Here is a 288,358-nt window from a genome sequence, read left to right as displayed (position 1 = left end):
TTAATATAAATGCATCAAGGCAGAAGAAATTCCCTAGAGTTTACAGATAGGACTTGAAATTCCTATGTGGGATTAAGCATAGGATTGTGTTTAAAAGAGGCTCAATCTGGTAATAAATAAAGTGAAGCTAATACCCCATATTATGAAAGACCAGTTGAAGGAGGAATTGGAAAGATTGCTAAAGACAGGAGACTTTGAGGAACCAGAGGATTCAGAGTTATTTGCGTAAATAAATCTGACATCCAAGGCATTTGCGTGTGTGTAGGACTGCTAATTTGGGTAAATCGGTATCCTCTTCCAAAGATTTCAAAGGCCATGCCTGTCATGGAATGTGCATGTGTCTTTAGCGTGATGGATTTGCCTACCATCAGATCAAGCTGGAAGAAGAGGATCTGTTTCAGCAAGAGAGGAAAGTGTGTTGGCTGGCTTTTGTAATCTAATGCTTCTCCTAGATAACATTTTAACTTACAGGACATGAGACAATGTGGACTCAAGTCCTGCAAAGACAGAATGAGTGTGGATGGGGCTTGACCCTAAAGACAGAGAAATGTCAGTTGAGAGTATGATTAGTTGATTATTTTGCCCGGCACATAAGTGGAGAGGTTATAAAAACAAGACTCAACTTGGTAGAGGTAGTATAAAAAGTACGAGTGCCTTACACAAAAGAGGCAGTGCGATCCATTTTGGGTCTTGTGCAGCATTACTCCAAGTCGGTCAGGAATGTTGCGAGTATTGTTAGTCCTCTGCAAAGGTTGAGGAAGAAAGGGATGGATCCAAGTTGATTTAGGATTATCAGGAATCCTTTGACGTTATTATGAAGGAGACTGCTGATGCCACAAGGCAGAGTGTGCTTGATGTGACAAACAAGATGGTACTAATTATTTATAAAGGTCCAGTACATTTATTGCAGATTGACACGACAGATGAAGTAGTTAATGTGTTTGCTTCAACAGCACCTCGAGGACCTGAGGCAAACTGGTAACTGATTGCAAAAGGGGTAGTTGAATGCAGCTGGGCAATTCAACATTTCCAAATATTAAATGGAGATTATTTAAAGATTTGGCTCGCACTACAGAATGGATATCCAGAAAAATTGGAGGGAGGTAAAGTAAGATTTATAAGTGGAATATGTTGTAGGGATGTGGAACAGAGTTGCAGAGTGCTTGTTGAGGTTTTTTCAGGGGTGAAGAGGGTGCGGATCACAGCAAAGAATGTGAGGTAAGAGATATGATCGATAGAGGAACAAGGTTAATGGGGGAAATTAAGTGTTGAAAAATGAATAGGTGACAGAATGCTGGCGATCCAGGAATAAGATGGAAGATGGGGAGGAGGAATTTTTGGACTATGCAAACAGAATTTAATGTGAGTGAGAGTTAGCTGGGGAGAGGACAGAGAATAATTCCACTGTTTGTACGAGAGAAATGTTTGTGATAATTGTGCATGAAGATCGTTTAGGAAGTAGCAAGATCAAAACCAAGTTTAGAGAAGTTTATTGGTCGTCTACTGTGTTCCAGAGGAGAAGCAACTAAAACAGAACTGCAGTTGAACACTGATTTCTTTCTGAACAGTGTATCCTTTTTAGGCCAGATTTTTAATTTTGTTGACACAAGTATTTTAATAGTAACAATTTGAGGTTATTCATAATGTTCTCAGAATGCTTCCTGATTATACGCAAAAAAATGCAGAGTCATGAAAACAAGAATGTGATCATTTTCTTTAAAACTGAAATGTACACGTCAACTTAAAAGAGTTTTGCTAAGCTATAGTGCAACTTTTATAAAACATTTTTCTAGGGCATCATTTAACAAAAACAGATTTGATGCATGCTGGTATTTAATAAAGCAATAACGGACAATAGATGTAACACAATGCAGGCAACCTTAAAATAAATAAGAAGTCCTATTCTTAAAGAAAGTTACAAAAGTGACTCTGCAAATCAATGACTTTGAACTGATGCAAATGTATGACTAAGAAATTAAAGAGTTTACCAAAGTAGGCCTGGATACTATCCTCATAGAAAAACCTTTTGTTAATTCCATTTTCACATAAGCAAATACATGCTGTTCCTCCCAATTATGGGGCCACAGCACAGACATGGGCCCATGGACCCCATCCACAGTGGTTGCAGTCTTTGGCCGCTCATGTCCTGGGGCCTTTCCTACTATTGCTTGGCAAAATGGGCAAGTACATCACTTTGTGCATTTGACTCTCATGGTAGCAAGGGCAAGTAGAAACATCTTTTCAGGGAGGTAATGTGGAGGGCAAGGACTCAGAACTCAAAAATCAACCAACAGACACAATCGAGTATTGTCCAGCCAACTGCAAGTCTTGTAGTAAAATCATATACTTTAAACACAAAGGGGCTAATTTTGATGCAGTCGGAAACTGCTCCGACTGTTCCGACTGCATCGAAATGTCCAGTTTGGATTCCTATCCAACCGACCGATTATGATGTGGTCTGTCGGAAAGGAATCCACACGGGCTTCTGAATGGCTTCCAATGGGCTCGGAGAGCCCACCTGCCATTCTGAAAGCCTCCAGTAATCCATTGGGCAGCCCTTTCCGCCTTAAGGATTATGCTGGCTGATTCCCACAGCCTTTCTGACACGAAAGGCTGTGGGAATTTCACTTTGGGGGCACCTATCAGGACCCCCATGGGTGCAAGGCATCTGTATGGCGGCCTAGGGGGCACCTATGGTGCCCCTGTTTATCCACGCACCGGGTGGCAGGCACCTTGAGGTTCCTGCCACAGGGTGCAGGGATGAACTGCACTTCTGCTCTTTGCAATGAGAGCATGCATTCCGTTCGGAATGCATGCTCCAATTATCAAAGAATAGGATTGCGATCGAACAGTGTTCAGTCGCATCCTAATTGCTGGTTTGGGACCATCGACAGGAGGTCGGTCGGTCCCACTTCAAGAACGATGTCGGACAGACCAGAGTGTTACTAAACAATACACATCGCTTTTAAGAGAATACAATACCGGGTTTAAATCCTGTTTGAGTCGAAGAACTACACCCTTTGTGCCCACCCCATGCTTATGGGGTTACCTAGTGTGATTCATGGTGTTCAATTGTAGACAAGGTGCCGTCTAGGCATAGGTGCAGTAACTTAATCACCCCAAGACGTCTTTGGACCAATAGTTCAGTTCAATTTTCCTTTGGACCATTATTAGCATGGAAAAAGTCTTTATTGGTTCAGCAGGCTTCCTTTGTTTCTCTGGCTCGCGTTCACACAGCTCTGCAATCCTTCAGTTACCTACTTTTGGCAGCTGGAGTTTTGTTGTGTGTGGGACACATGTGCAGCGGTCCTGCTTTGTCAGGGACTTTAAAGCTGCTCAGGCTAACTGATTATGTATCAAGTGTGGATTTGCATAGAGCACCGGAATAGTGTGTTTTACTTAACTGACAAACTGTTCTTGTTAATGTAGTCACAGTCACTCCTTCACCTCATCAACCTATTTTTCACTAACACTGTTTTGCACACCTGTCCATCATGTGTTCTCTATAGAATTCCTCTGTATATTTCATGATGTGACTCTTCCCAAGAATCTTGTTCATTAAAAGTCAAGGTTTGCCACTAGTCGAAATTAAAAGACGGAAGGCTTTTGTTTTTTAATTTGCCAAAATATCATTCAAATGCCGTCATCACTTACCTAATTTTCTATTCAGAAATTGAATAAAAAATGATGGCAAGGAGGGAAATAGGGCAGAACAAGACTCTAATTATTGACTTTCACACAATGGAAGATGCCCATTATTACATGATTGCAAACACAAGAGGAATTAATAATATGTGTTGTTTACCAGTGCAGATAAGACCCTGCTCCAGCCCATACACAACCAAAGAACTAAGAGAGGACACTGCGAGGAGCACATTCAAAACGCCTGGCAAATCACTGGGGAAACAGTTGACGGAGACAATGCGCTACTCCATGAATATGGAGCAATTATTCACACAAAGTAGAAAGACAACGGCTGGGACAACCAGGTATAAAAAACAGAAACCCACTCACTGTCAAAGACAAGTGAAGTGCTTCACAACCTCTAAACGGACATGGAGACCCAGATTCAAGCAATGGAGGTGATGCGTACAGAGACTGCCAGCCCCACTTGGTGCAACGAGCACTGTCTGAATAGCACGGGCTCTCATTGGCAGAAAGAGATTGTGAACTACAAAGCAGCAGTGTTCCTAAAGCCCCCACCAACTTGCAAAACTTCTAAGAAGCAGAACATCAGTGCCATGTGGACTGCATGGATCAAATCATTTGATGACTTGATAGATGCACTAGAAAAAGATGAAAAGGAGATCATCAAATACTTGAAAAACCTTTTTGGTGACGGGGTGAAAGAAGCGGTAAAGAAGATTTCACAAACTGAAGCACAATCACACCAAAAGGTAAACGAAGCTTTAGAAGCCAAGTTCAATCCAATGCTGAACCTTGACTATGAAATGTTTATCTTCAGCCAAGCACGGCAACAGGTTGTGGATTAGTTTGTCAAACGACTTTATGCATTCATTTAACAGTGCACATTCTGTGATTGCCCTGGCGAAGAATTCATACGTCTCAGAATCATCAATGGCTGTCTTTCAGACTCGTTTAGAAGATGCATGTTGCAAGAAACGCACAGATTAGAGAAAATGCTGATGGCTGTGCGAGAAGAAAAAAAAGCAGACCGACAAGATGCTGACATGAAAGCAGGAACAGCTCACAGTGAATCAGCCCTGACTGTGAAAAGCAAGTACATGCAGAAGCGTGATGCACGTAAGTCGACATCTTTAAAGAAAACAAATGTATGCTTTTGATGTGTATTTTCATTTTCCCACGAAGGTGAATGTCCAACCATTGGACAGATCTGTAAAGGTTGTGGGAAAGAAAATCATTTCATAACTGTGAGCTTAGCCCAAAAAAATCATGTGTGTCACAACGGATAGAGAAGATGAACGCGAGAATGTTCCATGAGCACTCTCGCCCCGCCCACAAAACAAAAAAGCAACATCAACTACGACAAGTGGAGATCAGCAGGAATCAATCGTCAAGGTAATCTTACAAATGCTCTTCGATTTCAATATTGAGTACCGATGAAGAAGATGAGTGTGCCACTATGATATCAGCCAACAAGCAGCATGCCCATGTTGGATTAACTGTGTGTGAAGATTGTGAGAAGTTGGCCCGATATGCAACGTTCGCTATTCTAGCGACCGCTATGTATCGTTCCAACGACCCTTATGGTGTTTGGTTGTAAGTCAACCTATAGACCAGCTATCCTAGTAGCGTGGATACGAGCAGTCTAAGGCTAAAGACTCGAGAGGGCGCGTTAAGCCAGCTGTTTACCACACATGTACCCCTTGAACACCCAGTGAAAGGACACCACACAAGTGTTATGAAAATAAACAGGATATTTATTAAGATTCACAACAGCCCTGGACTCTTTATGAGGACAGGGTACTAAGCACAAACCAAATCTCTTAGGAAAATACTTCAAGTGCACCATTAAAACAAGTGTCCGAGGACACGGAAAGTTTAAGGTCTCGGGCGGACCCGATAAGGCAAGTCGGAAGCGAGGGACTCGGGACCCTAGAGTAAAGAGGCTATGCAGGCACCGAAATGCCGAGTTACCTAGCCACGAGGGCTGCGGCTGCACAAGTCTTACAGGCGTCGGGGTCTTCGCTGACGAGCCAGGAGCCAGAAGAAAAGGAGTTGCTGGCCGGCGACCAGTGATGAATAGTTCGTAGAGATCCAAGCCTGGATCAGAGATTGATGATGCCTGAAAGCAGAGGGGACCAAGTTCGTACTACTAGCCAGTAGTCAGAGGGTACCCGGAAGGCACCGGTTGGCCTTCACCTCGACCAGGTGAGTGGGCGACGCTAGGCTCTGCAGTCTCACGGACCAGGAGGCGTTGTCGGCGACCACGGTGGAGGTGCGAGCTGTCCCACGAAGGATGATGCTGTCGGCGTCGCTGGGCCCAGGATGGGGCAACAAGCCTTGGCAGATCTCAGGGCCACGTGGTGGGCCTAAGATGGCGTCTTGAGTGGACCAGGAGGGCCCGGGATGCTTCTCGCAAAGATGGAAGCAAGGGCCAGTCTGGAGCAACCAGACCAGCAGTGTTGATTGTCGGATGTCGTCACAGAAGGGCACAAGCCAGCGGCTAGTGACCAGACAACGTGCTGAGCAGCGAGCAGAAGGGCCCCACGCAGATCGTGGAGATGCTGGGAGACTGCACTTCGGTGCTGGAGCGGCTCAGGGTCGGGGCTTCTCGGACCCCAGAGCACTCACCAGAGAATTACTTCGATGGTCGTGCTGGTTAAGAAAGCGTGCAGGTTTTGATGATGGCCGGTCCCTCGAGGTCTCGTCGCACCCACAGATCACAGCTGAGCTGATGACGTGGGTAGAGGTCAGAGGTGCCAGGGAAGCCGGTTCTCGTCGAGCTGGGCCGTCGGATTCCTTGAGGAAGGACTTACAGCAAACTGCAGAGTTCTTAGATGGTGCCCGCTGATGCAGGGTGACTACTCCTTAGTCACAAGGGAGAAATCTTGAGAAGAGTCTCGAATGTCCTTTCGTAGAAAGTAGTTCTTGATTCAAAGATGATCTAATTTGGAAGGGTCCCCGCTCCGGTCTTTATCCTAAAGAAAGGGGTGGGTACATGACTAGGTCCTGCCCTAAGGGTGGGACCAGGAAGGGGGGTAGTTACACCCCTCTCCCCTGCCGGACTTTCCCCAGGCCAGGGCTGGCGCCCCTGGAACTGGTTCTGACCGGCAGATGCGTAGTGAGCACCGGGGTGCCACTCCGCAGTCACCTTCTCGCAAAAGCCCTACCTACCCAGAATACACAAACCCTGTCTGGGACGGTGCGAACACCGCCCTCGACAGGAAACCCTTTGTCCAAGCTCTCCTCGCTGGAAGGACTCCCAGCAGCAGGAGGTCAGACTCGTGTCTGTGGTGGCAGCATCCATTTTGTGGAGCTGAGGCTTTAGTTAACTTTAACCGGGGTTCACAGTTACGTACATGTCGTGTCCCTCTAGAAGGGCGGAATGCTAACCTCGTCGCCAGAATTGGTGAGGGGGCAGCATCCCGATTCGTATGACACCTTACTCGACATGCCTTGATAACGCGACACCGAAGTTACCGATGTGGTACGCGTTATCATGGAACAGCCATTGGGTCTTGATTCCGCAAGCTGCAACCGGGCTCGGCTCGGGCCAGAACCTAGTTCACACGAGCCCACGCACTCTGCCTTCAGGATTGTCAAGGCCTGCCATAGGAGTGACTGATAGGAACTCGGGTGTCCATTGTATGGTTAGATATAGAGCTACTATACCTAAAGCAAAGGGTGATTACACGACTTTGCCCCAGCTGTCATGCAGCCAGTTGTGTCAAATTTAGGAGGCCAGCCAGGGGTGGCATAATACATGCTGCAGCCCCTGGCGGCCCTGGGTACACCTATGCCCTGCGTTACGGGGTCTGATAAGGTGGCCCAGTACCAATTGGTAAATGCACCTAGGGTACATATCGTAATTTAGAAAGAGAACAGCCAGGCTGTGGGTCTGATTGGCAGGCCCACAGCCAGAGAAAGTCGTAAACCAGTGAAACAAAAGCAAAAAATCTGGGTGATCATAGGATTGCAGACCCTACTCTCCTACATGACCCCCCCCCCAAACGTCGGAACAATAAGCTAACCTTGACCAGGTGAGTCTTCTTGTTCTAAGTGGAAATATCTGGAGAGCCCATCGGCATTGCCATGATCAGCACCAGGTCTATGTTCCACTGTAAAGTCCATCCCCTGTAGGGAAATGGACCACCTAAGCAGTTTGGGGTTTTCACCCTTCATCTGATTTAGCCATAAGAGGGGCTTATGGTCGGTCTGAATCTTGAAGTGAGTGCCAAACAAGTATGGCCTCAGCTTCTTCAGGGCCCAAACCACAGCAAAGGCCTCCCTCTCAATAGCTGACCAATCCTTCTCTCTAGGGGTCAGCCTTCTGCTTATAAAAGCAATGGGCTGGTCTTGGCCATCAAAATTCAGTTGAGAAAGAACAGCTCCCACACCCAACTCAGAAGCATCTGTTTGGACAATGAATGGTTTGGAGTAGTCCGGACTCTTGAGGATAGGCGCCGTGCACATGGCCTGCTTTAGGTCATCGAATGCTTTTTGACAGCTCGCTGTCCACTGAACCTTTTTTGGCATTTTCTTACTTGTCAGTTCATTTAATGGTGTCACAATTGAACCATAGTTCCTGACAAACTTCCTATAGTAACCAGTCAGGCCCAAGAAAGCTCGAACCTGAGTCTGGGTGGTTGGAGGAGCCCAGTCCCTGATTGACTGTATCTTGCTCTCCAGTGGCTGAACCTGGCCTCCACCTACAAGGTGGCCCAGGTATACAACCTGTGTCTGCCCTATCTGGCACTTGGTGGCCTTGATAGTGAGGCCTGCTGCTTGCAGAGCCTCTAACGCTTTCCGCAGGTGGACCAGGTGATCCTCCCAGGTGGAGCTAAAGACAGCAATATCGTCAAGATACGCCGCACAGAAGTCATCCAGCCCAGTAAGGACTTGATTCACCAACCTTTGGAAGGTGGCAGGTGCATTTTTCAGACCAAAGGGCATCACCACGAACTGATAATGCCCACCAGGGGTTGAAAATGCGGTTTTAGGCTTGGCGTCCTCAGCTAACCTGATTTGCCAATACCCAGCTGTCAGGTCAAACGTACTTAAGTAGTTGGCTGAAGCCAATCTATCGATAAGCTCGTCTGCCCTTGGTATTGGGTGGGCGTCAGTCTTAGTGACTGCATTGAGACCCCTGTAGTCTACGCAGAACCTCATCTCTTTCTTACCGCCCGGGGTGTGAGGTTTCGGCACTAGAACTACGGGACTAGCCCAAGGGCTGTCCGAGGGTTCAATGACTCCCAGCTCCAACATTTTCTGCACTTCACTCTTGATGCAGTCTCTAACGTGATCAGGCTGCTGGTAGATTTTACTCTTAACGGGCAAGCTGTCACCAGTGTCAACCTCATGGGTACACCAATTGGTCTGACTGGGTGTTAGAGAGAACATATGTCTGAACGACTGAAGAACTTGTTTACAGTCGCTCTGTTGATGTTCGGAAAGGCTGCCACAAAAGACAACACCATCTACCGATCCATCGTCAGGATTCTGAGTGAGAAGGTCGGGGAGAGGGTCACTCTCCTCTTCCTGTCCCTCATCTAGGGCCATGAGCAAACTCATGTCCTTCCTGTCGACATATGCCTTGAGCCTGTTGACATGAAGCACCCTGTGGGGGCTCCGGGGAGTTCCCAGGTCGACCAGGTAGGTGACCTCTCCCTTTTTCTCCAGGATGGTGTAGGGCCCGGACCATTTGTCCTTGAGTGCTGCTGGGGCCACTGGCTCCAACACCCACACCTTCTGTCCGGGCTGGTAAACAGTCAAGACAGCCTTTTGGTCATGCCAAGCTTTTTGGAGTTCTTGGCTGGCCTTAAGGTTTTCAGATGCCTTCTCCATGTATTCAGCCATCCGCGAGCGGAGGCCAAGCACATAGTCCACTATGTTGGCTGCAGGCTTTTTGAGAGGTCGCTCCCATCCTTCCTTCACCAAACATAGGGGTCCTCTTACAGGATGTCCGTACAAAAGTTCAAAAGGGCTGTAACCAACCCCCTTCTGTGGGACTTCTCTGTAGGCAAACAAGAGGCAGGGGATCAGGACGTCCCATCTACGCCGAAGCTTTTCTGGTAGTCCATGAATCATCCCTTTCAGGGCCCTGTTGAACCTCTCAACAAGCCCATTGCATTGTGGATGATAGGGTGTAGTGAACTTGTAGTTGACACCACATTCCTTCCACATAGCAGTTAAGTAGCTCGACATAAAGTTTGCACCTCTGTCGGAGACGACCTCCTTAGGGAAGCCCACTCTGGAGAATACTCCAACTAGGGCTCTTGCCACAACAGGTGCTGTAGTGGTCCTAAGGGGAATAGCTTCAGGATACCTGGTGGCATGATCCACTACCACCAGTATAAACTTGTGCCCTGATGCTGTTGGTGGTTCCATGGGACCGACGATGTCAATCCCCACCCGTTCAAAGGGCACCCCCACCACAGGCATTGGTATAAGGGGGGCCTTTGTCGTGCCACCTGACTTACCACTGGCTTGGCAAGTGACACAGGAGCGGCAAAACTCCTTGGTATCTTCGTTCATATGAGGCCAGTGAAAGTGTGAGACAAGCCTGTCCCACGTCTTCGTCTGGCCTAAGTGACCTGCTAAGGGAATCTCGTGGGCCAAGGTAAGTAGGAAACCACGCTGAGACAAGGGTACAACCAGCCTCCTGGTCATGCCAGGCTTGGGGTCTCTTGACTCAGTGTACAGGAGTCCATCTTCCCAGTATACCTTGTGGGTACCTGTGGCGTTCCCAGCAGCCTCAGCAGCAGCCTGCTGTCTGAGGGGTTCAAGAGAAGGGCAGTCTAACTGGTCCTTCCCCAGGTCTTCCCTTGAGGGTCCCCCTGAACCCAAGAATTCAACTTGATCAAGTTCGAACTCCCTAGGCTCAGTTTCCCTCAATTCCTGTAGGTCAGCCTCCTCTGAGACTTGATCCACGACCTGGGGCAAGGGGGAAGGCGCAGCCTTAACCCTACCGCTCTTTTTCTTGGGAGGTGTCTGGTCCGTTGTTCCAGGATCCAGCACCTGTTCAGTGGGGCATTTCCTGACCTGTGACCTGGTCACGGCGAACACATGTGCTGGCAAGCCTAACATTTCCATGTGAGTCCGGTGCTCCACTTCTGACCATTGTGATGACTCCAAATCATTGCCCAACAAACAATCCACTCGGAGGTCTGAACTAACTACAACCTTCTTTTGGCCAGTTACCCCTCCCCAGGAGAAAGCTACAATTGCCATACTGTGATTGGTAGTGACATTGCTTGCATTGGTCACCAGGAATTCCGTACCTGGCATGATCTGTCCAGGGTCCACAAAGTTAGGCGTCACCATGGTGACGCTGGCACAAGTGTCCCTATAGGCCTGAGCCATCTTTCCATTTATGAAAGGTGTCTGTCGGTATTTGCCCAAAGTATTGGGACTTACGTCGGGGGACACGTCCGCGTCCCCTGTACTGACAAGGACAGCCTGAGTGAGTGTACCAACTAAGTTGTCACGCCCCTCAGAACCCAGGGTTAACCCTACTAAACCCTTGGGAGGTGCACTACCACTGCTGGCTGTATTAGGGGGCACAGGTGCCTTAGGGGCTGCAGTGGCAGGAGCCTGCCCTCCTCCTTTCTTGGTGCACTCACTAAACCAGTGAGATTTACTTTTGCAGTACTGGCACCATCTTTTGGATTGGCCTTCTTTCTTCTTTTGGGGAGCCTGACCCCCACCCTCTTTGGGTTGTTGGGGACCTGTCGAAGACTTCTGGTCATTTTGTTCCCCCTTAGAATCTTTACCCTTCTGGTCTGCTTTCTTCTGACCACCTTGATTCTGGCCCTGGTTCTGTTTAACTCTTGTACGAACCCATCTGTCTGCCTTCTTTCCCAATTCTTGGGGAGAGGTCAGATCCGAGTCGACAAGATGCTGATGCAACAACTGGTTCTGACAATTGTTTAAAATTTGTTCTCTCATCATCAAATTATACAATCCTTTGTAATCAGTAACCTTACTGCCCAGCAACCAGCCCTCAAAAGCCTTAGTGGCACAATCGACAAAGTCAGACCAATCTTGAGACTGCGTTTTCTGGGTATCCCTGAACAGCACCCTGTACTGCTCAGTGGTTAGGCCGAACCCTTCAACGAGTGTATTTTTCAAGACTTGGTAATCGTTAGCGTCCTCCACCCTTGTGGTGAGGAGCTTGTCTCTTCCTTTTCCTTCAAAGGAGAGCCACAAGATAGCTGCCCACTGACTCTGGGGAACACCCTGCACAGTGCAGGCCCTCTCCAAAGCAGTTATCCATTTGTGGATGTCGTCCCCTTGTTTAAAGGGGGGCACTATCTTACCAAGGTGTTTCGTATCAAAACTCCTTTCCCTATTGCTAGGTACATCGCTGCCACCAGTGGGGACTACCCCACTTAACTGTTGCTCTCTAGCAAAGGCAAGCCTTTCTTTGGCCAGGGCAAGTTCTTCCCTTTCAATCCTCAGATTAGCTGCCCTTTCCTTAGCTTCGTACACTCTCCTCTGAGGGGACGTCATCCCTCTTTGAGAAGAGTTGTGAGAGCCATTGGTTTGAAGGGATCTGCCAGAGTCTCTCGACAGAGATCGGGCTCGTCCATTCCCAATGTTAAGCTGACCTGATAGCGGCCCCAGGGGTCCCCCAGTACCACTGTCATGTTTGCTTAAGTTGGACCTGCTTAGTCTAACGACTTCTACCTGTCCCTTATCTGCCTCATCCCCAGAGGGATCCTCATCCTCATCATCCTCCACATCTTCGTTCTCAGTTGCGAGGTGGATGAGGTCAGGATCGTCTCTGGTTCCCTCGAGGGGAGGCATGTCTCCTTCTGGATTAGAAGAGCTAAGACGGGTCTCAGCTTTTCTGGCATCATAAGTCTCCAAGAGACCAATCAGAAAGGACGTTGTGGGGTTAGACCCCTGCTTGATCTTCCTGGAGTGACACACCTGTCTTAACTCCTTGAAGCTCAGCACAGTATATCTTGAAGGGATGACCTGTGGAGGGTCAACTGACACAAGGGGAAACTCAGAGTTTCCTCCTTTGTCCGACATACTGTTTCTAGTGTGGTGTAAGTGATGCACCTACCTACACTATGTGTTTACCTACTATTCCCTTGCTAAGAGTTGCAGCCAAGGTGTGCTAAGCCTTGAGGAGCTGCAACAGCTGGTTCAGTAGAACTCAGAGTATTCTAAGCTTTAGTTATATGTACTAACAGTACTTATGTGATCTTTCAACAAGATATTCTTAGGATACGTGTGGTAAAACAACAGCAAGCTCAAATCCCACCGCTGCCACCGATGTGAGAAGTTGGCCCGATATGCAACGTTCGCTATTCTAGCGACCGCTATGTATCGTTCCAACGACCCTTATGGTGTTTGGTTGTAGTCAACCTATAGACCAGCTATCCTAGTAGCGTGGATACGAGCAGTCTAAGGCTAAAGACTCGAGAGGGCGCGTTAAGCCAGCTGTTTACCACACATGTACCCCTTGAACACCCAGTGAAAGGACACCACACAAGTGTTATGAAAATAAACAGGATATTTATTAAGATTCACAACAGCCCTGGACTCTTTATGAGGACAGGGTACTAAGCACAAACCAAATCTCTTAGGAAAATACTTCAAGTGCACCATTAAAACAAGTGTCCGAGGACACGGAAAGTTTAAGGTCTCGGGCGGACCCGATAAGGCAAGTCGGAAGCGAGGGACTCGGGACCCTAGAGTAAAGAGGCTATGCAGGCACCGAAATGCCGAGTTACCTAGCCACGAGGGCTGCGGCTGCACAAGTCTTACAGGCGTCGGGGTCTTCGCTGACGAGCCAGGAGCCGGAAGAAAAGGAGTTGCTGGCCGGCGACCAGTGATGAATAGTTCGTAGAGATCCAAGCCTGGATCAGAGATTGATGATACCTGAAAGCAGAGGGGACCAAGTTCGTACTACTAGCCAGTAGTCAGAGGGTACCCGGAAGGCACCGGTTGGCCTTCACCTCGACCAGGTGAGTGGGCGACGCTAGGCTCTGCAGTCTCACGGACCAGGAGGCGTTGTCGGCGACCACGGTGGAGGTGCGAGCTGTCCCACGAAGGATGATGCTGTCGGCGTCGCTGGGCCCAGGATGGGGCAACAAGCCTTGGCAGATCTCAGGGCCACGTGGTGGGCCTAAGATGGCGTCTTGAGTGGACCAGGAGGGCCCGGGATGCTTCTCGCAAAGATGGAAGCAAGGGCCAGTCTGGAGCAACCAGACCAGCAGTGTTGATTGTCGGATGTCGTCACAGAAGGGCACAAGCCAGCGGCTAGTGACCAGACAACGTGCTGAGCAGCGAGCAGAAGGGCCCCACGCAGATCGTGGAGATGCTGGGAGACTGCACTTCGGTGCTGGAGCGGCTCAGGGTCGGGGCTTCTCGGACCCCAGAGCACTCACCAGAGAATTACTTCGATGGTCGTGCTGGTTAAGAAAGCGTGCAGGTTTTGATGATGGCCGGTCCCTCGAGGTCTCGTCGCACCCACAGATCACAGCTGAGCTGATGACGTGGGTAGAGGTCAGAGGTGCCAGGGAAGCCGGTTCTCGTCGAGCTGGGCCGTCGGATTCCTTGAGGAAGGACTTACAGCAAACCGCAGAGTTCTTAGATGGTGCCCGCTGATGCAGGGTGACTACTCCTTAGTCACAAGGGAGAAATCTTGAGAAGAGTCTCGAATGTCCTTTCGTAGAAAGTAGTTCTTGATTCAAAGATGATCTAATTTGGAAGGGTCCCCGCTCCGGTCTTTATCCTAAAGAAAGGGGTGGGTACATGACTAGGTCCTGCCCTAAGGGTGGGACCAGGAAGGGGGGTAGTTACACCCCTCTCCCCTGCCGGACTTTCCCCAGGCCAGGGCTGGCGCCCCAGGAACTGGTTCTGACCGGCAGATGCGTAGTGAGCACCGGGGTGCCACTCCGCAGTCACCTTCTCGCAAAAGCCCTACCTACCCAGAATACACAAACCCTGTCTGGGACGGTGCGAACACCGCCCTCGACAGGAAACCCTTTGTCCAAGCTCTCCTCGCTGGAAGGACTCCCAGCAGCAGGAGGTCAGACTCGTGTCTGTGGTGGCAGCATCCATTTTGTGGAGCTGAGGCTTTAGTTAACTTTAACCGGGGTTCACAGTTACGTACATGTCGTGTCCCTCTAGAAGGGCGGAATGCTAACCTCGTCGCCAGAATTGGTGAGGGGGCAGCATCCCGATTCGTATGACACCTTACTCGACATGCCTTGATAACGCGACACCGAAGTTACCGATGTGGTACGCGTTATCATGGAACAGCCATTGGGTCTTGATTCCGCAAGCTGCAACCGGGCTCGGCTCGGGCCAGAACCTAGTTCACACGAGCCCACGCACTCTGCCTTCAGGATTGTCAAGGCCTGCCATAGGAGTGACTGATAGGAACTCGGGTGTCCATTGTATGGTTAGATATAGAGCTACTATACCTAAAGCAAAGGGTGATTACACGACTTTGCCCCAGCTGTCATGCAGCCAGTTGTGTCAAATTTAGGAGGCCAGCCAGGGGTGGCATAATACATGCTGCAGCCCCTGGCGGCCCTGGGTACACCTATGCCCTGCGTTACGGGGTCTGATAAGGTGGCCCAGTACCAATTGGTAAATGCACCTAGGGTACATATCGTAATTTAGAAAGAGAACAGCCAGGCTGTGGGTCTGATTGGCAGGCCCACAGCCAGAGAAAGTCGTAAACCAGTGAAACAAAAGCAAAAAATCTGGGTGATCATAGGATTGCAGACCCTACTCTCCTACAAAGATCACAATTGAAAGAAAACATGCCAAGCAAAACAGACTTCTTTTGGACACTGTCTCAAAATCATATTGAAAGTGACTGATCACCAAATAACTTTTATCATAGACACTGGTGTATCGATTAACATCATGCCCATGGAATTGTTTAACAGCATATACCCTGTGCATCGCCTTACCCAGTAAGGCATGAAGGTCTATACCTGAGCCGCTGCAAAGCCAAGGTACTTCACAGCGCCAATACAACACAAAAAGACATTGATGCAAGCCACCATTCATGTTCTACAAGGGACTTCGTTGAGTGCCTGTTTGCTCAGCTTTGCCACCGCTGCTAAAATGGGGTTGATATCCCTCAACTACAACCTCTGTGCTCAATCCGAGATGATAAGCTGATTCCTAGTGTTGTTCCATGGCCCCGGAAAACTCAAGCAAATGAAAGTACAGCCCCAGATCAACAAAGACATTCGCCCTTGGGCAGCGACATCGGAGAGTTGCTTTTCATCTACAAGAAGCTGTGGAGAAAGAAGCGCTTTTGAAACATGACTTCATTGAATGCTCCACAGGCCCCACACCATGGGTTTCGCCCACAGCCATAGAGCCCAAAAAGGACAGTAGTGGATCTGTGCACATTTGCATTGACATGCACCAGGCGAACAAAGCCATTGAGAAAGAGAGAGACACCCTAGTCCTCACATAGCGGACATGATCATGCAATTGAATGGAGCCAAAGTATTTTCTTGTCTTGACCTGAATAAAGGATACCTTCAACTTGAACTAGAGGGGAACTGCAGGTACATTACTACCTTTTCGACTCATATTGGGTTGTTCAGATACAAGAAACTGAGCTTTGGAGTATCTTCGGTGCTGAGATATTTCAGGATGTCATTCGCTGAGTAATTCAACCTGTAACACATACTTTCAACTATAGTGAGGACATACTGTTTGTTGGGAGAACACAAAAACAACACGACAAAGCGGTCAACCAAGTGTGCCAATTACTCACTGGTACCGGTCTCACTCTGAATGTTGCAAAGTGCAAGTTTCACAAGACCAAACTTGAGCTTTTTGGGCATATACTCTTTGATGAGGGAATGATTCCAGACCCTGATAAGGTGCAAGCACTGCCATCTTCTCCCCCACCCCAAGATGTTACTATGCTATGATCCTGCCTAGGCATGGCCAGTTGTTGTGCAAGGTACATTTACAACTTAGTTATATTGAGTGCCCCATTAAAAGATATGACAACATGAAATATACCTTTTCAGTGGTCTCCAGAGTGCGACAGTAATTTCAGAGACATTAAACATGTGATTAAGAATGCAACTGAAATGTTCTATTTTGACAGCCAAGTTACATACCCAGATAATGGTTGATGCACGCCCACTCTGGCTAGGGCTATCTTTGCTGACACAATGGGCTTCTGAATGCTCAGAGACATATTGTGGCCTATGACAGTCGGAGTTTGTCTGAGACAGAATGCGCCTACTCTCATCAGGCCTCGAGAAATCTACTAACCCACTCGCTATGGCGAGTCAGATTTCATCAGGGTGAGCTATTTTTAGGGCCTACTGGACCGCTCTGACAAGCTGACAAATAGGTGTTCTGCTCATCACAAAGTGAATGAGCAATAACAATGCCTTTATCTTGTTTTTATCTTGTTGCAGCTCTACATCCAAGACAGATGAAGCATATCTCAACTCTATTGTGAACAAATCATTGCTGCCATCAATGCTGATAAGCACATGATCATTATCAAAGAAACCATTGAAACCCCATCATAGAGAGGAAATACCAGACCCATTGCCGACGATGTTGTTTCTAAAGTTTAAAAATGTCCAGGATGAGTTCTCAGTCATCCAAGAAAGTGTAATACTAAGAGGTTTGCATGTCGCCATATCTGAAAGCCTAAGGTAGAGAGCTATTGAGGTTGCTCATGGGTACACTGTGGTAGTGTAGCCACCAAAAGAGCCCTACAACATTGAGTGTGGTTTCCTTGGCTAGATGAGCAAGTGGAGATGGAGCTGAAATAGTGCCACATTTGCAACTATTTGTCTCCTAATGTGACACAGCACACAATGACAATGTCTGGCCTTCACGCCCATGCTTGGGAAAGAGTTGCTGATGACTCCTTTGGACCTTTAAGAAATGAACACCATCTCATGGTAATCATTGACGTATTCTCACTTTTTCCTTGGGTGGAAGACTTGTCATCAACAACCCATGTCAACGTCACAGAATGCCTAAATTACATCCTTGCGATGTGGTACATTCCTGAAACTCTCAAGTCCTGATGATGGACCGTGTTGAGTTGGAGAATATCTTCTCCAACTCAATGTCAAACACCAAAAGAGCAAACCTTTCTGGTCCAAAGCCAATGGTGTCATCGAACGATTCATGGGTACCCTCAAGAGGGTCATTCGAAGAGCGCCCTGGAAGGATTCTGCGTGAGAAAAGCCTTGTACCAGGCCCTCAAAGCCTATCGATAACTTCTCACTCAACAACTGGTGAGAGTCCAGCCACCTTGCTAACTGGGAGAGCCATCAGAACAAAACTGCCACAATGGACCTCGGATTGGTCCATCAGTACTAACCAAGTTCGAGACACCGACGTGACTCAGAAAAGGAGAATAAAGACCTATGCTGACCAGAATCGCCATGCCCAGGAAACAGTCTTTGATAAAGGAGACTGGGTACTGGTTAAACTAAAATGGACACTCCTTTTACAGATGATCCTCTACAGGTTGTGCCACAAAAGATCTATGGTGACAGCACATCGTCTTGGACAGATCATCACATTTCAAACACCTACAGCGACATTTGTAGAGTCCTGAAACCACGTGTGAGGCGATCACACCAGCAGATCTGGCTCAAATGTCGATCAGGGTGTACCCCCGGTCACCTCACATCACCCGAGCCGGCAGACTGGAACGAGCGCCTCGACGTCTAATTGAAGAGATTTGATTTCTAATGAAGTCTGTCAATTTTTATTGAACAAAGGGAAAGATTGATCATATTGGCGTTATACTCACTAGGACCCTCGTGGTTCTGGGGTGGTCTCTAGACAGGAACTCCATAATATGCTGGGAGTTGTCGGGTGTGGATATAGAAAAAGTATGATGTAATACGCAGTGCATTAGAGTATGCTGAGGAATAAAGAAGTGTTTAAGTACAGCTGCCACTATGGTGCACTTCATCTGCATGCTCCGGGCTGGGGAAGACGCTACAGGTGCCGAACATCATGCGACCACTGCATTGGCATACATGCCAACAGACCAGATTCAGACGGTAGACTCATGATTTTTTAAGCAAAATATGGCTTTATTTTAGCTGTCTCCCAACTTGATAGAAGTCATGGGGAAAATACATTAGCCAGATTTTTTTCCAAAATACCCCACTTTCCTGATTTAAAATGTTGGCATGCCATACGAAATGGGACCAGCAGCCCTGCCATGTACCACGCATCAGGCGTTAGACTAATGCATTTAAGTGTGGTGGTCCGCATCACCACTCTAAAATAGGAAGTCACGCAAAATAGCGCCTCCTCAGCGCTTAATAATCATGCACAATACTGCCTGATAGAAATGAAAGCTGGTGTGGAGTGGCAGCGTCCGTGCGCACTGCTTCCGGCTGGCTTGGGGGCAAGTCTGAAAGCTGCTACAATGTAACAAACATTCACCCGACACGCGGTGCAGCATGATTGACTGTACATTCATGAAGCTGCAGCAGGAATGGTGAGCGGGCTGCTGCAGTTCAAATAAACTAATGGAACACTACAGGCAGCCCTGTTCACACTGTGACCATGTTGTACTGTGGTATTTTCTCTCAAAAGCGACGGACCCGACCGTCGGCACAGCTGAACCCTGCACGGACCGCAGCAGCCGCTGGAGTTGTTCCTCAGCAGCTTAGCACACCAGCCCCTCCTGAGCAGCTGCTGCTGAGCCACACAATCATCCCAGGCCTGTGCTTCCTGCAGCGGGATTTGCTGAGGCGAGGTGCGGCCCGTACGAAGTTCAGCTTCTCAAGTCACCTCTCAAAGTAAGTAATGCTTAGTAAGTTATCTCTCTCTTCTTCAAAATGTGTTTTAAACTTTATTAATAAAACTAGCTTTCCGCCAGTGGTGCCTGTCCAATTACTGTCAGAGCCAGCGGTGTTAATCCAGCACAGGCCACCATGTCAGTGCCAGTGCCTTTGTAGTAGCTCTGCAACACCGATAACTTCTGAACACAAATGTGTGCAGGGGCCTCTCTGTTCATCTGGGCAGTGTGCGGGCTCTGCATTCACATCATGTTACGCAAGTTATTTCATAATGTGTTGCAGAGGCCTGCTTGGGACTTGTTTAGCAGCTAGTTTCTGTGAAGTTTAAAGGGGTGTAGGTGCCTGCTTGGGGCAAATTTTACAGCACATCTTTATTTTTCTTCATGTGCGCAGGCCTGCTTCGCAACACGCCTGATTGTTCACTTATTTTCTTGTGTCACAGACATCATCTTTCTTCTGAGCTGCCCGCCCGCGTAGCTAGGGGGGGGGGGGGGGGGGCGGTTCGCCCCAGGCGACACCATTTTTGAGGCGCCCGCGCAGGCCAGCACTGGAGGCCCGTTGCGGCCTCGGCGCCGGCGGCCTCTGTGACGTGACGTGAGGTGACCTGCTTCGGTAACTGCAGGCTGCCGCTGCATGCAGTGCACGCAAACGCAGGACTTAGTTTTGGCAATTTAAAGTCCCACGTTTGCATTGTGCGGCTGTGCCTGCAATAGTTACCGTAACCACAGGTGAGGTCAGGAGTGCATCAGTGCAGCGCTGCCTTAGTCCGTGAGTCGCTCGAACCGTTGTGGGGCCCCTTCCGCCCTTCCCCCTCTCTCTCCCAGCCTCGTTCGACGCTCAGACTAGTCCTCCAGGGCCGTCAATCAGTGGTAGCTCACGCAATGCGCGCGAGCGCAACCAATGACGGCCCTGTAAGGACATTTTTGGCCAGCCCTCGCCTCGCGACGGTAGCAGTGACGTGTTACGCGTTCACCACCCCTACGCCGCCTCTAGTCTCAAGGAGTCGGGGACCATTCTTGCCTGCTTTATACTTGCAGGCATGCACCATTTCAGACTCAGACTATCATTCATAAGAGGGGAGAGACTGAGAGAATTGTTGTTACTAAATTTAATGGCTCTCTATGTCGCCTTGTGTTGTAACAAGTGTCCCGCGATATGGGATTACAAAACTATGCAGTGCATGTTGCTGAGACCAGCTTCTGCATTGATGCAAAAAAGGAACATCCTTTAAATTGCACACTACAGGGACGCAAGGGATTACAATGGCAGACCGAGGTTTTCTTTCAAGGTAAGGTAAGGTATCTGATAAAGCTAAGTACAATACATAAACACAACAGCTTCACCTGCTTCAGAGATTTAAAGGGGTATTTCAGTCCCACAAATAGCGCACAAATGTAGACAACGCTGAGGTCACGAACGACTGCCATTGATTGAATCCCTCTCCGCTGAGTCAAGGTGGGGGGGTGGGGTGGGGGGTGCGGGGAGTTGACAGGGAGGTACCAAACACGCTTGGCAGCCAGAAAAAGAATGTAATCCATGCATAAACTTTAATGAAGAAAACAGATTTTGCTTCAAACACAATTGCATATTTCATATTTGAAAAGCTGAGGAGGCGCGCAACCAAGATGGTCACGTGAGCACAGGGCTCCCGAGACCCACGTAACCTTCCGAATATATCCTGTCACTGATCCTGTTCGCTGTTGACGTGTTCAGGTGGATGAACCACAGGAGAAGGGAAAACTGAAATTTATTTCCCGATCGGACCACGGAGACCGGAGTTGTGGCGCTGGAACGTTCGCGGCCTTCGCCTCTTGGATCCCTGGCCCCCGAGTTGGCACGGTGCCCAGGGCGCAGTTGAACAACAACGGCCTAAGGCAGCTGAGACACTCGGTCTGGGTCCACTTTCGCTTTCGTTTTTTTGTCATCTGGGTTGGATCCCGGGCCTTGTGACGCCTCAACCGCATCGAAAGCTTGTATCCTGAGCGGTACTTGGGTGTGCCGAACAATATTTGGAGTTTTGGCCTTGGACTGCCCCATAAATTGTCTTTCTGTCCATTTTTGTCCCTTCGCCGGAGGGCCATTTTGGACTTTCGCTTTTTCGACTCCATACTGCTCTAGCATCTTGGTCGACATCCCTTACGGTTGGGTGCTGTCTACCGCTTTCTGGTTGGCCTGCTTATGTCCCCCCCTGCTCTTAATTTGGATAATACCTGGAATTATCCCGAAATGGCGAACAAATCGGAGGGGGACAAACAGAGGTTGAAAACCACCAGACGAGGTGGCTATACCCAAACCAATGTGATGGATCGCTACGCTCAGGTTAAGGGGTCGCCCAGTGGACCTAGCCGACCGCTGAAGGAAGTGGGGGGTTCATCGACTCCGGCAACGGAACCGGCTTTGCAGGATGTGATGGCCGCCATCGATGGTATCAAGTCTTCCCTAGGAAAGCAAATGGAGACCCTTGCTCATAAGTTGGATACAGTGGCGATCAATGTTAATATGATCCGTACAGACCTTACAAAAACCAATGAAAAGGTCAAATCTTTGGACATAAAAATGTCGAGCTTAACCGCTGATGTCGTTGACCTGCAGACCGAGGTCCGTAACCTGAAATCCTCAAATGACTTTGCTATCCGTCGCCTGGAGGAATTTGAAGGGAGGGCTCGGCGGAACAATGTCCGCATAATTGGTGTTCCGGAACAGGCGGAGGAACAAGCGGCTGACCTTTTTGTTGAAGACCTTATCGTCAAACATCTAGCCCCCAAGGGACTGAGCAAGTTTTTTATGGTGGAACGGGCCCATAGGATCCAAGGTGGGAGACCGAAGGTGGGAGCCCCGCCGAGGTCTTTGATAGCAGGTATTTTCAACTTTCGGGACAGAGATGCTATCCTACAGGGTTCGAGGGCGGGTGGACCCTTGAAGTTTGAGAACTCTTCTATCAGTTTCTACCCGGACTTCAAGCAGGCGGTCCAGAAACAGAGGCTCAGTTTTCTGGGGGTAAAAAGAAGACTACGAGATATGGGACTCAAATATCCCAGCCAAGCTGAGGATTGAATATAACGACCGGGTTCACTTCTTTGATAAGCCCGAGGTGGTAGCCGACTGGTTGGACACTCTGCCGGCCCGACAGGAACCAGAGAGTCAGCCTGGTGGAGGAGAGGGAGGACTTGGGATGCAGGAATGAGTGCCATTTGTCCGGTTTCTGGGGACATTTGTGGGATTGCTACTGTGATGGATCCAATTATGATGTGCATCTGATTGTTGTTTGAACAGGGGGTTGCGGGAATATCGGTGGGTCTTTCTCCTCCTCAGCTTTACTTCTCGTAGTTTAGTTTAAATGTGGGGGCGACAGGCACATCGCGAGTTGGGGTGGCTCTTTAGTCGTATGCAGGGGTGCAGGGTGGGGGTGTTGTAATGGGTTGTTTTAGGGGGGTGTTGGCTTTCTGGTTGCTGTTTTTGCAAGGCGCTCTATTGCTGGACTTTCTTATTGATGTGCTGGACTCTGCTTAGGGCTGGATCCTCTTTCTCTTTCATAATGGGGGGGTAGGGGGTTGAGGTTGATGAGTTGGAATGTTAACGGGCTGGGGGATAAGATTAAGCGTGGGGTAGTACTGCAGCTCCTGAAACGTCACTCCCCTGATGTTGTTCTACTGCAGGAGACCCACTTGGTAGGGAATACATGTCATGCCATGAACAGGAAGGGGTATCATCTAGTTGCCCATGCCGGGTTCTCCTCTGGGTCCAGGGGTGTTGGAATCCTTATTAAGAACGCTTTCCCACTTGAGGTAGACTCCACGGTCCTTGATAATAGGGGACGCTATGCGGCTATTTCGGGACGGTGGGAGGGCCGCACTCTTTCCCTGGTCTCTGTTTATGTTCCTCCTGGCCTACAATCTACTACCTTTGCTGATTTGGGACGGGTTTTTCTCGATCTCCCTGGGGGGGTCTCTGATATTGGGTGGGGATTTCAACGCTGTGATTTCTGGTTTGCTCGATAGACACCCCCCTAGGGATCTAAAGGGGGCGCTTGGATGGCTACCTGACTTCATGGACACTCTGGGCCTGGTGGACTGCTGGAGATTGCTTCAACCTGATCAGCTGCAGTATACGTTTCACTCGGGCGCCCATGGTAGCCTCTCTAGGATTGAATATGTGTTGGTGCCGGCGGCACAGGCGTTTTGTATTAAAGAGATCAGGCATATGGCCCGGGGTATTTCCGATCACTCCCCACTATGGCTTCGGCTGGAATTAACATCGGGTGCCGAGGGACGGGTAGCCCCGATTAACCCTTGGTATCTTCGCAATCCCAAGACCCGCAGTGAACTTGTAAAGGCTTTGGATCACTATTTCTGGGAGAATGAAGGTTCGGTTTCCTCAGCGGTTTCCTTATGGGAAGCGTTTAAGGCCGTTATTAGGGGTCAAGCTCTATCATTGATTGCTGGAGTCAAGAAGCAGAAAGAGGAAGAAGTGGTAAAGATAGAGACTGAGATTGCTGACTTGGAACTAGCGCTAGAACGGGAGGTGACCCGTTCTAGATTGCATGTTCTACAATTGAAGTTAAGAAAAAGGGGTAACCCTGTGTCTCTCAGAACCTGGGTATTTGTGATTTAAATGAAAAGCGGTTCTGTTGGGTTGGATCAATTACTTTTGGGAACATTCATTAAAGAAAACAAAGACTCTCTGATACCAGTCCAACAATTAGAGAAATAAATGCTCAAAAACTTTAACTTTAAGTCATGTAATAAATCAGTTGTATTAAAAGATTTTCAAACATTTGGTATCTGAATTGTAATCATTCTTTGATAACAGTCAATGCTTGTGGTGACTGACAAATATAAAGTGACTTTCAGTGAAAGGTGCTCAGTGAATGGCAAAATATACAGTGCAATTTATGTACAGGTATATACAGATATCTTCATTGGCCAGATAGTGCTTTTTAACCAAGGATTCCTAGAGTTCCTATCCGGATTCTGGTCTTTCTGGGCCTATGATGTTCGTCGACGTTTCGACCCTAGTGCGCCCCGATTGGTGGTCACGGCGGGTCTTTATCAAGACAGAAGAAGGACAGTCTAAAAATTAACGGAGACTGTGTATCAGAGAGAGAGTATGGTTTGCTGTGTCAACTTGCAACCATTTGGATTAATAATTTGAGGTACTCACTTAGTGGTCAGACCGGGCGAGTTCAGCCTGAGAACGATGTGGCAAAAATGCCAGTCAACTCTGTTGAGCAAGAACACAGTGTTAGCAATCTGTGTCATGGGCGGGTGGGGGGTGTTTGGGGGGGTTTGGGGTGAGGGGTGTGTGGAGGTGAGACTCAATCAAGCATTCCAAGTGAGGTCCTGGAACTACGTAATGTGCACGAATTGGGCGTGGTGTGGTAATCTGGTGGGATGCCAGTGGGGTGCATGACTTAAACCAAAACTTATTACTCAGAGTAATGACACGCTCTTATGCCTAGATCCAACGCCGCTTCGGGCCACATGCAGCGAGTGAGCCACTCCGTTCACTTCAGATTAACAACACGCTCTCGTGCCATATAGGTAGTGATCTCCTTTAACCGTCCGAATCGAAACTCACAAATCGGGCACTTAAACTTGGTCGTGCACTCTACCAGCATCCGGCTATTATTTAAAATCGTAACTTGGCCTCACCGGTTTAAGTCATGCACCCCACTGGCATCCCACCAGATTACCACACCACGCCCAATTTGTGCACATTACGTAGTTCCAGGACCTCACTTGGAATGCTTGATTGAGTCTCACCTCCACACACCCCTCACCCCAAACCCCCCCAAACACCCCCCCACCCGCCCATGACACAGATTGCTAACAATGTGTTCTTGCTCAACAGAGTTGACTGGCATTTTTGCCACATCGTTCTCAGGCTGAACTCGCCCGGTCTGACCCCTAAGTGAGTACCTCAATTTATTAATCCAAATGGTTGCAAGTTGACACAGCAAACCATACTCTCTCTCTGATACACAGTCACCGTTAATTTTTAGACTGTCCTTCTTCTGTCTTGATAAAGACCCGCCGTGACCACCAATCGGGGCGCACTAGGGTCGAAACGTCGACGAACATCATAGGCCCAGAAAGACCAGGATCCGGATAGGAACTCTAGGAATCCTTGGTTAAAAAGCACTATCTGGCCAATGAAGATATCTGTATATACCTGTACATAAATTGCACTGTATATTTTGCCATTCACTGAGCACCTTTCACTGAAAGTCACTTTATATTTGACAGTCACCACAAGCATTGAATGTTATCAAAGAATGATTACAATTCAGATACCAAATGTTTGAAAATCTTTTAATACTACTGATTTATTACATGACTTAAAGTTAACGTTTTTGAGCATTTATTTCTCTAATTGTTGGACTGGTATCAGAGAGTCTTTGTTGTCATTAATGAATGTTCCCAAAAGTAATTGATCCGACCCAACAGAACCGACGTTCTGCAATTGAAGCAGCTGGAATATAAGATGTTGGTGACTTAGGCTGCGAAAGCTCTTAGTCGGGAACAACAGGGGCGTCTTTATTATGTTAGAGACAAGGCAGGCAAATTGATAGCATGGTTGGATAGAAAGGATAGAGCGAGTCGTGTGGTACCGGAGATTGTGACAGTGAGTGAAGCTACTGTGACAGACCCACAAGAGATAGTGGCGTGTTTTGCGGATCATTTTCATACTGTGTACTCTTCCGTGTCTGATAGGCCGGAGGAGGACTCGTGCTTATTGTTACGAGATATTGCCCTTCCGTGTCTCTCTGTGGAAGACAGGGAACTTATGGATGGTACAATTACTGCAGATTGTGAGAAGTTGGCCTGATATATGATGCTCACTAGTTCTAGTGATCACCTTGTATCAGTCCAAACAACCCTTATGGTGATTGGTTGTAAGTCAACCTTATAGACCAGCTATCCTAGTAGCGTGGACAAAAGCAGTCTTTAGGCTAAACTCTTTATGGCATGTGAAGCCAGCTGTTTTACCACATATAACCTTTGAATACCAAATGAAAAGGACACCACACAGGTTGTTATGAAAATAAACAGTTATTTATTTATATATTTTTTTTTTTTTTGGTGTAAAAACTTTTATTGATATTCATCATCCATTTTACAACAAGACAATTGCACAGTAATCATGACAGGAGAGAAGAACAGAATGTCCCGCATTTATACACAGCTAATTAGCCGACAACCCTCCGGTCCGGCAGCATAGGATGAGGATGATATGGCAGACCATAAGGATGGAAACATCGGAGTCATGAAGTTTTACTTTTTTAAAGTGCATTTTTGTTATTTGTTCCATTTATAAAACATCAGAAAACAAACCAAACAAAGTGGCTCAATAGTAGTGCTTAGATACGAAGCAATATAGAACAGAAGACGCTAGTAGAACACACCGACCCCCTACCCCAGGCCTACCCCCTCCACCCCCCGCAGAACGTGAGCAAAAGTTCCAATTATACGAGTACAGTTCTAGTCCTGCCCCGTAGTAACCCACAGGTTAATCAAGCATCCCCTCCTCATCTTCCGAGTCTTCGTCTTCAGCCTCCTGGAGCGGGTCGCACAGATCCCCTCTATATCTATTCCAGGCCTCCCACACCCTGTTCCATTTCTTTGGGTTCGCTCTCAGTTTGTAGACAGTTCGTTCAGTTAACATCAATTTGTCCATGTTTTGACACCATAGCGACAAAGTAGGTAGCTCAGCCACCCCCCACCTCTGTGCCATATCACGCTTAGCCATCATTGTTCCAATTGTAACCCACTGCTGTTGTCTGAGGTTAAGGTCAGTGCCCTCCCAAACATTCAGGAGACAGAGGCGCGGTTCGGGCGTGAGGGAGGTGTCAAGGGCCTGGGAAATCGTGCGCATGACCTGCTGCCAGTACCGGGCAACGAGAGGGCAGTCCCACAACGTGTGCAGTAGTGTGCCATCCTCCCCACATCCCCTAAGACAACAAGGGGAGTCAGCCCTGTGCATTTTGTGTAGGGTGGTCCTCGTGTAGTACGTTCTGTGTAGTATTTTCAGTTGTATGAGTCTGAACCTGGCAGATACCCCAGCCTCTCTCGGGGATGCCACAGCAGCGTTCCAGTCCGTCTCATCCATAGCACCCAACTCATCCTCCCATTTTTCTCGCAGTGTCTGTAGGGGGTCAGGGAGATTGTTTAGTAATTTACGGTAGGTGAGTGAGGTGGCTCTTGTTTGCATGTAATCCGTGAGGAGCCGGTCTTCTAGGGGCGAGGATTCCGGGATTGTGGTTCCCGGCTCCAACACCGCCAGGAGAGCGTGCCTGATTTGGATATATCTATACGTTTCCGTGGGGCCCAGCGCATATTGTTGTTGGAGTTGCTCGAAGGGTACCACCCCAGTGGACGTCCAGAGATCCCCCACTGTAGAGATGCCTATATTGTCCCATTGGGTGAACCCTTTACTGGTCCTCAGGCAGCCCAGTTTTTTAGTATCCCAAAGCGGGGTAAGCTTCGTGATGACTCCCTTCCACTGTAGCTTGGTGAGTGCCCTGTACCATAGAGTAATTGTGTGTTTAGTGGGGCCAATCAGGTTCTTGAGGAGACTAGGGTTATAGAGGGGGGCCAGGAGAGTCTGTGTTCCTAGTTGGGCCCTGTCCGCCATGTACGCCGGGTCAGTGTGCGATGCATGGATCCATTGGTTAAGTACCTTAAGTTGGGATGCCCAATAATAAAGCTGTATGTTCGGTAGCGCAATTCCACCATCGTACCAGCCGCGGTTGAGTTTGAGGTGAGCTATCCTCGGGGGACGCTCACCCCAAAGTAGAGTGGTAACAATCGCGGTAATTTTCTGCAAGTAGGAGGGCGGAATCGCGACAGGCGTATTTTCAAAGATATATAGGAGGCGCGGGAGCGCCATCATTTTAAACAGCGCAGCGCGGCCTAAGAGTGTGAGCGGCAGGGACGACCAGTGCCTCACGTCTGCCTTCAAACGGAGGAGGGGGGGCGCCAGGTTTCGATTGGTGAAGACGGTCATATCGTTAGTGACATGGATACCCAAATATTTGAAGGAAACATCTGTCACCACCAACGGACAGTGTTCCGGGAGGACTGGTCGAGGGCCCTTCAGTACATAAAGGACCGATTTCGTCCAGTTAATTGTGTAACCAGAGGCCGCACCGTGTTTGTCACAAAGCGCCAATAAAATCGGGACACTCAGTTCGGGTGCTGATACGTACACCAGCATATCATCCGCATACAATGATATTCTATCTTCCCAGGTCTCCGTCCACCTGATGCCCTTCAACAGTGGTGTCGTTCTGAGGATGATCGCGAGGGGTTCAAGGACCAGTGCGAATAGCAATGGGGATAAGGGGCAGCCCTGGCGGGTCCCACGCGCTAAAGAGATCGCACGGGAGATATGGCCATTGGCCGCTACATGAGCTACTGGACCTGTGTAGAGCAGTCGGATCCAGGATAGGAACTTCGGGCCGAAGCCCATCCGGTGCAGGACTGCGAACAGGTACTGCCACTCCACCATATCGAAGGCCATCCTGGCGTCCAGCGACAAGATGGCTGCTGGCTCTGTCAAGGAGTGCGCACGTGCCAACGCGCCGTGCACTCTACGGAGATTTAATGCTGTACTCCTGTGAGGCATAAAGCCGGATTGGTCTGGGTGGATCAGCTGGCCTAGGTGTGGGGTCAATCTATTAGCAATCACCTTCGCCAGGATCTTCGCCTCTGCGTTGATTAGCGAGATCGGGCGATAGGATGCACAACATTCTGGAGGTTTTTCAGGTTTTGGGATAGCTACTATCGTTGCCAGGCGCTGATCCAAGGGCAGCGTTCCGGACTCACGACAGTTCTCGAACATGGCCAGTAGTGGTGGGCCCAGTGTGTCGGACATCGTTTGGAACCATTCGATTGGAATCCCGTTCGGGCCCATCGCTCTGCCCGTGTGCAGTGCGCCTATCGCCATACGGAGTTCCTCTACCGTGAGATCCGCTTCCAACTCGGTTTGCACCTCCGGCGTTAGCACCTCCACCTCAATCTCTTGGAGTGCCAGTTCCGCCTGTTCCGACGTGACCACCACTTCTGGGGTGTACACCGTTTGGAAGTGGTCCGCCAGGAGGTCAACTATCTTGGGAGGGTGCGTGTGAAACGTCCCTGTGTGGTCTTGTAACTGCAGGATATGCCTGCCTCCATCCCGCTTTTTGTCCAACCAAGCCAGCAGCTTGTTGGCTTTGTCGCCTACATCATAAACTCTGCATGCCGTTGATTCAATCCGCTCTAACACCCTACGGCGGAGAAAGTCGTCATGCTTTAGTTGGCAGAGAGTCAGCGCGTGCCTGGTGGCCTCTGACGGTGTGGCCATGTGAGTCACATTTGCTTGTTCCAACTGCAGTTCCAGTTCGACCAATTCCAGTTTTTCTTGCGTTTATGGTCGGCTATGGTCGAAATGGCCTGGCCCCTGAGCACCGTCTTGTATGCTTCCCAGAGAATCGTCGGTGAGGACACCGACCCGGAGTTCTCCTGGAAGTAAAGTTTAGTGGCAGTTTTAAGGGATTTTCGGATCGGGGGAGTTTTAAGATAACCAGGGTAGATGGGAAAGAGACGTGTGCGGGCCGTGGCAGAGCAGGACAGTGTAGCGATCAGGGGAGAGTGATCTGAAATACCCCGTGGTGCGATGTGTACTTTGTCAAAAGTGAGTTTACCGCCCCCCAATGTGAGAAAGTAGTCTATGCGCGACAGGCAAGCATGAGTGGAGGAGTAGTATGAATAGTGGCGATCATTAGGGTGAAGCTGTCTCCAAATGTCTACCAGACCCTGTGCCTCCAGGAAGTCCCTGAATTTCGTTGGGCCAGTAGGGAGGGGGCGAGCCGGGAACCTGTCCATATCAGAATCAGCCAATGCATTGAAATCTCCGCCCACTAACAAATCCCCTTCCGGGAGTTCCAAAAGAAATTTACCCAGGGCCGGAAGTGCCGATGAATGTAGCGTCGGCGGGATGTACGCAGACACCACGTTGATGGGCACGCCCTCCCATTGTCCACACACCGCCGCGAAGCGGCCATGTTGATCTGTTTTTGTGGAGTGTTGAATGAATCGTGACGTCCTCTTTACCCATACTCCCGTTCCCCGGGATCCCGAAGTAAAGTCCGAGTGTATTAGCATGCGGTACCCTCTCCTATCCAGGGCTTTGGTGGCAACCCCCACTAAGTGTGTCTCTTGGAGGAGGGCGATATCACAGTTCAGTCTCTTAATACATTGTAGGACCAGCCCTCTCTTCACTTTATCTCCCAACCCCCGCACATTCCAGGATACTACCCGAAGCGGCGGTACCGCCCCCATCCCAGTGTCATGCGTTACTACAGCAGGTCGTGGGGGATCCGCCATATTGTGAGCAAGCGTGCAGTGGAGTGTCCTAGAGGGCGGGACGGAGTCATAACAGATAGGAAATTCCCCAAGCCAGTGTAACTAAGCGTGTGTGTGTACCGATACAATGATCGAGGAGCAGAGGCAGTATACCCGGTGTCAGGAATACGGTCAAGTGTGAACACTAGCAGTTTCAAAACAAGAAGTTGAGCCAAACATTTCAAACTAAACAACCAACACAACCCCCCCACTCCCAACAACCCCACCCTCCCTGCTTCCCTGCTACACGGACTCCAAACTGCCCGCCACCCCAATTTAGCAGAGTGCTTCATCCCACCCCAAAGAAAACACACAGTTACTTGCTCGTTGGGGGTGAGGAGCGCTCCGGAATCAGCGGCCCCTCATACCCTCCACGGAGGCCCTCGGCCCAGTGTCCTTGACGGTTCCAGCCACAGTTCCAAACTTCTACAGCATAGTCATGTGTTCAGGGGTCCACCTCCAGACTCAAAGCTGCTTCATCTCGTATCGGAGAGCTTCTGCCACTGTTCGTACCCTCGGCCCCTGCAGCGGTGCAATCAGAGTGAGGCGAGCCGGTCTTAGTCCGTCCAGGGCGACGAGAGTGAGAAGCAGGACGCCAGCCGTCCAGCCAGTCTCGCGCAGTGCTTGGGTCGTCAAAAAACCATGTCCTGTTTTCCGCCACCACCCGAAGCCTGGCTGGGAAGATCATAGAATATGGGAGTTCTCGTTTCCTAAGTTCTTTCTTAATGTCCAAGAATGTTTTCCGCCGCCTGGCCACTTCCGCCGTGTAGTCCGGGAAGAAAGCCACCGTTGAGTTAAGGATTTTCACCGGCGGCGAGACACGTGCCGCCTGCAGGATGATGTCCCGGTCACGGTAGTTAAACAGTCTCGCTAGGATCGGCCGCGGCGTGGCCCCTGGTTTCGGTTGACCTCCCGGGACTCTATGGGCTCGCTCCACAGAAAAGAAGGCCGATAGGCCTTTAGGTTGAAGATGAGTCTTAATGAGTTCCTCCACGTAGAGATCCGTAGCCCTCACACCTTCAGACTCCGGAACGCCAAGAATGCGTACATTGTTCCGCCTGGAGCGGCCCTCCTGGTCGTCGAGCTTGTCCTTAAGGAGCTTGTTTTCCGCCATGACCGCTTCCATGGCCGTCTGCAGTTCCGAGACATCCTCCACCAGCGACTTCGTGACGAGCTCCAGAGAGCCTACCTTTTCCGCCATTTTGTGAAAGTCAGCGCGGATAAGGGTGATTTCTGTCGATATACAGCCCACCGTTGCTTGGACCTGTGTGAGAGCCTTCATGACATCGTCCAGCGTCGCCTTCTTCGGTCCCCCAGACTCGCCTGGTTTCACGGGGGGAGTTCTTCCCTCCGCCGGAGGGGAAGCGGTCCTGTCGTTGGTGAAGCGGTCAATACGAGTCTGGGTTGTGCCGCCTTTCACACCTTTCCCGGCCATCGTTCGGTCACGGAGGGAATACAGTTCGTCGGTCCGGTGGGGTATCAGGTAAACGGGTAGTCACCACGCTGCTCTCAGTGCCGGATGGAAAGGACCTCCGTCGCTAAAAGTGAGACTCCTGTACGGTCTGCCGGGCAAAGTTCGGATGATAGTTTCGGTAGTTTGCGGCCACCCTTCCAATGAGTCGTCGCTGGAGATAGCGAGTCGAATGACGCAGGGCAGGACCGTTACTGGGCGTGGGTCTCCTGCACCGACCACTTCCTGTCTGTGGCAGCCAGGCAGGCTGCACTTCCGGTCGGTCTCAGCTAGCACTTGAGGGTCCGGAGGTGGGCCTAGGCTCCGGTCGATTCAACTTTCGACGACAACTCCGTCATTCAATGTTCGATTTTCGTCTGGAGACCTGCCGCCAGTCCCGCCCGGTCCCGGGCGTTCGGTGCTGCCGTTGGAGGTAACAAATATTCACGGATTAACGTGCGGATAGATGGAGAGGTCACTTCCCCGCCGGAGCTAGTCCTCTATGCTGCCGCCATGTTCGGCCGCCAGCCACGCCCCTATCAACAGTTATTTATTATCTAACATACACCTCTGAACTCTTTATGAGGTCAGAGGGCTAAGCACATGACAATACTCAAAAAGAAATACGAGTTCGAACAATATTTACAAGTGCGCCCTAGGGGCACGGCAAACCATATACTCAAAACAATGGAATGCGAGGAAGGAAAGTACTGTAAGGAGATCCAGAGGCTGGAGCATCGCTAGGACTACGCTACAAACGAGGTAAGTAAGGAGCAGGAGGCCCACGGGACTCACGTGCAGAGTGGAAACTCTCACGCGGGATGCGTACCAACGTCTATGGATCGTACAGTTTACAAAATTAAGGATTACGGACGAACCCGGCTGGATGGAGGGAAAACAACAGTGGACCTGAACACTAGGATAGTGTACACAGGCTTCAGCACCTAGAAGCTTTAGTTACCTAACCCACAGGCTGCGGGTGCATAGGGCTGAAGTTGCGTCGGGTTTGCTGCGTTGACCCCGGTGATGCCTGAAACAAGGAGTTGCTGGCAGGCAGCCAGATGGAGGAGTCCGGTGGTTCCAAGGATGGAACTAGGAAGAAGGAGTCCTGAAAGGGAAGGGGACAGAGTCTCGGTCACTAGCCAGTGACGGTGCTGGAACGAGGAGGGAACCAGATGCTGTCGCCGCAGTCAGGTGAAGGAAGGGTTGCTTCTCTCTGTAGCTGCGCGGACCAGGAGCTGCTCTTCACGACCAGGCTAGAGGCACGAGCTGTCCCACGTAGTCTGCTGCTGTTGGCGGTGTTAGATCGTCGATCGGGACAACAGGCCTTGGCTAATGCAAGCCACGCGGTGGAACAAAGATGGCGTCTGGTGCGGACCAGGAGGGTCCGCGGTGCTTCTCTTTTACAAGGAAGCAAGGGCCAGTCTGGGGGACCATACCAGCAGTGTTGCTTTCTTCGGATCGTCGTCTCTGAGGTCACGAGCCAGCCGGCAAGTGACCAGACAACAGGACAAGCAGCAACCAGGCAAAAGGGCCCCACACAGATCTCGTGGATGCTGGGGGGCTGGTCTTTGGTGCAGGAGCTGCGTCGGTGTGGGGCTTCTCAGTCCCCAAGGCACTCACTCGAGGATCCCTCGGCGGTCGTGCTGGAAGCGCTGTGCAGGTTTTCACAAGATGGCCGTCTCCACGTTGCTCGTTGCACCCACGGGTCCCAGCTGTGCTGTGGATGTGGGTAGAGGTCAGAGAGGTCTGGAGGTCCGGGTCTTGTGGAGCTGGGTCGTCGGATTCCGGGATGGAAGGACTTGCAGCAAACCGCACAGGAGCTTGATGGTGCCTGCGAAGCAGGATGGTCACTCCCTGACCATAGGGGAGATTCTTCAGTCTTCTGGATTCAGGAGGTCGAAGGTCAAGAGTTCTTCGTGGAAGTTGTCAAGATTAATCTGACTTGGAATGGGTTCAGCTCCTACCTTTATTCAGCTAAAGGGGGCTGCACTACGACTAGGTCCCTCCTCTGGGTGGGACCAGGAAGGGGGGTGGTTACACCCCCTTTCCTTTGTCCAGTCCTGCGCCAGCTCTGGGGATGGAGTGCCCCAGGAACTGGTTTGGACCGGCATATGCACCAGGACACCTTGTGTGCCCAGGCATGTCTCATTCCTTTCAGCCCTGTCCTACCTAATACACAAAATCCTGTCTGGGGTGGTGCTAGCACCTCCCAAGGCAGGAAACCATTGTCCATGCCTCCCTCGCTGGAAGGACTCCCAGCAGCAGGAGGTCAGACTTGTGTCTGTGGTGGCAGCATCCATTTTGTGATGCTGAGGCTCGAGTTAACTTTAACCGGGGTTCACAGTTACATACATGTCGTGTCCCTCTAGAAGGGTGGAATGCTAACCCCGTCACCAGAATTGGTGAGTGGTTAGTATTCCAATTCGTATGACACCTTACTCGACATGTTTTGATAATGCGATACCAAAGTTAGCAAATAACCGTGAGGATTATAATGCACTTAAGAGTATATGGTACGCGTTATCATGGAACAGCTATTAGGACTTGGTTCCGCAAGCTGCAAACGGGCTCAGCTCATGCCAGAGCACCATCTCACATAATTCCAAGCACTCTGCCTTCAGGATTGTTAAGGCCTGCCATAGGAGTGACTGATAGGAATATATGTGTCCATTTTAGGGTTAGATATAGAGATACTATATCTAAAGCAAAGGGTGATTACACCACCTTGCCCCAGCTGTCGTGCAGCCAGTTGTGTCAGATTTGGATGGCCAGCCAGGGGTGGCATAATACATGCTGCAGCCCCTGGTAGGCCCTGGGTGCACCTATGCCCTGGGTACCTAAGGTACACTGTACAGGGACTGATAAGGTGACTCCGTGTCCAATTAGATATGTACCTAGAGTACATGGAATCCATTTTACAGAGAGAGCAGGAGGCCTGGGGTCCTGAATAGCAGGGCCCCAGGTCAACTAAGTCGAAAAACCAGCAAAACACCAGGCAAAAAGTTGGGGGCAACCATAGTCAGATATCCACCTTCCTACACCGATGAGGTGGCGTTAGGTATGCGTTCCCTACGTTCCGGTAAAGCGATGGGTCTCAATGGTCTGCCGATAGAATTGTACAAGCTCCGGCCTGACAAGATTGCTCCATATTTAAGGGACATGTTCCTAGAGTCCCGGGACCGTGGTTTTCTACCCCGCGACCAGAGGTTTGCGACGATAGTTGTAATACACAAGGAAGGGAAACCCAGGAATAGGTTTGCCTCATACAGACCGATTTCTCTGTTAAATGCCGAACCTAAAATTCTTGCCAAGCTACTGGCTAATAGATTGATCAAAACCATTAGTGCTCTAATCCATCCGGATCAGTCTGGTTTTATCCCGCATAGAAATACAGCGTTGAACCTTCGGCGTCTGCACGGAGTTCTCGCGAGGGCCGCGACGTTGCGGGATCTGGCCATTTTGGCATCTTTGGACGCCACTATGGCGTTCGATACTGTGGAATGGCCGTATTTGTGGGCGATGCTGGCTAAATTCGGTTTTGGATTGGATTTTCTCGGTTGGGTTTGGCTTCTTTATGCGGACCCCCTCGCACAGATTGTGGTTAATGGTCGTGTTTCGGCTCCGTTTTGTCTCGGACGGGGTACCCGTCAGGGTTGCCCGCTCTCCCCCTTTTTGTTCGCACTGGCCCTGGAGCCCCGCGCTGCCTGGATCCGTTGGGAGCCCTCCAGGAGGGGTATTTACTGGTCTCCGGAGTACGAAGATCGCATCTTCCTATATGCAGATGACATCCTGCTTTACTTGACTTCCCCTAGGAAGTCTCTGATAGTTTTGTGTGACGTTTTGACTTCCTTCGGTAAAAACTCGGGCCTGATTATCAACTGGGCTAAATCCTATCTTTACTTCCTCTGCGGTGATACTCCTGTTTTGCCGCGTAACTGTCCCATTCAGATAGCGCAAGAGGGGTTTAAATATCTTGGTATTTATATTTCGATGGACCCCCGGGTTCGATATGAGCAAACCTTCTCCCTCCCTTGAATCGGCTGAAGCGGGATGTTGCGAGCTGGCGGGAACTTCCGCTTTCGTTGATTTGGGGAGCGGCCCTTTTGAAGATGATGTCTCTTCCTCGTTTTTTGTATGCTCTTCAGAACACGCTTGACATAGTTCCTGCTAGTTACTTCCGGATAGTTGAGGGTTTACAGAGGAAACTGTTGTGGGATGGCAGGCCCCGTATCGCGATTGCCAAATTGACACTCCCGTGTTACGACTGGGGTATTGCCCTTCCCGACATCAAAAGGTACTATTGGGCATCGCAGTTAGGGGCCATCAACCATGGTATGTCAAAAAAATGGCCCCGAGTTAAACCCTGGTTTCGCCATGGATCGGTGGTTACTTCCCGGGGGCAACTATTATAGGGCACTATATTCTAAATCGGTGGTGAGGTCTTTGTCGGGTCCGACGAGGGCAGCCGTACGGGTCTGGCAGGATGCCACTAGTGCTTTGGGCTGGAAAGATTGCTTGACCTTGGCGACCCCGCTTTTCGGATCTGATAGGTTTGGTAAATTGTGGAACTCTAAGGGGTTCGACAAGTGGGATCTTATTGGCATTAACAAGGTGGGAGACCTCTGGGCCAAGGGACAGGTAAAGTTGTTTGCGGCCCTGCAGGTTGAGTTTGAATTGGGTGGGTCTGAGTATTTCCGTTATGCTCAGGTTCATCATGCATTGACTTCGGTCTTCCCGGTTGGGGAGAAGATACCGGAATCTACCCCACTGGAGGACCGAGTGTTGGATGGTCATATACCGGACAGTACCATCTCCCTGGTGTATAAGAAATTGATCAACCATAGGGCAGACCTACTGTCGAAATTGCGAGATCAGTGGACCTGTGACGGCCTTGAGCTTGATGATGACGACTGGCAGTCGGCGATCTTCTCCCCCAAGGGGATCGCGATTCCGGCACGACTCAGATTAGTTCAACTCAAAATATTACACAGAGTATATATCACGGGTCCCCGTCGGGTTCGCATGGGCTTTTCTGAAGAGGGTCTGTGCCAACGGGGTTGCGGACAGCTGGGTACGTTTCTCCACATCATCTGGGAGTGTCAGGAAGTTGCTGTTTATTGGAGGAAGGTTCACGAGAATATTCAGGAGGTCACAGGTGTGGCTCTCTTGCCAGAAGCCAGGCGCTGCTTGCTAAATGTTTGGGAGCCCACCGACCATAACGTGGCTCAAACTCAATGGGTGACCCTAGGGGCTATGATTGCCAAACGTAATATTGCACACTTATAGGTATCCCAGAGGCCCCCTACCCTTGAGGTATGGATGGAAAACATGGATTGGTGCATGTTCAGGGAAAAAACTGTATACCTGGCTCAGGGTCCTCCCCGGAAGTGGCACAAAGTATGGGGTCCTTGGAACTGGTATAGAGGAGACATATGTGTACCACCAGTGACGCCTGTCCTTGATGTCCAGCTTTCCCCCTGACCCCGCATTACTTCTTGATTGCTTTAAGGTTTTTGATGCTCCATCCTCTCCTCCCCCCCTCCCCGTCAATGTGTCGATTATTCCATTGTCAATATAATGATGTTCCGCCTTTGCGCAGTCTATGCACTTCATGTAATTTGTTGCTGCCTTGCTTGTTTTTTCTAATAAAAAGAAATATATGAAAAAAAAAGAAAAGCTGAGGAAATATGTAATTTATTTTCTTATAATTTATGAGAAAATAGCATGGAATTCGTTTTAGCCAAGTTTGCCTCGGTGCAAATACAATTTGTCTACTACGCCGTAACACAAATTAACTGGCCTTTTGCTATTGTAAACACTGACATTCCTCTTACACAGCTGCCTTCCAGCATCAAGGGCACAGTCATGGACTATGTTTGCATTTGGGTTGTTAGTGAAGGCAATGAGTGGGGCTAAATCACCAACAATAAGTACACTAGCTTTCAAAATAAAAGAGAAAAAAATATTATACTAAATGTATGTGCAGCGCCACTAAGATGGGTTCTCTTCAGGCCCCTGTGACTACTTGCAGTCCATTTGTGAGTAGAAACAGTTCTCCTTGGGCTTTCAAGATGGTGGCGCCCTCTCTGCATGGGTAAGCGGCCCTAGGGTGCTGACACACGTGAAATCAGTGGAAGCACCCATGTGCCAGTGCGTTTGTAAACCCCCTGTCAAACTGGAGGCTGAGCGATCAAGTTGGGGGTCTGCGCTGGTAATAAGGTAACTAGAAGGGCACAGTCGCAAGGGGATGGTGATAAGCAGTCATGGTTACTACCAGGTGCTTTCACCAGCACTGACTCATGGGGATCCAATGAAGACAGAATGTACCACAATCACAATAAACAGAGATTTTAAGAGGCTAAAAGGACCAGGCCTACAGTCAGACTCTGCAGTGCCTGCATAAAAGCTGTGCGCAGTGTAGGTAGATTTACCACACGTCTTGTGCCCAACCCATGCAGCACAAGGCCGAAAGCTATGCATTGTTGGCATCAGCAGCACAGAGGAAGGACATATTTGAATACACATCGGAGACCATTCTTGCCTGCTTTATACTTGCAAGCACGCACCTTTTCAGACTCTGACTATAATTCATAAGAGGTGAGAGAGAATTTAGAACCGTCCTACCTATATTGTATTAGGTAGTTTAATTAGAATGATTGCACGACGGCACCATATTGATGCAGGAAGCTTAGTTTTAGTTTTTTATTTATTCACAAAGAGGCTAGAGCTGCAGTGCCAGCCCAGGCCTGCAGTGCGTCAAGTTGTACTGAAAGGAGCTAGCGCGCAGCATTGATTACACACACAGAATATGTATATGCATTGTGACTGATCATTCAGCCAGGATTGTATGTGTTCCAGCACAGCCTGGGGTATATTACCGCTCAGGTCAGATGCACACACTACCTCATGCCACGCAATGCATTACAACAGCAGTACACACTCTTTGCTGTCTGCCGCTTCAGAGTTTGTTTTTTATTTAGTATGTAGCCAGCGACAGAAGGAAAGACCCTACGGCCCCCCTGGGGCCCGCAGGGTCCCACTGTCTCGGAGTGTCTCCTCTTCCTTTAGAACAGGCCGGGCCCCGGAGCAGCGCCCAGCCGCCTTCCCATTGGTCGCCCTGACACATGCCATGATGCTGCACACAAGGACATCATGACTCCGTAGATTAATACTACAAGACCACCGATAGACACAGTGACACTGCAGATGGCCACTGTGGGTCTTTAAGGGTTTCCTCCATCCTCTTCATCGAATTCATGCATCATTTGTCCAGGGCTGGCTGTTGTCTTGCATTGCTATAAGTGTACCTTTCATAGTGCATATTGGTTGTCACTTCTCAGATCGAACTTCTTGGGGAGTGCGTCATTTGCCATCTGGTATGTGACTACTTCCTCCTTTGGGAACTTCTTGAATGCCCCTTTGACCCCATCTCCTGCTAGGTATTATAGATATTTGATTATCTTTGTGTCATTTTTTCCAGTGCGTCGATGAAGTAATTAAATGTTTGTTTCGATGATCGAGTCGGATTACTTGGTGATAATGTTTTGCTTCTTTGTCATGCTTAAGGATGGGGAGGTTGGACTTCCTGTCTTGTAACGTAAGGTTTGCTGGTGCGGGCCTGTTGGTTTGCATATCTAGATCATCTTTACCTGTGTGCTTTTATTCCCCTGGCCTTTTTCAATTTTGCTGCGTGGGGTTTTGTGGTTACTCGCCCTGGCTGTTCTGCCTAGTGTGTAATGGCAAAGCTCTTCCCTCTCCACAGTGTTTGTTTCCAGTCACTGGAGTCCAGTGGTTGCACCTTGAGCAGATGGTGAGGATCTTCCCAATTCAAAATGGCTACCCTAGTGGCTGACACATGTCTGGGGCTCTTCCCATCTTAAAATGGCAGCCATCAAGGAATATGTGTCTGCCTGGGCTGGGCATCTAGTCTCTATTGGATTCTTTGTGCTCTGCAGAGGAGCTGTGTCTCGCTCTGTTTGGATGGGAGACCTTTCGGGCCATGTACATGGGCTGCCTGGATGCACTTTCCCTTTTGTGATATGCCTGCTCAGGATGTGAGGCATTTGAACACTCATGGACCGTTGGCACAAGGTTCTGGGGTACTCCACTCATTCCTGACCTATGTGGCCCAATCTGCATAGGCTATGGACGCAGAGATACCGCAGTTGTATGTGCATGTGATGAAGCGAGATACAGAAGATTTTATGTGTACCTCATTCAGATCAATCACCTCCATAATAAAGTAATATATTAATTTTGATTGCTGTGTATTAACCAAAACACACACATTACATGTGGGAAATGCTTTGCACTAACAGGTTTGAATAACATATTAATTTGTGATGTAAAACGCATGTTTAATCTATTTTGTGCATTTAAGTGGTGTAAAATGCATGTCTGTGTTATAATGTGCATTTGCATATTGCTTTTCTGCTTTATTTTTAATGGCTTGCAGTGTGATGCTTTTCTGCTAGGTAACAGTTTTAAAGGGTAAATAGTAGCATTGGTGGTTGGGGGGACAGAAAACGCATTTATTCTATGAATTCACATTTTCTTTTTCTGTTTATCGTAGTTCTGGTGGGTTGCCAATTCCAAAATGGCTTCGCTTTTCCCGGTTCTGCGCAGTACAAAGGCTTACATCATTTTGCTGAGAGAAAGCTCGTTTATGCTCTGACTCCACTGCAAAACATTATGAAGCTTCAGCTAACTATGATTCGAGGCCACTTGATATGAATGTTGGTGAAGTGGATGCAGGCCAAAGTGATAACTACGAGAACAGCTGAATGTCTGCCAAGGACAAAAGCATAGCCCCTTTCAAAAATGACCACATGGAAACAGCTGAATCACTGAAAATGAACATTTAAACAAAAAGGCCTAAAGTCGAACAGGAACTGTTGAATGTTTATTTATCAGTTTGCAAATAAAGTTATTCACGTACATCCTGGAAGTTTGAGAAATGTATGAACAGTCAAATTCGTATCTGTCAGCTTTTAATCAGCAAGTTATTCATGGACATCCTGAAAATTAACAAATACATTGTGGATTAACGAACATCCTGGAAGCTAATAATTGCAATGTCATGACCAATCGGAGAATGGAAACCGGAAAGTGTTGAAACATTTGAGGGTAGTGAGCCAGGAAATTCAGTATAAATATTAGAGCAAAATTGGAGTTTGAATGTCATTGGAGCTGAACGCAGAGAGAGATGCTTTTTGCACTGCAGCTGTTTTGCAGAGATGCTGGGAGCCTGAAACTATGCCAGACTTGCTTGCTGATAACCCCTGTAGGTTGGAGATTCGTTGCGGGTCACTGAGAGCCTGGGTGAGGGACTGCGTCCGAGGAGACTCTGGGTTAGTAAGTATAGCTTTGGGGTTTAGTGCTGGGTAGGCAGGTTTCTTAGTGTAGAAATCTTTAGAATTAAATGCATGTTTTAACTATGGTTCTCTGATCTTTTCATGCAGAATTTCACTTTCAGTTGCATTGACCAAGGTTTGATGTTTTATTTTAGAGAATAATGTAATTAATGTGAACCTGAATTTTCTCTTTATGATTAAACATGTTTTACTTGATTTATTGCCTGAATAAATATCAATGCTCAGTGAGAATTAACAATGATAGAATAAATGCTAATTTTCTTTTATGCAAATTAATTACATAAAATCTTTGAATAAAAATTAGATAAATGAAGAAGTAAAAGCTGGTCTTTGATTCTTCCTACGCCTAATTTTCATTCTAGCAGATCCATTGCCATTATGGTGGTGTGTCTGAATAAAAAGGTGTTTAAAGAAACCATGGTAAAATGTTTTAAACTACAGGTGTAAATAATAAATAGGTTTAGACACTCCGCCAATGTTATAGTAGGACTCCTGGGTTGTTGGCCAGATCTTTGAAGCTGAATTATATGAACAGAGTAAGTATGCAGTGTAATGGGTCCCACTGTTGAATGTTATGTGTGTTTCTGAGGTTTTAGAGAAATGGCCATGGCAAATTAGAGTTTATTTCTGGAGTCCCGCTGTAGCAGTTATAACTTGGTAGCAGAGGATGGTTGCTAAGGAAATTAGCTAGGATTATGTATAAGGTGCTATACATATATAGTTTGATGTACAGATTTATGACTAATATCTGTTGAGTTTGTACTATGTTAAATGTGGTTTTGGAAAGGCTTCATAGAGTAGGGTGAAGCCAGTGCCTCCGTCTGCAGGTGGAGGAAGTGTGGCAAGGTTAAGTCACACAGTGCATTAGTCGGTTTCAAAGAAGTAGTATTGTCATATACTGCGGTGGTATTGGCGTATATCACTGTTTAGGGACCTTTGGTGTGAAAGGATAAATGTATAGTGAGGACAGTCTATGAAATTTCAGCCTTCAAGTATAGGGATCATTCTGTGCTTCCCGACTAAAACTTACTGCTGGGAGAGTAATAGGTCTTAACCTGAGCTAGATTGAAGGGTAAAGGGAGTGGCGTCTCTCTTTTACTAACAATAGAGGAATTCTGTGGTGGGTTAGTGGACGCGCTGCCTACTGGTAACACAGAGTTTATGTATATATGAATAGGGTTTTCTGTATGAACGTGTGTAAATTTAATTGCAATACGCGTTCAAGTGAAACTCTGGGATTGTCTCTAAGGAGGTGAAAAAGATCTCTGGATGTGCTTTCCTAGAGAAGCGAGATCGTTATTGCCTGATAGAAGGGTAAAGCCAGTAGCGTTGCTTTATCGGCAAGTCTAAACAATTCTGAGGAGATAAGGGTCATCTACTCCGGTTACAGAATACTTGTGTGATTGAAAATTCTATCCCTTTAATAGCAAAACAGATTAGTGGAATTGTTTTGTGTAAGTTACTAACTTATTTTGTAAAATATCTTGAAAATACGGCTTCTTGAAAAATCCTTGTAAAGGAGGGGTCAGTCGGCGCTGCAGAAGCCGGAGCGCTGGTGACGTCAAAAGTGCTGCGAAGGGATTGGTCTTCGTGACCAAGTCAGAGTAGGAGCTGATAGGTTCATCACGAAAAAGCAGCAACACGATTGGTTAAGCACTTAGAAAAACGTATCGTGTTCTAATTGGTACGATAGTGTGAACCGCGCTGCTATAGGTTGGTGTACGGAACAGCAAACAGGGAAGTGCGCGATCTTTTGAAAGACAGGAAATTAACGGGGAAAATGTATTATATTAGTAAAGAGAGGAAAGTTTCACTGTTTGGAAAGGTAAAAAGATTGTTTGTGAAAGACAAGCCTGTAGAAAATCCGCAAATTAGATTAGAGTTTTCCCTAGGAACGCCTGTATCTCACATGCTAGGAAAGTATGGCCTTCATACTTGCGTTTAGATCGAGAATTGGGTGCAATATACGAAAGGTGATGATGATCTTGCATTTCCTCAAGAAGGTTCCTTTAACAAAGAGGTTTTGCGAAATTTGAGAGAAACAATGATCAAACTTAGGCCTACACCTAGACCTACGCAATTTGAAGCGTTAATGGATTGGGAAAATGAGGCATTTGAGAAAGAAAAATACAGATCAGAAAGAGGTTATGATTTTGGTTTGAATAAATATCAGAATAAGAATATTGAGAATAACATATGTAGATGGGAACAGGTGAATGTACCAAATGATTTGTTTCCTGTCAGGAGTATGGGAGGATCTACAGGAGATAAAAAGAAAGAGGAAGAGAAGCATGTTCAAAGTTTAGACTGTAGATACAGTGACACAAAAGATGAATTGCTAGATGACATTCTGGATAACAGATCACCTCCATATCTAGGGGAGACTGCAACAGTGGTGCCAAAGGTACCACCAGCAGAAATTACAAAAGTTTTCCAAACTGTTCAAGGTCCCATAAGGATTAATGCAATAAATAGACAGGAACCTGTTCAAATTAATAGTACAGTAATGAAGCAAGAACTCCTTCCAATGAGTATTTGGCAAGAAAGACAAGTGATAAATAGATGAAATAATGAAGAAGAAGAAAATGAATTAGCAGTCAAAACACAAGAATTGTCTGGAAGTTTAAAAGAACTGCCCATGAATGTGGAAGCTTTAACAGTCCCAATAAATATAGATTATGAAATTTCTGTTTGCAAAGGTGAGGTAGAGAAAGAACATTCACTGACAATATCGTTAAATGAGGTAAAATCAGATCTTAAAAGAGAGTTATCTGAAAGTGTCAGGAATAAACTGCCTAGTGTGTACAAATTAGATACAATGACAGATCTGACAAAAGCTCTGACTCATGTGAATGGAACTGAGATACTAGCTGAAAAACAGACTGGATGGTTGCAGGGAATCGAACCTAGAGAAAGATTAAACAAAGTCTGTTTAGGTCTGACAAGTGAGGAATTGGGAGAGTGGGTAGAAAGTGGCTACAGAAAAGATGCAGAATGCCAACAGATAGATATTGCAGAATTAAAGGTAGACATGGAGGAATTACATTCTGGAAAGGTAAGTATGAACAGATTAAAATGTCACAAAACAAAACACTTAATTGAAGGGTCCTAGGGCAAGTTTAACGGCCCAAACTAGATGCATACCCCAGTATACAACACTTATAACACATGAAGTATCTAGGAGTCAGACAAAAAAGTGTAACTCGACTGTGGACACAGACCTCAACACAATAGGCAGATACAGTGGAGACCCAAAAGTGCAACCAAGTGTGACATGTGTACTCCAAGCTAAAACTCAAGGGCATGGGTGAATATTCCCATCAGTAGCCGCTCTGTACCGCCCTTTTAACATCATGTGGGTTCTCCTTGCCCAGGAGACAAAGAACACAACCTGCAGATAATCTCACGGCTGTTTTAGAACCTTAACAAAATGTGTTCTCAAAAAGGGTGGTTAGGTGAAAAGTTATTAATATAGATGGCCACTGAATAGGCAGTGCAAAAAAAGTGAAAAATAATCAGTGAAAAAGAAAAAAATTGGATAAACTGAGTAGATATTTGAGTTTAATGTTATCTCTCAATTCTCCAAATCTTAAAATTTACGTGAATGAACAGATTTAACAAAATATCTGTGAGCAATAATGGTCGACATGTTTCAGCATTCAAATGGAAAAGTTCCAAATGCTTTCTTCAGGACCCGAGGGTAACTACTGCTTATATAATGTGCAATTTAAGATTAAATGTCACCAGGATAAAGAGATACTCCTTATGAGTAAAAGCAATGCCTTGAAAAGTAAGGATTTGCAGGAAAAATTGGAAGAAGTTGGAAGCGAGACGGGAGTAGAAATTTCCAAATGTAGAGATATGCAAAAATCATATAGATCAAACTTTACAGAGAAAGGCATAGAAAATGTAAACAAAGCTGGAAGAAAGGCTGAAATTAAAGAATTGCTGAGAAAAAGAAAGAAAGTTGAAAAATGGAGAAGCAGGTGAAGAAAGAAGAAAAAATGAATAGCTGATAGTGGATCATTAGCAGTTCCTGCTGCTCACAAATGTGAAACTGACTGCATTATCAGAGGGAATTGGTTTGCAGATGAATTGGCAAAATATTGCACAAAACAAGATTGTGCTTTGAATAGGACATGGGCGAAGAAAGACAATTTTTCCCAATATCACATGCTTACTAACACAGTAGAAACATGGGAAGAAGTGAGTAAAGTGCAGGATCAGGCAAGTGATGAGGAAAAGGTAACATGGGTAAGAGAAGGTTGCACACAAAAAGAAGAAAATTATGTTTGGGCCTACCAAGATGAAAGAGCTGTTATGCCCAACAGTATGTTTGCCCATTGTGCGCACATGTATCATGGTCAGGCGCACATAGATAGGGAAACTGATCTTGCCAACAAAGTTATCAGTCTGATTTATGAAATACTGAGCACTAAACAGATCCCCCAGGATATAGCGGCATGGATTCGCAAATTTAGCGGCACAAATATGGAAATTTAGCGGCAGAAATATGGAAATTTAGCTGCATTTTTGCGGCACTTTATTTTACTCATAATCATTCATTTTCAGCCTTAAATCAATGGAAACTGTTTTAGCAGAGGATTCCACTTTGAATAGGCAGCCTGGGATATGGAATAGAGGAAGCAGCCCACAGGTGAAGGCTGTTATCCCTTGGAATTGCAATTCTTCATCTGAAATTGCGAAATCCTGGAGGGTCTGCTTAGGGCGCCCCACTGCTATTTGCGTTGCGTGGAGGGGAGAGCCTGGTCAGGAGCGGAGGACCAAAGAAAGTAAAAATACTTATGAGTTCTTAGCTGTAAATGCTCTCGAAAATATTAATATCGGACAGTTTTGTGAACTTTTCTTTTTTTAATTAATGATCGACAGGCAGGTTCCCTAGGCAGTTTGGAACAGATAATCTTATTAAAAAATGAAAACTTAATGTGTAAAAAATTGCAGGACTTGCTTTCCACAAATGTCCTTGAAATATTGTGCAGAACTTTGAAAATTTCACTAAAGGCATTGGAAAAACTTAGGAAATGTAATTTAAGGTTCAAAATTGTATTTTTGAAATCACTGGAGAAATAATCTAAAAAAAAGGCAGAAAAGAGTAATAAATTCACAATTTGCAGATCCCACGTACCAGAAAAATAAACATAATTTCCTTACGAGTGTTTTGACTTATTTTGCAAATCTCCCACCTTCCCAAACACTGAAATGTAGCAGGACATTTTCCCAGGAAAAAAAAAACGCCAGGGGCTTCACTAACAACTAACTAAATAAAAATTATCTGACGGATCGCAGACCACTCTCTGACCCACAGACATGGACAGAAGCCCATATACACAAAAACACTCCTTTCAAGTCAAACAGCCATTTCCTAATCCTGCTTTCTGAGAAGGCAAGCGTTTGCGGAGACATCACAATAAGAGCAGTGTTACACGAACAATAAAATTCAACAAAAGACAGTACGCCATGGAGCGTGCTCACCAGGCACTCCTCACTCAGCCCACCTGCACTTGTACATTTATTAAGCAATCTTCCCCTAGACATTAGTGCCAAGAAATGCACGGGCAGCAGAAAACGGATAACATCCTTCCGCAGCCTCAGCCGACCGACACTCTCTCTGAGCCTCAGGCGTCATGATGAGAGTAAAAGTCCTGTTCCCGGAGCGAGGCGCCAGCTGCATTTGCACATCAAAGCCACATAGGCTAAAGGATTGGATATTATCAAGTGGGAGGCAGCAGGTATTCGACGGCTGGACGGCGGCAGTAGTAACATGTGCTCAAACAGCCAATAAAAGGGCAATGTTTGTTTTGATGACACTTTCTTTATAGTTATTGCGGCAATAATTGTAAATATCGCGGCCATCGCGGTACTCACCCGATTTCGCGATTTTTTTGCAAATAGCGAAATCGCGAAACGCTGGAGGGTCTTACTAAAAGGGAACTGTATTGTGCCTATTGTCCAGAAGCTTCTGGTATTGGTGAACAGGTGAATGGCACAATGAAAATCAAATTAGCAAAAATGTGTGATTCCACTGTCTTGAACTGGCTAGATGTTTTGCCCCTAGTTCTAGTGATCATGAGAAATACAAATGATAGAAGGACAGATTTAAATCTCTGCAAAGTACTAATAGGACAGGGAATGAGAAAAGCACATATACCTGGTCAACAAGACAGGTCACTGAGAAATGGACTGCAGATTTTGGATACATTATCAGAATCAGGTGCTAAGCAACCAGAAGCTGGTAACACAAGAGAAACAGACTGTAAAACTGGTGATTTAAGACCAACAGACTGTGAGTGTACAGCATGGTGTAAGACTAACTGATTTTTCACCTGACACAATTTAGAAAGTACTACAGAACTAAGACACCAGAGACCAAATTTGAAGTACAAGTCACTGGAATGGACATATATGGCACTTCCTGATATACAAGAGGAAGCAAATAGCCAGGAAAGTCTGAGAATTACTGTACGAGGGATGGTCAAGGAGGAAGAAAACTTGGAAATACAGAAAGTGGTCTTATCTGATACTAGAAGAGACAAGGATGATCAGGAAAATTCAAACAAAGACTGTGAACCTATAGATAGGGATGATTAACTTGCATGATCGAGGTAACTATTAGCAGTAATACTACGTGTCTCTCGGACATCTTTCAAGTGCTCACCATCCTTTTTCCCCAGCACCCACCCCGCACCACTCCAAGGGGCTGCAATCTGAGGGATAGCCCCGGGCGCCACAAGCTCTAGCTACACCCCTGGAGCTGCCGCCTGCCTTCCCTATTACCGCTGAGAACTGTGCATCACACAGAAGTCTGTATGCTCACTGACAGTAAGCTGTGTTAGTAGTCGCTCGTACGAACTTGTTTTGGATGGGGTGACTGTACGAGCCATTACCGTGCTTACCAAGGTAATCTCTCAGTGCCTGTGCGTCACTAAGTCGGCAGAGCCTGTTGTATAGCGGTGTGCGACAGGCTGAGACTGGAGTGATGGTGCCACCAATAGCGGCTGGGCAGGTAGCAGGTGGCTTGCTGGACCAGGGCGGTACCACTTAGTCAGCTAAAGATTTGTTATTGACAAGCTTATTTATTTTTTAACCCCTTGACAGCGGCGGAATGGGGTTTTGATGAGTGGGTGGGGTTCGGACGGCTGTGGGCCGTCCTCTGCACACGCCGGCTGTCACGCACACACAAGGGGTTAAACAATACAGCTTGTGACCTATGACGTGACTCTTCTTAGATTTCCTCGGTGCTCAAATGTGTGTAATTTCTGATATTCATGGGTTTCCCTCGTCTTCGTTGCTTGATTTTGCTCATGAGAAATTGTCACTCATAGTCGTTGAAATTTCACTCATAATTACACTGAAATTATGAAAACGTCACGCATTGCACCTGCTAAGTCAGTATTTCCACAAATGTTTGGCATTACTGTTTCCCATTCGCTGGCAACGCTGCAGCAAGGTTAAAACCGAACCAGTGTCCCATAATAAACAGAATATCCAGCGTCAGAAAATTGTAGAAATACCAGTATAGCCTTGCAAAATCTCTAATCCGTATCCTGCCGAGTAAGGCACCATCCTTCGAAGTTGCCAGGCACCTTCTGAATCCAAGGCGGCAGTAAAAAGGGCGCTCCTGGATGTCAGTCCTGATCAGACAATGACCTGGGCAAACCGGGCTCTTACCACGAGAGACCCTACTCCGCCCTGCACGTACTCCCGCCTACATCTTTCCCTCCCGTCGAGACCAGCAGGTACCAGCTACTTAAGGCCCGAGGCAGGACAATACCTACCGATCCCTAACTGACCTCAAAAGTACCTCCACCCTGACTCCGCCCATGCATACTAGCCTGTAACCCACCAGACGAGTCGGACAAATCCATGTGCGGACTTTATAGCCAATCAGCAATGGCAGTTCTCTGCGGCACACTAGGATTGGCTGAGATATTCCCACTGTTCCAATCGTAGCTGACCGTCCACATTAGCAATACCGCCCTCTCCCCGACGACTCACGGAATATGTGCAGCCGTGGTATTGGTGGTTATGCGACCCGGAAGAGCTAAAATTACGGACAAATGGACATCCGTTAAATGATCAACAGCGGACGATGGACATTATGCAGGACTCACGGGATCCCTGTGTTACCAAAAGGGTAAAGTCACATAATTAATTACCCTATTGAAGTCAGTGAGATGAACTATTCTGTAGGGATTACGGACTGGGGAGGAAGAAAGTTTCAAGATGAGTGAACACTTTGAAGTATAGTCCATATAAACCTTATGTTTTGGAGATGAGGTATATATGATTTCGTGGGGTACTATTCTCAGAGGCCGGAAAATTTGAAAGATATCCGTTACTTCGTGACTTACTGCTCCATTATTGGTGCCATAAACGGCACCGATATCTGTATTATTTCTTCTAGTGTCATCGTCTTTTCTGTCGGCTGTTTGCATCCATATCGTCCTTTCATTTCTGTTGCTACAAACTCTAATGTATTCTTTAAGAGCATTATCTTTCGTACAGCTTCTTTTCTTCTGTGACGTTTTTCCTCATATCTTCCCTTTCTTCCAAATATAGTACCAGTGCTAAAAGCCGATGTTTAATGGTGGTTATACACTCCCCAATATTTCCTGCATCTTGAGACCGATGAGGCATGTCCCTTGACTTCCCCGCTTTCTTTCGCTCTGTGAGACCGTCCACTCGCTCTCACTCTAAAAGTGGCGCGCCTCTCTCACTCAGCGAGACTGGCCTCTTTCTCACTCTTAGACAACAATCTCTATATGAGAACGACTCCCGATTTCTTTCACTCTGAGAGACTGTTCCCCACCCCCTCTATTTTTTGAAAAATCATACAATGTTGACGGACCTAAAACTGGTCTCAAATTTTGTGATCCTATACAAATATTTTGTTTCACCAAGTCGCCTTTTTCTTCATTATTAAATATGAGTGCACCTTCAAATGTGTGACTTCAACATACCAGTTGTACACAAACTATTTAGTAGACTAAACATTTGCTCCATGTATGACAAGAATACTAAAGCATGGTGTGGTAGCGCACCTTCATTTACCTACAGTACATCTTACATTGAAATTGTAATTTCACACTGAGGTGCAGTTTAAATAATAAAACTATACAGCATACAAACGATAATGTGTGAAATCAGAAAATATGTATCCTTTGCACATCTCCATGTAAATTGTTCTGAATTGTTTTGATCCTTTGAAAAGTTTTGTTTCCATCCTACTAGTAAAGATTATCTTGCAATCAGTTTTCCAAATTGAACCTATTACGATTGTTTGATTGACATCTCGCTCCATTTAAATAAAGCAATTGGAAGCTTTTTCTGGGTGCCAGACTCTTTCTGGAAGTGAGGAGAGGGAATTAATTTAATTATATGAATGCGGGTGGCAGCCGCGTTGTTTACCAAGTAATGTAGTAGTTTGGAGCCTGCTGGCATACCGCCGTATTTTGCCTGTTCATTCCAAACTGTTTAAATGTTGTGTGTTAGAGAAAAACTGTTACCCTACAGCCTTTCATTTCCAACTCCCTGTACCCCAGTTCAGCTGTCAGACAGTCCACTTTACAAATTCCTCTAACTTTGCAACTGAGGAAGAAAAGTAAACACCAAGCTCCAGGATAAAATAAGCAACAATTTCTAAGAAGAAATAAGCTGACAATTGGCCTCTGTATTTGAAGGCACAACAAATTTGACCAGGTTAAACCAAAGGTATCTTTATTGCTCATTCACTTTTTGAATGAACAGAACACCAGTCCTTAACCAGTTCGAGCTCTCTCACCAGAACCGGCCAGTAGTCCCTAAAAATAGCTCACACTGATAAAATCTGACTCTCCATGGCGAGCAGGTGAGTATATTTTTCGAGGTTTGTCTGTCTATCTCTGTCTGAGAGACTGCCCTCTCTCACTCTGTGTATTGTTTTGTAGAATTTATATAGCAATTACTACTCCTTTGTGCAGCGCTGAAGCGCATGTCTACATGAGTAGCATGCTACACAGTATGTGGTTGGAAGAATGTTGATTTTATTTTTATCCTTTGAGGGAAGTGTTCCAATGTCATGTGTGACTACCACGAGGTGCGGTTATCATTTTATTGAATGCAGCACGTAGCAGTATGTTGGCTAATGAAGTATGAGAGACAGACAAAGCTGGTAGCCTTGCACAGAACTGCGGATCCCGCTATGGTATTTCATATTATATAGTCTGCTTAGTTGATTACTGCACTAGGTTGTCCAATCTGAGATTTTGTGTATAGTTCTGGTTTTGAGCTGACATGGTTGTCGGGAGAGAGAAGCGGATGGTGGGATGGGCATTTTTATGATCATCCCATATCTAAATGTCATTGTGAGATGTAAAGAAGAGGTCAGATTGTATAGATATTTGGGACCCACAATGGTGGGCTAAATTCAGAGGCTATTCCAGCAATGTGTGACATAACTCTGCAGTTATTCCATTCCTGTTTATTTGGTGATGACTGTTTTTTTAGTTGTATACTGCTGCCCTGTGGCAGATATATCTTATGTTAATTTTGGAGGTATAAGTTATAATATGTTGCTAACCACTACGTATTATGATTTTAGTATTATTGTGGGCCATAAGTGGTATATATGCAAGTACATAGCTATATAATTCCAAGGCAAGACACATGCCAGCCCTTTTGAACTTACTTGCATACCAAAAGCCGCTTCCTGGTTGAACTGTTTGCACTTGGTGGGTTTTAAGGTTAGAGTTGTATTAAACAGTGCTACTGTATTCTTGGCTCCATTGTCTGGATTTGGGTGGTGAAGTTATCTAGGAAATGGCCATGCTTTCAACTGTGTTCGGAAGAGCTCCTGTGTGCTTATAATGCTGGCTGGTAGTGTGTTTCAGAGCTTAGTGGCCTGTACTGAAAAGTTACTCAAGCCTGGAGCACAGTGTCTGGTTTGGTTTGAATTGTTTTAATTTAACGTGCAAGTATAGCGTTCCATTTCCTTGGGAGGCTCTGTGGACAATGCTGTGTGCCATGAACATTTCCTTTGTAGCTATAAGTAACCAGTCGTGTCTCGAAAATCATAAAAAGTTTACTAGACCTGCAGGTCTAGTTACTTGAATAATGTACTTGACCTGTGAACTGGTCTCCAATTGTGCTATCCTAAGCAAAGGTTTTGTTCTATGGAGCTGCCTTTCTCTTCATTATCACATAAGGAAGTTCACTATTTCTGCTGTACAAATAAACTCTTTATTTACTAGCCTAAATGTTTGCTCCATTATTAAGAATTGAACCCAAATATAGGGTACTCACGATCCCTGGCTTGCCTCTCAGTTCACTAATGGCATTTTCATCTGAGCAGGAATATTTCCCAGTTTATGTTTAAAAATACAATTTTCATAAATATTTTACTAAAGCATGATGTGGCAGTGCACTGCCATTTACGGATAGCATATTTTCAAATGGCTGCTCAACTTTCCCACTGACGTGGTTTCACAGATAAAACTATATACGGCATAAAAAAAAGTTTCAAAATTGGGCTTCAAAAATATTTAACATTTGCACGTCACCAAGTAAAGTGTTCTGATTTGTTTTGATCTGGTAATTTTTTTTTACCGCAGAATTATAAAAATGTGTCTTCATAACTAGTGAAATATATTTGAAATGTTTGAACGGTTCACTTAGTTATTTCAGTGTTGTGTTAGAAAAAAGCCTCGAATCATACAGCCTTTCATTTCACATTATTTGCACAGTGTGCTTGTCACATAGTTCACTTTACAAAATCCTCTAACTTCAGTCACAGAAAAAAAGTACATGTAGGAATACAAACTGACTTTTGACCTCTCTCTCTGAAAAGCCAAGCAAATGTAACAAGATAACACAATTTGAAATCATCTTTATTGGTCAGTCACTCTATGAGCAAGCAAAACACCTGGTGTCTGCTCGCCAGAATGGGCAAGAAGGCTCTAAAAATAACTCGTCCTGATTAAATCTGACTTGCTAGAGTGAGTGGATTTTCCGAGCCCTGCCAGTGGAGCGATTAAAGGATTGGAGTCATACCTTCTCTTGGTTGAAGTTGGAGAAAAAGCATTGCAGCAGCATTTTGGATGAGTTGCGTTTTGCTTTTGATGAATGTGAGTGCGCCAAGGTATGGGCTGTTGGCGTAGTCCAGTTTGGATATTACGAGTGTGAGGATGCTTGCAGTTTATGTTGGGGTACAAGGTATGGCTAGATGCGATGTAGGGCTTTTATTGTGTAGAAGGCACTCTGTGACGTTAGTATGCAGTTTCAAGGATAGGTCTGAATCTGTTGTCACGTCTAGGTTTTTAACTTCTCCTGATGTTGATGAATAGGCTTGACATTCCTTCGGCCATATGGCAGTAGGCTGGTATACTTTTGCCACTGTCCACAGGTCATAATCTCTGTCTTTGCGGTATTGAGCTTTAGATGGTTATTCAACATCCATGTGTTTATGGCATACAGGCAGTTTTAGATTGTGAATTGTTGAAGTCTTCGGGGTTATCCATTTTTCAAATGATTTGGGTCTCATCTGCATAGTCCCAACTGGTGAGGTTTTATGATTTATTCAGATTTGGTAAGGGGATGACATGGATGTGAGAAGTCTGGTCTCTCTCTCTCTCTCGGAGTCTGATCTCTCTCTCTCTCGGAGACTGGTCTCTCTCTCTGAGTCGGGTCTCTCTCTCTTTCTGAGTCTGGTCTCTCTCTCGGAGTCTAGTCAGTCTCTCTCTCTCTCTCTCTCTCTCTCTCTCTCTCTCTCTCTCTCTCTCTCTCTCTCTCTCGGCGTCTAGGCTCTCTCTCTCTCTCTCTCTCTATCTGCGTCTGGGCTCTCTCGCGCTGTCTCGGCGTCTGGGCTCTCTCGCGCTGTCTCGGCGTCTGGGCTCTCTCGCGCTGTCTCGGCGTCTGGGCTCTCGCGCTGTCTCGGCGTCTGGGCTCTCGCGCTGTCTCGGCGTCTGGGCTCTCGCGCTGTCTCGGCGTCTGGGCTCTCGCGCTGTCTCGGAGTCTGGGCTCTCGCGCTGTCTCGGAGTCTGGGCTCTCGCGCTGTCTCGGAGTCTGGGCTCTCGCGCTGTCTCGGAGTCTGGGCTCTCGCGCTGTCTCGGAGTCTGGGCTCTCGCGCTGTCTCGGAGTCTGGGCTCTCGCGCTGTCTCGGAGTCTGGGCCCTCGCGCTGTCTCGGAGTCTGGGCCCTCGCGCTGTCTCGGAGTCTGGGCCCTCGCGCTGTCTCGGAGTCTGGGCCCTCGCGCTGTCTCGGAGTCTGGGCCCTCGCGCTGTCTCGGAGTCTGGGCCCTCGCGCTGTCTCGGAGTCTGGGCCCTCGCGCTGTCTCGGAGTCTGGGCCCTCGCGCTGTCTCGGAGTCTGGGCCCTCGCGCTGTCTCGGAGTCTGGGCCCTCGCGCTGTCTCGGAGTCTGGGCCCTCGCGCTGTCTCGGAGTCTGGGCCCTCGCGCTGTCTCGGAGTCTGGGCCCTCGCGCTGTCTCGGAGTCTGGGCCCTCGCGCTGTCTCGGAGTCTGGGCCCTCGCGCTGTCTCGGAGTCTGGGCCCTCGCGCTGTCTCGGAGTCTGGGCCCTCGCGCTGTCTCGGAGTCTGGGCCCTCGCGCTGTCTCGGAGTCTGGGCCCTCGCGCTGTCTCGGAGTCTGGGCCCTCGCGCTGTCTCGGAGTCTGGGCCCTCGCGCTGTCTCGGAGTCTGGGCCCTCGCGCTGTCTCGGAGTCTGGGCCCTCGCGCTGTCTCGGAGTCTGGGCCCTCGCGCTGTCTCGGAGTCTGGGCCCTCGCGCTGTCTCGGAGTCTGGGCCCTCGCGCTGTCTCGGAGTCTGGGCCCTCGCGCTGTCTCGGAGTCTGGGCCCTCGCGCTGTCTCGGAGTCTGGGCCCTCGCGCTGTCTCGGAGTCTGGGCCCTCGCGCTGTCTCGGAGTCTGGGCCCTCGCGCTGTCTCGGAGTCTGGGCCCTCGCGCTGTCTCGGAGTCTGGGCCCTCGCGCTGTCTCGGAGTCTGGGCCCTCGCGCTGTCTCGGAGTCTGGGCCCTCGTGCTGTCTCGGAGTCTGGGCCCTCGCGCTGTCTCGGAGTCTGGGCCCTCGCGCTGTCTCGGAGTCTGGGCCCTCGCGCTGTCTCGGAGTCTGGGCCCTCGCGCTGTCTCGGAGTCTGGGCCCTCGCGCTGTCTCGGAGTCTGGGCCCTCGCGCTGTCTCGGAGTCTGGGCCCTCGCGCTGTCTCGGAGTCTGGGCCCTCGCGCTGTCTCGGAGTCTGGGCCCTCGCGCTGTCTCGGAGTCTGGGCCCTCGCGCTGTCTCGGAGTCTGGGCCCTCGCGCTGTCTCGGAGTCTGGGCCCTCGCGCTGTCTCGGAGTCTGGGCTCTCGCGCTGTCTCGGCGTCTGGGCCCTCGCGCTGTCTCGGCGTCTGGGCTCTCGCGCTGTCTCGGCGTCTGGGCTCTCGCGCTGTCTCGGCGTCTGGGCTCTCGCGCTGTCTCGGAGTCTGGGCTCTCGCGCTGTCTCGGAGTCTGGGCTCTCGCGCTGTCTCGGAGTCTGGGCTCTCGCGCTGTCTCGGAGTCTGGGCTCTCGGGCTGTCTCGGAGTCTGGGCTCTCGCGCTGTCTCGGAGTCTGGGCTCTCGGGCTGTCTCGGAGTCTGGGCCTCTCTCTCCCTCGCCTCTCTCTCCCTCGCCTCTCTCTCCCTCGCCTCTCTCTCCCTCGCCTCTCTCTCCCTCGCCTCTCTCTCCCTCGCCTCTCTCTCCCTCGCCTCTCTCTCCCTCGCCTCTCTCTCCCTCGCCTCTCTCTCTCTCTCTCCCTCGCCTCTCTCTCTCTCTCTCCCTCGCCTCTCTCTCTCTCTCTCCCTCGCCTCTCTCTCTCTCTCTCCCTCGCCTCTCTCTCTCTCTCTCCCTCGCCTCTCTCTCTCTCTCTCCCTCGCCTCTCTCTCTCTCTCTCTCTCCCTCGCCTCTCTCTCTCTCTCTCTCTCCCTCGCCTCTCTCTCTCTCTCTCTCTCCCTCGCCTCTCTCTCTCTCTCTCTCTCCCTCGCCTCTCTCTCTCTCTCTCTCTCCCTCGCCTCTCTCTCTCTCTCTCTCCCTCGCCTCTCTCTCCCTCGCCTCTCTCTCTCTCTCTCTCTCCTCGCCTCTCTCTCTCTCTCTCTCCCTCGCCTCTCTCTCTCTCTCTCTCCCTCGCCTCTCTCTCTCTCTCTCTCCCTCGCCTCTCTCTCTCTCTCTCTCTCTCTCTCCCTCCCTCGCCTCTCTCTCTCTCTCTCTCTCTCTCTCCCTCGCCCCTCTCTCTCTCTCCCTCGCCTCTCTCTCTCCTTCGCCCCTCTCTCTCTCTCCCTCGCCTCTCTCTCTCCTTCGCCTCTCTCTCTCTCTCCCTCGCCTCTCTCTCTCTCTCCCTCGCCTCTCTCTCTCCTTCGCCTCTCTCTCTCTCTCCCTCGCCTCTCTCTCTCCTTCGCCTCTCTCTCTCCCTCGCCTCTCTCTCCCTCGCCTCTCTCTCCCTCGCCTCTCTCTCTCTCGCCTCTCTCTCTCTCCCTCGCCTCTCTCTCTCTCCCTCGCCTCCCTCTCTCTCCCTCGCCTCTCTCTCTCTCTCTCTCTCTCTCTCTCTCGCCCCTCGTCCCTCTCTCTCTTCCTCTCCCTTCCTCTCTCTCACACCCTCCCTCTCTCACACCTTCCTCTCTCACACCTCCCCCTTGCTCTCACACCCTCCCTCTCTCACCCGTCCCTCTCGCACTCATAGACTAACCTCATTCTTTCTCTCACTCTTTCTCTCTGTGAGACTAGCCTCTCTCTGTCTCGCTGTTTGTGAGAGTGGCCCCTCAATGGTGGTAGACACTTTCTCGCATAATTGATCACCACATCCACTTCCTGTGATAAATCCTCTGTCTCGCTCCATATTGTTGCCTTTTCTTTCCATCTCCGCCACTTCGTTGTTTTTCAAGGTCCGTCATGACCGCCTCTCTTGTCACTGCTTTCTTTTATCCAGTCACCGCCTCTCTTGTCACTGCTTTCTTTTATCCAGTCATTTCTCATTCTTGTGATCTTTTGTGTCCATTCACTGCCTAATTCATCGATCTCTAGCCCATCATTCTACCCCTGTATTCGCCTCTCACTTCTCTGATTGCCACAACTCTCCTGTCACTGTTTTTGTTTAAACACGTTCTCTTCCTAAGGCCTTAAACGTTGCTAGAAGATACATTACTTTTCACCTTCAAGCTTAGTATGACACTTCTGTTTAAGAAAAAAAACTTATGTAAAAACTAGAAACAAATGGATGGTTACTTGAAGGAATAATTTGTCTGAACTGTGGTTATTGGGAATATTTCTTAAATATCAATCTAAAATACAGGATAGGTAATTCTGAGTGTCAGACTGGTGTCTCGTAGAGGGTAGAATGTCTGTGTTAATATTGGTAATTGATTGATGGACCTGGCCTATTGTGGTCATAAGGGACAATGGTTAGCTTCTTACCCTCTGTTTTTGTGAGCATAGAGACTTTGGAGCAGACATTATGCACCATGAGTTAAAAGCCTTGCTACTGACTAATGGTAACTAAAGCTTGTTGAACAAGCACAGCTTACAAAAAGAAACATTGATGAAGCCAATAGTTTTTTTTACTTTTCTGTAGTTAAATGTGTTTGTTGTGTTAGAATGTTTGATTTGTGGTAGTGCACTCTTAGTTTACCTAGTTTGTGTGTTTCGAATATAATTATACAGGTCGTTGGTGCATAGGTTGGTACCCTACTGAGCTCTTAGGGTATGTATACAAAGTCTTGACATGTGTGCTCTGGTGAAACAGGACCCACTCCTTCCTTGCACTCCTTTCTCTTTCATTCAATTTTTACTCCGTGAATTCAAAGACTTTTTCTTTGAAAATTTATTTTCATCTTCAAATCATTTTTGTAGCGAGTTTTTCGGTTCATTTACTTCATATATCTTTCATGATGTTTTTACATGATTATAATTAGTCCCAATGCATTTCAAGCATTACGCTCTTCATCAGGGGATTATTTTTCTGAAAATATAATACACATATTTAAATACTGTGGTCCAATAATGCAACAACTCCAACCGGAGCTAAATCATATAACAATTCTGTACATAGTTATTGTCTGCTACCCCGTTTCCAAAACATCCTATAACCTTTCACCGCTCGTTAAAAAACGTGTGCGTGTTCTACATTCCAACTCATCACAACAATAAAGTACACTGACCTTCAGTACTTCGCGTAAGTTTTCAAAACTGCAACAAAGAGAATGAAATTTCTCTCAGTAAGTATATCTCTTAATCTAGTCATTAAACTTGCTCTGGGTTGCCTTGTATTGTTCTTACCTGGTACGCGGTCATGATAAACTTCCCTCGCTACCTTGGCGTTCGTCACTCTAGCCCTGAGTGCCGGTTACAACTCTATACTCCTGTTCCGCTCACGTGACTACGTGAAAATGCGTGCACGTTAGTGAATTTTTAAAGAGATAGGCTCTTACTACGGTATACTGGTCTATACTATTGTTCCGCTCACGTGCAACTAGATTTAAAAATCTTACTACGATACACGTAGAAATTCACCATATACAGTGAAAGTATTTGTACAAACGTATCCTACTCTTACTTTTGTTGTGAATAATTTTGTGCTTTTGCGGTGTAGTTACACCTGACGTTAAAAAAGGGATTCATCTTTACATATCCAAAAAGGCACAATTATACTGTCACATGTGTCCTTATAAAAAACAATTTAGATCAGTTCGTTCATTGAGACCTTTCGGCTGCATGGTGCATAGAAAGTTTATCCAAAACACTTCTCTCCTGAGTAAATGATTGTTATTGTCTCTTCCTGGAATATTCGCAGCTATTTCCAGTATGCAGAATTTCAATTGGCTTGCATTGTGGTTGGCTTGATTGAAGTGGGTCGCCACTGTTGATTTTTGATTCTTCAATCTGATGTTACTCTTATGTTCTATTATGCGTGTTTTTATTTTCCTTTGTGTTTTGCCCACATAGGACAACCCACATGGACAGCGTAACATATATACCACATTTTCTGTGTTGCAAGTACCTGATACCTTTAAGTTTATGGGAGTACCTTTACTTGGATGATTGATGGTGTTTCCTTTAATGATGGCTGAGCAGTTGCCACAATTGTAACATGGTAATGTCCCACTGTATTTGATTGTTTCCTGCATTTTTGGTTGCTTCAATAATTCCTTCAGATTACGTGTTCTTTCATATGAAAAAATAGGTGGTTTGGAGAAAATGCCTTTGAAATCTTCCTCTAATGCCAGTAATGGCCAATGTTTCCTGATGATCTTTTTTTATCTTGACACTTCTAGTGGAATATTTTGACACAAACACACTTCTTTTTTTCTTCTTGTTTTGGTACTGATCTCAATAAATGTTGACGCTGTAATTTATCTGCTCTGTTAGCTGCAGATTCCAAAATGGGTTCAGGATAGCCCCTCCTTTTAAACTTGAGTAGTGTAGCCTGTTTATGTTTCAAATATAGTTCTTCTGTGGATGCTATTCGTTTGATTCTGAGGATTTGTGAAAATGGTAAATGATGTTTTAACGAATTTTGGTGAAAGCTGTTATAATGAAGTAGATTGTTTCTGTCGGTGTTTTTAGTATAAACACTTGTGATAATTTTTCCTTCTGTGTTGGTTAATAACACATCCAAGAATGACAATTCTTTGTTGCTCATAGTGCTCGTAAACTGAATTCTGTCATCTTTCGAATTTAGTTCATGTAATGCTTGTTTCAAGGTTATTTCACTTCCTCTCCAGAGTACAAAAATATCGTCAATGTATCTCTTATATACTATTAAGTTGTTTTTCCATGTTTCATTTTCCAATATGTGCTCCATCTCAAATTTGTGCATAAAAATGTTCGCATAAGTCGGCGCGGCACAATTGCCCATGGAAGTACCAGATGCTTGTATATAGAATGTATCTTCCCACTTGAAATAGCTATGATATAGCGTGAAGTGCAACAGTTCCATTATGAATATCTTTAGGTCTTCGGTTTTGTCTTCCCGTACCAACATGCTTTCAACTGCAGATAACCCCAAATCATGGGGAAGTGAGGTGTATAGCGACTTCACGTCTATACTTGCCATGATCATGTCTTTGGTGAATTTTCCTTGTTCTTCTTCCAAAATGTTAAGGAAGTGGGTTGTGTCTTTTATATAGGTGCTTGTATTTTGCACTATATTCTGTAGGTGTTTGTCTATATACTTCCCTATAGGTTCATGTATCGATCCTATGGTTGATACAATTGGACGTAGTGGTGGCTGATTCAGATCTTTGTGCATTTTTGGGGTCATATATATGTATGGCACAGTTGGATTGTCTTTAATAAGGTAGTCCTTCTCTTTTTGACTGATGGTTCCTTTGGTCATTGCATTGTCAATGATTATTTTCAAAATTCTCATGAATTCTTAAGTCGGGTCTGTTGTCATAATAGTATAGGTGTTTCGATCTTGGACATGTGCTTCTACTCTGTTGTTGTAATAACTGGTGTCCATTTTAAGTAAGGCACCCCCCTTATCTGCTTGTCTGATTGTAATATCCATGTTGTTTGCTAGTTTTTGCAAAATATTTTTTTCTTGATTTGTCATATTTGATTGTTTTGTTTTTGGTGATTTGAAGATGTCTTCTATTTCTTTGGCTACTACTTTTTCGAATGCGTCCTATACATGAACCTATAGGGAAGTATATAGACAAACACCTACAGAATATAGTGCAAAATACAAGCACCTATATAAAAGACACAACCCACTTCCTTAACATTTTGGAAGAAGAACAAGGAAAATTCACCAAAGACATGATCATGGCAAGTATAGACGTGAAGTCGCTATACACCTCAATTCCCCATGATTTGGGTTTATCTGCAGTTGAAAGCATGTTGGTACGGGAAGACAAAACCGAAGATCTAAAGATATTCATAATGGAACTGTTGCACTTCACGCTATATCATAGCTATTTCAAGTGGGAAGATACATTCTATATACAAGCATCTGGTACTTCCATGGGCAATTGTGTCGCGCCGACTTATGCGAACATTTTTATGCACAAATTTGAGATGGAGCACATATTGGAAAATGAAACCTGGAAAAACAACTTAATAGTATACAAGAGATACATTGACGATATTTTTGTACTCTGGAGAGGAAGTGAAATAACCTTGAAACAAGCATTACATGAACTAAATTCGAAAGATGACAGAATTCAGTTTACGAGCACTATGAGCAACAAAGAATTGTCATTCTTGGATGTGTTATTAACCAACACAGAAGGAAAAATTATCACAAGTGTTTATACTAAAAACACCAACAGAAACAATCTATTTCATTATAACAGCTTTCACCAAAATTCGTTAAAACATCATTTACCATTTTCACAAATCCTCAGAATCAAACGAATAGCATCCACAGAAGAACTATATTTGAAACATAAACAGGCTACACTACTCAAGTGTAAAAGGAGGGGCTATCCTGAACCCATTTTGGAATCTGCAGCTAACAGAGCAGATAAATTACAGCGTCAACATTTATTGTGATCCGTACCAAAACAAGAAGAAACAAGCATTGGAAATGCAATAGGTCTCGCATTAGGAAAGTTTGAGCTATTGGTCTTATAAATGACTTTTTTTATTTATGTGTTGTTTTTTAAAATAGCTAAATTAATAGCTTTGTCATTTACTATACCAATAGTTATAAATTTCGCAAATGTGACACCTACAGCATTTGTAATGCAACATGTTTTGTATTTACGTGACTTAGATGTATTGATATTACAAATAACAATGGCTTTTAATTTTTTTAAATAATTAATACTTAAATAATTTATTTAATTTGTAATGTCAATAGCTTAAACTTTTGTAAATAACTTTTGTGAAGATTATGTTCAGTGTTTTTTTATTGTGCCGAAAATCCAAGAACATAAGTGAAATATTAACATCTTTTTTGTGATTTGTAATAAAGTTTGAAAGCTTTAAAACAGCTTGAAACATTGAAAGAACATATTTGAACCAGTGATGCTGTGGTGGTGCGGAGTGATACTGTGGTTGCGCTGAGTGATACTGTGGTTGCGCTGAGTGATGCTGTGGTTGCGCTGAGTGATGCTGTGGTTGAGGGGGTGTGAGGGTGAGGGAGTGAGGGGGTTTGAGGGTGAGTGAGGGGGTGTGAGGGTGAGTGAGGGGGTGAGTGTGAGTGAGGGGGGAGAGGGGGGTGAGGGGGTGTGAGGGTGAGGGTGAGTGAGGGTGTGCGAGTGTGTGAGGGTGAAGGGGTGTGAGGGTGTGTGATAGGGGGTATGAGGGTGCGGGGTTGAGGTTGAGGGTGAGTGAGGGTGAGGATGTGTGAGGGTGTGTGAGGGTGAGGGTGTGTGTGAGGGGGTGTGTGAGGGTGAGGGTGTGTGTAAGGGTGAGGGGGTGTGTAAGGGTGAGGGGGTGTGTAAGGGTGAGGGGGTGTGTAAGGGTGAGGGGTGTGTAAGGGTGAGGGGGTGTGAGAGTGTGTGTGAGGGTGTGTGTGTGTGTGAGAGTGAAGGGGTGCAAGGGTGAGGGTGAGTGTGGGTGTGAGAGAGTGTGAGGGTGTGTGAGGATGAGGGTGTGTGAGAGGGGGTGTGAGGGTGCAGGGTTGAGGATGAGGGTGAGTGAAGGTGTGTGAGGGTGAGTGTGTGTGAGGGTGAGGGTGTGTGTGAGGGTGAGGGGGTGTGTAAGGGTGAGGGGGTGTGTAAGGGTGAGGGGGTGTGAGGGTGAGGGTGTGTGAGGGTGAGGTGGGTGAGTTAGGGGGTGTGAGGGTGAAAGGGTTGTGAGGGGGTGTGAGGGCGAGGAGGGGGTTGTGGAATGGGATAGGTGAGACCTACAAATCTATCCAACAGCCGTACTGAAGGAGTAATGTGAAGTTCAATAACCAATCAAATGTCAGAAGTGATCCTTCTTGTGTTAATAATAAGGTTTAGGACATCCCAGTAGAACAGCGCACAGCAAACAACCGCAGAAGGCGTAGCAGACTGCCAAGTTACGGAAGCTCCTGCACTTTTAATGGTTTTCAGCTGGCTCCCAAAATGGGGTAGAGGACTTTTATGTTCCGATTTGCTGCACAGAATTGCAAAGGAAAAGATTATAATTTTTATGAATTCCATAGTTCTTGAACATGCTGGAGAGCACCTTCAAAGCGCAAACAACGTTTTTAACAGCTTCCTTAAATCGTTGTGATTGGGTGGGTTTTTGGTGGTCAAAAAGACAGCATTCAGGCTGGTTTTCTCAACTATGGGAAATGCTGCATAACCAATGAGTCCCCTCTAAATGCACAAAGGCATTAAAGGGCTTTACCTGCAGAGCAGTGTGAACTGCAGTGGTAGATCAGCTGCTGCAGGGGAGGAGGAGAGGTGGGCTGATCACCGTGGCCCCTGCGGCTATAGAGGTGATCCGGGAGAGGTTGAGCCCGAGCGGCCGATGACGAAGGGCACTCCACTTAACCCGGACATGGGGGTGGGAGGAGTGTTGATTTTGGTGTTAAGAGGGAGGGCACCAAACGGGAGAAATGTTAAAGGTCAATGTGATTAAAAAACATGTAGGTAGTTAAGCCGCACATACGGACCAAAATGTCATATTAAGCTGAAAATAAAGTGCAGCTAAAGTATTCACACTGAATAAGGTCCGTGACCTGGAGCCCCCGCTCGGAATAGTTTTTTTTCCTAACTTGAAGGCGGGTGCCGGGATGAAACAAAGCGCAGCGCCCATGCACTTAAAACTAGTTTCATCACATAATCGTGTTGCCACATGGAAGAGAAATGTACGCATTCCACCGCTCAGTGTTTCAACAGATTTACAGAGAAGGCAGCGCAGAGAGGCACAGGTTAACACAGCTCGACGCTCCCATTTAGCCTCTTAAAGTAACCGTACAAATGAGCCTGGATCGAGCATTAAAGAGCAACAAGCAGTGTTGTGGGAGTGGCATCGAGGGTGGCACAGGGAGATTACTAAGCCTCAGCAATAGTCTCGCTTAGCGAAGCAGCTGCGCTGCATTCACTACACAAGACCTAAAAATAGTTCAGACCAAAGATGCTAGGCAAAAGAGGAGGGAATGGGACAAAAGAAAAATATAAAAGGCAAGAGAAAGCAATGAAAAAGGCTTTTGATAGCAAGATGGAGACTAGAAAGAAGGAACGAGTAGTAGAAGAGAGAATGAGGATAGGATACAGGAAGGGAAAGGGACCAGGAAAGGAGGCAGAAAAGAGGGAGGGTAAACCAGCATTGGCAAGGACAATCATTCACCAATGTTCAGCCAGTGACGTGATTGATTTTGCCAGCACCTGAGCAGCTATGTTTAAAGTCTGGATAGCAGTTTGAAGTAATGGTGTACTGGGAGGAGGCTTTCAAGTGATTCCGAAGGCAGCCATTCGGTGCTGCTGAGAAGGGAATAGAAAGGGCAGAACGAAAGGACCAGGGTAGAGCGTGAGCATGAGTGAAAACAAAAGCAACATTTTAATGCAAAATCAAATAAAAATAGGCCCATGATGTCATCAGTAGAAGACTACAACACAGCAGGCAATCACCAACAGGGGGCGGAGCGGGAAAAAAAAAACAAGACGGAGGGAAGAGAGAGAAGGGGAGGGTTGAGGAGAAATGCAACACGGCGGGCAGGGGAGGGGGCGGCGTGCATGTGTGTCTGCTACGTTAGCCACGGAGTGAGGCCTGTCTCTGTCGCTGGCTGTGTGCACTACGAGGGTGAACGCTCTCCAGGCCATTGGTGTGCCTGGCTCGAGGGCGCTTCGGCGATTTTCTCAAACAGATAATCTCATGCATGGCAGAAATATTTGTAAGATCCAACTGTAAGTCCCTCGAACAAGGACACAAAGGATCTATCCCAAAAGTAAGCATTAGGCAGCCTAATGAAAACAGGTTTATGAAAAGGGAAAAAAACCATGCTTGGACGAAGCCGCAGACTTTTGATATGTGGCGCTCTTCTGCCCCTACTTTCAAAACTGCCATGACGTTGCGACACGGCGGGCAGGGGAGGGGGCGGAGTGGGAAAAAAAAAAAACCAAGACGGAGGGAAGAGAGAGAAGGGGAGGGTTGAGGAGAAATGCGACACGGCGGGCAGGGGAGGGGGGCGGAGCGGGTAAAAAAATAAATAAACAAGACGGAGGGAAGAGAGAGAAGGGGAGGGGGGAGGAGAAATGCGACACGGCGGGCAGGGGAGGGGGCGGAGCGGGTAAAACAATAAATAAACACGACGGCTGGACGAGAGAGAAGGGGTGGGGGGAGGAGAAATGCGACACAGCGGGCAGGGGAGGAGGGGGCGGAGCTGGGGGAGGCTGTGAGATGTGCACGCGCTTTTAAGCTCAATGCGCATGTGCATTGAGCTTAAAAGTCACGGGCACTGCAAGGAATCGCCATGATTCCTTGCAAGTTAGTTAAAGAGTGGTTAAGCCCCCATAGTCTCGCAAGCTCGATGCGCATGCGCATCGACAGGCGAGACCTAAAAAGAAGTGTTTGTGTCAAAATACTCCACTAGAAGTGTCAAGATAAAAAAGATCATCAGGAAACATTGGCCATTACTGGCATTAGAGGAAGATTTCAAAGGCATTTTCTCCAAACCACCTATTTTTGCATATGAAAGAACATGTAATCTGAAGGAATTATTGAAGCAACCAAAAATGCAGGAAACAATCAAATACAGTGGGACATTACCATGTTACAATTGTGGCAACTGCTCAGCCATCATTAAAGGAAACACCATCAATCATCCAAGTAAAGGTACTCCCATAAACTTAAAGGTATCAGGTACTTGCAACACAGAAAATGTGGTATATATGTTACGCTGTCCATGTGGGTTATACTATGTGGGCAAAACACAAAGGAAAATAAAAACACGCATAATAGAACATAAGAGTAACATCAGATTGAAGAATCAAAAATCAACAGTGGCGACCCACTTCAATCAAGCCAACCACAATGCAAGCCAATTGAAATTCTGCATACTGGAAATAGCTGCGAATATTCCAGGAAGAGACAATAACAATCATTTACTCAGGAGAGAAGTGTTTTGGATAAACTTTCTATGCACCATGCAGCCGAAAGGTCTCAATGAACGAACTGATCTAAATTGTTTTTTATAAGGACACATGTGACAGTATAATTGTGCCTTTTTGGATATGTAAAGATGAATCCCTTTTTTAACGTCAGGTGTAACTACACCGCAAAAGCACAAAAATATTCACAACAAAAGTAAGAGTAGGATACGTTTGTACACGTATTTTCACTGTATATGGTGAATTTCTATGTGTATCGTAGTAAGATTTTTAAATCTAGTTGCACGTGAGCGGAACAATAGTATAGACCAGTATACCGTAGTAAGAGCCTATCTCTTTAAAAATTCACTAACGTGCACGCATTTTCACGTAGTCACATGAGCGGAACAGGAGTATAGAGTTGTAACCGGCACTCAGGGCTAGAGTGACGAACGCCAAGGTAGCGAGGGAAGTTTATCATGACCGCGTACCAGGTAAGAACAATACAAGGCAACCCAGAGCAAGTTTAATGACTAGATTAAGAGATATACTTACTGAGAGAAATTTCCTTCTCTTTGTTGCAGTTTTGAAAACTTACGCGAAGTACTGAAGGTCAGTGTACTTTATTGTTGTGATGAGTTGGAATGTAGAACACGCACACGTTTTTTAACGAGCGGTGAAAGGTTATAGGATGTTTTGGAAACGGGGTAGCAGACAATAACTATGTACAGAATTGTTATATGATTTAGCTCCGGTTGGAGTTGTTGCATTATTGGACCACAGTACTTAAATATGTGTATTATATTTTCAGAAAAATAATCCCCTGATGAAGAGCATAATGCTTGAAATGCATTGGGACTAATTATAATCATGTAAAAACATCATGAAAGATATATGAAGTAAATGAACTGAAAAACTCGCTACAAAAATGATTTGAAGATGAAAATACATTTTCAAAGAAAAAGTATTTGAATTCACGGAGTAAAAATTGAATGAAAGAGAAAGGAGTGCAAGGAAGGAGTGGGTCCTGTTTCTACAGAGCACACATGTCAAGACTTTGTTGTGTTAGAGACGACTGACTTACTTTGGGCTCATAGATACTCTTCATGTAGAGTTATGGTGATGGGGGCTGTTAGCTCCTTACCTGCAAAGGTTGTTAGGTTGCCTTGGGAATGACATGCTTTTCCATCTTCAGCCTTCTATAAATCCACTTACTTGACTGCATGGAATTGTAGGAAGGTCATTGTGAGGTTCTACTACTGGCAGAACATCGCACTACGCAAATCTACAACATGAACGTCGTTAAAATGAATCATGACCTTAAATTCAGTACCGTGAGAGTTCTTAATTTCCGGGAAGTGTATGTGTGAGAAAGAGATAGATGAGTAGGAGATGGAGGGAGAGAGCAGAAGTGTAATGGATGGAGTAAGAGTTAGAGAAATGAACAGAAGATCAGAGTTTAGTGCCAAATAGATTAGATTAAGAGGTTGAACAGGAGAAGGAAGTGATGATAGTGTTTAATAAGGCAAGAGGGGAACAAAATAATGCGAGCGAGTGAGGATTATCTTCTAGAAAGGAGACCAAGAAACATGTTTTGCTTAAAAAGAAAATTGAATCCCATTTGGCACACTGACTGGCATCTCTGCGAAGAAACGCTGGTTGACTGGTAGTGCGATCTAAAACCCGCCATCACTTTCTAAATCAGATTTGATTATTGTTAGACCTGGCACCTTGACGTGAGTTTCCCTTCCACTTTTTGTTGATGTGCCTCAGATGTTTTTGCTGGTCTCCGCCGCTCAGGGCACTGCGCCACGGCCAATCTGTGCCGCAGTGCAAGTGCTCCCAATGTAAAGTGTATATGTGATTGATCTCCATGATTGGCACATTGGATTTACTGTCAGTCCCCAGTAAAGTGCACCAGGAGTGCCAGGGTTTGTAAATGCCAATACTGCGAGTGGGCCTGCAGCGCTGGTTGCGCCACCCACAGAATCAGCCTTTTAAAATGTGTCTAGGGTCTGCCATTGCAGAACCTGCATGCAGTCTGGTACTGTCATGCTGGCTGGGCAAGTGCACACACTTGCCAGCCTCAAAACCTTCCCTTTGCTTCATATTAGTCACCCCTATGGTAGGCCCTAGGGCAGAGTGCATTGTAAGTGTAAGGTAGGACAAGCCCTGATGTGTGTGGAATGTTCTAATAGTGAATTACAGCCAAATTCGTTTTTCACTATTGTAATGCTACCTGTTCTCTTAGGCCAAGATGGGCTGCTGGAATTATTACACCCTATAATCCCAGCAGGCTCAGGGAACATGGTAGAAAGTCAAGTTTAGTATGCCTGAACTCAGAATAATAAAATACTTCTTTTAGTAAAGTTTATTTTAATATCCTGTGCTTGCAAATGCTACTTTTAGAAAGTTCGCATTTGCTTGCCTAACCATTTCAGCCCGCCTCTGCTAGGATGTGTATCTGCTGTCTGGGTTGTGTGAGTGACAGGGCTGGGGGATGACAGGTGGTGAATGCAAGGATTACACCTTAGTGGGAGGTGGGAGTGCCCCTGGACTCTGAATAGGGCTGTGCTCTGCCACCACAATGCTGGCTCCGCCCCCTGGGGAGCGACTGATGACTCTGCCCGACACCTGGCCTAGGAGAGGGGAGACTGTCAACAAGGTACTCCTGGCTGTACTTGTCATCTGAATGCTGGCTCCACCTCCTGCGGAGCGTCTGATGTGCCTGCCCCTCACACTGAAAGGAAAAGCCAGGAACAGCACAACAGAGTGCTTCAAAACTGAATTAGGCTATGCAAAGGCCCCCCTGGCCTGAAAGAACAAAAGAATTGCTGTATAAAAGAAGGAGCCCTGCTCCCAAGAAACTAGATCCTGTTTCCCACAACGAACCTCTGCCCAACTAGAAGGAGAAGAAGAAGCTGGAAGGACTGGCCTGCTGTCTGCCTTGCTGAGGAAGGAGAGGAGAAGACTTTCTGAAAAGACTTTGCTTACTTGTGCTTGAAACTTTCTCCAAGGGCTTGATTGAGGTTGCCCCCTGACCTGAACCCCAGGACCAGTGGGTTCTTCTGTGCTTTGGCTCGTCTGATATCTGAGGCCGAGTATTTCCTCCCGCCGGAGGTGAAGTCTGCGCCCTCTCGCCCCTCCTAGGGCCGTGGTACCCGGGAGTCCGCCTGCCTGCTTGCCCGTGAGAGCCTCGCTCTGTTTAGAGTCGCTCTCTGCCCTCGGGCTAAGGCCGGCCGCTCCTCTGCCCCCGCCTGTTACTGGAGTGCCCGAGCGCATCTTCGCCCCCTCCCGCCGGAATCCAGGACCCAAGAGCAGTCTACAGCCGGAAGGCCGCCCGTGCTCAACACTGCACCCGGCCGCCCCGCTTGCCCGTTCGTCCCAGGAGAGGCCGCCCGCATCCTGAAGGGACCCCCTCGGTACAGTCCGTGCTGAGGGCTCCCGTGCTGCGCCCCGCCTGACGGAGATCGGCCGCCTTTGAATAGACCCCCAAGCACTCTCCGTGACTGCCGCTCACTCGTTGAGTGCGCCGCTCTCTGCCCTCGGGCTAAGGCCGGCCGCTCCCCTGCCCCCGCTTGTTACTGGAGTGCCCGAGTGCATCTTCGCCCCCTCCTGCCGGAATCCAGGACCCAAGAGCAGTCTACAGCCTGGACGGCCACCCGTGCTCGACACTGCACCCGGCCGCCCCGCCTGCCCTTTCGTCCCAGGAGAGGCCGCGCCGCATCCTGAAGGGACCCCCCTCCTCGGTACAGTCCGTGCTGAGGGCTCCCGTGCTGCGCCCCGCCTGACGGAGATCGGCCGCCTTTGAACAGACCCCCAAGCACTCTCCGTGACTGCCGCACACTCGTTGAGTGCGCCGCGGGGTCCGGAACACACTGTAAACCGTACCAACCACTTCAGCGCACAGGGCTTGTCTCAGGCTCGGGGCCGGCAACGTTCTTCTTTCCCCGTAGCCCTGTGCGTCGCTTCAGTGGTCAAGGTACGTCTCACCCCCGTCACGACTGTGCGCTTCACTGTGACCACCTGAAGCCCGGTTAAGTCTTGACGTGCCTCGTAGCGCCTTTCCAACCTGAAGCGCCCTCGAGCTTCGGAGCACCTGGGTAGCGGGCGCGCAACCGCGTGACAGCCCCGTACGCTTCATTGTCTGGAGCGGTACGTCGCGTACCCCGGCTCTCGCGAGAAGCGTGAGTATTGGAAGGGGTGCCGGGATTTCACCCGTCCGAAGCGCACCAAAGCGCTACCAAGTGCATGACGAGTCCCTGAGGCCCCAGAGGGGTGGAAACCTGCCTATATCCGTTTAGGAACACACAGAGAACTAAGAGAACTATTGGAAGCAAAAGAGACTGAAAGGAAGCAGCGAACTGACCTAAAAGAGAATTGCCATTATCTTCACAATCTGGTGGCCTAAGCTAAAATAGTTATATTGGTCTTGTGATAAGTCTTACCTGCTCAGATATATTTTTATATAGAGGAACCGTATTTTTACATAGCCACAGCCTGGTGTCCATTTGTGGGGGGATTGGTACATTTACTGTGTGTGTAATTACAAATGCTTTACCCAATAACGCCTGAAGAATAGCCTTGGCTGCTCACGCCTGGTGTTCATTTGTGGGGGATTGGTACATTTACTGTGTGTGTGATTACAAATGCTTAACCCAATAACGCCTGAAGAATAGCCTTGGCTGCTCACGCCACGCACCTAGAGGGTGAGCAAGGGTAATTCTAAGGGGTCATCCTTCGCCCTGACTTAAAGGAGAGGGTCCCTGCTTGTCACAAGTGAATACTTACGCCTACCAGAGACCCCCAATTCTAACAATTAACTCTTCAGGCCACGAAAAATCATATAAATGTTACTAGACCTGAATAATCTTCTCAGCATAACTCTAATGCACTTGACCTGTAAACTGGTCGCAAGTTCAGTATTTATGATGTACAAAAAAAAAAATATATTTTTTTTTTGGATTTAATAGACTAAACGTTTGCGTCTTGTATAATAAGAATTGAGCCCCCAAATAGGGTAACCATGAATCCTGACTTGCCTGTTACTTCGCTAATAGCATTGTCATCCAGGTGGGGGCTGGAATATTTCTCAGTTCATGTTCAAAAACGAATTTTAATAAATATATTACCAAAGCATGATGTGGTTGTGTACTGACATTTACAGACAGCACATCTTCACTGAAATGGCCACAAACTTTCCCATTAACATGGAGTTTTATTGATGAAACGGTATCGCTAGCGAATCATTTTTGGGTTTGCGCAAAAATACTTATAATTCGCACATCCAGCGAGTAAAGTATTCGCATTTGTAAATAATTCTCGGGTTTCCGCAAAAATACTTCTAATTCGCACATCCAGCAAGTAAAGTATTTGGATTAGTATTCACCCTATAAAAATCTTTTTTTCACCACACAAATACAAAAATGTGCCTTCGTAACTGCTGAAATATATGTTGAAATGTTTGTACAGTTCACTTATTCGCTATATCATTGTTGTGTTAGAAAAACGCCTGGCATTCAAAAAAAAAAAAAAAGAAAAACGCCTGGCATTTTACAGCCTTTCATTTCACACTTACAGTTCACTTTACAAAATCCTTCAACTTCAAAGTCAAAAAAAGAAAAGTAAATGTAGGAAGATAAACTGACTTTTGCCTGAATGCAGAGTAAATATGACAATGTAAAAATTAGATTTAAAGGTATCTTTATTGCTCGTTCACTTTGAGTGAACAGAACAGCTGCTATTTGTCAGTTTGCTAGAACGGGTGAGTAAGCCCTGAAAATAGCTTGCCCTGATGAAATCTGACTCACCATGGGGAGTAGATTTCGCAAGGCCTGCACTTGAGGAGCAAGTGTGGAAGCCTAAACACCAATAATTCAAAATTTGCTAACATTCGTGCCAAGAATTTTCAATTCTATTAAGGACAAGGAGGCGAGGATTAGGCTTAGTCTCATTTCTTTACTGACACATAGCAGCCAATCACATTACAGTAAAGAAAAAACAAAACAATACGTCACGTATGAACTCAGGGCAACCATAGAGTACACCCATAGTATATAAACAGTCTCAGAGGTAACCACTTCCTCTTTCTTTGTCCAAATCCAGTAGGAAGAACCAATTGAACAACAGAAAATCCACGGAGAACATCATCCAAAAGGGCCAAAATCCGAACGAGGAGGAGGAGGAACTTCCAAAAGCCACAGGAATAGAAGAAGTCCCACGAGGAGTAGAAACTCGCAGCAGAACTTCCACAATGGCGGGTCCGGAGGAACCTCACTTGGGATCAGAGCCTGAAAAGAGACACAAAGCCGTAATACACATCCTGTGTAATCATGAGCAAATAAAGGGTGGGTAGAGCAAAAAATTAAAGCATTCAGTACATTTCATCAGAAAAGAACTATGAAGCATTGCAGAGTAACAATATAATAGGTATATGCATATACAAAGGGTGGGATAATCCTCGCCTCCTTGTCCTTAATAGAATTGAAAATTCTTGGCACGAATGTTAGCAAATTTTGAATTCTATTTCAGGACAGGAGGCTCCGATTATGCTTGTTCAAAGCTCATCCACCACAACAGAAGCAACAGTAGGAACAGGCTTGAAATAGAATGTCTTAAACACGGAATCTGATGACCAATCAGCCGCTTTCATAATGTCACATAAAGAGACCCCCAATGAAAAGGCCTTAGAGGCCATGGCTCCCCGAGCCGAGTGAGCACCGAAAACAGAAACATCAATGCCCGCTTCCTCCATAAGCCATCTTACCCAACGGGCCAAAGTGGCTGGAGCAACGGGACGAAAGGGTTTTTGCAAAGCAATCAACAATTGACCCTGCATATCAGATCGATAAAGAGAAGTACTCACCTCATACTCCTTAAGGCACTGAACCACACAAAGGTTGGGTCGAGCCGGAAAAGAAGGATACGAAATGACCTCCGTGTTAGTTTTTGTGCGCCGGGAAAGGCGAAAGGAAACACCCTCAGGCGTGAAACTACGACCCGCTAGATCTATAGCGCGGACGTCAGAAATGCGTTTGCAGGAAAGCAAACACAGTAACATAGTAAGCTTGGCTGAAAGTTGCTTACGAGATAATAAGGAATTAATCGGCCAAGCTTCTAGAAAACGTAGTACCACAGAAACATCCCAGAGGGAAACATATTTAGGTTTAGGAGGAGTAGCCATACGAATACCTTTCAGAAGTTGGGCTACGAGAGGATGTTCCCCAACTGGCTTGCCATCGACAGGAAGATGACCCGCCGAGATGGCGGAACGGAAATTGTTGACTGTGTAATAAGCCAAACCCGAAGAGGAGGACAGAGAGGACAAAAAATTGCATATCAAAGAGATATCAGCCGATGTGGGATCAACTTGCCGTTGAGCACACCAATCACTCCAACGCTTCCAGGAACTTCTGTAGCGCTTGTGAGTGTTAGGGGCCCAGGCATTGCTGAGGAATCTGGCAGCGTCCTCAGAAAGGCCTGGCACCGTCCAACGTTCCCCGAAATTCGCCACGCCAGGAGAAGGAGGGAGCCTGACTGAACCAGGGGATGCGGATTCTGCAATGGATCTAGAAGGAGATTCGCTCTCTGAGGAAGAAGAAAGGGCAGGTCGCATGCCATCTCTAGAAGAACAGGGAACCACGGTTGAGCCCGCCAGAGAGGGGCAATCAGAATCAATTCCGCCTGAAAGCGCGTCACGTAGGCCAGAACCCTCGGGAGCATCATGAATGGGGGAAACGCATAACAGAGGGATGTCGGCCACGTCTGAAGGAAAGCATCGGTGGCAAGAGCCTCCGGATCCGGTCGCCAGCTGAAGAACTGGGGAAGTTGGGCGTTGAGCCGGGACGCAAAGAGGTCGATCAGACACGGACCCCAGTTGCGAAGTAGTTGGCGAAACACCCTGGGGTGGAGTCTCCAGTCGCTGAAGTCCCTCAGATGTCTGGAGTTCCAGTCCGCCACTATATTGCGAGACCCGGGAAGGTACTCTGCAATAACAGTGATCTTGTGTTGGAGGCAATAGTGCCAGAACTCCTTGGCAATCTCCGCCAACAATCGCGACCGAGTACCCCCCAGCTTGTTGATGTAACGCACTGCGGATACATTGTCCATCCGGAGAAGGATGCAACAGTGGGATTGAAGAGGCGACAGGCATTTGATCGCAAAAGACCCCGCCAGCAACTCCAAACAGTTGATGTGGAGCGAAAGTTCCCGCTGAGACCACCGTCCCCCCGTCGAGACCGGACCGCAGCGGGCTCCCCAACCCCAACGACTGGCATCCGATTCGATCACAATCTCCGGGGAGGAGCCGAAGAGGGCTTTGCCGTTCCAGGCCTCCATGTGATCCAACCACCATTGCATCTCCAGCTTGGCCTCCTCCGAGAGAGGTATCAAATCGGAATACCGGAGGCCCCGCTGCAGATGCTGGATCTTCAGGCGTTGAAGGGCTCGATAATGTAGCGGCGCTGGAAATATTGCTTGCAGAGAAGACGCCAGAAGCCCGACTACTCGTGCTAACAACCTCAATGACACAGTCGGACTCGAGATAATGGAATTCAATTCTTTCTTGATATAGCGAATCTTCTGCTGGGGCAGCAGCAGCTGACAAGTGATGGAGTTGACTCTGAACCCCAAGAAATCGATGACCTGAGAAGGATGAAGCACAGATTTGGGAACATTCACCAGAAACCCGAGGGACTGGAGAAGGTCTATGGTCCAGTCCAGATGGGTCATTAGTCGGACCGGACAATCTGCCAGAAGGAGGATGTCGTCCAAATAAATGATCAAACGGACCCCACGACTGCGGAGCGATTCCACTACAGGACGTAACAGCTTCGTGAAGCACCACGGTGCCGACGAAAGGCCGAAGGGAAGGACTTGGTATTGATACCAAGTCCCCTGCCACTGAAACTGCAGAAAACGGCGATGTGGATGGAAGATCGGGACCGAAAGATAAGCATCCTTGAGGTCCAAACGAACCATCCAATCCCGTTCCCTCAAGAGGTCTCTCAACAGATGGATACCCTCCATCTTGAAGTGTCTGTAAACTACCCCCGCATTGAAGTCCTTCAGATTGAGGACCAACCGAGCACCTCCTCCCTTCTTGTCCACCAGAAAGATCGAGCTGGCAAAGCCCTGCGGATGACGGACTGTCGGCACAATGGCCCCCTTCAACACCAGAGACTTGAGTTCCTCTGTGATGAACTCCTGACTTTCCTTTGAGAAGTGAAGAGGGAAGGGAGGACGAGATTGGTGAATGGGATGATAAAATTCGATTTTGAATCCCTGAACTGTTTCCAGCACCCAAGCATCGCCTGAGATTGCGCGCCAATTGGCTAGAAAATGGCGGATCCTGCCCCCCAGAACAACACTGCATGCAGGAAGAAGCCTCACCTGAAGCGGCGGAATCTTGACGTCCGCCGGAGTAGCCACCTGAACCTCCTTTCTTGAACTGTCCACGTCCTTTTTTGGAAGGGTAGAAGTGAGACCGCTGGGCATAACCGGAATCCTGATGGCCTCCCTTTTGGGACTGGTTCCCACGTTGAGTGAATTGGTATTGACCACGGCCGGACGAACGTCCCCAGCTTCGTCCGGCCTTGCTAAAAACCGGACGCATGGCCCGTTTCAAAGTGGCCTGTGCCTTGTCAATACTACTAAAAGTGCTGACAAAATGGGTGAGTTCCTTCAAAAAGGATTGACCAAAAAGAAGCCCCTGAGCAGCAGCACCTGCCTCCGAGGAAGAAAGTTCAGATAACTTCGGGTCCAGTTTTAGAAGAATAGAACGCCGGCGTTCACTTGAGAGGGCACAGTTGGCGTTCCCTAAAAAACAGACGGCTCGCTGTGCCCACTGAATGAGCTCGTCAGGATCGACAGTGGAGGATGCTTCCTTGGCCCGGAAGCCCAGGTCCAACATTTTTGTGATAGGACCTAAAAGGTCCAAAACCTTATCCTGACAAGCCCGCCAGGAACGATCTAGACCCTTTTTGGGGTCCTTGGAAAATTTGGTCATGTATGTAAGGATAGTAGGGTCGACCTCCGGCGTGTCCGCCAGGTTGTCAGCCAAATCTGGTCGCGGACACTCTGAGCGAAGACGCGCTCGTACATCTTTGTCAAAAGGGTGCCTGATATATTGCTGAACATAGTCAGCCACAGCCGGGGAAGGAAGCCAGGCGGAAGAATTCGGGTGCACAATATCCTCGGGCTCAAAAGTTAAAACAGGAGGCCGCGAGGAGGCATCCACAAAATGTTCTTTGCATTTACGTTTTTTGGGAGGAGGAGGCAAAACCTCCGATGAAGAGGAGGAAGCATCATGGTCGTCGCTCTCTACCAATACAGGGACAGCCTTGGATTTAGAGGACAAGGAGCGAGCCAACTTCCTAAAGTCCGAAGAATGGGGATTACCAGGAGATGAGGACTTCTTGGAGGGAAGCCAACCTTGCTGTTGCGCATATTGCGTCAAATGGCGCTTCAGGGGGGTAATGGCGCGAGCCATTGCCCTATTCATAGAGAGCTGCACCCCTTTGTCGAGTGCCTCCACCAGGTCCTGCTCAAAAAAGTCAGACCCCTCCTCCTCAAAGTCACCTTCCTCCTCAAAATGATAGGAGCCACTCATGGTACACTGGGAGTGTAGTAATTCAGCCCACTAGGTGACAAGGAATCCGGTATGTCAGTGACACAGTCCGAGGGAGTGAAAAAACCTCACAGTCAGCAAGAAAAACAGTAAAAACTGCTTAGAACACCAGAGTTAGAGCGTGGAGGGAGGCTTGCCGACCAAAAAATCACCACTCTAGGCAAAGCCTATGCAATTTCACAACCGGGACCTTTTTCCAAGCTCCGGCGTCGAAAGGGACAAGCTGACAGGCAGTGGGCGCAAACGTCAACAGACGCGTTCAGGAGCCGGCGCTGTGTTGACAGAAACACAGCTGCGCGAGGAAAAGCCCTTAGGGACAAAGGTCGCGCATGCGCAGACACACGGCACGCCCGACAGCTCAGAAGCCGACTCGCGCTGAACGCGCGCGAGGCAGGACAGTCCCCAACTCCCTCCACCAAAATACGGGACAAACGGCAGCAAGTGCCCGACCCCGGGAGGTGACACACGCTCCCACCGACGCGCCGGCCGAGTGTATGGAACGACGACCAAGACGGCAGTAAGAGCGCGAAAATAAGCGCCAAAGCAATATTAAACAGCGCGCACAAAGCGGTATTCAGTGAAACCCTCAATACAAGTTAAACATTCAGAGAATAAGAAATATGCACTTAACTGGCTGCGGAGCAGCAAAGAAAGAGGAAGTGGTTACCTCTGAGACTGTTTATATACTATGGGTGTACTCTATGGTTGCCCTGAGTTCATACGTGACGTATTGTTTTGTTTTTTCTTTACTGTAATGTGATTGGCTGCTATGTGTCAGTAAAGAAATGAGACTAAGCCTAATCGGAGCCTCCTGTCCTGAAATAGAATTCACTTAACCCCAATATTATGAACACTCCAAAATTTACCTATGGCAGTTCGACTCATGCACCATTGATTGAGCTGTAACAGTCACCACCCTCCACAACATTAGGCCAAGCAAAATTAGCAGAGTAAATCAAAACATGATTGGGCGCACTATATAACTGAGTTCTAGATCGATAAAAAGAGTTTTATTACCAAATGTCAAATAAGTGAAACAGGAAAATAAAGACAAGGCCATAAAGGCTCAGATATCGAGTATATCGTTAGAAATCATCTAAATCCTAATAAGCAGTAAAGTATCTCTAAAATCTAAATGTCCGACTCGTAAAGAGTACCAACAGCAACTTCCTGGAAAAAGAAAAAAATCTCTAAACAGTTGGACAGAGCTCTTAGAAGAAAACTGAAAGTCTCAAAATTCACCCCAAAACCGGGGTTTATGCCCCGTTTACACATAAACAATGAGCAAAATTGCATATACAGCATAGCATGACAGCAATAGCACATATTGGACAAATCAGAAGTGTGATAGCAAACGTTTTAGAATACTAACCTATTTCTAAGGTAATCAGGAATCTTCCTTTACTTTCCACCGCAACAGCAATACGGAGATGTAAAATACAATATGAACAATCTCAAACAAAGACTGCAAGCCTGCATCGTAAGTTCCAGCGGAAGTGTCCTTCTGAATGATACATGAGAAACACAATAGAAAGTTGAATTCACAATACATACTTAAGGAGAATAACCAATTGCGTCACAATGTGCATGCAGTGTGAAAACTGTGGGGAGAGGTGACTTGCAGGGGGACATTGATTGAGAGGGACGAAGGAGCAGGATGATAAAAAAAAATAGTAACTGCAATAACCTTAATAAAATGTCTCCAAGAAAATATGGCATATCTTAAATGCGTCAATCACACACCTAAATATAATGAAATCTTTTTGAGTGCAACATCAATAATTCATTGGTTAGAACTATAGTGATACTACAAATCATTAGTATGCATAAATATGTTTCTCAAATTTGCACAGTTGAAAAAACGTTAACACATGCGCATCAACCTGTGCTTAATTTGTAAAAGAATGAGTGCCGGCGCCTAAAGCTCCGGCCAGAAGACCGCGGCTGGAGCTATTAAATGTCAGAGCACTGAATACTGACGCAACATAGTCTTCAGCCATCCTCATCACTTTTTAATCCACTACCAGACTCTCCCTTCTCCTTTAGCTCACTCTTGCAGGTTCCTGGCTTTCATCTTTTTTCCGTCTTCCTCTGTCTTTCCTCTTTGTGTGTTTTTCTCTCTTTTCGTCTCCATGAGGAAAATTAAATGCTGGTCCCCATAAGTTGGTGCTCGTGGTCCCCACCAGCAACTACAGGCTTAATTTAAGCATTCACTTCAATGCAGTGCGAGCAGCTATCACCGGTGGCCTGTACATGAATTTGGCAATGGTGGCCAGTGGAAGGAGCAGTTACTGGTGGGTAGTCGGAATAACTGACTGTTGGAAAGAAGGGGAGGGCCTGCCATTGGTGTGCTATATGAAGAACATATCCTGGCTGGTAGTATGGAATACAGACATTGGTTCCATCACGCATGTCTGGTATTTCCTTCTGCAGTCTTTATGGCTTTGCAGTGCAGGTTTTTAGTTTAGGTCATTCTTGCCCAGGTTTCGGGGATTCAACTCCAGAGTAGAGTTTGGTTTTTGTGAGGTGTTGTAAGAAATATCTGTATGATAATGCGTTTGCTTGTTGACTATATGGTGTGCAGTGAGTTTGTTGTGTGTGTGACTGGAGGTTTCGCCAAGGTGCTTACAAGCTAACTAGGACATTTGTCATTCCATGTAGTCCTAACCAGTTATTGGGAGCTCTATGGAGCCTTGACACTTATTGCTGTCTTAGCTCAACTGTAAGTGGATAATCAAAGTTCTGTTCAGAGGATCTCGATTTCAGTAGGTTATGTGAAAAGCCATATATGATAGAATGGCGAGCAAAATATGAGATGTAATGTGAGAAAAATAGTCACTGGTGGGCAGTATGCAGCGAGTGCGAGCCCCATAAAACGTTTTGAAGAACTGACATCGAGCAGTGAGCAGTTGGCACTGGTGAGCACTAAGAGAAGGAGGCATTGGACAGCAGTGTGAAGGAGCATTTCTGGTGGGAAGTGTCATCGTTTAAAACAATATATTTTTGTTATTTTCAATTTAAAGAGCAATCATTCATTCTATCAAGTCAATAGTTTCCATCGATAACACCCCCACATTACTGCCTTTAGGCTAATCATAATAATCCCATTTCCTTGAACATATTTGTACGTTCACAATACTTTTAGACCTAATAAGTATCCTGTCTACTCGTTAATTGTCTGTTTTGCCTTTGTGTTATTTCTTACTAGTGTCTGATCTGCGGTAAATCCAGAATGGGCCATCAGTCTCCCCAGGCCCCACCTCCCATCCTTTCTAAAACTTATGTGGTCAACCTCTAGACTCGTACACCTTTTTCTCGGCTTCCACTTGAATGCCCATCCCCATTTGCCATCCCCGTTTTGTTAGTAACTGTTGGCTGCACCATTCTCTTACAGTTTCTCTTTTACCTCGATGAAGGCCCATGCTCAAAACAGTTTACCACTGGGCAGATCCATATTGTTGTGGATTCCTGGTATCACAAACATGGGAGTATATAGTGTTTCACATTCTAGGACGGCAGGTAGTTCAACAATTCTTTCCCTCCAATCCATTTATACCATGCTACATTTCCAGATTGTGTATAAGAATGTTCCCTTTTCTATGCCACACCTTATGCATGTCAGTTTTCAGACTCATCCCATTTTACATAGAGTACTTCGGTTTTGCTATGCCCTATCCAGTGTTTTGATTAAATCATTTGCAGTCTTGTTTTGATAGCTACCTGTCTAGAAAGCCTGCATGCCTTTCTAATAGCGTTAATTCATGACTTTCTAATCGGCATAGTCCAGTATTTCCATCCAGTCGATTGGCTGTGAATCAATGGCATGCCTAAGTTAAGTGCAATTATACACCTGGGCTAGTGCAAATTCGTATTTCTTTTGCAGTTTTGAGAATGTTTGTTTTAACACGGCCTTCTTCTACTATGTCTCCCCCCCTCTAGATATTCCAGTGAGATCCCACTTCTGGAAGCCTTCAAGTTTGTGGAGTTCCTCTTCCACATTGGGGTCTCTTTTGTAATTCTCCCTCTCCGCCACAGATTGGGTGTGGCTCTGTTCCAGACTTAGTTAAGTGTGTGGGCATATCAGGAGGTTAATCATCGCTCCCTCTTAAACTTGGGATCAATAGTCTTTCGAGTCTTATTACAGGGTCACCCCTTGAACACAGTGATTTATTTCCTGAAGTTGGGAAGGTCAGTAGTAGGCCCTTGAGTCTGGCAATGCTATTCTGTGGTACTTGAGTCTACAGTGTCTTAACATGTTTATGATGCTATCTTAGTGGTGTCGCGATTCCTGTGTCAGAAGCTATTCTAGTTGTTTCATCATTCTACATCAGTGTGCATAATTCCCTCGCAAACTGCGGGAAGGAGGAGTCTGGAATTATGAATGTCGTGTTTTGCATCACGTAGAGTACTTACAGGAGGGTGTTTATTTTGAAGGTCACCACTTTCCCCAATATTGTTAGTAGGTGCCTTTGCTATGCATCTGTTTGAAATTAAGGTAATAGTACTTTAACATTAGTGTTCCAGGAAGTGTGTGTTTTGGGGGGTTTTGTTTGGGGTTTTTGTTTTTGGGCGGGGGGTGTTAAGTTTATCCATAGGGACCTGAAACTGCCTACTGTCATATTAATGCTGTGAAGTTGCTTCGTCTCCATTTTCCACTTCATAATTTTGAACATGACGGATTTGTCCCAATTTATTTTATATCCTGAGTAATTTTCAAATTATTTTTTTTATTTTATTTAAATTTGTTTGAGTTTTTCCATTCTTCGAAATCATACACTAATTTGCAGCTGAGCAAAACCTCATTGCATATTTTTCCAAAGCATAATTTTCAATAATAGTAATAACATTACAACACAATAACAATACCACAGTACATATCATACATGGCCACTCGTATTAGCTGATCGCATTAGAACGTTTACATTGTTGCGGCTACAATGTCTTTGCTCGCTGTAGGTCCAATCACTACACATATATCTATCTGACAACTTCATTTCAACACATCCGGGTGCTCTGTAAGATACACCTCAACAAGACTCCAGATATCCTTAGGTCTTGAAGCAACAGGCCGATCCTCAGCATATATGTTGAATTGTTCCTTACAATATGCAATATCTTTCAACCAGGAGGCTACTGTTGGCACGGCCCGCCCCCCCCCCCCCCCCCCCCCCCCCAGCATTTGGCCACCACCCTTTTTGCCAGCAGCCACCAATCTACGATTGCATACCTTTAGTGCTAGGCACACCTGCGGGGTACAAGCCACCGGTTCCATTAAAATCTTTGTGAGGTATTGTGTAACACTGCACCAAAACTGTGACACATGGGCACATTCCCAGGATAAGTGTTGGAAATCCGCGCCTTCCATTCCACATCTCGCGCATTGCGAGTCCTCCCGCAGTCCATAGCTATGCAATCATACAGTTGTATAGTACCTTTGATGCAAGAACTTAAAGTGAATAATCCTTACATTGTAGTTCGCTGTGAGGTGCCCAGTCAGTGCACAGCAAGTTGTCCAGTCCTCCCAAGATAATGGGTCGTCTAATTGCGTAACCCACTCTTCATGTGACTTAGAGGTGTACTTCGGATTCTCCTCTAGAGATACTCCATATAGCCTAGTTAGCAAACCTCTTCTGCTTTTACTGGTCAGGAGCACCTGAAGAGCCTTCAACATCTGTGGTTCCTCAGGAAATTCAGGGTAATTAGCCCTCACGGCTGCCTGTTACCTAACATATGTAATCCCGTCAGTATAGGCTATCTTGGCCGTAAGGTAATCCATAGTCGCATAAGATCCACCCTGATACATATCCCCCAGCGTGGTTATTCCAGCCTCTTCTAAAAGAGCTAACGCCCTCCACTCCTTGGTGACCGAGATACCTGGGTGTGCGTTAATATATAATGCTGGTGCATACAGATGCGCCCTACCCGCTTTTCTCTGTAACACCCTCCATGCATGTGTGGTGCAGGTCACTGTACTTATATGCACTTTAGAATTTAGTGGCCGATTGTGATACAACACAGCTGTCAATGGAATTGGGTGGGCATCATCCGCCTCCACTGCTAAGTGCATCAAAAAACTCTGCGGAAATTGCCAGAAGTGGGCAAACTGTGCCTGTGCACACTGGTAATATAATCTCATATCTGGTGCTTCGAACCCCCCCCCCCCCCATACGGTTGCATCATGACATCTCCGCTGCAGCAAGGCTGCTTACCAACCCATTTCATAGTCAGTATACACAACTGTAAAGCTTTAAAAAATGCTTTGTTTAAGACAATGGGAATATTGACAGAGAAATAAAAAAAATTTGGTAGGAGATTCATCTTAATCACAGTGATACGATTTGCCAAGGATAGCGGTAAACTTATCCATCCGGCCACCTTTTTCGCCAGTGTCTACAATGCCCGTCTATAATTCATCTGAATCACCACATCCAGGTCCCTGTGCATGCATACGCCAAGATATTTACCAGCGTCCTGAGACCTCTGCAAGGAATTCCAACTTGTGCACTACTGTGCTCTGAGTCAGTGGCATTACAAGACTTACTCCAGTTTATAGTTAATCCTGAGAAGCCCCCAAACTTAACCTATTCCCTAAGCAAGGGCTCGAAATGTGCCTCTGGCTCACGAACAAACAATAGCATAACATCAGCATACAATTATACGGTCTCTGCCTGAACGCCAGCGCTGCATACTTATGCTGCTACCTAATTTTACATGCTAAAGGCTTAAGGACAAGGGAAAACAACATAGGTGACAATGGGCACCCTTGCCTAGTACCCCGTTTTATCCGGATAGAGTTAGACACCCACCCATTAGCCTTAACACTAGCCGTCGGCCACTATACAGTAACCTGATCCACTGCACAAACTCAGGAGGGAGCCCCTTCCTACTCAGCACTGTGAACATGTACCCCAATTTATACAGTCAAAGGCTTTGGCGGCATCCAAGAATACCGCCGCCACCTTCATCTGGGGATCCAAATAATGTAATACGGCAAACAGTGTTCTAAGATTATGCGTCGTGGAACGCTCCTGAACGAACCCAGATTGATCTGGCAACACTAAATCTTGTACCAGCTGCTGGAGCCTCAATGCAAATATTTTTGCCAGTATTTTAACGTCGATATTCATTAAAGACAGCAGGCGATACAATTCACATTTGTTTGGGACCTTATCAGGTTTCAACAACATCACCGTCTGCGCTTCAGGCAAAATGGGAGGCAGTAGGTCACTCTCATAAGCCTCTGCATAAACCCCTAACAGTGGCCAGTTGATCTATGTAAGTTTAATAACATTCACTGGGTAGGTGATCAGTGCCCGCCGGTAACTTCTGTATAGTTTCCTTAATATCATCTACTGTCAGCGACTGAAGCAGATACTCCCTCTGGCCTGATGATAACCACCCCAGAGCGATGTCCTCAATATACCTAACAAATTCACCTGGCTCAAACTCAGATCGTTGTCTATACAGATCTGTGTAGAAATTCGCAAAGACAGACACTATTTCTGGCGTGATGTAGCATGGTGCTGAGTTTAGGTCCGGAATTTCAATTATGTGGTCCTGCTCTCTGTCAGGCTAACTTAGCCGCTAAAGTGCTCCCCGCTCTTCCCCCTAGGCTCTGGCTTTGCAGCATCGGGACCTAAGCATTCCTCCTGTTCAGCTAATTCTGCCTATTCTGTATTGCATTCCCTTATTTTGGCTAAGAGCTCTGGTGCTGGAGTACCATTATATTGCCGCTCTAGAGAAAACAGCTTCGCCTCGATGTCCTGCATCCTGTTACGCAGAGTTCTCATGACACCGGCCTGAATGGCCATGGAGTCGCCCATTAATGTCACTTTGAAAGCCTCCCACAGAATCCCCTTGTTGTCAACTGACCCTGCATTTTCTTTAAAAAAAAATTGTGATGACCGTACCAATAGTGGTGCGGAAAACCTGGTAAGACAGGCCCTCAGGTTGCAAGCTCCATTGAAAAGGGGGCCTAATATATGTCGGTACAGCCAAAGCTAACGTCACCGGCTCGTGATCAGATAACGTTTTCGGTAAATGCGCCACAGTCTCTACCCTTGAACCAACGGTGTTTGATATTAACCAATAGTCCAATCTAGACCAGGAGTTATGAACAGCAGATGTGAAGGTGCCCTCCTTTATCCCTGGATTCCTCACCCTCCAAACATCAATCAATCCCTCCTCATTCATGATTTCTTTGACCGTGCTCACTGCAAGCTTACCATGCCAGTCAGTGGTCGCCGATCTGTCCAATCCTGGGTCAAGATAAATATTCAGATCCCCTCCCCAAATAATTTGTTGAGTACCCTTACGTTCCATGTTATCATCTTAATCACCTCCCCCTTTGATGTCATTCATACTCTTGCCCAACCAGACCAGCATTCATATTTAGAGATGACACGTACTGTGGTTACAACCCAAACAAACTGCCCACGCTCCACCCCCTTCAGCCTCCCCAACTGGCCGAAGCCATACCCTACACAACAGGCCCACAAATACATTAGGGGTGCACCCATTTGGGGGTGTCGCAGGCTCTAGGCACTTCCTCCTTGTGGTGAAGGGAGGTGACCGAGCAGGCACTTGGCACCGCAACCTATGCCCACATTCATGAAACCCCACCAGCACCTACATCAAGTTAGTAATATCTCAGTTTCAACATAGTCCTGAGAAGGTCGTCAGCTAGCCACCCTCGGCGGCCCTTGTCTACCATGAGGCCCATGATACATCTTACGAAGCGACTTACAAATAGCCCCTGCATAGCTGCAACCAGATATGTTCAAGTCCATGGTTCCTTTAAGGACAGAGTCCCACCGTTTATCTTACCGACTCCTATGCACACAGTAAATCACTCAATATCCGACATTAGAGCATCTGTAGATTTCCGATTCTTCTGCCATGATTTTACAAAATCTATAGCACTCTTCAGACTCGAGAAAAGTCTCTGTTTACCATCCACCTCCACCTGTAGTCGGGCAGGATAAAGCATTGCATAGGGAATCTTTTCGGATTGCAGTATCTTCTTTACAGGGATAAATTCCTGCCGTGCTGCTTGGACTGTAGCCGTGAAGTCAGGGTAAAACTCGATCACATTTCCTTCATGCGTAATTTTCTGTTTCTCTCTTGACATGTGGAGTATCGCAACCCTATCTCGATAATTAAGGAGACGGGCAATCACAGACCTCATCTGGGACTGGACGCGCCACCAACGATCAGTGCGCGCGCTCCACCAACATTGTTAGAAAGGTTCTCTGGCCCAAATATCTCCAGGATCAGTTTTTCGATGTACACCTCCATCTTACCCGTGTTGGTTGATTCAGGCAATCCGATAATGTGTAGATTATTTCTGCCAGACCTCGCTTCAAGATCTTCATTCTGTGCCTGGATCACTGCAAGTACTTTCTCCATGTCCAGGCTTTCGGAGGCAACAGAATGCAGGGTGTCTTCTGCTGTGGAGATCCATTGTTCCGCCTCACCTATTCACCCCCCTGCTTATCCAACCTAGCGGCGAACTGGGCCATGCGCATATTAAGGGCATCAATTGATTGCAAGCTGGTTTGCATTGCCATTAATGTTGTTTCCAGGGCAGTCTGAGTTTTATTTGGAAATTCCTGCTCCAAGTCCGATGCAGCCTGCTGCAGAGATTTGGTCCGTGTCTTAGATTTGAATGTTAGGAGCGACTGTTGCTTATCCATTTTCTATGAGCTGCACTGTTTTCCTTGAGATCAGTGTCCCTCCTGGGCACTCTAGAAAATGTTTCCTTGATTTGTTCAAATGATTTCAATAAAGTTGTCTTTTGTAGTTGATATTGTTCTCTTTATTTTTATAGTAAGTTCATTACATTATTTTCATCATAATGTTCAGGCAAATGGCCCTGTGGCCCAATGCATTTCAGGCATCGCCCTTCCTCAGGGGCCGTGTAGTTCCTAAAAGTAATCTAGTACAATTTCAAACTCATGTGTAATACATATTTTGCACATATCTACTTCACTTCATATCTTGCTTTTGTATTCATGCATAAAGGTAAGTACAGGAGATTCCAGAGTGTTACGTTCAGTTTTTTCACGTGTACATTAGAAGATAAAACAAAAGTTACAATCACCGAAACGGAACTGCATTTACTGTGTTATGCGGTAAAAACATGATTAATCCTATCGATGTGGATCAAGGGTGTTAAGTCTGGTTGTTCGTGTGTGAATTGGTGTGGTAAATAAAGCAAGAATTGCAATAATTTGAGCCAGATTACACATTGGTGTAGCATGGGGTGAAAAAATATATGTGACCAATTTTATCAATGTGAACTCGTGCGCCCAAATTAATGTGAAAAATACATTTCATTAAACCATGTGATAGTTCTGACCTGATTCACAAATTCATGTGAACCTTTTTCTTTGCTGCATGTGACGACGAAGCTAAAAAGAAAGTTGAACCTGTGTTAAATTAACGGTTCAATTATATTCCCGTGTTCACCAAAATGTCCCGAAGGATACAAGATGTAGATTTCAAATCCGAAAGGATCTGGGGCTTACCGGAGGATAAACACACTGCTCCCGCTACGCGCTCATAAAATTCAGGTTACTGACGATATTCGTGTGTTTGTAAGCTGTGTTCTAATAAGCTTTCAGAACGTCATGTGATGCGGGTGATGTGTTGCGTCTTCTGTATAGATGGAACGTCAGCTTATGTCTGCACGTGTGTCTCGAATCGTTCTGATATATAGTTCAGAACTTCTGATTAATGATCAGCGTGAGTGGGATATTCAACGCTTGGGATAATATAACGTTTTTGACTCCGCTATAATCGGAAAATAATAGAGTTGCTGTGATTGGCTGCCGGGCCGATCCCGTGCTTTTCTCGAATGAGTGAAACTTTATCAACAATAAAAAACAAGCAAAACATGTGTGGTTAACGGTGAAAAATGTACTGTATGTGTACCAAATTTTGTTTCAGTTTAGTAGTTACATATTGTTTCTGTTTCACGTTTTTATGGTTTCCCAACTATATACAATTACCAAAGCAAAAAATTAATAAAAAAATAATGATAAATGCATGACCAATGTAAATGTGATAAGTTCGTTCTGGAATCCGAATAAGGATCCTCTCAACTAGTTCATAAGTAGCAGCTGAATTCCAGCCTCTCATTCAATCCTCTTGGCACGGTCGACAAAAGTCTGTCTATCCAATAAAGTTCTCTTCTCAACAGATGTTGATCATTGTCTCTTCCTGGTAATATAGGTATCATTTCCAGTATGCAATATTTTAGTTGACTGGGATTGTGCTGATGCTCATTGTAGTGTACTGCGACTGTGGATTTGGTAGATTTCAATCTAATATTGCTTCTGTGTTCCGTAAGTCTCACTTTGATTTTTCTTGATGTTTTCCCCACATATGGGAGGCCACACAGGCATTTTAACATGTAAATCAAGTTCATACTGTCACAGGTGCCATTGACTTTTAGTTTGATTTTTGTTCCCCTTGATGGATGATCGATTTCATTACCTTTAATAATGGAATTACAATTTCCACAGTTGTGGCATGGTAACGTCCCAGTATATCTTTTTGGTGTTGAGATGGATTTTGGTTTCAATAGTTCTTTAAGATTTCTAGTTCTTTCATAAGCGAACCGTGGGTTGAGGGTGAAAATTCCATGAAAATCATCTTCCAGAACTAGTAACTTTCTTTTTAGCTTTGTCGTCCCATGCAGCAAAGAAAAACGTTCACATGAATTTGTGAATCAGGTCAGAACTATCACATGGTTTAATTAAATGTATTTTTCACATTAATTTGGGCGCACGAGTTCACATTGATAAAACCGGTCACATATATTTTTTCACCGCATGCTACACCAATGTGTAATATGGCTCCAATTATTGCAATTCTTGCTTTATTTACCACACCAATTCACACACGAATAACCAGACTTAACACCCTTGATCCACATCGATAGGATTAATCATGTTTTTACCGCATGACACAGTAAATGCAGTTCCGTTTCGGTGATTGTAACTTTTGTTTTATCTTCTAATGTACATGTGAAAAAACTGAACGTAACACACTGGAATCTCCTGTACTTACCTTTATGCATGAATACAAAAGCAAGATATGAAGTGAAGTAGATATGTGCAAAATATGTATTACACATGAGTTTGAAATTGTACTAGATTACTTTTAGGAACTACACGGCCCCTGAGGAAGGGCGATGCCCGAAATGCATTGGGCCACAGGGCCATTTGCCTGAACATTATGATGAAAATAATGTAATGAACTTACTATAAAAATAAAGAGAACGATATCAACTACAAAAGACAACTTTATTGAAATCATTTCGTTCGTTTCAACTTTATTTCGGCTTACATTAGCCATAAAAGCACAAGATAAAAAAAAAACATTACTTATTGTTAATAACTCCATAGTCCATTTACAAAAATTCTGGGGAAAAAGGATATACAATTTATCAGCTGTATAAATTATGCCCTAAAAACATTCGATTTACTTCATAAATATAATAAAATTCATTTAAAAGCCAGTCTAAAATATATTAGCAACAAGGGGTGGTGAGGGACAGAGTCTCTGAATTAAACAGAATACTCTCACCCAGTCAAGAGATCAGGGCTAGATCCAACACCGTTTTTTAGCTCACTGCACCATCCCAGTTTCAGAACCCGGCTGTATGCAAATTAGTCTGTTCCTGTCCCAGTGCATGATGGGAACAGGGCAAACCAAACTACAAAAGCCAATTCTTACACTGGGAAGGAAACAAGCTACCGGGGACCGGTTTCTGGCATTTCAGCCTCTTCGGCCCGGCTTGCTTGAATCCTGATGGTGCAATGAGCAAGGGACTCACATCTGAGTATACCCTTCCACGCTTAGGGTGGACAAAAATATTTACAACAAGGGGTGGTGAGGGACAGAGTCTCTGAATTAAACAGAATACTCTCACCCAGTCAAGAGATCAGGGCTAGATCCAACACCGTTTTTTAGCTCACTGCACCATCCCAGTTTCAGAACCCGGCTGTATGCAAATTAGTCTGTTCCTGTCCCAGTGCATGATGGGAACAGGGCAAACCAAACTACAAAAGCCAATTCTTACACTGGGAAGGAAACAAGCTACCGGGGACCGGTTTCTGGCATTTCAGCCTCTTCGGCCCGGCTTGCTTGAATCCTGATGGTGCAATGAGCAAGGGACTCACATCTGAGTATACCCTTCCACGCTTAGGGTGGACAAAAATATTTACAACAAGGGGTGGTGAGGGACAGAGTCTCTGAATTAAACAGAATACTCTCACCCAGTCAAGAGATCAGGGCTAGATCCAACACCGTTTTTTAGCTCACTGCACCATCCCAGTTTCAGAACCCGGCTGTATGCAAATTAGTCTGTTCCTGTCCCAGTGCATGATGGGAACAGGGCAAACCAAACTACAAAAGCCAATTCTTACACTGGGAAGGAAACAAGCTACCGGGGACCGGTTTCTGGCATTTCAGCCTCTTCGGCCCGGCTTGCTTGAATCCTGATGGTGCAATGAGCAAGGGACTCACATCTGAGTATACCCTTCCACGCTTAGGGTGGACAAAAATATTTACAACAAGGGGTGGTGAGGGACAGAGTCTCTGAATTAAACAGAATACTCTCACCCAGTCAAGAGATCAGGGCTAGATCCAACACCGTTTTTTAGCTCACTGCACCATCCCAGTTTCAGAACCCGGCTGTATGCAAATTAGTCTGTTCCTGTCCCAGTGCATGATGGGAACAGGGCAAACCAAACTACAAAAGCCAATTCTTACACTGGGAAGGAAACAAGCTACCGGGGACCGGTTTCTGGCACCACCCCCTTTTCTGTATCGTTTTTGGCCACTATAGGTGTGGCAGGGTATACTCAGACATGAGTCCCTTTCTCACTGCTCCATCAGGATTCAAGCAAGCCGGGCCGAAGAGGCTGAAATGCCAGAAACCGGTCCCCGGTAGCTTGTCTCCTTTCTGGTGAAGAATTGGCTTGGTAGTTTGGTCTGCCCTGTTCCCATGATGCACTGGGCCAGGGACAGACTAATTTGCATATAGCCAGGTTCTGAGCTGGGATGGGGCAGTGAGATAAAAAACGGTGATGGATCAAGCCCTGATCTTTGGACTGGGTAAGAGTGGTCTGCTTAATTCAGACACTCTGTTCATCACCACCCCCTTTTCTGTATCGTAAAATATATTAGCAGCACTTAATATTTACAAGCAGAGTTTAAATAGACAGTTTGGTTGCACTATAATTTGAGCCCAGCCTTCTTCCTGATTAGGAAAACAATATACAGAAACCTAGATATGCAAAACACAATCACCTGTGTAGTATTGGTCTTCAGTATGTGTTCAGCATCTTTACACGACCTAACACCCATATTTCTGCATAAAGGTCTGATCCAGCGAATCCTGGGCAACTTATATAACGGGCAGAAGAAGAGTAGATGAACATCATCTTCTTTTGCCTGCTGACTACAAGAGATACATAGGGAAGTACCCGCATTTCCCCCCCACCTGGATGTATTTGCATTAATCTGTAGGACCCCGTATCTAAACTGTAAGTATAAGCTTTTTGCAATTGGTGGTCCAATCTCATCCATGAGGGGTTCAAAAGAGACAGTATCTTTAAAAGTTAAAAACTTTTGGGTGAGTGAACCAAAAGATGTGCCCTGTACCAATTGGTTACTGATATATGACCAGAATGCACACTTTAAAATCTTTTTACAAGAGGGTGTCCATGACAGGGGCTCATCCCAGTAATGGGATAAACCTAGTATATTTGTTCAGAAAGAAATGTGTGTAAACCAAGGGATATTTTTATGGCCATTAAATTGCATAATTTCTACCAAGCCGCATCTATAGTTGACCAACTCTGGGGTGGTCCATATCTTAATCCAGTACAGTAGAGGTCTTAAGATAGCAAGGTCATCTGTACGTTTGATAGCAACATCCAAAAACACAGGAACTAAGGGGGTTCTAGATTGAATTTTTAACAACCTCCGTATAAAGATGTTTTCATCCCGTTCAAAATTCTTTTTGCAGGAAGGACCCCAAATCTCAGCCCCATAGAGTCCTGCTGATTGGGCCTTTGCTTTGAATACTTCCAAGGCTGGGGTGATGGCCTTAGATTGGCTTCCACCGTGAATTTTAAGAACGGGCATTGAGTTCTGACGAAGGGCTATCCTGCTCTTTTCAAGCTGCCCTTTCCAGGATAGTTTACTGTCCAACATTATTCCCAAATAATTAAAACTCCCCACATGTTCTAGATTTTGGTTGTTTAGGACCAGATTTTTCCTAAAGCTTTTCTGGGGATTTATGGACATGTACTTTGTTTTTGAAGAGTTAATTTCCAATCCTTTGTCCACACAGTAACTATAAAAGCAATTCACCAAATTTTGGAGTCCCTTTGGGGTCTGTGAAATGAGGATGGTGTCATCAGCAAAGAGTAATGCTGGAATCAATTCCCCCCCTAGTTTTGGAGAATCATTTACACAGTTCCCTAAGTATGTGGGTATGTTGTTAACAACAAGTGTGAACAGCGTAGGTGCCAACACACATCCTTGGCGTACGCCCTGTCTCACTGGTATGGCCTGTGTTAGCTCCCATCCCTTCCCCCATCTTATTTATTTATTTATTTATTTATTTATAAAGTTTTATATACTTTGGCGTAGTTCTCTGTGTGGAGTCTAATTAATTCTATGAGTAATTCACCAGGTACCCCTATGTTTGCTAATGTTTCCCATAAGAATGTACGAGGGACAAGATCGAACGCAGCCCTCAGGCTCATGAAAGCAACATACAGACTGCCCTTCTTGATTTTGATGTATTTCCAAACAATACAGGTAAACCTAAAGATCTGGTCTACAGTGCTAACTTTTGCTCTGAACCCTGCCTGATATTGGGATAGTATCTGGGAATCATCCATCCACTCTAAAAGCCTATTTAAAATGTGTCTGGCATACACTTTTTGAATAAGATCTATCAAACTTTTTGGACGATAATTTGCTGGATCATAGCGATCTCCTTTTTAAAAAATCGTTATGATTTCAGCCCCCTTCCAGGACTCCGGAATTGGAGTACCTGCTGCTATGGAGTTACATAGGAAATTATTATATGGTCCCCAAACTTCAATATCATGTTTGAGTAGATCGCCAGGGATCTTATCAGGTCCCGGGGCTTTCCCTGGTTTGATGGCCTGTATCGCCTGGACAGTCTCCTCTAAGCTGAAGTATAGAGTGGTAGTCCGTAATGGCAAATCGACCACCTGTTCAGCTATTGAAATCATTTGAACAAATCAAGCAAACATTCTCTAGAGTGCCCAGGAGGGACACTGATCTCAAGGGAAACAGTGCAGCTCATAGTATTGTCCACCCCAGGTACAGGGGGCGTTACTCCTAGGGCACCACTCACCCATATAGACATTGACCAAACTCACATACAAGGTGTGCATCTCCTACAAGCCAATTTTGGATCAACAGCTTATCCATTTTCCCCATCTTGGAACAGCAAAAACAAATGTAATGTGTGCGCCAGGCAGCCACTAGCCGTTACAATGTAGCTTGTTGATCTATATCCCCCTGCGGATACTTTTCCTACCTGAGCAATTCTCAGCGAGCCGGATTCAATATTAGTCACCTCCACTGCTCGCAGACGTTCAGCTGCTTGGCCTTGGCCACCCACTACTGCCCATAGTCATAGGCCGCCAATTGTCGGATGTGGACCACCCAAACCTGTGCGGTATCATTGGGGAGTGTGGCTCCTGTTTACTTGGTGTTCACTCGCCGCAGTCGTAGTTCGAATACTTTCAGACCCTTAGGATATGCTTGCCCATGCGGCACAGACTTCCGCCCGTCAGCGTACCCAGCTGTTCATTAGGCGGGCTCCTTCACCATGTCTCCGCTTGCCTAGTTTCTGCTGACCAGGCCGCCTCTGGTGCTACCAATAAGGCAGCCGTCCTCCAACACCACGCAGCGTGGCTCGCTTCAGTGCTTCTCTCCGCTCCTGCTCGTGAATTCTTGCCTCGCTGAAGGACTCGCTCCACTTCGTGTGATCCCAGGCTCCTCAATTTAGGCGGATTTAGCAGGCTCACAGGGCGCCCGCCCCAACAAAAAGGAAAAAGGCAGAAGTCAGAACCGGCTTCCAGCAGCCTCACACGCGCCGTTCTGAGCCGTCATATTGCTCTTCCCCTGACTACATCCATCTTGCTCTTTGCCAGTAGGGTAGTATCCCCGCAGCCCACACGCCCAATTCTGGTGCTCAGCAGACGGCTTGTGCCATTCCGCAGCACACCGCCGTACTGTTAGTGCCATCTCACCTCCTCAGGTGGCGCACATCTTGCGTCGCATCACTGTTATGCCTCTGCTTCAGTGGCGGCCACCATCTTGCTTGGTCGCCGCGATCGCTAGCTGCGGGTGCCTAAAGTCGGTCACTCCGACGGCCACCAAAGTCCACAATAGGCTAGCGGGCTACTCCAAGTGCTCTGATGCCCAGAACTGGTGGCTGTGGCACAGAGCTGCAGGATAATGACGGATGTTGTCGCTCTGTTCGCAGAGCTGTTCTAGCATGAAGCCATCTTGCCGCCAGCCAAACCACGCCCCTTCAACTTCTTTTAAGAATGATAGCATTGCTGGTATGGTTTCCGCGGGATTTGCAGCATATAAAATAACATAGCATATAATGACGTATTCTCTTTTATGTCTGTCCTTCTGGGAACCTCGGTACCTAAAGCAGCATGCCAGTGGCTCTGTTCACAGCACAAAGAGTAGTCTGGAGAGCAGACATCTCTGCCTGCTACCCCACTCCAGTGCAAATGGTTATCGATGTGACAAAATGGATTCTGACCAGGGCTGCTAAGTTCTTGTATTGTTAGGAAGCCCATGTACAGACGACAAAGGTCTGAGTGGGTTTCCAGCCAAGAAGCATGCTTTGGTGATTAATCTGAGGAGTTGCACTGGTGAAAGAAACAGGCAATGGTGCACTATGCCAAGAGCTGGCACTGGGAGAAAGTTTGAGTAGCTCACATTAAAGGGCCATGTGTGGAGTGATACTGGTTGCCAAGAATAGTTCAACTGATGTGCGTTATAAGTAACTAGGAGTGGTGGGTGTTATGAGGAGTGGACACTTGAGGCCAGTGTATGTAATTGCTTCTGTTGGGCATCATGAGAGGAGCACACTAGTGGGTTGTGCAGACACTGACTGGCAATCCCCCTTCATTGCTGCATTGTCGTGCTTTGCTAATGAAGGAATTCCAGGACCTGGCAACCCGGCGAGGTTAATTACTTGGGCAAGTATGCACGAGTGCGGGTTTATGGTGATAGTGAGAGACCTGGCCGCACTCTGGCCGGACTACCCTGCCCCTCCCCCATTTCAGGCTTCATTGATCACACGCCTCCGGCATGATGATGGCTCCTCCGGCACAAATAGCGAAGACATAAATAATGCTTTTCATAACTTTTATACTCCTCTATACACATCACGATGTGCCACTACCAAGGCCAAAATCGCAGACTACTTGGCGGAAGTTGCTATGGTTTGGCTAGAGGTGAGACAGCAGCAATTCCTTCCTTCCCCAGCAGCAATTCCTTCCTTCCCCTATCTCCCGTGACGAGATTTTGCAAGCCAATGACGACCTGAGTGGCACGCGTGCCCGGGGTCTGGATGGTTTTACTGGGGTATTTTATAAGACTTACAAAACGGTGCTAACTCCTCACTTGCTTGAAGCATACGCAGACTCCCCAACACGTAGTAGCCTCCCCCTGACAATGTGTGAGGCTGTGATCAAACTATTACATAAGCCGGGGCGAGCTCCCAGACAGTAGCACCACATACAGACCGCTATTGTTGTTGAACCACGACAATAAAAATCTAGCAAAAGTCCTAGCTACTCGCCTTTCCCTTCTTATGGACAAAATTATTTCCCCATTACAATCGGGTTTGTCCTAAATCGTTCTACATCAGTTAATCTTTGGACTATCTTTGCTATTCTCAATCAGGTCAACCCGGAGTTCCCTGCCACAATGATTTTACTCAATGCCGAAAAAGTGTTCTATTCACTGGAATGGCCTTTCCTACTTGCTACATTGGGTAAGCTTGGAGTTTTATATATGCAAAGATTGCTGTGCTGTTCCTGATGGGAAGGGGGAAGAGTTGATATAGTCAGTGATCCCTCCACCCGGATCCAGCGGCGAGGGGTAGGCGCAATACACGCAGCTCAGGAACTCCCAACCTTGCGGTGGAAGATCTAACCTGAAGCTTTACCCGCTGGATACTGTTGTTGTTCAACTGTTATAAAATGTAGGTAATGACCGCTTAACACAATAGAAGAAGGGTAATATAGTAACTCTCCCTTCAACCCTAGTTATTGTCTTGTACCCACATTAGTGTACACACACCACAAACTAGGGATTTAGAGTAGACAGTCCTCACCTTTAGATACTAGCTATATTATAACATAGGTCCTGAAGAATCGCTTGTTTAATTGACGCCAGCGAGAAACATGTTGACCAGACAATAATAATCTCTGGAGGAGCTCTGGAAGCATAATACTCCAGAACTCTCCTCTAGAATACTGTTTTTAACTAAAGCAGCGGACCACCTGAATAAATCATTTCCGGTACCCCTAGCTTTATTTTAATTCACTTTTCAATCCATTACATCTACTATTCCATTCTGGCCCCATACCCGCATTTCATCCATACGGCAGTTGGAAAAAGATCTCCGCCAAAGAGCCCCTCTATGAGGTGTTGCCCGTTGGGTTTTGCACCGCCGACCCAACGAGGAGCAGGCCCAAATGATGAAGCATGACAGGGTGTGTGAGGGCATTAAATCCAACAAAATGGATCCCCAGGGCTAACCACTTATTACCCGACCATTTCCTCCGCATCACTGACTGTATCAACTCTTTCCCCCTTCCCATCAGGAACAGCACAGCAATCTTTGCATATACGTATCCTTAAAGGGCACGCTGTAGCTGGACCTTCTACTTCTTCGCAAGTAGTAATAGCCCTTTACTCCTCCTTTTGATATCATAAGCTTGGAGTTCCCATGGAATTTCTTGAACTTATTCGCCTATTGTACCCAGCCCCACTAGCCCGTTTAAAAGTGAATGGCATTCTAACCAACCAATTTGCGCTATTCCGCGGCACCAGGCAGGGGTGCCCCCATCCCCTCTTCTATTTATTATCTCCATGGATCATCTGGTACCACGTTCGTAGTGAACTTTAGAAAATACGAGTAGTGGTAGTATTGAAGTATTCTTTTTATTTGAATCTTCAGGAGCAGGGACGAAGGAAACATGCAGCTCAGGTGCAGCTGACTGCAGAATAATAAATCATAACATTCTTAACGGTACCAGGCTACAGAGAACACATTACAAGGTTCTACATACAAAATTCTGTACTTACATACACAGCGTTCCTACATCATATTCCATAAAGGAATATGCCATTACTACACATCCCCCTTTCTTAATAAATTCAACTGAAGAATAAAATCAAATAAAACAAAACGAAAATAACAACAATCCTAACCTTAAAAACGGACAAAATCCTGAAGTTTAGTGGTAGTATTGAAGTATTCTTTTATTTGAATCTTCAGGAGCAGGGACGAAGGAAACATGCAGCTCAGGTGGAGCTGACTGCAGAATAATAAATCATAACATGCCACTTAGCGCAAGGACTATGCTTTCATCGTGGCCCCCTACTAGCTTCCTTGTATGCGGATGATGTAATGTTATTTGCTAGGGACCCCGAGACCAACCTTTTAACTTTGCTTCGGGATGTTGTCCGCTTCGGGGCGCTCTCTTGTCTCCCTTGATTGACGCCACAGTATCTTGCTGACAACCCCTGGCTCCCGATGACCAAGGAGACACACACCAAACGGACACTGTCCACCTGCTGACTGCACAAACTGGGCGATGCCTTTGCAGATGCCGAGATGCGCTCGGTCACTTCGCTGGCAGAAGGGCATAGCGTATCATACATGGAAAGGTTCATTTTGCATTGACTGCACAATACCGTATGTGCCATGATTACGACCCAGGCAGTGCCCATTTGATCTCTTGATTATACCACGCGGCCCTTTTGCTGAAACCTGATTTGTGGAGAGGGAAGCATGGGTGACATGGGAGAGACATCTGTGTGGCCCACTACCCTGACAAGAAATGGTACTTTTGCTGTGCGCAGACCCGTTTAGTTTCTAACAATCCTCGACACAAACTGCTACATTTTAAATATCTACAACGCGCATATACTAGCCCCATATCTTCTTGACAACTTTGACTCCACAAAATCACACTGCTGCCCAAGATGCGCTGCAGTAGACGCTGATTTCTCACATCTGGCATGGAACTGTGCGCTGATGCTTGCCTATTGGGAAGAATTCTTTCTATCACAGATGATCGAGTCTGTGCTTGCTCCGACTCAATTATTGACGTGATTGGGCTACGTTCAGCTGCTCCTTGCGGGAGTCGGTGCAACACCGCTATTGCACCTTTGCTGGTGAAGCGCCAGGTGTCTTGGCACTGGGGCGACACATCAGTCCCAATGGTTAAGAAATGGATTCAAGATCTAGTGTGCTGTGACACCATGAGTGATACCTATGCCGCTTTACAACCACCCACCTCTAGGCCTAAATGCATAAGGCAACCACTGCAAAACCACTTATTGCTCTTCCTTCCTCAAGATGGGGGACCTGATTGTTATTGAGTTGCACTTCGTCCTGGGACAAGTACCTAGAATCATGCAATGTAACTACATGTTATCTTTACTGAATTTAGTGGAGTGTAGTGGGGCTCACTGGTTAGAGGCGACAGACCCAGAAGCAGAGGACGGCCCGGGACCAGGGTTCAATTCCCGACCAGGGTCAGCGGACTCGATAATTCTCGCCTCAGTGCCTACTCTAACCAGGGATCACACTCGGCAACTTTGGGCATTAGCTTGCCTCATCTCCACAACGGCCCCCCACATACGCCGGGGATGCCTGGTTTCACCTTGGAGATACCCAGTAGGGACCATCTCACAGGGAATGCCAGGACTGGTTCCCCAGCGGTCTACAGGGCGGAAATACCCCATGTGGGGTGATTCATGCGCTTTACAAGACATCATTACATTACATTACATTACATACAGTGAGAGCCCGTATTATAAATGTCCCCTCGACTAGGTGTGATTCCTGGATATCTGTCTATTCTTTTACTATGCTTCATGCTCTCCTCTATATTTCACCCCATTGCTTGCTCACCTACTCTCACTCTCTCCTTACCTGCACCATTTATTTCTTTTACATACTTATTATTGTGGTGTGTTTTTCAGGAATGCACACGCCTATTGTAAACTATTATTAGCTGTAGATTCCCCCTAGGCATTAATATTTGTTATGTTTTTGATTTGTATGGTTTTGTTCTTCCCCAAAAAGTCATTACAGAATTTTTTTTTTTTTTAAAGAAAGCGCATTTTTTTCATAATACTATCTAGTTTCTCAAAATCTTGTCTGATTAAAAAGAAGTATGTGTACTTTCTATCACTGAATAATAAGCTATTGCTGTGCACTTCTGAATTCTTAACCTTTTCATCTAGAATTGACCATTTCTGCAGAAGTGCATTTTAGAAGTTGTTTTGTTTGAAGGGCATTAATAAACCTACGATTATTGACCAGTTACTAAGGGTTCATTGTGACCTCGGGGGACGAGGCATCAACCTGCTTGAGTAGCAGAGGACCTGCCTTGACCAGGCCCATGACATAATGTCTACTGTATCTGGAACGATTTGCCACTCTGAGGCATTTTACCGAAAATGCTCCAGCTGACAATGCAAATATGATGCGGGTGGTCCTACTCAGCATGATTTTTGTAGGGAAAACACCTAAGCGTGGGCTTGTGTATGGAAAAGAGAATGTCACTAATGCAGATGAAGTTTTCTCCTTTCGCGACGGTGTCATTTATCAATTTCTCTCGCTATACCTCTCTTAGCGGAAATGGGGAAAACAAATCCCTGCCCGAAGGCATGCACTGAATACGGCATGCCTTCCGTCCCACAGAAGGCACTGACCCTGTGGCAGATTGGCCACCACCTGAAAGCTATATAGACATGAGGCTCTGCGATCAGAAACCAGCCGATGTGTCAGGTGGGGGGACTTTGGTATGTATGGTAGTGCAAGATATCTGCTGTGTCCTGCTTCTGCCAAACCCTAAATAAGAACCTTTATTCCCAAAAGATGCAAATGGCAGAATGAACAAACGTTGGCACAGCCAAAAGGGCTTCTTTTTTGCAAGCTCAGGTCCTTTTTTATTGCTTATCAAGTTAGTGTGGAAGGATAGGAGATTACATGTCAGACCTTTAGTGATTGTATGAGGGAGAACGAATTGTCGAATTGTTGATTGAGTGTATGGATTTGTGAATCACTCATGCACTCAGTCACTTATTCATCCAGCTACACATTCATTCATCAGTCCATTAACTCATCCCTACACTCGATCACTCTTCAATGCACTCAGTTGACTGTTCTATTCCTCCAAACTTTCATTCATTCTCACTTCAACAAAGCACACTTCAACAACGCACAATTCAAAGTGTAGCAGTCTATGAAGAAGCTATAAACTTATTATAAAAGGCACACCTACTGACTTTGTCAGGGCTTACTGTTTGATTTGTGTAGTTTGTATTCTCTTTTTTGATCATGGAGTACAAGTTTTTTTCTGTTAAATGTCACTCGGATAATAAAAACTATTATCCGTACATTTGTGATGCTTGAACTTTATTCAGTGCATGTCATTCCACAAAACACTTCAAAGAACTATTATGTTATTGAAGGTCCTACTTTCAGATTTATTGTTCCTGTGGGGCCTCCCTAGTAAAATCTTGGCATGATACCATGTAGACTCGATTCTTTTTTTAACAAGTACTGTGACTTCATAGAGTTTATCAGCTGTGAGCGATGACACCTGGTTCAAGTAAGAGGAGCTGACCAATAAACCCAAGGAAAGCTGGACAATAAGTATTGTAAATATCAACGTTTCATTGAAGAACACTGTTATACATTTTAATACAGATTATAGGTAATGAGAAGTCTCCACCGAAAGCAATTAAGACATCAGGCTGTACCAAAAAAAAGCTTGGCATACTATTAGTTGTATCACTATTTGGACAGTAAATACAAGGTTAAAGTATGTCACAGGAGCAGGACTGTAGGGCAGCCCTACTTGGAGATGAATGGGACACTTAACACATGGTGCGCAAGAGAAGGCCTTAAGGGCAAAGTAACGTGAATAAAAGATGTACTAGCTATTGAAATGCATCCACTTCACTTCTGCCCTTCCAACAGACCACTAGTCAGTGTTTCCTTGCATCATTTTGAAACTCCTGATTTAAGGTATTGTCCTCGTAGTAGACCATTTCTGCAACTGTGGTTTGGTAGGAACTCTACTTGCCAGCATGCTACCTGGCACCCCCTGCAGTACACGATGGGTGCCTCAGGGACTCTGTGAGATAGATTTGCTGACAAGGTCCTGACTTTTCAGAAGTTTTGGATATAGACCAAATGATATGGGCAAGAGTCTCTGCTCAAGTACCCCTCTTTTCATTATTATGCATTTGCTTGGACAATCTTTTGTAGCATATCTTAAGCCTCCTCAAGAATGGAGCAAAGATGGAGCCGTCCTTTCCATAACATTTTCAGTTTAGACTGCTGGGCAATAAAAACATGTGCTCCTGCGCTCTTGAATTGGCTCATCATACCCACAAAGTCCTTCTGTCTTCGTGCTGCTGCTGCTGACATATCAGAGAACACTCTTACTTTGGCTCCGTTGGGTACAGCAATATCCCTCTTTTGAATCACCTTAGTTGAAACAGCCTCCCTAATGCAGTAATCCGAGAAATTCACAATCCTCGTCCTGGGATACTTAGCCCCTGGAATTTTCTGGGAGGAGACTGTATGGGCCAGCGCTACAGTATGGTCCTCTGATGCTTTCTCAAGTATATGATCTCTAATCATTGACTATATATTAGCCACTGGGTTGTGGTGACCATTAAGGCGTTCACTGTCCTCTGGAATCCCTGTAAAGCGTAGATTTGAAAATCTAGCATAATTCACAACAATCTCGTCAACCTTTAACTGCGATGCCTGGAGCTTTTTCTGAAGAGAGGCAATATCAGAGTCACATGACAAAGAGTGATCCTCAATATCCGATACACGTTGATCCAATTTATTGAATTGCTCCGGTATTTGCTGGACTATAATTTCATTTTTGTCTAATCTTTGATGTAATAGAGAGAGCTCCTGGGTGTGCGAGGTTTTACAGTACCGTATTTCCCCCAGAATAGCCTCAAGAGATGTTGCATTTGATGTATCGGGACCATTGGAGACTGGGCCATAGTGGCGCTCCCCCCAGCGCAAGCATCAATTTCCAGCCCCCTGCTGACAGAGTGAATCCGGATCTACGGTCCTATTTTTTATTGAGACTGTACTGTACTGAAGGGGACGAGAGCTCTAGGCCACCTCATCTCATGCATTAGTATGTCCAGACCTACCTCTTAAGTAGACTGCACCGACTGTTTAGGTTGTGTTTGCCCCTCTGGACCTCTTTCTTGGGTAGTCTCACCTTTATGTCCCCGAGTCGCGCCAGGAATTAATTCCTGGTTAACATGAGCAGCCTCTTCGAATAATGTCTGATCAACGAGGGGCGCCTTGGTGACCGTTTGATTTGGTTTGCGATTTTTAGAAAATACAGGGTAGTCTTTGAGAGGATTAGCTACCTCTAGGCTCCTATTACCTAGCTCAGCCATTTGTAAAGCTCCAGTCTCGCTAGTGCCTTCACTGTCTGCTTGCCGGAGCGGAAGTGCCATGGGGCCGCCTCGTCCAACACCTCGTCCGTGCCACATCCATCCGCCACCTTCTCAGTTCTAGCAGTGCCTGCGGCGTCCTCTCCGCCAGGACCATTACTACTAGTCTCTATTTCGTGGTAGGACCCTGAGGAAGTTTCTGGAGAGGTAGGTGATGGGGAGAGGAACCCAGGAGCGCAAGATCCATTGCAGAGCTCACTGTACTCATTGCCCCCCTTTTTATTTGGCTAGTTCTTCCTCGAATAGCTGCCAAAATTTGAGATTGTGCTGCTTTTCTCCTAGCCTTCGGAGTCGGCGGTGGGGGAGTTGGGACCTCAGCTGGATCTCGTGCTACTGATCTCTCAGGACCATGTGCCGCATAATTCCCAGTTCTGGCCTTTAAATATGTTGTCCACTCCTATACTACAGGACTCTCTACCTTGTAAGGCACCACCTTGCAGATCTGCACTGAGGGTAGTTGGGCAGCTGGGCTAATTTCCAAGCAGGTTAAACAGGTTCCGACTTCAACCACAAGGCGCAAGCCGTCAAGCCATAGAGTCACATACAGCCAGTGCACATGAAGGGCACATAAAGGGCAACTGGCCAGGCACTAGCAGCAGTCAAATAGTAGCCCGTGTACAAAGGTTTCAACGTAGTTGCTAGAACAGGGTTCACACATGTTCCTATTATGCAAATGTCAGTTTACAGGGTAGCTGCAGAATTTGATCAGGTCTTCACCTGTGGGTTCTTGACCCTTTTGAGTTTGGCCTCCGCCATAGAGAGGCAGAAAGCGGTCATTCACAATGCCGACCCGCCAACTGGCTATACTGCGGGCAAATCCAAACTACAAACAAAATAGTAACTTTAAGAAGGCTAAACCATTGCCCTCTCATTTTATGCTGTACTGGAGGCTGGTCCAAATGTGAGTGACACTTCCTAAAAAGAAGTGGCTGAAGAAGGCGGATGCAAAGGCCTTCAGTGTATTATTTTTAGGTTTCGCCTGGCGTCTGTTGCGCAGCAGCGTTCGCGCAGGCGAAATCTTATATTAGAACAGTATGTTGTTTAGTCCCGCCTTTCTCTTCCATTGGCTAGCTCCATAAATGGAGGCTAGCCATTGGAAGAGAGATCTGTCCGTCATTGTGCAAGGCGATTCGTGGGCGTTCCGGCGATTTATTTATTTTTTATTTTTTTTTCTCCGCCCCTTTGAGAACGTCATTGGTGGGCGGTGGTTTATTTTTTTTTCTGCAAAGGTTTCTTTTTGTCATTCCTCCAGGCCGACCACCGCCAGAAGAAGTCCAGGTGAGTGCTGCCTTTTGATTGTGCCCATTCCCGCCCCCCCTCCCCCTGTCCGTGTGCCCGCTCCAGACCCCCTCCCGCTGTCCGTGTCTCCGGCCCCTTGTAAATGCTTATGTTTGTTGACGCTTCAAGTCATGGGAGGAGGTGTGGTGTCTTTTCCCCATTCGTCTACGGAATGTTGTCTCGGTTTCCTTGACAAATATGAGAACACAATTAGAGACCCTTTAAATGTAAAAGAACATTATAATAATAGCAAATTCTCAGAGTTAAGCAAATTGAAAGAAGAAGTAGCAAGTCTCCTCAACGCAGGTCGAGAAAATGGCTGCATTAGTGAGACTGAATTCAAATTTCTCCTTAACCAACATCGTTATTCCCGCCATATATGGTCTCCCAAAAGTCCACAAGAATTTACTCAACCCTCCCATGAGACTTATCATTAGTGGGATCAATTCCATCTTAGAACCACTAAGTCGTTTATGTGGATTTCTTTCTTCAGCCAATAGTTAAGAGGCAAAGGTCCTACCTCAAGGACACTTCGCATGCTATCTCTGTATTCGAAGGTAGAGGGTTCAATAGGGTGACCCAGTTTCTGGTTAACCTAGATATTGAAGCCCTCTACACGAATATCCCCCAAAATGATACTATGAAGGTGGTGGCCTCAATCCTCGAGACAGAGGATTTAAGAGGAGGTGATGCGGATTTCATCATGTCATGCATCTTCTTAATCTTGAAGAGAAACTTTTTCCTGTTCAAGGAGGAAATATACCTCCAGACCAAGGGGACCAGCATGGGGGCCACATATGCCCCGAGCCTGGCCTGCTTGTATGTAGGGGACTTTGAGTTAAAACCTATTTACAACGATGCAGCCCCATTCTTTGAGAATATTTCCTGCTGACACCGCTATATAGACAATATCATCTTTGTCTGGAGCGGTGCCAGCGAGGATTTACAGAGCTTTTTAGAATGGCTCAACCTGGGAGATCAAAATCTGAAATTTACCGGACACCATAGTAGTTCCAGGGTTGAGTTCGTAGATATTGTCATTAAAGAAGAAGAGGGCTTCCTGCAGGTTGAGCTTTTCACGAAGCCAACTGACAAAAATACCCTCCTGCACTACTCTAGCAATCATCCTAAAGCACAAAAAGATAACGTGCCCTTTGGCGAGTTTCTGAGACTGCGACGAAATTGCTCGAGCCTTGAGGACTTCTATAAACACTCAGAAACAACCAAGAGAAAGCTAAAAGAAAGGGGTTATCCGAATAAATTAATAAAAAATTCTTTCAAATGAGCACGCTTTTACAATAGAGACAGCCTGCTGGACCAAAATAAAACCCGCCCTGAAAATAATGTGGAGAAAATAATTTTCGTAACCCAATATTCCCATATTAGCAATCAGATCTAGAATATAATCAACAGGAATTGGAAGATTTTAAATTTTGATTCCGACAACCAACTTGATAAACCTCTGTTCTCTTTTCTGCGTAATAAAACATTAAGAAATAGCTTGGTCCATACATGTAAACCCCAAAAGGAGATTCAGTTTAGTCTGACAGGAATTAAAATATCAGGTAACTTCAGATGTGGTACCTGCTCCATCTGTCCTCATTGCATTGTCAACAATACCTTCGAGTATAACGGTAAAAAACTCACCCCCAATACATTTAACAACTGCCGGAGTCAAAACGTTGTGTACTTACTCCTGTGCCCATGCAATCTGGGTTATGTGGGGGAGACTGGAAGAGAGTTTCGCCTGCGCGCCTTAGAACACAAATCTGCAATTCGTACCAACAAATGCAATGCACCCCTCACCGATCACTTTAGAGAATGTAACCACTCTAGCGAAGATCTAAGGTGGTTTATTCTAGAAAAGGTGAGGATAACCAGGCGAGGAGGAGACATTGAAAGTTACAGAAAGAAACGAGAACAATGGTATTTTCGCTTTCTGAATACCATCCAGAAAGGCCTAAATACTAGAGAAGACTGGGCGAAGTGCTTATAATGGAAGGAGATAGTACTTTCATTTAAACTTGTTCTTCGCAGGCGCACTAACATCTGCCGTCTCTGTTATGACGTGACCTGTACTTCCTTTCTGTTAAAGTACATCGCGGGAATGACCTGCAATTATACTCAGTTAGGCATCTCCATCCTTAACATAATAATGTACCATCACGATTTATTTCGTGAAAGAGATAGGGCAATAGATGCAAGGGCAGCCATCATTTCCACAACAAAATGTGACATTCAACTCACATAGCTCTACGAGATAGTGCATTATGTGCCTTCGTAGTCCTATCCAATTCTCCAGAACAGATAGATCTGGATATTAGCAAAAGCTGAAGGGTGGTCTCCCTATGTTCTTTTAGTTTCCAATATAATTTGTTGCAGTTTTAATTAATTGAAAGACGCCAACACATTCGTCTAAGGATTTCATTCTCTCTCTCCCCTTGAGTGCTAGCGGACCGTAAAGAAACACCTACAGCCGCATAGGTGAGTATCCACCCCTTTTGCCTCGGGGGCCGTCCAATAAGGAGACGCCTTTGAATATACAAATTCAAGGCTCGAACGATGCGCATTTGAATAGGCCGCCCTCCGTACCAATCAACAATGAGGCTCTGACTATTTATACAGGGCGGGTCACAATGTCAGTAAGGGTAACGCCTCAGAACAAGAGAGAAACTCTGGCGCCAAAATTCCGCATACGAGGTAAGCCGCACTTAGGGACCTCTCTCAGATTAGGAAGAAACGCCGGTCCTCTAGATTCAATTGTGTTTAAGAATTTGTTTGTTTATCTCTTTGTGCACGCACAGCGGTTCATTCTTGCGGCCTGAATCACAGACTTGAACGAGCTGTGCCTTTGATGCCGGTTTTTAAGAAGTTGAACATTTTATTTCGTCACTTCAATTCGCCTGTGCATAAGCAACAACTAGAACACAGGTATGTTTGTAGATACTTCGCCCCAGTTTATTAGATCCACACAGCTAAAATTTGTAATAGTAGTTTAATCTAAACATAGCATTTATCCATGCTCCTGCAGGGACCCTCCTAGTTCAGGAGAAGCCTGAATCACAGACTATAATGAGCTGTGCCTCTGATGCCTGTTTTTAAGAAGCTGAAAAAAATGTTCACGTCACTTCAATTCGCCTGTGCTTAATCAACAACTAGTACACAGGTATGTTTGTAGATACTTCGCCTTAGGTTATTCGATCCAAACAGCTAAAATTTGTAATAGTAGTTTAATTTGAACATAGCATTTATCCATGCTCCTGCAGGGTCCTTCCTAGTTAGGAGAAGGCGCCGCCCACTTGGCAAAAGACGGAAAGTGTCACGTTCGACTTACTAGTAATCTAACAGACAAGAAAATCATAAAAAATACCACGAGCAACTTAAAGGTAAATTTCCTATGCCGGGTTTTAGCCATAACGTGGGGACGAAACAATATAAGAATTGGGTGGAGCCATCCCTTGATGTATTTCTTTTAGGGTCACCAATCCTGTGCAAGAGTGTAAAAGACACCTTAGTAACGCGATCCTGAACACAGCGTGTAGTAACAAATATCAGGGTAAGAGAGCAATTCTTAGCTTCGAGGCAAGTTCCTTAAAGGCTAACCTACATATATACCTGAAACAACCTTCATCTAGAGCGATAATAGCATTACTAAGGGAAGACCCCATTATGTGGACTCAAATGAAGTGTGGCCTATTGGCTTTTTCTTTCACCCCATTAATAAACCAGCACGTAGAACAGGACTGCCAAGGTGGGATAGGATTCCCCTCCTTATTGATTATATAGGGAACAGTATTGTATATCTATGTTACTATATAGTAATGAAGTGTCAAATGTAAATAGGTCTTTTTCTAATATGTTGTATATTCATTCTAGGGAAACTGTATGACCCCCTGATTGAGACAGACAATTTATATAGTCTTGAAAAATGTGGCAAGAACCAAAGAACTCCACCGAAACGCGTCGACGCCCTCTAATAAGTTGTATAATTCATGACTTCTTCATCGCTGTAGATATGTTGATTTTTCCATACATAACATCGATGTAATAATTGTAAAGTCCGAATATACTGAAAGTATTGTACAATTTTTCATGTCTTACTGTTTTTGTCTTCTTCTTTTTGTGCCAATTATACGGGTCATAATTGAATGATACTTATTTTAATTATTTGTTGTGTACCTTATTTTTTAACTGCATGTCTCATTGGTGTTAAATGCAATAACTCAATGTGATTTTTTACTCTTGTATGTATACATAATACATTGTTTACTCTTTTCTGTACAAAAACTGTTTTACTTGTTCTCATGTTAAAGGATTTGTCATTTAGGCTTTGATCACTGCTGCCATATTACATACAGTGGTAGTCGAGGGTATCTCTACTTCTCTGTTTCCTTGAATCCTTCGTCTGTTTGCATTCAGCAGTTTATTTATGTATGTTTTAGTAAAGGGCCATTTAGCCCCGACATACCACTTCCAACGCATGGTGAGTAGATTGTAAACCAAGTTCCCGCCCCTTCTCCCGCTGTCCGTGTGCCCGTTCCCGCCCCCCCTCCCGCTGTCCGTGTCTCCGGCCCCTTGTAAATGCTTGTTATGTTTGTTGACGCTTCAAGTCATGGGAGGAGGTGTGGTGTCTTTTCCCCACTCGTCTACGGAATGTTGTCTCTGTTTCCTTGAATCCTTCGTCTGTTTGCATTCGTCAGTTTATTTATGTATGTTTTCTTAAAGGGCCATTCAGCGCCGACATACCACTTCCAATGCACGGTGAGTAGATTGTAAACCAAGGCAAATATTCACATTGCAGGGCAAACCACCTGCTTTCCTGTCCTCTCCTCCTCCTTTGCTGATCCTTCACCCTAACCAAACTATCAAACGTTTGTAGTCTCCCCGTCCCCCCTGCTGCTCCTGGCCTTTCTGCCTCGTTGTAAATCTGCATTACAGTAAAACAAAGTAAGGTGTTAAGTACACCCACTTTAACAGACAAAGCTGCTGACATTGGATCTGGGTAACAGGATCCTCAGCCTGTGAATCTGGGAAACTCACTTACTTTCTCTTCATCACCCCCCCCCCCACCTCCCCTCCCCCCCCTTGCCTAAAAAAAAAAATGTGTCCTTGTGCAGTGTAACTGGCCTTAGCGTCGAGTTCGCGCTGTCTAAAACTGAAAAAAAAATGTCACTCTGAAATCTAATAATACCTAGTCCATTTAGCCCCTCCGTTCATCCCTTCATAAACCTGTATGATGCCATAAGGCCCCTACTGTCCTATAATTCCTTTTCATTTATCTCAAGAAAACAGAAGAAAAAGCATATAATTACTTCCAGGGCTTTACGTGGGATGACAAAACTGGGGGAGTGTGTGTGTGTGGGTGGGGGGGTCTCTCAAAGGCATGTGACCAATGTAATTAAGGGCATGGCTTAAAACACGTAAGCTAAAAATCTGTGCTTAGCATAGTGTGCCGCCCGACTTGAATTTTGCTGTTTCTGTCATTGCATCCAGATATATGATACAACAATTAACAGACCTACAACAAGTCAGGACTATTGGTTTTGTCAATGCTTGTTTGTTGCATATGATGAATAAGCAGCAACTATGGCTTGTATATAATATTGAAAAAGCTTCCACTTAAAGCCCTGGTGACCTCATGGCAATATTGCTGCTCTTGACTTTCAAAAAGAGAAGGGACATCCATAGAGAAAATGACTCTTGTTAAAGGATTTCCCTTCCCCTGCAACGCTCACCTGGCATGAGGTCATGCCGTAGCTTCTACACTAGTGATAAGTGAGCAGTGTGAGCACGCGCACATCTATGTGCCTACTGTCACTGCAGTCCGGGGTAAAACGGACTGCCTGTGCTAGGGCACAACATGAACCCCGATAGAGACCCGTTTCGAGGCCCCCTTTAAAAAAAACTGCCGGTAATCAGCACTGGTGAGACCCGGGCTACTTAAAGCCCTGATTACTTCCTTGAAAGCACAAGGCTAATCCTAATGACCAATAATGTACTCGGCTAACCAACAACCTTGGTTTCCAGTAGAACTGCGTAATTCAGCTGAAGGCCCCATCAGGGGTAGTAGGCGTTATATAAATGCAATACAATACATTTGTTCCAACAAAAAAAGTGTTAATGATACAATTTTGAGACGAAAAAGGTGAAAAAGCACTGAAACAATTTTTAAAATGCTTTTTCATTTTAAAGACCTAGAGCTATACAAACCATAACTTTTCCTAAATAATGTATGATGTCATGTTACTTGTTGTGAATATTCAACTGAAATGTGTTTATTCAAATGCACCTTAAGTGGTGTGCTACTGTCTTACTGCACTACCAGGAATAGGGCTCAAACAGTCCCATATTGCAGCAGGAAGCTGAAAATATACCCCTCTTGAGGAGTCCACATCCACAAAACGTTTGCCAGTGGGTCCAAAAATCCTTGCACTATGCCTACCTCTTAATAGAAATTTTGGGCCTTATTTATGAAAACTGTTGCTCCACGCTTCCCACCGACTACTGGAAGGTGTCGAGCATCGACGGCACGGTCATCACCACGGCCACCTTCTGGTCCAACTTGTGGAGGACCTGCATCACCGACTCCACCGGCATCTCCAACTACAAGGACTTCCCGTCCATGCTGGCCTGGAGGGTGTGTCCCGATGGGGGGGGAGGGGGGTGCTGTGTGTGTCTGTGGCTCTGTGTATGTGTGTGTGTGTGGCTCTGCGTGTAGCTCTGCAGGTATGCATGTGTGTGGGACTCTGGGTCTGTGTGTTTGTGTGTGGCATTTGCGAGAGATTAAGCTATTGGCATTTAAATGGCAGTGCCATTTATTTATCTGTTTTAAAAACCAACACATAAATAAAAATGTTGTCATTTACAATGCCAATAGCTCTAACTTTTTCAAAGGCGAAACCGTTGCATTGTAAATGCTTGTTCTTCTTTAGGTAAGTCGGGAGGCAAGTAAAGCTGTCACCAGGCCAGAACGTTATATGAAAAGTTAAGGTCATTGCTTCTACTGTGATTAACCTGACATCACTGTAAGCACAGCACTACAGATACATTTTCGGTTTTACTTTTCATTGATTTTTAACTCTCAGTACTCCTGGAATACTACTGTAGTAGTTGTTCCAGACACGGCTTGAACTCGTATAGTTGCCATTGGGTTTGAGGCCGTTGTTGACTGCCATGAAACATTTACTTGCCTATTATTCCCTCACCTGCTTCCTAGAAATGCACCCGTTAGCCTGGCTTTACATTTGTTAAGTTGACTTGACCCAGCAGTTCAGGATCGAAGACTTGCTAAGCGGGCTGGATAAAAATTATTTGAATTCTATTGGCCTGTATTTGCAGTGAGACAGATGAGCTAAAAATTATGCAGTAGTATGGAAACAAGAGTACGTCCTAGTGATTTTCATGAATTACTTTTTTGCAATTTATGTGTGGTGTGCATTTTTTAAGGCATATATTCCAGGCTGCAGTGACAGAGAAAAGAATACGATATTGAAAACCGCTAGTTATTATGAAGCCATTTTGTTCAACACGATCAAGAAATCTGCTGCATTTAATCTAACGCTTTAACGCTAAACTGACGGTAGCTGGGTTTACTTGTGACTTTTAGGACTTCTTACAGTTTTAGGATATGCATTGTAAATAAATGATGAATTATGTGACTTATTACATAAAACTAATTAATCCTCAATCATTATTTTTCTGCAGTGCTGCTAAATAAGCAAGTTATGCACAGTCTTTAATGCACATCTATCTGAATTCTCTATATTGTGTTATTTATTGACTGATGCTTTAATATTGTTCTCCTTTATTAGACCACTACATTTACTACAGCTGCGGCCTAGATTGGCATGCTTTGGAGAGTAAGGTGATCGATACATGGTCCTGTCCATTTAGACATATGTACTTCTTGTTGTGAATAATGTTGCACATGGCAGTGGTGTCTTGCTGGTTTCGATTGCACACATGCAATCTCGAGTGATTTTGCTGCATCATACATCAACAATGCTATTTCTGGTTACTTATGTGCCTGCTACTTTGTGTCTTTTATACCTAGTGAACGCTTCCTGAACATTAACTCTTTCCAAAGTCTTCTGAGGTGTTAGCGTAGAGTTCTGTTCTTTCCCTAACACGTTTCCCATATATTGTTGGATCTAAAGATCGCCATGTGGGTTTAATTAATTGATCTCATGCCCTGCAGAACTCTTTAGCATCTACCTCAAGTAATTCTAATTTTGTTTCTTTTTCATAGGTATCGAAGCAGCTTTCACAGAACCAGTGCCATGTTGGTGTTGCCTGAGAGAAGGCTCTCATGGATGATTAGCATCCATCAGCGATGGGCTGTGGGACGAGCAAAATACTTCCTGAGTCACCAGAAGATGTTCAGCTGGATCTCGTCAAAAAGGTTGAATCCCATAAAAATGACATATACAAACACTTCATCACAGATAAGGGCAGTACCCCCCTCAAAAGTGGGTCACCCTCACCTCCCCATCACACCAGCCCTTACCACAGTGGCCATCCACCAAGCCAAATAGAACATGTTGATCCCCGCAGGAACAAGGTGGCTAAATATCGTGCCAAATTTGATCCTCGTGTGACTGCAAAGTATGACATTAAGGCCCTTATTGGCAGGGGCAGTTTCAGTCGGGTTGTGCGTGTGGAGCACAAAGCCTCTAAACAGCCATATGCCATTAAAATGATTGAGACTAAGTACAGGGAAGGTCGAGAAGTGTGTGAATCTGAGCTTAACGTCCTACGTCGGGTCCGTCACACCAACATTATCCAGCTCATTGAAGTGTTTGAAACGCAGGAGAGGGTGTACATGGTGATGGAACTGGCCACTGGTGGAGAGTTGTTTGACCGGATTATTGCCAAAGGATCATTCACAGAGAGAGATGCTACACGGGTGCTCCAGATGGTCTTGGAGGGTGTGAAGTACTTGCACACACTGGGAATCACGCACAGGGACTTAAAACCGGAGAACCTCTTGTATTATCATCCGGGGACAGACTCCAAAATCATGATCACAGATTTTGGCCTGGCGAGCGCTCGGAAGAAGGGGGATGACTGTTTGATGAAAACCACCTGTGGGACCCCGGAGTACATTGCCCCTGAGATCTTAGTCCGAAAACCTTACACAAACTCTGTAGACATGTGGGCTCTGGGAGTCATCTCTTACATTCTCCTCAGTGGAACTATGCCATTTGAGGATGATAACCGGACCAGGCTATACCGGCAAATCCTGAAAGGGAAGTACAGCTACTCTGGGGAGGTAAGTGTGTAGTTCAAAGTAGAGGGAATAGCAGTTTTTGCCTGAACTCGCTCCATGTTGTTCTATTTTAAATATTGGATCCTGATTATGTTGTGGTTGGTGTATTGGGACTGCTTCCCCAGTCATTTGCTAAGGACAGTTAAGAAACTGTACCTCATGGGCCACATGTATGACCGTTTTTAGCGGGTGCTAACGGCCAATCAGGCTGGTTGCGGCTGCTAAATAGGTCTGTGGCATGTGCAAACACTATTTTGTGAGTCGGTGACCTATTACCAACTTGCAAAATAGGGTTTGCGACTCGCTATTGGGAAGAGGCGTGCCAAGGGAGCCCCTTCCAAATAGCGACTCTCAGTGCCATACGAATGTTTTGCAATCGAAATGCAGTCTGAAAACATTCTCATTTTACGGCCAATGAAAAGAAGTTTTTAAAAAAAAATTATCCTTTTTATTATGAATGTGCACAAAGAAGAAATTACGTTTTCATGCACCATGACAGTTATTACAACAAATGTTTGCAAACGAGCAACCGATACTTGGTCCACACACCATAGTACAAGGGCACGTTCAACCCATTTGCATATCTTCTCCCGCCTCTTGAGACTTTCAAAAATACACATTTGGTTGGCTCCTGTCAGAGAACCATGGTATACACAGCTCATACATCTTAAAAAACCAAGCTGTCTAATAAGAATAAACATCATTAAATTTAAGCTTAACCCACACCAGTGGGGACAATACCTGCAGGTTTTGTTGCTGAAGGGGTAGATCTAATTAGAAGGAGGTAGGTCTTTAAGGAATGCCAAATGTCTTTTGTCCTGGAAGTGGGGGGCTGCAAAGGCGCAAACAGTTCACAATTAGTGTTACAGAATGTAAGGCTCGCCAGCCAGGCATACTTTGGGACCCCTTCCCCTTTGAGAATGTGGGCGGAAATATTTTTAGGTTGAGCCTAACTGCAGCGCGCATGTGCTGCTCGTTCTGCGAGGCATGCTGTGTTGTAGAATGCTCTTGTAGCCCTGCCCACTCTCCGCCCATATTTGTCCTGGTCTTATGTCATTGCCCTTCGTAAAAGATGGCTTCTAATTAGTATATAGGCTTGCTAGTCCCTCCTTAGTATTGCCTTGTCTTCACTTGTAAACTCCCATGAGGACTGGCCCAGGTTGTTACACGGTCTGCTTTATAAGACGGTGAGCACTATTTTCTTCAATGCTCTTCCCCTATTCCACCCACGGCATCGGAGCACCCGCCCACTTTGTTTTGAATTGTAATATATTTTTATTATTCAAATTACACTGTGGTCCGCTTTTAGTGGCAGCGCTTATTCAATTATTTAATGTACGGTGCGGTCCTCATTTACTTTAGCGCCACACCTATTTAATTATTCAAGTACCAGCGCAGGCTGCTTTCACTTTAGCGGCCGTGCTTCAGAGCTTTTGAAATTACTTTTTACAAAAAAATGTAAACTTGGGGTGAAGGTACCATATGCACTTTCCCTATATTGGTGGCCACGCCCCTTTGTTTAGACGCTGCTCACGGTAACCTGAATATGCGGGCAGTGTCTAGAAAAAGGGCGTGGCCACCATTATAGTGGTCTCACATTTGCAAGACTTTGAGCTCTTGGCAATAAAAACAACAATGCCTTTTATATATGTGTTCCTTTTAAAAACACATAAATAAAAGGCATTTTGCCATTTTCAATGACAATAGCTTAAACTCTCACAAACGTGAGACCTATTGCATTGAGAATGGTTGTTTAAGAGCAGTCAGTAGTTCCACGGACCACTGACTGCTCTTAAAATGTGAAACTGAAACTTTTCATTTTTCTTTTTGAAACTCATCCCGTTTTTATTTAAGGAAACCGGACTGCATTAAAAAAAACTGCTTTATTGAAAAAGCAGTCACAGACATGATGGTCTGCTGACCCCAGCATGGCACCATCTGTGTGAGTGCAGGCCATTCCCAAAGGGTCGCAAATTGTGACCTGCCTCATGAATATTAATGCCCCGGTTACTTACCGGTAATCTTCATTACTCCGAGTATAGTCTTCCTCGCCACATGAGTTACAAAGTGAGCTTTACCTCCACAACAGAACCCTCCAAAGCAAAAAGAAACCACCTCCCACCCCCTCCCAACATGGCCGACCAGTCCCACCTGACCTCTATAAGAGGCGGGCCGGCCCAACCAATCAGCCTGATCTACCAAGCAAACAATGAAGCCGATAGCCAGACAGGGAGGGGGGGAGGGAACTCATGTGGCGAGGAAGACTATACTCGGAGTAATGAAGATTACCGGTAAGTAACCGGGGCATTACCTCCTCGTTAGTCTTCCTCGCCCCCTGAGTTACAAAGTGAGCCAATACCCAAGCCAACAAGGCTTCATTGACCACCATAACCACAACACCACATGGTGATGCAGAGACACCAACCCAGGGTTGATGTAAACTACTGAGAAGAAAACAGGGACTCACAGGAAACCTGAAATCAAGGCCTCCAGAAAAAGGAGGCCAACCAGGAGACGCAGCTCCAGCACTCAGAACGGCCCCAGCGAAGTCCCCCAGGGACTGCTAGAGACCCATGAACCAGGCGGGTGACGACCACGCCGAAGTCAGACCAATACTCCACAGAGGAGACACCCCCTAAGGGGGCCCAGGGAACAGAGCCACACCTCGCAGACCGACCCTGGGCCCCCGCCGGGTCCACCGAACCCAGCGGAGCGTAGGGAAGGATGCCCGCCTGTGTAAGCCCGCGAACCCAGGAGGAACGAGGGCAAGTGGACCGACCGAAACGGGTCCTGAAGGCATAACACAGGTCATCCCACCGGGAAAGGAAAAACGTGCGGCCAAGAGAGGCCAAAACAGCACGCCGAACAACCAGCCCGGACAAGGGAGTGGCCACGTAGGCCGGAAACAGCGGCAAAGATACCACCCGAGTCCGAGGCCCCACGGAAGGGACCCCGGGAAGGAGAATGGGGACAAGCCGGAGGAACAACCTCGTCCGGCAAAACCCGCAAGAAGGGCGGGGAGCGGAGGAACGACCCCCGCACGCCCATCCGCCCAGCAGACACCCTCGCCACCAGGGAAAACCACCTGACAGGCGAGGAACCGCAGAGCCACCGAGGGCCGGGGCCCAAAAGGGCGGACCCCGAAGAGCTCGTAAAACGAGAGCGGGAGTATGCAAGTGTATAGCGATGTGCATAGCGCACGTATCACCCAAAGGCAACAAGGAGCGTGCCTTGGGAACCCGACCTGGGATACCCCTGCGAGATAACCCCCGCAGGATACCAGGTGAGAGTCAGGCAACCCGCCGCAAGGGGCCCTAGTGGAGACTAAGCAAGCATCTGCCCAGAGTTGCAGAGCGTGACCATCTGAGACGAGAAGGCACCGGAATGAGAATTCTCGAGTCCATGGAAGGATGTAGGCCTACGACCCACCGAGGCGGGGAACTGAACCCCGGTCCAGGACCAATCACAGCCACCGGGACTGCCGTCCTGAGACACACTACACTACTAACATGGAAAGCACCACGAATCTGCGCGTCCTCCTAGCGTAGGAGCCGTGTGTATACGTGCTGCCGAAGCGAGCACTGGAATACCTGCGGGAACCCAGCAGCAAAGCCCGAGCAAGCAGTGTCCTCCGCTCCAGAACCAGGCCTGCACATGGAGGCAGGCCAGCCGACAAGAGCCGGCTCAACGCCGACGCCGAGAGCGGGGGACCCAACCACCGTACGGGAAGATCCGGGATCGGCCAGGAGGCACGATTCGCCAGCTCGGCCAAAGGAGAAGGAACCCGGGGCGGTGGACCCCGCCGGGAACCAAAAACAGGAACGCACCACGACCTGCGTGGCAACCACGCGCGGGTGCCAGGCACCACACCACTGTAACGTTCCAAAACCAGGCCACGTGCCTCCGAGCCGATCGCCCCTGAGCACCCCGGCCCTGCCCAAGCGCCTCCTGCCGAGGAACCGCGATCTCAGAGGGCACGGGGGAGATGCGCCCAGCAGACCGAAAGGCCATGCGAGAGACAGGTAATAAGGACCCGGAAGGAGGAGCAGAACCCGGGCCGGAGGGCCGAGCCCCCCTTCGTGTACAGAGACCACGGAGGCAGACCGAGCCGAGGCCCTAGGCGACGAAACACCACCGGGGCAGGGCGAGACCATGCTACGAAGGCCAGACCCGACTCCGTCGGACCCCGGGGGAAGACAGCCCGAAGGGCCAGGACCGGTGACACCCCCACCAGGGCGCCCAACCCGAGCAACACCCGGGGACCTAGGCACCGGCAATGGCAACGCCACCCGAAACTGTGCCGGGGCCCAGCCAGACCCAGAGTAGCAAAAGTGCTGCTGAAGCGAGCACAGCAAAAAAACGGCCGCCAGGAAGACATCCAGCAACCCCCGAGGCACGAGGAGCTGAGCGGCCGCCGGAGCTGAAAGACCAGAGGGAAGCACCGAGACCAGGCACACGCCCCCCCGAAGGAGGACAAGCCCGAGACGAGGGCCGAAGGGACCACCGTACATTGGCCCGGAAGCCGACGGCAGCGAGACACCGCTAGCTGTGAAGCCTCCCATAAGCCTACAGCACCTGGTATCCCCAGGCGGTCTCCCATCCAGGCACTAACCAGGCCCGACCCTGCTTAACTTCTGAGATCGGACGAGATCAGGTGCTTTCAGGGTGGTATGGCCGTAGGCTCCCACGGGTAGGGAGGGGTGGGGGACGAGGCCGTGAGGAAGCACACGGCCAGACAGGGAACCCCAAGACCCACACCCGGCGAAGAAGACCCACCAGGCGGGCCAGGAGCACAGCACCCCCCCCCGCATGGGCCCGAAGGCCAGCACAACGGAAGCACCCGCAACCGAGAGCGGGGACCCTCACCGAGACGGTGGGTACCAAATGGATTACCTGAATGCAAAGCGAACAGCAACCCGAAGGCATACCTGCACTGGGAGCCTACGGGAAGAACAAGCAAGCTATAGTCCAGAGTCAAACGGTGCAGGGCTAACCTGCCTCCGGTGCCGGGGATCGAAACAAATCCCCTGCGGAAAACCGCAAGACCGGACCGCAAACCCGAAGAGTCCGAGAACCGGGACAGCCACGTCCCAGTACGGGAAGCAACGGAGGCAACCGCCCCCCCCCCCCCCCCTCCCCCCCAGGGGACCCCCTGGAGTGAGAGGGAAAAAAGCCAGTCTCCAAGGACGAGACAGGGAGCGGCCGACCAGCATGAGACCGGTCACCGCCGAAACTCGGGCCCGGACCCGCCGAAGGACCCCACCCATGCAAGGGCGGGACGTCCTCACCTGAACTGCGCAGGGGCCAAGCCGGCCGATACAGAAGCGCAACATGCTGCGAAAAATCGCGCACAACCCCCATTCACACCTACGGGAATCGTGGTGCCGAATAACAGATGTCAGTTGTGACCCAACTCAACGGAAAGAATCTCACTGACCACTGATGGCCGAAAAGCCGAGCGGGCCCGTCGGCATGTGAACCTGCGACCACGAGGCCAACACTAGCCCCAGCAGTAGACGCATCAAACCACTGAATCACAAGCCGAAAGACCCAACCCGGTCCCTGAGGCCCAAGGAGGAGTGCCATGCCCCGGGGCACTAACTGAACCCTGGGATAACGAGTCCACGCCGAGGCGGGGAATCGAACCCCGTTGCACCAGGGTCTGATGCGCATCTCCACCGCCGCCGAACGGGACAACACGAGTGGAACACTCGCGACCGGCTCAACCCGACGGCCCAGGGCGCCCAGGGCGCCAGAAAAGAAGGGAACACGGACAAAGGGGGAATGTCCCCATGTCGCACCGCGCCCCCTCAGAGCGCGCCAGATAGGCACCGGCACCCAAACAGGGCCACAGCAAAGGCAGGATTCGACGTGGGGGCCCTTGTTGCTCCAACCCACGAGCCACACAATCCGGCACATAACAGTAGTGAAACGGGATTCACAACGTGCCAGTGATGTCGCACAGAGAAATAAACGAATGCCCTCACCGAGGAACGAACCCCGGAGTCCCCGAGGAGGAGATGCAGAGTGGGACACCCTGAATGGAAGAGGCACCAAGGCGAGAATTCTCCGATCTGCGGAATTTCTGGGACCCAAGACCTATCAGATCCGTGGGAGTTCGACCAAGACCCGCCGAGGCGGGGAATCGAACCCTGGTCCCGGGCTACACCTCTGCAGCAGGGTCTGCTGCTCTAACCATTGGGACTTGGGATATTTACACAGAACCGGCCGGAATCGAACCCCGGCCTGTGAGGGCAGTTTAAAAATCACAGTTTGAAAACATCCCCCTTGGGACACTTCTACAGCACTGGCAGGATTCGAACCCTGGCCTGTGAGGGCTGTCCCCACCAAAAGTACAAGCCTTACCTTTGAGCTATAGCTCCTTGGTTGCACGCAGCGGTCAAAGTACCCCAGCTGCCTCCAAGACCTCGTGAGACACCAGGCGCCGCGCGAAGAAAAAACACCTGGAGGCAACCAAACCCCGCCCCCGGGGGGCGGGGGGCGTTCGGAGATAATTACAGCTCCGCGAGCCGCCGCGGCCCGTAGGGCCAAAGACACGCAAGGAGGCGGCGGCGTACAGCAGCCGCCCAGCAGCGGAGAGAGCAACCGGACCCGGACAGCGGAGCCCCCGAGGACCCGCCGCCAGGCAAGGTAGGCCAGCCGCGTAAAAATCCGGCATGGTAGGCGCTCGCCAGGACCAGGCTCGAGTCTTTAAAAGAAGTGAAGACTCCCTTTTTTTTTTTTTTTCAGAGCCTAAACTTTGTAAGTAAAAACTGGTGTACGGAAACCCTCGGCCGCTCACCGAGCGACCGGAATGGGCAGAGCTCTGCGAGGGAGCGCTTAGCGACCCCCTCGAGGCCGGGCAACACACGTGCGTGTCCCTTGAAGGCGCCCGCCTCGCCGGGGCGCCGGAACATAAGCACGAAAATGTACCAATACATTACAGAGAACACCGTCGGGAGAGGCGGAAACTGACACGACCAGCCTCACAATACCTCCCCCAACCGCAGCAAGAATACATCGTGAAGAACAAACTGCAGGCAGACAGGGGAGCAGGTCAATTCAATCCCCTTTGCAACACATAGACAGCCAGAATGGTAGAAGCAGGACACATTCAACAGCTGAGTAAGTGAGCAGGCAGTGCACACACATATGAGCATACACACAAAGGGTATCAGCTGCGTAAGACCCAAACAGCCCACAGAGTGGCCAGGGCCCATCAGTAACGACCTGGGGATACACCGGCATGTTCAAACACCCCATATCCCCTGCCGCCCCCCCCCCCTGTAAACCACTGGCATGCTAAAGCAGTACTTAACCGGCCCCACAGGACCGGGGGAAGGAAGAGGGGGGGGGATTTACAGGCATAAGGCACTCGAGACCGCTAGAGCAGGTCCTCCACCCTAAACCCCAAGGGCCAGCTCACGCCGGCCCATCTTACCTGTACAGTGCTCTGGAGAGAATCGTGCAGAACAAAAAAAACAGGCTGATTGGTTGGGCCGGCCCGCCTCTTATAGAGGTCAGGTGGGACTGGTCGGCCATGTTGGGAGGGGGTGGGAGGTGGTTTCTTTTTGCTTTGGAGGGTTCTGTTGTGGAGCTAAAGCTCACTTTGTAACTCAGGGGGCGAGGAAGACTAACGAGGAGGTAATGAGGGAGGTCCCTTGCAGCCCATTTGGGAATCACAAAGTGTCTCAAACACTGTTGTACATTACAAGTTGCTAGTCGCAATTTGCGAGTCAAAAATAATTCGCAAGTTGCGACTCACAAAATGGAATAGTCGTACATCTGGCTCCATATGCTTTCTTTCCCCAACGTTTCAAACATCAAGAACTACTGCCACCACCTCAAGGCAGAATTTTACTTCTGAAAGTTGTTTGAGTGTATAAGAGGTGCATACAACCAATATTTATTGTGCATGTCCTTTCCACAGAACCATCTGTTGTCTACAAGTGTCTCTCTTGGTTCTGTTTTCCACAGACTGCTGCTGCCTGGTGTCGGCTTTGTGGGGTCATTGCCAGTTCCAGGCATAAATCCTGAACCATTGACTATTTCCCACTGTTAAAAGTGGGCTTTGTCTTCAAGACCAACCTTGATTTTGAAGAACAAAATATATTCGCACATTTCAAATAGGTTCTTGGATCGACTGTGAAAGCTGTTATTTTTTTCTCAATTTGACTGTGGAAATGCTTCGTTACTCAGATGCCCCCTGTCTATTCTGAAGTTTGTTTTTCATTTCTGTTATCACTGACCTGGTTGCCACTTGAAGCTCGAACAAGCAGCAAGATAGCTTGCATAGTAGATAAATCCTTACCTCAGTAGCATGGTTCCTCGGCAGAGAAGCAGGTGTTTTCTTCGCTCATTCGTGTAACTTAATTAAAGTAGGCTGAACGATACAAAGACTCACATGTAAAGAAAAAAGACTGTTCTTGATCCTGGGCATTTTCTGCCTGTACCCTAAATGCTTGCACTTAACAATTGTTATTGATGACACCTTGGGCAAACCCCCTTAAAAAGTTAAGCAGGCGCAGACGATATCTGCTCACTTATACCAAACTCCCCAGCGTGAAACCAAACTCTCCCACCCTCCCCAGCGTGAAACCAAACCCTCCCACCCTCCCCAGCATGAAACCAAACTCCCCCACCCTCCCCAGCATTAAACCAAACTCCTCCCACCCTCCACAGCATGAAACCAAACTCCTCCACCCTCCCCAGCGTGAAACCAAACTCCCCACCCTCCCCAACGTGAAACCAAACTCTCCCACCCTCCCCAGCGTGAAACCAAACTCCCCACCCTCCCCAGCGTAAAACCAAACTCCCCCACCCTCCCCAGCGTGAAACCAAACTCTCCCACCCTCCCCAGCTTGGATGTTGAGAGGCCTATGGCCAGATTCTAATAGGGTCCTCGTAGCTCATTGTTTTAATGAGCAAATTCTAATTATACAATTACTCTCCATGGCCAAAACGGACAAACTAGAAAGGTAGAGATTTAGTAGCCCATGGTCTGTTACTTTAGCCCTAACTCTGTAGTGATGCCGTCCTCCGTTACAACCCTCACTTTGCCCTCAATAATCTCCTCTTCTTAACTCGACACAAGCATACTCCTAACCAAAATATCCAAGCATCTAACTGTTTTAGTACAGCCCCCAGTTATTTGTCGCTCTTTACTTTTACTAATGTGATCGTGTCTATTTAGCTTTAGCTATTCGACTTCTGTCCACAATGTCCAACTCACCTTCCCCGGGGATTGGTTTTTGCTGGAGTCCGGGACCTCACAAAAGATTTCTAGAAAACTGGGATAGGTGATCCAGGGCTTTGTATGTAAATTTGGTCATTAGTAATACTACTCGGGCACATCACCAAATTATTGTAATGATTTCAATATAAGAAATCTGACATTGCTTCTGCCCTCTTTACCTGATGGCAGCGTCAGCTCAAGGCTCTTTGCAGAAATGAAGGGCAGCATTAAAAAAGAAGTCCTTCACAATTGTGGAGCAGCATTAACCATTAGCTTCATTTTCAAAATGGTGCATTTTACTTTTCCCATGACTTGTTCATCAAACCATGCCAATGTAATCCGTGCTATATTTAGCAAGTGCTTGGTCAGAAAGTGGGTGTGAAAGTCCACCTGCTTAGCTATAATACAAAAGCTTTGTATTTTTGGTTGCCTTTATGTTAAGGCATATTTGATTTTATGATCCGTCCCTGAATGCTGGACTCATCAAAGGGGACATATTAATCACTCTTCTGTTTAATATCATTAGGCTGAGGTTTAAATTTTCTTGGCATCATAAAATGGACTTTGTGTTTTTTGTGCCAGAATCTTTAAAGATGTGCTTCTGCTAGTACAACACTTACTATTGGCTATTGCCTTTTTTAACACTGACTTGGAGATGAGATTACTTCCCAACAGATGATAGGAAAATTCAATAGTGTATATTTTTTTAAAACCATTTACTGATAATCAAATATTGTAACACGGTGTGTTGCTGCTCATAGAAATGTCTAGCCCCCTATCTGCTTTTGGGCAACTTTGCTGGAATGAGCACAAAGTGGAGATGTGACATTTTCTCTGGCATCTACTGAGGCCAAAAATGCAGACAGTGTTTCTAAGACTGAGATAAACCTTTCAAATCATTCTCTGCTCTATCCTTCACCAAAATCCTAATATCCACAGTCGGTCCCTGGCTCGCTGACGTCAGACGAGTGGAAGACAGTTTACCTTGAGCTTGACAGAATGGTTCTTCCAGTTCTTTTTTATTGTTGTTAGTTTAGGTAGAAGATGGAATGGCTGTCTCCTGACCTTGTGGTAAAATCCATCAATAAATTAAAAAGTAATCAAATGTTAGACTCCTATAAATCATCTTGTTGGCACTACCAAGAAGTCAAATGACCACACTGAATTTGTAGACCTGTGCTGTGAAGGATCCGCTTTGTCTCAAGTATGGTCCTTAAGAAGGATGTGCCTATTTGCACACAGTGCCCCTACTTTCAACACCTGCTTAACAAGATGTTCAATAATTGCTGGTGGTCATTGGGTGAAATGCCCGGGCTTTTATCAGATTGCGCCCAGGTAAGCCTTCACTCAATAGCTCACTTGGTCATGTTTCAAGTTTAGGCCTAGCTTTTGGTGCTGGCCATTAAGTGAACACTTGTGCTCCGCAATCTCCACCACCCCTCCCAAAACCACAGCTCATGTTATGCTTTATATATTTTATTGTAGTTTAGTGCGGAAGTACCTTTTTAGGCGTCGCCAACAGATAGCTTTAGATATCTTTCATTGGAATGCCTAGTACATACAACAGCATTTTTGGGCTAACTCACTGCCTTATTGGTTGGCTTTCATGCCAATCTCGTTTGCTTGCTTCTTATTTTTTAAACTTTGCTCCTCTGGCTCTCCCTGTCATTTGCGGTTTGTGAGAGGAATGTACTTGTGCTATTTGTTCTGAGAGTTTTTAGAAGTTTACAATGAACATGGAGCTCGCCCATTGCTTACCATGGGTTGGCTGCATTGGCACTCTCATTTGCTTGCAAGCCTCGTGCCAGCTCCCCCGCAACAGTTTTCCTGTCTATCTTGTCCACAGTCCACTACCATCTGCTGCCTGTCTACCTGCTACCCCTCCGTATGTGTCTCCGCTGCTCGATTCTTGCTCTGTTTTGTCTTTTCGGCTCGTTTTTCTGCCCTCCGTTTTGCCTTTTCTGCTTCTTTCTTCCCACCGTTTCCCTCCTCCTGGCTCCCAGTGCCCTGCCCTCCCCAGGACCTACTTATTGGAGGCTGCAGTGAGACCCTGTTGAGCAGGTCCTCGTGTGAGCTCCCTCCTGCGACCGTTCTTCTATCCAGCTTTCTGCAGTCTGCCAAACTCTGCTGCCTGTCTACCTGCTGCCCTCTGTTCCTGCCTCCTCTTCCAGTTTCTTGCTCGTTTTTAGGTCTCGCCTGTCGATGCGCATGCGCATCGAGCAAGGCGAGACTATAGCGAGTTATCCACACTTTATCTGCACTGCAAGGAATCGTGGCGATTCCTTGCAGTGCCCGTGACTTTTAAGGTCAATGCGCATGCGCATTAAGCTTATGCGCATGCGCATTGACCTTAAAAGTCACGGGCGCGTGCATGTCCCCTCTCCGCCCCCTCCCCCGTTCCGCCCCCTCCCCTGTTCCGCCCCTTCCCCTTCCCGCCGCTCGCCATATGTTCGCTCGTTCCCTCCCACTGGCAGCCTGCGGCCACTGCTGAGAAGCTTGTTTTAACTTACAGATCCGCCTCTCAGTCTTGCTCGCCTTCAACATTCATTCTCTCCCCGCTCCGCCCCCTGCCCGCCCCTCCCGCCGTGTCGCATTTCTCCTCCCCCTCCCCTCTCTTCCTTGCGTCTTCCGGGCCGTGTCGCACCTCGCCTGCACGTTTTCGGCAAATCTCTTTTCTTTAAAATAAGGTTGGTGCAAACCCTTCTGGTGCAGGACCGTGTAGACTCGTCACTTTAGGACTACATGAGCATTGTTTTCATACCTTCGCTAGGCTGCCGTAACCATCACTGTTCCAGGACCCTCTTACCTTCCGTCATCTGCGATCTGCAGGGCCCTTCTATGATGCCGGTTCCCTTGATTGAACTAGTGGCCCTCCTTTAGTTGCTCCCAATGTACAACTTCTCATTACATGGTACGCATGACCGTCTTGAGGATCGAGCAGAACACAAATCCTAAATGCATCAAATGATGCTCAGAGCATAGTCTGCATTAAACCCAAAATTGGAGGGAAGCACACATCCCAGACTGCCCACAGTGCAATGAAGCCATTCGATTCACACCAGTGCTAGTAGCATAGCATGTCTATCCTTCCAGTGTGCGAAACTTGCTTGGTGGGCGTTGCCAGTGCACTCCTCTGGCGCACAACACTGCTCTGCGCCCTGCGGTGCTACAGAACTCAACTGCTACGACAGCCCCTCTTTCGTCTTCCTGCCGTGTCGCACCTCTCCCCTCTCCGCCCCCTCCCCTGCCCGCCCCCTCCCGCCGTGTCGCATTTCTCCTCCCCCTCCCCTCTCTTCCTTGCGTCTTCCGGGCCGTGTCGCACCTCGCCTGCACGTTTTCGGCAAATCTCTTTTCTTTAAAATAAGGTTGGTGCAAACCCTTCTGCTGAATCCCCTCTGCCTTTTGAGCGTTATGCCTAAACTCCTCATGTGGTGCAGGACCGTGTACACTCGTCACTTTAGGACTACATGAGCATTGTTTTCATACCTTCGCTAGGCTGCCGTAACCATCACTGTTCCAGGACCCTCTTACCTTCCGTCATCTGCGATCTGCAGGGCCCTTCTATGATGCCGGTTCCCTTGATTGAACTAGTGGCCCTCCTTTAGTTGCTCCCAATGTACAACTTCTCATTACATGGTACGCATGACCGTCTTGAGGATCGAGCAGAACACAAATCCTAAATGCATCAAATGATGCTCAGAGCATAGTCTGCATTAAACCCAAAATTGGAGGGAAGCACACATCCCAGACTGCCCACAGTGCAATGAAGCCATTCGATTCACACCAGTGCTAGTAGCATAGCATGTCTATCCTTCCAGTGTGCGAAACTTGCTTGGTGGGCGTTGCCAGTGCACTCCTCTGGCGCACAACACTGCTCTGCGCCCTGCGGTGCTACAGAACTCAACTGCTACGACAGCCCCTTTCCGTACAGAATTCCACCGATCAAAATGGTTACCCCTATGCTATGGTGCTCGGTCACCTGGCCAAGCTTGTCCCTGTGTCCCATCGTTGACCATGTCCATCCCCCTGCTGTAGAATAGAACCCTCAGCATTCCCGCGGCCAACACCTGTTGCGGCCTTGAACTCTCAACATTACCATGTTCCACCAGCTTCCTTGGTACAGAACTCTCTGGATTCTGTACCAGACTCATTTATTAGTCAGAAACTCACACCCACCCACCCACTCACTCTCACCCACCCACCCACTCCACCCACCCACTCTCACCCACCCACTCTCACCCACCCACTCTCACCCACCCACTCTCACCCACCCACTCTCACCCACTCACTCTCACCCACTCACTCTCACCCACTCACTCTCACCCACTCACTCTCACCCACTCACTCTCACCCACTCACTCTCACCCCCTCACTCTCACCCTCACCCTCACTCACCCTCACTCACCCTCAACCCCTCACCCTCACTCACCCTCACTCACCCTCACCCACCCTCACCCTCAACCCCTCACCCTCACTCACCCTCAACCCCTAACCCTCAACCCCTCACTCACCCTCACTTTCACTCACCCTCACTCTCTCACCCTCACTCACCCTCACTCACCCTCACCCTCAACCCCTCACCCTCACCCTCACTCACCCTCAACCCCTCACCCCCTCACCCTCACCCCCTCACCCTCAACCCCTCACCCTCACTCACCCTCACTCACCCTCAACCCCTCACTCACCCTCACCCACCCTCACCCTCAACCCCTCACCCTCACTCACCCTCACCCCCTCACCCTCACTCACCCTCACTCACCCTCAACCCCTCACCCTCACTCACCCTCAACCCCTCACCCTCACTCACTCACCCTCACTCACTCACCCTCAACACCTCACCCTCACTCACCCTCACTCACCCTCAACCCCTCACCCTCACTCACCCTCAACCCCTCACCCTCACTCACCCTCAACCCCTCACCCTCACTCACCCTCAACCCCTCACCCTCACTCACCCTCAACCCCTCACCCTCACTCACCCTCAACCCCTCACCCTCACTCACCCTCAACCCCTCACCCTCACTCACCCTCAACCCCTCACCCTCACTCACCCTCAACCCCTCACCCTCACTCACCCTCACTCACCCTCACTCACCCTCACTCACCCTCACTCACCCTCACTCACCCTCACTCACCCTCACTCACCCTCACTCACCCTCAACCCCTCACTCACCCTCACTCACCCTCAACCCCTCACTCACCCTCAACCCCTCACCCTCACTCACCCTCAACCCCTCACCCTCACTCACCCTCAACCCCTCACCCTCACTCACCCTCAACCCCTCAGCCTCACCCTCACCCTCACTCACCCTCAACCCCTCACCCTCACTCACCCTCAACCTCATGCTAAAGATTTACAAAAAAAACCATTAACAATTCTAAAAGCACTAACTCTAATGCTGCGAGACCTATTGCATTTCTAATGCTTGTTACCTTTTCTGCTTGTTTTGTGCCCTCTGTTTTACCTTTCTGCTCGTTTCTTCCGTTTTCCTGCCTGTTTTTTTTTTCCAATGGAGACCTTGCACCCCAGTGTCCAGGGGTGACAGTGCTGCACTCTAATTGCTTCTTATTTGTTAGCTTCTATGGACTTTACTGCCTCTTCTTGTGTTTGCCCTCCCCTAGAGCATTTGTCAAAGCACTTGTGTCCTTCCACTGCTCACATTTTCGGAGCTACTTTTTCTTTTTGTTGAAGCACTCCATGAGAGCGCATGTGCTTTTCAGTTCTCACCCTTATATGGTTCTCTGCCCTACATTCCATTTCACTCTCACCTATATGCCTTTGTCCCCACCCACAATCCTGTTGCCCTCTCTCCCCGTGAGCTTCTACACCCCCACGTCCCTTTTAATCACCTGCGTGTCTCCATCCCCCACCCACAGTCATGTACCCTCTTGCAAACCCTGTGCCTTTGGGCCCCCCATTTATTCGCGTGCTTCTGTGCTACCTTCCCATGTTGCTTTTGTTTGTCCGAGTGCCTCTGTGCCCTAGCTCTCCTCCATGTTTCTATCTGCTCTCGTTCATTCCCGAGACTCCTCTCTCACCCCACTCCGCAAAAACACGTGTACTTTTCTGCATCCCGACACTCTACCCTCACCCCCATTAATCTATAATAAAAAAAGGTTCCACTGAGCACTGATTATTGCGATATTTTACTACTAACAAGCAGTCACAGGGGCAAATACCTTGTGGGGCACTTGGGTCATTATTTGCATGTGCAGTGGCACAAGGGCCAAAAGGGCTAGGAAGCCCATTGGACACCAGTTACTGCTATATTTTTCTACTAAACAAGCAGTCAAACGTGCAGTTACCTTGCAGGAACTTGGATCAGGGTTTGTTTGAATGGTGCTGCAGGTGCAGTGGCACAGGAGCCAAAAGGTATAGGAAACCCACAAACAAGTAGTCAGGAGTGCTTTTGTGATTTTTTTGCAACCATTGCACCCAAAGTAACACATAGCCTAAAGCAAAACTTTAATAAAAGCTGTAACCTTTTGGAATTTTCCGTCTACCTGCAACTTATGTAACATTTAGTTCATTTATATGGCACCTTTTCACAGTTTTTATGGTCCTAAAATGCTTCTGAATCTGGACACACTAACACCTTGGCAAGGAAATTCTCCATTCTATAGTATTAGTACTTTAGCCATTGTAAACACTATAGAAATACTTATAACTTACCATAAGGCATTCCATATCCTGCTTTGGCAAAGCAAATAGGTCTTGCCTGTGCGAGATCTATTGGCTTTGTTAGTGTTTTTTAGCCATATTATACAGCAGCGCTAGCTTCATTGCAACATAACTGAAAATAAAAAAAACAACAAAGGACTATACCGGCTGTGCCATTCAGCTTTTTAGGTTTCGCCTGTCGAAAGCTGCGCAGATTTTTGCGCAGGCGAAATCTTATGTCTACAGTATGTGTGTGTTGTCCCACCCCTCTGTTCCATTGGCTAGCTCCATAAATGGAGGCTAGCCATTGGAACAGAGATCTGTCCATCAATGCCGGAGCAGATTCGTGGGCGTTCCCGAGAATTTTAGGCTTTAGCCCACGTCATGCGGCGGTGGGCGGTGCTTTTTTATTTTTTTTGTCTCGTCATCCTTCATCACACCAGCCTGCTCGCTCTCCCTGTGAGGACGCAGACCCGACCCGCTCCCTACTCAGACCAGGGGTGGGCTGCGCGATTTCACTTTCCTTGCAGGTAATCAGCATTTTCACTATTTTTTTTATCCCGTTCCTGCCCCCCCTCCTGCTGTCCGTGTGCCCGTTCCCGCCCACCTCCCGCTGTCCGTGTGCCCGCTAACCCGCCCCCCTCCCGCTGTCCGTTTGCCCGTTCCCGCCCCCCCCCCCCTCCCGCTGTCCATGTGCCCGTGCTTAATGCTGTGGATTGCCTTCTCACGTACTTTTTTCAGGCTGTTGTTAACTAGACGTTTGAAATCTTCTTGGCTGCCTGTTGTCTCCTAACACCTCATAGTAAGCTATGTGGTGTGGGTTTGCTCGCTTGCAGTGTCGGGTCTGCTCACTCTTTCAGTTCCCTCTTCGAGCTTCCCATTTACTTTGATTGCTTCTCGGGTCCACAGCAAGAATGGAAAGGTAAGACGTGTAGATCCACCCAGGAGGACCCGTGCGCTTAGACTGTGAAGGTCTGTCTCTGCAGACCCACAGTGGTCTAACTCCAAATGTGAAGCTGTGTCTCCCTTTGAATTTGTTATTTTTCAAGTCTGACGTGGATTTGAGACCCTAGGAATGATTACAATTTGGGGCATTAATGATCTTCGGGCAATTAAGATACCTTCTTTCAAATTTATTTATTATTTATTTATTATTTGAAAAGTTTTATATAGCGCTGGCTAGACCCGGAGGTATCAGAGCGCTTTACATGAGAAAGACCATTGTCTTCCTCCGGGGAGCTGGGATTTCAGCAAGTTGCTGAAAAGTGTGGCGGGCAAGTGTGTGTAACAGTAACAATGTCCGTAGGCAATGCCTAGTAACTTCAGGAAAGTCTTAGGACAATTATAACAACCATACATAGCGGTTACTTTTCAACTACTGTAACTAGTTCTGTACTGTATCAGGGTCTGGGCGCCTTAGTGGAAGGATAAAGTGTCAAGTGTGAACACTTCGCTCAAAACCCAGTGTTTATTTTTTCCGCAACCGTGTTTCTTACTCTGTCCTTGGATGGGGAAGCACACAAAGGGTCTAGGCAGATCGTGTTTGGTGACTGTGCCTTGGAGCAGGCGTCTTCTTTATTTCTGCATTTGGTGAGAAGCAGCGGTTGCACTTCTTGGTGAAGAGGCAGAAGCCCTCCCAGCTCTGGAGAAATAGAGGAAAGCACAGAGAGAGCGAAGTCACATGAGCCATCATGTTTTTTTTCTTTTGCAGTTTTATATAGCGCAAACTCAACCCGAAGGTATTGTTACATTACAGACGGACACATTCATTTTAGGCACAGATTAAGTGTTTTGCCCAGAATCACAGTGTGTTGAGCAGACGCTGATACGCCAGAGTCGGCAGCTCTGATCGTTACGCCATATCGACTTGGCAGCGCTGGGGGAACCAGTGCAGTGGCCAACACAGAGGCATGTGCGCCCCGCCCTGTATGTCACTTTGCAGGGGAACTCTTAGATGCACGGGAGGAGGCGCATGAGCCCTCACACTGTGGGTCAGCACTATTACCCTGGGGATCAGGTGCAGGGGTGAAGTCTTGACCCGACAAATTGAGATCCTGGACCGTATTTACAGTTGATTTCTGAAAGAGACCAAAACATTACTGTTATAGACGTGGGTTCATGACTAGGCTGCAAAAATGTCATTTTATTCCGAACGCCTACCCACAGTATCAGAGCGTACGGGAGCCATGAAGAAAGGGGTCAGGGGTGGCTGTGGGATTCCCTTTTACTGCCCCCTCGCTGTGCTTGCTTCCCTGCCCCCTCGCTGTGCTTGCTCTCCTGAGTATGTGTGTGTGGCTCTGGGTGGGTGTGTGTGGCTCTGGGTGGGTGTGTGTGGCTCTGGGTGGGTGTGTGTGGCTCTGGGTGGGTGTGTGTGGCTCTGGGTGGGTGTGTGTGGCTCTGGGTGGGTGTGTGTGGCTCTGGGTGGGTGGGTGTGGCTCTGGGTGGGTGGGTGTGTGTGGCTCTGGGTGGGTGTGTGTGTGGCTCTGGGTGGGTGTGTGTGTGGCTCTGGGTGGGTGTGTGTGTGGCTCTGGGTGGGTGTGTGTGTGGCTCTGGGTGGGTGTGTGTGTGGCTCTGGGTGGGTGTGTGAGTGGCTCTTGGTGGGTGTTTGTGGCTCTGGGTGAGTGTGGCTCTGGGTGGGTGTGTGTGGCTCTGGGTGTGTGTGTGTGTGTGTATGGCTCTGTGTGTGGCTCTCTGTGTGTGTGGGTCTGTGTGTGTGGGTCTCTGTGTGTGTGTGTGTGGGTCTTTGTGTGTGTGGGTCTGTGTGTGTGTGTGGCTGTGTGTGTGGCTCTGTGTGTGTGTGGCTCTGTTGGTGTGTGTGGGTCTGTGTGTGTGTGTGTGGGTCTGTGTGTTTTTGTTTGGCATTTGCCAGTGATTAAACTATTGGCATTGTAAATGACAATGCCATTTATTTATCTGTTTTCAAAACCAACACATAAATACAAATTTTGTCATTTACAATGCCAATAGCTCAAACTTTTCAAAAGGCGAAACCATTGCATTGTAAATGCTTGTTTTACAATACTTTTAGCCATTTGCAAAATAGCTAAAAAAATATTAGCAAAGCCAATAAATCTCACATAGAATTAACCCATTAGCTTTGCCAATGCTTGTTTGAGTAGTAAACAGAAAGAGTAACTGTTTATAGACCCAAAGCCGAAGCATAGGTGGGTGAGCGAAAGAACATGCGTGTTACGCCATAAGGTCCCTTGGTATGCCAGGCTTGGCACACTTAATGTGCCCCCGTGCATACTTTGATAACTTACTGTATCTATTTCAACCTCACTTGGGTATATATTTTACAAAAGTACTTGCACTTCATTGAATAGTCAATAGTGAGTTGAGTTGATAAAGTATTGCCAGATCTAAAAGCTAAATGGGATGGGGAATAGGTTGCTACCCTTGGTGTAAGTGTTTGCCCTTCCCATGTGTGCTATACGTTTTGTACTGATGTTTTGCACTATTTCAGTGTGTCTTTGCACAGACGTTATCAATTTCTGTCTTATCCATTCTAAGAGTTATATTAGCTTCTTATTGAACAAGCATTTGCAATGCAATAGGTCTCGCATTTGCTAGAGTTAGAGCTATTGGAGTTGTAAATGACTATGTATTTCACCTATGTGTATTGCTTTGGAGTGTAGTAAATGTTTGTAGTTTGGTGCGGAATTATGTGCGTTGTTTTGGAATTATTAAGTGTGGTAAGATGTGTACATTTGAGGTGTTTTTGAGGTATGTGGTCTGTTGTGAAATTGTTTTGTGTATTTGAAATATTTGGTTTTGTGTGGGATTATGTGATGTGTTTTGTAAATATGTGGAGTTGAATTGTGTGGCGTTGAGTGAAATTATGTGTATTGGATTTATGTGTTATGGTGTGGAGTGCATTTATGTGGATTGCTGGTATGTAAAATGTAATTATGTTGTGTGGTGCAGAACTGTGTGACATTGAATTAATTGTGATGAGTGGAATTATGTGGCATGGTTTGTTGTGGTGGTACAATGTGGCATGGTGTGGACTAGTATTTTATGGTGTGGAATTATGTGGTTGAACTGGGATTTCTAGTGGCATATCTTGGTGTTGTTCAAGAATGGCTTAATGTCTCAAACCAGCAACATTAAGCTGTGTGCGGGCGGAGGGGGGGGGGGTTGAATGGGATACATCCGTTATCACCAGTGTGGCTCTCCAAGAAGATTCTAGTGTCGATAGATGACAACGAATCCAACAATAAGTAGAGTTTCCCTGTGCTGGTCCGTGCCTTTCATGCTTCAGCGGCTGATGTTGCCAGCCACCCTTAAACGCAGTCACAACCATCTGTAAAATAACTGTTCCCTTTGGTTATTTCTTAGCTCTCTCTCCCCCATATGAAGATCCTCTGATAAGAATAAAAGTAAGCCTTCAACGTTCATGACTTCAAGGAGCCCCATGAGCTCCAGTCAAAGCGTAATAGTCAGGTGTCTTCTCTGCTGGGCTTCAGCAGTGGTACGAGAGAGCTCTATGAGAGCAGGCAGATGAGGTAACCGACACACTTCTTATGGAAGGGCGTAGGAGGACACCCAAAGCACTGTTTCATGTACTCGGAATTACCCAAGCTGTGAGTGCGTCTGAGGACGTCAAGGTGGAGCTATGCCGGGTGCAGGTTAATAATTTAAATGTGAAACAATACAGCACCCAGAAAAACATAAATGACAATTTACAACACTGTTAGCATCTCTGAAATTAAAGTAACTGAAAGTATTTTTGGTAAGCGTGTAGATTTTCCTATGCGTTGCTCCCTAGAGCTCTCAACGGGCTTCAAAATTCTTAGCTTGAGATGAGCCCTGTTTACGCCACTTTCATCACCTTCCAATTATAACATCGGTAAACATCCCCGTCCTATCACAGAGGCTCAAATTCTGTAGTCTAAAACTGCCCTGAACAGTGTGTGCATATAGGAGAACATTGAAATAAACGTAATTTGGCTATGGTCCTAAAGTTACTCGACAGGTATACTTGATTTAGAGGATAGCTATTGGAATTATGAGGCAGGGGAGAACCAAATTATGTGGCAGGGATTGCTAAATTATGTGGAAGAAAGGGGAAAATATGTGACATAATGCAGTACATTTGGTGATTGTATTGCCTCACAATTTCTGTCTTTTTTACCTGTTAACACTATCTGAAGAAAGATTTTACTCCATTAGTACCAGCCTGACACCCAAGCACTGCAATCTGTAACAGAAATATTAACTATCCGTCTTTGCGAAGGGCCTTCCGCTGTGCCACAACACATTTTGCTGTGTTTTCAGTGAGCTAGAAAGATTGTTAAAATCTGCAGATTATGCAGCAAATGATTGAGTATGTGGCAAATACGGAAAATCTATAATTCTGAGGAAACATCGAGGCTGCAAAATTGAATAATTACAGTGACCGAACAAGAGTGATGAAATTAAAATCTTATTTTATTTGACTGTATAGGGTTACATAGAGTTTAGATTTTAGCTGTTAAATCCAGATGTTGGTATTACACCGCAATAGACCAAAGGGCACCCAGAATCGCGATGTAGCTTTTTTGGAGCAGGGGCTTTTTTTTTGCTAACCAATATCGCTCTTTATTGAGAGAAGAACAGCAACTGAGCCACTCCCAGGACAACTCTTCCGTCTGTCAATCCCATTAAACTGGCTTTCTGATTGCCTTTCTCTGCCTTCACTTATTCAAGTCGATCAGTGTTTTTCATGCAATTAAGTCAGTAAAGATTCTAGCAGAGGAAACAGAATGTAAGTCCCAGGTACGGGACCCTCTCGCCTGGTTTGGGAAGGGTTGCCATGCATGTTTCACGATCGTGGGTGCACTGAGATACTCCTCCTATGTTTCATGTCTAGGCTTCCTGCTTGCTGTATTTTTTTGAAAGACGAAGAAGGAGGCTGTCGTTGGGCTTTAACTTCCCTGTCGTGGTGTTCACGTGACATAGTTTCGCCTCTCCATTAGCTTAGTTTTCCAGTCCCTCTCCTGCCACTGGTTGTCTAACTTACCCCTCTCTGTCCCTCATGTTTCTTATCTATCTATTAGGTTAATGAGGTTATCATCTTTTGGTGCTTACACTGACCTTGCATCTGCAAGTGTCAGTAAATGTTGCACAGTTGTTGCCTCAGCCTGCAAGGCTATCAAGCCAGCTAGGCTGAAGGAAGCTTCATAAAAGCATGTACAGCATATCTAAACCGAGACCTATTGGCTTTGCCAATGCTTTTTTTCTAGACGCGACGTGGCCAAGATATTCAAGGCGTCATCATGAGATTACTTGGCAGAGGTCTCTGTGGCTCTTTTTAACAGAAATGTGGTCCCTGAAGGCCATGTTGCAGACAACATATTATTTGAATATTTACGGATATTTGTAAAGCTGTAGTTGAGCACCTCAATGACATCCTCCATCAACTAACTCCTCTCCACCTCCACCCCAAAAAGCATTATATTAGATGTATGTTAACCAAGGTGACCTTTAAGCAGCTCGAGGCACCTCATATCACACAATATGTAAATGGAGTTAAAAAGCAGGTTGATTAACAGTATATTATATTTGTAACGTATAAGTTAGATGATCTTAGTTTGGAAAACTCAGGTACGCGTTTTCCAAACTGAAATTAAGTGCCAAAGTACGAGTTTAAATCGTTGTTTCTGCGGAGAGCATAAAGGGAAATGTGACGATTCTTTCCCAGCTTTACTGGCCTTGCAAAAGCACCAGCAATTGCATAAATACAATAGGCACGTGACATGAGTTGGAACGCTAAAACTTTTTAAATGCACTAGCTTGCCCAGAAGCAGTCCTTCTCACAAATAACTCATTCACGTCTCCAATAATCTATCACCTCAGTCCATATTTTCCATCAAGTACCCATTTTATTAATTCTGTGAGTGGGGTTGGAAATACTACATTGTAAAAAGCCTTCTTATTTAATACATTTAGGCAGGGTGGCCCCTGCAAGTCTCCGCTGCCATTTGTTCGACCGCTTTATGAGGAAACCCTTTATAAAATGAATACCCCTCAGTGTCACTTACTCTCACCATGAAGATACATCCTGCCAAAAGAGGACTTGCATAGGCTGTTTTTGAGGAGTCCAAACATTGAGTTTTTTCCTTACAATTTCTCATAAGTCACCTTTTCAAAAACAGATGTTGGGTGAAGTGTAGCTTTCGTTTGCAAGCTATAGATCTTTAATATTTTGCAGAAAAAAATACCTAGAAAATCCTTTATGCAGGTATTTCTACATTTTGGAGAGTCGCAATGATTGCACTATCGGTCGGAGTGACCAGTCATCCAGTTTAGGTGACCTCATTATGCGCAAGTAACTGAGAATAACAGACAATCTCTAGCCATCTGTTACGCCATCAGTGAAATCATGGAGAGCAGCCATTCCACAGTCACTGCGACAGGGGTCTTCATTTAGATTGTTATCAGAACAAGCATTGGCATAGCCAATAGGTCTCACCATTAGGACCTTATAAGAGTTTAACCATGCAACAGTTAATGTTGTTGAGCCAAGGATATTGTGCTGCATAACTAAATACTTATAAGGTCCCAAAAGCAAGACCTATTGGCTATGCCAATGCTTGTTTTTATTTCTTACTTAAAATCCCACACATACTTGGATAGGAAATATGGTGTTGGCCCAGGCTATTTTTTAAGGTATTCGGCAGGGTCAACACAGCCCGTTTTAGTCGATTACGAACATGGTCTTGTTAGGGCTCGCACCACTATGATAGGAATATACAAAGAGTGTGGTTGTGTAGCAAGCAGGCTCCTATATTTGAGTATGTATTCTCCTGTGTCTTGCTTGTGCCTATCATCTTTTATTATTCTTGAGTGAGCAAGAGAATGTACGGGTTTATTGTACAAACTGGCTCACCTCAACAGGCATCTTTCCTGAAGATGGTGCTTTGATCCTATTGTAGCAAGCCTCCTCTTTGTAACCACAACTTTGAGCACGAATATTGTATGTATTGTACTTATTTGATCGCATGCAGTAGCTTTCTTTTTATGTTTTTATTTTTTTATCTATGTGTGAATTTTGCACACTTTTATGGCACGGGCTGCCGACAAAAGTATTTCTGATCTGAAAATGTATTGATAATTTATACTAAGGAGTAATTGATTTTTATTGAACAGTTTTAGGTACACGGAATGTATTGCATTTATTTATTTTCATATACCTAGAATTGTAGTTATTGTTGTGGCACAATTGCTAAAAAAATAAAAATGAATTCGACCTCGATTTATCAGATGACTGTCACTGCAATTCGATTTCCATATTTCAGGATTTCCTTGTACAAATCATTGTTTTGAGGTGTTAGTCAACTTGGTTCAATTGATCTGGCCCAAGACTTTGCATTGTTTTGTTATTTGAAGAACAAGACTGAAAACTAGGTGTGCTTGTGATATATCATGTGGGGACTTCATTTTAACTTGTATAGAAAGAAAACCTATACACAATTCTCATACTCATCTCATTAGAATGCCCATTGCTATAAGTCAAAGTTGTACCACTTAGCTAACCTTGAGCTTAGTACTTAACTATTAACGTAAACCGAACCCTTGCTTTGGGCCCAACTCTCAAGTTCAGCTCTAAGCATAATTAAGTCTTTTCTTGCCCGTAAATCAAAATTTAACATTATTTTTTGAACATGCGTGTTACGCCATAAGGTCCCTTGGTATGCCAGGCTTGGCACACTTAATGTGCCCCCGTGCATACTTTGATAACTTACTGTATCTATTTCAACCTCACTTGGGTATATATTTTACAAAAGTACTTGCACTTCATTGAATAGTCAATAGTGAGTTGAGTTGATAAAGTATTGCCAGATCTAAAAGCTAAATGGGATGGGGAATAGGTTGCTACCCTTGGTGTAAGTGTTTGCCCTTCCCATGTGTGCTATACGTTTTGTACTGATGTTTTGCACTATTTCAGTGTGTCTTTGCACAGACGTTATCAATTTCTGTCTTATCCATTCTAAGAGTTATATTAGCTTCTTATTGAACAAGCATTTGCAATGCAATAGGTCTCGCATTTGCTAGAGTTAGAGCTATTGGAGTTGTAAATGACTATGTATTTCACCTATGTGTATTGCTTTGGAGTGTAGTAAATGTTTGTAGTTTGGTGCGGAATTATGTGCGTTGTTTTGGAATTATTAAGTGTGGTAAGATGTGTACATTTGAGGTGTTTTTGAGGTATGTGGTCTGTTGTGAAATTGTTTTGTGTATTTGAAATATTTGGTTTTGTGTGGGATTATGTGATGTGTTTTGTAAATATGTGGAGTTGAATTGTGTGGCGTTGAGTGAAATTATGTGTATTGGATTTATGTGTTATGGTGTGGAGTGCATTTATGTGGATTGCTGGTATGTAAAATGTAATTATGTTGTGTGGTGCAGAACTGTGTGACATTGAATTAATTGTGATGAGTGGAATTATGTGGCATGGTTTGTTGTGGTGGTACAATGTGGCATGGTGTGGACTAGTATTTTATGGTGTGGAATTATGTGGTTGAACTGGGATTTCTAGTGGCATATCTTGGTGTTGTTCAAGAATGGCTTAATGTCTCAAACCAGCAACATTAAGCTGTGTGCGGGCGGAGGGGGGGGGGGTTGAATGGGATACATCCGTTATCACCAGTGTGGCTCTCCAAGAAGATTCTAGTGTCGATAGATGACAACGAATCCAACAATAAGTAGAGTTTCCCTGTGCTGGTCCGTGCCTTTCATGCTTCAGCGGCTGATGTTGCCAGCCACCCTTAAACGCAGTCACAACCATCTGTAAAATAACTGTTCCCTTTGGTTATTTCTTAGCTCTCTCTCCCCCATATGAAGATCCTCTGATAAGAATAAAAGTAAGCCTTCAACGTTCATGACTTCAAGGAGCCCCATGAGCTCCAGTCAAAGCGTAATAGTCAGGTGTCTTCTCTGCTGGGCTTCAGCAGTGGTACGAGAGAGCTCTATGAGAGCAGGCAGATGAGGTAACCGACACACTTCTTATGGAAGGGCGTAGGAGGACACCCAAAGCACTGTTTCATGTACTCGGAATTACCCAAGCTGTGAGTGCGTCTGAGGACGTCAAGGTGGAGCTATGCCGGGTGCAGGTTAATAATTTAAATGTGAAACAATACAGCACCCAGAAAAACATAAATGACAATTTACAACACTGTTAGCATCTCTGAAATTAAAGTAACTGAAAGTATTTTTGGTAAGCGTGTAGATTTTCCTATGCGTTGCTCCCTAGAGCTCTCAACGGGCTTCAAAATTCTTAGCTTGAGATGAGCCCTGTTTACGCCACTTTCATCACCTTCCAATTATAACATCGGTAAACATCCCCGTCCTATCACAGAGGCTCAAATTCTGTAGTCTAAAACTGCCCTGAACAGTGTGTGCATATAGGAGAACATTGAAATAAACGTAATTTGGCTATGGTCCTAAAGTTACTCGACAGGTATACTTGATTTAGAGGATAGCTATTGGAATTATGAGGCAGGGGAGAACCAAATTATGTGGCAGGGATTGCTAAATTATGTGGAAGAAAGGGGAAAATATGTGACATAATGCAGTACATTTGGTGATTGTATTGCCTCACAATTTCTGTCTTTTTTACCTGTTAACACTATCTGAAGAAAGATTTTACTCCATTAGTACCAGCCTGACACCCAAGCACTGCAATCTGTAACAGAAATATTAACAATCCGTCTTTGCGAAGGGCCTTCCGCTGTGCCACAACACATTTTGCTGTGTTTTCAGTGAGCTAGAAAGATTGTTAAAATCTGCAGATTATGCAGCAAATGATTGAGTATGTGGCAAATACGGAAAATCTATAATTCTGAGGAAACATCGAGGCTGCAAAATTGAATAATTACAGTGACCGAACAAGAGTGATGAAATTAAAATCTTATTTTATTTGACTGTATAGGGTTACATAGAGTTTAGATTTTAGCTGTTAAATCCAGATGTTGGTATTACACCGCAATAGACCAAAGGGCACCCAGAATCGCGATGTAGCTTTTTTGGAGCAGGGGCTTTTTTTTTGCTAACCAATATCGCTCTTTATTGAGAGAAGAACAGCAACTGAGCCACTCCCAGGACAACTCTTCCGTCTGTCAATCCCATTAAACTGGCTTTCTGATTGCCTTTCTCTGCCTTCACTTATTCAAGTCGATCAGTGTTTTTCATGCAATTAAGTCAGTAAAGATTCTAGCAGAGGAAACAGAATGTAAGTCCCAGGTACGGGACCCTCTCGCCTGGTTTGGGAAGGGTTGCCATGCATGTTTCACGATCGTGGGTGCACTGAGATACTCCTCCTATGTTTCATGTCTAGGCTTCCTGCTTGCTGTATTTTTTTGAAAGACGAAGAAGGAGGCTGTCGTTGGGCTTTAACTTCCCTGTCGTGGTGTTCACGTGACATAGTTTCGCCTCTCCATTAGCTTAGTTTTCCAGTCCCTCTCCTGCCACTGGTTGTCTAACTTACCCCTCTCTGTCCCTCATGTTTCTTATCTATCTATTAGGTTAATGAGGTTATCATCTTTTGGTGCTTACACTGACCTTGCATCTGCAAGTGTCAGTAAATGTTGCACAGTTGTTGCCTCAGCCTGCAAGGCTATCAAGCCAGCTAGGCTGAAGGAAGCTTCATAAAAGCATGTACAGCATATCTAAACCGAGACCTATTGGCTTTGCCAATGCTTTTTTTCTAGACGCGACGTGGCCAAGATATTCAAGGCGTCATCATGAGATTACTTGGCAGAGGTCTCTGTGGCTCTTTTTAACAGAAATGTGGTCCCTGAAGGCCATGTTGCAGACAACATATTATTTGAATATTTACGGATATTTGTAAAGCTGTAGTTGAGCACCTCAATGACATCCTCCATCAACTAACTCCTCTCCACCTCCACCCCAAAAAGCATTATATTAGATGTATGTTAACCAAGGTGACCTTTAAGCAGCTCGAGGCACCTCATATCACACAATATGTAAATGGAGTTAAAAAGCAGGTTGATTAACAGTATATTATATTTGTAACGTGTAAGTTAGATGATCTTAGTTTGGAAAACTCAGGTACGCGTTTTCCAAACTGAAATTAAGTGCCAAAGTACGAGTTTAAATCGTTGTTTCTGCGGAGAGCATAAAGGGAAATGTGACGATTCTTTCCCAGCTTTACTGGCCTTGCAAAAGCACCAGCAATTGCATAAATACAATAGGCACGTGACATGAGTTGGAACGCTAAAACTTTTTAAATGCACTAGCTTGCCCAGAAGCAGTCCTTCTCACAAATAACTCATTCACGTCTCCAATAATCTATCACCTCAGTCCATATTTTCCATCAAGTACCCATTTTATTAATTCTGTGAGTGGGGTTGGAAATACTACATTGTAAAAAGCCTTCTTATTTAATACATTTAGGCAGGGTGGCCCCTGCAAGTCTCCGCTGCCATTTGTTCGACCGCTTTATGAGGAAACCCTTTATAAAATGAATACCCCTCAGTGTCACTTACTCTCACCATGAAGATACATCCTGCCAAAAGAGGACTTGCATAGGCTGTTTTTGAGGAGTCCAAACATTGAGTTTTTTCCTTACAATTTCTCATAAGTCACCTTTTCAAAAACAGATGTTGGGTGAAGTGTAGCTTTCGTTTGCAAGCTATAGATCTTTAATATTTTGCAGAAAAAAATACCTAGAAAATCCTTTATGCAGGTATTTCTACATTTTGGAGAGTCGCAATGATTGCACTATCGGTCGGAGTGACCAGTCATCCAGTTTAGGTGACCTCATTATGCGCAAGTAACTGAGAATAACAGACAATCTCTAGCCATCTGTTACGCCATCAGTGAAATCATGGAGAGCAGCCATTCCACAGTCACTGCGACAGGGGTCTTCATTTAGATTGTTATCAGAACAAGCATTGGCATAGCCAATAGGTCTCACCATTAGGACCTTATAAGAGTTTAACCATGCAACAGTTAATGTTGTTGAGCCAAGGATATTGTGCTGCATAACTAAATACTTATAAGGTCCCAAAAGCAAGACCTATTGGCTATGCCAATGCTTGTTTTTATTTCTTACTTAAAATCCCACACATACTTGGATAGGAAATATGGTGTTGGCCCAGGCTATTTTTTAAGGTATTCGGCAGGGTCAACACAGCCCGTTTTAGTCGATTACGAACATGGTCTTGTTAGGGCTCGCACCACTATGATAGGAATATACAAAGAGTGTGGTTGTGTAGCAAGCAGGCTCCTATATTTGAGTATGTATTCTCCTGTGTCTTGCTTGTGCCTATCATCTTTTATTATTCTTGAGTGAGCAAGAGAATGTACGGGTTTATTGTACAAACTGGCTCACCTCAACAGGCATCTTTCCTGAAGATGGTGCTTTGATCCTATTGTAGCAAGCCTCCTCTTTGTAACCACAACTTTGAGCACGAATATTGTATGTATTGTACTTATTTGATCGCATGCAGTAGCTTTCTTTTTATGTTTTTATTTTTTTATCTATGTGTGAATTTTGCACACTTTTATGGCACGGGCTGCCGACAAAAGTATTTCTGATCTGAAAATGTATTGATAATTTATACTAAGGAGTAATTGATTTTTATTGAACAGTTTTAGGTACACGGAATGTATTGCATTTATTTATTTTCATATACCTAGAATTGTAGTTATTGTTGTGGCACAATTGCTAAAAAAATAAAAATGAATTCGACCTCGATTTATCAGATGACTGTCACTGCAATTCGATTTCCATATTTCAGGATTTCCTTGTACAAATCATTGTTTTGAGGTGTTTGTCAACTTGGTTCAATTGATCTGGCCCAAGACTTTGCATTGTTTTGTTATTTGAAGAACAAGACTGAAAACTAGGTGTGCTTGTGATATATCATGTGGGGACTTCATTTTAACTTGTATAGAAAGAAAACCTATACACAATTCTCATACTCATCTCATTAGAATGCCCATTGCTATAAGTCAAAGTTGTACCACTTAGCTAACCTTGAGCTTAGTACTTAACTATTAACGTAAACCGAACCCTTGCTTTGGGCCCAACTCTCAAGTTCAGCTCTAAGCATAATTAAGTCTTTTCTTGCCCGTAAATCAAAATTTAACATTATTTTTTAACCTATCCATTTAATACTTCGCCCAAACTTTTCACATTGCTGATGTAGTGGTATATAAATGTAGTGGTATTTTTCTAGTCAACTGCCTCTACGTAAATGTCCATTGTGGTGAATTAGATGCTGTCGAATGTATGTATGGAGAAGCATTCTTGCACTGCTTCAGTGGTCTTAGAAAATGTTGCCTGGGGTAATAGTTTAAATACCCACCTGATTCTAGAAAAGTGCACAGGCCTACAGTAGGACTGTGATTATGTTGAACTTGCTTTATATGTTAAGTCCAGTAAAATCTTTAGGATGGGGATCGAAGATGATTTCGAGGGGCAGACCGAATCTCTTGCACGTTGAAAGCTGACTTTAAAATTATCCTTTCTGTTGACGAGCAGCTCTGTTGGCCTTTTCTATTTGCGCGTTAATGAATTGCCTACCGGCAGCAGTAGTTCTTGACACTGATAAGAACTTGTTTTGTACTTGTATTATTATTTTACATGAAACTAATGATTTTACTGATTAAAAGGACATGTTTTACGAGGAAAATGCAAGATGCTTTTAGTGTCCTCTGGCTTCATGTAAAAGTGGCTGCTTTTGTCTCCCTTCTGTTACCCAGAAGGCAGAGAATTTAGAGTGCAGCAGTCGTACAGTGCGAAAGGTCATAATGACCTTCTCGTCCCTTAGAAGAAACTCTAGAAAGTCTCGAAACGAACATATTTCTTTTTTATAGCATGGCATTTTTTATCCAGCATACTGAACCTGGAGTCTGATTTCGGGATGCTTTGTGTCTAATGTGGGGGTCTACTTATGTGATGTGTCTACCGACCTGCAGTTTTGAAAACACCATAGTGGTACCTTCACTATAAACTTAATATGTTTCTCAGGTGCCATATAGAATACTATTTCCATCAAGGCCAAAGAAAAATCCAAATAAAGGGTAGGGAACAGACAACAATTAATTAGTGCCAATATAATTGGAAAGTTAATGTTAAAATGTTGAGAACTGCTGTGGTTAAGTTAGTTGCACGACCCGCTCTTGAATCAAATGTTAGCAAGGCTATTGCGCGTGAGCGGAAGTACACTACCTTGTGTCTCCCACATACTAAATAAAGAGAAGACCGACATCACTGAATAAAGTGTGTGTATATTTTTCATTCAGGGACTTTGTTCAGCCCTCTACATCCATTGCTTCCACCAATCGCAGCATGAGGCAAAGGATCAGCCCACTTCAGTTATTATCTCTTGTGCTGTGAGTGACAGCATAGAATCTGATCGACACATTCACTTAAAGTAGTGCTTTTCAGGGCTGTGGTGATGAGCAAATAATTTACAATGCCAATGTTTTTTTTTTCTCTTTTATTTACTCTCTCCTTTTTATTTTTGCAAGTTACACTTGTGTGTTTAAACAATGTATTCAGGTCACAGCAATTCAGCGCAGGTACTGCCTTTTTGTTATACCAACATTTTTTTCTTTCTGTGATGTATGTTAAAACCAAAAAGGAATGTTATCGTTTTTGGTCTCGTCTACACAACACTTGTGCTGTGCTGCAAGCTTTATTGTTTACCATTCAGTGAGCTTACATCCTGCCCCAGCATATCATAACTTGTAACTCATTTGCAATCGTTCGATTGTTTAGCTCTGGTTGGCTTCCCTTCCTTTCTTGTGTTTGCTTGTCCTTGGATCATGGACCAAGTATGTGTTCCTCTTCGTCATTTTGCTACACACTATTTTCCTCATAGGCCTTTCACTGTTATTCTTGGGTGTGCAATGTGCTTTCCTGCTTTTAAGTCAGGCCTACGGTTTCTTATTTATTTTGCTTTCACCCTATCTGCCATCTCTATCAACTCTTGTTATATTTTGGGTTTCTGGTTGACAGAGGTATGCACCCCGTCCAAGCAGAAACCTCAATCCGGGTCAGTCAGATGCACGCTAAAAGATAACCTGTGCTCATCCTCTGATAGTTCGAATTAGATGTATTCTACTAAGGTTGTAAAGATTTGGTTGAGTGAGTCAGTGTTGTCTTATTGGTCTTTGTATTTGCTTGCTTTGTACTACATTCTTTTGAATTACATGTATTGTAATTTGAATAACTTAATATAAAAAGTGTAAAAACAGTGCACTTTCTAAGTAATATTTTTGTGTAATATTTATTGTTCACAGCTGGATCATTGCATTGATTAATATATTGTTTATTAGAGTATACATAATTCCTCTGGGAACACTTTCTTTGTACACTTCTTAAAAGTGGCATTTCTAAAATAGTAATGTCAAATCCAACTTTACCAGTAAAGAGGAGTTGTCATTACTGTTACAAAGATATAACACATGACACAGCTACTTCTTTCTAATCCGGAATCACAGCTTAAAAGTGTATTAAGGAATTACCAATGTTAACCTTTGAGAGGAGTAGGCTTCACAGAAGTGAAAAACAAATTTAGGTGTTCTTCACTACCAGAACATGCAAAATGTAAACATACATGTCCTACCTGCTATTACACAACACCCTGCTCTGTGGGCTATCCTGGGCCTACCTTAGGGGTGATTTATGTGCAATAAAATTGGAATTTAAGGCTTGGCAAAGTGTTTTGAATGGAAGTTGATGTGGTGGTAAAACTGCACACAAAGGCTCTGAGATGGCAGGCCTGAGACATGTTTTGAAAGGGCTACTTGGGTGGGTGGCAAAATCCGTGTTGCAGGCCCACTAGTGTCATTTAAGTTACAGGCCCTGGGTATATGGTACACCACTTTACAAAGGGCTTACAAGTGAATTCTATATGCCCATTACGTGTATACCAATGTTACCATGTTTAGGGGAGAAGCATGTGTCACTTTAGCACTAGTTAGTAGCAGCAAAGTGCTCAGAGTCCTAAGGCCACCAAAAAGAATCCGCAAAAAGATGAGTTAAGCAGGCAAAAAGTTTGGGGGAGGACCACTCCAAGGATGACCGATCTAACAACTCTTTAGTTACATACACCCTCATCTGTACTATTCTTCATCGCTGCTCTCCTCTGCGCTTCACCATTAACTTTTAGCCATGCTGAACAGCAATCATGTTGCTGTACATCATGGCTAAAAGACTTTGCAAAGCCAGTAGCTCTCACATAAGCGAGACCAATTAACTGTGCCAATCCTTGTTTCTAAGTATACCTGCTCGAAAGCAACTGCATTGCTCTATAAAATAAAATAGACTGATTCATATTTCTTAAAATTTAAGTTTTTACTGCAAGTACATCCTGCACATTTAGTACCGCTTTTGGCCACCATAAGTGCGGCAGGGTATGCTCAGACGTGAGTCCCTTGCTCACTTTGCCACTGGATTCAAGCAAGCCGGGCTGAAGATGGCTGGAATGCCAGAAACCGGTCCTCGGAAGCTTGTTTCCGGTCCAGGGAAGGCAAGGCTTGGCAGTTCGGGCTGGACTGTTCCCATAAGGCACAGGGTCAGACTGATTTGCATATAGCCATGTCTGAACTGGGGTGACAGAGTGGGCTAAAGGACGGTGATGGATTAAACCCAGATCTTTTGACTGGGTGTGAGTGTTTGATTGGTTCAGATGCTCCATCCATTACCACCCCCTTTTGTACCGCACTTTTAGGGGGCAGCAGGTTTTCTTTTTTCAGTTTTTGTTTTGGCTTATGGTTGCACTAAAAAAATAAATACGATCACAACAGCTTGCCAAGGCAAGACCTAATCGCTTTGCCAGTGCTTGTTTTTCAGAGAAAATACAGAGCAAAGGCAAAATAAGATGTTACTTTAAATTACAGATCACATTAATTTACTTTTTTAACCTTCTTTCTTTATTTAAAACTGCAACTTTCTGCATATGTATTTTTACGTACAGCCTTATTTTATGGGGTAGTGAAAACCTGGGAGTTTCGGAAATGAAGTGAAAGACACTTTTCTGTCCATAAAAGGGTTTTTGTTTTCCCTGCATAGTGTTTTTTTGTTTTTCTGATATAGGAACTGGACTAGCATATGGTCCTCCTATGCTATCAGTTATTGAGATTGTTGGCCAGATTCCATAAAGACCACATGTGTATTAATTGCTTATTGGACCCTGCAAAACACCCTAGAAAATAACCATTTCCATCCATATCCTCCATTTCAGCACTGAATTGGTTCCTTCCTCTCCAGTGCTCTAACAAACAGATGTAATGAAGGTGCCTGAAAGACACAACAGTCCTGCTGTTCCTTACCAAATAATGCTGAGGTTTGACCACAGATGATGTGCTCGTCTACAAAAGTCATTTAAAGGCCTCTTCTACTTTTAACATCCTGTTTGATGATTACTTGAAAAAGAGGCATCCAGTTGAAGAAATGAAACCTCCTGTTGGTATCTATTGTACAAACCCACTCTCTTTCAGTTAAAGAAAACTTCCATTCACACAGTACTCGGAGAGTGTAAGGGTTTTTCTGCGGTATTGACCCAAAAATCTGGAACACACTTCCTCGTGAAATCCGAAAAAAACCCTTAACTGCTTCATTCAAGAAAGAATTCAAAAAGATACTGATAAAGATACTTCTGCTGTAGAATGAATGAGCTGTACCCGAGGACATAATTTCTTCCTTAGTCTGCATGCATGCTTATGTCTCGCAGGCTATGTTCTTATTCTGTTTTTAGGTCTCGCCTGCGTGGGCTGTGCAAATGCGCAGTCTCGCTGGCGAGATTTTATGGGTTTGAGGGCTTTCATGTATCTGGCGTTAAGCTCCGCCCCTCTTTCCCATTGGCCGGCGTCACCGTTTATGCTAAACGGTGGCCAGCCATTGGGAAAAAGAAGTCTGTGACGTAGACTTTTCTCTTTGTCAGACGGCCCACTTGGACGGGCTGGTCTGACTTCCTCCCGTCGTAAAAGCTTTCTTATTTTTATGGGGCCATGTGTTTCAAACACCTGGCCCCATAAAGACAAGAAATCGTCTGCACCGCAGCTTGTTTGCTGCCCACTCCCTCAGCCAGTCTGCTCGCCTCCTCTATTGGCACACTCCCTCCCTCTCACAGTAATTTACATATATCAGTTACCATGCTGTCAATCACTGGAAGAATGCAAAGGGGTTTGTTTACGAGGGGTTTGCCTGTTGCAGCGTTGCCACCAACTAGTGCGACGTAATATGATGCCATATCCGCTTGCCTTAAAATGTGATGTTGCTCTTGATAGAAATATCTTGAAGTAGTCCTCTCACTGCCTTCTGTGTTGGTCTCTGCCCGTCACATAAACTAATTCTCACTTAGTAACCCCGCGTGTTAGCACCTGAGCAAAACTCTTAGGTATCAATCGCATCAATGGGGTGTTTGTGTTGTGGGTTCAGAGTTAGTCTCTATCAGACACCAGTCACATTGCGAGCGAGGTGTGTGTGTGTGAGCTTTCTTTCCGACATCCGTTAATTCCTGTGTCAGCTGCGGTAGGTAATCGCTCAGATCTCAGCCACACTGTGGGTGCGCAGGGGGGTAGTAATCTCACCAAATAGCAATCACTCTGTGAGTGACGCAGATGTGTGTGGGTACACTTCCCTTAGACATCAGCCCAGATGGTGGAGTTTGTGTTATATGTGTGGGAGTTACTCTCCCTCTGATAGCATTCATAATGTGGGTGTTAGGGTGTCTAGGGGTGCATCTACTTCAGATACAAGTCATTGTGTGAGTGGAGTCAATGGGGGGCGATACTCTAAAATATCAGTCCTATAACGAATGCACTGTTCACAGCGATTGCTCTGCTTGAGGGTTTAGTCATAGTGTGAATGGTGTGTGAGGGGGAGTCTCCCTAGACATCAGCCACTGTCTCCTTCCCTGCAGCTGTTAAACCGAGCACAATAACAAACACTGTCTCGCGGCTCCTGAAGTGCTCTGATCGAGAGGTATCACACGCAGACATCCCCAGTGTGAACAGTGGCTCGAGCAACATTCAGGCGGCTAGGCTACATATTTTGTGCTCACACATAAGATTATGGAAAACGGGGAGGCCGCACGTTTACTAGTTTATATGCTTTTGTTTTCCCTTGTGCAAATGTGTGCATTCATAAGAATGAGTAAATATGATTACGAGTATACCACGAAGATTAATATAGTTAATAACGATGCTAATAATTGTGCAAATGATAAAAAAATTGGATAAAATATTACCAAAAATAGATACATTAATAGTGGTGATGATAGAACCATTTTCTTTGAGTTTTATAAACCGCGAAGGTCTCAAAGCACTTTAGTTAGACAAGTACACATTTGTTTAGTTAGTCGCAGGAGATGAAGTGATTTGTCCAGAATAACAGGATGTTGAGCATCCCTACAGAGACTCGAACCCGGTTCCCCAGCTTCGCAGTTGACCGCTCTAGCCGTTACACTACATCCATATTAATAATTTTCACTATTTGGAATGAATAACGAAGATGACACGGTGGAAACTCCTACACACAATACACGCGATATGACGCTATTGCAAAGTCCGTGCTACGTCATATAGGTTCTGAAGTAAATATCGATGGCTCATAAACCATAACCCATGAGAGGGCCGGCTGAAATTCGAAGGGGAATGTTGCTCCTCTTGCACGTGGGAAAATGTAGGAGCTCAGCCTAACTTCCTGGGCCGGTAAAAGAGACCACTATTTCGTAAACAGTGAGGGGTGTCATTTCTGCCATCAGTACATCGCCTTTTAATAAACAGCACTTGATAAAGGAATATAAATATAATAGAGAATGAGCCTTGTGTTCGGCTGTTGAACTATTTCGATGGGAACTAGAACAGTAGTTCACTTTTTTTAAAACATATTTTATTGTATTTTTATTCCATCATACAGTGTGAAACATTTATCACATCATCCACATCCTTCCATATATGTCCCCTGTTTGATTCCCAACTCGCCCCTTAAGTCCCTCCCCCCTTGGGTTCGATGGTGTGGGCACGTTCAGATTCCCATTTCTCATCACGGTATCAGCTATACAGAAAGTTATTCACATCATTGTTCACTCTTTGATGATCACATGCACGATTATTACTTAATCATCTCCCTCTTCCGATTGTGGTTCCAGCAGAACCTGGACCAGTGCTTCCCAAGCTCTTGCCATCTCCAAAGCCTTATCATTTTCCACTCGTTTAGCTTGTTGGAACCTGACGACACTCTCGCTACTCGCCCACTTACAGAACTCTGTGCACCAGCGCTTGCTTGGTGGTCCTTTCCCTCGATTTCCAATGCCATGTTATTTGTCGCTTGGCTAACAATAGTCCTAGATCAATAAACTTGCTAGTTATTTTAGTTTTAGCTGTATGCGGGAACCAGTGCAGCGAGCAAGTTGCCATATCGTAGTCTAGTTGTCTATCTGTGACTGCTTTCAAAAGTCCCCCTACATCCGCCCAATAACTCCCCATATTAGGGCAGTGCCAAAGCATGTGCTCCAGTTCCACATCTCTCTCTAAGCATCTAGGGCATGCCGCGTCCTGGACTTGGAAATATTTCCTAATCTTTCCCGGGGTCAAGTAAGCTCGATGTAGGATAAAGAATTGTACCTGCTGGAACCGCGCATTCCTACTCCCTTTCCATGCTCTTTTAAGAATGTGGCCCCATGTCACATCGGGTATTGGGCGGCCTATACTCGCTTCCCACTTTGATTTCAGATCTATTAACGGTCGTAATCCTTCATGCAACATCCTAGATTGGAGGCATGTGACCGCTTTAATGTTTCCTGCTGCCATTACGACATACTGGCAGGCCATTGTAGTCTCTGGTTCCGCCTGCCCAACCCTCCAGTGCTTCCGAATCGCCGCTGTCACTGCTGCGTGAATCAGGAAGCTCCCTTCGGGGAGACCATACATTTCTTGTAGCACCTGAAAGGGCATCAGCTCCCCGTCCGGGTACAAGTCCCTCACCATTTGGATTCCCAATTGTTCCCATTCCAATAGGGGAGTCCAATCCCCTCCATGTGGGAGTGCCGTCAGCATTCCCAGCGGAATCTCTGGTGCATATGGATGTACTACCCCGGCTTTACGTTGGCTCCTATTCCAGCACAGTCTAAGCGTCTTCTCTTCTATCGTTAGATCCCTCAGGTCAAGTTTCTGTTGTAGGACTATATAAGAGAGCACATGACGTTGTATCCCTCTTCCTCGCCCACTGTCGGGGCTCCTGAATTCAATTGCAATACCTTGTGTTAGAACCTGCAGCTGCGCAGCCAAATAGTAGAGTTCAAAATCGGGACCTGCCATTCCGCCCTCCGGCTTAGGTCACCTCAAAGTAGTCAGTGCTACCCGCCTTCTCCCGTTACCCCACAGAAAGCTTATGGTCAGAGACCTTAGTTCTTTAAATATGCGTGGTGGTATCCAAATAGGTAAGGTACGGAAATAGTAAAGCAGTCTGGGCAAAGCCACCATTTTGAGCAAAGCCACTCGTGCCCCTACCGATAGAGGGAGTGTTGACCAGAACGCCCTACACCCCTGCAGAGCCTTTATACTGCGCCCTACATTCCCCTCTAGCACTTCTACGTTGTCATGATAGATCCGAACCCCTAGATAGGCAAGGCATGTTGGTTCCCATGTGATCCCTCCTACTAACCCCGGTGGATTCAAACATGACAAGAGACATGTCTTACGCCAATTTACCCTAAGGCCCGATATCTCCCCATATCGCGAGAGCAAAGATGTTGCTCCTCGCAATGCCTCCTCAGTGTTCTCCAAGAAGAGGAGAAAGTCATCCGCGTATAAAGAGATATACTGCGGTATGCCATTGAACCTCAACCCCTGGTAACTTTTTCCTGATCGTGCTCGGACCGCAAGGGGCTCTATCGCCAGTGCAAATAGCAGTGGAGATAATGAGAATCCCTGCCTCGTCCCCCTCAGAACAGGATATTGGGTAGATATTACCTCCCCTAGTCGTACCCTGGCCTTCGCCGAGGAATACAACACTCTCGTCCAGTTTCCAAATCGTTCGCCCAGTCCGAACCCTTCCAGCGTCTTGTGTAGGAATGCCCACTACAGGCTGTCAAACGTTTTCTCTATGTCTACAGAGAGGGACCAATGGTGAACGCGAGTCATGTTGGCCCTCACCGATAACCCGTAATAATCTTCTTATGTTCGAAGCAGTGTTCCTAGTTGGGATGAACCCCGCCTGGTCTGCGTGCACCAGCGTGTTCATGTATGGCAGGAGTCGGATCGCCAATATCCGACTTAGAATCTTATAGTCTACTGTCAGCATGGACAATGGCCTGTAAGAGGTCACATCCGCATCTGCCCGCCTTGGTTTTAGTAGAGGGATAATCAGCGCCTCTAGCATTGACAGTGGCAGGTATCCTAGCTCCCCGGCCTCTGTGTAGACCTCCAATAAGCGGGGTGCCAAAATGTCTATATATTGTGCGTAGAATTCTACGGGTAGACCATCTACTCCCAGGGTTTTATTCCGGGCCATGTGTTTAATTGCACCGCGGATTTCAGCTAGTGTTATGTCCTGTCCTAGTAGTTTTGCCTGCTCTTCTTCTAACTGTGGGAGCGGGGTCTCAGCCAGATAATCCTCTATGCCCATGTCCTCTGCCTCTAGCTTACTCTTATACAGAGATTCATAGTAACTCGAAAACTTAGAAAGCATCTCTGTTTGTGAATAAACCATAACCCCTGTGCCAATTTCTATTCTCATGATCGGGCCAACCTTCGGCACTGAGTTTTCTAGGTGTGCCAACAGCGTTCCCACTTTATCCCCTTCTGCATGTACTCTTGCCATATAACCCTTATGGTCAAAGCTTCTCAACCTCTCAACTGCAACCGCTGCCTTTTCTTTAGCATCTAATAGCTGGTCTTGCAGCGTCGGCTGTTCCTACCGTCGCTTTTCTATTTCCCTCAGTTTATCCTCTGCTTTCGTCACATCAGTATGCACCACTTTCCTGGCTCCATAATATTTACTGATGCACAGCCCCCTTATGACGACTTTAAAGGTGTCCCATTCGACTGCTCTGGTAGAAGCCGTACCCTGATTTTCTTCAAAGCAATGTTCGATGCCCTCTTGTATTTCTGTACGAAAGACTTGGTCTTCCAGTGTTTCGGGCGGAGCCGCCATGTAGGGATCGTTGACCGCGCACGCAGCCAATTAATCGACAGCAACTGCGGGTTGTGATCAGATACAGTTCTTGTAAGGTACTCAGAATGTGCAGCCACATGAGCAATCAAGTGAGAGCACAGAATTGCGTCTATCCTGACATGAAGCTCATATATTGACGAAAAGAATGAATAATCTCTGTCTCGGGGATGTTGTTTGCGCCATGTATCTATTAACCCCATCTGTCCTGCCAGTCTAATCTGCTTTTGGCTAATCTCCTAAATGGGGAGTTGGCTAGTGGTGGATGTGACCTGTCCAGTTCTATGTCCGTTATTGCACTAAAAAAGCGCCTCCCACTATTGCAGGATCAGCCAAATAGTGCGCCAATGCGCCCGATAGTTGGTCCGAAAAGCGTACCTGGTCGCCATTCGGGGCATATACACTACATAGTACGATGTCTCTACCGCAGAGCCTTCCCTCCACTGCTACATATCTGCCCTCTGGATCTAAGACATGGCTTGTGGCCTGGAAAGGGTCACCCGCTCTCACCCAGATTAGCACTTCCCTAGCGCATGCCGAATATGCTGTGCTAAAAACGTGTCCCCTCCACCTACGCTGCAGCACCCGACCCTCTGCTTGGGTGAGATGTGTCTCTTGTAGTAGGGCTATATGGATCCCCCTCCTCATTAGATAGGCATGAACCTTGTGGCGCCTTGTCATTGTGTTCAAACTCCTTACGTTCCATGTGATACATCGCAGTTCAGGTAATGCTCCCATTGTGGTTACCTCCCAGCTTCATACCTCTCGTGTTATGTTCGCCCACAGCACCGTTCCTTCCCCATGCATGAACACCCCACTCAACTCCCTCATCCTTCCCCCCAGAACAGGACCGAAAATCAAGCTATCAGCCCCCATCCAAATTTTATAACAATTCTCACAACTATATCCTGTAGTAGCTACTACAGGTTGCCTTAAGGGCAATTGAGGGGTAACTTGGTTCCGACAGGCAGCGGCACTCGCCTCAGGCCCCGCCGCCCTTGATCCCCTATGGCAATTCGCTGCATTTGCCCTATCCCCCGCCACCCCCAGGCACAATTACATGTTTAACCGGTACAAGTTGGCTTGTCAGCTGCCAGCGCTTGCTCTGGTAGGTCATTCATCCAGCATGCCTTCCGCTGTTCTGGGCGTTACTGTTGGACCCCTGTTGCTATCAGTTTCTGAGAATTCAGTGTCCGATCTCAACTTATCTTCTTCCGACTCCGTTCCCACCGCCGATTCAGTCCTCTGCGATCCAGTTATTTCTGCTGTCACCGTCAATGCCCCCTGTCTGTCCGCAGCAATTTGAGTTAACTGCTGTTTCCACAGGTTCTTGTTTCTTTTCCGTATCCGTTGGGATTTACGCATCTGGGGTGTTGTAGGTGGTTCGGATTGTTGTCGGCCTTTACGGTCTGTGCCTGCTCTGTACGTTTCAAGCCATGTCCATGCTTCCTCAGGTGTGAAAAGGAACTGCGTCGTGCCATCCACAATAACTCTTAACTTTGCCGAGAAGATCAATGAATACTGGATCCCTTCCTCTCTGAGTTCCTTCTTAACTGCCAGATAAGGAGCCCTGCGTCTCTGAATTTCTTGCGTGTAATCTGGAAATATTGTGACTACTATTTCCGACTGTGAAGGGCCCTGCTGTACGTGCTCTTTGAATCAGCATATCTCTATCTTTGTAGTGGAGTAACTTGGCCACCACCGGTCTAGGTGGACGGCCTGGCAGCGGCGGCCGAGCTGGGACCCTATGCGCTCTCTCAAGCGTAAAGTAGGAAGGCAGTCCCTCTGGGGCAACCTCCGATTTGAGCCAGTTCTCCATGTAAGCAATCATATTGGCTCCTAATGTTTTTTCGGGTAGGCCCACCACGCGTATGTTGTTGCGTCGATTTCTACTTTCGTAATCTTCTGCCCTCTTTTCCAATGTCGCTATACGTTCCAGAGCATTCCCTAGTTTGAGTTCCATAGCCGCCTGGGCTGGCGTCAGGTCTTGGAGGGCCATTTCGTTCACTTTCACTCTATCCACCAGCTTCGAGTGGTCTGCCCGCAGAAGCCCCAGTCCAGTTGCACCCTGCGCAATGTCCTGTTGTAGGGCTTCTTTCGTTGCCGCTATGTCTTCCAGGATCTTATCGAGATGTTGACGGAGTCCTGTGTCCGACATCGCTTCCTCGGACCCTCGCTCTGCTCCACGATTTTCGTCCTGCCCCGTGCCCTCTTCTTTTCTATTTTTCTGTTTCATATCCCACAATCGGTTGTCACTCTATTCTGTATAGCTATGCTGCATTCTGCAAGGGGCCACTGATTCCCGCTGCCTAGCCTGACCACCTGGTTAATATTAATCACCCTGGCCGTGTGTGCAAGATCTCTTAAAGTTCCATCCGTGGGTGTCACACAGCTTCCAATCCTTGGTGCTTTATCCCCCCGGTATCTCCCCACTGCCGCATGGAGTCCTGCAATCAATGCCCGCAAGGCCCATACCACTCGTTATCTCCTGTTTCTTCTTTCTCCCAGTATCACGGGCTATATTGCTTCATCCGCCTAGTTGTGCGTCTGTGTGCAGCTCAGGGCTCGGTTTTCTCAGTGCCCGCCTCTCAGGCTTTCTCTCAACCCAGAGGGTAGCACTCCCTGTTCGGCCCTCCTCATCGCTCGCACTTCACATCATGCCCCCCGGCCCTTTCTTCAGGCCTCCAGAGTTTCTGTCCTCCACTAGGCGCTGTAACTTGCCCTGCACGAAGCTCACAGGCCCTGGGGTGTCCACCTATCTCCCTTAGTCGAATTGTATCCGGGATCTGTTCTCAGTCCCCTCAGTGTCCCTTCCTCGTGTTTTCCTGAATCCGCTCCCTCAGCCTGTCGCTTTCGTCCTCACACCCAGCCCTCGCAGTGTTGTGTACCTGTCTCCTGCTCCCACCTCCACAGTACAGGGTCTAGGCACACTGCACCACACTTACCAGGCTCTGCGATCGGGCACTGCCGCTGGCGGTTCGTCTCTCCTGTCTGCTCTTTGGGCTTCGCTCATCTTTCCTCCACCGCCAAACACTCAGGGATCCTGGGCCACTTTGTTGTCCCTTTTCCAGGCTGCGATCTCAGCGCTGTGCTGGCCGACCTCCAGGTGCTGCTCCTCCTTATCGGTTCTCCACCTCCTTGCCAGAGCTCGTAGAGTCAGCTCCGCTGTGCTCGCTTTCCTGCACAATCCGCTGATGGCATGGTCCCTGGCCCGTGTCTTCACCAGCTCGCGTCCCAGGTGTCGGACAGCCCTCTGACCGCCATTTTAGCTTTCTCTTTCAGGCCGTAGGACACTCCGGGTGTTAAGGCGCTCTGATCGATTTGCCTGCCTTCTCCTCCACGTTCGCAGCAGGGTGGGTTCTCCAGGGCCTTGCGCATTTATTATACCCTAGCGCTGGATGTACAGGAGGTTTCCGGGTCGCGGTATGTTTTACTCGCGCCTCTCCGCCGCCATCTTGTCACTTCACACGGAGCTGCTCTAGTCCCGCAGCTCGCGCCTGGGTCTGCAGGGGGCTTCGGGTGCTCCGAGGCCGATCGGGTCCTCTCCTCCCACCTCTCCGATATTGGAAGCGGTAATTTTTGCAGCCTGGTTCGGTTTTAGCAGGATGTTTTGAGGGATCAGGCACGGAGCTCCCAACTCACGCCACCTCTCCCATCGGCGCTCAAGCCACGCCCCCTAGAACAGTAGTTCATAATAACACATATTTTCATTTATAGGGCTTCTTCCTCCGTAGACCAGTCACATGGGGACGCACAGAGCTTCTAATTCTAAAGACACAAGCAGCAGCTCTTAAATAGATACTACAGTATGTCCGGACGCTCTGGCCTTTTGCTCTAATTAATTGCATACCATGCACTACTGCTCCTCATGCTACGGACATGTTTGGACATACTGTAGTATCTATTTAAGTATTATACTGACCTATGTTCCCTATTTTATCGTGTATTCAGATACTGTCTTATATTCCTAACCTTATTAACTGTCTAGTAACTACCACCAACCAGTATGTTGAGTAATGCTTACACTACCACTGTGATAAACTCGAGAGGCCGGATTACTACCCCTCTAACTTTAGTTTATTATACTTACTTTCATTAGGTTACCTGCCCCTATCCCCTGGTCCTGATGAAGACCCCGCAGCAAGGATAATATTTCCTGCACTGTTAAGAGGGTCGAAACGTCGACTGCTGGTCTATTTGTGGCAACCTCACGCCAATATTATGTAGATATATTGTACCTTGTGATGTATGCCTTTTTCAAACTATGGTCGCCATTTTTTCTTGGCAACACTGCTATCTAAATTATAGCTATAAAGTGTTTTCTTGAATGTTTGATTTTACTGTCCCATAATCCTACCACTCCCTTATCCTCACCACTATCACTTCCCTCCTCCCTCCCGGGGCACTATATGACCATTAATACAGTTGATTGCTTGCAACATGTATTCACTACATTTGATCCCTCAGTGAATAAAACTCTGTGGATACAATAATTGTTTTTTGATTAATTCATTGAAGTGTATAAATTGTTTCTTTCTCACACTGGGACCCCCTCCTCCTAGTACTTACTGAACCCAGGTCCCAGTGACTATAGTTGGGTAACCCACTTATTCATAACCTACAACAACAAGAAAGCAGACATTTTAAAGGCAAAACAAGCGTACCTTTTTTCGCAGTGAAAATGTGAACGGGCTGATCAGCAGGGTGTTGGTATAGTTATTTAAGAGCCTGTCACAGAGGCCGTGAAACGAGGTGGTGGGATCAGCTTCGAGGGCAAGGATCGGATGTGCACAGATTCCACCATCACCTTTACCTTCCTGCTGTGCAATTACACTGCGGCTCGGTACTTCGGAGGAAGGCTGCTGTAATGTCACGTACTGGTACTACAAACACGTCTGATCACAGCAGCTGACCTTGTAGACTCATCAGCCCTTCTTGAATTCTAAACAGGCTTCCCCACCTCCTTCTTCGGAACCGGAAACGGACACAGCCCCACTTCGCCGAGTTCACCCTTCTTTCTATACCAAGACACTCCCTTTGTCCACCGGCCCCATCACCAATGGCCAGTGTGTCTTCACACAGGGTTTACCTGCTTTCCCCTTAACTCGTTCTCGGTGGCCTTCCCTCAGTGACCTCTGGTAAGTGCCGGTTTGAGATGGTCCCTACCCAGAGCGGGAGGGAGGGGCACACATCCTTTGCAGAGGAAGCGGAGCTGGTGTTCCTACAATGAACCTCTGGAGGTGGGGGTGGAGGTCTGCTAAAGTGTTCAGGGCCAGATTTTCTGATCATCTAGTCTATGCTTCTACTGGGACAGCGCTAGCACTTCTCAGATTGTTGTTGTAAATGTGGACTCTACATCTGGTAAGTTGATATGGCAAGTTTAATACAGAACGAAGCAGAGAACAGCAGTACATGAACTTGACGCTTGCTGACCAGTCACCAACTGTTCAAGCAGAACCCTGAATCACATGAAACAAGATAGTGTTGTAGAACAGAGATAGAGCATAGAGAGGGAAGGGAATCATAGAGAGGGAAAGAGAATAAGAACAGCATAAATCTACCACACATCTCCCTTCTTTGCAAAACAAGGAAAATAAGCATCAATTGCAAATGGAGTCATTTAAATATCCTAGAGGTTTACGATACCTTAGAGACTTAGGGGCCAGAGGAGTAGGGGAATCTTGAGAAGGAGGGGAATCTTGAGAAGAAGTAGAATCAGTGAGGGTGCCACGAACGCTGGTAAGACCAGAGTCCGAGACATCACCAGCACCGTCCTGCATCCTGTCAGAGGAAGAAGAGAATGAAGCAGGTGCCACAGATTCCTCTAGCGAAGAAGCTAACATGTAACCACTACCCCTCTCTTCATATAAATCACCATATTGATTGTCAGTAACAGTGCGAGAAAGCGAAGCAATTTTTTTCTCATACAAAGCAACCCTCCTCAAGTTCCATTTTTCTCCATTTTCAAGTACAACATAAAGTGGAAATGCAGCTTTCACACGAAAAGGACCCCTGAACTTCGTCAAACCCCTAGAAACTCCTCCAGGTTTGACTTTCACTAGATCCCCTTTTCAAATGTTACCCCTGACATGAGTGAGTTGTGGATCTTGAGAGTCACCAAATAGATTTTTAATCCAAGAGGGGACCAATTTCGTACCAGGAACGCTTCCACGCATGAGCTCAAATTGAGACTTCGACATGCCTCCATGAACCGTGGTCCGATAAGCACACAACATCTCTTGAACAAGTTCCAAAACATTCCCTTTGTCCGACAATGCAAGTTGGATAGTGCCCTTAACCAACCTATTAATCCTCTCACAGAGGCCATTGCCCTGTGGATTGTAAAGAGCCGTTCTGCGATGTGACACACCACATAGGGACAAGAAAGTATGCATGTTATGGGAAGTCAATTGCGTCACATTATCCGTGACCAAAACACTGGGATACCCTTCCACTTGAAAAAGAGACCTCAAAAACTCAATTGTGGTGTCCGTAGTGATGTCCTTAACAAATTTGACCACCACCCACTTAGTGTGGACATCAACACACACAATGCCAAAACGTAGTTTCTCATTAAGCTCAACAGTAGGTCCAATAAAGTCCAAACAGACTGTATGCCACGGTTCACTAGGAGAAGAAATGCGCCCTAAAGTTGACCTCACCGCAACCTTCAGCCTTCTTTACAAGTTACACATTGCTCAACCCACGTTGTAACCTGAGCATCTAACCCAGGCCACCAAAAGTTTGCTTTTAGCCTCTGTTGTGTCATGGTTTGCCCAAGGTGCCCCTGATGCGCAATAGCAATCAACCTGTTTCTAATTTCAAAAGGAGGGACAAATTTATCATTTCGCAATAGGATATCTTTGCCATAAACTGAAAGCTCTTCCAACACTTTAACAAAAGAGCGGGCTTGGACTTGCAAACAACTCTCCCTCCTAGCCTCATTTTTAACTGTGTCAATAACAACTTTTAAAACAGTCATTCTCCATGGCCGCAGACCATTCCTCTCTTGAAAAAACACCTTCGCTAATTGAAATCACCTCATTGACCCACGCAACACTCTCCTCCAAGAAATCCTTGTTTATTTCTAGCTGACTTATTTTACTAGGCAACCTTGAGAAACAATCAGCCTGGATATTTCTCCAACCAGAAACATGCTGAACCTCAAAGTGAAACTCTTGCAGTTTGGCTGCCAGTCTAGCTAGCCTAGGTGAACCTCGAACAGCACCACCAGGGGACAATATCCGAATCTGAGGCTTGTGGTCTGTCTTCAAAATGAAATTAACACCCCACAAATAACTCCGAAAGTAGTGTGCCCCCCATGCTGCCGCTAAAGTCTCTTTCTCAATCACACTATAGTTTAAGTCAGACTCTGACAAAGTCCTGGAGGCAAATGCAATGGGACGCTCTGACCCTTGATGCTTTTGAAGAACAGCAGCCCCCAACCCAAAAGCGCTGGCGTCAACCATGAGAATCGGGACAAGCTGAGTGTCAAAAGGTGTCAAAATGCCTGCAGAACAAATTTCACTCTTTATTTGACAAAAAGCAAAATCCTGTTCAGGTACCCACACAAATTTGCACCCTTTCTTAAGGAGAGATCTCAAGCAAATGGTCTTTTCCCAAAAACCCTTAACAAATTTTGTATAGTATTCAATGAGTCCTATAAACGACCTGAGTTGGTCTTTATCTACGGGATGCGGAGCTGACTTAATGGCCACAAGTAAATCCTTCTTTGGGCTAATACCAGAGGCAGAGAACGTATGTCCCAGGTATTCAATTTGTTCCACAAGGAAAACACACTTTTCCCTACGCAAGGTAAGACCTGCATCTAAAATTCTGTCTTAACACTCTTCTAAGTTTCTGATTATGCTCCACAACAGAACTCCCAAACACTAAAATGTCGTCTTGAAAATAAACGACCTTATTCAAGCCCTTGAAAATCTCACCTACCATTCTTTGGACGACGGTAGCAGCGAAGATGAGTTCGAATGGTAGCCTAGTGAACCAAAATATACCCTCTGAGGTAATAAACGAAGTCAAGTGTTTACAACTCTCGTGTAGTTTTACCTGGTGGTATGCGCTCTTAAGATCAAGTTTTGAGAAATATTTTGCACCATCAAGAGTAGAAACTAACTCCCCAATGTTAGGAAGAGGGAAAGTGTCCGCAATTACACACTTATTTAATGACCTGAGGTCGACACAGAATCTCAGTTTGCCATCCGATTTTTTAGAAATGACAACGGGAGAAACCCATTGAGATCCTTCAGCTGGCTCAATAACTCCACTCTGCAACATTTCTTCTAGTAGTAACTTGACTTCACCCCTTATAGCCAAAGGAATCCTCCTCAACTTATGCTGGACAGGGACAGAGTAATCTTTCAACTTTATCAAATGGGAGTATCCCTTGAGTTCACCCAGTTCACCACTAAACACAGAGTGAAATTCCTTCAAGGTGGATTCAATAGAATCATCTTCCAAGACCATGATTTGCTCTGGTGCCCTCGGATTAATGATGATGTATAAATCAAATTGATGTACCCAGCCTAAGATGGGTGGGCCATCAAGAGATACATAGATTTTACCTTGTGTGGATCTATTCTTAAACATGTCAGAGTCAAAATAGCCAAGGATTTCTATATTCTCTCCCTGATACCCCTTTGAGAAATGTCACTCTGCAAAAGATTTTTCTCACACCACAGCATTTTAAAAGTTGAGTTGGGGATGATCGTGAACCAGTGTCCACCATAAGAGACAATATGCGCCCATCAATAACAAAGTCAGCCTTTGGTCTGTTTTGTCTTTTGTCTTCCATATTCGCAACGACGGTGTCATTGACAACAAGTAATCTGTTTCTAAGAGGAGAGAATTCAGTGCTATAATCTTAAACAACAGCTACTTTCTGTTTTCCTTTTGCTCTACACATCTTCGAGAAATGGCCAATCCGACCACATTTTAAACATTCTTTATTAGCTGCAAAGCAAAACCTGGCTTCCGAAGTGTGAGAAGTACTTCAGCATCTTGAACAAAGTTTACTTGAGGACGAGTATTTTTTGGTGTTGTTTTTAAATTTACTCTTAACAACTGCAACAGACTCATCCGTGGCACAATCCACTGCAGGATCTGAATTCTTTTCTGACACTTCAGAAATCCCATGTTCCAAACTATTTCTTTTTGAGTTCTCAATAACTTTTATGCACTTTTCAGATTCTTCTACTACTTGAGCAAGATCTATGGCCACTTTCAGCGTGGAGTTCTTTGCTGCCCAAAGTCTTTCTTGAATCTTGCGATTGTTGCACTGCACAATCAACTGGTCTTGTATGAGCTCGTCACACATAGCTCCAAACTTACAATTACTGGAGAGTTCCCTCAAGCGTGTGACAAAGTCATCTATGGACTCTTCCGGTTTCTGTTTTTGAGTGTAGAACAAGTAGCGATGCCTTACAAGATTCTCTTCTTTAGCAAATCTGACTTCTAACCTTGAGACAGCTTCTTTAAACTCGTTACGGATGGCCTGGCCATTAGCTTGGAGAGCAATAGGTAAAAATCTGAAGACTATTTGACCTTCCTTTCCCAAAGTGCTCAGCAAAATGGCCTTCTTTCTTTTAGAAGAGAATTCCTGCCCTTCAAGTGCCTCCAAATAATTATCGAACATTATATACCAGTCCTCCCATTGAATACTGGAATTGCCATGTTCAGATAAGAATGGAGGAGGAAGTGTAACCACAACTTGTTGTGCCATAATTGTGTTAAGCAACCAAAGAAAATATAACAGTTATTGTTTAACACAGTATTGTGAAGCCAGTTGTGCTTAAAACACAAAGGAATGAACAAGTACGCTTCACAAACGTTAATTGGCACAATGAGATAATATTGTTTTTTTTTATGTGGAAAAAGTCACTTTCTCAGCACAAGATAGTAAATAGTAATGGTCGATACCTTTAAAAACGGACCGCTACACAAATTAGTTTCCTTTCACTCGAAATTGCAGCTCTCCGTACGTAACGAAGCTCCTCAGTGTTTTCAATGAAATTCAAAATGGCCGTCGGATCCAAAACAAGGCTTGAAACGCAGCGCTGAGGTCAAATGCGTTGCGTCTCATCAGCTGTCTGACAAAATGGCCGCCAGACAAAATCGAGGCTTGGAACGCGCTGCTGAGCTGAGGCGCGGTACGTCACATCCACTGGGAACACAGCACTGAGTAGCTAAGCAACCAGCTCAATGCAGTCTCGCGAACAAGACAAGCTCCAATTCGATTTTAAATACCTCCAAAAGGTCGATTTATACCGGAGTTTTGAGTCGGACTTTATCACCATCGTTAATCTTCACGATGATGTGTCCACGGGTTCGTATCACCGTCGAGCAGTACCACTGGAATCGATCTGCTTTAAATCTGCTTCTCCTGAAGTCGACTTCACGCACTGGACAGCAGGAACAAGTCGCCAAATTGTTGTAAATGAAGACTCCACATCTGGTAAGTTGATATGGCGGGTTTAATACAGAACGAAGCAGAGAACAGCAGTACATGAACTCGACGCCTGCTGACCAGTCACCAACTGTTCAAGCAGAAACCTGAATCACATGAAACAAGATAGTGTTCTAGAACATAGATCGAGCATAGAGAGGGAAGGGAATCATAGAGAGGGAAAAGAGAATAAGAACAGCATAAATCTACAACAATTGTATTCTACACTTTTAACGGGACAGTGTAATCACTTTGCATATATTCGACTTTTGATGGGACAGTACCAGCACTATGCATAAAAGTCCGCACTTTTAGTGGGACGGTGCCAGCACTTCAGATTATATTCTACACTTTTAGTAAGATAGTATCAGCACTTCTCGGCATGATTACGTGTCCTGCTCCTGCCTCTGTCTCCTTTGCAACTAGAGCACATTTGTACGCTTTCCTTGCTCCCCATATCTCTCCCACCCCATCTGTCTCCTACCTCTCTCCTCCCTCTCTCCGAGTACAGTGCTATCCCCTCTATGCTCACCGCGGTACGAGGAAGACCTTGAGCACCCCACGTGTCTCTCCCTGGATGAGGATGGATGCTCGTGAATCCTCTGTGGGACTCCGGTTCTATAGCAACAAGCATGGACAATGCAATAGGTCTCGCAATGAATTAAGTCAAAGCCCTTTGCTTTGCTATACAATACCATTAGCAAAGGAAATGGCTTGAACTTAATCAAAGGCGAGACCTATTGCATTTTCAATGCTTGTTCTGGATTGTTGTCTGCCTGGGACCTTAAGTTTTCTCTCTAGGGAATTCTCCCATACCATGTTCCTCCTTGATGATGATGATGTTATTTTCATTCATATTGCCTTGCTCATTGTAAAGTGCTTTAATACATACATGGGTCTTGTTCACTCTATATAAAACTTTATAAATAAATAATAAAAGAAAAATTAATAGTCTGAATCCCAGTCAATCATGTGGAGGGAAGCTCAATGAGAGGTTGTAGGAAATCTGCCTTCTCTACGTGGTCCTATACAAACTAACCCCCTTTATGATCCAAGCCACACGGACTACAGCGTTATAGAATCACATCCCATAATTCCAATCCCTAAAATGCTGGTACTACTTACAGGAAACTGAAAATACAGTTTAGTCACCAACATTGCCGGGGTCTAACAGTTTAGTCACCAACATTGCCGGGGCTATCTTCTAGATATTATTTTCATGCAGTTTGATGGGATTAGACATACATTTTGAAACAACAATCCAATTACAATTTCAGAGCATCGGAGCAGGTGTGAATTTTATATTCTTTGAGCATTGGAAATGGAAAACAGTTTCTCAAATGCAGAGTCCCGTGCAAGTTGTAGTAACACGCATTAAGGACTCTATATTCATTGCAGAAAGCCTACATGCTAATCCTACTATACCTTGAGCATACATAACTTGCTAGGTAAATTTGCTAAAAACGTAGGTTATGCGCTTAGAAGGATTTAAACTGTTAAAAAATAGCATTGAGGAGTAAGGGTCTTTTAAAAACTGCTTCGGATTTAATTTGATCTAATTTGTTTTAGGTCATAGTTATATTTTTTTTCAGACACATTATGTGGCGCTCCCTTCACTTGAGTTTAAATGAACACTGGCACACATCAAAGCCCCTAAGGCCTGAACAGAGTTCTTTCCAAATTAAAGTGGCATAGGATTTTTGGGTGGGCTCCTTCTTAGTTCATGGTCATGCATAATTAACGTTTTATCACTTCCTTCACATATCTCCAGAGTGCCCAATTTGATAATTACAATACTTTATAGGCAGTATGAATAATATAGAGTAGCTTGCATAAATTATTATATTTTCTTATAAAACATGTTTGGAGGTAACTTAGCAGGAACATTGCTGCAGTACAATAAAATTGGCACAATTCTAGACTCCTAAGCTTTCAACAAAGTCAAAATAACGGACCAGCTATATTGAATGTTAAGAATAATTCTTACGGGGTAACCCAGTATCCCTGAGAACCTGGGCAATACAGTTAATATTGAGTAATCAGTCCATTAATACTCATTGTTTGATTATTCAGATTCAAGATTGCTGAAGACACCCGCACAAAGTAGAATATAAGGATGTCTGCTCGGTGAAGACCTGGTAATAAATTGTAACAACGTCTTCCATTAATAATTTCTCGTGCAAAACCCAAACCTGATGGTTTTATCCCTTTTAAACCAACAGGCGCAATAATCTTTTCCCAGTCCCCGTCCTGAAGAAGACCCGCCAGTGACCCACAAATAAGGTGTCCATAGGGTCGAAACGTCGACAGAACCATCAAAGGACCAACTTACCGAGTCCAACACATCATAGCTAATTGAAATAGCGTGTTGGTCTCGAGTATTAATGAGATAGGAATTGGCCTTTTATAACCTCTCCCCTTTTCCTCATAATCACTTATTCACTTGTATATAGACCTTCACGTATATATGTCACAATGTCACAATATTTCACACTCAGTCACTTCTTACACTGATTTGAATTGTTGCGCCGCATTTTGTATTTTGTGAAAAAGTTAAAAATTGCTTTTTATGTTCTTACGGAAGGTGTCAGTTGAAAACTAAAAAGAAAAGAAAAAATAACTGTTTAATTAAAAATCACTCTGACCCTTCTTCTTGTGTTTGGTTTTGCACTTTAAAGATGACTAATGTAGCATATTTTTGAAACTATATTTTGATTATTGCTGAAGGCATGCATATGATTCAAAGCAATTGTTCAGATACCCGAAAGAACCAATATTGAATGTTAAAGCGAGAGACTCCAGAAGAAATCCTCATAGTACACGCCTCCATGTCTTTGAAGTGAACTTTTCAGTTTAGTCTGCCATTGAGAATAATACAAAGATGTCTCTCCGGAAATACTGTTTCTAATTTTACGAAGTCTGCAAAGCAGGAATAGTGAACTTGTGTTTTCCCCAAATTCAGAACTTAAGTCTTTGATTATTCATGATCATAAAATGTTTAATTATTTTTTACTAATGCGTATTCTAATTTTCGCGAACCAACAAATGTCTGATCAATGATAATTAAATCATCAGACTAGTAATGAACCTATTCCAGGCCTAAGTAAGCAGGAAAAGCAATGGACAGTTGAGAGATGGAAATTAAGATCAGATATAGAAATATTAAATAGGCAGGGTTCTAAGACGCCACTTTGTTTGTTTAAAACCATTTGGAGTTGGAATTTTCTTAGTCCCTTTTCTTTCCAACCATACTTTTCAGAGAGCAAGACACAAATCAATTGAAACAAGAAAGGATCTATTTCGATCTGCTCGGCTTGAGCCATCACATGAATGTCTACCCAATCGAAAGCGGCACCTTAGTCCACAATGCCGCGGTTCAGTGTTTGTCAGGCTGTGTGTAGAGTATACCACTAAGGAAAAGACTGGGATGTTAGCACTTGAGGCACATATCAAAACCCAGTTTGAATAAATGTTATCAATTGTTTCTCCTTAGTCCAGTATTCCCAGTCGTGTAATAGGGCCCTTGCAGTTAGAGTGGAATGGAGTGATTGCACTCTATCACTGGGGAGTTTCAGAAGGTAAATTCTCTTGGCTAGTTGTATCACTGAATACACGAAATATACAACTATAGTGTTGTTTTCTCCTCCCGCCTCCCATTGCTGACTAGGTAGTGATTCTGTGTTTCAGAGTAACCCACTTTGTCTAACTCTAGGAAATTGCAGTTTGTGAACTCCAGCATTTACAGACAAAGGGATGCCATTACATTCCAAGAGTTCAACCCTTTAAAGTAATGAAAGCACTATGTATTTGGTTGTGGCAAGGCCGATAGCATATAAATGACTCTGGTGATATCACACCATACCTAATTGTTTAGAGATTTAAAAAAATATTTCGGGGCGGGCTAATTCTTCCAACCACAGACAGAGTGGCTGTAAGAATGGGTGAACACACAACAAAAGCCTCATTTACCATTAATGGTCTTTTAAAGAACTGTTAAGTACTCGGTGCGGCTGCAATTAAGATGCTCGCCAGCCAGCGAAGACATGTCAGCCCGGGCTGACACACACGACGGGGGGCTGAAGCTCCGTGAGCCCAATAGGTGTTGCACGCCTGGGAAGGGCACAATATTACGCCCTTTATCCAGGGGAAAGACTAACACAAGAAGAGGAAGGAAAGTCCACATGCTAATAAATAAGTAAGCAAATAAGTGACAATGAAACCTACAGTGATAAGCAATGGGCAGTAACTAAGCCCACTGTATGGTAACAATATATCTGGCAACTGACACCTCTTGGTTTTTCTTATGAGAGACTTTAAAGTAAGTTTGCAGTTTTCCATCTTTCTCATGCTTCACACAGTAATTCATTTATCTAGTTGAGTTAGAAACTTCTTCTCTGCTTTACCTAGAGGCTTGCTTTATTCAAGTTTAAAAACGGAGTAATTATTTGGGATTTGAAATTAGGGATTGTTTCAGAACAAATCAATCGGTCGATACCTGGCTTAAAATAATCCCCTGTACCCCTGAGATTTTGCCGCCTGATCTATATATGGTTTTTGAAGCAGTTGTTCAACTGTAATTTTACATTCTCCTGTAATTAAAGCCTTTAAACTGCAGCCTTCAGTTCTCCGGGAGATTTCAAATTACTTTCTCATGAATTTTAATATTTTTGAAGTATAGCTTTACTCTCTTGTGGTATTGTCTTTCCTCGAGGAATGCCAGAAGAGGACAGTTTCACAAATCATGAAGGCAAATATGAATTTCGCTTCCTGCAAAAGCTATTGGCAAACCTTTTTAAAACAACTAACTCCCTTTCTTTTGAATAGATTCTGCTTTTCATCACTAATTCCCCAACAGCGTCGTTCACACCTCGGGGTGCTAACAGATCCGATTTCTTTTCTTTCGCAATAGAAACTTGCTCAGTCTATTCAGCATGCCATGGGCTTTCCTTTTGAATTGCTTCCCCCATGCCAGCTTTGCTCACACACTGTTGTCTGTTAATGAAAATATGATTCTGTGTCCAGAGGGCTTCAATTTTTAGTGTAGGACATGATCAGCCTGTGTGCCTGCCCTTAACAGCGTTGAGCAGCATCACACGAGATAACAATTGAGAGATTGGTGTCCATGCGATCGAGATGCACCATCCAATTCAGAGGTCTTAAAACGTCTCGTAAAAGGTGACTCCCCTCCATCTTGAAGTGGCTGCAAATCACTTATTGAACTTGCCGAGGTTGATAACTGGCCGCTGATCTCCATCAGCCTTGTCCACCAGAAGGATGTTGCTGATGGACCCCCGGGGGGGGGGAGTTTGTGGAGTCGAAAGGTAAATAGCCCCTTTGGCCAGGAGAGAGGCCACCTTCTTTTCCACCAGAGCAGTCTCGCCCGCCAAAAACTGAAGTGGACGCAAAACAAAGAACTCTATTTGAAAACCCCTCACTCTCTGTAGGAGCCACATGTCCCTTGTGATGGAAGTCCAAGCCGGTAACAAATTTGTCAGTCACCCACCTACTTTTAGAACAGAAGAAGGGAGAACACTCACCGTAATGGCTAGAGGCTTCCGCACCTCTTGCTCCTCTGCCACATTGCCCTCTGATGGGTTAAAAATTGGAGATCCTTGTCTGCTCTTGATCCTGGCAGGAGCCTTGCCCTCTGGGAGTGTATTGAGCATCGGGGTGGGCGGTCGAATGGCCCCTACCTCGACCATCCCCAGGGAAAACCTGGGAAGTAAAGACCTTTTTGATTGAGGTCTGAACCTTGCCCAGGTAGATGAATGTATTAAAACATTTACGTAGTTTTTTAATAAAGGGCTCCTAAAAAAATCCCTCCCTGAGCTGTGGCCCCCTCTTCAGAGTCAGCCAAGTCCCCTAGCTTGGGGTCAACTTATATCAGCAGGGAGCCACGCCTCTCTGTGGCCGAGTGCACACTGCTCTAAGAAAATTACGGGATTCCTTCTCCTGGAACTTCCAAATGCGGCCCACTTTCTCCGACGGGACCCACTCGGAAGACATCGGATGAAGGATCTCATTGGGATCCAGCATATCTGAACAGGTGCCCTTGGCATCGGTGGTGGGTGTGGATTGGAGAAGGGCAGCCAGGGCCGGGTAGGACCCTCATAGTCAGTTTCCCTATGGCTGTCGTCTGCTGGAGTAACATGGGGTAAGGGTATGGGGGTTCTGTAAATAAGCCAGCGGGATACCAAGAATGCGGAGATTGGGCCGGGCATTACTGGCTAGAAAGGCTTGCTTTAGCATATCAATAGGCATCCAGCTCAACACCAGCTTTGTGACTACACTTTGCTGGTACCGGGCTTGGCTTAGGGGAGGGTGGGAACTCCCACCCAGGGCCTGGGGAACAACGGGTCCTGGTGAAGCCCCTGAAATTTGCATCAACTGTATCATAGATATCATACTACCAAGGGAGTACAGCCCAGGCGTCCTCCTCCCCCCTGGTCATCCTCATCCTCAAAGGGTTCCATCGCTTGGGAGATAGCATGTAAGTATCCCCACAAAAAACTACCAAAGCTATGGACAGACAGGGTACTGTGATTCTATGCGGATGCAAAGCACCTGACACAGGGCCACCAAGTGCTGGGGAGCTACCACAATGCAGCGTAAGCACTGTAGTATGGGAGGCTGAGTGTCTGCCTCAAATCATATGCAACGCAAAGTTTTGATTATGCTGGAATGACAGGAATTCGAAGTGCGAGCCAAGGCCGTTAGTCTCACTGTCGGGCGCCACCTAGGTGCGAGAGGACCACACCACAGAGCCTCACCTCAGAGCGAGCGGCCACGAAGAAGAGCAAAGTGTTCCCGTGGCCGTAGAGAAAAAAACGCTCTCAAAGCGGAAATAAAGCACACAATGCGGTCAAAGCAAACTATGTTTAACAATCACATAAACCAAGCACAACAATAGCATGAAAAAAACTTGTAAGGGAGAGAAAGGAAAAAGCCACTTATCTTGGCTGTGAGCAAAGAAGAAAGTGGCAGTTAGGACACAAATGATGGACTATGGGCTGGACTGGGACGCCCTGATTGGTTGAAGTTGGGGACTGTTCTTCCACTGGATATTACTGTTTTCTCATGGCATTCCAAAGGTTTCAAGGAAATGGTAATTGTTGTTTGAAGTTTGTGAAATGGGTGCTATTTAATAAAATGAAGAAAGGATGGCATAATCCTCGCCTCCGGTCCTGACATAAAATGATTCTTGCAAAGACCGTAGTCCTATAAATTAGTGTCTTCAGGAGCACACCGGGGAGGCTTCTTCTCATAAGTCCAGCTAAGGTAATATTCTTTCATGGTAGCAAGTCCCATTGACTATGATGCTGTACGGCCTTCACCCACAATACCCTCTCTAATCCCGAAATGAGACTTTACAGGTTATGAGAGAATAACACTAAATGGTTGCTGACTACAAAACTGGCTTGTTATGTATAACTTCATAGTTTGAGTCGGTGAGGCTTTATTTTTTGACATCTATATATATCTCAGGGGAAACCCAATAAACCAAAAGGCATCTGGGACGTTACAACAAAATAAATACAGTGATGCCTCTGGTATTTCTTCTAAGGAACCTTCTAGTCAAAGGACAGATACTACAAATTGTCTGTCCAGGGGTATTAATTTACACACAGAAAGAATCTACCACCTAATATTCTTTGTTCATCTACCCGCTATCAGAAAACATTATACCAACAAAATTATACACACACAAGAAATTGGTTTAGGTTACTTATTTTAGTCAACCAGATTTCTTTACACTAAGTTTTTTAGTTAAGTTTCCTTTTTATATACATAAATATCCAGACGTCAGATGTCTATCCACATAATATACACTATACAACAAGACATAAAAAATACGCATGAAAATCACACTTTTTAAACCCTTGTTATCCTGGGTTGAAATGAAGCCCAATCTTTTACATAAGGAAGTTCATGGCATAATCTTTTTTAGCCTTAATTCCTTTTTCACAATCACCATTTAGCCATAGAGCCTAGGAAGCTGAAATAACTTTATGCTTCTTTTTTTTTACAAGCTCTCGTAGAATTTTTCACAATCAATTCCACATTTATATGGTGTCGGATAATGGTAGATGTCTACGCGTTTCGGCCTATCAAAACAATTTAAGGCCTCCTCAGGACTTTGGGCAACAAGTACAAAGTTACCAACATTAAGTTGTGTTACACTTCTTAGTACAAAGGATGACAATATCGTCCTCTACCTCTCGAAATCAAGGAAAATTGAACTCCTGCACCTACCCCCTCGGGTAGTGCAACGTGGTAACCTTGACCAGACTCTGCTATCTGATTTTATGTCAAGTCTTGTAATATGGGAAACGGGATGCTGTAAATAGTACAAAAGTTCTCAGCAAAATAGATCCAGCCTCTTTCGTATGCCGTAATCCACTCAGTTAGCAATACGCCTCTCGTACATATTGCTGAAAGAACCTGCCTTGATTACTGATAACAACTCTAAGAATCTATCCTTGTGTGGTGTCCATTTGTAGTGGTGGGATTGCTCGGCTGTACGATTCTAGGAGAGGAATCTCGCCAGGAGGCCTCTCGACGGCGCTCGGCCAACTCCAGAAGGAGAGGTGGGTCTCGGGGTGGTCGGCCAGACAACTTCTGCCTCCCCCTAGGATCGCCTTTATAACAGTTATGCTCTGAGTGTGTGTGTTAGGCTCTGAGTGTGTGTGTTAGGCTCTCTATGTGTTTGTGTGGGGGGGCTGTGTGTGTGTGTGTGTGTGTGTGTGTGTGTGTGTGTGGCGCTGTGTGTGTGTGTGGGCTCTGTGTCTGCTAATACTCTCTACTACTCTCTAATGCTCACCTATTGCCATTGTAAATGATAATACCATTTATTTATGTTTTTAAAAAAAACTAAAAATGAAAGAAATGCCATTTGCAATGCCAATAGCTCTAACTTTAACAAAGACGAGACCATTGCATTGTAAATGCTTGTTGTGATTTGGAGTAAATCCGTTCAGTCGCTTAGAAATAAGGTTAAATAATATGTATATATCTGGACAGTTGGGCTTTCAGAACTCTCTCAAGGGTTCCACAAGCAAAACTGGCCGAGGTTTTTGTCCCCCCATTTTGGCCTCCTTGGTCCCACAGTTCTGAACACTCTGATTGGCTTGCCTCCACATGTAATAGAATGTTGCGGCAGTCATTACAGAACATAGGGACTTAGTCCCCTGTCCTGAATTTTAAGAACATAAGGGGCTGGGTAGGGATACTCTACCCCCCAGCCCTTGTGTGGGGGAGGTCCTATAGGGACCGCCCACGGGCCAAATAAAAAAGAAGGTTGGACCACGGCAAAGGTAGTCTAAATATGTGGTTATTTGGGGGGGGGGTTTGTGTGTGGGGCCTGCCCCCATAGCCAATTTCAGGCCCGGGGACCACATCACCCGGGGCCCACCATGTTCAAAAGGGAGGTGGAGCAAGGACCTCCACCACAAGCATTTCCAGGGTTCCCATCTCCCAAAGGCACTATTTCAAAAGGGTAGGGGGCGTTCGGTCTCCCTCCCCCCAGCCTTCAAAGGCCACTAGATCCCATATCCCAGGGTGACTATTTCTTTTTTTGTTTTAAGGGAAGGAATGAGCTTGCCTCTCTTCTCTCCACCCCAAGCCTATAAAGACCTAGAGGGGCTCGTATCCAGTAATGTTTATTTGCAAAGTTTTATATAGCGCTAGCTAAACCCAGAGGTATCAAAGTGCTTTGCATGAGGATCAGCGATTTACATGTTACAGAATTATATCAAGTACAGGTGCCAAGTATAGATATCGGAGAAAACATGCGATTACGCAATAATATGGGTAATGTGTAGTATAGCCAAGACACTGGGAAGAGGCGGGGGAGGGAAGGAAACACAGCGGGGAGACGAGGAAAACAATGTCAGATGTTCGGCTGGGTAGGTGACGGCTGAGGGGTTAAACCAGAGCCAAACTCCTCTATAACTGCATAGGACAGCTCCACCGGGCATCGGCCAAGTTTGCTCCGCGGTAAATGCGAACAGTTAAGGTATCCGCCCAGGGGGCATCGTCATAGTTCCATCAAAGCACCAGTCCCAGTGTTACTGGGAAGCGCTGACCGCCTCGTCCTCCAGCTCGCCCCAAGGTATAAGAGTGGGGAGAGAAGAGATGCAAGGGACAGTTCCAAATTCTGTAGAATTGTGGGACAACCCATCGTTGTTGCTTTCAGTCCTCTTGGCGGGAGTGAAACTGAAGAGGAGTTGTGCATAGAAACCTGATCCTCATCAGAATTTAGTCCTCTATAGGCCCCCATAGTGACATTGCAGATATTGATTCTGGGCGCCATTTTAGAGTCCGGCAAGCCTAGGCCTGACCTTTCCTTGAATTAGCAGGTCTCGCTATGCCCCCCGGTATAGAGTGCTGATTATAGGGATCTGTTGAACTCTGTGACTCTGCAGCTGGTCTTGCCTCTAGTTCTGTGATTCTTTTACTCTGCAATGCCTTATATCCAGTTTATACATCAGGACCCCGATGATGGGTCATCCTCCCTCTCCGGTGCTATTTCCCGGCGGGCGCCATTTTGGGGTCAGGTGCGCCGTATCCCGCTTTGAAATACTAGCAAAGTTTTTATGGGGGTTTGATTCAGGCACCCTCCAGTCCTCTAAACTCCAATTTGGATCACCGGAGGCTTTCTCAGTTCCCCCACTCGCCACCTCTCAGCCCCTGCTGCACATCCCCTGTGGCGTGCGGGTCCCTTGCATCACCGGAGCAGTCTCTCATGGGCTCCCGGCGTGCTCACCGGGTGATGCTGCATCTCGCGTTGTCACAGACTCTCCGCAGGTACCAGGGATTGTTGGGTGATTCTAGGGCTTATTGGTTGCTGCTTCGAGGGCTGTGGGTCTGTCGCTCTGACTACGACCTGGTGTCCTGCGCTCTCCAGAGCCTGCTGCGCCATCTTAGGAACCCTTTGCTGGTCTCACAGGTCTCCAGTCTCATCGATTTCCGCAGGCATTCGGGCGACCTCTCATATTTCTCGGTCCCTGCTGGTACCCCATGTCTTCAGGATCAGATTGAAGTCTTTTGGGATATATATGTCCCCGAATCTGGCCGAGACAGCGCGTGGCTACGGAGCCGGTGTGGATCACGTCCACCCGGCCATCTTGCCGCCGCTCAGTAATGTGTCCCAGGGAACCCACCCACAGACAGTTTCCCTGCACGCAAGATCACACCCAGGGAAAAATGTGCACGCTCATGTGGTGGGAGCTGCAAAAATGGTAGCTTATATTTTTGTCCCTTTCCACTCTCTTGCAGGCAGGGAAATAGTGTCTGTGGGTGGGTTTGAAATAAAAACCTGCTCCTCCCAGGCAGTAGCAATGCTGGCTAGCTCCCACATTCCCCACTCCTCTATAAAAAAGAAAGTAAACTACATAACATAAACCTCCTCTGTGGGAACCTGTAAAGGCTCTGGAAGCGGGAAGACAAAAGAAAAAAATCGCTGTCACCCAAGGTGGATGCTATAAGGGGAGCCGGCGGGGCCTCGTGCGCCCTGGGGTCCTACTGCAACTACCAACAAAAACAAGCATTTACAATGCAATGGTTTCGCCTTTGGAAAAGTTAGAGCTATTGGCATTGTAAATGACAAAATTTGTATTTATGCTACCCCCCCCCCCCCCCCCCCCCCCCCTCACCTTTCATCCAAACCCGAGCTTGGCACACCTGAAGCCCGCGTCTTCCACTCCAGGGGCGGGTGAAGGACGGGCACCACCATTTTCGTGAGTAAGTAAGTAAAACCTAAGTATAGCGCACAAATACCAAGGTTTCTTGGCGCTGTCAGCGGAAGCCCCTGAAAGGGGACATGGGCTCCTTTTACCGACTGAGCCGGGTTCAACCCCTTCACTTGTAACTTTTTTCATACAGCGCCTGCTACTGTAATGTTGCCACTTCTTGGCACTGTGAACAAGATGTGCTGCTAGTTTTAGAATGTGCGTACTACCGCAACGCTGCAGTTTCTAGGCACTGTAAATACACGATGTTGCAATTACCAAATCCGACTCTGCACTACTCAATTTATCGAGCTCTGATTGTTCAAAGGACCCGAGTCTGTGGCGTGCCGGTTACACGCAGCACTCACCACAATTCAGTAAAGTGAAACTGGTGCGTTGTGGAGACACCAAACCCAGGGCCACTCAGCGCAAGTCGGGGATGAAAAAGCGCCGAGTCCCATCTACAGCTTAGATGCAAGATTGATGAATTCCCTATAAGCGTTGCAATAAGGCAATTTGTCAAGAACCACACAGTTTGGTCAAGTGGGGTAGCCAGGATTCAAAAGGGTGGCTTGTACGAAATCGGCAACAATGCCGCTGAGACAGGTAGGGCGCACTTTGAACTAAAAAAGTCAAATGCAGCAGGTGCCGCTTTAGTCCGTGTCTGTCACTTCCATGGCTAATCTCGTGAGTGTGACTGAAGAGGGAACGGCGCGCGGGCCATCACCTCCTCCCAAGCTGTGTTAGCTGCATAAACACGCATTCCAGGCCCGAGGCCAGCACCCAACCCCATGCATGCACCGAGGTGCACAAACACGCATTCCAGGCCCGAGGCCAGCACACAGCCCCGTGCACGCACCGCCGCCACAGTGCAATCAGGTGCACGCACAGAGGCCGGGCCCTTGCTGCAAGTGGCACAGACACCCCCAATCTACCCTCTTATATCGTCACACTAACCAGTGTCCCAGAGACGGATCAGACACCCCTCAATCTACAATCTTACGTCTTCACACTAGCCAGGGCCCCGGAGACAAGCAGCTCAGACACCCCCATATGCCATTTTACGTCGTAGGCGGTTCAGACACCCCCAAACTACCTGCTTATGTCGTCACAGTAGCCAGCGTCCCAGAGACAGGGGGGTCAGACACCCCAATCTACCATTTTACGTCGTCACACTAACCAGCGTCCCAGAGCAGTAAAATACCAAATCTTTTGTGTGCCAAGGTGGCGAGAGCACTATGGAAAATGCACTACTTGCAGACTGAATACAGGTAAAATGGCCAGGAGTTTCCGGGGAGCAGCACCCCCATCCCAGCCAGGCGGCTGACACTCAGCAGATAGTGTGCGCGCCGCTGAGAAGGAAGCCTACGACGGGGGACAGGTAACCTCATAGCGCACACCACAAACTCAGACGTGTGTAGGCGCTAAGATGAAAGGTGGGGTTGTAATCCAAATCAATCGTACGGTCCCAGAATGGCAGAAGGCCGGGCCACTAAACCTTGGATTTAAACAGGTACTGGCCATGGGCTTTATCTTGCCCGACCCTGCTCTCCGCGATAATGTCTAGTTTTATAGCGCATATTCCACCAGGCCAGTGACTTCTCAGCGCTGTCAATCACATATGTTACTGCCATTCAGTGTCACTGGGCACTCGTGTCCCGCCAGGAAGGATGAAAGGCTGAGTGTACCCCGCTTTCGTGCGACACGTTTAACCTTGCATTTCACACCCAGGCGTCTGCCGGCCTCACCTGTCTTGCAAAGCAGTTTTACAACTAAAACCGCTTCTTGGCGCTATGGTATTTGCAGATGACAGAGGCAGGCCACAGCCTTCTCAGAAAGCAACAGTTCTTAAATACACAGATGGCATGTTTCTTTTCGACTGTGAGATGTGTAGCCACTGAATAGTAAGAGGTTGGCACAGTACGTACCCCCACCCCCTAAAAGGCAAAAGCAGCCCATCTTAAGCCACCACTTCGCACACAAGGGGTCAGTGCAAAGCTGGCATAAAAAGCGGTAGACACAAAGTCTTTTTCAAACAATGTTTCTTCATCTGCAACCCTACCACGCCTAACAACATGCAGACAGGGGGGCCAGCTCCGATTGGAACCACTGGCTGCTGTGTAACGAGGCGCGAAGACCCCCCAAAAAAGCGGAATAACCTTTTGCCGCAAGAGTTTGTACTGCTAATTGCCTTTCCCCTGAAATACTCGTTTTCTGGTCTAAAGTTATTTCGGCACTTTCCAAAGAAGACATTTTCGCACAGTTTGTCAAACTCTATTGGCGTTACCCCGGTCTCCCTTTCAACCCGATCAATGTCTACTGTACTTTTGTACGTTTTAAGCGCTAACCTAACCCAAAGGTGTCTGGGCGCTGTATACTCGAGTCGGCAGTGACACAATATTACAGTCCGGGTTAGGCGACAGAGCTGTAACATTGCATCATCCCCGAGGGGTTCTGCACATAACTGACTGACGTGGGAGACCCGCCAATGCCTCCCTCGGAGCCCCTGGTCCGCTGCCGATGCCACAGGGGGGCTCCTCTATACTGCAAAAGGGTCGACGCCTTGGACTGGAACCTGGGGCCGGGCTCTAATCCCGGCTTCAGCACCGACCCTAAAAGCATGTGATTCTGGGCAAATCGCTGCGCCGAAAAGTGCAAATATATCAAATGTAATTCTGTGACCGAAATGTTTAAACATGAACACGATGTACGCAATATTTCCTGATCCCCAACCAACATTAATATAAGATACACTTTGCTGGGCGTTGCTCGTGATAAACGGGACGGCACTTCCCAGCTACACCCGGAAGTAATGCGCCTTTAACTAGAGGTTCTCGGCCAAATGGTGGATACTTCCGTGGAGCGAGCGAGCCTGGCATTGGGTGCTAGCGCCATAAAGCGAAACGCGACATTTCTTTATGCTTGGTAAATAAAAAGGAACAGGTGAAAGCTCACAGCCATCGTCTTGCAGCTTTGAAGCGCTGAAGCAGCGGGCCTATCAGTGGGCTACTCGACGAGGCGCATTGACAGCCACAGGCAAGTTGAGGCAACATATTTGCCCAAATTAAATGAAAATTCGGCATGGCAGACAAAACGCTACTTTTCCTCGTGCACACCTCGGTCCAGGGAGAAACTCGTCAAACCCCTGAAATGCTAATATCGAGTTACCGGAGTCAACCTTCCCTTTAGAGATCTTTATTTGGTCACAGAAGAGTTCAGAGGCGAAAAGGTTAGCCTGATGTGCCCAGGATCACGCAATTCTGCAAACTAGGGAGCACAGAATGTGCAACCTGGTGCCCAGGTTCAAAAGTCTCTTAAACACCGCTTCCCTCGTTTCGAATTACTTTTACTCCAAAAACTGCGCACGGGAAGCAGGCCACGCAAGCAGAGGCACACGGGCACACGAAGAGCGGGAGGGGGGAGGGGGGGACAGGCTCACGGAGAGCGGGAGGGGGGACGGGCACACGGAGAGCGGGAGGGGGGACGGTGAGAGGGGGGACACGGAGGAAGGCAGGACCACACGGAGAACGGGAGGGGGGATGGCGGGAGGAGGGACACGGAGGAAGGCAGGACAGCAGCAAGCACTCACCAGAGGTCGGGGCAAATGATAAAATGAAAGGCGGCCCAAAAAAAAAAAACACACAACACGCCCCCAGCGATGACGAACAGAAGTGGGTGGAGAGGGAAAAAATGTCGGGAACGCCCCGAATCTGGTCCGGCCTTGACGGACAGATCTCTGTTCCAATGGCTAGCCTCCATTTATGGAGCTAGCCAATGGAACAGAGGGGCGTATTCAAGAGTCCTTACTGGAAACTAGAGATTTCTCTGGGGGCGGAGCTTACGCTCCGTGCCCCAGGCGAAACCTAAAAATGATCTGATTGTCCCAAGTGAGCACTGGGACACCCAAAATATAAAAAATTAGCTGCAGGAGCTGCTAATTTATTACATAATGTTCTACGGCATTTTAACAAAATATATTTTCATGCTTGGGGTGCCTCTAGAAGAGGCAGGAGCACCTCACCTTTTTTTATTTTATTTTAAAGCTGTGGGTGCTGCAGAGAGTGCAGCAGCCCCCCTGTAACAAAATAAAATCTGTAAGTTTCCTGGGTCATTCATTCCATGCACCAAGAGAGCTTACCATATTTTTTAAAGCACTTTCAGTTGGAGCTCTATGCTACTTTGCAGCTTGAATAATTTGAAAAATAAATAATAAAAAAGACTGACTTTTGTTTTTAATAAAGCCTTATTACATTTTTAGGTCTCGCCTGTCGATGCGCATGCGCATCGAGCTTGCGAGACTATGGGGGCTTAAACAGTCTTTAACCAACTTGCAAGGAATCGTGGCGATTCCTTGCAGTGCCCGTGAAATTCAAGCTCAATGCGCATGCGCATTGAGCTTAAAAGCGCGTGCACGTGCCCCCAGCCGCCACCCTCTCCCCGCTCCGCCCCCTCCCCTGCCCGCCGTGTCGCATTTCTCCTCCCCCCTCCCCTTCTCTGCCTTCCCTCCGTCTTGTCTCTTTTGGCCCCCCTCCTCCTCTCCTCCCCCCTCCTCCTCCTACTCTCCTCCCCACTCTCTCTCTCACAGCCTCCCCCAGCTCCGCCCCCTCACTTCTTGGTTGCACGACCGCTAGGCCGTGCCTCCCCTACTCTCCTCCCCCTCCTCCTCCTACTCTCCTCCCCCCTCCTCCTCCTACTCTCCTCCCCACTCTCTCTCTCCCAGCACAACCTTAACAGCAGTCCTTAAAGAAAGACCAGAGGTTTTACATTTAAATGGCGTTGGGGTGGTAATTACTTTTTTCACTTTTAAACCAAGTTCCGATGTGAAAACCTCGGTTAGGCAGTCTCTAGAGCCTGTTTCTGGTTCTTTGCCTGAACTGCCTATTCCAGTTCATTGGAGTACATGGGTCCGCCCACAGCGAAAAGACGAAGCATCGTTGGCTTTGCTGTGTTTAGTTGAAGTAGGGCGTTTACGCGCATGCTCTAGTACCTCGTCAGGTTTTGTGTCTGTTTGGTCGAAGAAAAGAATTTTGGAGAGGTAACTACATCGTCGCTGACATGGTAAGTTCTCGGGTGTTGCAGCGTTAGTTAAGGCTTGAACCTACCCGCTAAAACACTCGCCGGAACCCAGTGTGTGCAGGACAGAGACGCATTGTGTGATCGATGCACACTGGGCGCGTAGCAGGGGGTCTCACTCGTAGCTAACTGCAGGTAGCGATGGTCTCCCTTGGCAGGGCTTTTCATTGGCGGGATTGTGATGGGTGATCCACATTTATCGCTAGGAGGATATGGCACACAGCTGTCAGTGAAGCGCCAAATTGCTTGTGCTGATTTGGGGGTGGGTCCGGGTCCGTTCCTTCGCCACATCCAGTCGTTGCTTTGTTCACCCTCTTCTACCTCTTATTATTCCTCAGGGATATGAGGAACTTACATTTTCAACCTCTTTCCATGGCAGCTGGAAGGGCTTGACACCCCCCCACCCACACTTTATCTGTTGTAGTCAAGAGGTCACCCAGTTTTCAGGCATTCCCATTGCAGACGGCGACTACTTAACAGCCTTCAAACCCTTCCTGGCCCTGCCTTACACTCCCAATCTGAAAATTTCAACGCCGCGTTTTAATATTATGAAAATCTTACACTATACATAGACATTACGCTTATAGTCACCAGGTATTCACTGTACTTTTGGCTTACGAATATATTAATGGTAGGTGTCTTTAAAACTGCATTTTTTTCCATCTTAGAGCTCGATCTGCCCTTTAAAAAAGCTTTCTCGTGCTTCTGATTTTTTGGGGTGTTCCGTAGATCCTATAAATATGTTGCCTCGTGAGTGCTTAAAATAAGAAAACCTTTGTCTATTAATCTGTTGCCATAGTACCCAACGTGCTTGTATTCTTCCTGCCAACAGGCAGGTCGCCACTCCGTTTGTAGCTAGTCGTTAAAGGCAACCTCTTCGCTTTTAAGAGCAGTGCAAAGCGTTCTGTTTGCCATCTTTCCCTTCTAGTGGAGACTTATTAATACATCCATGGCTTATATTTTTGTGTGTTTGTATTTCCGATACATTATTATTGCTTTCTTTGCTGGCTGACTTCAGATTGTTTTGCCTCTACCGTTTCTAACTCTGACGTGAGAGACTGGACTTTGAAAGATGTTTGGTACCTGAGCGGTTCCTCTTCTGTCCAAACATGTAAGACGTCATAAATAGCACCATTATCATCCAGCACCTTCTATTGATATTCTCATTAGTATTAAGTGACAGAAAATTTATTCGGAAGGACAGGTACGGAAAATAAAATCTTTCAATTGAAATAGCCAATTTGTTTTGCACAGTTATACAGTTTTATTGATAAAAATATACAGCTCATTAACGCTAAATTTTGGTAATGTAATCACCTAGTGTATTGATTTTTGTTCTTATTAAATATGTGTCAGCCACACTTCATAATTTCAACAAATGTGCTTCATTTGTGTTTTCTTGATTCAGATATATTATAAAATATCTGCACAGTTCATTCACAGACATTTACATTTTGTTGTGCTTTGGGGAAAAAGGCTTTCTTTTACAGCAAGGTTGTCACATACATCCTCTCACTTCGAAGTCAGAGAGAGAAAAGTAAACACCAAGATCCCTCGGAAGAGACTGCCTGACTTTTGACATCTGTTTTTGAATGCACATCAAATGTGAGAACCTAAGTACAAGACGTAATGACCTGTCTACACAAAGCTAGCACATGGACGAATACAGTAATTAGGCAATGCTTCATGGGTGAGATAAATTCACTCTGGACAACCCAAAACAACACCAGCAAATCAAAAGCATGCAAATGTCAGTTGCAAACCATAAAGCCAATAGTAAGCAATTTGTATGATGTTTTACCAGGGAAGGAAGCTTCCTGGATGCCCCCAAGACGCCTTTAGCAAACAAGACAGCTGCGCTGTCTTAGGCTTAAACCTGAAAGTTACTACCAATTTTGCAACTCGGCAATGGTTCAAATGAGCCAAAATACATATGCTTCTCATTTCTAGGCAGCATACAATTCACAGTCATTGATGTCGCTAAGTTCGGTCTCGGTGGCAAAAGAAATGTCACAATTCGTTTTATTTGTATAGACTGTTGCATCCTAGCTTTGCCTCTCCTCACTCTCCCCTCTCCTCACTCTCCAATCCCTCTCTCCCCTCCCTCTTTTTCCCCTCCCTCTCTTTCCCCTCTCTCACCAATCCCCTCTCTCCTCACTACCTTCTCTCTTCACTCTCCTCTCTCTTCACTCCCCTCTCTCCTCACTCCCCTCTCTCCTCACTCCCCTCTCTCCTCACTCCCCTCTCTCCTCACTCCCCTCTCTCCTCTCATCTCCACTCTCCTCACTCTCCCCTCTCCTCACTCTCCCCTCTCTCCTCTCCATCTCCCCTCTCCTCACTCTCCCCTCTCTCCTCTCTCCCCTCTCCTCACTCTCCCCTCTCCTCACTCTCCCCTCTCCTCACTCAACCCTCTCCTCACTCTCCCCTCTCCTCACTCTCCAATCCCTCTCTCCCCTCCCTCTCTTTCCCCTCTCTCCCCAATCCCCTCTCTCCCCACTACCCTCTCTCTTCACTCCTCACTCCCCTCTCTCCTCACTCCCCTCTCTCCTCAATCCCCTCTCTCCTCACTCCCCTCTCTCCTCTCCATCTCCCCTCTCCTCACTCTCCCCTCTCCTCACTCTCCCCTCTCCTCACTCTCCCCTCTCCTCACTCAACCCTCTCCTCACTCTCCTCTCTCTTATTCTACCTCTCTTCTCCTATCTACTTACCTCTCTCCTCTCGTCCCGCTCCCCTCAGCACCACCACAGCATCACTCAGGGGCACCACAACATCACTATGCGCCACTACAGCATCACTGAACGCCACAGCATTACTCATCGCCACCACAGCATCACTCAGCACCACACCAGCATCACTCAGCACCACTCACCATCACCACATCATCACTTAGCGCTACCCCAGCATCACTCAGCACCACCACATTCTCACTCAGCGCCACCCCAGCATCACTCAGCGCCACCCCAGCATCACTCGGCGCCACCCCACCATCACTCGGCGCCACCTCAGCATCACTCAGCACCACTCCAGCATCACTCAGCACCACCCCAGCATCACTCAGCGCCACCTCAGCATCACTCAGCACCAACCCAGCATCACTCAGCGCCAACCCAGCATCACTCAGCGCCACTCCAGCATCACTCAGCGCAACCACAGCATCACTCAGCGCAACCACAGCATCACTCATGACAAAGCTAATAATTTAGCTATTTCAAAAAACAACACAATAATTAAAAAAAGTCATTTATAAGACCAATAGCTCAAACTTTCCAAATGCGAGACCAATTGCATTTCCAATGCTTGTTTTAATGGCAGTCACATTTATTAAACATTGAACTGTGTGAGTTGATGAAGTATAAATTTCATTATAATTATTAGTCAATTTCTGAGAAAGACAATTCATGTGCTTTATATATGTTGATATTCTGTCCCTTTCATAATGCCAATAGGCCCACCTAGAAATAGTTTGCTGTTCTGACCCTTGGACAAAGTCTGTAGTTCTGCCTTGCTTAAAATGACATCCCATATATTCAGCCCTGTGCGCCCGAGGGAGTTTAGGCTCCGGAAGGCCAACCCCACACTACCCATGGCTGAACGCCTTACGCAGCGTGGGGTTGCAGTTTGTCAGAGGGCCGGAAGGTTTGGCTTTATGTATAGTAATAAAATATTACTTTACATTAAAAAAGAAACCCTAGAAATGTACTGAAAAAAAGATTAAAGTGACATAGTTAGGAAAGATAATATTTACTTTCCATTTAAATACACGCCTTAAAAATTAACAGAAAAGAAAAACAAAGGTTAAAGGGATGTTTATAGTTGGGTGAAAATATCAGTCAAAACTGTTTTTTAACTATCAAAACCACTGAAATTTATGTTATCTCAAGTAATTAACTCGTGCTCTAAAATAACTCAACTTGTGCCCTCTCCATGCACTGTTAATTAGCCTACATATTACATCACTCATGGCATGATCCATGACATTATTGATAACTTAATTGCAACATCTGAAATGAAGACTATGATGGCAAAACTGTGCACAGCAGGGGCACGAGTTATAGTTTATTGAGATAATTTTAACTGGTGAATTTCAGTTGTTTTGTTAATTTAAAACGTTATGACTAATATTTTCACCTAATTATAACCCCTCTTTAACCTTCGTTTTTTTTCAGTGTGTGTGTATATGTGTATGTATGTATATATCGAACGTAGAGTTACCTGCGCAATGGAGGAGCCCTCTCAAGTACATCTATTCAGCACTCAATCTTTAATGGAGCCCATGAGGAGGAAGTGCTACTAGGCACGAAACGATTCGGGCTGAACTTTAAAACTGTGTAAGTACTAAGCTGTTTCCTTTGCCGTCCTCCATTAAAGATTGAGTGCTGAATAGATATACTTGAGTGGGCTCCTCCATTGCGCAGGCAACTCTACGTTCGATGGATTGTGGCTCCGCCTGAAGCCGCGGAGCGAGCCCTGCTTCATTTTCGTGAAGACCTGCTTCAGCGCCACATGACGCTGAAGCTTAAGGAACAAGTACGAGCTAATGGGGGTGCGAACAGGCATCAGAGTCGGCGAAAGTACCCACTGCAAACCCACTTAGATCATTATTTTGGCATGAACTAGAAGTAAGGCGTGACAACTCACATGAGAAAAAAGACTGCAGCATTACGACTACCTGAAGGCCACGGGGTGGTCACGCCCATTTGGGCGGGGTGTCAGACATTTAAAAGAGTGCTGTTGGAAATTGTCAAATCTACTTACTTGCAAGTCCAGAGCCCATGAGGAAGTGCTACCAGGCACGAAACGCGTCGGGCTGAACTTTAAAACTGTGCAAGTACTAAGCTGTTTCCTTTGCCGTCCTCCATTAAAGATTGAGTGCTGAATAGATGTACTTGAGTGGGCTCCTCCATTGCGCAGGCAACTCTACGTTTGATGTATGTATATATATATATATATTGCTTGTGGTTATATTTTTATATGTTTGACATGTATATAGGTCATTGCATAAATAAGTACAATTTTATAGTAACTAATGTGTACAATTTCTTCACTATAGGGGTTGGAGAAAAATATATACACACAAATAAATTGACATGAAGTGCAGCAAAGCTTAAACATCTGAGTTTATGTAATACAACTTGAATCAAGATGTGTTACCTTACTTATACATGTGTACCTTCTATGTACTTGTGTATCTTTTATATTTATTACTTTACTCCGAATTCAGCATGTCCAATGCACTTCCCTATATCTCACCCTGTGCCTCTTTCATTATATCCTCTACCCTGACTCAACCCAAACCTCGATCTACATCTATCTCCAATGCTCTACCCTAATTCTCACCCAATACCTCTCTCAGTATATCCTCTACTTCCACTCTTTGGCTAGTATAATCCCCAAAATAGCCTTTTCTAGACTCTTCCTTCACTATGATCCACAAACTATGATCCACAAAATAACCCTTTCTAGACTTTCTTTCTCATCTCCTCCCTTGCATCATCTTAAACCTTTTATTATTCAGCTCTCTCACTACCATGCCTTTCTAAGCCCTTCCCTTTAACTCTTCCCTCCCCTTCTACTCATCCCAAACCTGCCCCTAGGATCTTCAAATAAACTCTTTCTAGACCCTTCCCTCGTCTACCCCTCCACTATGCTTTTCGATCAAACTAACAGATTCACTTGTTTACTGCTCAAATTTGTTTTGAATTTCCCTATACTAATGCACCACTAATCCTATTTGGATTCTGGAGTAGCTTGCTACTCTTCAAAGTGCTTTTGATACCTCATCAGTGGTACCAAGCACTATATAAATGCAAACCCATACCTCTTCTATCCCTCCACTATCCTTTTCAACCCAAACAACAGAGTTGTATGTCCACTGCTCAAATTAATTTCATATTTGCCTATACTAACTTACCACTAATCCTTTTTGGGATCCGAAGTAGCATGCTAAGCTCCGACAAGCACTTCGACAGCTCGTCCGTGGTTGTAAGCGCTATATAAATGCAATTACAGTAATACTGTAGTACAATGTGTTTGTATATATTTAATAACAGTGGTTGCCGCCACTGTGTAGTTCTATTTAGGACCTAGTTATCATAACCATGGGAAGAATATTTTTTGGTTTGCTGATAACTTTGGCGGCGTTTGACTAATCTTTATGAAATTTTCCAAAGAACAGTTCACCCACCTGCTCTCCTTCCTGGAAACTTTCGAGGTGTTCTGTCAAGGTGCGGCCAAGAAGAAAGAGGGGTCCCAAAACTCAATTTTTCATATGAAAATTGAACAGCGATACATCGAAAACAACTGAACAGAATTAAACCAAACCTGGCAGAAAGCTAGATCTTTGTTCAAAAAGTGTGCGTTTTGTGATTTGGTAAATCCTTTCAGTAATTTTTTGAGAAACTAAGATTCAACAAGCATTGACAAATCCAATATAGCTCACCTTTACGAGCGCTATTGGCGTTGCAAATGTGTTTTAGCCATGTTGTACACCCGTGTGGCTGCTGTTCAGCATGATTAAAAGTTTGTGGAGTTGAGTTTGGGGGTCCGCTATATCTCTTGCACGTAAGTGCATATGAATATGAGGTGCCTGAAAGAGCTTTTGGTGGAATACATATGCGAATGAGGAGCTAGGCACATGTTTTAAGGAGAAATGGAGTTGTTGCTGTGCCTCACAAACTGAAGCACTTTAAACAGGTGAATACTTTGTACGCACTGAGAAGAGCTGGAATACATATGAGACTGAGGACACAGTTTGTAAGGAGAAATTGATTAACTACAGTGCTGTCCAAAATAGAGGCACTACAGTTAGTGTTTAAAAAGGCACAGATAATCCAAAATGTTTGTTGCTTAATGGCAGTCAAATGATTATTGTTCGATTTACTTAAAATCATGACAATTAAAAAACAAACAAAAAATATGTTTAATCTTAATGCACCAAAAAATTAAAGTTTTTTTTACAAAATGCAACAGTATGTGTAAATAATTATTATTATTATTATTTTCACACAAGAAGCAGCTAAAATATGCTTAAAAACAAAATGACATTAATGGTGAGTGTAAAACCCGCCCCTGGCTTTCAGTAAAACATACAAGTGCTCCACCAGTAAGAGTCTTGGAATTAAATAGGGGACGGGGGGTTCCAGACCAGTCATGAAACTGAAGATTGTGGCGATGGTTCCTGCAAACCTACGGAGTTAAGTCTCTTTGCAATTTGGAAAAAATGTTTTGCGAACGTAACATTTAGCATTGTGTTGTTGGGGTTCATTGCTGATATAATGGCTTGCCGGCATGATCCAACGCTGTGCGTGATCCATTCACCTCGCAACAACCGCCTTCTATCCTTGAGAAATACTGGGCAAACACACACCACATGCTCAATTGATTCCGTGTAATGACCACAGCCCCTACAATTAGTGTCCACATTTGAACGGCGCCATGCAGGCAAGTGTTTTAAAAATGGCCATTTCCCCATCCTCAGGGCCATAAATCTTTTCTTCCAAACCGCTGCATAGGTGCTTGAAAGATATGGGGCCTCTGATCTGGGTTTGAGCTCAGTGATTATCGACCAGGCATGTTTTCGTTTAGACAATTGTGCCCTGTCCTGATGGAAAGACCAGAGGCAAACACTTCTTTTAATGGACAATTTAAGTGCCTGCCGGGGCGGATTGGTTCCCCAATAATCTTTGGCATCGAGCAGTTTCAAAGAGTGGTCAAAGAAACATTGATGTTTTTGACTGGGGTGACCTGCTGATATTTCTTGCCACAACTTAGTCTCCAGGCTTCCTTCCCTTGAATTACGCAGTCTATGGGACAACTTGATGAATGCACCTGCACCAACGCCCTCATGGTTCAGAAGGCCGAGCTCGAACCTGATCGGAGCCGGAGAAGCCGATTTCGGAAGGTGCCAGACTCGTTTCTAAATTATGGTGGTTGTTTTATTCAGCATTGACGAGTCGCTCCCCAACATTATTTCTTGGCCGTAGGTTAAACAGTTTGTAATCTTTGCCTTCATAACTGTCAGAAGGGGGGATAAGCTTGGGCCAAGTGACTGTGCTGAAACTTTCATCATTGCTACTTCAAGGGACAATGCTTTTGCTTTGACTGCTTCTTTCTGTTTTACAAAAGAGCCCTTGGAATCCATGTGAATACCCAAATATTTATATGATGTAACAGTTTCAATTTTTTTGCCGTCAAAGAGCGACCCGCTGGTTTGCTGCTTCCGATTCCCGAAGGTGATAGCTTTCGTTTATGAGAGACTTAATTCCAGAGCATTACTTGATGTAAAAGAAAGCAGCTGGTCACAAAGTCTTTGTAAACCGACCCCGTGTGGCTGAATAAGACAAGATCGTCGGCATAAAGCAAGTTGCTACTTCGGGATCCACCAAGTGAGGGGGATGAGAGTTGACCTTGTCCAATAGAAGGGATAAGTCAGAGATAAAGAGATTAAACAAAAGAGGGGCCAACACACACCCTCGTTTGACTCCGCAGAAAGTCTGTATTTTTCTTGAGACGTGTGACCTGTCGCCCAATTTGATGCGAATCCAGGTGTTTTAGTGAAGTTGGATTATTAATTTTAACAGGACACTCGGGATTCCTCATTTTTGTCATTTGCGCCATAAAAGATCCCCAGGCACCCGGTCGAAGGCCGCTTTAAAGTCAACAAAGCAGCAGTGCAATGGCATTTTTAAGGATGCTGCTTTCTCCATAAGTATGGATAGGGCCAGTAGGTTGCTAGTAGTGCCCGATTTGTCCCCAAAGCCTGTCTGATTAAATGGAGGTCGCTGAGTTTTTAGCGCCCAGGACGACAGTTCTTCCAACAAGATGCTGGCGAAATACTTGGAGTCTACGTCTAGGAGTGCTGTGCTATCCTGTAGTTTATAGGATCGGCTCTAATGCCTCCTTTAAAAATTGGGTGAATTATTGCTCCTTTCCATGAAACTGGTATATCGTAGGTGTATCGGCAATGCAAAAATAGTGGGGCCAGATGTTCAGACCAAAGCGTAGGATCAGCTTTAAACAGCGCCTGCGGGAGCCCATTAGGGCCCGGGGCCCCATCCGAATGGGCATTGGTAATACGGCGAGTAATATTTTGTCTCATGCCAGAAGTTTGAAAGTAAAGGGTCTTGATGGAACGTAATTTCCTCTTTATTAATAAGTGAGGTAAAGACATTGGGTATATCATTTATGATTAATGTGCCATTTCTCTTTGTGTTCCATGGTGAGGTGATGTTCAATTGATCCCTTTCTTTATTTTGATCTTGAAAGTGCTCTGTTAGGAAAAGGGCCCATTCAGGTTCACTTATGTTGGCGCTGCATTGGCCGGTTGCGCCCAGTGTCCTCCTATTCACGAGTGTCCAAAAGGGTTTGGGATTGGAGTTTTTTGCTGGCGTGGACTAGTTTCAACCAGAACTGGTCGTCAGCTGTGTGTTTGTCCCTAATAACTGAGATTCTTAATGCTTTCTGAGCTTGCTTGTAGACAGCGAATGCATAAACATCACCTGGGCGTTTCCTGCCCCAGCAGGATTGCGTTTGGTCTTTAATTTTTTTGTCTCTGCTGTAATGGGGGATTGAACAGGGTATGGAGATTTGCGTACTGAAAGCGGAAATTGACTCAACAATTGTTGGACGAGGAGCTCCCATATTTTAATTGGATCAATATCACCTGTGCTCCATTCTCCTAGGAGAGATCTACATTCGTCCATTATTGCAGGGAGTAGATGATCCGTCCATTTCAATCTTTTAAGGTTCTCTGTGCGTATGCCAGTTGTAGTGTGAGCTATTGCTGAATGATGAGCAACGTTGAGGGATAAGCCAATTATTTGGGGGCGATGGTCACTGACACCCAGAGGTGCAATGTGAAAGTTCTCTATTAGAGGGAGTATTTCGAAGTTTCCAAGCGTGTAATCGATAAATGAGTAGAAGAGGCTGTTAGATCGAGTCCAGGCTGGTGGAGAATCCATAGAAAATCTCCCATTCAATACAGTGAAACCCAGGCTTGTAAAACAGCATATTCACCCAACTTGCTTGGCCCGATGCCTGATGGTTTGAGATGGGGCACTACGTACGATGGTACGGCAGGGAATATTTCGTTATATTCATCTTGGGTGGTTAGGTGTAAATTGGTATTAAAATCTCCAGAAATTCAGCATGGGACTGCGCCATAGGCATTTATCAGGTTGGACAAGATGTCAATCAGTCCGTTGAATTTTGCCTTTTTCTTGCTAGAATAAGGCGCAACATAAATATTAAGCAGAAAAAGTTGTCTGGCTGGGTTTGGACTGCTGATTCTGATGCCAGTAACCCAGTCTTCATTCAATTCCAACGCTTTAATGTTCAAAGATAATTTACAGGCGACGTAGATCGAAAGGCCGCAGTGTGGCCGGCCAAGCTTGTGCACTCTTGTTGCTGGTAACCTAAATTCAAGATAACCTTCGATTGGGGAACTTGATACAGACCAGGTTTCCTGGAGAAGTATGATATTATTTTTTTTCAGGAATTCCAGACTGTCAGGGGATTGAAGATTTGCGTCAAGGCCATTAATGTTCCAGGAGCATATCAACAAGCTGGAGCATATAATATTTCAGTTTTAATGGCCTCGGAACAGGGCCCCTGGCAACCAGTCCCAATCTGGCTTTACAGTGGGTTGGCTCTCTATGACAGACTCACTCACTCACTAGAGAGCTGCTTCGAGCTGATCTCAATATGGAAAATGGTGGGTTCACTGATTGGATTGCAGGAACCAAGGCACTACTCAGAATTGAGGGTACCGAAGGTCGGTAGGTGTTGCTAGATTAATACCCCAGCTATTGAATTGCTCTGTCTGTGTTAGTACCTGTATAAGAATTGGCTTGGTAGTTTGGTTTGCCCTGTTCCCATCATGCACTGGGACAGAAACAGACTAATTTGCATATAGCCAGGTTCTGAGCTGGGATTGTGCAGTGAGCTAAAAAACGGATCAAGCCCTGATCTCTTGACTGGGTAGGAGTATTCTGCATCATTCAGAAACTCTGTCCATCACCTTTTCCAAAATTGTGTTAGTACCTGGTCCTTATTGCTTCGGTTGCCAAGATTATAAAGGTGGTTTCAATTGATCGGTTGCTGTTGCTAGGTGTAAATCCAATAGATATTATGTCGTTAGATGCCAGTTTGCTTAGCTCTGGAATTGATTTAAAAAGTCTGAGAATGTTTCCACGATTCAGGATATCATGCAGGCCTTGGGAAATATACTCCGGGACTAACAACAGTTTGGACTGGTTCCCTTCTTTGCACCTTTGGCTCACTGTTGGGACGATGGTGAGGGCTGGAGATTTTGCGGTGTTGTCTGGTCCCCAATAGTTTCCAAAAGATTTTTGTGGGGGGCCTGTCTTTTTGCTGGAGAGGTTTGGGGGCACTTTATTGAAGATGGTTTTGCTACTATGGGATGTAAGACTAGCTTTATTAAGGGTGATTTTACACTTGGTGGCAGGGCCCAGGGTCGTAGTTGGAATTTTTCGACACCTTTTCTCTGCGTCGTGTGCGGGATTACCTGCGAAGTGTGCTAGACACTCTGGGTTCTTCCCTGGTCTTTTCTTGCCTGCTATCGGCAGGATAGATGTACTAGCACGGGAGGTAGCCATTAGGATGTTGTTTGTGGGAGATGGGCTAGCCTGATCTGTTTCGGACATCTCGTTGGGTGGAGAAAGGTCTCCTTTTGGTGATGTTTGGGGAGTAGGGTTGAGAACTTCAATTTGGTGCAGGTTGTGGATTTGTTAATGTTGTTTTTTTGTACAAAATTGATTGTTGGGACGAGGGCTTGCTGATAGTGGAACTAGTTGTACTAGGCGAACCCGGTGATGGAGTAGAAATGTTTTTTTTTAAATAGTGATTTATTGTGTTTCGAGTTTCAGTTACGTGTCTGTTGCGGGTTTTCCAGAGTCTTTTTTTTTCTCTCGCTTACTCATCTTGTGGATATGAGCCACAATCACTTCTTTATCGGTACCCGAGCCAGATCTCTCAGGAGCCATATTGCCGATTGAACATGTGCTCTTACAAGGGGTCGCTTGATTTGTTTTTAAGGAGGTCGAGTTAGTTATTAAGGATTGACAGATTATGCGGTTTGACTTGTCCATATTTTGAAGTTCAAGAGTGGGGTTGGTAGTGCCAGGGGTTGTTAGTTTGACAATTCTCGAACTTTCTAAAAAGGTTTTATTGTTATCGGGTCCTTGGTGGCTGTTGTTTGTATTCTGAACGACTTGGTCAGAAACCGCAGGAGAACAATAATCCTGGGATGGAATGCAGGTATGCCCTGATAGTGGGAGTTTCTTGACTTCAGTTAGAACTGACGCGAGGAACTCCGGTAACGAGGAGAGGCTGTCAATTATTGGTGAACAGCAACATACCGCCTGCACCAGGTGAGCTTTGGATTGTGCCTTTATAATCAAGGTGTTAAGGCCCTCTAGCTTTTTGTTAATCCCATCTGTGAACATGGCCAATGTGTTTAAAAGGTCCACCTGCAGATCCAATTTATCGGAATGGTAGTTTAAAGCTGAAACTGTTGATTGGAGTGTTTGCAAGAGTTGAGGCCACAGAATATTCTCGTTGTGCGAGCGGCAGCTCTCCTGGCGGACGGCCTGTGATGATCGTCATTGAAAAAAGACAAGTCAAATGATTTTTTAATAATCAGGCTACCTGTTGAGGGGCCCATGTAGTTGCACTGGTCAGATGGCTTTAGTATGAATTTTATGGGTGGTAAAAAGTCGTCGCGTATGGTAGGCCCAAAATGTAGTTCCCTTTGGGCGATTAATACTGGTTTACTCCCAGCAAGCTCGTCCGAGGCCGTAATCATAGTCTGTGCATTTGCTGTTAAAGGTGGTGGCGAGCTTGTATTAATAAAAAGGTGGTCGTCCTCCCTTAAAGGGGAATTTTGAGGCTAGACCAGAGTTGACTTTATATTGGCTGGTGGCTAGTCGTATTGAAGCACGTTAAATCCCTGTGGAGGTGATGGTGAACAGCTCTCGGTAACATTTGGAGCTGAGTATTTGTCCTTCGTTGAAGTTCTTGAGGAAGATGTAGTTTGAGGAGGACTGAGGCCTGACCTGTGGGGGCCATTATGAAGCATAGCCTTTACTTGATTTAACTTCTGATGTGAAGGCACAGGGGCGACTGTAGTTTCCAGCATAGTGCTGTACGAGGTATTTGGGGTAAGGCCTGGCTTTTTAGTTGCTGCTGCGTTTTTAAAGAAATACCTCAATGTCACCCGTTTGGGGGAAGTGGCCACGCAGACTGTCATGCCTTGTTTTGTATCTGAGGATTTAGAGCTGACGGAGTGCTGGCCCCGACAGTGTAGGGGGAGAAGAAGTCCCCGGGGGGGATCAAAAGGTTAGTTTATGGTGACTGAGCATGTCCGTGGGTCTCTCTGGGCTGGGGTGTGTCCAGGGAAAGTGCTTCCGCCATGTCTGAGTTATCACTTAAGGACTCTTGCCTTTTGGCTTTGGGTAGGGGTTTGTGTTGCATTTTCCTGGTTCTCCCTGACCTCATTGCAAGGTTGTAGTAAGGTAGCTACTAGCAGTCCCCCTGTAAAGCCTCAGTGCCTCAATGCCCTAGCACCTCAGTGGTACCTCAGCGGTGCTTCAGGGGCACACGCTAATTAGAAACCACCCCTGCCTGGAGCAGTTACAGCGACTCGGGCAGGCTGTGATGTTGGGCACACGCACTCAGTCACGAGGAACTTAAGGCTTTAGTTGGCTTGTGCAGCAGATGTCAATAATGAGATCAGTCTTCCTGCCAGAATGGGCAGTCTCCTTAACAAAACAAATTAAGTCCACTTGGCTTGACCCATCCTTGCTTTAAGCTAGCTGCTCCGTGTGCTGTTCCCTTCCGTGTGCTACTCTCATCTGCTATCAGGCCGGCGGTGTGCGTGGGACAAGTGACCGCTGCGGCTCCAGGGCGGTGCCACGGATCACAAATGCTGACAGAGCCCAGCCGCCTTGCCTTTGCCTGGCCAATATGCTAGAGCGGAGGGGTGGGGGGGGGGGGGGGGGGGGGGCACTGCCACTGCCACTGCAGTAGCGAGATCTCCCTTCGCTCAGGGCTAGAGGGCCTGAGTCTTTGCTGCTACACTGAGGGAAGTCGCCAATGGGCCAATACCTTGTCTGTTGTGCCGCACGCTGCCCCCGTCTTGTGACAGTGCCCACAGTTCCAACGCACTGTTCAGCTGCTCGTCTGTGTTACTGCTTGCTGCTGTCTGGGATTATTGTAGCAGCACAATGTTAGGTGGGGCGGACCAGAACAGTGGGAGGCCGAGACTCAGCAGACACAACACACTCAGCCCCACTTGGCTGCCCACTGCCTGCTGCCTGCAGTCCACAGCTGAATGCCAACTCACCCCAGTTGAAGAGAAGGTTAGAGGAGAGCAGCTGAGTACAGGTTCGAGGGATCTGCGATTCGGCGCCTTTCCCGCTTGCTCTACCTGTTTTCGTGGTTGTTCTGCCCGGCTCACTCGGCCCCACTTGGCTGCCCGCTACCGCAGAGAAAGGAAGCGATGTCAGCGAGGGATCCGTGTTTTCGGCATCCTCCCTGAATGCTCCCGCTACCACTTACTCGGCTCACTCAATCGGTAATCGGCAATCTCGGCTGGGACTCAACCATACACAAGCTCAATGATTGGAAAGTCTGAGAGTCCGGTTTCAGACTAGTTGTATGCTTTAAACAGACAAATACTTTGTATGCGCAGGGAGGAGATACCGCCTACAAATATATGCAGGCCCACAGACTGCTTTTGTATTCGTGACATTTGTTTTGAGCTATAAAAGGAAGTACTGAACTGTAAAAGTCACAAACTGCTTTAATAGTTAGTACCATTTGTTCGGTGCTGTAAAAGGAAGCAACAAATTCCAAACCAAAACAATTTAAGGCAACATCAAACAAACCTTTAGGGCAGAAGTTAAAAGCAACGTGAAGGTGTACCAAAGAAGTGGATGTAATGGCCCAAATAATGGGGGGGGGGGGGGGGGGGGGATGAGTTCCCCAAATCAGTGCGAGCAACAGAAGGAGACTAATCAAGCCAATTAGTACTTGGCCCATGCCCGGGAGAAATAAAAGAAGGTGAAGTGAGGCATATGGTGACCAATTAGGAGGCAGCTAAAATGAATGACAAGCCTAGCAAATGGTAAGTAATGGGTGGGCTCCAAGCCCTTTACTGTATTCAGTACCCCTCACACAAATAGCACATGCATGCGGTTAGTCGAGGCCTTAAAACGTTGAATATCCAGACAATTGGGTTCACTGGAGGCCCGCAGGAGTCCTGCAATCGCGCAACTTGAAATTATAGAGCAATCTGGATGACCGAGGGGAGATATTTCCCATAGGCCGCTTCGCTCCTGAGGGAGTTTGCACTCTCTTTCGCTGGCCGCAACATGAAGAGAAATGCTGCAGCCTCCATTTCTGGACATGGAACTCTGTCCCCATTGTTTCTGTGCAGGGCTTGAGTCGGGGTACCACTCCACTCGGGTGGACGGCGTCCCCCCACTTATTTTACAGAGAGCTCGATAACTGGAGCAAATGGAGCCACACATTCACTCTTTGGCCTCTCTGGGGCGAGATCAGAGCTCTTTCAGAACGCTGCTCACGGGGGTGCTTCTCTGATTCAATCGCATCTAAGGGGTGAGCGGGGGGAGGCAATGAGTCTGATGGTGCAAGCCACCTTTCGTGATGTCACTTCCTCTCGTGACGTCACTTCTTTTTTTAGGACTTGGGTCCTGTTTGTGTGTGTGTGTAAGTGTGCGTGTGTAAGTAAGTAAATTCTACAGCTGGTGACTTCTGAAAATGTAAGTAAGTATTTCTTTACTGCGCAATTTAAAAAAACATTGCAAATACAAAACTTTTAAAAAAAGATTTCAAAACTTCATTTAAAATGTCATGTACATAACAAGCATTGGAAATGCAATAGGTCTCGCAGCATTAGAGTTAGTGCTTTTAGAATTGTTTATGGGTTTTTTTGTAAATCTTTAGCATTTTTGTTTCCTGTAGCCAATGCTAAAGAATTAAAAAAAAAAGCCATAAACATTTCTAAAAGCTCTAACTCAAATGCTCCGAGACCTATTGCACTGTGTGAGGGCGAGGGGTTGAGGGTGAGTGAGGGTGAGGGTGAGTGAGGGTGAGGGGTTGAGGGTGAGTGAGGATGAGTGAGAGTGAGGGTGAGTGAGGGGTTGAGGGTGAGTGAGGGTGAGTGAGAGTGAGTGAGAGTGAGTGAGAGTGAGTGAGGGTGAGTGAGGGTGAGTGAGGGTGAGTGAGGGTGAGTGAGGGTGAGTGAGGGTGAGTGAGGGTGAGTGAGGGTGAGTGAGGGGTTGAGGGTGAGTGAGTGAGGGGTTGAGGGTGAGTGAGGGTGAGTGAGGGTGAGTGAGGGTGAGTGAGGGTGAGTGAGGGTGGGTGAGGGTGGGTGAGGGTGGGTGAGGGTGAGTGAGGGTGAGTGAGGGTGAGTGAGGGTGGGTGAGGGTGGGTGAGTGAGGGTGAGTGAGGGTGGGTGAGGGTGGGTGAGTGAGTGTGAGTGAGAGAGGATGCAGGGGATGCTGAGCTCGTGCAGGGGATTCATCTGTCCAGGCTGCTCACATAGGACAAGTGGAGCTCGGGTCATCAGCGACTAAGCGCCCGCTGGAGACAGGATGTGCTTGTAAACACAACGTCCCTTCAGCAGGACGTGCTTGTCTAATGCATGGAAGGCTCAGCTAATGCACAGGTGTTCTGTTGATCCGGGGTCTCGGCAATGCAGGGGTCACTCGGCAGTTCCAAAGGGTGCGTAGTCAAGACATGCAGCGCTTAGATAACCCATGGCTCTATAAGACCAGGTGACGCTCTGTGAATGTTGGTGGATGCGGGAGTGCTCCGCTAATAATTATAATAGGGGATGGGGGGTCAGTTTATATTATCGGGGCGCTCCGCTAACTCGTGGGGTGCTGAGCTGATGCGGGGACGGGGAGCCTCAGATGATACAAGGGTGCTCTGCTTGTGCTCAGTTTCTGCAGGAGGAGCTCACCACAGCGTCCCTTCCGCAGGATGTGTTCAGCTACTACATGGTGCTCTGATAACATGCACAGGGCTTCGAGCTGTGACAGGCGGTGTTTAGCCAGCACGTGCGGTGCTGCGGTAAAGCAGTGTGCACCTTGTGAATCGTGTGTGTGGGGGGGTGGCCGGGGGGAGTAATATCGCAATATTCTTCACAGGAAGCGCAGGGAGTGTCTCAGATCCTAGCCGTGTCGGAGCCGTTGTGACAAAACGGCACATTGAAAAGCGCCCTGGGCAAGGCGGCGGATATGGGCACGGCAGGGTATATCTAGAAAGTGCACAGCATGTCTCGAGCCTGCAGGAAATTAGCAAACTGGGTGGGCCTGGCTGGTTTCTTTTGCAAGCCCTCGAATTATTGTTACTATCCATAGAAAAGTTGTCAAAAGTGTAATAATGTGCCGCCCACCGCATGCCCTCTATTTTCGGCCCACAACTCCTCGCCTGTCAAAACTTCTTGAGATCTGGCCCGTTTGGTAGTTTTCTTCATTTTCTGATGCAGCGCCAGCCCTCTGCAGCGCACTGACTAGAGAACTAGAACAATCTCGGCTAGTTCCTTGATAAAATATTTCTGCTTTGCCTGGACTCTGATTTAACGCCCAGATACCGCTGTGTTTCGCGCTTAAATAAATCACTCTGTGGCTGTGTCGCCGGCAGCAGGCACGCCCTCCATGTGCAGCGTGCACGCTGCGTCTGCTGTATATTTTTAGCATGATCACTCCGAATACATGTCTCGTAAGGGGTTTGAGAGTATCCGTAATCCGATTGCGCAGTCAAAGTCAAACCAGCCAGACCGCCCAGTGGCTGTGCTGTGGAAGATGTCGGTGTACAAAGACCCTGCTCTGAGCAGCGATAAAAAGTGCTGTTAGCCGGTGGATGTAATTGTATCCTCCGGTGGCTCACGTGCTGGTGCCCATGTGGTGTGGGTTTATGTGAGGAGTCCACAGTCCGCAGCAGACTGCCTTCTCTGGAGCCAATCAGCCCAGGCTGTAAATATTCGACATTCCTGCGCGTCAGCCAGACCGGGAGACAATTCCTGGCCCCAGGGCATGGCCGTTAAAGCCACAGTCATACCCTGAGCGCTAGCAAGCTGAGGAGAAAAAAAAGCGAAACGAAAGACATAAAAATATAAACTGCGTCACATGGGTCAAAACATTTTTGTTTTCAGTGCCAGACGGGAATGGAATAGCCAATCAACATCCAGCATCTTAGATGTAACAGAAAACGCGGTGTTGTGTTTTTCATTTGGAACTTGATACATTCTCGGTACGAACAAAACAAGGGCACATGAAAGAGGAGCATCCACAGAAAACAAACATTGGCAATGCCAACGGGCGTCCCTTAAAAGAGAAGCATTAGCGTTATCAATGGTTTTATTTAACCTTGTTGCACAGAAGCTCAGCGGGTGTGCATTAGGGCTGAAAGTTAAGAAAATGAAAACAGTCCACTCTTCCTGTGTCATAACGCTTTAAAAAAAAATAGGGGAAATAAGAAGACATCCCGAGCCTAGGAGGGCGGACAAGCAACAGATCCCACTGTCTGGCGTGTCTCTGGTGGATGTTGCCCGCCGAAGCATCGGTGACAAGACGAAGCCCTGGATTGTGCACATGCCGCAGCGTCTCCCACGGAGCAGAGGTAAGGGGGCTCCGCGGATCCGGGGCTGGGCGCACCCCTCGCTGTTGCCTCTTAGTCCGCATGACCTGTGTGATATATGTCCCTTTGTGTTTGCAATACACACCTGTATCTGTGTGAGGGTGGAATGATGAGCTCTCCTCGCATGGAAGGGTTCTTAGCGCTGCAATCTACCTGTATGCACAGAGCGCTGCAAAGACACATTGGAGTGTGGTGTTTGGCTGTGAGGACATGCATGGGCAAATCAAGGCGAAGGGAAGACAGGGCGAGAGAGAGGCACAACGCGGAGCGAGACCACAAAGGGAGGAAGGCTTTTTTCCCTTTGGTTAATTAGTTTTGTGACACGTAGGAGATCATGCAAGACGTTCCCGTAACACCCTGGATGAGTACTTTGTTGAAGCGCATTGTACTAACTTTATAAGGGGGATGTTTGCACACCTGTGTTTACTTTTAAATCAAGGCGAAGGGAAGACAGGGCGAGAGAGAGGCACAACGCGGAGCGAGACCACAAAGGGAGGAAGAGAGAGATAATGGTATCTATCCGAAAACAAGACGGAGGGCATTGCTGTGGGGAGGGGGGGGAGGAGAAGTGCGACACGGCCGCAGCAGGGGGCGGAGCGGGGAGAGAAATGTAATTGACACGGCCGGCCGGTCATGAAACTGAAAGCATGGCCGGCCGGCCGTGAAAGCCTTTGATGCGGCAGGGGGAAATGCGAGATGGCGGGAAGGGGGCGGAGCGGGTAAACAAAGACGGGCATGCACGCGCCCGTGACTTTTAAGGTCAATGCGCATGCGCATAAGCTTAATGCGCATGCGCATTGACCTTAAAAGTCACGGGCACTGCAAGGAATCGCCACGATTCCTTGCAGTGTGGATAAAGAGTGGATAACTCGCAATACTCTCGCCTTGCTCGATGCGCATGCGCATCGACAGGCGAGACCTAAAAACCAGTAGGGATAGCAATAACAGGTGAAGCTTGACAAAACGTTATGCCGATGGAGAATCGCAAACTGTGGGCACCTCACAGAGTTTTTTTGCAGCGCGCTCCATAAATCTTACTAGGGCACAGTTTAGTTTAATGTTCCTAGGATCAAAGCAGGCCAGAACTGCTTCTCTACAGCTTCTGATCATTTTTATATTCCAATGATGCTTGAGTAGGCCCCATCTCTCTGTCAGCAGTTTTGGGCTTAGACAGATGATGTGTATAATGTCTTCTTTGTGGTTCCCACAAAGTCGGCATAGATCTCGTCCGTGCTCATTTCCATTTTGGCCAATGAACCAACAGGTTGATAACTCCCAGTCTCAATTTTAAAAAACGTAGTTTTGTGCGTGCACTGAAAGATATGGTAAGGTACGGCTGTGGGATTAACAAGGCATAGGATTGAAGGGTCATCCACCCATGACTTCTTTTTGCAAGGGTAGCTTTATCTTCCACTATTGATAGTTGTTTGGTACTTATTTTTGCTAGCCTTTTGAATTCCTTCTGACTAGCGTGCAAGTTCCAGAGGTCATTTAGGCATAGGGTTGTTAGCCTTTTGACCAGTAGTCGTGTCCTGCTTGCCATGAATTATTGTCAATTCTGGCCCACAGATGGTGCCCTAGACTTCCCTCCTTTGATAACCTCAGTTTGTGACAGCCCACGAGAAAATACATGGCTCTCGCCAGTGGCTGATTGCAGATGCCTAGTTCCAACCTAATTTGTGCCGGAGATGTATGGGTTGGTAATTTGAACACTGATCTGTAGATCTTGGTAATGATTGTGTCCAGTTGGCCGCTGTCCAATCCTTTTAGAGCTTCACTACCGTAGGTTAGGGTAGGAATGATTTTTGCTTGAGCGACCTGTATTGTAGGTGCGAGAGTTGGGCCTTGTAGTTTCTTTTGAATTAATCCAATTGCAAAAGCAAGTGCCGCACCCTTCCTTTTTTGTTCTTCTAGGTGGGATTTATATTTGTCATTATTGTTAAAAATAACTCCAAGGTACCTCTGGCAATATGATTCGACGATGCTTTCCTTATTCAAAGGCCAAGACAGTTTCTTAGCTTTCCGTGGATTAACTGCTAGGATTTTCGTCTTCCTGTTGTTAATGCGAAGCTCGTTATTATTTGAGTATTCCGAGGTAGTGTCCAGGAGCCTTTGCATTCCGATCTTTGTTTTGCTTAGCAGAACCACGTCATCAGCATATAGTAGGTTTGTCAACGACAGACCGGATAGTTTGGGAGCGTGGGAATTGACCTTATGGAGGGCTTCAGGAAGGTCGGCTAGAAATAGATTAAAGAGTGTCGGGGCCAAGACACAACCCTGTTTAAGGCCTTCTGAAAATGGTAAAACAAGCTCATTTGCCTGTGTGTAACTCAACGTGAATTTGTAAGCTCTCTTTATTGACTGACCAGATTTGCTTAATTTTTCTGGCCCCAGATTCCATTATTTCAGAGTGCTTTGTGAAGAGGCACGGGAGGGACAAATCCAGGACAACTGAAATATAGTTTGGGAAATAACACCTGCCCGGGAAGTACTCACCACTTTGCATTGTTTGGCAGTTTGCAAGGGAGGCTCAGTCATTACTCTCCCGCGACGGCCCTTTCTGTGTATTTATTTCCTAGTTAAGAAAAGGAGTTTAATTGAATAAATCCCTGTACCAGCATATAGTGCCGCAGGTAAACGTTCGCCTGCATAAACAGATCAATAGACTGATTTGTGTTTGCTGACCAGAAGAGATTTCTAATTACAAGGACAGCTAACAATCCTCCTGACGGAGCTACAGTAATTGCTAAGAGAAGAAATCCAATTCGTCCTCATTTGTTTGTTAGGTTTTTTTTCCCTGCTTTGGTTTTTACAGTGCTGGCAAGGAAAAGGGACTTTGGTTTTGTTTGAAATGTTGTTTCTTGTTTTTTTTTCTTTTATATTTTATACCATTGTTGCACACAAGTGCGATTTAGAGTATAGGACGATCCTGAAGTATCATGTCTCCTAACAATGTCTCCTTCCTCTGCCATGCTCATTGTCGAGATGCCCAACCGTTCTCACGTCTAGTAAATAAGACCATTACGTTGTTTCATAATCCAGTGCAGCTGATCGTTGTCCGCTTCACTGCAAGATTATCTGTTAAGAGAGGTGTTTAGAAAGGAATCCGAAACTACTAATCCTAAATTCAAGCTGTGGAGTTTGAGGAATTTGTGCTTCAATCACGTAGTGTGCAGCATCTCCGCTTAGTGTTATTGTCCCAGTTGGATTGTTGTTTTCGCTTATATAGCAGTGTACTAATACTCTTTTTTATATCCTATACCTTCCTATTTTATGAAGTTTTTGCTTATGCTCTTGGTAAAATGATGTACCAGAATATATCCATTACCCTCCTATATTTCATGGGTACATCTTTTACCTGTCATACCCAAGTTGTCACAGCTAAGACTGTACACTTTTTACCGACCTGTTGTCCTTAGTGTGTGTTTAACGGTTCTGTCAAAGTTTTCAAATGTTTTTGTTAAAAAATTACAAAAACATACCTGCCAACTTGAAGAATAATCTCAGTGTGTGAGATGGGGGCTGGAGCCTTGAAGGGGGCGAGAAGTACCTACGAGCCACTTTTGATCCTCCCCGCCCCCAAAACCCCTCCTCCCCCCAAAATAAACCTTGCTGAGGCTGGTGCCAATGCCCTGGGGTGTTTCCACAACCCTAATGGACGTCAGCAGTTCAAAGCCTCAGAAACCGAGCTGGAAAACCACTATTAAGGTTGTTTTTAAGCTCGTTTTCCTTGCCACCATGTGATATCGGCTCATCTCCGGGAGAACTTCTGATGATAATAATAATAATCCACATTTGTAAAGCGCACAATCACCCGTATGGGTCTCTAGGCGCTGGGGGCCATCGGGAAGATTAAGCAAGCTATTGCCCAGAGTCACATGGTGCTGGGCTAATCTGCTGCCCGTGCCAGGGATCGAACTGTGATCCCCAGATTCCGGAGTGAGTCGCCTTAGGCGCAGCACCACACCTCTTCCTGGGAACAGATATTGTGTGTGCAAAAACTGAATTTGTTCAAGGTGGTGTATTAAATTGAGGCAACCAAACAATGTCCCATTGTTGCAAGTAGTCCGGTTCAAAAAGGATTGTGTGCCTCTGTGTTTTTTTTAGATTTTAATTTTGTAAAAACTTTTTTTACATCCAAGCATGGGCCATATTTGCCACATCACAGCGATCAAGTGAGCTGCTAGATACCTGTTAACCCCTTCCCTGCGGGGGTAATTCCTGTGCTGGGGTGGGGGCGGGGGGAGAGCGCAGTGCTCGTGACAAGACCAGCTCATCATGAGTCACAGTGGAGCTGTGCTCATGACGAGCTGGTCTCGTCACGACCCTGCCCACTGATTAATTCGCCCGCACAGAAGGGTAATAAAACGCACGTGGGCGGAGCTCAGCCATTATGACGAAACCAGCTCCTCATGAGCACAGCTCCACGTGACTCATGACGAGCTGGTCTCGTCATGAGCACCTAAAAGGCTTAGGAAAAGAGAAAATTATTACAGAGCACTGGTGAGTTAGATCCATTCAATCCCACGCCGATAGCAAGAACCAATATCCAGATTATAAGTTAACACAGCCTCTGCTAAGAAATGTATCTACGTCCATACTTAAGTATTTGCCAAGGCAGAGAAGTACCCAACTACCCTCTTGAGAAGACAGGTTCAACTAAGATGCATTAAAGGACGCTCAGAAGGATCTTGGCCTACTGTTTGATTATATCTTTTTAGGTCTCGCCTAGGCAACGCTTTCGCTTTCTCTTCGAGACATGCTGTATTCAGAATATGGGTGTTAAGCGCTGCCCATCTTCATAATAAGGACAGCCTCTCTTACAAGTGTCCTTACTCTGTAGCTTTCATTAGCAGTTAGGGAGAACTACTTAATGTCTTGCAAAAGGCACAACATTCTGTGCGAGTGCATAGCTATAGCGGCCGCTTTAAATCCAGCCTGACACAGCACTGCCTCTTTAAAGCAGGCTTTAGGGTGGCATCCACCTTCTTCCCCTCCCCTCGGTTTTTTAAATAATCATGTGTTTTTTCCAAGCATCCCGGCGCCCTGGGCTTCTGCAGTGCGGCTGCACACACCACTCGCAGGACGCTGCCCTTGAGCAATAATAGTGGTGCTTCTTGTTTTTATTTTCAGCACGCCATGTGCTCCTTCAGTTCACAAAGGCGGCCGCCGTCGCATACACCACTTGTGGGGCGCTGCCTTTGACTGTCTCTTTTGTGCTCTAGCTCCATCGACGTCCGTGTCTCGGAGATGGGCACTGTAGGATTTGACAAATACGACATGCCTTGTCGCCGGGAAGGAGCAAGTTAAGAGAACTGGAGCCTGAAAGATTGTGCCGGCGCATAGTGAGTGTAGTGTACCGAATAGTCATCGGAAGTGGCGATCCGTAGCAAGCAAGTTTAAATCAGGACAGAGCAAGATGATGTAGCCAGCAGTGAAGACATTGCTCTTCTATGATCGCTCTCCAGTGTATTATTTTTTTTTCTGTTGTCATTGTAGCTGTCTCTGAATTCCCCCTTTCCTTCTGACTGCACCTTCCTTTTATAGCTACTTTCCTTTGCTTAAACCCACATTCTCATTTCTCTCCCACTGATGGTTATCTTCTCTCTGTTGATCTCTCGTTCTACTCTTACCGCTCCCTCGTTGCCTTCCTCTGTTTATGGTAAAGATAGTAGAATGTATTAATTTAAAGCTTAACTATAAGGACTAATGGTTTCTTTTAAAATCTACATCTTATATCATAATGTGAGCCTAAAGATGTAGATGAATGAAATTAGAAGACCCCAGCAGTTTTGTTAGGAAGACCTTTGTGATAAAGAATAAACATTTTATGGAAACCTGCTTACACTTGGAACCCGTACAGAATTGTGATACTACGTTTGTTTTGGAATACCTAAGCATGTTATTCAAATATATGATAATGATATTGCAGACCTATTTCTTTTGTTTAACCAGTACCACTGTTGATGTTCCATGCAGAATGTTGACAAGCTACAGCGGGCCTTTGGAAACCACTAGTTTCACCTGTGATTGATCAGTCATTGGGCTGTATTGCACAATGATTGTGGTTGTTAAATCATTTTAGTCTTTAATCGGTCAAGATCATTGCATAAGGACTTCAAGGCATGTTATAATAGGTCATTTCAGGTGGTAAAATTCTATTTTCCAACCCTTATTTGTCAATTATGAGCCCTTATTTGTGAGCTGTGTATATTCTGGCGGCTAAACTCTTAACTTTTACGTATATCTCAACATGGTACAAGGACTGAAATCATCCGCAGTACCTCAGATTTCTGATTAACCCCCCTGAAATTACATATGAATGGCTAAGCAAATATGCATAAACTACACCTCTTTACTCTGTTTAGTAGAATATTGCTAGTTGGTAGTATTCTGGCTGCTTGAAAGGGTTGTAAGGATAACCTGTTTAATTTCTGTTTTGGAAGATCCTGGTATATTATTGCATAAACACCTATGTACCTTCTACCAAATAGAGTTGACCCATTAATCCTTTGACTGCACATGTAAGATCCTTTGATGGAAGCAATCTCCAGGAATCTACATTCAGTGTGTCATCCTTGAGCCATTCTGTTTTTCAATATGCTTTAAATAATGAGTGTGAATTGAGTACAGATCCACATAATACAGCAGATTTCCAGTATACTAGAAGCAGAACATATTGCTTATTTTGGTTATTCTTGTATATATATTCATGGTGATTATTGGTATAACCAATAGGTAGCTTAATCAGGAAGATAAGGTCATCAAGGTCCAATGACAATTTTGGTGGGGAATGTACAGTGAGCAGAGAAAGGAAAAGGACAGTGGGGATGGTGGGGAAATGGCAATTGGGTAGTGAAGTAGATGATAGTATGTTATCTTATATAGTGGGTATGAAGTTGCAGTCAACACTAATACTAGTAAATATGTAGAACAGTAATATGTTTTAAATGCAGATACATCAAGGGGTTTTCTATTCGTAATTAGGTTAATATAGAGGACTAGGGATCCAGATATAAAGGAACTATGTTCTACATTAGTACTTTTGTGCTATATAGTAAGGAGCACTTTAAGAAAAATGTTTTAAAGCTCATTGATTTAATGTATATTCAGTTCCAAAGATAAAATAGAGTCTGGAGTGTACTGCGATGATGTAGCTCATAACATTTCAGATAATAATATACGGTTATGATCTCCGCAGGTCACGACTTCAGACACACCATCCATAATAGTAAAGGAATACAATTTTTAACTTTATCAAACCAGTCAGCAGAAACTATGCTCTGTGCTTGGACTAAGAAGAGCATTGCAGTGATAGGTTATAGAATTGATTTAGAGGTGCAGTAATAACCACAAGGTATTATATGTCTTGCATTGTTCTAATTTTTTAGTTAAACCAGTAACATCAATAGAACAACTTTCTATGGTCTGAACATAGTGTATCTAAGGTAGCCAGTATGTGTGCCGATTGTAGTTTTGTAGCCATGATCAGTGGAAATGCTCATGGTCTACCTGAGGCCTGATCGGCTGACTTAGGGTGCTGAATCTTGGATATCAGCCTGATCATGTAAACAATATTCGTCAAGCATCTTTAACCACATCGATGCTAGCGTTATTTTCCTCCCTTGCTGATCATTTGATTTTCCCATTGTTCATGACGAGCTCAGCTCGTCATGAGTGTATGGTGGTGTACACCATGACGAGCTGAGCTCGTCATGAGTGTCCAAGGAGTTAACCACACCCCAGTCATGTTAAATACCTACACTTCATAAGAAAATGATAGAATCCTGTGTATAATAAACATGGCGGAATACTATCGTTCTTTATATGGCATTTATAGGCTCTCAGGGTTTTGTCCCACTCCAAGGATATCAGATGGGTTCAGGCCTCTTTTCTACCACCTGAGACCCCAACGTATCACTGATGTTTGACAGTGCGTAAAGGAGGGGGCTCTAGGAGACTTCCATAGTAATGTTCTGCATTGTTTTGCCAGAAGCAGACTGCGTTGTAGAAACTTATCAGTGACTCTTTCTTGTTTTGATCATGTGACGCGAACAAACACACAGTATTCCAAAGACTGGCTATTTTCTTGACCTGTGACATCTGACAGTAGCCCGTAGATGTTGCCCCAAAAATCAGATAACATGGGGCTATCCCGCATGAGGCTGATGATTGCCAGTTGGGCAGGACACCTCAGACAGTTCAAAGTGGCCCCAGGAATAATTTGGTATGGCATAAGGCATGCAAGATGTAGAGTATTAACTTGAATACACCAAAAGTGGGTGTTGCACAGTCCTTTGTATTGGCCCATTGCCATTCTTTGTCATTAAAGGCCGGCCTGATTCTTCCTCCCATCTGCATTTCAGGGAGCCAAAGTGATATTGTCATGTTCCAAAATATTCTATAAAACCATTTGATTAGTCTCCTGCCATCCCCTATCCTGTGGATGATATGTATAACTGCATTTGTATTGGGTCCCAGTGATCGTCGGCCGCAGACCTCGATGCTTATACTATGCGTCCATATGTCAGAAATTGACCCAGATGAAATCCTTCATCTAGTATACAAACCTGTAAGGTTTTCAACTCCCCTTAAGAAACCAGATCGTTAAAGAACATGAGTCCTACCCTTTCCCATAAATGCATATCCTTGCTAGTAATAGAACCAGTAAGCATTGGGAGGCCTACACTTGCCAAAGAGTCGAAGCAAGAGTCTACTGCACCGGCGAGGCAGATGCTATGCTTCCAGCAAGTCAAAACGGTGCGTAGTAAGCGGGTTGGGGTTTTGGACAGTGTACACCCAAAAACATCACGTTCAATAACTAACCCTCACATAGTTGTCTCACATTGTAACTTATCTCAGGTGAGCGGTGACCTGCTAGCCAGTACTCCGCCTATTGTAATTGGAATGCTAGGTAGTTACGCTCAAAGTCCTGGGCTTCTAGGCCCTCTTCATCAGTTGCTAGTTTCAGTTTGCCAAGTGATACTCTATTTGGTCCCAATATAACATACCTGAGTAAAATAGTGAGAAGCATACAGAAGTAGTTGGAACATTATCTTCCTATTATCATAACATCATTACCCAATTTCAAATGAGCAGTGCTTTAAGTCCAGCTGGTGGTGTCGTATATGCTACTTGTACCACAATAATGAAGCAATACCTTGCAATATACTCTTAAGCTACAAACTTTTGAGTCCCATCATTAAGTGACACAGGAACTGGGGGGGCGGGAATGGGGATACTTAAGACTCCAACTACTATGTTTCCCAAACATAGTACCATTTGGTGAAGGGATAGAGTATTGTTGGTCTTTGGTCCTCTGAAGAAACCAGCCCCAAATCTGTTCAAATACGCTGTGTGTCATTGATCTTGTATATGACGCACCCATTGTATGTAATATATGCAAGTTAAGTGAGCCAATATAATTTCAAATGAACTTTTGGTTGCCTCCAATAACCGAGAATACACATAGCCACTGCCAAGGATGTCGCCAACCATCTATGAGAGTTAAGGTCGCGTATGCCAGATATGGGGTGTAGCAGTGCAAAGTGTGCCAGAGGTGTGAGATGTGTAATGTGCATTTCGGACAGTTCCAACTATAGAGCCAGCCAATGCAGTGAAAATGCAGTAAAATTCCATGGAATGACAATTGTCAGAATGAGCTAGATTACATACCTGTTGTGAGTTATTGAGTAGTAATCTGCTAGGGTGACCAGTACCATGAAAGGAGGATTTTGCAATACATGAAATTGAACCTCTGTTCTCAGACTACTCTGTTATGTGTCTTCATTAATTCTGCCCAATATGATTGTGTTGTCCATGTTTATAACAATCTGCCTCATGGCTGTCCCTGTTTCGAGTAGTTTGTCATCTGTGTCTGGTTTGTAATTTGATTGGATTACAGTATAATGCGGTGATCTTCAGCCCATACATCCCGTAGATCATAGCTCTTATGCCCAAATGTCTTCATATGCTGTGGGATGGGACAATCTAAGGAGATCATGAGGTGGAGACCTTAGTTTGCTACTAAGACAGTTTCTAAGCTGTTGAAATCGCCAGAAATAGGTGTTTGTTAGGCCATGGTCATCTCAGTGCTTGAAAGTCTCTGTTCCCCATTGAAAATCAACTGATCAATGAATTGTATTCCTTTTTTAAAAAATTGTTTAAGAGTTTTATATAGCGCAAACTAGACCCGAGACATCGTGTATCAGAGTGCTTTACTTGAGCACCAGTTTTGTTACATGAGGACACATTCAGTTTTGTTAGGCACGGGGAGATTAAGTGATTTGCCCAGAATCACAGGATGTTGAGCGTCATTGCCGAGACTCGAACCCGGTTTCCCAGCTTCGAGGTCAACCGCTCTAGCCGTAAGGCTATATCCTCTCCCCGCGGACATCCTATACCAGGCCAAATTCTCACATGGGTGGCAGTGGAGGGATTGCCAAATTATCAACTGGGATAGGCGTACTGCTGATCTGTAGTCCTGCTCTTACCCCACATGGGCATAGATGTGTGTATATTGGTCAGTTTTTCATCTCTCTCTCTCTCTCTCCCCCCCTCTTTCTCTCTCTCTCCCCCCTCTTTCTCTCTCTCTCCCCCCTTCTCTCTCTGCCCCCCCCTCTCTCTCCCCCCCCGTGAATTGGGATAGTAAACTAGCTATCCAAGACAAGTTGTGTGCATAACAATAAATCTTCATATTTAGGATCTTATATTTTAAAGCCTTAATCTGCCTGATGTCGTTTGTACATTACAATGCTTGTGGTTTTAAGAAGTCTGGCTTCTTGTAATGTACAGTAAAATCAAGAAATTCCCCTCAGGAAAAATACACCACACCACTTTCAATGCCACTCTGCTAGAAGTTGGCCTGGTATATAATGTTCACTATTCTAGTGAGCACCTTGCACCAGTCCAAACGACCCTTCTGGTGATTGGTTGTAAGCCAACCTTATAGACCAGCTATTCTAATGGTAGCATGGACAAAAGCAGTCTTAGGCTAAACTCAAGAGGGCATGTGAAGCCAGCTGTTTTACCATATGCAATCCTTTCTAATATCAAATGAAAGGACACCACACAAGTTATATATTACAAAATATATGTATTTATTTCTAGAATAATCCCCTATACTCTTTATGAGCACAGAAGCACAACGTTAAACAAAGAACTTAATATAACATACAATAAGCTGCACAATTATGGATAGGCCGGATGGCCACTCAAACCAGATATTAATAAAGTGGTATAAGTGCCACATCACAAACAATGGTAAGGCCTAGGTCCTTGGGAAACGCTGGGCCTACACTGGACTAACGAAGGTTAGGACATAGGAGGCCCACAGGATGCGGGTGCAGTGTCTGTAGGCAACCGCGTTTACCATACAAGTCAATGGTGCGTAAAAATTAGAAAGTTATAGGTTTGGGAGTCTTCCGACTGGACTAGAACTTATATCAACAAAGGAAGAGTGTCCGACAGTGTGGCGTAAAAATAGAGATAGCACGTAGAAATATAAAGCCAGCTGTGGTTGTTCAAAAAGCTGGTCTAGCTTTCAAGAAAAAAATTCATGGTTTTTTCAAGAAACCCTCACTCACCCTAGTGGTGACATGCTTCATCATCGGGTCCACTGGGGAGATCGAGTACCTCCCCAGTGTGCTACAACGCCAGGAGACTGCGGAGCAGGTTTTTGTGAGAGTGAAGAGTGAAAAAAGGGTGTGATTAAAAATGTCAGAGGTTGTCCCAAAAAAACATTTTATTTGCTGGTCAACTTGACATATTAAAATTAAGAACTATGTGCAGGGAAACTATCCAAACGAAATATAGGTGTTTCCCTGTTAGGGGAAGGTCAACATGTTTCTGCCCTTTAAGTGTTTGAATTTACAGGGCTTTCGTCAGGACCAGTAAGCGAGTGTTGCCTCAACAGGTATAGGCGCGCTAAGGCCTACCCTGCCGTAGGCAGTGAAAGTTAAAAAGTTGTTCTATGTGTAAAAATTGCTGCGTGAGATACAAACCAAAAGGCTAGGGGAATTTTCCTCTATTGCGAGGAGCCCAGAAGTTTGTATTCAATGTGAGCCACGAGATCCAGCGGGGGACAGCTAGGTGCCGAGAGGGTGCTGAGCGTTGCGGGCGGTGTGCCATTGTCGCTCCCACCCCCCCCCTGAATCTATGGGGCGTGGCTCACATTGAATACAAACTTCTGGGCTCCTCGCAATAGAGGAAAATTCCCCTAGCCTTTTGGTTTGTATCTCACGCACCAATTTTTACACATAGAACAACTTTTTAACTTTCACTGCCTACGGCAGGGTAGGCCTTAGCGCGCCTATACCTGTTGAGGCAACACTCGCTTACTGGTCCTGACGAAAGCCCTGTAAATTCAAACACTTAAAGGGCAGAAACATGTTGACCTTCCCCTAACAGGGAAACACCTATATTTCGTTTGGATAGTTTCCCTGCACATAGTTCTTAATTTTAATATGTCAAGTTGACCAGCAAATAAATGTTTTTTTGGGACAACCTCTGACATTTTTAATCACACCCTTTTTTCACTCTTCACTCTCACAAAAACCTGCTCCGCAGTCTCCTGGCGTCGTAGCACACTGGGGAGGTACTCGATCTCCCCAGTGGACCCGATGATGAAGCATGTCACCACTAGGGTGAGTGAGGGTTTCTTGAAAAAAACATGAATTTTTTTCTTGAAAGCTAGACCAGCTTTTTGAACAACCACAGCTGGCTTTATATTTCTACGTGCTATCTCTATTTTTACGCCACACTGTCGGACACTCTTCCTTTGTTGATATATCTACTAATTGGGGACTGAGAGTGCCTTTGAACCCTGTCTCTCCCTTTGTTGACTGGACTAGAACTTAGCCACTTGAAACTAGGACACTAGGGATGTAAATCACTCGATATAGGTCTAGACATAGGTATACTATATCTAAGCAAGGGGTAATTACACCACTTTGCCCCAGCTGAGTGATCAGCCAGTTGTCAATTTGGATGGCCAGCCAGGAGTGGCAAAAGATATGCTGCAGCCCCTGGTAGGCCTTGGATGCACCTATGCCCTGGGTACATAGTACACTGTAAAGGGGCTGATAAGGTGACCCAATACCCAATTGGAGATGTACCTAGGGTACATGGAGTCCATTTTACAGAGAGAGCAGATAGCCTGGGGCCCTGATTAGCAGGATCCCAGGCCAACTAAGTCGAAAACCAGCTAAACACTAGGCAAAAAATCTGGGGTAATCATAGTCAGGTATCCACTTTCCTACACACTCACACCCAGGTCGATCATAAAACACACACTGTTCTAAACATCTTGTTTGCCATAAACGAGTAGTACCACATACAATTGTAGAAAATACACATAGTTTTAATATAGCAATCCGAATACAATCTAAATAGGTTTATCCTCTCTTGTCAATATGTGCTAAATCCTAAAAAAAAAAAATTTAAAGGTAGGGAAAGGAGTTAGCCTAACTTCTAGGGAGGTCACCCTCAAATCTGGGGAACCAGGTTTGAGTCTCCGCAAGGAAACGCAACATCCTGTGATTCTGGGCAAATTACTCAATTTCCAAGTGCTTAACAAATATTGAATGTGTCCTCATGTAACGCAACTGGTACTCGTGTAAAGCGCTCTGATACCCAATACCTTTGGGACAGGTTTGCACTATATAAAACTCAAGAAAAAAAAATAACAAAGACATGTATATCACAATTAGAACAAGATTCAATAATCAGTAGCCTATAATATAAATAAGTGAAATGAAAGAAAGTAGACACTACAGTTCATCTATTACACTGATTCCAATCTGCTTTAGATATCAACAGGGATCCATGATATGTATAATTCCTCAAATCAGGCTTCCCAATGTATAGCAGATTCTGTATATATGTATGTCTGTATGTTTATACATGTGTGTATATATATCTATGTGTATATAATGTGTCAACGCGTTTCAATGGAAATATTGATCCAACCACATTCTCCAAGGCATTATAACTGATTCAGTCTCCCACATAATTTCAGAAACACAATATTTATAAAGCAAATGAATACATAACATTCATTATTTGGCATACATTTGACACATTCAATATAAACGTGTTTACTGAACACAACAGTTCCTTACCCTCATAGATGCTATTAAACATTCCTCCCCAGTGCTGCGCTGTCCATTGGAACTAGTGCTGAATGGACGTCCAATGGTCGTGCGCAGCACTGGGGAGGTAGTGCTGCCGTCGGCCAATGCACAGAGGCAGCACTTAAGGGGTTAAAACTAAGTGCATTATCCAGCCCCAGTGGTACTCACATGCATACATCACGCCACACCCATTCATCAGCACACATTCTTCATTCCTGCTTTAATTGGATGAACCCATGTCGTTCTGAAACATCACAGATACTCTCATAAGGATTTTTAAAAGCATCTCTTCAGAATGTCTTATGACATCAAGCCTCATTTATTCATTGCACTCTGACATTGAATCTTATGACCCATTCTTATAGCAGTACATTAACTCGTCAATGTAATCAACGTCATCACTCTCTACACATTCTACATAGCATGCCGGAGTGACCCAGTAGAGGTGTTAATAACCATACAATAAGTTATAAGCTTAACTCACCAATAAAAGAGCCACATTGCTTATCCGAATCCTTCATGCAAATTTGAATTGTCAGTTAAAGGAAATCTTCTCCTAGTGCAGAAGAACACACAGTCCTATACATCTCTCATCCACTGTTGGGGAAGGGAAACTGTGACTACCCTTATGTTTTTATTCCTTCTAAGACTATTGCTCTCAACTGCCAATTGCATAATTGCATCAGCAAGGGGAGCTCCATTGCACCCTTCAGCTAGTTAATGGAGTGAGGAATTTTGTGTAATGATATTTCTTCCTCTTTTTTTAAAACTTTTCCCTCATTCGTATTGACCTAATCATAAGAAAAATATTTTTTTTAACATATTCAATAGTATGTCCCTTTATAATATGGACCTGTCCAGTCCTAGTACAAGCTTCTCTTTATCTCTTACTTCTCACCTCAGTATGTAGAAAAGAAGTATTTGAGATTTGCAAGAACCAGGTTTTCAAGAGCTACAACAATGGTCATTGCCTATGAATACAGAATAGCCTCTTACGGATATGTTAAGACAATTCACAATTTCCTAAAAAGTGATCTGGCCCTTTGTTTATAAATGATCCCCTGCCAAAATGTGTTGTGCGAATATAAAACGCACTAGGCAACAAAAAAAAATCTAGCGTACAGGATAGAATTCATTAAGGGGAATAATGCCCAGCCTCTCCTTGATCTCTCCCTTTGACCCGTTTTCTCTGTAAATTATACTACCAGTCCTACTCTGCAGAAATATTTCTTGTTGAGAACACTCCCACCTCTGGTACCAGGAGGCACTATTGTCGTGGAAGGAGACTGGTCATCCAAAGACTATCTAGAAGATGCCCGTGCTCCTGAGTCCTGACAACAATAGCACACAGACCCTGAGACAAACACCCTTTGTGGCTAAACGCGCAACTTGGTTGTGGTTCTGTTGGCAGTTCCTTAGTGGCCCCTTCGCATGGCCTATGAGCGGTCCCGCACAGCCCACACAGTCCGTGGTAGCCCAGCATAAAGGGCCTCAAGTAAATTCCCCTGTGAGGGATCCTTGACATGAGAGAGAAGTCTGACGCTGCTCCGCCAACGGGAATCATCAAGGCCTTTGAGGAAGATTCCTATCCATCGCACTGTTGTTCTCTGTCTTTAAGGGTTCACCCTCTGCTGAGCCCAATAATGCAAAGGGCATGGAAAATGGGCTGAATAGTAAAGGACAATAGGCCAGCCATTCTTGCCAAGTCTCTTAAAGTCAATTTTAATTAAGAACATGTCTTATTTCCTTCTTTATCAAAGTTACTTTCTTTGCTGGCAACAACAGCTTTGACTGAACCGTGTGTATCTGAAAACCCAGAAACTGCATCACCTTTCAAGGCACTACCACAGGCTTTTCTTCGTTTAATAAAAACCCCAAACCTTCCAAAACGCTACTCACTACCCTTGAGACTCCAAAAACCCCTTGTCCTGGGACATCAAAAGAAAATATCATCCAAATCAATTATGAGGCTAATTCCTTTATCCCTCATGAAAGCCCCAACAGATCTCAGCATCTTGGTGAAACACCAAGGGGCTGAAGATAGATCAAAAGGAAACACCTTCCATCAAAACTACAGAAATCATAGGAATCGTAAAATACATGTCCTTCAAAACTAGCTTTACCACCCAATCCTTCTCCTGCAAAATATGCTTCAGCGAAATGAATGCCCTCCATCTTGAAATGCCTGAACACAACAAATCGGTTCAGCTCCCTTAAATGTATCACTAGACACCAGCCCTTGTCTTTCTCTACCAAAAAAATGTTGCTCATGAAACCTCAGTAACACTCCTCTACTTCCAGTATGGCACCCTTCTCCTGCAACTGCTTCATTGCGCAGTCCACCACCTCCGCTAGTTCCTTCTCCAAATTCAACTCTTTGCCCTTCCTTCTGGAAAGGATTCTGTGCAAACTCTATATTGTTTTCCTGCTCAGTTTCTAATATCCATGAATCTCTTTTAATTCCATAAAATAACTCAAACTTCCTCCTACCCGTGCTGGGAAATAAAACCAGAATCTATCTTCATACTCACCTTGCACTCCTCTTGGACCTGATGCTCTGCTTATTCTAATCCTGCCTCTTCAAGACCTTCCTCTGCTTGGAACAAATACAGTTGACGCCTGGAATTCTGTACTACATTCTCTTGTCTGATTATTGTAGTGGGACTTTGACCATCCTAGGCCAACAGTACATCCCTGTCTGCCAGCCCTGGCAAACTCATCACCTCCAAATAGTCTCCTCATATTCCTGTGTGCCTTATCAAGGGCAGTGAACGTGGAGAAATATTTCCCCTCGCTCTTCACTAAACCTGCCCCAAAAAGTAATCCTATAGCATACTCACTCAGCTCTTTCCCTGCCATGCCCTCTAACTTTGGAATTATCTTTACTAAAATGGCTTTATGCCTCTAAGCAATAAGGCCTGCATTAGCGTTTCCTAAAGAACAAATCCCCCTGACTCCAGCCTCTCAAGCTCTATATCTAGTGGACCCTTCCTCAGATGTGCCTCCTCTGCTGTATTAATAATTCTAGCTAATGGCCCAAGGATATCCAATAACTATTCTTGACATGGTTTCAAAGACCTCTCCAGAACTTATATTGTGTTTCTCCCCATCTTAACCAGAAATGAAATCAATTCTGGATCTAAGTTGAGTGTATAACACATCTTTCTTGTCACGTGCCTTGAAAACTCAGCCCTCATGACAGCCCGCACTTCCTTATTTTAACTTCTCCTACTACATTCCTTAATATACCATCCCACATGTTCCAACGGCCTCCAATGTGCTCTACGTGGATGTCATAAGCTGAGAACATGTTCTCACCTACTGTCGTGTAAACTGAGTCTCTGGCTCAGCTCTAGAAGATTTGTTTTCACACCCACAGGTGACACTTGTGAACTTAGTCCAATGCACCGGTCCTGAATGTGAAAGACCGGTTATTGTAGCCCTGCAGTACCCCAGCCATATGTAAATTAGGTGATGTTGATGCTTTTGGGTTACTAAGAGGGTGCAGTGGTAATCCTAGCAATCGTTCATTAATGATTTACACACTCAAGATCACTAGAAACAGAATATGTATTTCAGCTTTTTTTTTTAAATAGTTATTTCAAAATGCTGGGGTTTAGTGCTCATTATATTGGTAACACTTCAGAAGATGATAAAAAGAAGCTAAGATTTTCAATAACCGTGAAAACAGGGACAAATTGTAACATCACAATGTATATCCTTTACACCCTCACTGTGCTTGTCTTCAGGTGCTATGATAGTTCTAGCAGATGAATGTAATAAGCATACATTTCGGTGCACATACCTAGACAACAGGATGTGTTGTCTGTTTGGAATAACTTGTTAGGTGTTTAGAGAACAAGGCTAAGAGATAGGAGATTGTGTTTTCGTGAGAACACAATCCTGGCACCAGTTCGCAGTTCGAAGGCAGAATTAAATGCTTTGCAGAGCTTTGGGGAGTCTTGCCTGAGGCTCTTTCAGTCGGCATGGAATCTGCTGCCACAGTTATCTGGATCTGTGGCTGCGTCCTGGGTGAAGTTTCTCTCCTCACCAAGGGGTCAAGTGACAACAATTATACACTGAATATTTGTTTGAGAGGGGGAGGATGGTGACCTCATAAGTCAAGATGGAGACTAGGCCCACATAAATAAACAAGCTGGACAGGTTAACTAAAATGGAACCTGTTCAGTATGTGTTTCATAAAGTCATGAAGTAGTGTGGCTCACTGGTTAGAGGCGGCAGACCCGAGAGCAGAGGACGGCCCGGGACCAGGGTTCGATTCCTGGCGCGGCAGGTTTCTGGACCAGGGTCAGTGGACTCGATAATTCTCTCGCCTCGGTGCCCACTCTGATCAGCGATCACACTCGGCAACTCTGGGCATTAGCTTGCCTCATCTTCACTAACGGCCCCACCAGACCTCCGGGGATGCCTGGTCTCACCCTGGAGATACCCATTAAGGGACCATCTCTCAGGGAAGCCAGGAAGGGTTTTGCAGCGGTCGAAGCGCCTTGGGACCCTACAGGTAAGTAGTGCGCTATATAAATACCAATACATTTACATTTAACCTAAAACTAAAAGAAAGAAGCCCAAAAGCAAGTGTTGAAAATAGTAGAATTATGAAAGGAAATACTCATAAGATTTATGACATTGCTGGAATAATTTCTACAGTAAATAGTTACTAAATTATATCTGCATGTGTTTTGGAATTATCTTGCTTAACAGATAATTTCATTATACCTTTATAGAATAAAGACAAATGTCACAAATGTGCATTTGATGAGATAGCAATTCATCACTTGTTACATTATTAATAGCACGTCTTCAAGCTGAAATGAAAAGGGCGTCTCTGTTCTGGAAGACATGATCCTTACAACACTACCGGCCTCTTAATCACCTCTTTAGATGTTGATGACTTTCGCATCCCCTCATCAACATCACCAAATAAATCCTTATAATTCTGAAGATCCTGTCGCATTGGGACCAAGCCCATCAACACAACCCTGAAATATAACTACCTGGGGGTTTGGGCCTTATTCCTCCCAGCCCTTGATCCATAAAGGCTCATTAAAAAAGAAATCCACCGCTATCATTTATGGTCTAGACTACCTTAACAAGAAATTAAATTGTCCTTCTTTGGTCCCATTTCTTAAAGCCATTAAGGTATCCCTTCTCCCAGCACCACAATATGGTCAGCAGGCAGTTCCTGGTGCCTTCTCCATCAACCTAGAGAACGCATATACCTCAGGTCACAAGAAAATACTTCAATTGCCAAGGCACCTTCATAGATCTAGAACCCAGCTGGAACGTGGCGTACCAATTCAAAAGCTAACCAGCGAATTGGACAACCTGAAGTATTACAGATACAGAAAGCGCCAGAGAACTCATGTAAGGACTGTCTGAGCGCAGCATTTGAGAACCCAGGAATCCCATGGCCCAGGCAACTACAGGAGGCACTTAAATCTTTTCAAATCGAGATTTGACTCCCCTTAAACTCATACTTGGTCAGCAGACCTCCGCCTTAACTCTGAGACCATCAATTCCAGAGTGCGCAAAGACATCATGTACGTGCGCCTGCTGGGGCTACTGGTAGCAGACTTCAACCCCTCACGGGCCGATCCAGGTACTACGGGGCGTGCAGACTATGTAACTTCAAGATTGAATCATGGCTATACCTGTGCTGCTGTCCATCTCTAGATGCCACAAGGTGGGCATTACTGAAATCTACTCTACTGTTGAATATGGATCGCAAATGCCTGGAGGTCTGTGCGGTATGTTTCTCCCACCCTGATGCAATATCCTTATGGAGGCATGGGAAATTTGTTAAAATCCCAAGAGCTCAGCTTCAAACTAGACCCACCAACTCCCACGACATCAAACATCTTAAAAAACTCATACCAATTGAACAACAAAATCCGGAAACTCTTAGCCATATGGTGGGACAATAGCCCTCTTGCCAAAATGACAGTCAACTGGCATTACGGCATTTTACGACTTTGCACTGGGTGATGGTCGGTTTTTAGCTCATACAGCTCCTTAACTGACTTCCCTATAATTAATTTAATTTTCCTGGGTGCCTGCTAACTTTTTTATTAGTCTGTAACTGTTCTATTCGCTAGGAAACCTGGCAATATCCAGTGGCATTGCAGAACCCACCGCCCACTATAACAAAGTTCCGTGATCTGCCCATTTGCTCTCTTCCCATCTTCCCATAGCTTATGATAATTCTTGTTTTAGCTTTCTACTAATTTAAATGTTTTTATCATAATCCGCCTTTCTTGTCCCTGGGTGACTGACACGCATATAATGAATTACATTCCTCAGTAAAAGTGTTTCTCAATGAAAGCTTAGCCGACAATGTAACATTAAATAATTCTTTGGTTATGGTTTTTATGAACTAAACAATAACATTTTACATGACTATTGGCAATTGGAGACCAGTTTCAAAACACCGAACCTTATTAGAAGATAGCGACTCCCCCAAAAATAGAATTCCTATCCTACGATCTAACTTAATGAACCTCTTTCCAACCTAAACCAAAGGTAATATTTCTAAAACACTAAATATAACTCCCTACTTCGTTAACATAAAGAAAACATCATACAGCTACTCACGCTTCCATAAATTAAAAACTATCAACCAAACTGCATTTAAACATTACAAATCAATAACCACTCCTCGCCTCAAACATAAGGAGTACTTACCTTTTCAGGACCAGCATTTATGAGAGGTAGAGGATTCTACGTTATGGATTTATATCCTATTTTTAGTTATAATTCTGGAATGGTTGTTGTGACAATGTGTTTCCTTTAAAGGAGTATTAAAAGATGTTATGTCTAATGCTAGCCCCCGATCTGGTCATGGAATTGCAGCTCTCTGAAGCATATGTGGATCTACTCCTTTATAACATGCTAACTGCAATAAAGAACAGCTCCATCAATAAAAAATCTTCTTTGAAAAAAATACACTTTTTGAGGTTGTTCTTAAAGAGACAAACTTATCCTACCTACTGCAAAAGTGTCCGTCATTAGGGCAAGGCTAACCATTCAGTCACCAGAATGCTGCTTTTCATGCAAAATGAGTACATCCACATTCCAGTGGCAGCTTCCTTTGTGTGATGCAGCTTTCGTAATTTTGGCCAGGGCTGACTTTGATATCTGAAAGAGACACGTTAGTGATAGCTTCCTTACCTTAGAATATCCCCAGGAGTCAGACTGGATCCGGAAATTTTTGCATAGCAATACCCCGGCGCGTCGGTAGGCGTCGTCCGCGGCTCCACGTCCGTCGTCCGCGTCGTTAGCCCCGGAATGACGTCGTCTGAGTACTTAGACGCCGCCCATGCGCGCTGACGTCAGTTCTTCTTTTTTCCGCGCCAGCTAGCGCAGATCCGGAGAAGCTCTACCCCTAGTCATTTTTTGACTAAACTTTGTGATCTTTCTGATCATTTCTTTCTTCGAGTCTTAGACTCTATCGGTGCCGGTAGGGATGCCCGGGTTCAAACCCTGTTTGAAGTGCGACCGACTGATGTCGGTTACGGACCCCCATCGCCGGTGCCTGAAGTGTTTAGGCCTCGACCACGACGACAGCACCTGCTCCGACTGCCGGGCCCTGACGTCTAAAGCTAGGCGGGAGCGGTCCCGCAAGCGACTCGAGCTCCGGCAGTCGGCCCTGCGCCGTTCCAGGTCCCGGTCCCACGGGAGGTCGAGGGACCGGTCGCGGGGTCGGAGTCATTGTAGCTCCGGGAGTGGCCATCGGTCGTCGGGATACAAGTCCTCAGGTAAGAGGCATGAGAGGTCGGAGAGACGTCATCGCTCCTCCGACCCACCCCGACGCTCGCACGATGCGGCCAGGGGTTCGGGCGACACCGCCCACGCGGCTCCGAGGGAGTCGCAAGCGTTGCCGCCTGCCCCACACATTCGGGTCCCTGGGCACGGCGCGACGCCGGAGGAGATTGAGCGGTACCTCATGGCCATGAGGTCCCTCCCTCCTCAGTCTGGTTCCGTAGCGCCTCCGGGCCCAACTGTCCCGGCTGGAGGCCCTAGCGGGTCGGGCGCTTCGGCCCGACGCCGTCGGGTGCTTCGGCCCTGATGCCGCCGGCGACTTTGGTCCTGGCGCCGCAGGACCTCACCGGATCCGCTTCGGAATCCGGGTCATCGCCGGTCGACCTCATGACCTCACCGGCGCCGGCCCCACGGGTGTCGCCCCCGGCGCCCACTGTGGACGCCGTCCCCAATGTTCCCTTCGGTCCGACTCTGGCGCCTTTAGAGATTTTTATTTCCATGAGGAGGCCCCGTTTGTTAATCCTGCTTTACAGGAAACGGGTGATGAGGGAGATTCGGAGGGGTCTGAGGACCCTCTGGCACTGGAGTGCCAGTCTCAACAGGACTGGACATATGAGCTTGGGGAGGCCAGTGGTATTGACACTTCGCCAGACACTGGATTTGTCTTCCCTCCGACCGTGGCTTCGGAGGAGGGGTCTACTTATAGTGTAGTGTTGATGAGGGCGGCCAAGGCCTTAAACCTTGAGCTCCCCGTCGCGGCCGTGAGGACTAACAAGCTCCAGCGAGCCTCTGCTGCCGTTCAATGAGGCCTTATGTGACTTTCTTGTGGGCACTTGGTCCAAGCCCGCCACAGGTCCGCCTGTGGATAGGAACGTGGCCAGACGCTACCGCCCGGCCGACCCTTGCTTTTTGTCCACCCTTCCCACCCCCGAGAGCCTGGTTATCCAGGCCTCCACTTCCCAGACCGCATTCCCGTAGGCTCCGCCCGATCGGGAATCCAAGAGATATGAGCAGTTCGGGAAGAAGGTGTTCTCGTCCCTAAGCTTAGGGCTGCAGTCTGTCAATACCGCCTGTCTCTTGGGCCGCTACACCCACACCCTGTGGGACGCTGTCGCGGACGTGCTGCCACAATCTCCGGACGAGGTCCGGACTAAACTCGCCCAAACCCTTGTGGAGGGCCGAGATGCAGAGCGATATTCCATCCGGTGTGGGCTGGATACCACGGACTCACTGGGCAGGGCGATGGCAACGACGGTGGCGGTTCGACGCCACGCCTGGTTGAGGTCCGCCAACTTTTCGGGCGATGTCCAGGCCACACTTCTGGACATACTGTTTGATGGACGTCGCCTCTTTGGCGACAAGGCAGACCATGCGCTTGAGCGTTTTAAGGACTCCAGGGCTACGGCCAAGTCCTTGGGCCTCTCTGCCACACGCCAGCAATCGGGTGCCTTTCGCTCCTTTCGTGGCCAAGGAAGGGGCGCCCCCACATGTGCTGCCAGCCACGCGCCGCAGAATGTTCAACAGCGCGGTGGCGGCCGTGGAAACCGCCGTGGCGGGGGTCGGGGACAACGGCGAGGCCAGTCCACACCTCCCTCCGCAGCACCCGCCTCAAAACCTTCCTAGTCCGAGTTTTCAGGCCCATGTGACGCCGGTGGGAGGCACCTCTCCCTCTGGCGCACTGTCACGTCGGACAGGTGGGTGCTGCAAATCGTCCGAAGGGGCTACTCCCTCCCCTTCGAGGCGACCGCTCCAGCCATGCCACCGCAATTCCACCGCGTGTCGGGGGATCACTTGCAACTTCTGCAAGAAGAAGTCACGGCCCTCTTGGTCAAGGGGGCCATCGAGCGCGTTCCTGGGCCGGAAGTAGGGTGTGGTTGTTACTCCCACTACTTTTTGGTACCCAAGAAGGGCAAAGGGGGCCTACGCCCTATCTTGGACCTGCGGAACGTCAACGGCTTCCTCCGGAAGGAGAAGTTCAAGATGCTGACTTTGGCTCAGGTCTTAGCTGCCCTAGACCCTGGAGCCTGGCTGGTAGCGTTGGACTTGCAGGACGCTTATTTTCACATCCCCGTCCTGCCGGCCCACCGACGTTACCTGCGGTTCAAGGTAGGCCACGAGCATTTTCAGTTTACCGTGCTCCCCTTCGGCCTTACCAGCGCCCCATGGGTGTTCACGAAGGTGATGGCGGTGGTCGCAGCTCATTTGCGCAGGTTAGGGGTGTCAGTCTTCCCCTACCTCGACGACCGGTTGTTGAAGACGGGCTCGCCCCAGACAGTCGTCTGCCACCTCCAGACTACGGCCGACCTCCTGCACTTGCTGGGGTTCTCCATCAACGTACCGAAGTCGCACCTGTGTCCCTCTCAAAAGCTCCTCTTCATCGGAGCGGTTCTCGACTCGGCGCAGTTTCGGGTTTACCCACCCGAGCAGCGGGTTTGGGATATACAGGCTCTTATTTCAATCTTCCAGCCTTTATCCCAATCTTCCAGCCTTTATCCCGAGTCTCGGTCAGGTTGACACTGCGGCTTCTGGGGCTGATGGCCTCCTGCATCCTTCTGGTGCATCACGCCCGGTGGCGGATGCGGGCTCTGCAGTGGGACCTGAAGTTTCAGTGGGCCCAGCATCAGGGCAACTTGTCCGATCATGTCTTGATCTCGGAGGGCACTGCGAGACAACTGCAGTGGTGGCTCACGGACCGCGATTGGGTCAGTGGCAAATCCCTCTCCCTACCCCACCCGGAGCACGTGGTTGTGACGGACGCGTCCCTCCAGGGCTGGGGAGGCCACATGGGAGAGGCGGAGAACAGAGGCCTCTGGTCTCCGGCGGAGTCCAAGCTCCATATCAACCTTTTGGAGCTGCGGGCGATTCGTCTAGCACTGAAGGCATTCCTCCCCTCTGTCCGGGGAAGTGTAGTGCAGGTGTTCACGGACAACACCACCGCCATGTGGTACTGCAACAAACAGGGTGGGGTGGGGTCGTGGACCCTATGCCAGGAGGCTCTGCGCCTCTGGCAGTGGCTGGAACATCCGGGCGTGACCCTGGTGGTTCAACACCTGGCAGGCTCTCTGAATGCCAGGGCGGACGAACTCCGCCGTCGGTGCATGATGGATCACGAATGGCGTCTGAACTCGGACGTGGCGCAAGGACTCTTTCAGCAATGGGGAGAGCCTTGATTAGATCTATTCGCCACAGAAGAGAACGCGCAATGTCATCAGTTCTGCGCGTTGAAATTTCGAAGGCGGCACTCGCTAGGAGACGCTTTTCGTCGCGAGTGGAGTTGCGGTCTATTGTACGCCTTTCCGCCTATACCACTTCTGCCCAGAGTGCTGAAGAAGATCAGGCGCGACCGGGCCCAGGTTATCCTTGTGGCTCCGGACTGGGCACGAAGATACTGGTATCCCGAGCTACTCAACATGTCAGTCGATCCCCCGATTTGTCTGCCTCTTCGGGAGGACCTTCTGTCGCAGCAGCAGGGGACGGTTCTGCACCCGAACCTGTCCAGTCTCCATCTACAAGCTTGGAGATTGAGCGGCGGCAGTTGAAGCCATTTGACTTGCCTCCCGAAGTCTGATATCATTCTGGCAACCAGACGTCCCTCCACAAAGTCGGTATACGCCTGCAGGTGGAACAGATTTGTAGCATGGTGCACAGCAAAGGCTGTAGACCCACTCTCTGCACCCCTTTCTGAGGTTCTCCTCTTTCTTCTTTCTCTTGCCCAGCAGGGCTCTTCTCTGGGCACTCTCAAGGGGTACCTTTCTGCCCTTCCCGCCTTCTTACGGCTACCTGATCAGCCTTCCTTGTTCAAGTCCCCCATTGTAAATAGGTTTTTGAAGGGCATCATACACATGTTCCCTCCTGTTCCCTTTGTGATGCCCCAGTGGGACTTGAATCTTGTGCTTACTTACCTCATGTGTGCTCCCTTTGAGCCGCTCCATAACTGTCCTCTCCGTGTTCTTACTCTGAAGACTGCATTCCTGGTTGCCATCTTCTCTGCCAGGAGAGTGAGTTAGCTCCAGGCTCTTTCTTCTACACCTCCTTTCCTCTCTGTTCATCCGGACAAGGTTGTGTTGCGAACATACCTTACTTCTTGCCCAAGGTTGTCACGGCCTTCCACATCGGGCAGTCCATTACTTTGCCCACCTTCTTTCCGCCTCCGCATCCCTCGAAAGAGGAAGAGAGGCTCCACCGTCTGGACCCAAAACGTGCGCTCTCTTATTATCTAGATCGCACACGCCAGTTCCGGGTGGATGGCCAACTCTTCGTTGGTTACGTGGGCGCTAAGAAGGGAAAGGCGGTGCACAAGAGGACCATCTCCCGGTGGATCATCTTGTGTATCCTGGCATGTTACTCCATGGCCAAAAAGGAGCCCCCTGCTGGATTGCGGGCTCATTCTACTCGGGCCACGGCGACTACAACTGCTCTGGGCCGAGGAGTGCCCTTGCAGGACATTTGCCAGGCAGCTACGTGGGCCTCGCTGCACATGTTTGCAAGACACTACTGCCTGGACAGCTAAGTCCGGAGGGATGGCTTCTTTGGCCGTTCCGTCCTCCAGGACTTTCTGGTGTGATTATTAGTTCGCAGACCCACCACCGGGGTTGGTATTGCTGGGGTATCTATTCTAAGGTAAGGAATCTATCACTAACGTGTCTCTTTCAGATGCACAAGTTACTACTTGTGTGACGATATATCTGTAAGAGACATTAGTTAGTGATAGATTCCTTACCGACCCACCCATCCTCCCCGTTCTGCGAACCGATATCTAGGGTTAAGGTCATCCCCTTTCAGGGCCCTAGTTTCATGGCACCAGTGTTGGTTCTATCATGGCTCTGCGTATCTGGCGCGGAGAAGCTGTGTATCAGAACTGACGTCAGCGCGCATGGGCGGCGTCTAAGTACTCCGACGACGTCATTCCGGCGCCGACGACGGACGCGGAGCCGCGGATGACGCCTAACGACGCGCAGGGGTATTGCTACGCAAAAAATTCCGGATCCAGTCTGACGCCTGGGGATATTCTAAGGTAAGGAATCTATCACTAACTAATGTCTCTTACAGATATATCGTTACACAAGTAGTAACTTGTCCTGCTAGTCCAGCCTTGCAGCAGATTGCATATCTTTTGCAGCTGCTCCGTTCTACAGTTATGTCGCATGTGTTGGCCATCTGGGTACCGAATAACGTGACGTCATTATTCAAGCCAGATGCCTCCGCTCCTCCATAGTGAAACGGGGTGGTCTAAAAGTTAACATTTAATTTTATTTTTCCGTTTGAAAGTTGTTGATGAATTGCAAAACAATCTGAAAGCTGGTGTTTAGTATGGGTCATAGTGTGAAACCCGGAACACACAGGCCTACATTGTGGATTTGTTTCCACATTAGAGGAGTGATCTCAAAATGGTCATAGAAATACTCATTGAAATGGTTTCAGTGATTAGCTGCATGACTTAATACATAGGCTCTATCCTTCTACTGCTCACTTTTAGGGAAGTACTTTTTTCTTTTTGATTAAACACTTCTTGAGAGTGCATGTTTTCAGCTCTCTTACCGGTGTGCTTCTTCCCCCTGCTAAATACTTTTGAACTCCTTGTTGCTGTTTCCCTCATGATACAAGCACTCTTGTATGCTTCTCCCCTGCCATACTCCATCACCTTTGCTTTCTCGCAGTTGTTCTCCCTAAATTGTTGGTCTTTGCCGTGTGTTAATTTTCTGTTGTCCCCCCCCCCCCCCCCCCCCCCCCCCCCCCAACTGCTCCTCCTTTGCCTCCATGCCCAGCATCTTTTTTTATCCTTTTTAATTTGAAGTAAGCAGAGTGGCGGGCAGGGAGATGTAAATGATGTCCGTACCAGGCAGCAAATTACCACCAGTTCATCCATGTTAAAAAAAAAAATATGAAAAAGTGCTTTAGCACTACTATTTTCAATTTTCCATCTTGGATCTGTATTTTTTTATTTTTATTGTATCACCATCATTTTGAGGGCTTGCAAGTATCATGCATGAGTGTGCACGCTTTATCATGTATGCCTACAAAATTACGTAGACACCTTTTTGCCCCTTTTCTGGGGGTGAGACGGATGTTCTGTTCCTTTTGGCTATGCTCGACAACACCACTAAAAGGCATTGGTAAAGATGATAGGTACCATAGGGGGTGTGGGGGTCCTGGCACTAGCAGCAGGACAACGCAAGCACAACATAATGGACAGAGTGCTGAAACTTTTCAGGCACTCAAGCCCAGTTACAGATCTGGGTTTAATCCATCATTGTTCTTTAGCTTACTTCGCCTCCCCAGTCTTGACCCTGTACCTCATGGGAACAGTCCAGCCGAACTGCCAAGACAGGTCTTCCCTGGACCGAAAACAAGCATCCTGTGACCAGCTTCGGGGTAATTCCTTAACTGGCTAACAAGCTCGGTCACCAGCCTAAGCATCAAACATATGAGTTTTCAAGCTTTTCCTGAAGATCATCTCCAATGGTGCAAAATGGCGAGCAACCGGAAGCGAGTTCCAGAGTTTTGCCTTCAGAAAAGCAAAATATCTACCACCACGTCTAGCCGTAGGAATGTGCAGTAGCTTCAGTGAATTGGATCTCAGGGATCTATCCTGACTGTAGGCCTTAAGTGTGCATCTCAAATACTGCAGTCCCTTATGCGTCAGTGTGCTGTAGGTGAAGATCAGACCCTTGAATTTAATATGGTTGATTATTGGAAGCCAGTGCAACCGGCAAAGATCGCGTAGGAACCTACAGAATAGTGTGCGCAGCCGCATTTTTTTTGGCAAATTCTTTTTATTGAGTTTAATTGGAGCACACAGTACAAAAAAACAGGACAGGTACATTCATACAGTAAACAAGTCAAGTGTTAAAGATATCTCTCAGGTAAACACAGCTTGTGAATGAGGACCCAACCCAATATACATCTATGCTTCTACGCCCCTCCTTAATTCCTTCGGTTCTGTTTCAGGTCTTCTAGGTAGTGACCGGTTGTGGGGGCACTGAGTAAGAATGTGAATGTCTGCTGTCAATACTATGCTCTCCATTGAAGGAACATAAACACAAAGAAACAAGCATTGGCATAGCCAATAAGTCTCGCTTTTGGGACCTTATAAGTATTTAGTTATGTAGCACAATATCCTTGGTGCAACAACATCAACTGTTGCATGGCTAACCACTTATAAGGTCCCAAAGGCGAGACCTAGTGGAGAACAGGTGAGAACAGTGCATGCTTTTCTCACATTTTTTTAATCACAGATATTTGGAATGTTTTGCGCAGGGGGCACTATTTTATCAGATTCACACTTCTCTTTAGTGTAAACGTGTCAAAGCTGGCGTTAGAACTCAGTTCTCTGGGTGCGAAGTTCAGTTAGGTAGCTGCTTAACAAGATCACACTTACATACATACATTGCACATTTCCTGGTCCAGATTTTAGGGTGTCGAACTTAGTGGGCTCCGAGTCCTCCCCCTCACCAATGTTAGAGATTGAAGGAGCCCCATTCATTCTTTGACGAGGACGACCTTCACATTGAGATGCACGATGTTTAATGCTCATCGAAACTGGTGTTTTGTTATTCCAAATTCTGGCACGTTGGCAGATTTCTCATTTCTTGAGGGCTTATTTTAGTAAAAATCAAAGCGTAGCTAAACACACACGCGCAAGCAAGCACGCATACACACACCACACACGCACATGGTCTATGCAAATGTAGCACACTATGTAATGCAGAAGCACCTGTTTGGCCTATAAAAATGTACCATGCATCTATACAAAGCCTAAAATAAAGAGCAAGAATCTTAACAGACTGTACACATGAGAGGAGCATCAATGGAAATGTGCCCCCCCACCCACAAATAAGAAACAAAGATCACAAGGATTTTACGTGTACTCTCTTCACAATTTGATACCTGTTGATTAGACAATGGCGCTGAAAGATCCCAGTTCAGAGCAAGTGCATTTGATATGAAAGAGCAGGCTGGATAAAAGGAAGCATGAGGGGGTTTAATAAAGCATTTATTCTAAGTCGCCTTCTTAAGGGTTTTAAATCCTCGCAGTTAAAGAATGTATGGCGCACTGCTAACATGAACCTTTAGGAACATATATAAGAAACATATTCACAACTGTGGCAAACTAGCATTGAGTTTCAAATGGTTAGGAATGTCTCTGAAAAGTTTAACACTGCCCTTTAAAGAGACGTAATACCCCATGTAACAGTCCGCAACAGCTGCACTAACGCAGTGAGTTGTATCTCCAGATATGTTGTGACTGAGCTCCCATGCACTGATAGGGCAGGGGTAATGAGTGCAGTCCCGGCTCCTGGGGATCTTGCTGAAAGGTTCACTAATCCCTCAGGAAAAGTGGGTTTTGTGTCCGATCGGGAGACGTGGGGCCACGACCGGGAGTTGTGTGCGCACGCACAATAAAGAAATAAAAAAACCAAGCATTAGTTGCATACACGCGAGCGGCCGCGAGACATGATCTGTGGTGGGGGAGGGGGAGAAGTGGGAGTTGTGTGCGCGCGCAAAAAGGAGGAACAAAGCCTAGGAGTTGTGTGTGTGCATGCGCGTGCTCTAAAGAAAATTGAAAAAAAAGCACGCGAGTGGCAAAGCTGGCTCTGTGGTGGGGGAGTGGCATTGAAGCGAGGCGCGCGCGCTTGGCGGAGCGAGAGGAAAGCCATATGGCGCCTCTGCTCGTGCCTGTGCGCATAAGCGCACTCAGAATGCCACAATAAGAGCTGTGGTAGGAATTTTTAAAAGCCCTAACTAAATGTCTCACAGTGCGGCGCATGCGCTGGCTCAGGCAAGACCTAAAAAGGTAAAGGAAAACAGTGTAAACAGTGCATCATGGTATAAATGGTCTAAAGTGATATGCTGTGTGGGGTGGGCGGTGAGCAGAGTCCAGGTGCATCGCAAATTGGGGGAGATTCCCCTGTGATGGGCTCCCTACTCGGTCATATGTGGAAAAGGTGAAGGGTCTTAGTCTGGGGCTACATGCAAGTAAGGGTAGTCCCTCCGAGAGATATGTCACCAACGGAGACCAAATGTAGTCAAAGCCTTTCCTAGTGTCCTCGATAATATCCGTCTGTCGTTCGAGCGCTAGCGCTCGCCACAATCTCACTTGCCACTGTGTGAGGGAGGGGGGCCTCTGTCTTTTTCGTAATTCTCTGTCTGGAATTTGCGATGAATAGCAAAAGTTTCATCACCTAGTGTTCCCACATTTCTATTGATAAAAACAGAACTTCACATGTATGTATGTGGTTGTGCTTGACATGAAAGGCGGGAATAGCCAAAACTGTGACCGCACAAAGTCCATGTACTGTCAATGTTTTCTTTACAGGGTTAAAGGTTTGGCCTATTTCCTTTCCATTAGTAAACCAAAACACACATGTAGGGTGCTGTTTTTAACATGAAAAGTGTGAGAATTTTGGATAGTAGAATGTGTGCCTTATGCCAGAAGTTCTGGAGCTTTCTGTCACAGAATAGTCTCTTAGACCAGAGGGAACACCTATGTGAATCAAGCCTTGGCATACTAGGGAGACTGACGAGAATAAACTGTTTTTGGAGAAAAAAAATGCTGAAAATATTACTGTGGTCTCCAGAGTATTCTACTGACAAGCCAGTCTTGATGAGAGGTATCTTGAGCTAGAAACCTTAGAATTTGTAAATCTTAAAACTATATATGAGAAAAAGACAGGTGCTCTAAACCAGCATTTCACTTTCAGTTGCTTTCCAAATTTCCCAAATGCTTTGCACTAAGTTTATTGTTAGTGGGAACCCCAAACCCATAGATATTTTTATTGTTCAGTTAATAAAAACTTACGATGTAACACATTTTACACATTTTGTACGAAAAATCACAAAATAACAGCTTTATAAAAAACGCAAGCTTAAAACATTTATAAAATTATTCCTGTATTTAAGACAATTCGTATTTTAAAACCGCCCGAGAACGTACTGCCTAAGTGCAATTGCGAGGGGCTTGTCTCACCTACTATTTCCACTGTATTCCGCAGTGTGCCCTATTCCCTCTATTGGTTATTAATCATACTACACTGTATAGTACATCTATAGATGCTCAGGACGCCAAGAGGAACACAGATTGAAATCAAGCCTTGGCAGGATATGTTCCTTTGCTAGGGAGATTTGTAGGAATTATAATGTTTTATGAGAAAATGTAAAGATCTGACAAATGTCCTGTTCAGCCTGATCTCCCAGCTAGCCAATCTGGGTTAGTGATGTCTATCACCCAGCTCTAGAAACCTTAGGATGCATACATTTTTAAATGATATGGTTGTGGTCAGGGCTTTAAGTGGTATGAAATAACTGGGGGGTCTCTCAAAGGGGCGTGGCCAGTGTAATTAGGGGCGTGACTTTAAAACATTTGCATCCAAAATCGGTGTTTAGCATAGTGTGCTGCCCTACTTGTATTTTGCGGTTTCTGTCAGTGCATCTAGATATGTGATACAACAAGTAACATCAAACCTACAACAAGTAAGGACTATTGGCTTTATCAATGGTTATTAGTTGCATAAGATAAATAAGCTGCAACTATGGCTTGTTACATATAATATTGAAAAAGATTCCAATTAAAGCCCTGGTGACCCAGCACAATCTTGTTGCTCTTGCGTTTAAGAAAGAGAAGGGAAATCCAGAAAGAAAATGACTCTTTAAAGGATTTCCCTTCCCCTACAACGCTCACCTGGCATGAAGTCATGCCGTAACTTCTCCACTAGTGAGAAGTGAGCAGTGTGAGCAGCGCACATTGATGTGCCTGCTGTCTCGAAATGGGTCTCTATCGGGCTGTTTTGCACCCTGGCACTTTTTTCCGGACTGCAGTGAACGCAAACTGCTGTCACTGGAGTCTGGAAAAAAAACAGACCGCCTGTGCCAGGGCTCAAAACAGAGCCCGATAGAGACCTGTTTCGAGGCCCCGTTGAAAAAACTGCCGGTGCTCAGACCCGGTGAGACCCGGCCCACTTAAAGCCCTGGTTGTGGTATGTTTTCATAGAGGCCAGAGTTAAGACCTGCAATCAAAAGACTGGTACTCTAAACCGGCAGTATGCTCTCAGTGGGTTTCCAGTTTTCCCAGATACACTACATCTGAAACCATCAATCTTTATATATAAAGAAAATATACATTTTGTACCCCCATGCTCGGGCGACCAAATGGAACAAACTTGGGTTTCAAACCATAAAGGGAAATGCTCCTGTACGAGGGAAACTGGAGGGACCATGTTTTGGGAAAACAAAGCTAAACATTTGACACATGCCATGTTCGGCCCTTTCTACACCGCAGTCAGGACAGTTGAGGTCTGCCATTTCGCAGTGGAAACCTTAGGATGCCTGGATGGAGAAAAAATATGTTTGTGGTATTCTTCCATTCAGCCCAGTGGTGATATTTGCCACCAAATAAATAGTACTTTAAACCGGTGTTCCACATTGTTGATTTCTAAATTGCAGTGTACCCAGTTTTTCGCCTAAGGGGTCCCCGATCCCGCAGAAAACCCATCCATATCTGATAGTCCCACACTCAGGAGCCCATAAAAGAACCTTGATGTGGGGGGTGCGAAGGGGGGAGGAAATACTTGACCGTAATTAATTTGTTCTTTTTATTCTGTACATATAGTTGTGATTTTGATACCAGTCATCAAGCAAGCTGTACACCATTCTATCCTTCCGCTATCCACATAACTGACTAACATATCCACCACTCAAATTGTTTTCATATTTCACTATACTAATTCAACAAACAGTAATCATTTATGGGTTCCGGAGTAGTGTGCTACTCGCCGAAAAAGCGATTTCACGCCTCATCAGGGGTAGTAAGCGCTATATAAATGCAATTATAATACAATAAATTGCGATCCTGCCACAATTTAGTGATCTGTGTTGATAATACAAAATTGAGTGTGCAGACTACATTCCCCGGAAAAACCTGCATATCTGGTATTTCTGGACTCCTGGCACTCGGGGCAACATTGCCTTGGTTAGTATTTTGGGATTTATGTATGTCCATTTCAGAAATGCTACAAAATATTTTCATTTAGCAAATTTGCCCCATATCGCCACGTTTTTCATTATATCTCCAGCTGCATTGAGGTATTGATGCTGTACTTGCAACAATATATAGCCCTGAATGTTCCAAAAAAACAATAATTTGTAGGGGTGTGTAAAAAAAACAAAGCAGTGCATGTGGTTGAACAACCTAATGCTGTTTTTTGACAAAATTCTGGCACAGTGATGCATAAACATCCCAACAGTGAAATGGTTAATAGAACACTACTGAAAGCGCTGGTGAAGTTCTGTAGTGAAGTGAGTACACCACATCCCTTGTTTGGGTGTCCAAGAATCTTTAGTTAGAATTAATTTGAATTTGAATGCCTGTATAAAGGCTATACTTTAAAATGCTCTATCGATTTGAGAGACAACTTGAGGCATTGGTCATAGGCTTGCTTCTGTGGTGTTTTCTTTGCCTTAGAGTGTTTGAGTTTGCTAGTTCTATCGCAAGCATTTTTGTAGCCAAAATGATGTAATCTGTATTTGGGTTCGTTGATGGTGATGTTTTAGAAAGTAACAAGGTCTAATTGTTTGTCACTTTGCTTGTTCTCTTTCTTAGCCCTGGCCTAGCGTCTCGAACCTTGCCAAGGATTTCATTGACCGACTGCTCACAGTGGACCCTGGGGAGAGGATGTCAGCTAGCCATGCCCTGAAGCATCCCTGGGTAGTCAGCATGGCTGCCTCCTCATCCATGAAGAACTTGCACCGCTCCATCTCACAGAACCTTCTGAAGCGGGCTTCCTCCCGATGCCAAAGCACTAAATCTGCCCAGTCCACGCGCTCCAGCCGTTCCACCAAATCTAACAAGTCGCGGCGGGTGCGAGAACGTGAACTGCGTGAGCTCAACTTGCGGTACCAACAACAGTATAACGGTTGAGATCAGAGTAAAGGAGACTATTAGTGATATGTTTCTGTGTGTGCTTCCTCATGCTTGCCTAGGTGCATCTACACCATGAATCACTTTACTGGTGTCAGAGGAGGCACCAGTAGTTTTTTCCTGCTGTCATGGATCAAAATGTCCCTAATTGGAAAAGTGGTTACCTGTGGCTGTAGATGAAAGGAAGAAAGTGGGGCCTGTATCATGGAACTTCTCCCGTCATTGTGATGAAAGCCTCGGGCTGCCGCAATACATGAAAAGTGGCATAGATCTGCTTTTGTGGCTGCTTCGTGGTTTTCAAATATTTAACCTGTTCACCTTTTATTCACTCTCTGCTTAACTTGTCCAGACCAAAATAGAGCATGCACTCCTCAGTTCAGGGATGGCAGAGAAATTAAGGCGTTATTTCTGCATCACTGCCCCTGACCTCCATTTCTGTACCTTATTTGCTCGACCACATTTGTTGAGTGATTTCTGTCAGTAAACCATTGAAAATATGCACCGCCATCCCTTGGACATTTTGCATATGTACACGCTGTGACCTGTGTCGCCCTCTAGCATCAATTCCTACCAAGTATAATTTAAGTAGTATCAAGCATCACCTTGTAGACTTGAGTTATACAACAAAATTAGAAAATGTCTTCTATGTAAACTTTTTTTAATATGTGTTCCCACAAAATACACGTGTCAAAACATCAGAGGCAACTATAGAAGAAAGTGTTTTGGCTTTGGCTTTGAGTAGATACTGTGATACAGGCATATCTTGAGGGAAACTGCATTGAATTAGATGTACCTACAAGACATTTATCACAAAATAATTCCTTAACATACCTTTTAGGTCACACAAGTTTGACTTAAGGAATGTAAAATCTGTCTTTTTTACATGTAATTCTAGCAACGTGTGGCATTCACTTCTGATTTCAGCTCCGCATTTAGCAGGGCCATGCTGATGCCGGAATATATGGATATCCATAGAAGATGAATTTACAAGGAAAATGTCTGATTTAAGCTAATTTACTAAGTGGTTATCCTTAAAATCTGATGTGGGTCCAGCTTTTATGGATATATGTTGGAGAACTCTGCCTGCGGTCATCATTTAGATCGAGTATGTTTGGCCTAGTCCACCCTCAGTATCTAAAAGCCCATGCAAGCCAAAGCATGACCGCCTTGCCTGACATGGGTAGGCATGGCTGCATGCCCCAGTGAAACCTGGGATGTGTCTGCCACTGTTCAATTACGTCACCGGATGCCTACTTTGGGAGATGCTATTGAGGCCACCTTCGCGGCCTCAGCTCTTCAGGGTGCCTTTCATGTATGCGCTTCTGGTGAGTTCATTCAATGAAAATATAGAAGTGCAGGTACTCAATCTTTAGAGTACCCGTTTGCTCCTTTGAAGTACCGGTGCTCTCCAATTAAATGTATTACGGTAACGCGCGAGCACGGACATTGACTGCCATCTCCTTTAAGCAGTTTGTATCTCTGGTGCCAGTTTGTATCCCACCAAGGCGGTGTCCGGCTCTCATTTCCTGCAGGAAGTAATACAAACGGACTTAGGGTGTGAAGGGAGCCGGTGAGCAGATGTGTTTGCGCATCGCCATGCAGCTCGTGCCGGGGCCGGCAGCCCAGGCGCAGGTGTTAATTGGCGCTGCGTGATGCAGCCTCGCTTCCAGCTCGTCCCTGTCCGGGGCTGCATGGGGCGCGAGGAAAGTGATCGACAGTCTTCTGCAATCGTTAAACTGTTATTTCCTCCCACCTGGCCGTTGTAGGAAAAGTGTCGTGAGGCAGGGAGTGTATCGACTTGCGCAGGGAAGCTCTTAAACAGCCTTCAGGCGGATTTGTTGAGGTGCTGGTGAGTGAGGAGTGGAGTTCGCCCTCACCAATACTCAGATAGAGGCCAGAAACCCCCTCGCACATGCCAGCCTGCAGGCAGACACTATTTGTGACGTGATAATGGCAGTTTTCTGACCGTTATCCCACCCCTTTGTTCTCTTCCTCCCATGACTTCCTTGTCCACAAACAGGCTCGTGCACTAGTGGGGCGTGCATGGATCGATGCAATAAGTCGCGTGCTCTGTTGCTGCAGTCGATGCAGCAGTAACTCAGGATAATGGGAGGAATCTTGCAATACCCTTCTCAGTGCCACTTAAACAATGCATGAGAAACCTGGAGGGACGGGCACGCATAGTTGGAAAATGGCAACACTGGGCAAATGCTCATTTGTCCCAACTTCCCTCACTACTCATTCTATTTAGTAGGGCCAATCTCACCACGAAGAACCACTCTAATCCAAATGCTCTCCAGTCTTTGCTTAATCCTACAAATTTGTGGTTCAGCAGGCATAATCCCTTTTACTGTTGAAATTAGGAGCTATGCAAAGATGTTATATGGTTTCCAGATTCTGATATCACAGTACATCAAAGATGGGCACACTGGCATTCATGAATTATGTAGCACTAGCCGACTTTGCTTCCTTTCCTCTCTGTTGCTTCATTTTCTTACCCATTTTTTGTGCCTTTTTGGAGATTGTGGTGCACAGGATTGAGGGATCTTCAGTTTAAATCTGCCCCTCAGGATTGAGGGATCTTCAGTTGAAATCTGCCCCCTTCACCTGATCCCGATATGGTTACCACATTTCCCAGGAAAACCTGCATATGTGGTATTGCTGGACTCCTGGCACTTGGGGCAATATTGCCTTGGTTAATATTTTGGGATTTATGTATGTCCATTTGAGAAATGCTACAAAATATTTCCATTTAACAACCAATATGGTTTTGATACATGCAGGGTATGCTGTCTTTCCACATATACTCATCATGCTGTAGGGTTGGCCGTTGATGGCGTCTTTCAGCATAGACTTTGGGGTCTTAATTACCCTATGATAGAGGTGTCTTTGAAGGTTGGGACTGGGGTTGATGCACTTTATCAGCGTGCCACCACCAAGTTCTCTGGCCACTATAACTGATGGACACAGAGGTGGCCTAGAGTTGGAATCCCTTATTCATTGGCACAGGTATCTGCGTGAACATGTTATATTTTCTGACCCTGTCATTTAGAAACGGTTAAAACGGCTTGGCCCAGGATGGACATTGGGTGTCATTTTAGACCTGGGTTTTGACCGTGCATGTGTCACAGACTGTTAGCTACAATATACAAAGACTAGATTTAAGATCTGCCCCTTTCATCTTCTGTCTTTGTGTTACCCGCCTCTTTCAGCCATTGGCTTTTAACTTTGTCAAGCACATCCTGGTTCAGTCCAATGGAGTATTCATCTCTCCCCTAACACTAGTTTGTTTGGGTGTTTCTTGTCACATTGTCTTGAGTTCCTCTGTTAAACTGTATGAGGGACTACTTTACAATAGCCCTCTATGTCCACTCTTACTGGCTCTCCCTTGTCTTGTTCTAGTGCTCTAATGCATCCAGAGTTACTACATTAACCCAGATCATTTGCCTGTGCCAATTCTTATTTCCTAGGATATGCCTGCCATATCTTATAACATAGAATAGTTTCTGCTGTTCTCCCTTTGTTTGCACTCTTCTGAGAACGCGGTTCTCACTAAACATTTTTAACACACTTACCCATCCGCAGTTTCTGCAGTGGAAGTTTGGGGCTTTCTCTTTACAATTCCCTTCATAATTTTCTCCCCGAGGAAATATATATATTTTTTTGTGTCGAGAAATCCATTCCCCTGCACTCCTACCACATATCAGGTTGTACCCTTGTCTTCCACACCCTGGAAAGTGATTTACATCTGCTTTTCGCAGAGGTAAGTTTCCAGCATGGGAAATAACCTCAAAACGTTTTGTGAGCCTATAAAGGTATGGTTTGTCGGTGTTCAACAAATTGTTACTAGACATTCATGCTTGAATGCCTGTTTTGCCATCCCTGGTTGGAGATTAGTTCCAGCAATCAGCAAAACTGGTTAGTTGGCCACAAGAATATATCTCATGTGCGCGGGATACCTCCTAACTCTAGTAGTCCCGACCGGGGCATAACTTCCACATATCTGTTTTTTTGTTGAAGTTCTACATGTGAGTGCAAAAACAATGTGAATCAGGTCTTCAGTGAGGGAAATGAGGTAGCACAATAAACGGAGCCAAGTATTGCCTTAAAGAACTGCTCGAATTTGTAGCAGTCCGACTTCACTGCATTTACTCCATGTGAATATTTTGACTCCAGCACCTGAAAACCAATTTGTACTGGCGGAGCAGCTGTGAACGCCAGTGCCTCGGAGTGGGTGCATATGCAGACTGGTGCATCAGTGCAGTTAATGACTGCGGCTGTTCACTGAGGCAGCCCATAGGGCAGCAGCAGCACCTCTGCTGTCACAAAGCAGAAGTGCTCAGACGCTGCCACGCAGTAACGATGCACACTGCTCTGCTGAGGAAGTCCCTGACCAGCATTGTGCGCTAGCAGTCCATGTCCACTACTGAGCACTAGTGCTCACAAGCAGTTATGGCGCAGCTCTCCATGACCACTACTGAGCACCAGTGCTCACAAGCAGTTATGGCGCAGCTCTCCATGGCCACTACTGAGCACCAGTGCTCACAAGCTGACAAGGCTTAGCTCTCCATGGCCACTTCTGAGCACCAGTGCTCACAAGCTGACAAGGCGCAGCTCTCTATGGCCACTACTGAACACTAGTGCTCGCAGGCAGTTATAGCGCAGCTCTCCGTTGCCACTACTGAGCGCCAGTGCTCACAAACAGTTATGGTGCAGCTCTCCATTGCCCCACTGAGCACCAGTGTTCACAAGCAGTTATGGCACAGCGCTCCATGACCACTACTGGGCACCAGTGCTCACAAGCAGACAAGGCGCAGCTCTCCCTGGCCACTACTGAGCATCAGTGCTCACAAGTAGACACGGCACAGCTCTCCATGGCCACTGCTGAGCATCAGTGCTCACAAGCAGTCATGGCGCAGCTCTCCATGGCTACTACTGAGCACCAGTGCCCACAAGCGGTTATGGCACAGCTCTCCGTTGCCACTACTGATCACCAGTGCTCACAAGCCTCCATAGCCACTACTGAGCACCAGTGCTCACAAGCAGTTATGGCGCAGCTCTCCATGGCCACTACTGAGCACCAGTGCTCACAAGCTGACAAGGCTTAGCTCTCCATGGCCACTTCTGAGCACCAGTGCTCACAAGCAGTTATGGCGCAGCTCTCCGTTGCTACTACTGAGCACCATTGCTCTCCGGCAGTTATGGCGCAGCTCTCCGTTGCTACTACTGAGCACCAGTGCTCACAAGCAGTTATGGCTCAGCTCTCCGTTGCTACTACTGAGCACCAGTACTCACAAGCGGTTATGGAGCAGCTCTCGATGGCCACTACTTAGCATCAGTGCTCTCAAGCAGTTATGGCGCAGCTCTCAGTTGCTACTACTGAGCACCAGTGCTCACAAGCAGTTATGGCGCAGCTCTCCATGGCCACTACTGAGCACCAGTGCTCACATGCAGTTATGGCGCAGCTCTCCATGGCCACTACTGAGCACCAGTGCTCACAAGCCTCCATGGCCACTACTGAGCACCAGTGCTCAAAAGCAGTTATGGCGCAGCTCTGCATGCCCACTACTGAGCACCAGTGCTCACAAGAAGACATGGTGCAGCTCTCCATGGCCACTACTGAGCACCAGTGCTCACAAGCAGTTATGGTGCAGCTCTCCGTTGCTACTACAGAGCAACAGTGCTCACAAGCAGTTATGGCGCAGCTCTCCATGGCCACTACTGAGCACCAGTGCTCACAGGCAGTTATGGCGCAGCTCTCCGTTGCTACTACTGAGCACCAGTGCTCACAAGCAGTTATGGCGCAGCTCTGCATGCCCACTACTGAGCACCAGTGCTCACAAGCCTCCATGCTACTACTGAGCACCAGCGCTCACAAGCATCCGTGGCCACTACTGAGCACCAGTGCTCACAAGCAGACATGGCGCAGCTCTCCCTGGCCACTACTGAGCTCCAGTGCTCACAAGAAGACATGGTGCAGCTCTCCATGGCCACTGCTGAGCACCAGTGCTCACAAGCAGTTATGGGGCAGCTCTCCGTTGCTACTACTGAGCACCAGTGCTCACAAGCAGTTATGGAGCTGCTCTCCATGGCCAGTACTGAGCACCAGTGCTCCTGAGCATCCATGCTCACAAGCAGTTATGGCGCAGCTCTCCGTTGCTACTACTGACACCAGTGCTCACGAGCAGTTATGAAGCAGCTCTCCATGGCCACTACTGAGTACCAGTGCTCACAAGCAGTTATGACGCAGCTCTCAGTTGCTACTACTGAGCACCAGTGCTCACAAGCAGTTATGGCGCAGCTCTCCGTTGGTACTACTGAGCACCATTGCTCTCAGGCAGTTATGGCTCAGCTCTCCGTTGCTACTACTGAGCACCAGTGCTCACAAGCAGTTATGGCGTATCTCTCCGTTGCTACTACTAGCACCAGTGCTCACTAGCAGTTGTGGCGCAGCTCTCCATTGCTACTACTGAGCACCAGTACTCACAAGCAGTTATGGCACTGCTCTCCATAGCCACTACTGAGCACCAGTGCTCACAAGCAGTTATGGCGCAGCTCTCAGTTGCTACTACTGAGCACCAGTGCTCACAAGAAGACATGGTGCAGCTCTCCATGGCCACTACTGAGCACCAGTGCTCACAAGCAGGTAATGCGCAGCTCTTCGTTGCTACTACTGCACACCAGTGCTCACAAGAAGTTATGGCTGAGCTCTCCGTTGCTACTACTGAGCACCAGTGCTCACAAGCAGTTATGGCGCAGCTCTCCATGGCCACTACTGAGCACCAGTGCTCACAAGCAGTTATGGCGCAGCTCTCAGTTGCTACTACTGAGCACCAGTGCTCACAGGCAGTTATGGCGCAGCTCTCCGTTGCTAATACTGAGCACCAGTGCTCACAAGCAGTTATGACGCAGCTCTCCGTTGCTACTACTGAGCATCATTGCTCTCCGGCAGTTATGGCGCAGCTCTCAGTTGCTACTACTGAGCACCAGTGCTCACAAGCAGTTATGGCTCAGCTCTCCGTTGCTACTACTGAGCACCAGTGCTCACAAGCAGTTATGGAGCAGCTCTCGATGGCCACTACTGAGCATCAGTGCTCTCAAGCAGTTATGGTGCAGCTCTCCGTTGCTACTACTGAGCACCAGTGCTCACAAGCAGTTATGGCGCAGCTCTCCATGGCCACTACTGAGCACCAGTGCTCACAAGCAGTTATGGCGCAGCTCTCAGTTGCTACTACTGAGCACCAGTGCTCACAGGCAGTTATGGCGCAGCTCTCCGTTGCTAATACTGAGCACCAGTGCTCACAAGCAGTTATGGCGCAGTTCTCCGTTGCTACTACTGAGCATCATTGCTCTCCGGCAGTTATGGCGCAGCTCTCAGTTGCTACTACTGCGCACCAGTGCTCACAAGAAGTTATGGCTGAGCTCTCCGTTGCTACTACTGAGCACCAGTGCTCACAAGCAGTTATGGAGCAGCTCTCGATGGCCACTACTGAGCATCAGTGCTCTCAAGCAGATGATTTGTGCAGCTCTCCGTTGCTACTACTGAGCAACAGTGCTCACAAGCAGTTATGGCGCAGCTCTCAGTTGCTACTACTGAACACCATTGCTCACAGGCAGTTATGGCGCAGCTCTCCGTTGCAACTTCTGAGCACCAGTGCTCACAAGCAGTTATGGCGCAGCTCTCCGTTGCTACTACTGAGCACCATTGCTCTCCGGCAGTTATGGCGCAGCTCTCCGTTGCTACTACTGAGCACCAGTGCTCACAAGCAGTTATGGCTCAGCTCTCCGTTGCTACTACTGAGCACCAGTACTCACAAGCGGTTATGGAGCAGCTCTCGATGGCCACTACTTAGCATCAGTGCTCTCAAGCAGTTATGGCGCAGCTCTCAGTTGCTACTACTGAGCACCAGTGCTCACAGGCAGTTATGGCGCAGCTCTCCGTTGCTACTACTGAGCACCAGTGCTCACAAGCAGTTATGGCGCAGCTCTCCGTTGCTACTACTGAGCATCATTGCTCTCCGGCAGTTATGGCGCAGCTCTCAGTTGCTACTACTGAGCACCAGTGCTCACAAGCAGTTATGGCTCAGCTCTCCGTTGCTACTACTGAGCACCAGTGCTCACAAGCAGTTATGGAGCAGCTCTCGATGGCCACTACTGAGCATCAGTGCTCTCAAGCAGTTATGGCGCAGCTCTCAGTTGCTACTACTGAACACCATTGCTCACAGGCAGTTATGGCGCAGCTCTCCGTTGCAACTTCTGAGCACCAGTGCTCACAAGCAGTTATGGCGCAGCTCTCCGTTGCTACTACTGAGCACCATTGCTCTCCGGCAGTTATGGCGCAGCTCTCCGTTGCTACTACTGAGCATTAGTGCTCACAAGCAGTTATGGCTCAGCTCTCCGTTGCTACTACTGAGCACCAGTACTCACAAGCAGTTATGGAGCAGCTCTCGATGGCCACTACTGAGCATCAGTGCTCTCAAGCAGTTATGGCGCAGCTCTCAGTTGCTACTACTGAACACCATTGCTCACAGGCAGTTATGGCGCAGCACTCCGTTGCAACTTCTGAGCACCAGTGCTCACAAGCAGTTATGGCGCAGCTTTCCATGGCTACTACTGAGCATCAGTGCTCTCAAGCAGTTATGGCGCAGCTCTCAGTTGCTACTACTGAACACCATTGCTCACAGGCAGTTATGGCGCAGCACTCCGTTGCAACTTCTGAGCTCCAGTGCTCACAAGCAGTTATGGTGCAGCTTTCCATGGCCACTACTGGGCACCAGTGCTCACAAGCAGACATGGCGCAGCAGTACATGCTGGCCGTCATTGAGCAGGTGAGCAGAAACAGTCACTTAACTGTCACTCAGCAGCAGCTTTAACAGGAAGCCCCTTCAGTGTTCGCAGAGGCAGTCACTGAGCGCCCGGGCTCATCTTTGTTCACAGGCAGTCACTTAGCAGCTCTGCACTTGGGGTCACTAGCGGACACTGCAGGGCGCACAACGGGCAAACTGCTAACTTGCAACGGCTTCTTCAACAGTTTGAAAAGCTGACACCCCGTCGGAGGGCACTGTAGAGCGCGCACCTTCGTGGCTTCCGGCCTCCCACCCAGCTGGAAACTCCCACCCTTTTCCCCAGCTGATGGTCGTTGAGTGCGTTTGGACGAAGGAATTAAGCAGTGCTGTCTTCACAGGTAATTGAGTTATGGGAGGTGCTGGGGAGGAATAGTGCCTTTGAGACGTCACATCTGACGGACTCATCTAGCCCATGTTTGAGATTGAAGGAGTCTGGAAAGCAGTTTCATGCGTTGGCGGGAACTCTATTCTTATGTGTTCTGAGTCACAGCTTTAAAATCAATAGACGTCGTGAAGGGGGTGGTGGGAGGGTAAGGTACAAGAACTGTGAAGCTCTTTACACGTGTCATTGCGCATCAAGAGGCCCACCTTGATGTTGGGAGGGAGGGGGGGGGGGGGGCTGCGTCTGCCTGTGGGCTCTAGTCTCTCGAATACTTATTAGAAACCGAGGAAAGCCAGGCTGCGGGCCATCCTTCAGAGCTTATACCCCGTCCTTCTTTCCATCTCTGGCCCTAGGCTGAACACATTAGCTCTAACTGCTTCCCGGCCTCAATTTTTTACTTCGTGTGCCTGGCGGAGATGTCAGGTTCCTAAGATGCTGCGGTGCTCGGTCTCCTTCCACTGACTTTCCCTTTTCTATAATTAATGCTGTTCATTTTAGCTGTTGGACTGAACTATCATTCTTGTAGATGGAGAAGCCTCACACGGCCGGGAAAACTCCTCTTAACAAAGGAAACCAGATCATGGGAGCTGTTTAAAAAAAATGTTATTTAAACAACCGTATTTACGTTTTCTCAATTGCGTTTTTTTTATGCGCTGGGCAAGGAATTGGTGACATCTTATAAGTAGCTCTTCATTCCTTTCCTGTCGCCCCTTTTTGTTCCGCCTTCTCCTGTCACCCCTTTTTAACCCGCCCCTCACACACACACACACACACAGCGGGGGATATTTAGACAACCCAGGGAGGGTTCTAAATCGGGGCAATGACACCAGATGAAGTATATATTTTTTCTCAGCCAGTCCTTGTGAGACATGACTGTGCGCAATCTCTCCTAGAATAAGAAGATGGCAGCTTCCAACCAGAGCATCAGCAGAGGACTGTTGTTCCAAAGGGTCAGGTTGCAGCAGTATCACCTCCTTTCCTTGGGGTTCTTAATATTGCCTCATCAGTACCGCAAGACCCATTAGCGTCCACATGTATGGCTTAAATCCCCCAGAGTGAATGTTATTTGAAGCACTTGAATTGCGCACCACTAAACTGGTGCCCTGGATCTGACATAGATTCCATATCAGGTGCATCTTCCATCATTCAAACTACTAACCCTGGAGCCATGGGTCTGCACAGGTATACGAATGGCATGTTCCTTCAGTGATGCTAAAAGACAGTGGCTCCATGAATCTGTCACAGTTCCGCTGACAGTTTTTTTTTACCTTGATTCATTCGTTTTCCCCCTAAAAGTAGGCACATTCACAAAACGGAAGGATTTTGCAGATTTCTCTTCCAGGATGGGTATTTACTCTTTACACATCTCCATCTTTGCACTACATTGCCTGTGGTTTAAGTCTGACAATAGTAGAGTGCATGTAATATCAGCAAGATCATTGGTATTTGGATACAAAGTACTATACTGGGACCACTTGTATTCATTTCAATCTTTAAGTTGGTATCTCGCCTTCCCAAAAATCAGCTTATTTAAATTTCCCAACTTAAGTTTCCCATCTTATTTTCAAGTATTGTCAACTTTTTTCCATTTGGTGATTGCTGTAAACGTTGAGGAAAGCGCACCTAAACTACCTGCTGCTTCTTCTCATTAGGAACAAATTTCATTTAACACCTCTTGCCAGGATACCCAGCATTTAACAGCTTTTAAAATGACAAAGTATGACTTTTACACATGCGAGACTACATGGATCAAGCAAGCCATAATCCTCCCAAATCTGCAGTGGAAATCCATTTATTCCATCGGCTTGCACCAAGGCACACATGGTGTGGTTATCGGCCATTTAGTGTTTAATTTGATAAATGCAATTGGGAAATGCTTGAAATTTCTTGTCCTGCTCCACCCTGACCTGCAAGATGTTCACAGTATACTACGGAGTACACCAGGTCGGAGAATTTAGATAATAAATTGAACATTCGAGTTGAGAGAACCTCCAGGCCTATAATGCCATGGAAGACCACTGCAGATAGCATTTGTGTTGCACATGAACTTTGGATTTGAAACCTATGACAAGCTTGGACGTGGTCATTTTTATCACAGTCATTATTTTCGTGCACAGGAAACTGTCTAACCTGACCTCCTTAAGGAGCTCCTACATGTTTCAATCTGTCCTCCATAGTTACAATTAGGAATATCATTTTCTACCTTTTTCGATTTAAAGTTGACGCATGTCCTTCTTAAGGCCTTGATGGATGACTGCAGCACTCTGGCACCAGAGCCAGTGTAGGCGTTTGGTGCCATTCACGCTAAGTATGGTTTGGTATATACAACAGAGTGCTCTCTATCACTAGTTGTTGGGATGATCTGCAATCGTGTACATCACAGGGTCGTAGAAACTTGTTGGCGCTCATTTGTTTTTAATTGGACCATCACATTGCACATCCCTAATTCGAGATTGTGATTTTCCCAGACGTGCACTACATTTTGCTCCTGTGCCGAAGATGTGCTCCGAGTCCTCTGTTCTTCATAGAACATTGGAAGTACCCCGAATTCTCTGATTAAAATGCTAAATTAAGACCATTGAGTAACTCACGAAAGCAGTAACCTTTGATAATGTGTTGTAATCGTTTGTAGGAGACTATAGCTAGCTGCTTGAAGATCCTGCTCCAGAGCGGTTGTAAGTAAGCAGAGTGTAGACATATGTTGGCAGTGACAGTATTTGGTAGAACAAGTTATGTATATAGTAGATTGACCAAACAGTGTTAGAGAATTTAAAGCTACAGAGGACCATAATCAAATAATTGCTGAAGTCAGGTGTTGCCAAGCAGTGAAGGTGGGCGTGGGGGACACTGGAAGGACACATGTACTAGGCTAACTCCAGTCCTAGAATATTTGGGGAATGAGCAATTTCCCCCCAAATATTCCCGGAGGCCTATGCACTATTCTAACTCCAGTCCTGAAATATTTGTGGACATTTTAATTTCCCCAACAATTTTCAGGAATGGTTGAAAAGTAGCAATTTGTAATGGGAGAAAGCACTGCCCAAGGCAAATAAACTAGGAATACCTCGTCTGGTTGGCATGAAACATTTCGCATCCTAATGGGGACCTCCAGTGGCCGACTAGAATACTGCATATGGTCTGTAACTGAAAGGGAGAATGAAACAAAATGTAAATTAAGTAAAACTCGCTTTTTAGTCCCTTGTACCACTATAACCACTTTATTTGCGAAAAATCGGTACTAATTGGGAGATTTATAAAAATAAATATATATGATTAATATTGGAATACCACGTACACAAGCTAGAGATACATTGCCAAATTAGCCTTTAGGATCAGGCGTTGTCAAGGCCTCGAAGTAGCATCTATCCGCCCTCGGCAGTTCAGTTTTGAGCAAGTGACTGAGGGGCTGCGCTGATTTACGAAATACGAACACAAGCCTTTTGTCCAGACACTTAATTGCCTAAGATTGAGCTCCTCTTATTCCAAATTTCAACTTCTTCAATGTGTGCTGCCCGTTAGTGAACTAAAATGACTCTCAATTCAGCGAGGACCCAAAATCCATGCGTCACGAAATACAAGTTAGTTATAAACTCTGCACTACATTACGCTACCCTGTGACCGTGCTACTGCTCAACTTGTAGAGGGAGCATATAGCCTCGGCACTTGATCGGTTGAACTCAGTGTGTTTTCGGGTCTTCAGGCTCTAAAAGAAACCAGAAACAAAATGCATCCCTTATTTCAGGTAACATTGTATTATCCTATATTCTGGCCCACTCTTGTTCCCAAACGTGGAGTGCTCTGCCACACACAGATGGCACTGTAAATCGCTGACAAAAGTTATCTGCAAGTATTATTTTGCAAAAGCCCTCTTACCAGCACAAGCATACACTCAAAATCCCTTTTATTCATTATAATCCGGAAATAGGAAGACTCATTCCCCTCTCTTCTGCCCATGTAAATGTATTGCGACGTATATAGCGCACGTATCACCCGAAGGCATCAAGGCGCTTGCCTTGGGAACCCGTCCTGGCTTTTTTCCCTGTGAGATAACCCCTACTGGGCATCCCCAAGGTGAAAGCCAGGCATCCCGCAGCGGGTGGGCCGCCGTAGTGGAGATTAAGCAGCTATTGCCCAGAGTTGCAGCGTGGGACCCCATGATTAGAATAGGCACCGAGGCGAGAATTATCGAGTCCGTGGACATTTTTGGGTTCAGGACCCTGCCGCGACGGGAATTGAACCCTGGTCCAGGGCCAGACCTCTGCATCAGGGTCTGCCGCTCTAATCAGTGAGCCACACTTCTCCACTTGATGAAACTATCAAAGAAGACGACTTCTCTGAATAGATGTTTCTTCCATTGTCTCTTCTTAGCTTGATGCTCAGCCAGGGGAGTGACACACTAAGCATATGCCTAAACACGCCAAGTGGTCGCTAACCATGGGTCCTTTGGATCATCTTCAGGTTTTTTAGTTGACGACACATTAATGTAAGTTGATCTGTTTTCCTCTTAGTTGGCAGGTAGCCTCATTTATTGGGGAGACTGTCTCATCACCGGTTCAGGAGGTTTCATTATGCCTCCCCCCTCTCCTAGTGGTCCTTTAGATCAAAGTCGCTCCTTGGTGCTCAGACATCCTAGTGACTCCAGCTTACCCATGTCATTTTTTTCTTGGATATAAAACTCCATCAGAGCACTGCCCTCCAGGTTCCTTCTGGGAGGGGTGGAAAATCCTTCTTTATGACTGTGCCCAGGGCTTTTAGTGAGCCGGGTCTTGTTGGTCCTGAGCAGGCGGCACACTATGTTAAGCACAGATTTTAAATTGTATTATATTTGAATTTGTAGGGCACGCAGCTACCCACAGGGGGTCTCCTGGCGCCAAAGAAGTAGTGATTGCACATCTCAGTTGTTATTGAGAAAAGAGCCAGGTTTTAAGGTCTCAGCGGAATTTCAACAAAGATGGTTCAAGTTTCAGTGTAGCCGGAAGAGAATTCCATAGCCTGGGAGCAACACAGGAGAAAGAGCGTCCGCACATTCTCATCAATTTAAAGCGTGGAATCAGAAAATTGCCATGGGTTGATGATCTAAGATGACGGGACGGAGAGTATTGTTGAACAAGAGCTTGGAGGTAGACTGGAGCTGCTCCTAGTTTGATTATATGCATAGTGCAAAGGGCCTTGAATGTTACACCGTTGGCAATGCGGAGCCAATGAAGGTCTCTAAGAAAAGGGGAGATTGGAGATCTCCATGGGACTTTACAGAGGAGGCGAGCAGCTGAATTCTGAACAAGTTGAAGTCTCCTCTGAATGTATGTGGTTTTAAGCAATGCCCTTAATTATATAGTCCGCGCCACTTTGAGAGATACCCCACACCCAGTTTTTTCATCCCATTTAAAGCCCTGATCACCCGGTCCTTCAGCATTTCTTCCCATTAAAATTGGAAGTCCACGACTAGTTTAGTAGTTCAGAAGCAGAATCGGATTTCTGTAAACAGCTGCAAAATCTATTTGGAATCCATAGACGCATAGAAGGGACAGACCAAGGAAACTATTCCACCCAAACAAGGCCATAAAATAACGCTTTAGTCTATGAACCTCGTGCTCCACCACAGCATGAAGAGTGATTTGATCCCTTGTCTTCTGCCCTCGAAGCTACTTTCTTATAAAGGTGAAGAGATGTGCTTTTTTCGCTCTATTATGTGTGATATTGCGCTGCAGGCCCTCGGTATCTCAGGCTGTGCATCTTGTTTCTTCAGGACTAGGTGGTTTTTCCACCATACCAGTCATTTGACCGAAGTGTTGTGAGAATTCCTGCAGAGGAGATTTATCTGAAGTAGATTTATCTCCTGGTCTTTCTGTGACCTCAAGGTTTCTCCCCTGAGTAAGATCGGCATAACACCGAAATCCTAGATGGCCCAAAGGAGTTCGAGTCTCCTGATCAGATCTTTGTTTCACTTGGTGGTGGTGACACAAAGCAGCCCCCAGTCTGATTATTGCTAAGTGCCTAACCTCCTGCATCAGATCTTACTCATTACAAGGAATGTCTCTTCCATCGAATGTGGATTCATTAACCCCTTCCAAGCTGATGACGAGCTGGGCTCGTCATGGTGTAGCCTCCTCGTACACTGATGACGAGCCCAGCTCGTCATAAAACAATGTAAAAATAAAATCGCCAGCACAGGAGGGGAATTGCCTTAGCAGCCATGGGGTTAATTCAATACGTTCTCTTACAACAATTGATCTGCCTTTTTTCTATTGGTGTAAACCACCATACATCTTTACCAGTGACGAATTTGGTGAGGGTGTGCCCCCGAGTGGGAAAATAGCTGTGACTGTGTGCCAGTGTTTCGTTAGTCCCTGATATACAGGATTTTGATTTGAACAGCCCGAGAAGGGGTTTCTGGCTACAAACTAGTTGGCAGGATACCTCCAAGTGTTGTTGATAGGAGAAAGGTTTGGACTAAGAATAAGAGTGAGTATAAAAGTAACACTCTTTGCACTGCTATTAAAAATTGAAAACTTGACACTGACATATACAGACAGGTTGGGATGTGAACGCAATACTCTTCCACACTACCCTTTACAGTGTCTGAACCCTGTTCTGTCTCCATTACATGATCCGTTTATGACCTTGGACCAGACATAACGTTTTTTGCAGGCACAAGAGGCCTTTCCTCGTGAACATTAATTCCTCTAATTGCTTCTAGTAGCTTGAGTTTCAGCTCGGAAGAGTCCCCAACCCCATGAAGTTTGAACTTAGGAGTGCACTGTGTTTGATCATTTGGCTATTTGGGCTGCACCCGTAAAGGTCATCTGCGTGGCCACGGGTGTGGGGTTTGTTGTTGTTAAACTGGAGTCTTAACTTTTTGCTTCAATGAGCCATTGTGGGCAAACAACTACTGTTTAAGAGAACCGTGGTCACCCAATACATTCAATTTAATGTTCACTCATGAGGTAGCTTCTCGTTTTAGGCTAGGCCTCATTTAGTTTTTAAGGCTATTTGTTCCTATATGTGTGCCTTCAAGGAAAAAAGAGGTGTGTGGTTCTCACTTCTGATATAAACACAGCTTTTAAAAACATCTTCAAAATTCCTATGGTGCTTGTGACATTTTTTGTTAGATATTTCAGTGCTTGTGGCATTTTTTGTTGGATTTTCCGGGTAAGGACGAAAGTGACACTGTCCTAACAATGGAAATGTTTCACTGGAAAGGAGTACTAGTACCTTGCAAGTTGGTTAAAAAAAAAAGTTATGATGACTTTTGTGATTGCACCATTTTTCAATTACACACACATTTAGCATGTATCCAAATGTGCACAGTGCAATTATGCTATTTATTGTTCTAGTTGAAACTGGAGGAGTTATGACTTGTGAAAGGTGAAGCCTCAAGTGGGCCATGCTGCCTCTCCACTCCCATCTGCATTTGTGGTTTATGGCATGTTGCATGTGCAGTAAGGATAATAAACAAGGTAAGAAGAACGAGGACAAGATCTTATTGCGTAGGCCCATAATGGGAGCAGTGAAGATCCCCATTATGATCTGGAAGAAGCACCTGTACTGTAGTAATAACATGACTTTGGGTCTCCACGTTAAAACAAAATCGCAAAAAAGCAGCACTGTAAAAGTAAACTTTGAATATGAACCGATGCTTCCAGTACATCAGGTTTCAGTAGTTTACTAGATCCAAGTGTTTGTGATATTTACTTGCAAGTACGACTACACCTTACGTAAGACTGGAATTTGTCAATAGGGGGCAACAGGTAACTAGCATGGACTAGTTTCAGAGACTGCTTACTATAAGAAAATACAACATAAATACTTGTCAGCCTAACAGGCACGTTTGCGTTCTGGGGCAATTGGAGACACAGGCTCAATACCCCCAGATCTTCCAGCGGTGTGTTTCAAAGAGGTGTGCTTCTGGTAGCAGTCAGCGCGCTCCTTATGTCCCTTTTCCTTACTCACAGGCATCCAGTCAATGACCAGTCACTTGAGCTTTCTCTGTCCTGGTTCTCTCTTTCTGTAAGTTTAGATCTTAGATGTCCTATGTAGCCTTGATGTTGATCATACACACTTATTTACAGTGTTTGGCACACTTTGTGCTTTCAAACCTTGTTCAATCCCAATTTTGTGTTTCAGCACCAACTTTGGATCATGCAGCAGTTTCTTGAATTTGTGTGTTTTGGAACCATTTCCATTCTAGATCGGTCGCCTAACCCTTTCACAAGGTCAAGCAACTTCTTTGTACAAACAATTGGTAGAGCCTTGAGTGTTGTAATGGTGCCTCACCTGATAGCCCTTGAAATGTAGTGCCAGAGTGCCTTCAGTACTTATCTTTTCTGGGCTGTTGATGCTTTCTAAGGGTAACAGTTGGTCAGTTCACCGGAGTATTCAAGTTTCCACAGTCTGTCCTAGAGTCCCCTCACCATTTCCCTTTCCCTTCATGGATGATGATCACAATCCTCTTCAGCTATTCGTGCAGCACATAATCATTTGAAGAAATCTGCTTTCCAAATGGATTACATTTAATCCCAGACCACAGTTCATGTATGGTGCACACTCACTGAATCCAGTGGTTTCAAAAATTCTCTAGGATCAACCAGAGAACATATGCGGCAGTGCAGCTTCCGCTGGTTTGCTTTACAGGTGGTGAGATGCAGCATCACAAGTTTTTCCTTTTCCCATGGTGAGAGATTTAATAGATTTGCAAACCTATTTCAGAAATCCAAATCTAATGGCCAACAGCCTTCTGACAGTTATTGTCATCTACTTAGTAAGGGTTTTTGTTTGTATTCAAAAAACTTTTCTTGACTTAAAATGAAGTAAACACCGTCTTAACTTAAGAAAAATGGACATGATTCTTAAAGTTTTTTTAGTGGTTTGAAACGATTCTAAGCCAGGAAAGACTGCTTAATATCTGACAAAAATGTTTGTAAATCAGGGCTTACTGTCAAGGCTTAAGATAATGTTATGGCTTTCTTAAGCAACGGACATCCTTCATAAATCAATAGTGCAGAGCACCTTCTCTTTTGTAATGACCGAGAAGAAAGAAGCAAACGAGACTCATGAAATATTTGAGTTTATGCACATGTCATCAAGTTCTATTCATGCCACTCTCTGCACTTCAGAAATGGATTGCTTGTGTAGTTGACTCTTCTTATCTTGGGCACTGACAGTGGAGAAGAGCTAGAGTTTTACTTTGCAGCTAAATATAGATTGTAGATGGCATTGATGCTTTTATGGACCTGTAACATTATCAGACTGGTCAGATGATTATCCTTCAAATGGTATAGAGTACCTTTTATCCTTGGCAGTGCGGTCTGTTGAAGCCGCCTATAGGGAGTTAGACCTTCCCTGTTGGTCAGGACTGCTGGTCCTCTATTGTGGTTACTTGGGAGGTGGCCGTGTCCTTTCTTTCCATTTGAGCGTCAGTGTGCCAGTGCATCTTATGAATCTCTGTCTTGTATTTGTCCCTTGAAGTTTTTCATACAATCTCAACTGTATCAGCCAACATACTGGCATATTTTCCCTTGCGGCCACTCGCTGCGAAAAAATCTGACGAGCAAAAAACATACTTGCAGTAAAGTGGCAAACCCAGGTCAATAATGAAGTAAATTTACAAAATCTGTGGCAGCCACCAATGTGAATTGCGCATCCACAAGGCAGTATGCGCACAGTGATAATGGCGCGGAGTTGGTTAATGCTTATTGGCAAACCGTCCCTCGTGCACACAAAGGACTTGCACTTATATCGCCTCGTAATGTTTTAAGGGTCTAACAAATTCAGTTCTGTACAGTCATTTCTTTTATTATGTATTGTTTCATGCAGAAGTCCTTTCCTTACATGCACAGTGGAATTGTATGTGCCTTTGGATATCATGTACATAATGGCCTTAAAATATGAAGATAATTTTGTTTTATGAAAAGAATCCATAGCTGTGATTTTCATTTTTCTACTCAGATCACTGTTATTTTTACTGCAGAATATTTTGTAGACAATATTTTGATAACGCAATAAAATGTATGAATTAGTTTGTATAGAATTATTTATTTTATGTATCCACGTTTGTAAATGTATCTTATGTATTCATTAAAAGAGTTGTGAACTGGTTACTGGCTGATGTGTAGTGCTTGAGAAAAAAAAACAAATGCCCCCACTGATCTCCGACACACCTATGGCACACAGCTTCATAGCCCAAGGATTATTGTGTCACAATGCACATGTAATATGTTGGCCTAATTATTGATAGACATGCTTTCCTTAATGGGTACGAGAAACATTGAGTTCATATTTAAAAAGAAATGTGTATATTGTCCTTGGTGTTTGGACTCTATTTTTCGTTTTAGCAATGTTGGATATTTCAAATTTTTGAGTTTACATCTACAAATCTCTCGTCCAAATATGACCTACGTTTTAGCACACAGCCAAGGCCAGGGATCTAAGACTGTTCAGGATTGTGTGGAGGTCTGGAGAGGACCGTGTTGGACACTGCCCACCTGGAGATTATTCCGCAGCCATTCAAGTATTTTTGTTTTGCTATGTTAATGATTTGTAGAGCACTCGATCACCCGAGGGTCTCTCAGAGCTGGTGATCGGGTAGAAAGCAAACTGGAAAGCAGGGTCGGATTGGGATCACAATTCGGCCCGGGCACTGACGAAAAAAGTGGCCACGTTCAAGAGGCGTGGCCCATATTTAAGGGGCGTGGCCCACATTCAAGGGGCGTGCCCTTTCATGAAACACCATTTGCACAGACAAGGAATGAAAGTGGGAGGATACTGTTCTTGCACAGGACACAGGGCCAAGGTGACAATGGCCTACATGCTGAGCAACTAAAAAAAATAGCAAGGCCCCTTTTTGTCACAAAATTATTCCAGCCCTCCAGCACAGGAGCACCTGAAAAGCAGAAAAGCCCCTGCTATTACTAACCTACTTAGCCCTCCCCAGACCTTCAGCTCAGGAGCACATGAACAGAGGTAAGGCCCCTGCAATTTCTAAATTAATCAACCCTCCAGGCCTTGGGAAAATGTCCTGGCAGGGGAGCACAAAAAACAGCTTTCTGGGTCATCCAAGGTAGCCAGGTAGCCAGGGGGGAGGCTGAGGTGAAGCTGGTGCATGGGAGGTGCCTTCCCAGTGTGTTCTGGTAGTTTGAGTATTTACCATTTACTGTAGTATTACCCTTGTACCTGTGTATGGTACCCTTTTGTAACTTGCACGCGTCACTTTTCTCTTGTAACACACTGTTTGCTACCTCTCACTTTTGTTTGCTTTAGATACTTGCACAAGTGCCACCATTGCCTACGTAACGTTTGTTCTTGTGCTGGAGTGTCTGCCATTTATTGCAGTATTATACCTCTACTTGTATTTTGTACGCTTTTGTAACCTGCACACATATCACTTTTTCCTCCTGTAATGTATCGTTTGCTCCTCTTGTATTTTGATTGCTCACTATTGTCACTTTTGATTCATGTAACTTAACGTTTGCTTTTGTAATTTGTCCACTTATAATTTTCTCCTCATGTATTATTGCTGTTCCTAGTGTGAAGCGCTCTGACACCTTCGGGTAAAGTCCGCGCTATACAAAATCGCATAAATAAATAAATAAAACAAAAAAAATTCCAAACATCACCAGGCCCCCACAGCAAGACCCATTCTTCCTCGCCCACTATGCCCTGAATGTGAAGGGCTGTGGGCGAGGTGTTAAGACTAACACAGTTTCTGGGCTGCATGGGCGCCAGGGGGCCGAGGTGCAAATGGCTCAAAGGCCTGAGAAACACCTGGCCCCCAAGGAGGCTGATTATTGCAAACAATCACCCCTCCCAAGCCCAGCCTCAGCTTGATTGCTTGGCAGGGTAGGGGTGAAGGAGAGGCCACAGTTGACAATCGCTGTCTGGCCGCACTGCGAGGCTGCTTTCATTTTCTCTCTCTGTGCACTCTGTGGGCCGTTTTTTTTCCTCCCCTTTCCTAGTCCACTCTCTGTGGACTGGGACAGGGGAGAAAAAAAACGGCCCACAGAGGGCACTGAGGCACCGGCCCTTCGGCCCATGCCCGAATGCCCGCCTTGCCAATCCGCCCCTGCTGGAAAGTGAAATATGACTATTCATGGGCCTTGTAGAAGTTGGTTTTGAGTTTGACAAAGGATCTTATTGTCACAGATTGAGCGTTCGAGAAAGTATGGGCAAGTGCAGGAATCAGAGCAACATCCAAGCCATGCTGTATGAAATGTAGGAACCAAGAGCAGGAGTTCAGTAGAACAGAGAGGCCTAGTAGAGTATCTAGCCAGAGGGGAGTCAATGACGCCAGAATAGAAACTGTCAAGGGAACTATGCAAACTGGTTAAGATTGTTAAGCAAGAAATCCTTGCCTGAAGAGGCAGCCAGGGCAGGGAGTTTCAGAATGGGACGTGATCGACTAAAACGAGGAGCATGAGAAACTCAAAGAGCTGCCTGATTTCTGAATGAGTTACACAATAATGGGGTTAAACCCAGATGAGTCACTAGGACCTGGGTGAAATGCGGTACAATAAGGGGGGTAATGCAATATTAAATGGACATCAACATCACCTGATAAATCAATTGTAACCAATTAGTAAGCATATTGAAAATATTTAATCACATTGAACATATAATGCCTTATGTTCAAACATGTGTAACAAGGGGAGTTAGGCCCGACGTGCCAGGTTCTGGCTGGGCCGTATATATATCTGTAGCAGGGCAAAGGACCAGGACCTGTGTAATTTTTGGTCTTTAAATTACCGCTAGACCAAACATATTTATTTTCATTTGATCAGGTACTTTATTTATACCTTTTCTTCAACTTTTTAAGTTTTTTTAGTATGCTCAAATCAGAAGAGACATTAAAGTCTATATGCAGAAAAAACTTATGTACATGTGGTTCATAAACATAAAGCAACAAAGTTAAATATGTGGTACACAATATAAACCCACATAGGTGAAACAAATCATAAACAATACATCCTCTTATCTTGATAGTCTTGTGTTACCTTTAGCATCATAATCCAAATATTATTTCAAATCTACATATTATTTCATAGACATTCAAAATATGTTGCATACTTAAAACATTTCAATTAGGAAGGAATGGGGGAACACGGGGAAAACATTAATGTTGTAATACATGGGACTTTTCCTCTATATGTGGACAAAACTCAAATGTATAGTTCCTCCGTGTCCTGATCCTATATCGTGATAAAGCCAACGCGTTTCGAGTCTCTCATAACAAATAAATGGACTCTCATCAGGGCTCTTGGTTTTTTGGCAGCACTGTTGGTTTTCTGAATAGAAGTGTGTTTCCTGGCAGCTAGAGTGTCTCTATCTTATTCCTTCAGCTGGTGTGTGGCAACGAGTTTCTCTGCCTATTTATCAAGTTCGTTCTTCATATCTGAGAATTGCATTCACTTATTTAAATGCGGTGAAGTTTTCTCAGTGGTACTCGACTCATGGCAACTTTAATTTTCTTTAAACAGAGCACTCCTCTTCAAGGAACGTTGTTTATTACAGTTAGCTTGTTTTTCTGAATTTTCATGTGTTAGCGCTCAACTAGTTTCTCGAAGTGAGGCAGCAGCATTTTCAATTGGAAACATCTTCAAAAATGGCATTTATTCGTTATAAGAGACTCGAAACGCATTGGCTTTATCCCGATATAGGATAAGGACACGGAGGAACTCTAAATTCGAGTTTTGTTTACATATAGAGGAAAAGTCCCATGTATTACAACATTAATGTTTTCCCCGTGTTCCCCCATTGCTTCCTAATTGAAATGTTTAAGTATGCAACATCTTTTGAATGTCTATGAAATAATATGTAGATTTGAAATAATATTTGGATTGTGATGCTAAAGGTAACACAAGACTATCAAGATAAGAAGATTTATTGTTTATGATTTGTTTCACCTATGTGTGTTTATATTGTGTACCACGTATTTAATTTTGTTGCTTTGTTTGTGAACCACATGTACATAAGTTTTTTTCTGCATGTAGACTTTAATGCCTCTTCTGCTTTGAGCATACTGAAAAAACCTAAAGTTGAAGAAAATATATAAATAAAGTACCAGATCAAATGAAAATAAATATGTTTGGTCTAGCGGTAATTTTAAGACGCCAAAAATGACACAGGTCCTGGTCCTTTCCCTTGCTACAGGTATGTTCAAACATAGCACATTTATCACACAGATTTCTGCACAGGTGCCCCAGAAAAGGAAATGGAGGAATAGGTGCATCAATGTGCAAAAGTGAGGGTGAGTGATCGAGTAAGGGCAGTCATCAGTGTGTACATCAAAAATGCATAAAAAGGCCTAACCAGCCTCAACCAAGGCTAAATTATTTACAAGAACAAAATTTCAAAACAGGACACAGTGAATTTATCCGGTACCTGCAGCATACTCTCGATGACTGTAGAACCAGGCACTAGTCCTTTTTTCCTCACAGTGGCCCCCTCTGGCATGCAGGATCACTACCTTACTCTGCACATGGACTAAGGCCCCATCGATACAGCAGTTGTGCATTCTTTACGGCGGCCCCCTCTTGCTTACGGGGTCGCTGATTTCCCTTCGCACATGGGCTACAGTCCGATCAGTCCAGCAGTCATTCCTGAGATGTGCCAGCCCTTTTCCAGTAACCTCTCCGTGAATCAAAGAGCACTCGTTGAAGTGTACAAAAGAGCCTTCTTTCCTGCCTCCAGAGAGTGTCCCACCAAGCAGGAATGCAGCAATCCGCAAATCTGTCTCTGGGCATTCCTTAACCTCCTCATGCTCTTTCAGTCAGCCCTCGTTCTCCTAAAAGGGAACCCAGAGTCTTTCATGCATTGCACCACTCAGAGGGACATACACACAGCTCACAGATACAACTACACGTGCACTGGACAGCACTACTTACTAACTTGATTTGGGCCAATAGTGGGTTAAAGACATCAGTGGAACTTTACACAAGTGAGCCTGTAGCCTCACTCCAGTGACCCAAGTAATAAAGGCCAGTTCACTCATACTGATCACTACACGCATGTTTCCACCACTGCACTTGTGCTGTTTAACTCCTGGCAAAGGCTGTAGCCATTCCCCACTTTGACTGTGGCACTTTGGGTCCCCTCCCTGATCCAACAAGATAGCAATCCGTGAGAAAGACGTGTCACAGTGCACACGCGTAGTCAGTTTTCACCCAAGACAACAAAAATTGAACCAGGGGTCCAGACATGTGGCAGCTGGATTGAAAATCTGTGACTCGCAGATGCACTGTCTTAATGGGTTGTGGAACATGTAATTCTGGTAAAGGTTTTTCTTATAGTAGCTTTTTTCAATATAGTGCTTAATAATGCAGTGAAAGTTAAAATGTGAACATGATATAATGTGTTGTGGGTATATATAATTATAATAATGATCTGTCAGAAAACACACTGAATAAATTTATTTAACGCTGTGCTAGATCCAAGGTATGCTTGTGAAATCCGATGCCATGCAAGGAGACAACAGAATGGGCAGACAATTCTTAAATTGTCACATATCCGAAGGGTTAGCCCCAACGATCGAATGAAGGATTAGTGGCCACCGCCCTGCGACAGTGAATTTACATATCAGTTGTGCCCTTTTTGCAGTGGTATCGTTAACCGTGTTGAACTTTGTAAGGGGTTTTACTCGCTTCTACCATAGTCATAATAGCTGAATGAGCTGGGAGGGGTAGAGATTTACAGCTTCTGCTTTCACGCAGGACAAAGGCTGACCTGCCAGAATTTCTGTCAATGGGCCAGAGACTCGATTTTCAAACAAGTTAAGCCAGATCTGAGGATGCTGTTCTATGCACATAGATGGTTCATGATGTTGATGAGACTGCTTCTGAGATCGGTCTGTGACATCTTTGTCAAAGTTTTAATACTAGACCAGTAAATCTGGCTGTTCAGTCTCCTGAGGCCGACACTGTAAGTACTGGTAAATGTAAATGTACAGGAATTTATATAGCGCAAATCACCGAGCGGTTTCTAAGCGCTTGCTTAGGGAACCCGTCCTGGTATTCCCCTGTGAGATAACCCTGGCAGGGTACCCGCAAGGTGAAAGCCAGGCATCCCGCCGCGAGGGGCCGTTGTGGAGATTAAGCAAGCTATTGCCCAGAGAGTCGCAGAGTGTGAAACCGTGAATTGAGTAGGCACCGGAGCGAGAATTGTCGAGTCCATGGACATTTTTAGGACTCAAGACACCGCCGAGCCGGGAATTGTACCCTGGTCCCGGGCTGACCTCTGCTTCCAGGTCTGCCTCCTCTAACAAGTGAGCCACACTTCTCCATTAGCTCAAGTAAAGTTTAACTCTATTAATGACAATAATGCAAAACAGTAACAACTGTATCCATATGTAACCTATCTCAAAAAATTGTTAAATTAATGCAAGTGATGTAGCGATAGATCTGTGCCTGATTGTTTTGTTGCAAGTTTCCATCACTACTTTCCTTATGGGCTTGATAAATGGGGGTCTAATGGCAGTTACATTTATCTTTGCCAGCCATGTTAAGATGAAGAAGGCTATACAATAACAGCAAATCTTGCGACACTGAGGTGTGGAAACTGCCGGAGCTGGAAGAACCTGCGCCTGTAAAGAAGTCCTATTCCGATTTCATGGATGATAGGGGAGGTTTCATACACATTCTGATTGTTAAAAATGGGGTCTCTAGTTGGCAGAGTATGTACCCTGTCCAAGTAGAGGCCACAATCCTAGTCCGTGTAAGTCAGATACACAACCTAAATTAGCATCTGCTCACCCTCTGGCAGTTTGGCACAGAGCAGTCTGACTTAACTTGAGGCAATGTATAAAGTATTTGTGCAACACTTAAATCACAATAGCTCAATGAAAACACCACAAAAAGACTCCACACAGATTTAGAAAAATGTAGATATTTATCTGATTAAAACAAGACCACAATAACAAAAAGCCAATAAATAGAACTTGAGATATGAAGTTTTAAAGGTTAAATGTGAAAACCGTGCTTAGAAATCGCTAGTGGTCAAAAGGTTACTTGAGGTCTTCGAGGGACCGATACAAATCCAAAGTTCAGGCTGCCTGCGATCAGCGCTAGATCTGTGTCATGGGGAGTGTTTAAAAAGTTTCAACACTCAGTCCATCATTTTATTTTGTGGTGTTGCTATGTGCGCCCTAAGTGGCTAAGGGTATGCCCAGGCGTAGGTCCCTTGCTCGCTGCACCACTGGATTCAAGCTAGCCTAGCTGATGAGGGGTGATACACTGGAACCGGTTCCAGGATGCTTGTTTTCTGTCCAGAGAGGAACTGGCTTGGCAGTTTGGGCTGGATTGTTCCCATGGGGTGAAGGGTCAAGACTGATTTGCATATGGCTGGGTCCAAACTGGGCGGGGTAGTGAGAAAAAGAACCATGGTTTCAACCCAGATCTCTTGACTGGGGTGAATATTTGATTTACTCAGCATTCCGTCAATCATTTGTTGCTATAGTACTAGGAGAATGCAGGCTAGAGTGGCGTAGAGTTCATTGGCCTAGAATGCAATAGTGCAGAGTAGAGTGCAGTGTTGTATAGTAGATTGTTCTGGAGTAGAGTGAAGTGGCGTGGGGTAAAGTGCAGTGGCATGTGGTAGAGTGCACAGTGGGCTGCAGTGGCGTAGAGTAATGGTGTAAAGTGTAGAGTACAGTGGTACAGATTAGAATAGAGTGGCATTCAGTGGATTGGCCGAGTGCAGGGGAGTGGTACAAAGTAGAGTGCGCTGGCATAGAGTGCAGTGTTGTGGCGTAGAGTGGAGTTGACTATACTGGAGTGGTGTAGGGTTCAGTGGCATAGAGTACAGAGGTGTAGAATGGAGTGTTGCAGGTTGTAGTAGAGTGTGGTGCGGTGTAGAGTGGAGTGTGAAACGTGTGGTAGCATACTGCCATTACAGACAGCACATTTTCAATTGAAATTACCATTACAATAAAGTTTTACTAATAAAACTATACAGCACACAAATGATAAAGTGTGGAAATGGCATCTCCTAGTGTATTGATTTGTTTATATTAAAGTATTTGTTTCCGTCACACTTCAGAAACAACATAAAATGTGCTTCATTTGTGCTTTGCTAATTCTGAGATATACCTTAATTACTTACACAGTTCATTTAAATGTTTGGTAGAAAAAAAACTTTCCTCTACACTATGGAACCAGCAAGATAGTCACATAAATCCTCTCACTTTGAAGTCAGACAAAGAAAAGTAAACATCAAGCTCCCTCAGAAGACCGAGCCTGGCATCTGACCTCTGTCTTTGAATGCACAACAAATGTAACCAGATAAGAATAAGGTTAAAATGTACAGGTCTGTTTACAGAAAGGAGCACGTGTGGAAGAATACAATGAGAGGGAGTGTGAGAAGGCTTTGCTCCTTCGGAGAGACACACTGAACCTGGACAGCTTAAAACAAATAAAGCCAGCAAATATAAAGCCAGAAAATTTAATTTACAAACAACAAAGCAAATGGTAAGCAATGGCCAGAATGCATTCCCAGGGAAGCTTTCAGAATGTCCCCAAGATGTCTTTAGCAAACCTTACTCCCTTCTCTCCATTTTCTTTCATGCATACCCACATGAGAAATCTGGAGAGTGTTTCGAAGGGGGGAAGAGGAAGAGAAAAGGATGTGGGGTTATGGCCAGGGCTGCCAACTTTGGAACTGGGGAACCAAGTTGGACTCTCAACCTCGACTCAATATCCTCTGATCCATTAGCATATTACCTAACCTCTCCATGCCTAAAAACAGTGTGACCTTTTGTAGTGTAATTGGAGCTCGCATAAAGCGTTCCAATGCCAGAGAGAGCTTAATATGTCTTTATTAAAACCGCATCAGCCGCTGAAGAAAAAAAAAGGTGACGGGGAAGCAACCAGCAGCAACAGTGGAAGAAAATAGAAGAGTAAAGTAAACAGTAGCTGAATCACAGCACAAGTAGTAGATGGACAGTAGACGGACACTAATCAAACGAAATCAATCAGTACCTGGAACATACTCCAAAAAGAAGAGAGATGGGTAGAGGATGTAGCCTTGAGGCTAGAGCGGTTGATCTCAAAGCTGGGGAACCATGTCTAAGTCTCGGCATTGACGCTCAACATTCTGCGATTCTTGGCAAATCACTTAATCTCCCTGTGCCTAACAAAAATGAATGCACCCATCTGTAATAAAACTGGTGCTAATGTAAAGCTGTCGGATACCTGATATCTTCAAGTTCGCGCTATATAGCTCTAAAAAAAAAATCAGGAAATTACATCAACAAGCTCTGGCCAATTAGGTGGCAGCAAATAAGAGTAACAATGGAGTCGAACTTGCATAATGGTTGGCTGCCATCTGTTAGTGTTCCTGTGCACACCAAGTGTGCCAGAGCCCCCCAAGCAAACAGCCCAGCTGGCAGGGGTGAGGAGCAGCGGGGGCCCACGAAGAAGGCTGGGAAGAAATGATTGCGGCTGCGTATCTCAAAAGGACGAGAGGGTAGAAGGATCTTTGAGAGGAGCGTCCGTTCCTATCTCCCCCCTCGATAGACCTCTAGCTTGAGGGTGGGAAGAGGCGAAGCTGCATTGGCCCCTGCTCTCCTATGAAGGTCATTGCTGCAACTCTGCAGCCTAGAGGAGCTGCACAGCCATCAGCGTCACCTTGGCAAGGTGGCCAGACTGGCCCCCAGAGCAACACATAAGGCACATGAGTAAGAGCAGCACAGAGCTGCAGTTGGTGCAAATTTGGGGCAGCAAGAGGTGGCTAGGAGAGTCAGAGAATGGGCATAGATGGCCCCCCATCACCAAAGAGCTGAGATTTGGGGAGCATTAGGAGGATTGATAAGTGCTTGAGAGTTGTGTGCACCAGCAGCTTTAGAGTACTGACTGAGAAAGTGGAGGTAGTGGCGGTGTTGGTGCGGAGAGGCTACCCTCACCCCACCCCTGGCTCAGAAAACAGAGCTCCTTACCCCTCGGAAAATTAATCTACCAGGCACGCTGGTGCATGGGCCCTCCCCTCCTATGTGTGCAGTGTGAACAGTAGAGCACACCTTGTTCCTGGGCCAGAAACGGTGGAGGGGCAAATGCCGGTGATGGACACAAACAAGGGGAAGCCATCGGAGCGGCCAAACTGTTAAAGATCTGCGAAGCGAAAAACCGGCCTTGTGCAATCGCCTCATGGACAACATAAAGGTGGAGACACAGGTGAAGCCTGCAGTTTCAACAACCCACAACTGCTTGTGCTGCCTACCCACTAAACCTGGGGCAGGGGACTGACTAGTTGATTGACAGCGTGGTGTGAGAACCACATCCCGAAATAAACAAACTGACCACCCTCTTGTGGAATGTGAACGTACTAGGCTGCAGGTTAAATAGGTGTTGGAGTTTATTTTTAGGCATTCCCTAATCTGGTGTTACTACAGGAGAAACTTATTAGGAAACTACTGTAAATGCCTTCACAGAGGTGGATACATACTTCTGGCCCACACAGGGTTCACAGGTGGTAGCTATCCTGGCCAAGAAGCCCCCCCCCCCCCTTTCTAGGCTGACATGCAATTTGCAGAACCAGAGGGGTGCTATGTGGTGGTGAAAGGACAATGGAATAAGAGGTAGGCCTTTGTGATAACCCCCCCCCCCCAGACTGCAAGGGAGTCCCGAACAAGCTGTAGCCCGTCCTGGTGACCACAAACACAGATATTCACATTGTGGGTGGGGGGCTTCAATGACCTAATGGACTGGGACCTTGATAGTTGGTCACCCCGAGACCTGCAGGCAAAGACGACCTCCCATGCAATGGGTTTGGTAGACGTGTGGGGACACGCTCATCCAACAGTGAAACAAAACTCCTTCCTATTGGGGGCCCACAGAACCCTGTCCCGCCTAGATTGTTTTTCCCAGAGGTCGAAGTTGCATGTTTGAGGAGTGCAAACTAGTGGTGCGGCATATGTTGGAGGCTGGCTTAGTATTGGTTGCTCACTTTTGTTAATGTAGCACCCAGCACTAATCCAGACAACCCTTATGGTGATTTTAGTGATCTTAGACAACCTTCAAAAGCTCTCTAAGTGGTAGCTGTGGAGAGAAGCCTTCAGGCTTAATCCAGAAGGATTGTAAAGCAACTTGTTTTAACCATACTTAATCTAATGGTATAGGTTAAGTGAAAAAGAACCACACTGTGTAGATGTAAAAAAATGTATTTATTATAAACAATATTACTTTGCAATATCTCCTACCTGGAGATATCCACACAATACTTTGGAACTAGAACACGTAAGTAGCACAAATACACAGTGGTCTCCAGGAGGAGACCAAACCATATACTAAAATAGTGGAATGCGAACCTTAAGTCGAGAATGGACCCAGAAGATGCAGACGAGCCGGGGAACCAAGGAACCACCCAAGGTGAGTGTCTGGGAACCACACAGAGGTCTTGTGCAGAGTGGGAACATGACCACGTACTCCATGTTAGTCAATAGGTAAGTCGCCGTTGCAATTTTAAAGAAGGACCCTTCCCAGTGGACCCAGAAGACACCCCGTGGAAGGTGGGAGAGTCACCCCATCCGTGGATACCCCAGGAACCAGGATACTTACACCAGGGAAGCTGGGTGCACCAATGCCAAGTGATGTCGGAAACTGTTGTAGACCACAATGGAGGACTTCAGCAAAGATGCTGCTGGCGAAGAAGGTGAAAGAGTCCAAGTGGATTCAAGATGAGAGGTACCTGCAAGCAGAGGGGACGGAGTCTACTCCACTCAGGAGTGACCAGGAGGCACGGAAGACAAATGCCCACTGATGTCTGGGATGCAGGAGCGTTAATGTTGTCCTTGAAGTGGCAGCTGTGTGGACCAGGTGACACTGTAGAAGACCAGGAGCTGTTCACGAGCTGTCCCACTTCGGATGTCAAGAGCTAAGGGGTCAGTGTCCAGCAGGGGCACCAACAAGCCTTGGCAACAGCAACCGACATAGTCGTCGAAAAAGGTCCAGCAAGGTCCAAGAAACTCACCGCAAGCAGGTAAGTCAGAGCAGGTCCAGAGCAAGCAGGGGAGCCCACTGGAGCCAAAGAATACCCTTGAGAGGCTTCACAGGCCAGAGGCACAGGAGTCGCAAGATGACTTCGAGCAGCTCACCAAAGGATGAAGGCCCAAAGAGCAAAGGATGCGGTGCAGGTGAAGATATTGGCTGCAGGAGATGCTTGAGGCTGTAGCTTCTTGGAGCCAGAAGATCTTTGGAGGAGAGAGTCAGCAAGCCTTGACAACAGCAAGTCGACGTGGTGCACAGGGGACCTGCTCCAGCGGTTCCAACGAGGGATACTGGCTTAAAATTTGCTATAAAGACAGTGAAGGCCTCAAGGGAGTTGCAGAACCACCACCTGTGTTGCTGAACCTTTTGGAGACCGTGGGAGCTTAGGAACCACAGACTGGTCAGCTTCATTGCGGTGCCTGCAGATGCAAGGGAGTGACTCATTCACTCCACAGGAGATTCCTTCAGATGTCTTCGAAGTCCACAGATCTTGTGAAGAACCTGTATGGAACCCCGGCACAGACGTTGCAGAAGACTGGCAGGACGACGAGACCATTAGTAGCAGTAGCCTTCCCAGTTATGTCTCAGTTACCAAAGCAAAGTCCAAAGGGCCCAGATGGTTAAAGATGAAGTGGTTTCGGATCTGAACCTTGATCCATGACCAATCTAGGGACCCACACACAGGTAAGCCCTTAAATACCCATAGGAGAGTGTTGGGATGATTCAGGTGTCCCTCCCAGAGGAAGGACTGGACAGTGGAGAGAATACTCCCATGTCCTTTGTCCAGTTTCGTGCCAGAGCGGTAGCAAACTGCTCCCTGAACTGGTTTCAACTGGAGTATGCAAGGAGTGCCCTTCAAAGCAGTCTAGTGGTGGTGGCATGCACCCTCACCCTGTCCGAATACACTAAGTCCTGTCTGGAAGGTGTCCACACCTCCCTGTTACAGGACACCTATTGTCCAGGGAGGACCTGGCTTGGCAGTTTGGGCTGAACTGTTCCCATCGGGCACAGGGTCAAGACTGATTTGCATATGGCTAGGTTCAAACTGGAATGGCATGGTGAGCAAAAAAACAATGGATTTAGGCCCAGATCTCTGTACTGGGGTGAATGTATGACACTGTTCTGCATTCTGTCCATCAACTGTTGTTTTTACAGGAAACCTATTGTCTTGCCTTCCCCTGCTCGAGCTTGGCTCAACAGTGGGAGAGTACAATTGTGTCTCTGGTCGGCCGAAGCCATAGTTTGCATAGTTTGCAATCCGGGTCTAGAATACTGGTACTGGGAGCATCGAGGGCCTTCCAGAGGAGCTTTACAGTGCATGAAATCATACCTCTAACACAGTTTACGGTGTTGGTGTTGGGGTATGATTCAAACATGTTTGATTCCAAACACAACAAGGTTTGTTACAGCCAGTTTAGAGATAGCCATTGCGTAATGACGCATGGCCACTCTATATATTGTAATGGCTGATGCACCTACAGCCCAGGAGAATGTACTTTGAAAGTTGTAGGGGTGTCATGCTCATGCAGGGGCACCCTCCCACTTATAACAAGCTACATGCCTTCAGGATTGAAAGGCCTACCTTAGGAGTGACTTATAGGGTTTAAGTGTAGTGACCTCAGATATAAGAAAATGTATATCTTTCGTAAGTGGTGCTAGCACCAGCTTACACAGGCTGCAATGGTAGGCCTGTAGTCACAATGTGAGTGGTCTCCCATGGGTGGCACGATACATGCTGCAGCCCATAGGAGACCTATGCCTTGGGTACCGTATTACCATATACTAGGGACTTACAAGGGTACACCAGTGGCCAATATAGAGTGTTCCTAAGTACTAACCCACAGACTACTCAAACGGAGATGGAGGAAAGAACATATAGAAACAGAAGATGGCCTATAAAACAGCCTTGTGAACTATAAACAACTCCTGTTCACAGCTAATCCAAGGTTCTTCGCTAACCAAATTGACTTGGCAAAAAACTCGACAAAAGAACTCTTTAGGACTGTTTCCAGTTTGGCTTCACCACACCCAGCTAAGGTTCAGTCGAGTCAGGAACTCTGTGAGGCCTTAGCTAAATTATTTCTGAACAAAGTAGAGACCATCTTTTCAGCGTTTAACAAGCCAGAGTAGTGGGTTGGGACACACCTAAAGAGAACCAGAATCCCTTGAGGGAGTTCACCTATACTTTTGATAAGTTTGAGCCACTATCATTGGATAACATTTGCAGCCTGCTCATGGGAGTTAATTGGGGGTCACCTTATGACACCTGCCCGGCTGAAGGGGTGAAACTAGCCATGGAACCAGTAAACCTTGTCCTTCTGCCTATTTTTAATGCATTGATGGAAACAGGATACTTTCCCAAACTTTGGAAGGTGGCTTCGATTCTGCCCCTCCTGAAAAAGCCCAGCTTGGATTCCGAGGACCCTAATAGCTTCCGTCGGATCTCGAGGCTCCCTTTACCGGCCAAAATGATAGAGAAAGCTATGAACATACAACTTAGTGCTTTTATTCGTGAATCCCAAGCCTTGGATCACCCAGTGTGGTTTTAGAGAGGGACATAGTACAGAGTCAGCCCTCATCAAGGCCACGGAGGAGATCAGGAGGGAAGTAGATCAAGGTGGGAAGGCCGCCTTGATCCTGCTGGATCTCTCGGCGGTCTTTGATACGGTCCATCATCATCGCTTGATGGACCAGTGGCATGTGGAGTCCAAGGGAAAGCATGGAAACTCCTGCAGTCATTTTAACAGACAGAGTACAAAATGTATCCCTGGGAGATTTTCCATCAAAACCCTTCGTCTTACCTTGTGGTGTCCCTCAAGGGTCATCGTTGAGCCCCACATTGTTTAATGTAGATGTCTCATCTCTGGCTCCCATCATTAGCACGTTTGGTTTTGATCTCACCTCCTATGTGGACGACGCCTAAATTGTGGTGTCTCTGCTTCCAGGACAGGAGGCTGGCATAGATGGGTGTTTCCAGGACTGTATGGAATCTGTGGGCAGCTGTACGAGACATCGCTCTCGCAGTCGGAACAGATCCTCGACCAGGTCTCGACATCATCACCGCCACAACAGGTAGTGGTCCAGGGACACAGATTCCTCTAGTCGTGGCAGATATTCGCCAACCCTGTCAGACTCTTCACCATCGAGGGTTTCACCAGTCGATGACATCGCCACGTTTCACGATGTGATGTTACGAGGAGCGGCAAAACTAGGGATTGCACTGGCTGTGTCTGCCCCTTCTACCTCCGTAATCTTAGATATGCTGCAACGGAAACAACTGTCTCGGCCTCTACTTCCGTTAGTGCCCTGTTTGGAGGAACCGGCTATGGAACTGTTTCTGACACCTGCCTCTGTAAAGTCTGATCCATCGCGACTTCAGAAAAAGTACATGCCCCCGGACTCGGACCCTGCGTTCCTTCGAACGAATCCTCCTCCGGATTCGGTGATAGTGGTGGCAGCTAAGAAACTAGTTGAGTGCGCTACTGAGGTGTAGGCGCATCCCTGCACTTGGGCACACTAATAGGGTTCATTGTTGCAGAGCAAATGACTCCAATGGGTTCATGAAAGTTCAGTTTCCAACTTTTATTTCATAAGTTCATTTCCTTATAGGTTCATATATCGTATTTTATGTATTCAACTTAAAGGCAGTTTTTCAAAAAAATGCTCCGATGCATTTCGAGCCACAACGGCCCTTCCTCAAGGAGCGCTGCGAAGAAACTGGATAAAGCGCTAATCAATTTCCATTGTAAACGATAACATATGAAAACACATACATTGTATCGCAATTAAAGAAAACATCACAGTTAAAGAAAACATCATGCAACCATTAGTGTACTTGTTTGTGACGCCAGCGGGTTATACAACAGTGCATGGGTGGAGTGACAAGTTTGTAAACGGGATCGTAATGAAAAGGTGAAATTCAGTGGAGTGTAAATAAAGCGGCTACTCGTGCAAGCCATTTATCACCAAGCATTAAGTCAAGGTCACGGTACATGTGGGGGAATTACTATTCATTACAGTGCCGGTGGGAGACAAGTTCCCAAGTGTGTAGTAAAAGTGAAGACCTAAACAAGCTGCTCGTTCATGACGAGACTTACGTAATAGTTTTAGGTTGGTGTCCTCATGGTATCTGAGGAAACAGAATAAAATGCACAAATTAATACTTAGTCGAGGTAAAGCGGGTCTCCTCGGTATCGGCAAACAGATGGGTCAAACTTACTGGGGTGGGTGAAGCTCAGTGTCGTCTCAGTGGAGTCTGCAGCGGAGTGTCAGGAACTTTGCGTAGTGAGCGCGGAGTTTTGAGATATAATCAACAGGGATGACGGACTAAAGGGGAGTGTAAAAGGTGCGGCCATCTTGGAAAAGAGTATATGTGATACCTGAATCAACCATTTACTGATACTGTGTGAAGCATAACAAAACTTAAAAAAGCAAACAAGCAAGAATAGGTAACAGTGTATCAACAATGTACCCGAGGGGTACTATAAGTAGCAGCTCAGTTCAATCCGGTCGTTAAGACCATGGGGTTTCAAGGATTGAAGTCTATAGATCCATGCTGTTTCTCTTTGTAGGAGAATTTTGTTCAAGTCTCTTCCTTCGATATTTGGCACAGTTTCCAAAACAAGAAATCTAATTTGGGACACAATATGGTCTGCCTCATTAAAGTGAGTGGCCACACTGGATTTCGTATTTTTGATGCGAATATTTGATTTATGTTCGTTCATTCTGATCTTTATTTTCCTGGTGGTTTTTCCGACATATATCATGCCACAAGGGCATTTGAGTAAGTAGATCAAGTTCGAAGAATCACAAGTAGCGTCTACATTCAATTTAATTTGGAAACCTCTCATGGGATGATTGAGGCTGTTCCCTCTAATGATATTGTTGCAATTGCTGCAGTGGTGACAAGGGCATGTGCCCGTATGTTTGACTGGTTCATTTGTTGAGCTTGATAAAATTTCTTTGATGTTTTTGGAACGAGTGTGAGCGAAAATGGGAGGTTCTTTAAATAGATCACCAAAGTCTGGTTCAGAGGATAAGAGACGCCAGTGTCTCATAACAATGTTTTTGAAGGATCTGCTGGATGTCGAATATCTGGAGACTAACACCATTCTTTTGTCATCTTTCCTGATAGATCCTTTGAGGGCTTCTGTGCGGGGAATGACTGATGCTCTCTCAATGGCATTCTCTACTATTTCCTCAGGGTATCCTCTGTTTAAAAATCTGGTGGCCATAATTTTAGTCTGTTCGATTGTGGATTCTGGATCAGATACAATGCGCTTAATTCTGAGCATTTGGCTGAACGGCAAATGTCTTTTCAGAGAGTTTTGATGGAAACTGCTGTATAGTAGTGTGTTGTTGCGGTCAGTTGGCTTTCGAAAGAGGTTTGTCTGCAAACCATTTTCAGTGATTTTGATAAGTACTTCCAAAAACGTTATCTCTTTATCGCTGATGTTCCATGTAAATTCAATCCGGTCATCTTTTGAATTTAAATCCATAAGGGCTGATTCCAAATTTTGTCGGGAGCCTTTCCAAATGAAGAACAGATCGTCAATGTAACGAACATAGAGTTTCAGATGGTTCATCCAAGTTCTATTCATGTAGATGTTATTGAGTTCAAAATTACCCATGTAAATATTTGCGTACGCAGGTGCGGCGCAATTGCCCATAGCCATGCCGGACATTTGTAGGTACCATTTCTGATTGAACAAAAAGTAACTATGATATAAGGTAAATATCATGAGTTCCAGGATGAATGTTTTGAGAGGTTCTGAGATATCACTCAAGAGTAAGGCCTTTTCAATTGCTTCAATTCCGCTCTCGTGGGGAATGCAGGTGTATAGACTTTTGACGTTGGCCCTGCATAGTATCAGTTGTTCATTCTCATCAATCTTTACGGAAGATAGTTTATTCAAAAACTCTGTAGTGTCTTTTATATGGCTCTCTAAGTGGGTCATAGGTTGCAGGTATCGGTCAATGAATTTACCGATCGGTTCATGTAAGGACCCTCTTGTGGAGACAATTGGACGAAAGGGGGGATTCATCAAGTCTTTATGTATTTTAGGTAGCATGGTAAGAGTGGGCTCCTGGGATATTCCACTGTCAAATATTTTCTTGTTCTTTCATCGATGATTTCTTCATCGAGTGCTTTGTTGATGAGTTTACTTAGCTCAGTCTTGTATTCACTGGTGGGGTTCCCATCTAGTGGTAAATATGTATTCGGATCCAAGACGTGTTCCGTAATCCTTTGGTTGTATAAATTAGTGTTGAGGATCACAAGGGCGCCTCCCTTATCGGCTTTGAGGCATTTAATTGACTTGTTGTTTGCAATCTTCTTCAACGTGTCTAAGTCTTTGTTCGAACTTGATCTACTTACTCAAATGCCCTTGTGGCATGATATATGTCGGAAAAACCACCAGGAAAATAAAGATCAGAATGAACGAACATAAATCAAATATTCGCATCAAAAATACGAAATCCAGTGTGGCCACTCACTTTAATGAGGCCGACCATAATGTGTCCCAAATTAGATTTCTTGTTTTGGAAACTGTGCCAAATATCGAAGGAAGAGACTTGAACAAAATTCTCCTACAAAGAGAAACAGCATGGATCTATAGACTTCAATCCTTGAAACCCCATGGTCTTAACGACCGGATTGAACTGAGCTGCTACTTATAGTACCCCTCGGGTACATGGTTGATACACTGTTACCTATTCTTGCTTGTTTGCTTTTTTACGTTTTGTTATGCTTCACACAGTATCAGTAAATGGTTGATTTAGGTATCACATATACTCTTTTCCAAGATGGCCGCACCTTTTACACTCCCCTTTAGTCCGTCATCCCTGTTGATTATATCTCAAAACTCCGCGTTCACTACGCGAAGTTCCTGACACTCCGCTGCAGACTCCACTGAGACGCCACTGAGCTTCACCCGCCCCAGTAAGTTTGACCCCTCTGTTTGCCGATACCGAGGAGACCCGCTTTACCTCGACTAAGTATTAATTTGTGCATTTTATTCTGTTTCCTCAGATACCATGAGGACACCAACCTAAAACTATCACGTAAGTCTCGTCATGAACGAGCAGCTTGTTTATGTCTTCACTTTTACTACACACTTGGGAACTTGTCTCCCACCGGCACTGTAATGAATAGTAATTCCCCCGCATGTACCGTGACCTTGACTTAATGCTTCGTGATAAATGGCTTGCACGAGTAGCCGCTTTATTTACACTCCACTGAATTTCACCTTTTCATTACGATCCCGTTTACAAACTTGTCACTCCACCCATGCACTGTTGTATAACCCGCTGGCGTCACAAACAAGTACACTAATGGTTGCATGATGTTTTCTTTAACTGTAATGTTTTCTTTAATTGCGATACAATGTATGTGTTTTCATATGTTATTGTTTACAATGGAAATTGATTAGCGCTTTATCCTGTTTCTTCGCAGCGCTCCTTGCGGAAGGCCGTTGTGGCTCGAAATGCATCGGAGCATTTTTTTGAAAAACTGCCTTTAAGTTGAATACATAAAATACGATATATGAACCTATAAGGAAATGAACTTATGAAATAAAAGTTGGAAACTGAACTTTCATGAACCCATTGGAGTCATTTGCTCTGCAACAATGAACCCTATTAGTGTGCCCAAGAGCAGGGATGCGCCTACACCTCAGTAGCGCACTCAACTAGTTTACAATTTTTAACGCAGTTGGACAGTTGCGTCACCTGCCGGAGCACCTTAAACTTGTTTAACTTCTTCAAATCTTCAAACCAAACTTACCACACAACTAGCTGTGCGCCGTGCCAACACTCTTGTTGGCAGCTAAGAAACAGCACTCTTCGGCTCCATCTTCCACTGTTCCACTGGACAAAGAAACTCCCAGACTAGATTCGGCGGAAAGGAAGGTCTGCAGCACGGCAGCCACTTCCATGAAGGCAGCAAGCTCGACTGCTCTCTTGGGCCGATATGACCGCTCCTTATGGGAGTCTCTCCAGCAGTTCGTTGACCTCCTCCATACGGACAAGCGGGAGGACTTTCAGGAGGTTCTGAATGAGGGCATGATGGTATCAAATCAGATCATCAGTGCGGCCGCGGATACCTCTCTCCTGACTGCCCATGGATACTGTCAGGGGGTGACTCTGAGGAGCCACTCCTGGTTGCGGCTTACCTTCCTGAAACTGAAGGCCCAGCAACGGATTGCTAACCTGCCCTTTTCGGGTTCCACGCTCTTCGGTGCCCATGCAGATGAGGAAATGGCTCGCATGAAGGCGGAAGTCGAAATGCTCAAGGCTGTAGACTGGGAGAACCCTAAAGAACAGCGCAAGACTTTCCGTCCATACCAACGACGCTATTCTTCTCAGCGTTTTCAGTGCGGACAGGGTCGTCAGGCTCGACAGCAGTTTCAGCGGCAGCCCTTCCAGAGGCGTCAGAGGGGCAGAAGAATTCAAAAGTCCACATCGGGGACCAAAGGCCCGGCTGGGTCTAAGACCTGAGGGATTACTTCCCCCCTCTTCTGTTACTCACTCCGGTGGGGGGAAGCAGAACTACTTGGCAGAGTGGAGGAAAATAACTCAGGACAAGTGGATGCTAAATATTGTTTGCAATGGATATAGTCTACGTTTTGTCAGCCCTCCTCCAGCTATTCCACCAGTTCGCTCACAATACCTGCTACGAGAACTCCAAGCGGAGGCCGATACCCTGTTAAGAAAAAGGGTGATAGAACCTGTCCCTCAGTCTCTAAGGGGAACGGGTCTATACTCCGGGTTCTTTCTTGTGCGCAAAAAGGACAAAAACGAGTTCAGGCCCATTCTGGATTTGAGACAAGCAAACAAATGGATTCGCAGAGAGAAGTTCTGTATGCTGTACCTGCATCAGATTTATCCTCGGCTGCATCGAGGAGACTGGCTTTGCGCCATAGATCTGAAGGATGCGTACTTCCATGTCCCTCTTGTAAAGAAGCATCTGAAGTTCCTGCGGTTCCTAGTCGGCACCAACCACTATCAAGTTCATAAAGCTTTATTCGAACTTTACATTCATAAAAGCAATGTGCAAAAATTGCAAATACATCAAAAGCCCACTTTAAAAATATGTATCAAGTATAAATTTAGGCCATCCCCTTAAAAAAAATACAAAGAATAAAACCATTAAAACCACAGTTAAAAAGATAAAAACATGCAGACATATGCACATACCACATCAAAAAAATTATCAATCGGATATCAAGGACACTCTGCAATTAGGCGAGCCCTCAAAATCCATGCCCAACCTAGGAATTTCGCCATAGCTAATGCAATGGGTAGGGTGGTATCAGTGCGCAAAATGCTTTCAGCCTCCGCCGCCACCCTTGTGCCTAGGAGTCTACAGATCGGTTTCAACCAAGTCCTCGTGGGGCAGCATAGGCAACGCAAACAAAGAGAATATGTGCCATAGACTTGATTGTGGCACTGCACCCCGGACACCTAGTTAGTCATTGAGATGACCACTTCATCGTAAAGGATCTTACTGGGAGTGTCCCCACCCTGTATTGAAAGTACAATTTGCGATCCTTGGGTTTGGTAATTGCATCCCAATATGATTCCAGACTCGGGGCGACTTTATGATTCATAAACCAGCTGGCAAGGGAAGTTGACACTTGTTGCCTTACGTTTTTTACTCAAAGCAATTCCCAATACTTTGCCTTCAGAACGGCTTTTGATGGAAAGATGGAATTTGCAGGATCAGTCCACAATACAATCACCGCTAGCTCTCCTAAAAGGTTTCGGACTGCCCCTAGCTATTTTATGTGATGGAATGTGTCAGCCTTAATAACATCTAAGAAACCCCGAGCATAGCCAACAAGTTCGGGAGTAGACCATAATCTCCTCCAATACAGGAGGGGGCGTAATTTGGCTACAGCTGCAATGGGTTTCTTCCTCAAATCCAATAACAGCGGACACATAGGGGTACTCTGGGGAAGTCCAGTAATATTCCTTAAAAATCAGTTTTCAGAGATAGAGAGAGCTACAAGATTCTCACAGCCCCAAACCTCCGAACCGTACAGTGCTGAGCTGACAGCTTTCAGATTATAAACTTCAAGGGCTGGGCTGATAGGCTTAAAATGAGAGCGATTGTACTCCTGGCAGAGAGCCCCCGAGATCTGTCGAAGTTTCAGTGAGGCTAAGTCAATTTGCTGATCCCACTTCATGCAGCCTTGGAAATTTACTCCTAGATAGGTAAACTCGTTAACTACTTCAAGAGGTCCATCCTTCATGTTAAAGCCCCTCATGTTTGCCTTCCGTGTGTTAAACGCCATCAACTTTGTCTTAGACACGTTGACCACCAAGCCCCTCTCGCAACAGAAATCCTCAAAGATTTTTAGTGCTTTTTTCAGTCCACTAGGGGTCTTGGAGAGAATCAACGTGTCGTTGGCAAACATCAGGATGGGTACTTTTTCACCAGCCAATATAGGGGCATCAGTTGGAATTGTACTCATGCAATCAGCTATACCATTAATATATAGCGTGAATAGCGTAGGGGCCATCACACCCCCTGTCTAACGCCACGTTCCACCGGGAATGATTCTGTGACTTCCCCATGCCCCCCAATCTAATTTGTGCCTTGTTGTCTTCATGCAATTTCCGAATCAAGGTTGAAAGATCCAGCGGAAGCCCAAGCTGTTTCAGGACAAGCCATAATTTCCAACGGGGGACTAAATCAAATGCCGCCCTGAGATCTACGAAGGTGGCATAAAGGCTACCTTTGCCTAGAGTTACTAACTTCCAGTAATTTAGAATGAATCGGAAAACCTGGTCGATGGTGCTAGTGGCTGCTCGAAATCCAGCTTGTAATGGAGATAAAACTCCAGACTCCTCAATCCACCCCTGAAGTCTGTTTAGCACCATCCTACCAATTATTTTCTGGGAGCAGTCGATTAGGCTTATTGGCCTATAGTTCCCCGGATAGTCTTTGTCCTCTTTTTTTTTTATAAGTACACAGTACTTCCGTTAGGCCTGAAGTCTGCGCCCAGGACTTTTTCAAAATGCATGGCGAGGTTGCCGCGCACCTGAGAAAGAACAAGGTGTTTGTTTATCCGTATCTGGTCAACTGGCTGATCAAAGCATCCACGTTCCAGGAAGCGCAACTGCATTTCAACAGGACGGCTGTTCTGTTGAACCAATTGGGTCTGCACATCAACATATCCAAGTCTGTCCCGATTCATGTTCAGTGTCTGCAGTACTTGGGAGCCTCCATCGATACTGTCAAGGCAAGCGTGTGTCCACACATATCGATCCTTCAGAAGGCTCAGACTCTCATGGCCGTTCCAACGACCACTGTGAGGACAGTATCCTCTCTCCTGGGGTCGATGGCCTCGTGTATCTTTCTCACTCCAAATGCACGCCTCCACATGAGACCGCTGCAGGAATGTCTGGAGGACCATTGGGACCAGAGACGTGGGATCTGGGAGGACAGTATCCGTCTGTCTCAGCACGCTCTACAATCCCTGAAGTGGGGGTGTGCACCAGTGAATCTCCTCAAAGGGATTCCATTCCACAAGGAGATACCGATTCAGACCATTGCGGCAGATGCCTCTCTCCAGGGCTGGGGAGCGCATTCAGACCGTCTTCAGATACAGGGCACGTGCTCTCAGGGAGAATCCACATATCACATCCATTTTCTGGAATTCAGGGCTGTTCATCTAGCGCTGAAGGCCTTCCACCAGTCCTTTTGGACCAGTTCCCTGCTTGTACCGATGGACAACACAACAACAATGTATTACCTCAACAAGCAGGGGGGCTCAAGATTGCGCACACTGTCTCAGGAAGTGCAAGTGATCTGGAACTGGCTGCTGGCCAGGGGACTGATGATAACGGCAACACATCTGCCAGGTGTGCAGAATGCTCAGGCAGACGCTCTCAGCAGGCGTGTTCAAGAAAACTACGAATGGGTCTTAAACAATGAGGTGTTAAGAGACATCTTTGCAAGGTGGGGCACTCCAGAAATCGATCTGTTTGCCACCGCAGTAAACAGCAAATGCAGAGACTTCGCCTCCAGGTTTTACCAACCAGGGATGCTGGGGAATTCACTGTGGATCAATTGGTCGAACAGCTTTCTGTACTCTTTTCCACCCATTCCCCTGATCCCAGCAGTGCTAATCAAGCTGGCCCAATCCAGGACCAGGTTGATCCTCATTGCTCTGGAATGGCCTCGGCAGTGGTGGTTCACTGACCTCTTACACGGTCTCTCCTGCCACATCTTCGACTTCCGTGTTGGCCGGACGGAGGGCAGATGGTGCACCCCAACCTCTCGTTGTTTACTTTGGCAGCATGGCTCCTGAGCTAGTGCAGTATGGACATTTAAACCTGCCTGAGAACTCGGATCTGAACCTTGATCCATGACCAATCTAGGGACCCACACACAGGTAAGCCCTTAAATACCCATAGGAGAGTGTTGGGACGATTCAGGTGTCCCTCCCAGAGGAAGGACTGGACAGTGGGGAGAATACTCCCATGTCCTTTGTCCAGTTTCGTGCCAGAGCGGTAGCAAACTGCTCCCTGAACTGGTTTCAACTGGAGTATGCAAGGAGTGCCCTTCAAAGCAGTCTAGTGGTGGTGGCATGCACCCTCACCCTGTCCCAATACACTAAGTCCTGTCTGGAAGGTGTCCACACCTCCCTGTTACAGGAAACCTATTGTCCAGGGAGGACCTGGCTTGGCAGTTTGGGCTGAACTGTTCCCATCGGGCACAGGGTCAAGACTGATTTGCATATGGCTAGGTTCAAACTGGAATGTTATGGTGAGCCAAAAAACAATGGATTTAGGCCCAGATCTCTGTACTGGGGTGAATGTATGACATTGTTCTGCATTCTGTCCATCAACTGTTGTTTTTGCATTTGTCACCCCGAGTGGGACGGGTATGCTCAGACTTGAGTCCCGTGCTCTCCATATCACTGGAATCTAGCTATCCTGGATGATGAGGGCTGAAAGTCCGAAACCGGTCCTAGGATGCTTGTTTCCAGTCCAGGGAGGACCTGGCTTGGCAGTTCAGGCTGGACTGTTCCCATGGGACACAGGGTCAAGACTGATTTGCATATGGCTAGGTTCAAACTGGAATGGCATGGTGAGCAACCAAACGATGGATTTAGGCCCAGATCTCTGTATTGGGGTGATTGTATGACATTGTTCTGCATTCTGTCCATCAACTGTTGTTTTTAGGTCCCGGCCTGCGTAGGCTGCGCTTGCGCAGTCTCGCTGGCGAGGTCGTATGTTTTTCAGTGTGGGGCTTGAACCCGCCCCTCTTCTCTATTGGCTGGCTTCCTAAACGGAGGACAGCCATTGGAGGAGAGGGGCGTCTGTCCATTTAAGCCCCGTCTTTTTGGGATTCGAGGGTGTGTATTTTAGTTTCTTTCTCTCCTCTTCCCATTAGCTGAAATTTTACATTCCAGTCAATGGGAAGAGGAGAGAAAGAAAAACACGCCCCCGAATCCAAAAATGACGCTGCGTTTCTCCGAGGTATCCCTGCTTCGCCTCGGAGAAACATGGTGGTGCTTGTTAAGCCTTCCGTGGCTTCTTTATTTAATTATTTAGCCGCTCAGTTTGCTGCACAATTTGCTTTCACTGCGCTTGAGGCACTTTTAGACACCAGGTCAACATCCCACCGTGTGTTACTTTCTACGAATGTCTTATATAGTATTTCAGAAAAACGCGCCACGCTAGCTGGTTGTGTCCGCCCCAGCTATTCTTCGGGACCCAGCCGCACCGAGTTTCCTCCCTTCCCAGAGGCCGTAGCCGACCTTCCTCCCAAACCAGCCCTGTGGCTTTTGCCGAGCTCCCTCCCATCTCGGCTGCCGGGTATGAGCTTCCTCCCACTCCCAGCCGTAGGACCCGCGGCTCTGCTCCCTCCCAGCGCCGGGATCCGCGGCTCTGCTGCCTTCCGGCCCCGGTCCCACTGTACCTCCCACCAGACACAGGACCCGCTGCCGGGCACCTCTTAGGCCCGTCAGACTACGAAGCTCGCCTCTCTCAGGCAGCGGTGCAACAGCCGCGCATGCCGTCTTGCTTTAACTTTTTCCTGCTGCTGGCCAGAGATATGGAAAATGGCCGCTTAGAAGAGTGCAGCTTCCTGCCTGTTCCGCCGCCCTGCCTGCCTGCGCTCGTGTGACGGGGAGCAGGGTGTTCGGGGGTCAGTAACCCCCAGGTACCACTTCCAAAGAAAGGGGTACCCCGCCGAAGCTCTGCCTGAAAATGATTAGATAGGTCCCCACCAAGAAAGAGGAAAAATACGGCGTGAGTGATTAAGAACACCAGTTCATTAGTTTGTTTTTCTGTTTTTTCTTTGCTTTTTTACATTTTGTTTTTTGGGACTGCTTGCACCCGGTTAGTGGGAGACTGCACTTTTATTATTTAATTTCAGTCTTTGTTAAGTGCTATGTACTTGCAGTCACCCCACGAGCTCAGCCCATTTCTACGTGTCAACAGTGATCTGCGCATCCTTGGCCGCATCCTGCACTCCTTTACTCCTGCTCTGCACATGCCCAGCTACACGGGCTCAACCGCAATCACATTTTCAGGTGTCGGCCAAATATTGCGGCTCCGCTGTAGCCTGCACGCTCATTTGTCCGTTCGCCTTGCTCCGCATCTATAGGCGCATTCACAACACTGCACGAGACGTCATTCCCGTATCCACCACTTTCTTTCTTATTTTTGGCCAGGTTTTCCATTTCAAACGCGGTTTTATTCGAGTTTGCTTCTCTAGCCCCGTATAATAATTAATTTGATGTTCTAAACATAAAGCAGCGATTCTCAAAGCAACAAAATGTAGCAGTGCAAGCAGAAAGTAGATACGGTGAGAGTCCACGGTGACAAGAAACTAAAAGAACCTATAGAAGCTGTGTAACATATGCAACTGTCAAAATATTAAAAATATTCAGTTTGCAAACATTACATTACAGGAAAAATCTTCCGATTCTTCTAATCAAGCAACGGGAGGTAGAGATGTATCCTCAGAAGAGAAAGCGAGGAAAATGCAGTTGAACTTTGTACAATATCATAAAAGATTAAAATCCATTGTTTTAGTCCATGTACGTACATACATAACCTCTGAGGCATCCTAAAAGCAAGAGTAGTGACAGGCCACCGCAGAAAAAATTAGACACAAGGCGCTGTTTTAGTCCTTGGATTGCTGAGCGCTTAGAAGCTCCACAAGTATGAAGGGTGCAATAGTTCTATAACTGCTTCTTCGTAGCAGGCACCACATGAGTTAAGTAGCACCACTGCTGGAACTGAAACGGTAGCTGCCGCCTGGAAACCACTGCTACAAATCCAGCCGCAATCCGTGTAGTGTTGGGAGTCTCTTCTAGGGCTCTGCAGGGCTACACGGATTGAGCTGGAATGGACCACCTTGCTGCACGCTCTCCCTAGAACAAGTGGCTTCAAACTGGGGGGGGGGGGGGGGGGGGGGGCGGGGGCGGGTCCCCCTAGTTTCTTGCCTCCGTTCCCCGCTTCTCATCATTTTTTCTTGCTTCTGTTCCCTGCTTGTCATTGTTTTTTCATGCCTCTGTTCCCTGCTTCTCATCATTTTTTTTTGCCTCTGTTCCCTGCTTGTCATCGTTTTTTCTTGCCTCTGTTCCCTGTTTGTCATCGTTTTTTCTTGCCTCTGTTCCCTGCTTGTGCTCGATTTTCTTGCCTCTGTTCCCTGCTTGCCATAGTTTTTCTTGCCTCTGTTCCCTGCTTGTGCTCGTGTTTTTCTTGCCTCTGTTCCCTGGCACTGCCGACCGATTTGGAATCCTTGATGCCTCTGGTTCCTGCTTTGCTGCTGATTGAGTTGCAGCCTTCCTCCCCCGCGGATGCGGTGTGGACATTGGAATAGATTTAATCTTTTGAGAGCATTTTGAAGAATACACCACCGTGATTTTTGAAACGCTGGTTTTGGAGAGGGTGCGGTTCAACTCTGACATGAACCCACTTGGAATGAACTGCATTGTGTTGCAGGTGAATGTGTAATTTCCTGCCCATAGTCCTGAAGAGGCCTTAAATAATGAACAGGCTGAAACGTGTCGACTTTCTTGTATTCTGACACCAAAGAAATTTTGTAATACTGTTCTAAGAAATGTTTGTTGATATGTACCTTGAAAAAATGAAGCGTAAAGTGAATTTAGCTTCCGAGGTCGTATGATTGAATATGGTGATCTAGATAAAGGAATTTGGGTTACAGAAGAAATATGCCAAGATTTCCTAGTTTAAATTGTTTAAATTGTTGGGCAGTTGAACCATATAAAGGGTTCATGAGAAAGTGTTGTTTTGGTTCATAGTTATATATTTGTTGTCATATTGTAAATATTGTGAGAAGACATATGTCAAATGTATATTAATGTGTATATATGCACAAAATGAAAAAGTTGAATAAGTAAAAGAAAAATAATTTATTTCTATACTTTATGCAAACCAACTTGTTTTGTCTGTATGGATTCATTTAAAGTGTTTTTTGGTTAGCTATTAGATGAATGAATTTGAAATAGTACTGATGATTTAATCAATAACTATTGATAATACATAGGATTGATAATTTTTCAGTATCAGTCCGATAACTAGAAAGATTATATAAAGAAATACCATAGGCATCATTGTATTTAGTTTGTTTAATGTCCTAGATGCCTTGTTGGTTTAATGGGTTTCCCCTGAGATAAATGTGGTCTGTTCCCTGGCTGTGCTTGTGTTTTTCTTGCCTCTGTTCCCTGGTTGTGCTCATGTTTTTTCTTGCCTCTGTTCCCTGGTTGTGCTTGTGTTTTTTTCTTACCTCTTTTCCCTGCTTGTCATCGTTTTTTCTTGCCTCTGTCCCCTGCTTGTCATCGTTTTCTCTTGCCTCTGTTCCTTGCTTGTCATCGTTTTTTCTTGCCTCTGTTCCCTGCTTGTCATAGTTTTTTCTTGACTCTGTTCCCTGCTTGTGCTCGATTTTCTTGCCTCTGTTCCCAGCTTGTCATCGTTTTTTCTTGCCTCTGCTACCTGCTTGTGCTCGATTTTTTTTGCCTCTGTTCCCTGCTTGTCATAGTTTTTTCTTGCCTCTGTTCCTTGCTTGTCATTGTTTTTTCTTGCCTCTCTTCTCTGCTTGTCATCGTTTTTTCTTGCCTCTGTTCTCTGCTTGTCATAGTTTTTTCTTGCCTCTGTTCCCTGGGGCGTTACTGGGCAGAGAGCTCTGTGTATGTGTGGCTCTGTGTGTGTGTGTGTGTGTGTGTGTATTGGGCTCTGTGTGTGTGTGTGTATTGGGCTCCGTGTGTGTGTCTCTGTGTGTGTGTGTGTGTGTGTGTGTGTGTGTGACTCTGTGTGTGGCTCTCTGTGTCCATGTGTGGCTCTGTGTGTGTGGCTCTGTGTGCGTGTGTGTGTGGCTCTGTGTGCCTGTGTGTGTGGCTCAGTCTGTGTGTGTGTGGCTCTGTCTGTGTGTGTGTGGCTCTGTCTGCGTGTGTGTGGCTCTGTCTGCGTGTGTGTGGCTCTGTCTGCGTGTGTGTGGCTCTGTCTGCGTGTGTGGCTGTGTGTGTGTGTGTGTGTGGCTCTGTGTGGGTGTGGCTCTGTGTGTGTGGTTCTGTCTGTGTGTGTGTGTGTGTGTGGCTCTGTCTGTGTGTGTGTGGCTCTGTCTGTGTGTGTGTGGCTCTGTCTGCGTGTGTGTGGCTCTGTCTGCATGTGTGGCTGTGTGTGGCTCTGTCTGTGTGTGTGTGTGGCTCTGTCTGTGTGTGTGTATGTGGGGCTCTGTCTGCGTGTGTGGCTCTGTCTGTGTGTGTGTGGCTGTGTGTGTGTGTGTGTGTGTGTGTCTGTGTGTGTGTGTGGCTCTGTGTGTGTGTGTGTGGCTCTGTGTGTGTGTGTGTGTGGCTCTGTCTGTGTGTGTGTGTGTGTGGCTCTGTGTGTGGCTGTGTGTGTGTGTGGCTCTGTGTGTGTGGCTCTGTGTGTGTGTTTGGCTCTGTGTCCACGAATACTCTCTACTACTCTCTAATGCTCACCTATTGCCATTGTAAATGACAATACCATTTATTTATGTTTAAAAAAAAAGAAATGAAAAAAATGCCATTTGCAATGCCAATAGCTCTAACTTTAACAAAGCCAAGACCATTGCATTGTAAATGCTTGTTGTATTTGTCACCTGAGTGGAACGGGTAGGCTCAGACGTGAGGTCTGTGCTCTCCATGCCACTGGAATTAAGCTATCTTGGCTGAAGAGGGCTGAACGCCCGAAACCAGTCCTAGGATGCTTGTTTCCAGTCCAGGGAGGATCTGGCTTGGCAGTTTGGGCTGCACTGTTCCCATGGGGCACAGGGTCAAGACTGATTTGCATATGGCTAGGTTCAAACTGGAATGGCATGGTGAGCAAAAAAACGATGGATTTAGGCCCAGATCTCTGTACTGGGGTGAATGTATGACACTGTTCTGCATTCTGTCCATCAACTGTTGTTTTTACAGGAAACCTATTGTCTTGCCTTCCCCTGCTCGAGCTTGGCTCAACAGTGGGAGAGTACAATTGAGTCTCCGGTCGGCAGAAGCCATAGTTTGCATAGTTTGCAATCCGGGTCTAGAAGACTGGTACTGGGAGCATCGAGGGCCTTCCAGAGGAGCTTTACAGTGCATGAAATCATACCTCTAACACCGTTTACGGTGTTGGTGTTGGGGTATGATTCAAACATGTTTGATTCCAAACACGACAAGGTTTGTTACAGCCATTTTAGAGATAGCCATTGCGTAATGACGCATGGCCACTCTATATATTGTAATGGCTGATGCACCTACAACCCAGGAGAATGAACTTTGAAAGTTGTAGGGGTGTCATGCTCATGCAGGGGCACCCTCCCACTTATAACAAGCTACATGCCTTCAGGATTGAAAGGCCTACCTTAGGAGTGACTTATAGGGTTTAAGTGTAGTGACCTCAGATATACGAAAATGTATATCTTTCGTAAGTGGTGCTAGTACCAGCTTACACAGGCTGCAATGGTAGGCCTGTAGTCACAATGTGAGTGGTCTCCCATGGGTGGCACGATACATGCTGCAGCCCATAGGAGACCTATGCCTTGGGTACCGTATTACCATATACTAGGGACTTACAAGGGTACACCAGTGGCCAATATGGAGTGTTCCTAAGTACTAACCCACAGAAAAACTCTAATGTAAACGACTCAAACGGAGATGGAGGAAAGAACATATAGAAACAGAAGATGGCCTATAAAACAGCCGTGTGAACTATAAACAACTCCTGTTCACAGCTAATCAAAGGTTCTTCGCTAACCAAATTGACTTGGCAAAAAACTCGACAAAAGAACTCTTTAGGACTGTTTCCAGTTTGGCTTCACCACACCCAGCTAAGGTTCAGTCGAGTCAGGAACTCTGTGAGGCCTTAGCTACATTATTTCCGAACAAGTAGAGACCATCTTTTCAGCGTTTAACAAGCCAGACTTAGTGGGTTGGGACACAGCTAAAGAGAACCAGAATCACTTGAGGGAGTTCACCTATACTTTTGATAAGTTTGAGCCACTATCATTGGATAAAACCCGCAGCCTGCTCATGGCAGTTAATTGGGGGTCACCTTATGACACCTGCCCGGCTGAAGTGGTAAAACTAGCCATGGAACCTGTAAACCTTGTCCTTCTGCCTATTTTTAATGCATTGATGGAAACAGGATACTTTCCCAAACTTTGGAAGGTGGCTTTGATTCTGCCCCTCCTGAAAAAGCCCAGCTTGGATTCCAAGGACCCTAATAGCTTCCGTCGGATCTCGAGGCTCCCTTTACCGGCCAAAATGATAGAGAAAGCTATGAACATACAACTTAGTGCTTTTCCTCGTGAATCCCAAGCCTTGGATCACCCAGTGTGGTTTTAGAGAGGGACATAGTACAGAGTCAGCCCTCATCAAGGCCACGGAGGAGATCAGGAGGGAAGTAGATCAAGGTGGGAAGGCCGCCTTGATCCTGCTGGATCTCTCGGCGGCCTTTGATACGGTCCATCATCATCTCTTAATGGACCAGTGGCATGTGGAGTCCAAGGGAAAGCATGGAAACTCCTGCAGTCATTTTTAACAGACAGAGTACAAAATGTATCCCTGGGAGACTTTCCATCAAAACCCTTCGTCTTACCTTGTGGTGCCCCTCAAGGGTCATCGTTGAGCCCCACATTGTTTAATGTAGATGTCTCATCTCTGGCTCCAATCATTAGCACGTTTGGTTTTGGTCTCACCTCCTATGTGGACGACGCCTAAATTGTGGTGTCTCTGCTTCCAGGACAGGAGGCTGGTATAGATGGGTGTTTCCAGGACTGTATGGAATCTGTGGGCAGCTGTACGAGACATCGCTCTCGCAGTCGGAACAGATCCTCAACCAGGTCTCGACATCATCACCGCCACAACAGGTAGTGGTCCAGGGACACGGATTCCTCTAGTCGTGGCAGATATTCGCCAACCCTGTCAGACTCTTCACCATCGAGGGTTTCACCAGTCGATGACATTGCCACGTTTCACGATGTGATGTTATGAGGAGTGGCAAAACTAGGGATCGCACTGGCTGTGCCTGCCCCTTCTACCTCCGTAATCTTAGATATGCTGCAACGGAAACAACTGTCTCGGCCTCTACTTCCGTTAGTGCCCTGTTTGGAGGAACCGGCTATGGAACTGTTTCTGACACCTGCCTCTGTAAAGTCTGCTCCATCGCGACTTCAGAAAAAGTACATGCCCCCGGACACGGACCCTGCGTTCCTTCGAACGGATCCTCCTCCGGATTCGGTGATAGTGGTGACAGCTAAGAAACAGCACTCTTCGGCTCCATCTTCCACTGTTCCACTGGACAAAGAAACCCCCAGACTAGATTCGGCGGGAAGTAAGGTCTGCAGTACGGCAGCCACTTCCATGAAGGCAGCAAGCTCGACTGCTCTCTTGGGCCGATATGACCGCTCCTTATGAGAGTCTCTCCAGCAGTTCGTTGACCTCCTCCCTACGGACAAGCGGGAGGACTTTCAGGAGGTTCTGAATGAGGGCATGATGGTATCAAATCAGATCATCAGTGCGGCCGCGGATACCTCTCTCCTGACTGCCCATGGATACTGTCAGGGGGTGACTCTGAGGAGCCACTCCTTGTTGCGGCTTACCTTCCTGAAACCGAAGGCACAGCAACGGATTGCTAACCTGCCCTTTTTGGGTTCCATGCTCTTCAGTGCCCATGCAGATGAGGAAATGGCTCGCATGAAGGCGGAAGTCGAAATGCTCAAGGCTGTAGGCTGGGAGAACCCTAAAGGACAGCGCAAGACTTTTTTTTTTTTTTTTTTTGGTGCACAACATTTATTGAGCATTGTCAGGATTATACAGCGTCTCGCCAACAACCCGGAGGCCGGCCGCTATCAATGCATATATATAGGACAAGTAATGACAGAAGTGCATCAGTGCGAATACAATTGCGCCAAACAGTAGCATCCAAGTGACAAGTGCAGCGTCTACATAGCTAAATCAATGTGTCTTGCATTTTTTTGATGTTTTTTGTCAACATTAACATGTGCAGTGTCTAGGTGAACCCAGGGGGGGGGGGGCGCGCAGGCCGGGCGCTGGAGCAGGCACATCAGTCCGTGGGAGGCATGCAGCCGGCAAAGCTATGAGTCCACAAACACAGTAATGGTGTGTCCCATTACCGAAGGTATTAGGCCGGTAGACGCCTGGGCGATATCGTGGGAGTACGAGCAATCCACAGATGTTCTAGAAATGGGGAGGTGGGGGAGAGAGAGGTGGGGGGGAAACAATAATCACATCATGCCAGACCGCAGCAGGTCAGTCCAGGACCTTCAACTCAGGACCAGAAAGCAACACCGTAATGTCCCACCATCCTAACCTCAAGTGCTGTCATCTTCCAGTGGGTCAGTTATCAAATAACATTGCAATGGGGCCCAAATGTCAGTAGGCCTAGAAGTAGGTGGCAGCAGTTCGGAATAAGTATGCAATCGTTCTTGGCAGTATACCATATCATTCATCCAATCCTTAAACTTGGGCGCCCTTCCTCTCCCCCACCTACAGGCCACCCTGCGTTTAGCCAGAAGCATAGCTAGTGCCACATATTTGCGGTGAGCCGCCTGGAGAGGTGCAACAAACCCCAGTAGAGCCATCAATGGGGATGGGTCCACCGTCATGTGTATCATTTTGGACAGCGCCTGAAACACCTGGGTCCAGTAGCGGCTCACCTCGGCACATCCCCATGCAAGGTGAAGGAAGTCAGCCCCAGGAGCCCCACACATGTTGCATGTGTCCGTTGGCCGCAGCTGGAATCTGTGTAGGCGCGCTGGAGTGTGGTACAGTCTGTGTAGGAATTTATAGTGAATTATCCTATAACGGCTGTTAGAGGAAATACGCTCGGTCTGTTGCAGGCAGAATTCCCATTGTTTATCCGTAAGGGTCAAGGCTAGATCTTGGTCCCATTTGTGCCTAGCGGGCAGAGCAGTATAAGTCATGTTGGCACGGACAGATTTATAGAGTGTGGATACCAGTTTATTGGGATTGTCGTGAAGCAGTAGGTTCTGTAGGGGAAGAAGCACTGGGGGCTCGCAGGGGAAGTCAGGCGTGATGGCCTGTAGCCCGTGCCTGAGCCTAATATAGTAAAACAGGTCTAGAGGTGTCGGTTGTATGCCCTCGTATAACTGGTCCTTGGTACGGAATGTGCCATTATGATACAGGTCCCCCCATGTAGTGACACGTATTCTTTTCAACAATTTTTGAAAGCCAGCCTCTTGTAGGAGCGGGAGCTGTGGGTGGTAGG

At 46.2% G+C, this 288,358-nt stretch overlaps 1 protein-coding gene and 1 non-coding gene across 2 annotated transcripts; one reads left to right on the top strand and one right to left on the bottom strand.

Annotated features, from left to right (window-relative positions):
- Positions 1–49,701: 49,701 nt before the first annotated feature.
- PSKH1 (protein serine kinase H1) lies at positions 49,702–236,632 on the top strand. The gene is made up of 3 exons (XM_086945253.1): positions 49,702–49,808; positions 112,599–113,621; positions 234,111–236,632. Exons 2-3 carry the CDS (start codon positions 112,683–112,685, stop codon positions 234,426–234,428), a joined length of 1,257 nt encoding a protein of 418 aa, XP_086801379.1. The 5' UTR covers positions 49,702–49,808; positions 112,599–112,682; the 3' UTR covers positions 234,429–236,632.
- On the bottom strand, positions 118,182–118,300 carry LOC147677600 (5S ribosomal RNA). Its single transcript, XR_015303292.1, has one exon. It is a non-coding gene; the product is annotated as a 5S ribosomal RNA (ribosomal RNA).
- Positions 236,633–288,358: the final 51,726 nt, after the last annotated feature.

The sequence above is a fragment of the Lissotriton vulgaris genome, chromosome 12, assembly GCF_964263255.1.
Source record: "Lissotriton vulgaris chromosome 12, aLisVul1.2, whole genome shotgun sequence".
In the NCBI taxonomy this organism is placed as follows: Eukaryota; Metazoa; Chordata; class Amphibia; order Caudata; family Salamandridae; genus Lissotriton; species Lissotriton vulgaris.
Note: the sequence above shows the minus strand (reverse complement) of the source record. Positions and strands in the feature narration are given on the sequence as shown.

Coding starts and splice junctions, on each gene's coding strand:
- PSKH1 (XM_086945253.1), top strand. CDS start 112,683: ATGGGCTGTGGGACGAGCAAAATACTTCCTGAGTCACCAGAAGATGTT. Junction 113,622..234,110: donor AGTACAGCTACTCTGGGGAG/GTAAGTGTGTAG, acceptor TCTCTTTCTTAG/CCCTGGCCTAGCGTCTCGAA.